The sequence below is a fragment of the Tympanuchus pallidicinctus genome, unplaced genomic scaffold (assembly GCF_026119805.1).
Source record: "Tympanuchus pallidicinctus isolate F22 unplaced genomic scaffold, pur_lepc_1.0 scaffold4, whole genome shotgun sequence".
Lineage (NCBI taxonomy): Eukaryota > Metazoa > Chordata > Aves > Galliformes > Phasianidae > Tympanuchus > Tympanuchus pallidicinctus.
The window spans coordinates 39,562,238-39,850,595 of NW_026294758.1; the positions used below are offsets into that span (position 1 = coordinate 39,562,238).

General features: G+C 40.1%; 4 protein-coding genes and 1 pseudogene across 12 annotated transcripts in view; 2 read left to right on the forward strand and 3 right to left on the reverse strand.

The window, feature by feature from the left end:
- Positions 1–859: 859 nt before the first annotated feature.
- SMC5 (structural maintenance of chromosomes 5) lies at positions 860–62,262 on the reverse strand. 2 transcript variants are annotated; one of them, XM_052700728.1, is made up of 24 exons: positions 62,136–62,262; positions 58,471–58,612; positions 57,055–57,107; positions 51,163–51,325; positions 49,549–49,683; positions 48,359–48,499; positions 45,924–46,085; positions 39,078–39,149; positions 38,043–38,298; positions 36,684–36,838; positions 28,913–29,026; positions 27,375–27,469; positions 26,610–26,742; positions 24,551–24,724; positions 24,259–24,428; positions 19,197–19,320; positions 18,194–18,316; positions 10,708–10,833; positions 6,726–6,821; positions 6,246–6,350; positions 5,956–6,075; positions 3,632–3,811; positions 3,436–3,531; positions 860–1,433 (listed from the first exon to the last, which is right to left on the reverse strand). In XM_052700728.1, exons 1-24 carry the CDS (start codon positions 62,255–62,257, stop codon positions 1,293–1,295), a joined length of 3,198 nt encoding a protein of 1,065 aa, XP_052556688.1. In that variant the 5' UTR covers positions 62,258–62,262; the 3' UTR covers positions 860–1,292. The 2 variants fall into 2 exon arrangements, with proteins under 2 accessions (XP_052556688.1, XP_052556689.1); XM_052700729.1 differs by having other exon boundaries at positions 62,078–62,191.
- Positions 12,145–18,176, reverse strand: LOC128089384 (tubulin alpha-1A chain-like; annotated as a pseudogene).
- Positions 62,263–74,386: 12,124 nt separating the features above from the next.
- MAMDC2 (MAM domain containing 2) lies at positions 74,387–138,196 on the reverse strand. 2 transcript variants are annotated; one of them, XM_052700846.1, is made up of 14 exons: positions 138,032–138,194; positions 137,799–137,912; positions 101,913–102,175; positions 101,067–101,151; positions 99,964–100,101; positions 98,064–98,320; positions 95,854–95,947; positions 93,161–93,307; positions 91,989–92,254; positions 82,198–82,291; positions 80,439–80,591; positions 76,707–76,966; positions 75,607–75,691; positions 74,387–75,308 (listed from the first exon to the last, which is right to left on the reverse strand). In XM_052700846.1, the coding sequence occupies exons 1-14, from the start codon at positions 138,060–138,062 to the stop codon at positions 75,247–75,249; spliced, it is 2,049 nt and encodes a 682-aa protein (XP_052556806.1). In that variant the 5' UTR covers positions 138,063–138,194; the 3' UTR covers positions 74,387–75,246. The 2 variants fall into 2 exon arrangements, with proteins under 2 accessions (XP_052556806.1, XP_052556807.1); XM_052700847.1 differs by lacking the exons at positions 74,387–75,308; positions 75,607–75,691 and having other exon boundaries at positions 76,826–76,966; positions 80,443–80,591; positions 138,032–138,196.
- A 49,158-nt stretch (positions 138,197–187,354) lies between these two features.
- Positions 187,355–218,772, forward strand: PTAR1 (protein prenyltransferase alpha subunit repeat containing 1). The gene is made up of 7 exons (XM_052700817.1): positions 187,355–187,501; positions 196,004–196,173; positions 200,647–200,713; positions 204,096–204,200; positions 207,055–207,268; positions 211,484–211,800; positions 212,921–218,772. Exons 1-7 carry the CDS (start codon positions 187,416–187,418, stop codon positions 213,267–213,269), a joined length of 1,308 nt encoding a protein of 435 aa, XP_052556777.1. The 5' UTR covers positions 187,355–187,415; the 3' UTR covers positions 213,270–218,772.
- A 14,308-nt stretch (positions 218,773–233,080) lies between these two features.
- APBA1 (amyloid beta precursor protein binding family A member 1) overlaps positions 233,081–288,358 on the forward strand; it is an 80,218-nt gene continuing 24,940 nt past the window's right edge. For 5 of the 7 annotated variants that reach the window (XM_052700645.1, XM_052700651.1, XM_052700652.1 and 2 more), the window contains exons 1-2: positions 233,081–233,236; positions 280,271–281,475. In XM_052700645.1, coding sequence (XP_052556605.1) covers positions 280,324–281,475 — 1,152 coding nt within the window. In that variant the 5' untranslated portion in view covers positions 233,081–233,236; positions 280,271–280,323. Of the gene's footprint in view, positions 233,237–233,343; positions 233,367–233,949; positions 234,116–280,270; positions 281,476–288,358 lie in introns of those variants that run through there. The other 2 variants (XM_052700647.1, XM_052700646.1) reach the window with 2 other exon arrangements.

A 288,358-nucleotide genomic window follows, 5' to 3' on the forward strand; every position in this document is an offset into this window, starting at 1 on the left:
CATAGTTGTCAGTCTTTGACCTGCGGATGCAGGTGTACACAGTTCATATCTAAAGCTTATTTCATTCAAAATAAGAATTCTCTACTTTTTGTGCTTGAAAACCTTCATATCTTGGCTTAAGTTTTGCAGTGAGTAACTTTATTTCTACTACCTCATTCTTGTGTGAAAATACCAATTTTGTGGGCAGTTTACTGACAGGATGCTATTAAAAAAACCTCTCATTTAAAATCGAATGGACACCAAATTATGAATAGAATTCTACTTAAAGCTTCTTTCCTGGTGAAAAAGAGAATACTGCCTATTTTCAGATGTACTCTAACTCACTTGTTTTCGTGTACATTTTAGATATCAGTCATTGTTTTCATCCATTTACAAAATTTGTAATACAACTAAAGAATTTGAAATGTATTTTAGGTATTCAATGTGCTACTGAATTGTATACAATGTGCTATGAAATTTACTTTCCAAGACTTAACACCTACTCTACTGATTAATTCTACAGTTAAGGATAAAAAGCTACTGTATGTACAATCACTCCAGCACAGCTAAACACTGCTCATACCCAGTTTTACTTTAAAATAGTTACACATCACTGAGTTTCATCTCTGCAAACTAACAAGCTCACGGCTTCAACTGTTTCAGAAACACCTGGCTCTGTCACATCTTCTTGCTGTGAAAAATAAAGACCTTACCCTTCCAAGAATACAAAATTGCAACACTGGCTAAAATATAATTACAATAATGAAGGACATTACCAGTCTACTCGCCATATATACATAAAATAGACATACATAAGTCTATTTTCACAAAGCAAAAAACAATGCACAGCTACTTACACACAATTATCTTCTCACACATCTTCTGTTTCATTTGTTTATTCATTCAAAAACTTTCCATTTCCATCCAGTTGGAAAAGTTGGGGAACATCCTTAACTTTGTGAGGGGAATACAGTTTAATAAAAGTAAACTCCAAACTTTTAGAAAAACAAACATCAGTTTAGTCCAATATAACCTAGAACAATTAAACATATTTTTTATATTACTGAAAGTAATAAAATAAAGAAACTTCCTTTTTATTTAAAATATTATTTAAACAAGCCACTATGAAAGATATAAAAAAAATCACGCATTTCAAATCCAATGTATTTTTACAAATCTCTTAAGAATTGACCCTTTGCAGTTTCTCATCTTTTACAATTTCTGAAGATCTGAATGACTGATGTTATAAAACATTCTATAAAAACACCAAATATTTTATATATGTGTGTATATGCATATATATAGGGTATGTATCACTGTTCATCCGTCCTTCCAAGCCGCCGCCGCCGCCTACAGAAAGTCTTTAAGTTCCATTTGTTTGCCTCCACCATAAAAGGTCCATTGTAGACAAACAGCAACGTCATCCTTTCATTGTAAGTGAGATTCTGCAAGAGCTGGGGAAAAACACAAAAGTCAAAGTTTAAACAGCCAGAAAAGACCACGTTCCCCATTACCTAAAAGCAGAGAAGAAGGTTAATGTAAAGCTTATACCTTAAAAGGTCAACACCACAGGATGAATTTCCTAATTTTTCTGACAGATGACGTATAGTTTCTTCCCAGAAACCCCCAAAGAGGCTGTACGTATAACTCAGGTAACTTACATGTTGCACTTGTTTCTTACTATGAAAAAAAGTTTCTATCTGTATCTTCTTGCGGTGAATGAAGTCTTCGCTTACTTGCCCTATCCAGGATTACCTAATTTTAGATTACTTTGACCTGTAATCTTGCTCTCTAGAAAAGAAACAATCATTCCCTATATGATAGTTATTTGTATCATAGTTTGGTATTACAAACACTGATTTTCAAACCCAGGACTCACTGCTAAGAAATACACTCACTCATTCTGTCAGTGAATCACAGTTATCCAGAATGCAACTTTCCTTATCTTTATTTACATGAAGTGGTATTTCAATACAATTCCTTCCAGTAGGCCATTACAACTTCAACATCTGGTTATCATCTACTCATGACTGATTTTACTGAAAATCTGTTTATGAAAAAAAACACCAAAAAATCCCAAAGAAACCAAAAATACAACATGGTCCAACAAAAACCTCAATATTTTCTCTTCATAACAGCATGACGCTGCTGAACCATGGTACTACACACTCTTTGATCTTCTTTTTACCATAAATGTTAGACTTTTTTAAACTCTGAAGTTTCTTCTTGCTTCTCATTTTTGCTCTGATTTTTGACTAACTTTGCTAATTCAATTTTTTCCCCTTGTCTATTCTTCATAATTTCACAATGAGCTCAACTTTTAAAACAGACTCCGAATCCTCAGTCATCTTCTTCAGCCCCCACACATGAGAAGCACTTCTACTGGTAGAGCTATACTTTCAATATCCATTCAAATGACTGCTGTTCCTCAAAGTAAGAAAGAGAAAAGTAGAATGGTAAGGACAGAAATCACAGAAATGCAAAATGAGACAGATATACACAACAAGACAGTCAAAAATAACACGACAAAGAAATGACCACCTGTGTGGAGATAAGTGAACCGCAATATCAAAAGGAATAACAAGCATCACCTTCCCTCTATTTTTATTTATTTTAGGTAACTGCTATAGCTGGCTTTTCTTAGGTCTTTCAATTGTTCTTTAAAGGAAAGAATAGCACATAATACCCCATATTTTTTTAAATGCAGCAAAAGTGGGGATATAGGAAAACTGACATCTTAATAAGAAGTATAAGGCCCATTCTTGTCTCCCTGGCATACGACTTATTTCTAGTGGTTCTAACTGCCCTGTGTTAGCTGAATCAGCCCCTGTTCAAAACACAGCTGAACTGCCATCCTATCTGATAGCCTTCTCAAGCTACATCATCAAACTCAGAAAGTTAACTGCTGTTTTTTTTGTTTGTTTTAACCTATATACATGATCGAGCACTGGCTGTTCCTGACTGGAAAGTCCTTTTCAAGCCATTTTCCATGCTGCTTAACACTGACCCTTTCTGTGCTTCTAAGCCCCTACTAGTCATCAGAGTTTCCTCCATGACTGTGAAACTTCTCTTCATCTTCTGAGCCCAGCAGCACTTGCCAGTAACACTAGCCTTTTCCACAGTCATGCTTGGAAATTGGTCTCTGTTTCAAGGACATTTGTGTTTTAGGTTAAAGCATTACAGTTGACAGTCTTGTTACAACGTACCCTATTTACCAGAGCCTACCTCAAGCCAGACACACAGAATGCCATCTTTATGATGGCATGAGTTTTCACACATACATGTTTTGTGAATTCCTGGCAAAACGGTCCTTAAAATTGATAAATTCTGCTACAGTTACTCATTTAATATTAATCCTTTAGGTAACACAAATCAAAGTTACTCAGTGTTTATAGAGAATCTGTCACACAAAGTTAAGCTCTCCTACACACAAAACTTTCATTTTCAGCCACATACCTTGGGTGTAATTAAGAAGTACTGTGATGTGCTTTCTTTACAAGCAGTTTTCACAAACATTTCAAAAACTCTTCTTTCATTCACTGGATCCATGCCCTTAAAGGAAAAAAAATAAAAAATAAAAAAGGCTGTTCTCTCTACTATTTCATAAGTATCTGTATAATAAGTGATTATTTACTGCACAATTGATCCTCACCTGATTTATTTCGTCTACAACCCTGAAAGGACACCTGTTGAGTTCCTGTAGAGCCATCAGGTACAAGACAGTTGAAACACTTTTCTCACCTCCACTCTGATGATACGGAGTCAATTCATGAAGATCAGTGAAGTTATGGAATTTGACTCTTATGCGAATTCCGTATTTGTCGTACTCCTCCTACAAAAGTCAGACCACTCTTTCAGAGAAAACATTTTTTCTTATATCCGACCTGAATCCTTATGTCCCAACCTGGCACAACTCAAGGCCACTCCCTCTCCAGTGTCACAAGAATATTCATAACAACAGCACTACTGTCTAGAGGGTTCTCCTCTCATGTTTACAGATAAGGGAAAAAGAGTCTTCTGAAAAGTAGGAAGATATGAAACTCAACAACTAGAAGACATTTTTTGTTTCTTGCATTATGGATGTTGATCCCTTGAGGAAAAAGCTTTACTCATTGGTACAGTAATACTAGTTAACCTCTCAAACTAGTTTTGACACCTTCCCAAGTAAAAAGGCCAAGACCTTCAAAGGAGATAGAAGGCATTTATTTTGGAGCAGCCCTCATATTTCGTTATGTTGTCCCATGAATTCAGAGACAGATGTTGGTGCCATGGCAGTAGAATTTGAATCTTCCACCAGTATTCCATTACGTGCTTTTGCTGTGCAACAGATGGCAGCAGAGGGGCAGTCAGCTGAATGGTGTTTAACATGGGAGCGTGTTTGAACCATAGAATGGCTGAGGTTGGAAAGGATCCTTTAAAGATCCTTGAGCTCTTCCAAAGGTTGTGACTGAATTCTCCCATGGGGAAAAAAATTGTACCTACTGACATTTATCGACACCCACTGAACATTTATGGAGACAAAACAGTGGATGCTAGCACAGTGAGGCACTGGATCACCTCTGCGAGTACAAACTTTCACAGGTGTGGCATGCAGGTTCTTGTTCATCACTAGTGAAAATGAATATCTAATGGTGGTGACTATGATGAAAAACAGTGTTCTGTAGCTGAGAATTTGCTCTATCAAATTGCGTTATTGTGCTCTTTTATCTGCAGTAATTTTCATGGAAATAAATAGGAGGCAGTACTTTCAGAGCAAACTACACACTGAGCCCCAATTCACTTTGCTTTTAAACTGTTTTACTGTTTTTCTCTGCATTCTTTTCCACTTTGTTTTTAGGTAAAGGATGGTATTTGTGTAAAAGAGAACTGTCTTTGTAAATAACTTTCAGAAGAATTGAAAAGCCCCTTCTCTTTTTATGCCCCACCACTTCATACTAGCTCTGATACACTGTTAAGCACTGTTCACATACAAAACTTTTCCAGTTACTGTTTTGTCCCAGACAATAAGTAATATTTCACATATTTTTAGAGCTGCTGGAGTAATTTATTGCAAAACAAAAAAACAGCAAAAAAAAAAAAAAAAAAAAAAAAGAAGTACATCAACTATTAATGCTGCAAAATGCATGCAGTACCTAAAAAAAAAGAATATTTAAGGTCACCATTACAGCAGTTAGCTTAAAACAAAACAACCAATTTCTCTTCAACTCACTACAATGAATATCACTCACTCCCCAAAGTACCACTGGAGCTTAAAACTTTTCATCAGAGGTTAAGCGTCAGTAATGATGCAACAGGCTGATTGCTACTGCTTCAAAACAGTCAAAATGCCAAAAGCTGAGAAAAACCATAGACAGAATTAAATCATTAAAACTGTACCAGCTTTTAGCCACTAAATCATAATAGAATAGCAAAATCAGCAACAACATATACACACAGAAGTATATTAACAACATGACAGATTTACAGGTAAAGTAAACGCAGCGCCTCTCACTGAGCCTTGTAAAAGAGTAACAGAGAAGGAAAAAAAATCAGAACTGAAACGCACAATTCCACCTAATACAGTAAAAAGAAGGAAGCACAGACAATGTTCTGAAATTTCAGATCATGCACTGCTCACTCACTGCTTTCCCTGAAGGCTATTGTTTTGGCAGAATGTAGAAGCACTTTCAGAAATTCAAGATCTAAAAGAGCATTCTCAAAATGAATCTTTCATGAAAAGAATAAAAACAATTCTGTGTTTGAGAATGCTGCATAATTTATTCAACTGTATGAAGCATCCAAACATCAACGAGTTGAACTCCTATGCAACTGAATAATGACTCATTTTCATTTTATCAGATTTATCAGTCAGTTCTAGCACACCGGTTAAAAAAATGGACTTCAAACAACATCTTCCCTACAATCCAAATAAATACTGATTAAATAACAAATTACCAAGCGAATGCGATATTCTTCTAGGTGAAAACTCAGTCATACCTCATTTTCCACATGAAGATCAACTTCACCGACACTTTCCATAGAACTAAAGAAGCCACTGAATTTCTCATTAATGCTCTCAACCATCTTTTTCAAGGGGTTTAACCATCTTTCTTTTATCTAGAAGTGAAAACATCCATGTAAAATAATTTTCTGTGATTTTTCTTTAGATATCAATAAAAAATATAATTACAGAAGCTAACATCTCACTTCATGCTCAGTTATTTTTGTACTCACGTTCTATTCAGATGAAGACATACTAACACAGAATTGCTAATTTCAACTATTACCTCTGAAATACTTTGCTTATAGTTATCCAATTCCTTTTTATTTTCTTCTATGTCTTCCATCAACTTTTGTATTTCCTCCATTTGCTTACTGCATTCTTCAACAACCTTTTAGAATAAGAATGAAAAGTATAGACAAGGTTTACCAACTCTAACAGGAATTGTAAAAATACTATCCTGCTCAAACACAATCATGTAACTGTTACACTGTACAGTGAACAAGACATTTCCAGCTTTAAGGCACATGAACTGTATTTCTTATTTCAGGTTACTGCAACTTTTAAAAAGAAAAAACAGGCACAGAACACACTGTTCTTTAGGAAGAACCTACTTACAACTCTAATGGATGCAGAATCTGGCATTTACACACATTGTTTCTGCTGTCTAGCTTATTAAACCAAGAAATCTAGTACAGAGTGGGAAGTAAGTACAATACGAGTGGAAGAAAAGGGAAAGAGGGTGGAGAGAAAGAAGTGAACATACTGAAGCACTCAGGCCTGTGAAACAGGAGACTCTTGATTTCTCTTCATTCAGAAAAGCATCTATTTCCTCCAATGTGTTTGGAAGAGTCTGAAAAGCCTAGAAGAGAAAAGATGTGTGCATTTTACATCAATGGTAATGAAGAGCTCATTTGCTAAAAAGAATTCAATAAGCCAGCAAACATTCAATTACTTTTTTTCAGGATGCCTCATGTTCAAAATTTTAACACAGCAACATTTCCTCACAAACTCTTCTGGACAGAGAATTACGTCCACAATGCCTATCAGAGATACACAATTAATTGCTCCTTGTTTGCTAACTTGTGTAGATACAGGCACTCAGACACAGCTTAAGCCAGGGCTATGTTACTTAGGCTGTACAAATGCTGCCAACGGCTGTAAAGAACTTCAGGCAGGTAACCAGACAGCCCAGCTTTAAGTGCTTTCACGTTACTCCCTTTAAGCAAGAAGCTAGAATAATACGGTCTTGAACTCTTTCTGTGAATACAAACCTAAAAATTTGAATTGAGATTTCAGATGATTTTTTCTTTTCCCTACGCACAGAGTAACCCAGCTCTAACAGTCTCGCTACTGGAAGATGCTTTAGAAGACCAAATAGAATGACAGAATTGTTAAAATTGAAAAAGATGACTAAGATCACGTGGTCTGACTGTCAACTCACCACCACCATGCCCACTAAAACATGCCCTTAAGAGCCTCATCTACACATTTCTTAAACGTCTCCAGGGATGGTGATTCCAACACCTCCTTGTGCAGCTTGTTCCAATGCTTACTGACTCTTTCAGAAAAGAATTGTTTTCTAATATCCAACCTGAACCCCTCTCTGGAGTAGCTTAATAATGAGAGGTAATGGACTATCTCTAATTCCCTAGGAAAAAAGGACAAGTCCCATCTTGTCCCAACCATTTCTCAGGCAGTTGTAGAGAACAATAAAGTCTTCCCTGAGCTTCTTCTTTTCAGAAGAAAAAAAAAGTGTTGTACTATAGAATGGCCTGGGTTGAAAAGGACTTCAAAGACAATTTAGTTACAACTGACTGTAGGCAGGGTGTCCAACCACCAGACTGCCCAGAGCCACACTCAGCTTGGCCTCCAATGCCTCCAGGGATGGGGCATTCACAACCTCCCTGGGCAACCTGTTTCAGTGCCCCACTACCTTCGGTATGAAAAACTTCCTCCTAATATCTAACCTGAATCTCCCATTCCCCCTTGTCGTGTCACTATTAAACCTTGTAAGAAGCTGTTTCCCCTTGCTCTCTTCTAATATTGGAAGGCCACAATGAGCCTTCTCCCCAGAGCCTTCTCTTCTGCAAGGTAAACAAGCCCAGTTCCCTCAACCTTTCTCCATAGGAGAGGTGCTCCAGCCCTCTGATCATCTTAGTGGCCCTTCTCTGGACCCATTCCAAGAGGTCTACATCTTTCTTGTGCTGGGGGCCCCAGGCCTGGATGCAGTACTCCAGATGGTCCCCACAAGAGCTGAGTAGTGAGGCACAATCACTTCCCTCTCCCTACTGACCATTGCTCTTTTAATGTAGCCCAGAACACAGCTAGCCTTCTGGGCAGCAAGCTCACACTGCTGCCTCATGTCCAGGTTCTTGTCCAGTCCTCTGCAGAGCTTTTCTCAAGGGGTTTTTCCCTCAGCCTGTATAAATACCTGGGACTGTCCCAGCCCACACGCAGCACCTTGCACTTGGCCTCACTGAACCTCGTTAGTTTCTTATAGGCCCACTTCTGAGTGGACTGCACCACTCAGTTTTTTGTCATCTGCAAACTTGCTGAGCGTGCATTCAATTCCATTGTCTTTGTCACTGATGAAGATGCTGAAGAGCACTGGTCCCAAGACCAACCCCTGAAGAGATAGCTTGTGACCAGCCTCCAACCAGAAACATTGCAATCCTTTGGCTGCAACCAGCCAACCAGTTCATAATCCATAAAGTAGTTAATCTTTCAAATCCACACATCTCCCATTTAGACAGAAGGAAGAACTAAACAACCCCAGTTCCTGTTGCCAGACCACATACAACTTATGCTTCAGACCCTCCATCATATTCACAGGCCTTCTTTGGACACGCTCCAGGGCCTCAACGTCTTGCAGCGTACCTTCCTACACTGACTACATTATTTCTGACGCAAGCCAGGATGCTGCTGGCTTTCTTCACCACCTGAGCACACCACTGGCCCATGTTCAGCTGTCCGTTGACTAACATCCTCAGATCCTTCTCCTCTGTGCAGTTTTCCAGCCACACTGCCCCAAGCCTGTAGCACTGCATGGGGTTGTTGTGACCAAACTCCAGGACCCAATACTTGGTCTTTTTGAACCTCATACAATTGGCCTCGGCCCACTGATCCAGCCTATCCATTTCACTCTATAGGCCTTTCTATCCTCGGGCAGATTGACACTTTCCTCCAGCACTGTTTCATCTGCATACTTATTGAGGTTGCACTCCATCTCCTCATTCAGACCATCAATAAAGATACTAAACAGGACTGGCCCCAGCCCCTAGGAAACCCATACCTCATAACCAGTCAGCAGCTGGATTTAACTACACACCACTCTCTGGGCTCAGCCATCTAACTAGTTTTTTATCCAGTGAAAACTACACGTCTCAGCCATGATCTGCCAGCTTCTCCAGGAGGATGCTGGGGAAGACCCTGTCAAGGGCTTTGCTAAAGTCTCTGCAGACTACATAAACAGCCTTACCCTCATCATATGGACAGGTCACCTGGTCAAAGAAGATCAGGTTTCACAAAACTGTGCTGGCTAGGTCTGATCCTCTGGTTGTCACAGATGCTGCATGATTGCACTCAAAATGATCTGTTCCATGACCTTCCTCAACACAGAGGTCAGGCTGATAGGCCTGTAGCCCCCTCAATTCAATCTTTCTTGTAGATGAGCAACACGTCTCCAGTCATATGGAACCTCCACAGGTGACCAGGGCCGCACATAAATACTGGGAAGTGACTTGGAGAGCACCTCTGCCATCTTCTTCAGTACCTCTGGGTGGATCCCACCTTGCCCCATAGACTTGAGATCATTCAGGTGTAATAGCTAGTGACTAACTGATTTCTTCTGAATTATGGGCGGGGGTTATTCTGCTCCCCATGCCTGTCTTCCAGCTCAGGAGGCTGAGTACCCTGAGGATAACTGGTCTGACTACTAAAGACAGAAGGCAATGAGTTCCTAACCTGTTTCTTTATCCTTGGTGGTAATGTTCTCTGATATATCCAATAAAGAATGGAACTTCTCCTTGGCACTCCTTTGGTCATTAATGTATTTGGAAAAACGTAACTTTTGTTATCTTTTTATAACAGTGGCCAGATTTAGTTCTAGTTAGACTTCTGCCTTTCTAATTTTCTCTCTGTATATAATAGCAACATCCTTGTACTCTTCCCAAGTTGCCTGTCCCTTCTTCCAAAAGTAGTACACTCTTTTTTAACCCAAGTCTTAGCAAAAGCTCCCTGTTCAGCCATGATGGCCTTCCCTGTCAGTTCATTTTCTGACACACAGTAACAGCCTGTCCTAGCACCTCTGAAGTCCTTCTTGAGGGATGTTTTGCCTTTCTGGATCCCTCTAGCCTTTGGAACTGTCTCCCAGAGGACTCTCTCAACCAACATCCTAAACAGTCCAAAGTCTGCCATCCGGAAGTCCAGTGTAGTTTTGCTGACTCCCCTTTGCAGACTTCACCATGAATGGAGAACACCATCATTTTGTGGTCACTGTGCCTAAGATAGCTACTGATCACCACATCTCCTTCTCTGTTCATAAAGAACAAATCAAGGAGGGATCTTCCCTTGGTAGGGAGGATCTTTACCAACAGTCATCTTTACCAACAGTTTCAAGGTAACGTAAATGATCTTTGCTGGTACTTTCCAGTGTTAAGTACAAAGTATTAACTTGCTGAAAAAATTAGAATGGTGTATGTTATCCAAAATGTAAGAGAAATACAAAGATTTATTTTTGTACATACCGTTTGAAACTCTTTTGGAAGATGCTGATCCAGATTCATATTGCACATCTGTCGAGCTTTTTTCAGCAACTCCTTGCAGTTCTCTGTAAGCATCCGCTTTCTCTCATCCAGTTCAAGAAAACGTTGCTGTTAGAAAATATATTAAAATACACATATATTTTACTTCACATTTCCTCTTGCTGGCCACTGTTGTCTATGAACTTTCATTAAATTTGACTGATTCTTTAGAAATGTACTGAACATCTAAACTTTACAAGCTGTTGTCACACAGCTGAACTTCAGTTCTAACCAGTGGTGACAACAGCTTACCAGCAACAAATGCTATTGAAATCAATAAAGAAATCAGAAATCAAGACTGCACAAAATTAAAAAAAAAATCTTCATTTCAACAAGTAGAATTTAGTCTGGCTTTCTGTTCAAAGTCAACATACATGAAGGTAAATTAATCAAAAGCATTTTCTTGTAATATAACTAAATTTATTTTTCCTGTAGACATCGATACTTTTTTGTAGCTTCAATGTGTCTATTACTTGACAATTTTACACTAAATTTAAAAATAAACCAAAAAAACAAACTAAAAATAAACCAAAATATAACTACTTGTGAGCATTATTTGCCCCCATCTAATTGCATTATTTACATGGCAGAGATTACTTGAAACTGTACAGAATAAACCTCAATTACATAATTAGAAATCCTCCATTTGCTGTTTCATATTCTACTACTGTTATACAGCTAGCAAAACAGAAAAAAAAACTCACAGTATTAAACCAACACTGAAAAGTAAGTGAAAAGCAGTTTTTGCTTTTGTACAGTCCTATGATTTTTATAATGCAATGTGACTTACCGTAACAGAGGTTGAAAATTCAATTCAGAAAACACAACACTTATATAAAGCTCTAAGCTAAAGATTATCTTTAAAATTGGTATTCAAGCAAAAAGCTTGGGAGAGTGCTTCTGACCCCACAACTCTCACTCATTTCTCTCTGTACACAGACCTGGCCTCACATCTGCTGCTCTGACACACAGAGTGGGACAACTGTAGAATAACTGTTACTGTCTCCCAGTTCAGGTGCACACAGCTGCAGAGAGCTGGAAGCTGCCAATTTAGAAGTGAAAAAGAGTACATACCTGAAGACTGAGTTTTGAGTTCAAGTTATTTTACTCTACTGCTACTCAGTGACTGATTACACTTGCAATCCACCTTTTAATAGACAGTTACATAAGAAGCATTCACAAAATCCTAATTCAAAATCCATCTGAACACAATTTTGCTTCAGAATTTCCTTCTAGCAGTTTGAAAAGTCTAATCACATTCCTACACTTCAGAGTGCTTTATCTCCCCATTTTTTAAATTGTTTTGTATTTTAGTTAAATATCGCAGCCCTCCAGTGGGGGGGGGGGAGGGGAAAAAAAGTTCATTTAGAGTTTATACAGTTAGATATATATTTATTCCACATTTTACAAAGACAAGACAGCCACTTACTTCCTAGCAATTTAATTAACTTTTATTTACTGAATGCAACAGATGTCAGATATGTAACAGATATGATCATGAGAGAATTTGGGTTATTGTTCTGTACGGCATGTATCAACTCAGAAGTCCTGTTGTCTCAAAACACAAAGGAAGCAGATTCTACATTAGACATAAATGTCCCACTGTCTTCATAACCACACTGTAAAGATTTTTCTACACTATCCTGGAGAAGTAAAGAAATGTCACATCGGCAAGAAAGGCTGACTTTATTGCTACACTGATAAGATAGGAATAAGTGGAGGATGGCCATCCTTTTTGCCAGAGCCAACATATTATTTCATTCTGGATTAACACAAATTAAACTGTACACCACAATACTTACATTCTATTACATATCTGTGTATGTCCAATTGTACATCTGAAAACAGTACTTTAGGAACATTTTAGAAGCTTCTGAATTAAAACTAGTCTGTATTTTCAATCACAAAAATTTAAAAGCCGGTTGACTTCAGTAAGGTTGTGTTTGACCTCTTCATAACGAGGCAAAGGATCCACTGAAAGGCTACACAGCCATGCCAATCTGGTTGGTCAGCTTGAAGTACACACTGGTGATCTCAGCCACTGACAGCTGCTCATGGCACACCTTCCTGGCAGAGATCATGGGCACATACATGGCCAATAGGAAGTGGATGTGTGGGTACGGCACTAGATTGGTCTGGAACTCCATCAAATCAACGTTCAGAGCCCCATCAAAGCGCAGCGAGGCTGTGATGAAGGACACAATCTGCCCTATCAGCCTGTTGAGGTTGGTGTAGGTTGGGCACTCAATGTCCACTCTTCCTGCAGAAGATGCAGTAGATGGCCCAGTTGTCCCCCATGAAGGTGTAGCTGGAATGCTCTGGCACGGTGTGGGAGATGAGGATGGAGTTGTAGGGCTCCACCACAGCCATGGACACCTGCAGGGCTGGGCAGATGGAGAACTCCAGCTTGGACTTCTTCCTGTAGTCAACTGAGAGGAGCTCCATCAGCAGCGAGATGAAGTTGGAGCCAGTACTACATCCCAAGTTATGGACCACAAGGAAGCCCTGAAGCCCCATGCACTTGTCTGGCTTGCAGATGCGGTCCAGCACCAAGAGATCATCCTTGTCAATGCTGTAGTGCCCTTGGGTGTAGTTGGTGGCCGCATCCTCCTTGCCCGTAATTAACTGCTCAGGGTGGAAGAGCTGCCAGTACGTCCCCATGCTCACCTCACCTATCACTGTGAGCTCCAGGTCCACAAACACAGCGCAGGGCACGTGTTTGCCAGCCCACGTCTCACTGAAGAAGGTGTTGAAGGAGTCACCCTCCCCCCCCGCAGATGGTCTCATCGCTGGGTATCAGGCTGTTGGTCTGGATGCCATGCTCCAGGCAGTACAGCTCCCTGCAGGCAATGCTGATCTGCATGCCCGCTTGGCCCATGTGGATGGAGATGCACTCACACATGGTAGCTGCTCGCTCTTCACTGGTGGTAAGGTTCTTCACCGTGTCTGCCAGGACCCGGAAACTCTAGGTGTGGGTGAGAGGAGCTGATTCCACCCCACTGTAACAGTGGAACAAGTCCGAGACCTCCACATTAAACTGAATGCACATCGGTCTATGGGGCCAGATGACATCTGTTTTAGGGTTCTGAGAAAGACGGCTGATGTGACTGCCGAGCTACTCTCCAACATACTTGAAAAATCATGGCTGCCCAGTGAAGTCCCCGGTGACTGGAAATAAGAAACATCACTCCCACTTTTAAGAAAGAGTTAAAGTATGATGTTGGGGAATTAAAGGCCGGTGAGCCTCAACTCTTTGGCTGGAAGATCTTGAAACAGATTCATCTACAAGCTTTATTAAGGCACATACGAGACAAAGAGATGATTCAAGACAGCCAGCATGGCTTCACTAAGGGCAGATAGTGCCTGAACAATCTAGCGGCCTTCTATGATGGAGTGATGGCCCTGGTGGACAGGTGAAGGGCAAAAGATGTCATCTATCTGGACTTCTGCAAGGCCTTTGACATGGTCCCTCACCACATCCTTCTCTCTAAATTGGGGAGGTATGGATTTGAGAGATAGACTGTTCAATGGATTAGGAACTGGCTGGCTGGACGCAGCCAAAGGGTTGTGTTTAATGGTATGACCAGGTGGAGGCCAGCCACGAGCAGAGCTCTGTCCCTTCTGGGGTTGGTCTTGGGACCATCATCTTCAGCATCTTCATCAATGACAGACGATGGCATCAAGTACACTCCTAGCAAGTCTGCAGATGACAACAAGCTGACTGGTGCAGTCCATACACTGGAGAGAAGGGAAGCCAACAAAAACGACCTGGACAGGCTGGAGAAGTGGGCCCGTGAGAACCTAACAAAGTTCAATGAGGCCAAGTGCAAGGTGCTACATGTGGGATGGGACAGTCCCAGGTATCTATACAGGCTGAGGGAAGAACCCCTCAAGAGCAGCCACGTGGAGAAGGACTTGAGGGTCCTGGTAGACAAGAACCCGGACATGAGGCAGCAGTGCGCCTGCTGCCCAGAAGATCAACTACATCCTGAGCTGCATTAACAGAGCAGAGGTCAGCAAGGAGAGGAAAATGATTGTCCCACTCTACTCAGCTCTTGTGAGGACCCATCTGGAATACTGCATCCAGGCCTGGGGCCTCCAGTACAAGAAAGACGCAGAGCTCTTGGAATGATTCCAGAGGAGGGCTGGAACACCTCTCCTTGGAGAAAGGTTGAGGGAACTGGGCTTGTTTACCTTGCAGAAGAGAAGGCTCTGGGAAGACCTCATTGTGGCCTTCCAGTACTTGAAGGGAACGTATAAACAGGAGGGGGAACAGCTGCATACAAGAGTGGACAGTGATAGGACAAGGGGGAATGGATTTAAAATGAGACAGGGGAGGATTAGTTTGGATATTAGGAGGAAGTTTTTCACACAGAGGGTGGTGTCACACTGGACAGGTTGCCCAGGGAGGTTGTGGATGCCCCATCCCTGGAGGCATTCAAGGCCAATCTGGATGTGGCTCTGGGCAGCCTGGTCTGGTGGTTGGTGACCTGTACATAGCAGGGGGGTTGAAACTACATGATCATTGTGGTCCTTTTCAACTCAGACCACTCTACAATTCTATGATAGGCAGAAATAATATTTTGAATAGACAAAGTTACTATGAAATACAGCCCAGAAAGAGCTTCAAATTTGCTTCAGCCAACAGTGTAAGAACCAACTTGGTGGTTCCTTCAGTAAAGGTTTGTACAAGTGCAGGGCTTTGATTACAGCTTACTGAAGTCAAGAGCAGGATACACTCTCAATTTGCATTCTGTTGTGCTCACCAATGGCGCAATTGGTTTTGTGCAAAAAGTGAAGCTGGTTATAGAAAATACACTATCACTATCCAACGTCTTCTCAAGAATTAGTGTCAGAACACTTGGCTGGTGGCAGTAGTTAATTATTTCAAGTTTGTAAATTTATACAAAGGAAAACAGATTTTGCATTTTATTAAAACCTGACTTAATGAGCAAATGCTGCAACGTACATACTAACATCAATAATTTAAACAAGTTTACAACAAATGAACCTAACAAATAACAAGCTATCAAAGCAAGAGAATTACCAAGACTTCTTCAAACAATCACTGTGAACATGTAGGCAACTCTGCCAATTATCTAATAAGCAGATGGGACTAACTATCCTCCCTGATGCTCAATACAGGTAACAAACACAGATTTACTTCTTTGGTTCACTAAATAAACACAAGATGTTATTAAAATAAAACCATTGTTCTGACTTGTACTGAAATGACAAAACATAAACTCCAGCTAACTTGTCTTGTTGAAAAAAGTGCACTGTTCTGGCCTTTTCAAATCAGTAGTTTAAAAAAAAAAATGGGGTCCACTACATACACACTGCTCTCTCCACTATATGCCAGTGCCAAGCATTCACAAAAGGAACATGTGGGATCTTCTCTTAGACATAATAAGAAGGGTCTCTGTTTCAAATATTAATCAGATGCTTACTTAGGTATTACTGAGCCTCAAAATTTCTTGGCAGATAAACATCATGAAGAAGTGCTAAGCTTCTTCAGTTGATTCCCACCGTATCAGTTTCAATTAATGCATCAAAACCAACACATGACCTACAGAAGTATCTGACGATCAGAGAAATCAATAGCCCCATAATCATAACAATTAGGTTTTAATTTAGTTTCATTATATAGCTTCTTTTCAACATACTTATTTCTGTTTTCTCCTTTTTGCAGGCTTATTTTATGAAAGCATGCAGCAATTTTACACAAAGCACTGTGGTGGCATCCTCAAGGACAGCTTTGGAGCAAGACTATCCTCATGCAAAACTGCTGCAGGAAAAAGATCTCACAGACAACATCGCTAAGAAGACAGAGTGCGCAATTTAAATACAGTATTATTTTAAACAATACCCGATTTGATATGATAATGTATAATTTGGCTAAGTTATAGAGACTTTGCTCTGTTAAGGCAGAATATGAGACACACTAGAGTGTATAACAAATCATCCACAGTGCAACACAGCAAAGAGAATACCTAAAAAAGAACCATGAGGCTTAATTCAAAGACTCAACATGTTGCATTTGGGGAAGCATGGCTTTGGACTTTTATGTAAGTGAAAACTTTGAACACATTTGAATACTCCAAAGAGTTTTCCTCCACAGCCATTAAATTTCTGGAAAGACTGATCACTAGGTTTACTAATTAAAGGACTGGGGTTTTTAATGTTTCTAAAATCAAGTAAAGCAACCATCACAAATAGAAGTTCTGATATAATTTCCTCCACTTAAGTAGCTGAATGCAGCATCAGAGACTAATAGGACCTCAGCTGACCCAAGCACCTGTTCACTAAGCAATGAGGCAATCCTTCTCTAACCAAGAATCATCAGAATGTTTACCTTACATACCACTTACTTATCTGACTAGACATCTAGTTATACAACAACTCAAAGCTGATCTCTAAAGGGTGAAGAACATGGGAACAAAACCAAAAAGTATTAAATACATTTACAATACAAAGTGACAATACAGACTATTCCATGAAGTTCATGGCTTTATAAAACATTCTTACTCCTTACCAAGCTCAGCAATACAGCAATTCAGATTGGATTTTGAGTAAGTCTGAATAACAGCCACATCACATGAGAGATCTGATCCAACAGTGACTTTCCAGGCAACATCCTGGATTTGCCTCTATCTGCAAGTTACTTTTTGCTTAAGTTCTAATTTTCCTAGTTATCCTGCTAGTGATAATACCTGTAACCTCCAATAGTTTATCTAAATATATGCTCAGGTCATTATTTCTCAAAATGTATAATCATCCAAAATAAAAATCACTTTTCAATTCAACAAAATTTTTTTTTTTTTGTCTATCAGACTAAATTAGCATAAGTTATAGTAAACCTTACTCACTAAATAAGGAACAAACCTACCATTCTGGAGCTGTATGTTGAAAGATTGCTTGTTTACTAAATAAATACAGAAACCGATCTCCAAGCAGCAAACCAATACACTAGAAAGAACAACTTTATCAGCTCCTCAGAAACTGCCTTTTTATCAAAATTCCTATCAGATTAATGAAAGGACTAGTAAACACTAGTAATCAAAGAAAGAGTACAGCAGCTCTGCTGCATTCTAATGCAATGTGTTTTGGTTCATCATGATTCTGCACTGACCACGTGGGTTGGGTCCCCTTGTCCATGACAAATTCAGAAGAAGAACATTTCCAAAAACCAGCTAACCCTTCTACTCAGACTAACAAGGACATGACAATTGATGAAGTTCTCATAGAAGTTCATTGAAAATCTGTAAATGTGTAAATCAATCAATCAAACCACAGAAATCAAGGCTGAATTAGCAATATTAATATACATTCCTAAGGAATGTCAGAGAAACTTCCTCTTCTACACTATAAAGGCTTTCACAGAACGTAGTTTCATTGTAGATTTCCCACTATTCACAGAAATACTTACCTCTGAAGCTCGCAGCTCTACACTTGCTGCCTTGTACTCTGCTTCTAGTCTGTTCTTCTCAGCATCCACTGCAGTGCTCTGAAGGATGAAATCTGCTTTGCGGATGTTTAGTGATACATAATTCTGCGTAGGAAAACAAATAATGTGTTTTTCAGCTGCCCCACTGATCAACTCCTCACAGTTTTCTAGTTTTCTGCATGACACCATATAATATGGAATATCCCTTCGGTCAGCTGAAATCAGCTGTCCTGGTTCCGTGCCCTCCCAGCTCCTTGTACCCAGCTCCAGTCCACTCAGTGGCATGGCAGTACCAAAAGCTGAAATGCCCTTGGCTTTGTGAGGCACTGCTTAGCAAAAACTGAAACATCGGCATATTATCAGCACTGTTTTTCTCCTAAAGCCAAAACATAGCATCATATCACGCACTACGAAGAAAATCTTTCTTCAGCTGAAATCAGTACAGAAGAACTCAATTGTAAGAGAGAAATCTGTTACACAAAGGAAATAGATTAAATTTAAGTTTTCTAAAAAAAAGAAAAGAGTTTGTGACAGTTTAAAACAGACAGGTTACAGGAACTACTTCATAGTGCTCTTGTGTAAGGAATATCTTCCCCACTTTTAGCAGTAAGGTGGACGTTTAGAGGGCCTGTAACATTTTTTTTTCCCAGTAAAAAAAAATATAAAAAAGCAGATTATAAACTGAGAAGAAACAATCTGCATAAACATGCAGTACTCTGAGAAAGTACAAAGAAATTATTGCACAGTTAATTCCTGTGTTCACAAAAAGACAGTGAAAGTCTAAACTGAAGCCAGCTAATGATTTATAAATTGAGTCAACAACAGATAAGAAAGCACAAGTTTATAAAAGCTTCAAAAGAAACCTATCTTTAAGCAAGATAGCTTGCAAACATTTGCAATGACACATTCATATATTGCATTACTCCTACTCATAAGAATTAGACTTTTCACAATATTGGAACAAACACCAAGAAAAAATACATACCTTTACATGACACATTAATTCTGTAACAAGTTTTGCTTTCTGAGTATTTATGGCTCTGATCTTTAGTTTTGCCTGTTGAGATTCCTTTTCTAGGTTGATAGGATTTTGTTCCAGCTGTCTTATACTACAGAAGGAACCAATATGCAATTAATCGTGATTAAAATAAATTGCAGAAAAATACCAAAATTCTTAATCTCATATGTCATGAACCAAGAGCTGGCAAGAATAAGAATTTGCAATTCTAAACATTTTGAATACATCAGAGGCATTTTCTATCCAAGCATCCTAAGAAAGTTAAAATATCAAAAAATCATAATTAGAGACATTTTAATTTTGTTTGCTAATGGTATCACTGAGAAATCATACGCTTTCTATAAATTTCAGACTTAAAAAATCACTGCAAACATTGACATTCATTTACTGCTGCTACTTTCTTGAAACAATACAGCACAGGAGAGTTAAGGAGGCTTGCTTAATTCTCACTACACATTCTAAGAAAAAACTCTGCCCCCAGCTTTCCTAATTTACTGCAGAAAAGCAGAGTTTTCATTCCTTTTAAATTCCCCAAAGCACAAAATTACAAAGAACTTTAAGAGAAGAGTACACATAGCTGCAAAACATTTTGAGATCTTCAAAAAACACCAAGCCAGCCCAAAGAACAATCCAAAAAACTTTAAAACCATCTTCCCATTTTGATCCCTCGAAAAATGCTGGAACAAGTACACTTTGAAAACATTTCTAGGAGCATGAGGAAGATGGTGATCAGGAATGGTCAGCAAGCCTTTACCAAGGGCACACAGCTGACCAACCTGATTGTCTCTCATACGCAGAGGTATAAGCAAGTGTTTGTTCTATAGCAAAGACCATGCCAGACTAGCTGGCAACTAAATGAAGTTGTCTGGGAGCCAAGGGTATGCTTCTCACTCTAAAGGAGACCACAGAAGCTGGGTATCAGACAGGACTGATAAGAACACCTTGAAGTTCAGCACGAAGTGGAAAGCTGAGGTACAACTTCAAGCAGCCTGGTTTCAGTGGGTTTCTATGTTCAGATGCCAGCAACTGGGGAGACTGTATCTAGGGGTAGCTACTTGTCTGAGCCCAGCTGCTGATGGGATCTATTCTGCAAATACGTATTCATTTAAGTCTCATTAAGAAACTTCTGCTCTGCTTGTATGGAACACAGTACTGGTGCTGTCTGTGTTTATGTGCATGCTGTTATCTGTCTGCTTGAGCTACGCTGCTCACCATGTATAAATAAGCACATACCTATGTACAGCAAATACATTCTGAACCTCACTAGCAGGTGGACATAGAAACATTAAGTTACATAAGCTTCACACTTGTCTTGGTCTGGCTTGGATCAATTCCCCTAGCATTTAATGCTGTCTCCGACAGCAATGCTGTACTCAAGTTTGGAAACAGCAGTCTGGATGTGTGAATGACCAGACTTAAAAAAAAAGAGAAAAGAAGTGGCAGAGTGATGAGAGGCTTAGGGTCATGATTATCGTGCTGTTTTCTGTCTGGAAGCCAGCATCAAGTTGGGTACAACAGAAGTCTGTCACAAGAGCTATCCTGTTTGAAATTTCTGCCAGTAACCTGGTGGAACAGAGGAATAGAAGGCACTCCTGTCACGTTTTCAGAAAACATTAAGTTGCAGGGAAGCAGCCTGTTTGTTCTTCAGAGGGACCTGATGAGGCTGGAGGAAGAGCGGACAAAAAGCTGATCAGATTCTGCAAGGCCAAGTTCTAAGTCCTCTCCCTGGAAGAAAGCGATCATAGCAATAACACACGTTTGACAGTAAACTGAGCATAAGCCAGCAGCGTGCCCTGCCTGCAGGAGCAAGAACACAAGCAGAAGGGAGATTTTTCCTCTGTGTTCGGTATGTTGAGCACTCATTAGATCACAAGTGGTGCACTTAGTTTTGGCTACAGCAGAAGACCTATAAGAACAAGATGAGAGTGCTTAGCTTGTTCAGCCTGGAAAAGAATAGCTTCAGGAGCAACCAAAAGCAACCTCTCACCATCCATCCTCTGCAGGAAGTGATGGACTTCAAGGAATCAGGCTGTTACAAAAGACACGTACTGGAAGGATGAGAGACAGGGGACTTAAGATGAAGCAAGAGGTCCCGAGAGGATGACACTCAAATTTTCTTCCTCCAATAAAAACAAACATCTTGTGCAGCCTCCACAAATGTTTTCAGTTTTGAAAGGACAGTCTCCAGCACAGCATTAAGAATATTGACTACAGATCACCTCAAGATCCCTCTGCAACCTTAATGATTCTTATAACTTACCTTTAAAATTATACACAGTTTTGTTTAGGTAATCACTTCAATTAGAAACATGAATATTTACAAAGTTATATTCAATGCAAGGCATTATTTAACTCACTTGCATCTCTAGTGCAAATATGCACAATATGCAAGAAGATCTGTAAAATCCTTGTCCGTCATCGTGTAAGAACTGCTTCCCTTTTGCAAAATTAAAGAGTGCAATTATTTTCTTCCAAAGAGAACAATTTAATCAGTATTTGCTCAGTTGGAGGATCTACCTCCTGCCTTCAAGATGCATTCTGTGTTCTAGTTGAACACCATGACAATAAATGAATATGTATGTACGTAAGTAGGACACCTGAGATCAAAACCTGGCTTTGGGGCTAAGCTCACATCCAGTTTTAAGGATAGCACACTGCACAGCTACTTGGCTACTGTGACTGTACAGCAGTTGGCTCTGGTCCCGCAGGAACAACCTACAGCCCTATGGCCATGTTGGTGTTTTTGAACACTTTTTTCAGTTTAATGCACCAGCTGTAACACAAGAGCTATGCAGGCAAGCAGAAAAATTTAATGCCTTCTTTGCCTTTGTCTTCAACACTGATGATGAGCTCCAGTAACCCAGGTGCCCCAACTTGAAGGACTGTGGCTATGGCAAGGATCAATTTTCCCCGCCAGCTCTGAACTTGAGCAGAACTTGCTGCTTCACCCTGATCCAGATAAATTCATGGAATCCAAGTGGATTCTTCCCAAGGGACTTAGAGGGATCATCAAAGTCATTGTGAGACTTCTCTCAAGCATTTTTCAAGAATCTTGGGAATCTAGAGAGGATTGAAACTGACTGGAAGCTGGCAAATACTGTTCCAATTTTCAAGAAGGATAAGAAGAGATACCCTGGTAATTACAGACTAGGTAATGCAGGTAATTATGTCAGTCTCTGTTCAGTGTTGGTTTAAGTTATGAAAAAAATCATGTACACTGACTACTGCCCTATAAGCGTGGTTGTTCAGCCACTTGTCGACCCACCTTACTGTATGCCCATCCAATCCATGTATCAACAGTCTATGAGAATCTTACAGGGAGAGGAAGACATTATTTTCATCCATGAGTTTGCTCATTTCATTAAAGAAGTTTAGCATAGTGATCACTCCTTGGAGAATCTACTCTAATTGTGATGATCTTCTTCTCCCTCATTTGCCTGGAAATGGTCCCCAAGGATTAAGGTAGAGCTCACTGTCCTATACTTCCCTGGGTCCCCATGCTTCGTGCAGATAGAAGTGTCATTTGTTTTTCCAGTCTCCGGACATTTCTTTAACTGCTATGATCAACCAAAGACTGAGAGTGGACCTGCAAATACATCTGCCAGCACCCTCATCACTCATGGGCACACTGCATAACATTAGGGCTCATGTATTCTGTGACCTGATTCTCTTTCATCAAGTGTGCCTTTTCCTTGCTTCAGACTTTCACTCTGGTCTCTGAGACCTGACATTCCTGAAGGTCAATCATGATGGTAAAGACTGAGGCAAAGAAGGTATTTAGTACCTCAGCCGTACAATCTACTAGGTACCCTGGACTCTCATTTCATTCAGCAGTGGGCCCATGCCACCTTGTTGTCTGATGTACTTGTAAAAGCCTCTACTTTGCACTTTGAGATCTCTAGCCAGAATCAATTCTATCTGAGGTTCAGCATTCCTAATTGCTTCCCCATATGCTCACAAAGTATCTCTGTATTCTTCCTAGGTTACCCATCCTTACTTCCACTCTCTCCATGCTTCCTTTTTGTATGAGGGCTGCTACAGAAAGAATGACTCCTAGTTTATTACACTGGACTGTGACATCAAAGGCAGATATTGTTGGCATGGCAGTGGAGGTTGAAACCCCTCCCCAACAATCCATTATATTTTGACATACAGCAGCAGTGAGTGAGGCAGTCTGACAAAACAGTATCTGATGTGGAAGCGCAAATGAAGCAAAGAGATGCAACTGAATTCCTCCAGGCTGACAAAACTGCACCCACTGACATTCACTGACGCAGTGGATGTTGGCACAGGAAGATAGAGAATTGTATGTTCCAGCAGTGGCAACAGTGACATGAAAGACAAGGCACATTTCAGACAGCCATGCAGATTTTTATGAACACAGCATGTAGGCTCTCGTGCACTGCTGGCAAAGATGTATAACTAACGCTACGTATAACCAACAACTATGTTGGAAAATAGTGTTTTGTAGCTGAGAATTTGCTCTGACAGTGTTCTGCTGTTTGTATCTGCTGTATTTATAATATAATATGTGCATGTTAGCCAGCTTTCTTGGGCTCCTTTTCCTCCCCCCAGTGCCTTATTCCATAGGACACTAACAAGTAGATCCTTGAAAAGGCCCAAGTCTGCCCTCTCAAAGCACTGTGAACTTGCTACTTGCCATCTTTTCTCCCCTAAGTATCCTGAACTCCACTACTCTTTGTAATCAAGCTGCCTTTGACCTTCATACCACCAAGATTCCTTGCGTACCAAGATGAGTATTACCAAGATAGAAAGCTTTGGTAACTAAGTAAATCAGTGCAATGACTTCTCAGTGGAATCCTATGATACTATAAAAGGAAAGTACTTAGGATATTTTTATATGGCATTTTAACTACTACTCCCTTTCTAAGCATCCTCTTGGTCTACCTATATCTGACACCTAAGTACTGGTTACGTTTTTAGGTTAAAAGCACATTACAATAATAACAACTGTATACTGGCTTCCTATTAAAACTGTTCCTATTTCATGTATAGGATTGTTTCCTACCTATCGTATTTCACAGCAATTTTTGATTCCAGCTGTTTCCTTCTGCTTCCCCTCTCCAACAGCTCCTTCTTCTGTTGCCGTAGCTCATTGTCCCTGCATTCCAGATGCTTCTGTTTCTCACACAATGTCATTAACTGCTTATCTAATGACTGTAATACATGCTTGATACTCTGAAATAAGAGAAAACACATTAGTATTCTTACCATAAACCTATTACACAGATACATGCAAACTGGCTACATATACTGCACAACAGTAGCTGATATCATACGTAACTAAAGTAAATTCCTACCTGCTGCTGATTTTCCAGCTGTCTTCTTTCATCTGTACCCACAGAATAATTGAGAAACTGAGCTGGTCTAAGACACACATTAGTAGAAAAGGTTAATTTTGTATACATGGATATTCTAATGGTATATTTTTCTTCTGCTGTGTAAATTTGCTTAAGTTTAGTTTCTTTTATGACCTAAAAAAAAAAAAGAAAGAAAAAAACCCACAAAAATTTTAATCATACCGAAGTGTTATTTAAGGCAATGTTTTCAGAGAGAGGAATAAACTAGCTAAAATCTAAAGTAAAGAAGATCAACTCATGCAAAATTCTGATTTGTTAGCAAGCCTTTGTTAACAAGCCATCATATAATTTGATCAGTCAGCAAAGAAGTGCTAGGATATCACAACATAGCCTATGTTACCACTACCAATTAAACATCTTCCGATTATTCTGACACATAGACTGCTTCTAATATATTACATTTTTTTTACATACTTCTCTAGCAATGTTATATAAATGTGCCTTGATAAAGCCTGTTAATATTTGTATACTTGTGTATTTATTCACTCCATCGTAAACAAGGCTCATTCTGTAACTGCATGAAAATTTAGCTGGTATACCTGAAAAGCAAAAGCATGTAAGAAATAGAGGATAGGGTGAGCTGTAAAGCATCAATTTCAGTTAAGAAAACATCTGTGTGAAAACGTTTGAGGTATAAAAGTATTTGAATTACTGATCTTAAATTACTCACATTGAACAGGATACAACAAATAACCAAATGTTTATCATAATGTAAGGCAATGCAGTATTTAAAAAGCATGAAGTATTTAGAAAATCAGTAATAGCAAAGACTCCATGAGACAAAATAAATTTGACCACTTTTTTTTTTTTTCTTCAGACTATATAAAAAAGCACCTGAAACATTGTTTATTTGGTTTCTAGACAATGAAAATCATTTATTTTCCTTTACCTTACAGCCACATCACAGTTGACAATATTTTTGTATAACACCTTTTCTATGTGCTCAGCTCTACTAAAAATAATGTGCTTTTAAACTAAAACTTTATCTGAGACACATGAAACAAAATCAGAAGTAATAAAAGCAGAAAGAAGAAGAACTTCTCACAGCTTGACAGAATATGCTAAGAGCAACACATTATAAATACTGGCTTAGCTCTGCCCTCCTATCAGCTATTTTCTTACTCACTCTTCATGGAGCTCTGGAAAGGACAGAGAATATACAGAGTAAATCTGAATGGCCTATAAAATGTAATTTACAGACCTATAATACAGGTATCTGTTTCATCAGGCAATAAGCAGGAAGATGGAAGAACTGCCATTCTAAAAAAAATAGAGTGCTCAGAAAAAGGTTTTCACTTAAGACTCTCTGCAATTTTACCTTCTTCCTCATTCTCAAAGCATGAGAAACAAAAAAGTAGGACCAACAGCTATCATGACGAAAAAATATTTGTTATTCATTTAAAAAGTTTATTCCATGAGGTTATCAAAAATGCAACTCTCATGTTCTCAGCTCAAGGAAGTGCTCTTCTACTTGGAGAGTTCATTTGTTGTAAAAAGGTACAAAACAGATATCAAGTAAGGACTAAAGCTGAAAACAGTCATGTATGTTACCTATTATAATCCATCAACGATAAGCTTGGAAGACTACATGAAAGAGTAAAGTAGGGAAATGATTCTCTGTTGGAACTCTTAGCTTGTATCTAAGAATTCAAAAGCTTTTTATGATATTCATCGTTATCAATTTTATCTGAAATTATAAACCAGTAGTGGCCATAATCTGAACATCTGATGTAGAAAAATCATGAAGCAGCTTCCTAATCATTGCTTTAAACATTTCATGGGGCAGGGTGACTTGAATGGGACCCAGGTGAAACTCATTTAACTTTCTGGAAAGTCGTAAGTGGACTGGATTTGTTATGTCTTGCAGCATGTTTGTGTAACACAAACCATTCTCACTTCTGAACTCCAAATAGAAAGAAAATCCACATCATCTTGCCAAAGAATTTCAGAAGTAAGTCTGTAGTTGACAGCTGTTTTTGTGCTATTCAGTACATCTCACCCTTTCAATCATGTTTCTGGTCTTCTCAGTTCCCACAGGGACTTCATGAACATGATACTGGGAGCAAAGGTAGCTCATCACAGGAAGAGGAGCATCAAACAACTCTCGTAAATATGAGAAGAATCCATATCGGCTGAAGAAGGGAAAGAAAAAGAAAAAAAGCAAGCATCACAAAATCTGGAGAACAAGTAAGGTGAAGTCAGTGAAGGGTCAGAAAAGTCCCACTAACCCTGAACTGAACTGGTAAGAATTCAATTTGCATGGAAAATACCAAGATCACAGAACAACAGAATGGCTTCAGATGGAAGGGTCGTTAACGATCACCCATTTCCAGCCACGTTATCTGGGGCAGGGCCGCCATCTGCCATATCAGGCTACCTGGGGCTCATCCAACCTGGCCTTGACCACCTCCAGGAATGGGACCATCCACAGGTTTTCTGGGCTACCGGCTCCACAGCCTTCACTAAAGACGTTCCTCATAACATCTAACTGAAATTTCCCTTCTTTTACTTTAAAACTGTTCCCTTTTGTTCTATTACTATTAGACAGTCGAAAAAGTCATTCTCCATTTTTTTATAAGTTCTCTTTATATACTGAATGAAGCTGCAACAAAAGCCTGAATAACGGCTACAATAAGGTCTCCCCAGAACTTGGCGGAGCAAGCCAAGCTTCCTCAGCCTTTCTTCGTAAGAGAAGGTAATACATAGCAAATACATGGAAACATTACATTTAGAACCCTTCCCACCAAAATAATCTGATACGTACTGTATTTCTTCAATAGGTGTTGATGGTAAGGTTTCAGCACACGATTTATCAGGTGCACACACAGCATTCACTCTCAGTTTCTGACGATCACGCAACTAAACACAGATTATATTACTTAGTCAAAACAAGCAGAAAAAATTACTATATGAAGATCATGTATTATTCTGAAGAATTCTGACTTATTTTAAAGTAACTGACTAATTTTAAACTGATTTAACTTATGGAAGAGCCCACAAAAATCTACTCCTCTTCAGGCAGGACTGAAATCTCCAAAAGCTTATCTCTGTACACAGAAATACAATGCATTAGTAATAAAAGAACTGTTCAAATTTTAGAGCAAGGTGCTCAATCTTAATAGCTAAGCTGGGTGCCAATCTGTACAGATGTAATAAGAAGCCCTCTCCTCCTGGCTCCATTCTGCACGTACATCCATTTTGCACAGACAATGGCAGATAACAGGCATAAGGCTGTAAAAAGCTTCTCATCTTAATGGAACAGAGATGATTGAGTACACACATGAAAGACCAGCTCAGCTGGTTAAAGTAACCCAGAACCTCAAATAACAACTCACTTATGTAAAAATGACTAGCTTCTGAGAAGGATGTACATGCCTTCAAAAATTGCTAAATTGTTTATCATTAATCAAAGTACTCTAAGGAGAGCAGCTGAGAAGCACTATGATAGTTAATGTCCTGTCCTGTGGTTTTTTTCTATTTCATCTGGCTCTCAATGGGAGCAATTACCCCACCACTCCAGGAATGAGCAGCATTAGGAAAATAATTAGCCTGATTTGTTACTTGGACCATTGCCTTCTCAAGAAAGATGTACTCTCACCCATTTCGACAAGAGGCACTAGAAATCCTTGGTACTGCATTAGCAGCATTCTGCTCTTTCCATTTCCTTGTACTAAGTACTTTTTCCCCCTCCTCAATGATTACAACCTTGTCAAAGAAGACAAAAGCTTTTTCTAGCAATAAATATTTTCCTAGCACTCCTGCAACCCTCCACCTGGCCCAGGCTTTGAAAAATATTACTTATTATTTACTCCAGACAGAAGTCTTTGAACACTCCGTTTAAGCTTTTCTACTGATCTAACCAAACAAAAAACAATAAATACAGACTTATCATCCCTCTACTAATTTGAGAAGTGTATAATCAAACAAAGTTTATGTTATGTTTTGACAGTTTCCAGACAGAATGTGTTGAAAAAGGACCTCAACTGAAGAGCTGCTGCAACCAGCAGAAAAAGTAGATGGATTTTACTATCCAACATGGTACACAGAGGAAAGCTGACATATTTTCCGCTAAAGGCTCCAGATCCTGAATTTAATCATGCTGGGAAACACATATGGAGTTTCATGCCTCTCCTTTCTTCACGCTCCAGACTAACTGAAGTGTCCAGATGTCTTCAAGGGTATGTCAAGCTAAAAAAACCACACTGCTGCTTTATGTAGCTACAACTAAAATGGTAGTAAACTCCAAAGTACGTGGCTACTAAATCAATATTTCATCAGTTTTTAAAATTAATGCCTACTTGCCTCCACAAGAAACAGTTCCATATCTTCTTGACTCTCAAAAACGAAAGCCTTCATGTCATTGGTTGAAATATGATTTTCAACATATTTGGCATGCTTATTGTCTTTGACATTGATCTGCTCATATGAAAAAAAAAAGGAAAAGGTAATAATGATTTAACACAATTAACAATCCTTCCCCTGCACACTATAGTCAGATGATATCCAACAATTATGATTGTTAATGAAAATAAAGTCAACATTTAAACACATGTCTTCTAAGGCATACTCCCAATCTTTATGCAGTCAGTTCTCTCTGGAGGGAATCTACACTACACCAGATGCACAGGCAGCGGAAGCAGGAACGGTAATCTGGGAAGATTATAAGGATGCTGCTAGGCTGCGTAGGGCATGGTGTCCAGAAAGTCAAGGCCCAACTGGAACTAAACTTGACAAGGGGATCAAAGAAGTATAGGAAAGGCTTCTATAGGTAATTCAACTGGAAAAGGAAAGTCCAGGAGGTCACACCTCCCTCATGTGTAATAAAGGCAGCCTTTTAACAACAAACAAGGAGAAACTTTAGTCTTCACTGTAAACTGCTCTAAACACAGTCCTTGAGTAGATGGTCCAGGAGATAGGAACTAGGGAAGAAAAGCCCCTCCCACTGCAAGCAAAGATCAGGTTCGTGATCACCTGGGGAACCTGAACATCTGTAAGTCTATGGGTCCTGATGAGATGCATCCCAGAGTCCTGAGTGAACTGGCTGACACAGACACCAAGCCAAACTTAATGGTACCTGAAAAAGTCATGGCAGTCAGAGGAAGTTCCCGGAAAAAAGGCAGTATCACACCCATTTTTAAAAAGGTTAGGAAGAATGACTCAGGGAACTACCAACCTCTTAGCCTCTCCTCTATGCTGGGGAAGATCATGCAGAGGATCCTCCTGGAAGCTATGCTAAGGCATAAGGAAGAGACTGAGGCAATATGGGACAATCAGCATGACTTCACCAAGAGTAAGTGCTGCCTGACCAACCTTGTGGCTTTCAATGATGGCATAACTGCATCAGCAAGCAAGGGAAGAGACACCTGGATTTCAACAAGGCCTTTGGCACAGTCCCCAACAACATCCTTCTCTCCGAATAGGAAAGATGGATTTGATGGATGGTTTGATGGACAAGGAATCGAGTGCATAATCATACCCACAGGATAGTGGTCAATGGCTCAATGTCCAAATGAACATCGGTGACAAGTGGTGTCCCTGTCAGTACAGGGTGTCAGTACAGGGACTAATGAATTTTAATATCCTCATCAATGACATTGACAATGGAATCAAGTTTGTAGACGACAGCAAAATGTGTGGTGCAGTCGACAGGTCCAAGGGACAGGATGCCACCCAGAGAGAGCTAATCAGGCTGAGCAATGGGCCCTGTTGAACTTCATAAGGTTCAACAAATCCAAGTGCAAAGGCTTGGCAGCTAGGTTGTGGCAACTCCCACTATCAGTTAAGGGACAAAAGAACATAGCATAGCTCTGCCAAAAAGGATGTGGGGGTACCAGTGGATGGCAAGATGTATGAGACAGCAACATGCCCTCGTAGCCCAGAAGCCAACTGTATCCTGGGCTGCATCAAAAGAAGCACAGTCAGCAGGTCAAGGGAGATGATTCTGCCCTTTTACACTGACAAGACCTCACCTGGATTACAGACTGAATCCAGATGTGGAGTACAGGAGAGATAACCTGTTACAGAGTGACCAGAGGAGACACACAGAAACGCACAAGAGATGGACCACCTTCCCACTGAGAAGAGGCTGAGAGAGTCGGGGCTGTTCAGTCTGGAGAAGAAGTGGCTCCAGAGAAATCCAATAGCAGCCTTTCAGCATCTGAAGTCTAAAAGGTGGCCTACAAGAAAGAAGTGGACAAGCTTTTTAGCAGAGCCTGCTGTAAGAGGACAAGGGGAAATTATGTCAAATTAAAAGACCGAAGATTTGGATTGGATCAGGAAGAAAGGTCTTGCAGTACAGACGGCGAGACTCTGGAACAGGTTGCCAGAGAGGTGGTTCAACAAGACCAAGTGCTCAGTCCTGTTCTTTGGCCACAACAACCCCAGGCAACACTACAGGTTTTGGGTAGAGTAGCTGGAAGACAGTGTTGAGGAAAAAGAACTGGGAGTGTTCATTGATGCTCGGCTGAACATGAGCCATCACTGTGCTTAGGTGACCAAGGTCAACGGCGTCCTGGCTTGTATCAGAAATAGGGGTCATCTCTCTCTACTCAGCTCTAGTGAGGCCACACCCCAAATACTGTGTTCTGTTTCAGGCCCCCCACTGACAAAAAAGGGTTAGAAGGGTTGTAAGGAGGATCCGGGGAACTACAGGCCTGTTAACCTGACCTCAGTGCCAGGGAAGGTTATGGAGCAGACTGTCTTGAGGGAGATCATGTGACATGTGTGGGACAAGCAGGGAATTAGGCCTAGCCAGCATCAGTTCATGAAGGGCAGGTCCTGCTTGACCAAACTGATCTCCTTCTATGACCTAGTTCTACAATCTACTCATCTGGTAGACGAGGGAAAGGCTGTTGATGTAGTCTACCTAGACTTCAGCAAAGCCATTGGCACTGTCTCCCACAGCATTCTCCTGCAGAAGCTGGCAGCCCGTGGCTTGGACAGATACGCTCTTGGCTGGATTAGGAAATGGCTGGAAGGCTGGGCCCAGAAAGTGGTGGTGAATGGAGCTAAATCCAGCTGGTGACCGGTGACAAGTGGTGTTCCCCAGGGGTTGGTGCTGGGGCCTGTCCTCTTCCATATCTTTATTGATGACCTGGAAGAGGGCATTGAGTGCACTCTCAGTAGGTTTGCGGATGACACCAAGTTGGCTGGAAGTGTGGATTTGCCTGGGGGTGGCGAGGCCATACAGAGGGATCTGGACAGGCTGGATGGCTGAGCTGAAGCCAGTGGGATGAGGCTCAACAGGATCAAATGCCGGGTCCTGCGCTTTGGCCACAACAACCCCAGGCGACGCTACAGGCGTGGGGCAGAGTGGGAAGACTGCGTAGAGTAAATGGACCTGGGGGTATTGATTGATGCTCGGCTGAACATGAGCCAGCAGTGTGCCCAGGTGGCCAGGAAGGCCAATGGCATCCTGAACCACATCAGAAACAGCGTTGCAAGCAGGAATGGGGAAGTGATTGTGCCCCTGTACTCAGCTCCGGTAGCGGCCTCACTCTGACGGTGAGGCCACACATTGAGTACTGTGTCCAGTTGTGGGCCCCTCGCTGCAAGAAAGACACTGAGGCACTGGAGTGGGTTCAAAGAAGGGCAACAGGGCTGGTGAGGGCTCTGGAGCACAGTCCTTATGAAGAGAGGCTGAAGGAGCTGGGAATGTTCAGTCTGGAGAAGAGGCAGCTCAGGGGACACCTTATTGCTCTCTATAACTACCTGAAGGGAGGTTGTAGTGAGCTGGGGATTGGCCTCTTCTCTCATGTAACTGGTGATAAGAGTAGAAGGAATGGCGTCACACTGCGCCAGGGGAGATGTAGGCTGGATGTTAGGAAATACTATTTTTCTAAAGGAGTGGTCAGGCACTGGAATGGGCTGCCCAGGGAGGTAGTGGAGTCACCGACCCTGGAGATGTTCAAGGAATGTTTGGATTTTGTGTTGAGTGATATGGTTTAGTGAGAACTATTAGTGATTGGTGGATGGTTGGACTGGATGATCTTGTAGGTCTTTTCCAACCTTGGTGTTTCTGTGATTCTGTGAAGAAAGACATCGAGGCCCTGAAGCGTGTCCAGAAAAGCGCAACAAATCTGAAGAGAGGTCTGGAGAACAAGTTTTAAAAGGAATGACTGAGGGAACTGGGATTGCTTAGTCTGGAGAAGAGGAGGCTTGGAGAGACCTCATTGTTCTACAACTTTCTGAAAAGAGGTTGTGATGAGCAGGTGGTCAGTCTGTTCTCCTGCATAACTAGTGACAGGACTACAGAGAATGGCCTCAAGTTGCACCAGAGGAAATTTGAACTGGATATTAGGAAAAATTTCTTCTACAAAAGAGTGGTCAGGTGCTCCAACAGCCTGCCAGAGAAAGGTAGTTGAGCCACTGTGCCTGGAGGTGTTCAAGAAACATTCAGAAGTGGTGCTAAGGATATGGTTTAGTGGGAAAGGATGGTAGGAGGACGGTTGGATGAGATGATCTAGGTCTTATCCAACCTTGGTGATTCTATGTGGTGGATGTCTTATCTCTGGAGACATTCCAAAGGTCAGGCTGGATCAGGCTTTCAGCAACTTGATCTAACTGTAGATATCCCTATTCATTGCGGGGGGAGTTGGACCAGACGACGTTTACAGGTGCCTTCCAACTTAAACAATTATATGATTCATTGAAACACTGGCCTGGCAAAGAGCACACTCAGGACCCTGGAATTCAGAAGAGCAAAATTCTAACTGCGTAAGGAATTACTGGATGGGATCCCCTGGGAAACTCATCAAGGACAAAGGAACAGAACAGAGCTGGCAGCTACATAAGGATACTTTTTCGACAGCACAAGAACTTTCCATATCCCAGCATAAGAAATCAAGTAAGAGAGGCAGGAAACCAACTAACCAAGGACCTGATGGTTAAACTGAGCAGGCAGTATAAGCATGGATAAGCAGCCTAAAAAGAATACAGGGATGTGGTCCAGACACATAGAGATAGAATTAGGAAAGTCAAGGCAAGATTGAACTGAACTTGGCAAGAGACGTGAAAACAAAAAAGGGTTCTACAGGTATGTTGGTCAGAAGAGGCAGGCCAAGGAGAGTGTACCTTCTCTGATATACAAGAAGGGAGAATTACCTTCAGCAGGCATGGATGAAGACCAACGTACTGAAGTTCTTTTCCTTGCCCTTTTTTGGTAATTAGCCTTCCCATGTCTCTCATGTCCCCAAAACCTCTAACTGGGGCTGGCAGAGCAAGATTCCTCCCACTCTCAGAGAAGAACAAGTTCAAGACCACATCGTACACACTGTACAATCCTGTAGGACATGCATCCCAAGATATTGACACTGTCTCCCACAGTATCCCTCTAGTGAAGCTCAGGAATTGTGGGATAGGTATGTGGACAGTTTCACTCAAGAGGGAAGAACTTCTCTACTTAAGATTGTGACAGAGCACTGGAACAAGCTGCCCAGAGAAGTTGTGGAGTCTCCTTTTCTGGAAAGATTCAAAACCCACCAGGAAGCTTTTCTGTGCAACGTATGGTAGGAAACCTGCTTAAGAGGTGAGTTGGACTTGATTTCCAGAAGTCTCTTCCGATCCTGTGAAGGAACTAGTATACATGGTTGCCAAGCCACTCTCCATCAAATCTGAAAAGGCACAGCTGTCAGAGTTAGTCCATGGTGATTGGAAAATGAGAAACATCACTCCCATATTAAAGAGAGAAAGAAAGACTCAAGTAACTACATATCAGTGAGCCTGGGAAGATAATAGAACAAACCTTCCTGAAAAGAATAATGAGACAAATGCAAGAAGAGGAGATGATCCAACACAGCCAGCACAGCTTCGTCAAGGAAAGATGATGTGCCTCACCAATCTAGTGGCAGCTTTCAATGGTAGGATGATGGCATCAATGAAGTCAACTGATGTCACCTTCCTGGACTTCTGCAATGCCTTTGACACAGTCCTACACCACATCCTTATCTCTAAATCAGAAAGACATGGATTTTAAGGCTTGACTTTTAGGCAGATAAGGAATTAGTCCAATGGGTGCAGCCATAAGGTTGTAGTCAAATGGCTCCACGTCCAGGTCGAAGCTGGCCACAAGTGGTATCCCTCAGGGGTCTGTCTTGAGACCAGTGCTCTTAAACACCTTAATCAAGGACCTAGACGGTGGAATCAAGTGCACTCTCAGCAAGATTGCAGATAACACTAAGCTGACTGGTGCAGCTGCTATAACAGAAGGAAGCAGTGCAGCCTGCTACAACAGAAGGAAGCAGTACCATCCACAGGGAACTGGACAAGCTTGAAAAATGGGCTCATGTCAAACTAACCAGGTTCAACCAGGCTGGCTTGAGGTGCTTCAACTGGGTCATGATCATCTCAGATACGTGTACAGACTAGGAGAAGAACTCACTGAAAGCAGCCCTGTAGAGAAGAATTTGGGGGGTTCTGGCAGACAAAAAGCTGGACAGGAGCCAGCAGTGTGCACTTGCAGGCCCAAAGACCAACTGAATTCTTGGATGAATCAAAGGCCAGTAGTGCAAGACGTGATTTTGTTCTGCCCTCATGAGGCTCCACCCAGAGCAGCATCCTGGTATGGGGCCCCCAGTACAAGGCAGACGTGGACTTGGTGGAACAGGTCCAGAGGAAGGCCACGAACACAATCAGAGGGCAGGAGCACCTCCCCTACTAAGAAAGGCTGAAGGTATCTGGGCTTGTTCAGCCTGGGGAGATACCTCCAGGGATACCTCATTGTGACCTTCCAGCACCAAAAGTGAGGTTATAAAATAGAGAGAATGACATTTTACATGGCCTGATAGTGATGGGACAAAAGAGAACAGTCTTAAACTAAAAGAAGGGAGACTTTAGGTTAGATGTTAGAAGGAAGTTTTTTACTCAGAGTAGAATAGCCTTCCCACAGAGAGGATGTGGACACCCCATCCCTGTAGGTACTCAAGAGCAGAGAGGGAAGCTTCTTATAGTATTAACATTTCATTCAGGTATAATTCTGCCGTAACTCACAAGTATTAAAGATTTAATGTCTAAATAAACAAAGACAAAAATCACAAAGAATTACATAATTAAGTAAGTTTAAGACAGAATCACACAGAACCACACAACTTAATAATCTCAATATGGCCACAGGCTGGGCAACATATCAGCAGTTCAAAAACTAGACTATATAGACAGATGAGTCTATACCATATCACAGAACACACATTCAGACATTACCGGATGTTAAACAGGTTAACAAGCCCATGAAGTAAAAGTAAGGGCCATGTAATTATGTTATTTGCAAAAATAATGTGACAAGATCTTACTGAAAGAATTTGAAGATCAGGTACCAACAAGAGGGAATTACTGTGATTTTTCTTATTTTCTACTAAGTAAAAGCCATTTTGAATACCTTTAACGCATACAAAAAGCAGAAGAACTGGCATACAAATACTCACTATTCAATACATTCAGACTGTAACAATATACTACTAAAATAAGTTGGGAATTCAGAAACAGAGGTGAAGAATGCAGTGGGTTTCCTCATCTTCTTGACATTTCAAGAAATTCAAGATTGCTGATAAACAGGTGAGGGAATGCAGAAGAAAACCATTAGGATCTTTCAAAACTTAGTCCTTCCATTTTTATCTAACACCACATCTGTCAAAACGACACACTAGGAATAGATACTTCCTCTGCCTGTAGCTGGTTTTGAAAGACAATATGAACAGCTTAAGAGTGCAATGTTATGTTTCAACATCTGCTGAGCAGGTTGTTCTATAAGATGACTACTACTATACTTTTAAAGACGACACTGAAATCTAAGTATTTGAATGTACACTGGAAGAAATCTGCAGTGGGAATCTCAGAAGAGGATCTCTTAGTGGGGGGTAGGAGGAAAGGAATCAACTCACGCTACTCAAAAGTTGACTATTATTAAATTGCAGAGTGAAAAGTACAAGTAGTTCATAATATTAGTGTACACTGAATGTAACTGGCACTTTAAGGCATTTTGAAAGTTCTGAAGTCATTCTTAAAGCCTCACCAGGATAAAGAAATAGAAATTGTATAAATTAAATATGAATAGTTTAGTGAAATACACAAATTTTCTTACTGTAAGCATCATAGGTTCACAAACTTCTTTTTTGAACTTGTGTTTGTTCTTTCTTAGCCACATAAGAGCAGAGTGCGTGTCTCGGAATCTCCTTTGAAGAGCCTCTTCCTTCATTTTAATTATATTATTAAGTTGTCCAATGCGATCAATTATTCCTGTAATTTAAAACAGTTCTTAAACAGTACACATTACAATTAGTATTATCCAATACTTATTGACTATGTAACTACAGCAATAAGGCTGTCAGGAAATCGTGAGAAATAAAAGTTTATCTTCCCACTAATTCTAAAGGAATCTGAAGAATTACTCAAGCTTACATTCTAGAATAAAATGACTTCTTCAAAGCATAAGGAAATGTGTGGTAGCACACTATTTAGTTCAAGAACACAGGAATTCAGCTCCTGGCTCCACAAGGACCACTCAAAATTCAAACCTTATGTCTGAGTGCTTATCAAACTCCAGTAGGTTCAGTACCATAAGCACTTCCCTCTTCCAGTGCCTGATAACTCTATGGTGAAGAACCTTCTTCTAATACTCTGCTCTGATTGTCTCATGATAGTGCTTTGTGCTATTCCCTTGGGTCCTGTCACTGTCACCAGAGAGAAGAAATCCGTGTATGCCCCTCAAATCCTCTCGCAAGGAAGCTGCAGGCTGCCATAAGGCCTTCCCTCAGTCTCCTCTTCTCTGGGCTAAACAAACCAAGTGACCTTCGTGACTCTTCATACATCTTGCCTTCTAGATCCTTCATCATCTTTGTAACATTTATTTGGGCACTAATAATTTTATGTCCTTAATGCTTTACCTTCATATTTAGAAACAGTAATACTGGAAAGAGGCAATGGGACTAGCAACATGAAATTTCTGAGTATTATTTCATGTTTGCAGAGAAATGAATGTGTCACAGTAGACTAAGAAAGCATTTGCTACTGATAAAAAAAAGAGATTAAATGCCTTCTAGGCCCCTTGAAGTAAAATACATAGTCTCTCCCTACGCAATTTGAAAGGAGTTTACTATTATTAAGATTAGTCCAAGTTTGTCTAAAAAGGACAAGCTAGCATATATATACTGTCAAATATATAATTTTAAGCATAATTTTAACCATATCCTCAAAGCAAACTTTTTTCATCTTGCAAGTACACACACCCTCACTGACAAATATCCACTTGTTCTTCCTAATTTTAAAAATTTTTGTGTTACTTTTAATAAATCAGACAAGAGGACTAATCATGTAATGCATTCTACAATGAAGGCTTGGTGTAACATCTCAAATTACTACAGCAGAACAATAAGCAGATTTTAAAGTCTTTAAAATCCCTAAAATACATCATAAGAAAAAAAAATAACAGCATATCACTTACTTTCATTTTCCCTCTCTTGGTTTCTTTTCTCTGTTGTTACATCACCAATATCACTGTCAATATTTGCCCTTTCTTCCTGTACATGTTTCAGCTCATTGTTAACAGTATCAATTTGTGGCTGAAGATTCTCACAGTCTGTCACTGTATTAAGTTCATTGTTCCATTCATCTATCATCTTATAAGCGTTTAGTATTTTCTTTTTTCTGTCCGCTTCTTCATCTTTTTTCATCCTGAGAGCTTGATTAATTTCTGAAATCTAAGAATTTTGAATATTTTCAACATTAAGGGAATTCAGTATACAAATATGACAAACAGTATGACAAATAACTCATCTACCAGTGAGATAGTTATTAAATACAGATGTAACCATACATTTAAACTGTAAGAATACATTCTAGTTCCAGTAGCCCTATGGCAGTTTAAAAGCTGATAAGATTTTATTAATACATGGAAATCATTGAGCAAAGCTAAAATAAAAACTTTTAATAATTCTTTTAAAGTCTCTTTAATTCTACACAAATGGAAGTTTAAAGCATAACACCCTCCTTAACATATCTGAAAGCCTAGATAGCATAAAGCCTACAACACGAAACTTGAACTACACAGTCGATGCCTGAGCACTTAAATGAAGAACAGTAATTCCCCTTTACAAAAGATCTTTGCTTCCTCTTGATGTACTTAGTTAAAGAGAGAATAACCCTAGACTCTCACAATGTATACTTGAGGGACTGTTTAATGCTGCGTGCACTACTGTATTACAGAGTCTGTAGCTTCTCAAGAATAACCTGTAATGCATATATAAACATATATACAATCCATTCTGAAAGTTTTTAGATTGAACTGACTTTATGTAGCATACACCTGTTAAATAGTTACAAATACTGACTAATCGATGTCTGATTCTCAGATGTGTTTTACTGCTATATTTAAGGACTAGCATTCTACCTGAATACAGCACGTACCATAGCCACTAATTAATTAATAAATAAGCAAAAATACCACCACAATTACGGTGACAAACATCAAGACTCTTACTTGCTTATCTTTCATCTCCAGTGCATCTTGCTTTTCTTTATATTTTTGAGAAACATCTTTGATTTCATCAGCCTGCATAGAAGATATTTAAATTAGATAGTAATAAAAAAGTAGAATGCTTAATTATGTATAAATACAATATTCTTTTAAATTTGATTCATTTTTGAAAACAGAACTACAAGTGAATGTATATGACTGAGAAAGGCAAACTCACCAGTTTCTTATTCTAACTTATATCTGAAACATCTACACTTTCAGCAATTTGTACAGAACTGAGTATTGGCATATAATCTGTTCCTAACTATGCAGAATCTGATACAATCTACAAATTCAGGCATGACAGAAGAAGCCTCTCAACCTAAAAAATTCCACCTGTGACGTAAAAAGTGTAACTTTCAATTTAGAAAAAGAGTCCAGTTCTTGCTGTTTAAGGATGTGACTTTATCAAGGAAAGTTTATACTTTGAACCAAATCTTAAAAGAGCAGGAAAGGCTTCAGTTACAAGCTCAAGACAGCCAAAACAGTTTGTAAAAGTCATCCTAACTCTGAAGTCCGCCATACTAATGATATAGCCTACAAAACCAGCATTACAAATTGCTGACTAATGGACAGGACAAGACAAAACAGTTGTAAGGGACCCAAAACTATTGTCAAGTACAAGTGCCTTACCACTTCAGAGCTAAGCAGAAGTTAAAGGAAGTTAAGGAAGACATTATTCCAACACCCTTATTGAAGACTGACAGGCCTGGGGCATCAATCACCTTTTTAGGAAGCCCATTCTGAAGTTTGACCACTCTCATGGTAAAGAGACATTTTCCTAATGTCTAATCCAAATCTCTCCTGGCACAGCTTTGTGTCATTCCTGTGCATCCTATCTCCAAGGAATTCCCAGGGGCAGAGCCTGGCACCTTCCCCTGCTTCTCCCATTTAGGCAGCTGCAGCAAGTCATGATGTCACTGATGCCACCTTTCAGCTTCCTCTTCTCAAGACTGGACACCTGAATTCATTATGGGTCATGCCTTCCAGGTCTTTTACCAGCTTTGGTGTCCTCTGGAGGCTTTTAAGTACCTTTTTTACATTACAGAGCCCAGAACTGGACACAGTACCTCAAAGTGAGGCCACATCCATGCAGCAGAATCATCTCTTTTAACCAGCTGGCAATGCTGTGTTTAAGGCACCCCAAAATGTGTTTTGCTTTCTTGACTATAAGGCTACACTACTGGCTCATGTCAGCACAGATGCCCTTCTGCTGGGTTGCGCTCCAGACACTTATGTACTTCTGTCTGGCACACCTGTAATCCAGGTGCTCCAATCTGCTCTAAAGGATGCCATAAATGACAGTACCCAAGACTTTACTAAAATACTGCAAGATTAGAGTCACTCCCTGTAAGAGATTATTTTTTTTATGTCATTGTCTCAAAGCTTGCTGGGGACACATGAACAAGTCCAGGCAAGTCCTGAGCAAAGGTTGTGAAATTCTTTCTCTGGAGAACTTTGATGGACAAGTCCTGGGCAAGGGCTGTGAAATCCTTTGTCTGGGGGACACAGATGGACAAGGCCAGGGGCAAGGAGAGAGAGATGAGCTGCAGCTAAATAGCTGTGAAGTGCTCCTTTGTGTGGACCTATCTCGGGACGATGGCCATCTCAGGGGGTACTCAATGACTCTTGCTCAAGGCCCACCCTTGTCACATAGGCAGGAGAACAAGGAGGATAAAAGAGGAACTGAAAACCATGAGGATAGGATTTCTGACAACAGATTCCTTATGAAGAAGAACAGAGGATTACTGACTATCAGATTCCTCACGAAGTGATGCCTGCATGTTGACATATTCCCCTGGGCCTGCTGCCTGAGCGCTGCTGCTTCCTCTGGGATTGGCTCCGCGACTGCTACTTGCCTGCTGCTCCTCCCCCCCCCCCCCCCCCTCCATCTCATCTCCCTCCTATAAATTGGATCGAGACACTCCCATCCTTTCATTCACTAGCCGAGTGATGTTACTATAGAGGGGATCAAATTTTTAAGCCAGGACTTTCCCTTCATGAGCCCATGCTGACTACATCTGATAATTACTTTGTTATTTAAGTGCCTTTTAATGGCACTCCACAACTTCACCAGGTGCAAACGTTAGACCAACAAACAGTTTCCTAGATCTATTTATGTAGTAAATGGGTATAGCTTCCAGTCAGAGGGAACCTCCCCAGATTCCTAAGAATCCTCTGGTAAATCGTTGAGGGAGGTCCAGCTACAACTTCCACTAACTCCACCCGTACTCTGGAGTGAATTCTGTCAGGTGCTGATGTAGGCACCACTGTCACCAGAGCATTAGAACAATTTAGGTTAGTAGAAACTTCTGGAAGTCATCTAGTCAGGATAGTATTATTTCATCAGGTTATTAAGACACTTGCCTGAGTCCTGAAAGCCTCCAGTGATAGACCCCATTACTTCTTTGGACAATCTCTTTCAGTATTAAAAAGCCCACGTGGTAATTACACTCTTCTCAATACCTAACCAGAACTTCCTGCACACCAAATTGCATCTGTTAACTTTTTTTTGTTTGTTTGTTTTTTGTTTTAACAAAAAGAGTAGGAGAAGGCCCATAATCTTTTTGTCTCAAAATGCTACCTGGGAAGCATAACAAGAGGGAAAGAAATAAGCGTGGCAACCTTCTGACATCTTACAGTGTCTCACTGTCATATTACATAACTTCAGTTGTCACTAAAATTAACAGGTTTAAAACATTATCACTTTTTCAAAAGTATTCAGAAAAAGCTACTAATTGCAAGTCATATTAAAAAAAAAACAAATGGCATTATAATCACACACGTTACGCTTTCACTACATATTTATCTTCTTCCCTGAATGAGTAAGGCAGGAGAGAAAGCCTGAGTAAATTACAGTGCAGGCATAATCACAGCATTCCCACTGGAAGGAATATCCTCCTACAATTCAAGTCACACTGGAAAGCTTCAATAGAGAGCACATAGAGATAATTGTGCAGAATCTTTCGCCTCTTACAAGCTAAAAGGTCACACAACTTAGAGGCCCTGACTCTGCTGCTGTTTGCATGGAGGCAAGATGGAACAACACACCTTATAGTAGGAATTCACTACAGTACAGTTCTGATTCCACAATGCTCTCTCTAAAGATCTCAAGTATCACTCTGAAGATGAATACCTCTTTCAGGAAACTGATAAGAAAACATTCATAAAACAATTCTGAAGCCCCTAAAACTCCGAGCATTATTCAAGGAACAATATAATATATATAAATTTTTAGTCATCATTATAATTTCAGTTGTCACATTTATATATGCCGACTTAATAGAACAGATTAACAACTGTACTCGTGTTTATAGTTTTCATGGTACAACCATAACACTCTGCTTTGTAGTATCAAATATTGTCAAAAATCGCAAAGCAATTGGTGCCAAAACTATTCCAGTATTCTCCCAATTTTATCATCATTTTCATTCAAAATGGGAGGATGCAATTTTCTTCAGAACCCACACGTCTCATAAGCCCGAAGCAGACAGTGTGACTCATTTTTCAATCTAACCGATTTATTGCAAGGTGTTAACACAGTGACAACAGAAATAGCCATTCTCTCCAGGTACAGTAATTTCTTCCAAAGTTTAACTCCCTTTACTTTTACACTCCTCCTTCCAGGCAAAATTTATAATGCTGGGCCTGGCTTTTCGCAAACAAAATGCAAGCAACACATAACAACAAGGCAGTTTATCTCTGTTATCATATATTCTCAAGCCAAGAATAACCTCTCCACAACCAGCAAGGATTACAAGTATTTGGTAACACATAAGCCTCAGCCAAAGGGCTTAAAAACCATCAAGCTCCCTACAGGTCTGTGTCCAAAACAGGGAAAACTTCAGATGTTAAACTGCTTTCTCTTAATGCCCATTTGAAAGTTTGTTTAAAAAAATAATAATAATAATAATCAGGCAAAATTGAAGTTATACTGCTTTTATAATAAAAATTATTTACTAATCAACTCATCCTGGTTTACAGCATAATTATCTCTGAAATTACCTCCTAACAGCACAGCAACAAAGAGCATACTTCCAATGAACTTATTTCCACAAACAAACAAAAAAGGTATGTGGGAGTTTCAACAGACTAGAAAGACCTACTGGTGCAGAAGTCCAAGGAGTATGTGCATAACTTTAACGTAACTTCTAATAATGTCAAATAAAGTCTACCTGCATTAATGGGCAGCTATTTATCTCAACGGTGTCTCTTAATTGAACAATATGATAGGAAGATACACATTTAAATGAAACCTCTTCTTAACTTGTCTGTTGTCATACTGATGTTGAAGGCATAACTAGACATACAATAGATTTCCCTCTATTGTGCCTCTCAGCACAATCTAGGACTCTGCAGGGGCTCTGAAGATGGCATGCTAATCATCCAAGTTAGACTTGGGTGCACCATTCAACATCAGGGAAAATTCTGGTTTTGGAAATGCTGTATCATAATGATATGTAGAGTACTACAACACAGTCAAAATACTGGAAAGTAAGCACTGAAAAGCACTACTAGAACATCTCAGTAAAACTTCTATGAGTTGCTTATTGCAAATGTCACATCTGCCCTTCTTCACAACTTTTTGGCTTCTAGAATACTGAAAAACAAAAACACGTAATTTATTCTCTAAATCCAAACAGAATACCACTCCAGCATAAAGCTCACTTTGTAAATGTTTAGAGTTTGATACTTCACAAGTTCAGATACAGCACTGAAACAAATCTACTTAACAGTTAGTCATAAAAGGGTGTAAGCCAATTAGGAAGCACATCTCCCCAGCTTTACTTACATAGTTCTGCAGCAAAGAGCCTATAGTAAGTACGCTCTCTTCAAGTTAAAACTGAAAGGTTCACTATTTTGTCATAGGTTTCTGATATGGAACCTAACTTCTAAATGAGAAGAGACCAATATTTTTACAAATTTTGGCAGCCATGGTTTGCAGCAGAATTCCTTCTAGTTTTAAACAGATCAGCATAACATTTAATTAAAAATATTAATATAAATGTGACTAAAGCATAGCAAGATAAAAGCAGGCCACAAAAACAAAGCTTATCACTTCACAGGAATTTAAGTCCTTACAGTGTAATAAAAATAATCATGATTACCAACTGTTAAATTTCCCCTAAGAAAAAGCACTTACTCATTAAAAAAAAAATTACAAACAAAAAATCCCACAACAAAAACAATACACACACACACACACTACCACCACCACCACCAACCTGATGAGGTTGAATATGAGCAAGTATAAACTCCTACACCTAAAGAAGAATGGCTGCATGTGTCAGAATAGGTTAGGTGCTAACATGACCTTCTAGAAAGGAGCTCTGCAAAGGACTTAGGGGTCCTGCTGGATGATAAGTTGCCCATAAGCCAGCAGCATGCCCTTGCAGCCAAGAAGGGGCCAATGGCATTCTAGCGTGCATTACAAAGAATGCGGCCAGCAGGTCCACGGCAGGTGATCCTCACCCTCTACTCTGTCGCGAAGGCACACCTTCAGTACCGGATCTAGTTCTGCTCTCCCCAGTTCAACAAAGGCAGCAACCTTCTAGAGGGTCCAGCAGAAAGCCAGAGAAATACTGAGGGGCCTGGAACATCCTCCATACAAGGAAGAGAGATCTGGGACTTCAGCCTTGAGAAGGGATCACATCAGTGCCTTATCTAAAGTGCAGGAGACAAGTGATGGGGTTAGGTTTGTTTCAGTGGTACCCAGGGACAGGAATAGTGGCAGCGGGCACAGAAAGTTTCATTCAAACATGAGGAAGAACATCTTTACTTTGACTGTGACAGAGCACTGGAACAAGCTGCCTACAGAGGTGTTGGAGTCTCCTTTTCTGGAGATATTCAGAACTCAACAGAAAGCTTTTCTGTGCAACACCGGATGGAACCTACTTTAGCAGTCAGTTGGAATAGATGATCCCCAGCAGTCCCTTCCAACACTTACAATTCTGCTTTTCTGTGAAATGCCACTGAAGTTTCAGACTCTGACTCTATGTGTGCTTCATTAGAGAAGGTGCCATAGGTGCCTTTACAAGTCTTTGATCTCATCAGTCACCTTCAAATACAACTGCGGCGAACAGTCTCATATTACTAGTTAACTTTGGTTAGTAAAAATTAAAAATTTTTACTGCCTACACATATAATCACGTCTGCAGACTGATTGGGTACTTGATAGTTAAGTCCTGCTTTGAATAACTACCTTACTATTTGTAGTATAAAAATTGCAATTTTCCTGATCCCTAAAAAGAAAAGCTACCCAAAAATTAGACACTGATGTAAAGCATAGGCAGGCCAGCCATTTAAATTCTCTGCATAACAATATCACAACTGGCGGAAGAACTACTGTCTACTAAAAATATTATACCCTACTTATGCAATGAAGGCTAAACACTAGAGAAAAGCTGTTAGACCAGGAATTTGGCCTAAATTATCCACCAAACTGGCCACATTTTTAGAAGATATAAAGAACATCCACAAGTAAAGTATAGATCAGCTGAAAACACACATCAGATTTAATATCTTAGGGAAGCACAATATCCCTGAAGATTCTGAAGGAAAAACACAAAGCATGCCTGTTCTTGTAATGCCAAGAGTGGACGCTTAAGGTTTCTTATGAAATGCATTCCTTACACTTCACTGCTTTATAGGAACAGATGTTCAAAAGGCAGAACCAACACCAAGAGCACTTCAAAAAATTATTCTAAAACATATTATGGCACACTAGGAAGAAAGATTCTACTTTTTTACACTTTACAAAGCTGAATAAAGGACACCTGAGTACTTTAACTGAGAGCTTAAAATACTTACCGTATTTCTGATCTTCATATTCAGACTGTTATAAGATTCTTCAAGTTCTCGTATTTTTTTTGTCAGTGGAGATTGCATTTCCTTCAGATTCTTCAGTTCTTCCTTGGCCTGGTCTCTCCTTTGTTTTACATCCTCATGTTGCTGACGAACAGTTTCATATTCCTTGGAGGAGTTGCAAGTAATAAAGATTTTTGTTCTTCCATTCTAACAATGCTTCAAAATTTTAAGTAACTGAACAGAAGTTTTAAGAGAAATATCTCTTTTATAGGCTACAGCTAGGGTGACTACTCTAGTAATCCTCCCGTTATTTATTGATCACTATCACTACTATATCACTATATATTTATTGATCACTATGACCAAAAGATACAGAGATCATCTCATCTTCAATGAGCAGCATGCACATTTAATGGTTCTCAGGTGACAGATAATAGCAGAAGAAATCCGCTTGAAACAACTCTTCCTCTAAATTCATCCAGGATAAACGCAAAAAAGGTAATTATTTAGCCCGTCTACATTTGGAGCATTAATTAGGCTGAAGTTCTTAAGCTACGAAGCAAATAACCACAGAAAACTTTAGGAGAAAGAAAAGGATGGAACAACTAGATTAGAGCTAGTACCATATAACATTGCAGTAAACACAAATAAGGCAGAGGAAAGAGAGAGAGAGAGAAAGAAAACTTCACAAAGCAGACAAGGAAAAAAATGAAAACAAAAAAAGAAAAACCCAAAAAGTTTCCACCTTCAACTACAAATGTCAAAGAAGTCAATATATAAGGTGTCCAACCTATGTGCAAGAAGCATTCCAGAGAAAAAATGGAAATCAATGCAACTATAAAAAATGCTACTACTAAGAAACTGGGAATTTTGGGAAAGAAGTTAAGGTTGAGTCATTATTAGAAACTAGTTTATTTTTTCATATTACATCTTCTGGAAAAAATAAATAATAAAAAAAAACGTGGTCCAATGATTGTTATATGTTTACAAGAGAAGAAGAGATACTCAGAGGAGAAAAGGAGAAGGAAGAGATATGCACAAGTAGGATAACAGAGGAGGAAAAAAGTGCGCTGGATTTGACAGGCACGAAGAAAGCCTCTGGTCCACTGCATATGCCCTTATTACTCTAAGCTTTGAAACAAAACAGAAGAATAGAATACAAGCTCCATCTGTAAGAACTAACTCTGCATTATCTACCACTAGATGGGACTTACATGGCAACACTTGGTAGGTGGGAACTGTAGTGGTGGCCTCTGCGTGCAGAGCCCAGATCGGAGCCAGCTCCAGCTGCTCCAAAAGGGACCCACTGCTGGCCAGAGCTGAGCCATGACCAACACTGGGTGTGTCTCAGAGAGAGCAGACTGAAGAAAGGCAAAAAACTGCCATGCAACAGCAGCTGGGGGAAAGGAGTAAAAAACTATGGGAGAAACAGACATACAACCTCCAACATCAGTGCACAAGGAGGGCAGGAGGTACACCAGGTGTGGAACATAAGTTTCCAGCAGCTCAGGAGAGGTCCATGGACCAGCAGGCTGTCCAGGAGAGATCCAGGAGCAGCAGGCTGTCCCTCTGCAGGGTGGTGCAGATCTCCACACGCAGACTGTGAAGGAGCCCACAGTACAGCAGTGAATGTGGCCTGAAGGATGCTGCAGCATAAGAAGAGCCCCAGAAGAAGCAGGCCCCAGGGGTATGGAGCTACTGCCCATGGTAGAGCAGGAGATACAGGGAAGCTGGTGCACATGGGGACTTGTGGTGTTGCAGTACAGTCCTAAAAGATGGGCCCCATAGTAGGGAGCCATGCTGGAGCAGCACTTGGAGAGCTGCATCCTGTGGGAAGCCCAGAAAGGATTAGTTTGGGAAGGATGGCATTCCATGGGACAGACCCCATGTGAACAGGGGAAGGGAGTGACCACAGAGGATGTGACAGCAGAGATGAAGAGTTACAAGCCCCCATTCCACATTCCTTTGTGCTGCTAGGAGAAGGGGCTGAAAAGCCAGTTTCGGTTTGCTTTTAGCTTCTCACTGCTGTAGTCTGTAGCAGTAGGCAGTACATTATGTGAAACTCCCTTATGCTGAGCCTGTTTTGCCAGAACCTGTTGAGCAATCTTTGTCTTTACTTTAATTCTTCTGAGGGGGAAATTCAAGAACGTGTGACCAAGCTTAGCTGCCCATCGGTGTGATACTACCACAGTCATCACTTCCTCTTAGTTATTTAATCTATTTGTAAACATACATGATTAATTAAAAAAAAAAAAAAAAATCTATTCAGGCTATTTCTTTTTCACAATACCTATTTCTATACATACGAAACATATTTCAAGAAAGCTACTGTAACCTAATCTAACACTAATCCCTTTAACACAGCACAGTTCCAGCATTGCTGTATTAGAAAAACTACGGCAGGTAAGAGAATCACTGAGTATAAAATGAAAACGTACCACCCAAGGTCTTTTTCTCTGAAGCATATCAATCAGGTCTAGATGGCGCTTGCATTCATGGTATCTATCAACATCCTGTTTGTATCGTTCAGCCCGCTGTTTCATTTTTTCCAAAGAGTTGACTTTGTCTTTGCATACATTCTGCAAGAACACACATTTTCATATTTTGTAGTATCTACTCCATGCAAAAACATTTCAGAAGTCATCTATACCTCACCTGAACATTAACTATGCCAAAATTTAACAGTAGAGGACAATTTAGTATAGCAGTAATTATAGGGAAAGAATACAATCGGAATAGTTGTGCAGCTTTTTCAAGTAGCTTCATTAAATGCTTCCTGTGAAAACAAATATAAGTTAAAACTGAAGAAAACCTTTTAAAATTTATTGAAGTTTCCTAATGCATTTCACCCCTACAAGCTGATTCTGCTAAACACAAGTAGTGAAAATACTTCTGAAAGATCTCACGGAGATTAATAACAGAAATACTAAGATTGTTATTTTGAAGCACTGTGTGTGAATGGAAGTGCACATGTGCGTGCATAAACATTAGGAGTGGAACTAAAGATTAGGAGAACCACCTGTACTGACAACAACAGCCACTTTCCAGAACATATCATTCCAAGATACCATTCTCAGCACTGAGTAACACATTATTTCTGTAAAAATTAGAAAACTTGATATCTGGGAAATTCACAGCACAGATGAGTGTCAGAGAAAGACCCTGCATGCTAACAAAAGGACAAGCTTGCACCGTATCACATATGCTAACCCTTTTCATTTGTTAAAATTTTAAGGCAGGAAAAAAGGACTAAGAGGTAACAATCTTATCCACAAATCATGGAAATCAAGATTAAAACAAATGAACATCTCTTCCCAGCTCATGGCTCCTAAAACAGCATAAAAGGTAAAGCAGTCAGTCCTTCAAGGACCCCAGAAAAACCATGAGGAGATCACAGCAGGCATCCCGTCACCTCTATGTTCAGAATACTTACCTTCATGTGTTTTAGTGCTTTCAAGCTTGAGAGTAAGTAAGATGTGAAAGATATGCACTGCTGGGTAAAATGTACCTACTACAGACTTGGTAAATGAACAACCTGTGAAAAAAATCTCCGAGACCTCACGTTAAATTTTATAACGTGACTTTCCCTACAGCCATTCATACCTGTCTATACAATATACAAGTTTACCTCTAGTTCTCTTTCTTTTTCTTTTAAGCTTTTCAGTTTACAATGAAATTGATACATTTCTGGAGGACCAATGGATTTTTCAGTGGCTTCAAGTAATTCAATCTTACTCATTCTTGCAAATTCTCCAACTTTGTCCTACGAAATAATAACAAAAAAAACAATACAAATACAGCAATAGTTAAAATAGTACAGTACAGTAATACTGGATTTAAATACAGCAATTCTACTTCTCACAAACATCAACTTACAGTTATCTATCTAATAGTCCAGATGAAGTTAATTACAGGACAACTATCTGACTGAAAGGCAACCTAATCTTCCTTTACACTTGTAAGATTTCATACATGGCTTTCTCTGAGCTGTTCTGGCATAATTTAAGTTTAAACCTTAGCTCAGTTGTTATTTCAGCAGCTGGGGACAGGTCTTGAGGACAAGGGTTGGCTCATCAATTTTGAACTGGCTATCATTTCTTCTGAATGAAGAAGGAACTGTTCACTTTGGGTAATTTATGTGTATTCAAGAAGACAGACCAAAAAACTTCTCCTTGAAGAGATGAATAGGCAAAACTGGCTAGGTTCCGACAAGGTTCCCCTTTACTACCATCCATAAAGATCTCCATGAACTAGAAAGGAACAGAATTGTCTGCACAGAAACTCTGAACATCACTATCTCAAAGAAACTCTAACCTTCCTGAGCATGGATTCAGGTATCAAAGCAGTGTGCAAGCTCCTAAGAGAGAAGACATTCCCCGTCAGGAAAATTTTACTCTTACAAACACTGATTCTGAATATCCTTAAGACCTACCCTATGCCCAAGAAACTGTTGAGCCACAGAAGTAAAAAAAAGGCTATTAGCAATTTCTCTTGCAACTGCAAGATCACTTAACAAGGCTGCTTTCTGGATTTCGGAGAAAGAAAACCAGACAACTTTTTGCCTTCATTTACCAACTACATAATCCAGTTCTGAGGAAGTGACTAGTTATAGAGAAAAACACATGCAGAGATTGACAGGATAAGTCAGGGATGCAGGACTGTGGATGCCCCATCCCTGGAGGTGCTCAGGGCCAGGTTGGATGGAGCCCCAGGCAGGCTGATCTAGTTGTAGATACGGAGGTTGGCAGTCCTGCAAATGGCCAGGGGGTTGAACCTTAACGATCCTTGAGGTCCCTTCCAACCCAAGCCATTCTGTGATTCTATGACTGAAGGAATCACGCAGATAAGGGCATAAAGACAGTGCTAGACCTCAACATCTTACAACACTTTCACTACAGCTTTGCTGATGCGTTTAAGAACACCTCTACAGTAGTAGAGAGGACAAAGAGGCAACAACTAGCATTGTTACACACACAAAAATAGAAGGAAAAAAAAAACATCAGCTACTTTTCCTTAGGTCTCACAGCATGTAAAGACTGTCCAATTAGTAAGCTTTACAGGTCACATAGCCTCTTCCTTCTTTCAACACCACAAATACTAGTATTTGTACCTCCCCCCACTCACCTTTTGAATCGTCTTATTAAATTGCTGAAATTGCTGTAAGATGAAGAAATAAGAAGCTACAAAGCTCTCTGAAAATATAACACACCATGCATCCTCCGTACTTCAAAATATTTCATACCTGAGGAAGAAATTGGCACAAATTGTCCACCTGGATATTTAATGCTGCAACCTGCTCCTCTACTGTTTTCAGGGTTGTTAGTTTCTTGTTGATATGCCACGTTGATGTGTTGGTCATTACTTGAATCTCACGTGTGATAATGATATTCTCAGGTACTTTAAACCTGATTAGTTAAAAAAAAAAAAAATGTTTAGATTTCTGAGAGTACACAAAGCTTACAAAATGCAAAAGCACATTAAGAATTTCTATGATTACTTGAATATTTAGTAACTCAACAGTTACAGAAGGTTTTGTTTCAGATGATATCCAACACTTTAATGATGAATTAATCCCACTGTACCTCTGGTGCTACTCCAAAAACATCACAAATATATCCAAATGTCAGCTCAGAGGTATTTATTTATATAAATTATTCCTGATTAATGTACTTAAATTCAATATATATATATTTAAAAACTATTACATATGGAATGGTTTATAGAAACATAATTTTATTTGAAATAGTAAGCATTAAAATTGGCACACAGGAGAAATAAAACCACTAAGTTCTTAGGGCAAGAAAAATTCATGTACAGAATTCCATCAGTAAACTATGCATATGCATTCCAGCTGGAAACAAAGACTGCATCATACTAAATGAAAACAGCAGTATGTTTTCATTTTCCGCTTTCAAAGAATTGCAGTTCTTTGCACCAATGATGCACCAACTGCCCATTTAGTTCTCTACTTCAACACTTCAAAAATTTAGTCAGGTTAACAGTAGAAACAAATGAGCAATGAGACAGTCATAGTCTCAAAATCTTGGTCAGCACTTCAGTTTGGAAATTGTCTAGTCTGTTTAGAACACACACTGTTAAAAACAAAGAATATAGGCTCATAACATTTTGGACTTTTAGAAAGTTTAAGAATAGAGATGACAGTAGAAGTGAGTCATTCAGCAAGTAGAGTAAGTGCTGTAAACTGTAACAACAGGAACCTACTTGTGGAGGACTACATGAATATTTCCCTACAATCACCTATCTCCAAAGTTTAATCTACCCATGTTCTTCAAAAGATCTACAGATCCACGCTCCTTCCTTTTATCAAATAAAAAGTTTTTTGCAAAGGCTCTTGATTTCAGTTACAATTCAAAGACTATATCTAATATTTACAACTCAAATTTTCAAATTCGTGTTAACAAATTCACCTCAGGGTAAATAACAAACAAGTGTTAAGCTTGTGAGTAAAAATTAAAGGGCAAGATAAAATAGGTAACATGGCTGCAAGTGTGTACTACAGGCCACCAAACCAGGAGGAAGATGGTGAGGCCTTTAATTACCCTAATATTTGCTGGATAAGCAACACAGCCAGGCACACAATCCGGAAGTTCCTGCAATGTGCTGAAGATAACTTTCTGATGCAGTTGGTGGTGGAGCAGATGAGGAGAGGTGTGATTCTTGACCTTGTTCTTACTACCAAAGAAGGGATGCTGCAGATGTGAAGGCTTGGGGTAGCTTGGCATGCAGCAATTATGAGCCAGTGGAGTTGAAGACCTTGTCAAGTCAAGCAGAAAGCAGGACTGCTACCTGGACTTCAGGAGAGCTGACTCTGACCTCTTCAAAGATGTACTTGGAGGTATCCTACCCAGCCTGATGCCCCACAGACATTAGAAGGGACCTGTGAGAGATCCTTAACACTTAAGCACCACTCCTTCCAAGCTCCACTTTGGTGCAACCCTAAAAATAAGAAATCAAGGAAAGACAGCAGGAAGGATGAGCACGGATGAGCAACGAGCTCATGGGTAAACAAAAAGGAAAGCAGGTCCACAATATGTGGAAAGAAGGCCTGTCCACTTGGGAAGAATATATGAACGCCGTCAGGACCTTAAGAATGCAACAAGGAAGGCTAAAGCCCACCAGGACTTAAACCCTGCAAAGGAGGTAAAGGACGGCAAGAAAAGTTGTGGGGTTTGTTTTTTTTTTTTGTCTGTTTTTAAGTACATCAATAGTAAAAGGAAGACTAGGGAAAACATGGGTGCCCTACTAAATGACGTGGGTGCCCTGGCAACAGGGGACACTGAAAAGGTGGAGATACTGCATGCCTGCTTTGCTTGTCTTTACTGTGAAGACTGCCCCACGGGACTTCCAGACCCCAGAGGTCAGAGAGAAAGTTTAGGAAATGGAAGGCTTCTCTAGAGTTGGCGAGGAGATGGTCAGAGACCATCTAGCCAAAATCAGTGTACACAAATCTATGATCTACTGTCGGATGCACCCATGTGTGCTAAGGGAGCAGGCAGAGATAGCTGCTGAATCAATCTCTATCACGTTTGGAAGATCCTGGAGAATGGGAGTTCCTCAAGACCACAGGATTTAACGTCACTCCAGTTTTCAAAATTCTGTAAGGAGATCTAGGAAACTACAGGGCAGTCAGCCTCACCTCCATCCCTGAAAAGGTGATGGAACAACTTGTTCTGAACACCCTCTTCACACAACCAGGAGAGAAGAAGGTTATCAGGAGTCATCATCATCATGAATCCACCAAGGGGAAATCATGCTCGACCAATTTGGTAGCCTTCTACGATGTAATCACTGGCTGGGTAGATGGGGAGAGAGCAGTGGATGTTGAGCACCATGACTTCAGCTAGGTCCTCCTGGGAAGATCATGGAACAGATCATCCTGGATGAAATGCTTGATCACGTGAGGAATGAGCGTGTGATCCAAGACCACCAGCACGGCTTCACCAGGGGAAGGTCATGCCTGACCAATCTGGTGGCGTTCTCTGATGGAGTGATGGCATCAGTGGACAAGGGAAAGTCGACCAATATCATTTACCTAGACTTGAGCAAGGCCTTTGACATGGTCCCCCCACATCCTTATCTCCAAATTGGAGGAATGTGGACTTGATAGGTGGACCACTCGATGGATAAGAAACTGGTTGAAAGGCTGCAGACAGAAGGTGGTCATCAATGGTTCTGTGTCCAGGTGGAGGCCGGTAATGAGCAGTGTCACCCAGGGGTCTGTCCTGGGACCGGTGCTCTTCAACATCTTTATCAATGACATCGATGACGGAATCGAGTGCACCCTCAGCAAGTTTGCTGAGGACACCAAGCTGAGTGGCGCAGTTGACACAGTGGAAGGAAGGGATGGCATTCAGAGAGACCTCGAGAGGCTTGAAAGGTGGGCCTGGGTGAACCTGATGAGGTTCAACACAGCAAAGTGCAGAGTTTTGCACTTAGGCCAGAGGAATCCCAGACATCCACACAGACTGGAAGGAGCAGTGCTTGAGAGCAGCCCTGCACAGAAGGACCTGAGGGTCTTGATGGATGAAAAGCTTAACATGAGCCAGCAGTGTGCTCTTGCAGCTCAGAAAGCAAATGGTATCCTGGGCTCCATCAGAAGAGGGGTGGCCCACAGGGACAGGGAGGTGATTGTCCCCCTCTACTCTGCTCTTGTGAGGCCCCATCTGGAGAACTGTGTCCAGGTCTGGAGCCCCCAGTACAAGAAAGACAGGGAGCTGTTGGAGAGGGTCCAGAGGAGAGCCATGAAGGTGATCAGGGGACTGGAGCACCTCCACTACAAAGAGGGGCTGAGGGAGCTGGGTTTGTTCAGCCTGGAGAAAAGAAGGCTGCAGGGTGACCTCATTGCAGCCTTTCAATACCTAAAGGGAGCCTACAAACAGGAGGGGAATCAACTCTATGAAAGGGTGGATAACTGCAGGACAAGGGGAAATGGTTTTAAGTTGAAGGAGGGAAGATTTAGGTTGGATGTCAGGGGGAAGTTCTTTACAGAGAGAGTGGTGAGGTGCTGCAACAGGCTGCCCAGAGAGGTTGTGGATGCCCCGTCCCTGGAGGTGTTCAAGGCCAGATTGGATGGGGCCCTGGGCAGCCTGGTCTAGTATTAAATATGGAGTCTGGTAGCCCTTCATGTGGCAGGGAATTGGAGATTTATGATCCTTGAGGTCCCTTCCAATCCTGGCCATTCTGTGATTCTAACACCATCTCCTACAACATCCCTGTTATGAAACTTAAAAAGTATGGGATGGATGAGTAGACAGCGAGAAGATTAAGAAGTGGCTGACTGAGCTCAGAGTGTTGAAGTGGTGGATAGTCTAATTGGAGGCTTCCAATTAGTAGGTCGGTGTTAGGTCCAGTCTTGTTCAACACTTTCATCAGTGACCTGGATGAAGGGATATGGAGACCAATCTCAGCAAGTTTGCTGATGGTATAAAGCTGGGAGAAGCAGGAGCACTGAAAGGCAGTGCTAGCATTCAACAAGACCTGGACATACTGGAAAGTTGGGCAGGGAGGAATCTGATGAGGTTTAACAAGAACAAGTGTAGAGTTTTGTACCTTGGGAGAAATAACTGCATGCATCGGTACGAGTTAAGGGATGACCTGCTGGAGATGAGCTTTGTGGAGAAGGACCTGGGGGCCCTGGTGGATGACAAGTTGACCATGAACCAGCAGTGAGGCAACTGGATGAAATCAGGCTCTTCTCAGTGGTGTGTAGCAATAGGACATGGAAGAAAGGCCTAAAGCTTGAACACTGGAAGTCCCATACAAACATGCAGAACTTCTTTACAGTAAGGGGGAATGGAACACTGGATCTGGTCATGCAGCGAGGTTGTGGAGTTTCCTTCCCCATAGATATTCAAGACACATCTCAATGCCTACCAGTCAGACCTATTGCGGGGAACCAGATTTCCTAAGGACTCTTTCAATGCTGCAAATCTGTGACTGTTCATCTACTCAAGCCATTCTCTTTAACTACTTCCTACCAACTAGACAAAGTCTGAACCACTGCAATAGCATTACATCTTAACATACTACACATTTCTCTTCAGACTTTCAAACAATACAACAATCTAGTATCTATGCTGGAAAAGACACAGTGTCTTAGAGAAAGTTATTCTAAATCCAGACCCATCACAACATCTTCAAAGAATGACCAACTTGACAACTCCTGTGAGCAAAAAAGTCAAAGGATTTTTTTTTTTCCAAAGACCTGTTCCAGCTTGTCTTTTTCTCTTAACGCAATTCACATTTCATTCCATTTAGTCAGGGCAGCCAATTTTTATACAAATTAACTATGGATTGGAATCAGTTGAGTAGTTCTACACCCAGTGCAGACAAACATTCCAAGGATTGCGAAAAAAAAAAACAAACAAAAACCACATTGCTGTTGCTGTTTCAAGTTAATGTCTACCACAAAGCAGCCAATGAGGAACTGTTAGCATAGGTTCTCTTTGTTCACATTTAGTTCACCACTAATACAGGCAGCATGCCTTCTATGACTTGTTTGCCAGTAAACATGAGTAACTGACCTAATTTCACGACTAACTCCGAATTATGTTTTAGTTGCTCTATCTTGTGTAAGCTTACTCAGAAGACTGTATTGCCAGGAATTAGTTAGATCTAGTTTTTGCATTGTTTTGTTTCAGTACATATTATTTCCAGTAAGAACACAGAAGAATCCCTCAGGTCAGCATCAGCAGTGCAAGTGAAGGCAGAATACTGGTTTTAGAATTTATACCACATTCATTCTTTTTCCTTTTTAAGTCACTTCCAACCACTATATCATGACAGTAGTACTGACTGAATCAATTCTGCCCTCCATACCATCAAAAACTCAACACATTATATATACATCAATCTTTTTCTACATATTCTTTGTGCACAAAGACAAGGCAAAAATGGTTCAGAAGGCAAAATTTAGACCAACCGGTCACTGTCATTTGTTGAGTTATATGTTTTAAAGCTTAAAATGTTGAAGGGGAAAGAGAAAAAAGAAGCCATCAGCTACAGCTTAGAGGAAGGTCTCTGTACATGATCTTTTTTCCACAGCTACATAAGAAAGTATATGACAAAATAAACTAATTAAAAATGCATGAGGAAATATAATTTTACTACTTACAGTTCAATTTCCACTAGACCTTTCAAACACCCCTGCTTTACAAAGAGACCAACCTAGAAAATGAATTACAGAAATTATTATTGCAAAATAACACTGCTTTAAAATGTAATCTCTTACCGAAATATGCATTTGTACTATAGGCTTGCTATAATGGTATATATTATTGAAAACCTTACTTTTCTTCTGGCTGTGTATTAGATAAAAATAAAGGAAGATGCTATTAATTTCCTCTTTCATAAAATAACAGCACCAGAACTTGTATTTCTGATCAATTTCAATCTTCAGAACTGAACAAATTACAGCCAGCAGATCCACAGAGATTAACAAGTTCAGTAAACAAAGGCAACAAAACTCAAAGGCAGTGGCACGTGTTAATACTAATAGTATAAAAGTATATAATCATAAAAGCAGCAATAAAAGCATGTAGGCAATTTCCTTATTTACCTTAGATTGAGATAGAGCTGTAATATGCACAAACATTTACATAACCAGATTGAGTGCTCCAAAGAACTACTGAAATGTATTTCATTTAACTGAAACAGCCCAGAAAGCAAGAGGAAAAAAAAAAAAAACCAAGAAAAAAAAAAAACTGACAATAAATAAATAAATTTTCTACTCTAAAGTCACCATATAATCTCGAGGAAGCAAATATGATGAATCCTAAATTAAAATAATAATAGTGAAACTGAAAGTCATCCAGATTAATGGCTCCAAGCCTTTATAAAACACCTTTACACATATCAAGAAAATCTTATTTCTATGGGTGACACTCTGCAACACTGTGGAAATCAGAAGACATGACATTTGTGACATTTTCTTTATTCAGGTTGCATTACAATTCAGTTATTTTCCATTTTTTAATTTTGACAAATCAATCAGCAGTTAAATAGGGCAACCATTTTGGTAACAGCCTTGTCTCTGGCCCAAGTTATTCTACAGCTTCAACACCTTATATTTTTTACAAAAACAGAACATATCAAAGAAAACAGTTCATTCATTCCTTTCCCCTCCCTGCTGGACAACACTCTTAATGAAGAGCTGTATAATCAATGAATACATATGTTATAATTAAGAAATATATGACAGAGTTTGGCTAAGCAGGTTATTACACCAAAAAAGAATAGATAGAGGGCTTACCCTTGTCCTGGGCTCACTATAAAACCTCACTATAAAATCCCAAAGGAGGGATCTCCAGAAAGAAATCCTTCCCCACTGGCAGTCAGCTCTTAAGAGGGGTCTAGGAGAGGTGGAGCCAGGCTCCACTCCTTCCAGCAGCACAGGTGAGTTGCCTTCACCTGTGCTCCTGTGGCTGACTCATTGCTCACCTCAGGTGATCAATCAGAGGTTCAGGCCTTGATTCAGCAGTTCCCATACAAGTTCACATTAAACATGAAAATTAAAAATGTTCATAGTCACCTTTTCAGCCCGTCCTAAGAAAGAAGGTTTTCCAGCCAGACCCAGACAGATGGCACAAACAATGCTTGACTTCCCTGTTCCATTAGCGCCTATAATCATGTTCAAGTTCGGTCCTGGATGTACTTCACAGATGTCATATGTTCTGGAAAACACAATATTTTCTTCATAAATAATATGCCATTTAAAAAAAAAATTACTTGCTCAAAACCATTTTGATTACACTAAATATGACAGATCATTATTGTATCAGATAGATTCATTGTTCAAATGTTACTTTGTAAATAAACCCCAGAGTGAAAACCGACACTCCACTGAACACAGTAGAACAAGTTTTTACCTGTTGGAGCACTTACAACAACCTCCTTCAGAACACATGTTTATAAAGGAATGAAATCTAGCCCAAAAAAGTGACAACTCCTATTAACTTTACTAGGACTTGATATTATCCACTCAGTTGCCTCTCACTGCAGTCACAGAAGCAGATTAAAGCTAAGTCGTACAATAAAGTTGTCCCTGGAAAGGTGATGGAATAGCTGATGCTGGATGTCATCTCCAGACAACTGGAAGAAAAGGAGGTTATCAGGAGCAGTCAGCACGGTTTCACCAGGGGGAGGTCGTGCTTGACCAACCTGGTAGCCTTCTATGATGTTGTCTCTGGCTGGGTGGATGGGGGGAGAGCAGTGGATGTAGTCTACCTTGATTTCAGCAAGGCATTTGATACTGTCCCCCATGACATCCTTGTAACAAAGCTCAGGAAGGGATTTAGACAGGCTGAACCACTGGGCTAAGGTGAATGGGATGAGGTTTAACAAGACCAAGTGTCGAGTTCTGCACTTTGGGCACAACAACCCCATGCAGTGTTATAGGCTATGGGGTGAGTGGCTTGATGAGTGTGAAGAAGAGAAGGACCTGGGGGTGTTGGTTGATGCTCGGCTGAACATGAGCCCACAGTGTGCCCAGGTGGCCAAGAGGGCCAACAGCATCCTGGCCTGCATTAGAAATTGTGTGGCCAGCAGGAGCAGGGAGGTGATCATCCACCTCTACTCAGCACTGGTGAGGCCGCACCTCGAGTACTGTGTTCAGTTTTGGGCTCCTCACTACAGGAAAGATGTTGAGGTCCTGGAGCGTGTGCAGAGAAGGGCAACGAAACTGGTGAGGGGTCTGGAGCACAAGGCTTAGAGGAACGGCTGAGGGAGCTGGGATTGTTCAGTGCGGAGAAGAGAAGGCTCAGGGGAGACCTCATTGCACTCTACAACTTCCTGAAGGGAGGCTGTGATGAAGAGGGATTTGGCCTCTTCTCCCAGGCAATGAGCAGGACACAGGGAAATGGCCACAAGTTGTGTCAGAGGAGGTTTAGGTTGGACATAAGGAAGAATTTCTTCTCTCAGAGAGTGATCAGGCACTGGAATGGCTGCCCAGGGAGGTGGTGGTGTCACCGTCCCTGGCAGTGTTCAAGAGGCGTCTGGATGACGTGCTGCGTGGTATGGTTTAGTGCTAGTGGTGGCAATGGTGATGAGGAATGGATGGACTGGATGATCTTATAGGTTGTTTCCAACCATGTGATTCTATGATTCTATGATTCTATGAAGTGTGGAATAGATGAGTGGACAGTGAGGTGGGTTGAGAACTGGCTGACTGGCAGAGCGCAGAGGGTCGTCGTTGGTGGTGCAGAGTCTGGCAGGAGACCTGTAACCAGCAGTGTCCCCCAGAGGTCTGTGCTGGGTCCGGTCTTGTTCAACATCTTCATCAATGACCCTGATGAGGGGATAGTGGCCACCCAGTTTGCTGATGATACGAAGTTGGGAGGATTGGCTGACATGCCTGAAGGCCGTGCTGCCATTCAGCGAGACCTGGACAGGCTGGAGAGCTGGGCAGAAAAAAAACAGATGAGGTTTAACAAAAGCAAGTGCAGAGTCTTGCATCTGGGGAGGAATAATTGCATGGACCACTACAGGTTGGGGAATGAGCTGCTGGAGGGGAGCTCTGCAGAGAGGGACCTGGGTGTCCTGGTGGATGATAGGTCGGCCATAAGCCAGCAGTGTGCCCTGAGGGCCAATGGCATCCTGGGGTGCATTAAAAAGAGCGTGGCCAAGAGGTCAAGGGAGGTGATCCTCCCCCTCTACTCTGCCCTGGTGAGGCCTCATCTGGAGTACTGCGTCCAGTTCTGGGCTCCCCAGTACAAAAAGGACAGGGATCTCTTGGAAAGAGTCCAGCGGAGGGCCACGAAGATGGTGAAGGGCCTGGAGCATCTCCCCTATGAAGAAAGACTGAGTGAACTGGGTCTGTTCAGCCTCAAGAAAAGAAGACTGAGAGGGGACTTGATCCAGGTTTATAAGTATCTAAGGTGTGGGGGGCAGAATGGCGAGGCCAGACTCTTTTCAGTGGTGAATGGAGACAGGACAAGGGGAAACAGCCGCAAACTGCAGCATAGGAAGTTCTGCACAAATGTGCGCAAGAACTTCTTTACAGTGAGGTGACGGAGCACTGGAACAGGCTGCCCATGGAGGTTGTGGAGTTTCCTTCTCTGGAGATGTTCCAGACCTGCCTGGATGCCTACCTGTGCGACCTGCTGTAGGGAACCTGCTTTGGCAGGGGGATTGGACTCAATGATCTCTGGAGGTCCCTTCCAACCCCTACAATTCTGTGATATGCATCATGGCTTTTCAGTTCTGCAAGAAGCCATCGGGTTCTGTGATTCTCCACCCCATAGGCTGGACATTATCCAGTAGCTTCCATTTCTTACAAGCACACAAATTCAAGGCAAGTCAGTCTGATCAGTAATGATCATCCTATATCGACAAGCTCTAGCATTCGTAGTCCTGTTCACAGCCTGCACCAGACACAAAGAGGAAACAAGGTGCTATCACCAAGAAAGGAACAGGAGTCTCAACAATACGACAGTGATGTACTTCAATATGCCATGCTGTACTTCTGGAAAACAGCATTCTCAAATCCTTTGCCCTAAGACTTGAAGACGTTTTAGGCTCCACCAGCCATTATGTACTGTGACCCACAATCTATGCTGAACAAAATTCTTCTCAAGGCTGAAAAGGACACCAGCCATAAGAAACGGAACTGAAAGCTTTCCCGGTAGCCAGCTCCAAATAGAGCCGCATTCCCAGCACGCAGGACTCAGCGAACCACGAGCAATAACCAGCGCCACGGACGCTTTATTCTAAGCCTTAGAATTCTAAGTTCTCAAGCCCAGCCCCTACTGCCCGGACCCGTTCTGCGCTCCTCTTCCCTCCGCGGCTCCACAGCCGCCTAACAGAGCGGGAAAAAGGACGCAGGCACCGAGCGGGACGAGAGGAACAAGCAACCAGGTACGGCCGGCACGCCCCGGCGGAACGCAGGGCCGCGGAAACGGCACCGCGTCGAGAGCGACGGGCAGCCCGCCGCACGCGCGGGCCCTTCTCCCCCGGCGCAGCGACGTTACGCAGCCCCTTCCCCAACCGGCCCACCTCGAGCGCGGGCACAGCAGCACCCTCCGTTAGCCGGGGGAGGCTGCCAGCGCCCGGCTCTCCCGGCCCGCAGCCCGGCCCGCCCCACAAACGTTCCTCGGCGAACATCGCCCCGCGTCGGCCGCCGACCTTCGTCCCCAACGCACCAGCAGCGCCGGCGCCGGCTTCCGAGAAGAAAGCCCCGCCGACCGCTCGCGGACTCACAGGAAGTTCTCCATGTAGATCCTGACGATGGAGCCCTCCACGAAGCGCGGCTTCCCAGCACGATGAGTGTCACAGAGGCGGAGCTGGGAGCCCTCCACCCGCAGCCGCGCCTGCACCGCCATTTTCCTCCCACCCACCCTCCTCGAGCGGGTGCCCCGCACCGCACTCCCATTGGCTGGAGCGGTAAATGGGCGGGACACACGCACTTTGAGGGCATCGTTCATTGGTAGACTCTGCTGCGGTGAGGCTTCCTATTGGTCTGCACCTCGCCAGGCTGATATCCATTCGCTGGAGGAATAAGAGAGCCGGTCCGAGGGGAGGCATTGCGCTCTCTTTCGACAAAGGAGGGGGCGCGGCTGGAGGGAGGGCGCGGCTGGAGGGAGGGCGGGAAGGCGGGAAGGCGGGAAGGTAGTGCGGGCGCGCGTAGACAGCAGCGAGTCGCGGGCTGACCGGAGGGAAGTGCCCTCTTCCCGCCTCGCTTGATCGCGCCTCCCAGCCGGCGCGACGTCATGTTCCTGCGGCCGCCCCGGGGGGTCGGCCAAGCCGAAGCGGCCGTACGGAATCGGCGAATCGCGGGCTCGCCTTGCCGGCCGCGGGCTCGCCGCGTGTCGCCGCCTGCCGCTGCCTGCCGCTGCCGAGTGTCGTAGGGGAAAGCAGCGCCGGGCGGTGGGAGGGTGCTGCCCACGGTCGAGCCGCCAGGTGGCAGCTGCAGGCCGGTCCCGGCGGCAGCCTTTGAGAGGCGGGGAGAGGGATCCTCTCGTTCTCTCAGTACCTACCTTGGTGCGATCGCTTTTGTTCTTTTTGAATTTAATAAAATAACTGGGAAAATATTTCTCTTACACGTGATACTGCTGTGTTGAGGAAGGCTACGCAGAGGTGGAGGCCTGCAGTTCTGTGAAATTAACGACGCCTGCACCGAGGGATGCCAGCAACGCTCCGACGCTCCTTGCCCTGTCCGTGTGCCTCTTTCCACAGGGCTGTGGAGCACTGCTGGAGGCCGAAGATGGCAAGATGCTGCTGTGGCACCGGGAGCCAGCCCCTGGCTGCAGCGGTTTGACAGAAAGTATACGTGGAAGCAACGTGTCAGCACGATGAACGAGGATCTGCTGGGAGGATTAGCGTATAGGTGCTGTGAGGCCACCTTTGGCTCAGGCTCATCTATAGTGCTCTACAAATGCTGAGGCTGCGTCTGTTAAGATACAGACCTATAGAATCGTTTGAGCTTGAAAGAATCCTAAAAGGCCATCTAGTCTAACTGCTCTGTAACAAACAGGGATATCTACATCTCTATCAGGATGCCTGCCTGACCATCAGTGTCTCCAGGGAAGGGGCTTCCTGTTCCAGTGCCCACCAGTCTCATAAAAAAACCAGCTTCTTAATATCCAATCCAATTCTCCCCTCTTTTAGTTTGAAATTGATTCCCCTTGTCCTATCACAGCCGACCCTGCTAAAGTGTCTGCCCCCTTCTTTCTTATAGGCCCCCTTTAGATACTGAAGGCTGCTATCAGAACTCCTTACAGCCTTCTCTTCAAGATGCTCTGTATGAGTGAATGTAGCCAAAATGGGACCAATGAGGAAAAACTTTGTTAATAAGGTTTGTTTCCTTCAAAGAGGAGGTGGAGAGAAAGTAGAATGGCAGTGAGAAAGTTATATGGAATACAGGGGAAGGAGCCAGGGAGAGAAGGCAGGGAGTTGAGTTGGGAGCCGCTAAGGAGTGAATTATCTTCAGCAAACATTGGACTTTCTTTCAGATCCATGTCCAAGATGAAAGCACAGCAGTGCATGCTAGTAATATCTGTGTGTGGAAGGATAATGAAAATATGTATGTATCATTAGTGAAATAATTAATAGCTTTGTAATTCTATTTAATAAAAGTGCAAAAGGATAAAATTGTATATTTTTAACACTGGTGTATTTCTTACTTAGACTGGTAACTGATCAATTTTTGGTAATATTTTGCATGATAAAAATTCTCAATTAAATCAGTTAAATTGCAAGCTTGCAGTTAGAGCAGGTAGAGTTGAATTCATGAGGTAACTCTTAGAGCCAAGAGTTTAATGTGTTCCAGCCTGAGCCTGGTAAATCGATCCCTTTTTCCCTGAGTTTGACATGGACCATTTTTAAGGGTCTGGAGAGTATGGATGCTTGTAAGAGCTGGAAGGAATAAATGATGAAGTCTGAAAGATAGGTTATGGTTCAACAAGATTAGTTACCAAGTCCTGCACTTCAGTCACAACAACTCCCATGCAGTGCTACAGGTTTGGGGCAGAGTGGCTAGAAAGCTGCACAGTATAAAAGGATCTTGGGGGCATTAGTCCACAGCTAGCTGAACATGAGCCAGCAAGGTGTCCAGGTGGCCAAGAATGCCAGCAGCATCCTGGCTTGTATCAGAAATAGTATAGCCAGTGTAGGGAAATGGACTTCCCTTTGTGCTCAGCAGTAGTGAGACTGTGCCTTGAATACTGTGATCAGTTTTGGGCTTCTCTCTACAGGAAAAGCACTGGGATCCTGCAGTGTGTCCACAGTACAACAAAGCTGGGGAAGGGTTGAGAGCACAGGTATTATGGGGAGTGGCTGAGGAAGTTGGCATTGTTTAGTCTAGAAAAGAGAAGGCTCAGGGAGACCTTAGCACTTTTTACAGCTCTCTGAAAGGAGAATGTGGCAAGTTGGGAATCATCCTCTTCTCCCATGCAACTAATGATGGGACAAGAGGTAATGTGCTCAATATGTGCTGGGTGACATGCAAGGTGGACATTAGGAAGAACTTCTTCTCAGAAAGAGTGGTGAGGCATTGGCATAGGCCGCCTGGGGAAGTGGTGGAGTCACCAAACTTGAAGTGTTCACGAAACAAGTAGATGTGGCAGTGAGGGACATGGTGGTCTGATGGTTGGACTAGATGATCTTAGAGGTCTTTTCCAGCCTTAATGATTCTATAACAGAGACAGTGCTTCAGCCAAGAGGAGTTCTTAAGACAGGGAAAAATGTTAAAGCCATTCAGCATATAAGGGAAGTGAGCTGGAAGGCAGTACTCATCAGAGAGCGAGGAAAAGTGTCAGTACAAGCAGCTGGCTAGGAAAGAGACCAAAATGCATATAAGTAAGATCACTATGCAGGCTGAAAAAAAGAGAGGACATTGGAATAGGTGTTGGAGTGGAGCGGGAGGTGAACAAGGAAAACAACTGAGATAGGGAGAAAACAGCAAGGTAAGAATACAGACTAAAGTGATGTGAAGGAGTAGTGAAAGTTTCTTCAGCCATTCCTAAGCAACTAAGAAACTTGAAATTACATACTAATAAGCTTTTTCCAAAGATAATCACAGAATCACAGAATCACAGAATCACCTGGGTTGGAAGGGACCTCAAGGATCATGTAGTTCCAACCCCCCTGCCCAGCAGGGCCACCAAACGTACACATTCAGATCAGGTTGCCCAGGACCCTGTCCAACCTGGCCTTGAACACGTCCAAGGACGGGGCATCCACAACCTCCCTGGGCAGCCCGTTCCAGGGCCTAACTACTCTCCTTGTGAAGAACTTCCCCCTAACATCCAACCTAAATCTTTCCTCCTTCAACTTGGATCCATTTCCCCTAGTCCTGCTGTTGTCAGCCCTTCTGAAGAGTTTACTCCCCTCCTGGGTGTAGGTTCCCTTCAGGTATTGATAGGCTGCAATGAGGTCACCCCGCAGCCTTCTCTTCTCCTGGCTGAACAAGCCCAACTCCCTCAGCCTGTCCTCATAGGGGAGGTGCTCCAGCCCCCTGATCATCTTAGTCGCCCTCCTCTGGACCCTTTCCAAGATCTCTATGTCTTTCTTGTACTGAGGGCTCCACACCTGGACACAGTACTCCAGGTGGGGCCTCACAAGAGCCGAGTAGAGAGGGACAATCACCTCCCTGTCCCTGCTGACCACCCCTCTCCTGATGGAGCCCAGGATCCCATTTGCCTTTCGAGCTGCCAGAGCGCACTGCTGGCTCATGTTCAGTCTCTCGTCCATCAGGACCCAGAGGTCCTTCTCTGCCGAGCTGCTCTCAAGGACCACTCCTCCCAGCCTGTACGGGTGCCTGGGGTTCTTCCGGCCCAAATGCAAAACCTTGCACTTTGCTGTGTTGAACCTCATTAGGTTCACCCGAGCCCAGCCCTCCAGCCTGTTGAGGTCCCTCTGAATGGCATCCCTTCCTTCAACCGTATCAACCGCACCACTCAGCTTGGTGTCGTCAGCAAACTTGCTGAGGGTGCACTCAATTCCTTCATCGATGTCATTAATAAAGATGTTAAAGAGCACCGGTCCCAAGACAGACCCTTGGGGGACACCACTTGTTACCGGCCTCCACCTGGACATAGAGCCATTGACCACCACCCTCTGTCTGCGGCCTTTCAACCAATTGCTTATCCATCGGGTCGTCCACTCATCAAATCCACTTCCCTCCAATTTGGAGATGAGGATGTGGTGGGGGACCATGTCAAAGGCCTTGCTCAGGTCCAGGTAAATGACATCGGTCGCCTTCCCTTCGTCCACCAATGCCGTCACTCCATCATAGAAGGCCACAAGATTAGTCAGGCATGACCTTCCCTTGGTGAAGCTGTGCTGGCTGTCTCGGATCACATGCTCATTCTTTATGTGATCGAGCATGTTGTCCAGGAGGATCTGTTCCATCATCTTCCCAGGCACGGAGGTGAGACTCACTGGCCTGTAGTTCCCCGGGTCCTCCCTGCTCCCCTTCTTGTATATGGGAGTGACGTGACCCTTCCTCCAGTCATCCGGGACCTCACCTGACAGCCACGACTTCTCAAATATGATGGAGAGCGGCTCGGCAACCACCTCAGCCAGCTCCTTCAGGACCCTGGGATGCACGCCATCTGGCCCCATAGACTTGTATTCATTCAGTCTAAGGAGGTACTCTCGGACTTGCTCTGCCCTTACAGTGGGGAGGGATTTACCTCCTTGGTCCCCACATAGAGGTTTGGGGATGCAGGGTTCATGGACGTGAAGAAGACTAGAATCCTGGCCACCAGTGAAGACCGAGGTGAAGAACTCATTCAGCACCTCAGCTTTCTCTTCATCTGTTGAAGCCAGTTCTCCTTTTAAATTTACCAAAGTAGGTACGCCCGTTTTGGCCTGTCTCTTCTGGCCAATGTACCTGTAGAAGGTTTTCTTATTGTTTTTCACGTCCCTTGCCAAGTTCAGTTCTGCCTGCGCCTTGGCTTCCCTGATCCCACGTCTGCAAGTCCGGACGGCATCCCTGTACTCTTGCCAGGTGATGTTAATAATGTTAAGATTAAGTAATTTTTACATCCAACATTTGTGTTTGAGGGAGGATGAGACTGCTTCAAGGTGAGTGGGATAGAAACTTGGAAGGGACGGATGGGGAACTTTGATTCACAACTCAAGTTCAAGAGATAAAGTGGGGGAGACGAACCTGGTCCTGCAGTGGCAGGGCTGTGAAATGTTTTACCCAAACCGTAAGAGCATCATGATGCAAGCAAAGCAAGAAATTGAATCATTATGAGTTGATAGGGAGTTTGTAGAACCAATTGCATGATGCTTTTGTGAGAGAGCATGAATTACAGTTAAAAGCTGCTGGCTTGCTGGAGGAGAAAAAGATGGTGAATGACTGTGGCAGCCCAATTAGAGAGCAGGAGATACTTGGAAGCGTATTAGCTTGCCACTATCCAATGGAGGAAATGGAACAAATGATATCAAGATATGATGATAAAACCGCTCCTCACCTTTGCCTTTTTGTTAAAACAGGATATCAGTATGGGGAAGGGAAAACCATAGTGTTGTTAAGCTGGCCAAGCTGCAGGAAAATATGGCAGGCTGGCTAAAGAAACTGAGACTGCGTTTGTGTGGAGAGTCCCCTCGGACTGTCAGACCCCATTCTGTCTGAGTGCCCCTCTGCTGCCAGGTGTCACATGGCAACAGCACATAGCAGTATTGGTGAGAAAATTCAATCTCTACTGCCCTGCCACCAACATGTGCAGGCTGGGCCAAGCCATGGGTTGGACATGGTTGCCTTAACCAGTGATAATTGCATGAAGCTTACTGAAGAGGAAGTATAAGGATATTGGGAACCAGGAGTCTTTCTGTCTGTAGAAGGAGACCAAAGGGCTCTCAGTAACTATACAAAAGGCCACTTGTTTGTGCTGCTTGAATACCAATCAGTCATCATCCTTGCTGTAAAAGGCGAATCCTGTTTGGATGATACTGTTAATACAAGGTCTCCCCAGCACGTTAAAAAATTGTGTGCAGTTAATTTACAACTGAAAAAGCAGATATGGTGCTGGAGGGCACCATTCTGAAGCAATTCAGGATAGTGGGAACACCCTGAGGAGAAACAGTAATCGCGAACTTAAAGATTAGGGAATTATAGCCCCACCCACTTCGCCATATAATTCCCCTGTATTGCCAGCTAGAAAGCCAAACAGCAAATGCAGGCTCACAGTCAATTATCATAAATTATATGCAAAAATGGATGCTTTAACTGCAGCTGTACTAAACATGGCTGACTTAACTGCCACCATTCAGAAGCAACACCATGAATTTCAGGCCACTACTGAAATCAAAGATATGTTTTTATGGTTCCTCTCGGAGAAACAGACAGGGATTGTTTTGCTTACCTCTAGGATATTGCCACTCACACTTAGAACGCATAGCATTGCAAATTCCCCAAGGAAAGGTACAATCCTCCATGTCCAGGGGCCAGATTGCTATGTATTTGATGGAAAGAAGGAATTGTGTGTATTCCACCCAAAAACCTGAGCACTTCAGAGTGGATAAGCTTGCCAGTGACAAAGAAGAAACTGCAACATGCGCATCCATTGTATGATTTGACTCAAAAAAGATCAGTGTGTGACTGGACTCTGGTCCATGAAGAAGCTCAAAGGTTATTAATTTTTGAGGCAGGAGTATATCAAGTTTTGAGACCAATTGACACCACTTATCCTTCACTCATAAATGGGGTTTTGGAGTTCATGGCTTGACAATGCATGTGTAGCAGAAAGGACCAGAGGGACCTAACAGCCCAGCACGTTTCTATTCTCATAGCTTGAAAGATGCAAAGAAATTGTATTCAGTTTCAGAGGAGGGTTTCTTTGTGGTTTATCTAGCTTGGGAATTGATATCTGGAATCATACTATATACATACATATCTGGAATCATAATAAACAAGGGGTATGCATTGCCTTCCCTGATTTTGTCTAGAGGTTTTTTTCACTATGATTTGGGTAAATTTTAGGGAGATAAGTGCCTTGTACCATCTCCAAGCAATTCTGCTTGGAATCATTTGTGGAATTGAACATGTCATCAGTCAATGATTGTTAACTTCACCATAATGCAGATAAATACCACTTTTGTCCCTTGAACCACTGTGCCATGGTAGCATTCTCCCTGTCAGGGAGGATATTTTGAGCATGAGTATAATATACACTGGGATGCAAATCGGTATAGACAAATTTCCAGCAAGCCAGGCATCCCACAGCTTGCTGATCATGCCAGCTGTGGGCCTGCTCCCTGAGACAAGTGTTTGATCCCAGGGGCCATCTGGATTTGGCCTCTGTTCTCTGCAGTAGGGAGTGGCCTTTGCTGGGAGGTTGGAGAGAGTTGTGTGGGCATTCCATACTCCCAGCTACCCCAAGCACATGGATAGCATAGAGAACCAAGGACACATTACAAGATTTGTTAAAACAACACAATGTAGGTTGGTTAGAATGCCTTAGGGAATTGGTGACCAGAGTGAGCAATAGGTGGGGAATGAGCAGGTGCCCACAACTAAATGTCTTCTACCCCAAGACACCCTTTCTTCTCCAATCAAAACAGAAGTCAGGTCACGTTATCACAATATCCCATTATCCAGGGCAAACAGTTTTGGTCAAGCTGCTGGTGGAACAAGTCTCCTTAGTACTTAAAGCCATTCCGAACCATTTTCCTTGGATAGCCACATATGCTCTGGATAATTTCTTCCTCTTAACTAGGTCTGTGAGGACTGAGTTTTCTGTTTTCTTTCCTTTTTTAGGGACAGAACATTGAATGTCCCCTTATGCAGAAGCTCTGGAAATGCCTCTCACTAATACTGTGTATTCTTGTTGCAGTAATATTTGCAGACTGTTGTGGGTATGGGCAGGGATGTACTCGGGTCCGGTCACTCCTCATGGGCCAGAGGGATTGCAGACACTAATGCCCTAAACTTTGCATGGGAACTAAATCAGGGATTTGTGAGCATTTTGAACTACAGTGATCTGTGTATACCCCTTCCTCAGTCTGTTATTTGAGGGATGAGAACTTTTTTGTTATGTTTCTGGCCTTTTTTGGTGTCATTAACTGTAGTACTGGTCAAGGAATGCCATGGTTGTTGAAAAGTGTACAAGTTTTGATAGGAGATACGTGTATATGTTGGGGTTGCCTTTCTTATGGCTTCAGAAATTTAGATTCTCTGTGTAACAACACTAACAATGACATCTTAGATGAAATAATGTTTGTATGATTTTCAGTGGCGTGCAGCAATAGAACAAGGGGCAGTCAGCAGAACCTGGAACACAGGAAGTTCCATACAATCATGAAGAACTTCTTTACGGATAGAGTGATGGAGTACTGGAACAGGCTGCCCGGAAAGGGTGTCTCCTTCTTCAGAGGTATTCAACACCCTCCTGGATGCTTACTTGTGCAACCCACTGCAGGGAACCTACATTAGCAGTTATCTCTAGAAGTCTGTTCTATTATTCTAGAAGTCTGCAATTCTGTGATTCTGTGATATTGTGGAGCATTCCACACACACTGTTCTTGCCTTGAAGGTCTACCTGTCTCCACAGAATCAAAAATAAATGAATTCATATTGTAGACTGTTAACAATACATGGACTTGCCAAATCAGTATATCTGTATAGCACGATTTGGATTGGCTTGGGAATGTTCAAACTGAATATTTTATTCGTATTTAACATTGGAGCAACATGCAGGGTTGAATTATACTGCACATTGGAAACAGATTCATCAACAGTCCAAGAACCCATCCAAATGACCTAGGTGGGCAGTATACAAAGCTGACAGGGAATCTCACACCCATTAGTCTTAGAAAACATAACCTGACAAGTCTTGTCAAACTAAACTAGATACGTTTTTGAAGAACTAAACTCACAAGTGCAACAAGTATCAAAAACGTCATCACAAAATGAGCTGGACTTGATATGTTACTTAGGGAACAGGGCGCATGCTGCATGTTAAACTTAACCAAAGAAGAATGTTTTATCACTATCCATAATGCCACCACTTGTAGCTCATACAAAGATGAAAGAAATTGCTGATAAGACTTATGAACAGTTCCAAGCTTTCCAACCAATAGACTGGCTTGATAGACTCTCACTCAGATCCTGGTTCTCCAACATTTTACAATCTCTGGGACTGATGTAGTGGGAAAAATGATTGGCACAAATCAGGCTAGCCTTGTTAATTGGGCTTGTGTTCTTGATAGTTGGCATAGCTATTGTTAGATGCATGATTACTCGGCTGCTTTCTTTTGTCTCTTCTCTCTTCACTCCTTCAGTTTGTTAATATCACCATTCCTGCAAATGAACTTTAGACCGTTTTCTTTGTTACTCACGGTTAAGCCACCAGGTGATGTAAGAGACCACTGAGGAACTTGACTCAACAACTTCAGTTCCAGAGAGAAGACAGGGGAGGTGGACCAGGTCCTGCTGAGGCAGGGCAGTGAAATGTTTTACCCATATCCTTTTATGGTCACTTACTAAGGAGAAGGTGCACAAACACCAGAGACCCTTGCTGAAAACTCTCAAATCTTCTGGAACTCCTAACTATGCAGATGCAAAGTAGTTGCCACCTCACAGGCAGTCACTGAACAACTGTACTATATAAAGCTGAGAACACATGTTCTGCTGTCATTGGTTGACCCAGAGATCAAGACCCAATTCTAGATAACATGGGACCTGGGGATGTGGTGAAAAATCTCTTTCATTTTCCTCTTACCCTCTTTTTCTTTCTGATCCCTTTTCACTTGTTTATTTAGTAGCTGTTGCCTAAGTGCGCCTTTAAGTAGTTGACTAGGAAGTAACACCTGTTCCAGGTGCCCTTCATCCATAATGGTTTTGTTGTTACAAGTTACCTAGTTTTGCCTCAAGGTAGCTGATCAATTGCGTTTGGAAAGCTGCAAAACTGTTTTGTGTTGTTCCTCTGAGTATTTACACAACTCTGTCTATCTTTTAACTCCTGCCAACCAGGGAGTGCCCTATTTGGAGAATTCCAAAGATTCACCTTCCTCACAACCCACTGAGTGGGATGAGACAAATTTTTTTACTCATGTATCACGCTACCAGAAAAGCATGCTGTCTTTGTGGTTTTACCTTACATGGTAGTCCTTTTGGAGAAGTGGGTGTCCTGAGCATGGACTCACACTCACTCCTGAGCTCCATTAAGATCTAGATTAATAGAATGCCACGAATTTAGGAGTTTGTGCTGTCTTATTGAAGCCTCATGATTGTAAACTTGAGTTTACGTTAGATTTACTTTGATGTGACACAATATTCATCCAGAATAGAGTTTGATTTACATTGAATAAACCTGGAATAACAGTAATATTTTCTGTTGTTTTTTCTGTACTTCCACTGATGCAACTGGGACCAGATTTTGGTATTGTTTTTTAAAAAGTAGTAAGGATAATGACAAAATGTTAACTAATGGAAAACATTTAAAGAATGTAAAAGACTATTATGCAAGAGGGTATTGAAAGACCTTTTCCTCTGCTTAAAAGACAAGTTCAGTTCCACTGCAGCACAACTCTGCAATTGCAGCAATCAAATACAAGCTTTCTAGTGTCTGGGTGCTTTAGCAGCTTTTGAAGTTTTCATAGCCATTCTACAGATTGTACCACAACTCAAAGCAATTACTTGTAAGTTCTCCAGTTGCTCTTGAAGAAATGTTCAGGCAGTGAGTAGGCTGAATGCGGAACAGTCTCAGAATTGGTCTTTGCCCTTCTGTGCTCCCTGTACAGTTGCTGCTGCAGCGAGAGAGCAACAGACAGTACACAAAAATGGATCCAGGGAAGAATTCAGGTGCATGGCGAGTTTTGTAATTGGGCAGAATTAATGGAGTGTTTTTACATCACCATAAAACTGAAGCTTGCCAGTAGAGAAATCAGAGTACATCTTCCCTGTTTTTCAGATGTCTTACAGCCCTTGGACTGATAGTGATTTAAAGCAATTTTTCAAATTCTCCCTCCATTCTTTAAATCCCGCAGAAGCAGAAATGTTGTGGGATGAATATTATCCTCACTGATATCTTCAAAATAGTTGTACCAGTGAGGTTCCTAGATAACCACTGTGAGAAGAATAATTTGCTTATGTTCTCATCTGTATCAGTCTGAAAATGATCACTTTGTTGGAAGGAAGCATAGCTAAACGAAGTTGTTAGAGGCAGGGCTGAGACAGTTACATCTTCTGCTTCATTTTCTTTTATAGAGAAGTGAGAAATACGGAGAATCATCAAACGTGGTGAATTTAATGACTTCACTTTCACTTTTTTAAAATAAATAATTTGATCTGAATGATTGATGATACCATAGCAATAGCTTTATAGAACAACTGTAAAGCCACGTGAACTTTAGGAAACAGTCCACTGATTTTGCTTGGTTTCATTTGCATAACATAATTGCAGGAATAGTGGTTCGTAACCAGCTGTCCACAGGACTGGGGGTAGCTACGACAGGCAGCTAAAATGTCACTTCTTTGGTGTGTTTCTCAGTCTCTGGGAAATAAACCGTGTCAACTTATGTCAATCAATAAGCAAATATGCATGTTATTACTGAATGTATTTTAATGAACAATTTTGCGTATGTGTGTCATCAGAATGAAAAGGCTAACAGGCTAGTTTATGTTTTTTTTTCCTAAATGCACTCTGTACCTTTCCATGTAACAGGCTTTGGATGGAGGGTATCTAAAACAGGAACCTGGTCCAGCATGTCCAAGGTCCTGTTGATACTTAAAGCCAATTAGAAATGCCACATCCTCTGTTCTGAAAGGATCAAAGGCTATTTCCATTCTTCAGGGTGCCTATCTTGCAGAAACATCTAGTATGTTAGAATCGTTTCTATGGGTCAGTACAGGAACTTCCTGTAGTAGATCAAACCACTTTCCGTGTTACACAACCCATGCTCTTCATTTTTTCACATTCACAGCAATAAATGCAGACTATTATATTAAGTTCTGTTGTTCTTCATTGCTCCAATAACTAAAGCCTAAAGCAGACTTTTTCAGTTATATTTTATTAGGAAGTTTTAATGTTTTCAAAACAAAACTTCAAACACAAATATAAAAAAAAGTCTTCAAAATTAACAGATTGTGTGAATTCAATATCTTATCAATGCAATTGCAAGGTACTGTAGTTGGGTAAAGTGTGAGTACATTCTTCGTGAGTGTACAAACTGCTTTATTTGGCAGTAGGTTACACTGATTTATACTGAAACATGAGAAGTGAGCTTCTTATTGCTAAGAATGACAAATACATTTCTTATGGTAAAAGAATACAAAAACACAAAAATTACCAGCAAAGTGTTAAAAGAGTTTCCCAGAGAGAATTGTCTTATGAATAATTGCACTTAGACTGTAGGATATTAGTAGTATCTAATAGTATTTTCTTTATTCTCTTAAAGTATTTATTATTTCCTTAACATAAAGCCATTCTGTACCCAACACAAAACATTCACTGAATGCAGATTTAAGATAACACAATATTAGATTTTAATTGTGCACCTTTGCTTTCCTCTTTTTACCCATATACCAGAAAGATTTACACACCAAAAAAAAAAAAAAAAAAAAAAAAAAAGCACTAAAATACTGTGTTGAATGATCTGTGCAAAATGGGAAGCCTCTATATGGTAATTGATAACCTCATGCAAAAGAGAAAAAAATTAAAATTAAAAAACAGTCTAAGAAGCCCTGAGTCAATAATTTCATTGCAAAGGCGAGGAACACGAGTGCTCTGAGTTTCTCCTACACTTGGGTGATTATCCAAATGAGTCCAGTCTTCACTTAAAGCACATTTTAATACAGGCCGCTGTGCAGTTTCTCACATAAAAGCTTTCTATGCATTCCGCTTCTTCCAGCAGACTGTATTTAATACTCAATTTCATTTAAGCTGTCTGGATAGCCTGATGAAAATTGAATTTCTTCCACTTCTAGAATACAAAAAGGGGGAAGTACTATAAGTGCTAGTATTTTTTAACACATAAAAGAGAATATAATTACTGTGTTGGACTTAAATGGAACTGCCATACAGCTTTTTGAATGTGCTACAAAATTTCTAAGAGACCAAATTCTGAAGAATGGTTTCACACATTAGTAAACACTCTACATGAACAGCAACATAAATGCAGATCCATCCAGAGGGGCTTTAAGGAAAGACGTATCGCCTAAGTACAAAAAACACTGTGTGACTTGCTAGATGCCTCCTAAGAAAAGCGAGCTTAAACTTACCTAAACAGGGTCCTGCTTGGAACAGAATATCATCAATAGCTGTGTCACTTCTCATCGACACCCCACGGATTGCTTCAAAAATAATCTGTAAAGATAAGACATAGCTTTTCAGGGATACCCTACCTAGAAGGAAGGACTGAAAGAACAACTCCTCCCCCCAAAAACCATGCAGTCTGTTCAGGGATCTAGTGTGTCCTGAAAGCCTGATTCTTGGAAAAACACCTCCATACTCCATTACTGGACTAACTTCCTTGGTCACAGACTTTGAATATGTACTGTGCTGAGGGGAACAGATTTGTTCTCACAGTTCGGTAGGACACTTCTTTATTTTGAAACAGTGATAAATCTGCTCCAGTGATGTAATGGGCCTATTTTCCTTTCCAGCTGAAATGTATTGTCATGTGTTACTCAAATGAAAGACAAGAGAGAGAGAGAGAAAAAGAAGAAAAAATAGAAGAAAACATTCTGTTGTGATTCATCATTCCTGATGAAGCTAAACTATGATTTTAGTGAAAGACTAGTAGTCCTCAGCCCAGTGCTATTTCAGACAGTATCAGTTCAGCTTTCTCTTTGCATCATTCCTTGTCTTTGGTGCCACCCTGAAAGACGTAGCCTGTTTATCACAGCTTAGTGACAGTATCAAATTTAGACAAGGTTTTAGATGGTGGAAGGAAAAAAAATTGCACAAGTCACCTACATACAATCTACCACTACTGAGAAGAAGTGATGGAAAAATACACTTAAATAATTTTAGAAAGTAACTCTAAGTTAATGAATTAATTAATGCTTCATTTAACTCTAGGACCAGGCTTCCCAGAGAGGTAGCTGAAACCCCATGCCACTTCAAGAGGCATTTGGATAATGTGGACAGTAACATCCCTTAACTTTTGGTTAGCCCTGACTTGGTCACAGAGTTAGATCAAGTGATTTTCATAGGTTTGTTCTGTTCTGTTCTCTTGCTTGCTATCTCAAAATTATGCATTAATTCAGCTTATTCAGATGTCCATTCATTCAATGATGTCTACATTTATTTTATACAACTCAAAACCTGGATTCTAGTGCATAGCTCAGCTTTACCTTCCTTTTTTTTTTTTCCTTACCTGGTAGTTTCTATCACTTTCATATTCTATCACTGCCCTTAGCCACGAGATGCTTTGCTCCCCTGTCCTCCTCCACAAAGGAATCTCTTCATCATCACCTTCTCTTTTTAGATAAACACTTAACAATCCGGTCCCAGCTCCATACATGTGATAGAAAAATGTCAAGCATTGTTTTCCAGAGGTTCCTCTTAGTGATCTTGAAATTAGGTATGCTCTCTGTCCATAGACCATGTTGGATGCCTCTATATACATGTAGTATCCTTAAAAAGACATACAATCAAATATTAATAAAGAACAATACATTCCCTCAACCCGTTCACTAGTTCATTACACAAAAACCCATGACTGAAACTTTTGAGAAGGAAAACTATATGACAAACTATTTGCTGTACTCGTGAATTGCAGTATTTGCAATACTGTAATTGTTTTGTTCTGCAGTAGTGAAAAAATGCTTGTGAATGCTAATATAAGAACACTAAAGAAAACACAACCAATGAAATATATCACATCAGAAAGCAATGCAGAATAAGAAAACAAACCATGTTTGTTCTGAAACCAGGAATATGCTTGCTTAGGCTACGTGTAGGAGCCCATGCTATTAACCAGGCAGATGAACTGAAGTACCTCTTTTAAATCACATATGACATCAATAATATTTTCCTTCTGTGATCAAGATGCAAAGACAAGAGTGAGTAAAAGTGGATTACCTAGAATCCACAAAAGAGTGCGAAATCATCACAAATTATGATGTTTGGAAAAATTAGTCATTAATTGCTGGCAGACAATTTATTCCCCCTGCTTCTCTGAGATCCATCGTTTGGTGATTTCCAACTAAGGAAGGGTCCAGGCTGAGGTGTATGATAAGTCTGAAAAACATCCCCTCATCCCACCTGCTGTGCATGGCAGCCGTTTTGTGCTGTGAGAAGTGCACCCCACCAGCAGGTGCTGAATCCAGATTTTGCAGCAACCCTTCCTACAGCCCCACTGCTTCCTATTGGTCATGCTGGAGAGGAAACTGTTCTTCTGCTACTACAAGTGCAGGAGTCGAGATAGACCCCAGGAGGAAGGAGAATCGTGAGGACCAGTGAAGCAGGGGGAAGACTGAGAGCAGCAAGAGCAGCCGATAGATCTGTCTCAGGATCCTGAAAGCCCTGTTACCTAAACAAACCCATGCTGAAGTCATCCTCTAGGCAGCGCTGTAGTTTGGTGGTCTGCAGCACTAGAGAGAAAGGGTGAAAAAGATGAGTATCTGCAGCTGCAGATCTGTAAAGAAAAGACCATTTGCTGTGGTGTGCTGGAGAACTCCCTAGGGTTTTTATTCCAAACAGCGCAAGTGGCTCCACAAATTTGATACTAACTATGCTCGAGAATTATCTGAGTTAAAAATCAAAACCTACAGCTCATACTACAACATACTGGAGTATCTTGCCTTAGTTCTAAGGCCTGAATCATGTTATAAACTGTTTGAAAGACTATATTAGCTCTTTTTTTGTGAATTTGAATCCACGTATTTCTACAGTACATTTCACTGCAAATGCATGATACAAGGAATAAATGTTTATGTTGCTGTAAACATGTTTTCCTGTCACAGGCCAAGCTTAAAAGATTCTCTTGCTTCACCAATAATACAAACTATCAGACTCCAAACTCACTATGCTTAGTAAAACATATAAACTGGAAATGGGTCTGAAGTCAGTTTCAGGCTTAGAAACTAAGAAACACATTGTTTTCTTTCTGCAAGCAACTCTTCTAATGTGTTGCTCATTTAAGAATATTGACTTTGGAAACAGGAGAACTAAAATATTGAGTATTTGAAAGGGGAAAAATGGCATTGCCTAGGGAATAACCCCAGAGGAAAAAAAAAAAAAAAAAAGCAAACGTGAATGTTGAATCACTTTACAGAACTGAGTTTCAGTTGCCTATAAAAACAATTTGTGTGTCAATATTTTTAGTGTGGTTTATTCCTTTCAGCTTATATTATGCAGAAGAGACTGCAGGTGGCACAGACATGGCCTCTCTCCAGGATTGTCACCCACATTTCAAAAAAACCATCTCAAGTTCAGAAACTAGTAGAAAAATCCTCACTTACTTTGAGGATTGTTATTACATACCTACTTGATGCAGAAAAGCTGGACAGTGTAGGTAACAATGACTTAAAGAAAACTAGTTCAATTCCTAAATATGGCAGTTTTTCAAATATTGCACTGGAAAAGTGACAAGAATTTCAAGATTCCCTTCTGAAAATCATTCCACAGCACTAAGGCATCATTATTAGGAAAAAGTTCTTGTTTCATATTTAGACTACATTTTTCATTTGCATCACTTAGCCAATAGAGCTGGTCAGAATGTGCTCCGGTTTCTAAGTTAAGCTTCTCATTTTTATTTTAGAAAATGTAAGAGGAATTTCAATCTTTAAAACTTATCTATGAAGTTACAAATTTTTCTACTTAGAATCTTCACTGTTTGTAACTGGCAGTGAAGTCATTTATAAATAACTTCTTGGCACTCTGAAATTTCAATACTAACTGAAACATTCCCATCTGCATTCTGGATTCCACATGCAGGACTTAGGCTGTACAGCCCCAGACATCACAAATCTGTCTCTGCAGCTGATGTCCATGCTCTGCTGAGGGTGCAGCTATAGAGATTTTGCTAGGAGGTAGGAAAGGGATATTTTGCTGAATACACACAAAGTCATGTTTTTACATGAAGAGATCACAAATAAGGTAAAACTCTTATTTAATTAACTGGAAACAACTGTTTTCCAGATTATATTCAATTAAGCTTGCGCAGAGCAAGATTTCAGATGCACAGTTGAAATAACTATGCTGGATGTGATTTACACTCAGTCACAGCTGACAGAGTAATAGTAGTTCTTGGTAGCATTTTGAACAGGCCAACCTCTCAAATAGCCCAGCTAAAATTTTTAGCAGACCAGGCTGATAGCCACAGCGAGAGAGTCAGCCTGTCTGCCACTGCCTTTGTTCCTTGTTGAATGAATACTTTCCCTTGCGGATAAGGGCAAATCCTAGGCACTCCGAGTCTTCTGAAACACACATAAAGATTTGAAGTTCACAAGTCTTAGGCAGCTTCATCTCACACCAGAGCTAGTGGAAGCATTGCTGAGGTCGTCTTCTGCAGGAACACAAGTGCCCAACACAGACATGCAATTCATAATTTGCAAAGGTCACTGGGTATGACAGTTGCAGGGGCAATTTGGATGCAGTTTCCTGTGAGCTCATTCATGGTGATGGGGGCCTCATTCACTTAAGTCCTTCTTACGTAAAATGGCACAGTACAAAGAGTGAAGTGGGGTGACGGAACAGATTTTTAAGATAAAGGGCCTGTGGGACTGCTCCTGTATTACCCATGTTTTCTTCTAAGTTCAACTAAGAAGGTACTCATGCAGAAGAACTGAGGTTTACCTACTTGTTTGCATTTTTGCTATAGGGAATATTCACATAAGCTAAGGGTTGGAAGACAGCTCCAGGAAAGCCACCGTGTGCATTTTTCTCCCAAAGGAAAGGCTACTTTAGGACATGAAGACTGAATTCTCCACTTGGCATGCAGATTAAACATCGCATTCTCTGGAGGAAACCTGTTTACTCCATTTGATCAATAACTGTTGTGAATAAAGAAGCAAAAACTTCCTGTTTTCTAAGTTGCTATCCCAAAGCATTTTGATTAATCCTTAATCTCTGTTCAGAAAGTTCAGTGTGAAGCTTAACTCACCTACCCCGGTAGTGTGGTCCCCTTTTGGTCCAGTGTAGGAGGTGGGAGTTGGACCCCTCTTTCTATGCCAGCTCCCACGACCTCTCTTCTTCTGGGTAAACACACACTCATCTTTTTCAAAATTACACTCACCAGGAGAGGGTGGCAAGAGATCTATAACGAGATGTTATTGTTTAAAACTGCAAATATATTAGACAGATGTATGGAGAAACGACACAAACAATGTATTGCTTCTGCTGAGATCACTTTTGTTTACCTAGCAACAGATGAGTCACAAGCCTATAAAATCAGTTCCAAACTGAAATACAGGATTTTATTTCATTTTCTTCACAGCTATTGGGAAATCTGTGCCTTAGTGTGGCTAATTAACATCTACTAATATCCTTTAAAACATTTCCTGCAGTTTGCTGTATTTCCTTCACTCCCGTGGCACTCAAGACAGTTGAATAAGCTCCAGTATGTGTAACATGCATTAACAGATCCTGTCACAGAAAGAGGTTTCTATGATCTGAAATCAGCTGCCACAGTGAGTCATGCTGTATTGCCCTGACATCCGATCCCACCACCACATGCAACAGACTGCAGAGCTGCAATTACTGGAGTATTTTCAGGGTTAAAACCCCATTAGATGATGTAAAAGACAGTATGCCAAGAATTCCACTGCTTGCCAGTATGATAATAAAGAAGTCTCTGCCCTGTGTTCTGCTACAACTTGAATTTGTGCTTCAGGAGCAGGCACCATGAGCTGCCTTCCCTCTTGGCCAGAAGGGAGCATTCACACCTCACATACTGAGGGTGGTTTAGTACATTTTTGCTGCCACCGGTGACAAGTGCCAGCATGACTGTGCATCTAAATATCAGTTCTGCACCTTTGGTTCATTTACAACTTCCTTAGGATCTACAGAGCCACAGAATAGGCAAATGTTGGATATACTTTAGGAAAAAGTTATGTAGCTTTGTACGTGTGACTTGTCCCTCTTCAGCGATGGCACTAGCTGTTTGGATGCATGAATCCAATTAGAACAGGTCATAAAATAGTTATTACTATTTGGCAGTAAAAATGGCATGGTCAGCCTGCCTCATCACCATTTCAAAGGCATGGCTGTATTCCAGAAGTGAATGGGATTACAGATTGTGCCCGTCTCATCAGAACTGCTTCCAAATTAGGATACAATTGTTGCATTATCAAACCTTAAAAAGCCCCAGAAGAGGGAGTGTGAGTGAGTTCAGAGAGGTTACCCTGTGCATGTCAGAGGGTAAAGACTCACTCAGAAGCACTGAATTCCTCCCACTGCGGGTGGAGAGTTGGACTCCTCTTATCTGTATTCATTACAGAGCTTCAGCTCAGATAAGAGCCTGTATCTTGGCCTCACACAACTGTATTTCTGGGCAAAAGGAACAATGTCATGCTTTCAAATTTGTGCTTTTGTGTGCATTTCTGGTCTTCTAATGCAACTGAAAATTGCTTTCCTGTCTGCTTTTTATAAAAGGGTCTTGAAAGTGTGATCCCTCATATACAGCTGCACTGGAGTCAGTGAAGTTAATTAGAAGTTAACAAAATCTGGTCCTCACTCTATGTGTGATACTCCAAAAATTGGATTAATGCAATACCTACTGAAAAGCACACAAACAACAACAAAAAATACAGTGAAATGAAGCCAGTTGTAGGAAAGGCCTGGGAAATGATGGCATAAGATATGTTCTTATTAAAAAGGGGAGAAGGTAGCAGCTGTTGAATGACAAATACTCTTGGTCTTACCAACAGCCTGACAGCTTCCCAGGCTCAATGATATATCATCCAGTGCCACAAGTCCACAGTCCCAGAAGCTCTTACACCAACTCACAAAGACTACCTGCAATAGTGAACAAAATTTCATGTATCTCCAACAAAAGCTGGCACTGTTTAATGTCTGAAAATTTAGCTCTCTTTTTTTCCAAAAGCTCTAATGATTTAATACTGTTGGTACAGAAAGGATGAATTAACTTTGATATGGCACACACCAGTAGTGCCTAAATGACTGGTATATAAAATCCAGTGGATTTTAGATATTTTCATTAAATAGAAAATTGTTTCCCATTCTTATAGTCAAATGATATATTTATGTATGTGATTGACGTTTTACTAGAAAAGTGAGCATTTTTTAGAGCATGTCAAAGGATGACTCACTAAAGTTGTTTTTTTTTATTTTCATGTCTCCAACATAACAGCATTAACAGCTTAAGGTCCTCAGCCATCCTGTACTTATAACCAGGAGGTGTTACCCATGGAAAGACAAATTTCAAAGAGTAACGCAGAGTGATGGCCAACAGGGATGGCCCAGACAAACTGCAAGCAAACAACACAAGGAAATGAGGTGAGACTACTGCACAAAATGGGATTCATCAGAAATGATAGAAGGCCACAGTATCATAAAGCAGAAGGCTGAAAATGCTACCATCCCTCACAGTGTTTATCTGGGTTTTGTGAAGATTAACAGTGGTATCCAAGTTGTTTTATTTGACTACACATTAATTCTGCCATGGAAAATACAAGTCACTCACAGGATGGCAATGTAAAATGCAGAGAAACCACTAGAATTGTAAGATTCCCAGCTGCCTTTCTCCCAGGGGTAACATAGAACTGTTCAAATTACACAAGACACAATAAGGTTTATTTTGTGAAAATACTGCTAACAGTTTTCTTTGCCTAAATACTGCAAACCATCTGTCTGACCACTGAGGTTATGACCATAATTTGGGTGGAGCTTTTCAGACCAATTCCTTTGTGATGAGGTCTGTGTTAGTGACTGGCGACAGATGAATGTCCCTTCCAAAATTTTCATATTCTGCAGCAACTGTAAACATCTCAGCTACCTTACCTGAGGTTGAATGATGATTGACAGTTTCATGCTGATGGAAAAAGACCGCATTTTATGCATTACCTGATATATCCTCTATTAGCAGGGTTGGTAAACACCTTCAACATAGTCATTAATACAGGATTTTTATAGACTGCTTTGTTTAGCCATGTTTATTTATCTATCTATTATAAAACAGCCTCTGATTTTTACATTCAATGCTACCAATCCCAGTAATGAGGATAATCTATTCTGCAAACTGTTGGAAGTATGGACTTGTGTTCTGCCCCAGCACAACGTGCACAGCTTCTCTGTGTAGTGGCCTAGTAGTGGTCCCATGTGCTTCTCTGTAGATCTGCTCTCCTTGCCTTAAGGTTTAATATGGCAAAGATCATTACCTAATTTGTAACGTCACTCTCAAGAAACAGGCATAGTTCGTTAAAAAACATGGTAGCATCTTGTGGAGTAAGGAATACAATAAATACTTATGTCAAGTGGACATCATTCACCAGACTGTTAATAAATGCATTCTGGTGAACACTGTATTAAACTAAAGACATATTATAGTCCTAAACCCAAGGATCTTCAGAAAACCACACATGAAAGGGTGAGATCAGTCCTCATTTGTGAAACATTTCCACACTGTGGAATCATGTTCTAAGTGATGTTTTCCTATTGACATCACTGGGAGCAGGATCAAGTTCTTTATTCTTAAATTGCAATAATTTGTTCCATACAAGGTATGTAATTACCCGTTGGATCCTGCAGAAAGAGCTCCATTTCTAAAGCATCACAACAATAACTTGCTCTGTCAAAGGCCTTTGAATGCATACCCTTTGTACAAGGCATCGTTTTGCTTCAGTGACATGTGCGAACTTGCTTGGTTTTGTCATCCACAGCATTAGCATTACCACACTGCCACCAGAAGACTTTATAATTGCACAGGGGTAGCAAGGATGAATGAGTGGGCATGCAGCATTTCCAATATCAGCAACAGCGTTACATACTAACGTTGTTCTTTGTGCACTTGGCTGATTTTGTTATGTTCTCAGTTTAGTTTTAAGCAATGACGTAGAAAATATTTTTCTTTGCAAATCAGATCTGTTTAGTCTTCTTTTGTCCTAAATGTCTTTTTTTTTTTTTTAACTTTTTTTTTTTTCTTAAATGTCTGTTTTGGTGCATGTGAACTTTACGCCCCAAAGTTCCATGAATTCAGATTTCACTCAGCCACTAACTTTCATCCCAAGACATATTTCTGAATCTGACAGCACTAGCATCTTATGGTCCTTCACATCTGCTCAATTTATATTAGAATACTTCCTAGGTCAGTTATTAAAAAAAATAATCTTTTACAAAGCTATCTCATATCTTGGAGAAGAGAATAAAGGATCTTTGTGCTCCGCACATGCTTCTTTTCATAAAAAATGACAACTGAACAATATACTAACTGTTTCAAAATGTAACAGATCTTTCTGGACTTGCATGCTATCTTGGAGGCTAAATTAAAAACATTATCAAATGCAGGCAGTTGTTGCTTGTGTTACTGAGAAAATAAAATACGTTTTTCTCTCATGCCTTTTCCTTGTTCCAGAAAGAAGACATAGCCAGGCTATTAGTTTCCTTCCAAATCCTTGCCTTGATTTCTGGAGGTTTATTTTGCAATGCTAAATTAACATTCCTGGCACCCTGGCACGCCTGGCACAATCAAAAGTATCAATGATCAATTATTACAATTTATCCTACCCTATATGAATAAGGAGTAACACAAAATGAGAACAACTGGTAGAATTAACAAGTTTTCACTTCCTTTATACCATGTTGTTAGGTTGTGCCTCACACACAAAGTTAGGTGGAAATGATTTCCAGTCCTTACCTCTCTGCATCTCTACAAGTTGATGTGAGCTGAATGTATGCATATGAAATGAACCTTCTTTTGGAAGAGAAGAAGGAATAGGGCATGCAAAAAAAAGTACAAAAGGGAAAATTGGGGAATTTATAAAAAGAAGGTTGGAAGGAGCCAAGAAAAAGACACAAAGATAAATGATGCTCCCAGATCCCTTCTTTTTTATCCCAAGATAGCATAGCTGTTGCTCAATCAGAAAACCAGATCAGCTGAAATATACATATTTAAAAAAAGATAAGCTGGGACAACTACCAAATCCAGTGTCTGAAAATCAACCCGAGCCTTTGCAGAAAATTAATTTACCCAATTTTATCCTGCTGAACATTCCCATGTTTAAACTACATACTGTTTATCTGTATACATACGAAACTCATTCTGTCATTTGGACACTTATTTAGATTCACTCAAAATCCAGGACATAAGCAATTATAATGATGTTCTCGTTGATTGAGTCTGTTCTTGAGAGGAGCAACTGTTGCAGCTTCCTTGAAGTAACACAAAACTCTGCATTATGAAATCCAAAAACGATGGGAGCATCCAAAACAAAAGTGCGACACGACACAAGAAGCAGTCAAGATGCTTTCACAAAACAGTGAGTTTTACTATCTCTTCAGTCATTTATAATACTGCACAGCTATATAAGCTGCAACCAATCCTGGCAGATGGAATCAGTGCATCATGGTGATTGCCCCACGGCTGATTCATACAAATGTTATCAATGTAGCCCAAATTATTTTTGACTAGTTTGATTAAACTAGATTTTAAATGGCTTGTTTCTATTTGGCTTAAACAGAAACAGATCTGTTATCAGTAGAGGAAATATGCTACTAAGCCAAAGTTAGATTATCTGCGATCTCCTGCATCATTTTAAATTAACTGAGTTTAAATGGCACTTACCATGCTAGTTCAGTTTCTTGCTGTGAAAATAGTACTTATCATTTCTCCAGTGGGAAAAATAATGTATTGTGAAAATATCTACATACATAATAGAATAATATTGGTAATAAGCTTGACATTTGAACCAGTGTTTTTTAAAACCCTTCCAGTTCAAAGGAAATGGTTTGCAGGAATAAACCAGTCAAAGAGCCACATATATCTGACAGAATAGTCTTAGGCCACACAGTGTTAACGCTACATCTATTTCATGTCTTGTAGAGACTAGACTAACTCTAACCCTGCAAACAGTGTATTTGAGACACTGATATCCTCCACCATCCCCCAGACTCATCCTAGATCTCCAGTAATCTCTTATTATGGCTCTATTTTCTTTTCAACCAACTTGGTTCTTCGGCTCATTTTTTTCCCAGAGAGAAAGAAAGGTTCACACCTTTAGACTTAAGTATGTTACTGACGGTGTGCCATGGTAATATTACGGTACTAGTTACCCAGAACAAAAACTGAGCAAAAAAAGGGAAATGTAGGTTTACTATTGCAGACAGCAAATGATGTTAAAATCTATTCCAATGGATCTCCTTGTTTAGCTTCTGTGAAATACTTTCTAATACTTTCTAAACTGAGTAAGTTTTAGATTGTTTTTCCCATGTGTCATTTCCATTACTATTTATCAAACACTTCAGACAGCAGGATACACATTTTGCAAGCACTTTACAGACCTTAACATCAGCTTAAAAGGGCCTTTCTACTGACTGCTCCTCAGTAAGTATCTTGTTTTAGGCATGAGAGAATGTATGACAGGCAGGGCAAAACACAAAATGCAGCCAACTCCAATCTGTTGAAACTGTCCATTTTAATATGGAAGTATGCATCAAGAGTTGTATTACAACAGCACTTGAAGAAACCACCTTTATTTGGCACAAGTGACAGATTTTCAGAGGAGGAAGTGAACACTAAGATATCAGCCCTCTTCTATCTTATACGTAAGCAGAAAACTGTGTCCTTCATACTGGTGAGCTAGCCATAGCAATTAGGAGTAAATTGCATTCTGCACTAGTCATTTACCCATGACTTTGATGGACAATTAGAAGACACAGATTTATTAGCAGGAAAGAGAAATCTAAGAATTAATTAATTTCATCAATACAGATTAAAAATACTACTCGTTTCATGAGCATTTCCACAGGTAAAAAGAGAGAAAAGGTGCAAAGACCCTCTTAGCACAGCGCAGGAAGGCAGAGTGGAGTGATACCGGATATTTAGGAAAAACAGCACAAGAAGCAAATCAACCATAAGGATATTTGTACATTCCTATAATATGTTCTAAAGCATTTGCTTTAGAATTGGAGGTCATACTTGCACTGGTCTCTGCAAAGTCTCTTTTCCATGAATTTGCCCAATTCCTTTTAAAATGTGTTCTTAGCCTTCAAAGCATTCTGTGGTGAAGGATTTCAATGCCTAATGATTCCCTAAAAGACCTTCCTTTCACTTGTTTTAAAACAAATAACTACTGAAGTGCAAAACTCATTCATATGATTCACATTCTCATAACTGCAACTAAAATTGGTTATGGATGACAGGTGAAAATGAACAGGTGAACTCAAGGAAAGAAGAAAAGCAGACTGAAAGAATAAAAGCCCAAGAAACGCTGCCACATCTAGCTTTGGGCAAATAGAGAAGACTACTATGATGCCAACTATCTTCTCAAGGATTCATTATTCATTTTTTAACTCTTTGAAACTCTACAGCAGTGTGTCAAAACTATAAAAACTTGCATGAATGAATAAGCAACATGAGATGTTCACTTTATAAAGCCAGAGCACCAGAAAGGTTAATCAAATCTAGTAGAAATGACCAGAACTAATGTGAGTAGATCAACTTGCAGTCAAAATTTCATTTTACTACAGACTTCTAGACTTTCTTTGTAGTTGCTTAAGAGGGAGATTTTTTTATGGCTGCATATGAACATGTCCAAGATTAAAATGCTAATTCATACTCCATGGTGCATGCAAATATCTCCATGCTGTGCATGGCTCATGTGAGTTTGTCTTTCCGTTAGCAATGACCTTTCCCTGCCATGTATTAACCTGGAAAATCAGTTTCAGTTCATTTAATCAGATCAAAAGATTCTACAAATTTCAGAGTCAGATTGTTATGCTGTCTTAATGATATTAATATGGCAAGGTATGGCAAGTTTCATTTATTTTAACAACTGTTAGGAAGATCTTCTGTCTGACATTTATTTTCTGGGTATTATAGAGTACAAAAACACTTTTTATGCAAAGGATCACGGATGTGTAAACCAACTCAAACACAGAGCATCTCAGATACAAACAAATTGGGATTTTAAATGTCTTACCTTCCCACCAGTTTAATATAACATATGTATTTGCAGTATGTTTGTATATACGTATGCACATATATAATGTATGTACAAACATTTATTACTTGCTCAGTTGGATCATACCCACATAACTTTTTCAACGCGGTATTTTGAAAGCGTAATACAAGTCTGTTGGCCAGCATCAAGCTTCCTGCTCACAGAATTCAAGCCAACAATCTGTGCCAGACTGCAGTTAGCTAATTCCAAAAGAACTTGCAAAAAAACATTACATAAACCAGAAGATGAAAATCTGAGCCGTTTTACTGGCTTGATTAAAAAAAAAAAAAAAAAAAAGCCCACACATAATTAAAGCATATCAGATTGATTTCAAAGTTTTGCTTTCAAAGCCTTCCCTTCATATTGGGAAGAAAGATGAAGGGCATACATATTCAAGTATTTTCTGGCTTTACAACCATCAGGACTCTTTGGCCAATGCAACATAACTGCTACCTCACTGACCTCGCTAGCCATTAAGGAGCAGCCAGGAGACTGTTCCCTGTATCCACGGTCCCTGAGCCAATCTACAAGTTGCACCCAGTAACCAAGCACTTGACCAGCTAAACTACTGTGCATGCCTACACCTTCTTAAGCCTAGACTTGATGCACCTCAAAAAACAATGTGCTAGCCCCATCAACCACTACATCTCCCAGAGAAAAGGTGGTAGCTCCATCTTATGTTTAATCCCACTTCACCCCACTGAAAGATTTTCCCTTCTTATTAACAATCCCAAGATGCAATGATTTCAGCTCAGATTTTCCATTCTGGGTGCTTGCTTCAGGCTTGTTTTGGAAGATTCAATCCAAAACACTTCCATCATTTCCAAGAATAAGGCTAGGAAAAAAGGCATTATTTTGCCCCTATTTCAAAAATTCTTTGGCTTGGGCACTACTAGACACTGGAGAAGGAGAACGAAAAGTGTAAGGGTTTAGTCTTTGTGCCAGAATTCTGTTTTCTTTCAATTCGTTACTTTAGATTAAAAAAAAAAACAAAACACTATAATTTATAAGAATTTGCATAGGCAGGGCAAAGAGATGGGACATGGTCAGGATTTGAGGCTAAGACATGGAACAGGCTGAGGAGCCAGACAAGATGGAAAATGTGAGTGGGGGTTGCCACCCCCCAGACAGGACTGAAAACACAAAGATTTATCTGTAATACACCAAAGGACATGAGTGAAGGTTGGAGCAAACAGGACAAGTGACATTCACTGAGCAGATATGAGTCTCATGTGTGACATTTCACTCTCCAGAGCCAGAAGTCAGGCAAAATGTGCTCTGATGCACCTCTGACACAGGCCTACAATGAGGATGGCAAGTGACTATCCCCTGTCAGCTATTTCTTTAGGTCCTCATTATACACACATCAGGTTCGTTTTCTGGGCTGTGTGGACATGCTGCTGACTCACATCCAGTTTGCCATCCACCAGTACCCCCAAGCTCTTTTTGTCAGGGCTGTGCTCTTATCCTTTTGCTCCCCATCTTGTACTGTACTGTGTACCTGTACTGTACACAACCAACTTTGCAAGACCTTGCATGTGGCTTTGTGAATCTCATGAGGTTCACCGAGGCCCAATCCTTGATCCTGCCTAGGTCTGTCTGAATGGCATCCTATCCCTCAGGCGTACGATGACAGCTTGGTGTCATCTGCAAACCTGATGAGGATGCACTCGATTCCACTGTCAACGTCACTGTATCACCGCCCCGTATCAATATGCTTAGCACAGCTTCCGGGACAATCTGTTCAATGATCTTCCCCAGTAAGATAACAGCCTTCAGACTAAGCTAAGGTTTCATCCTCCAAAATACATAGTTACTTTACTATATTTACTAAGAGGTATCCAAATTACGAAATGCTGGAAACTAGAGTTTTCTAAAGCTCTAAAGCTCTAAGTCTCACCTTTTGCAATACCTAAAGAACGAAACTTCAACAGTAACATTTTGCAGCTTGTTTCTGTAATAAAGAAGGCTTTCTCATCACAAGACCTGAAGAACCTGCTGCAGGTTTTTGAGAATTGCTGGAGGCCAAAGTACTCTGCTGCTGCAGAGTATGGTGTTTCTTCTCTTCTGCAAACCTTTGGTCTCAGAAGCAGAGCAGATATTCCTCTGACTTCATTCTTCTCTCCTCTACTGCTCTCCCCATCTATTACTGCCCACAGGCAGACTAGTAGCTACAGACACAAAAGCTGCAATTCAAAGAAATTTTTAAAAGCTTTCCATCCCAGGCAAGCTTCTTCTCAAGTGTTTTAGATACTTTTATTTCTAGGAAAACATAAAAATAGTTCTTCATAAATCCACATTGGAAAAGATTTTCCCTGTAGATGTCACGTGCTACAAAAACCTGCCACCTCCAAGGCTATAAACCATGTGTTAACAGTCATGTTCAGCTGTCATCGCTACTCATACTCATTCATTGTGTTACACTGTTCAAGCTACTGAAACTTTTTAGAAGCAATTAAAAAAAAAAAAACAGAATCAGCAGATAGCAAAAACATGTTATACGCTTGCCTTTTTAACCATTATCTTCTCATGGTTTTACTTTTTGTTTTTAAGAAAAAAGAGGAGAGAAAGAAATACACTTTTTTGCAAATATTTTGGGATGACACTGTAAGAGACTTCTACTACTACTAAGTTTTTGGGCCATAACAATACTCTGAAATTGTTTCTTTCTATAGGGATTGAAAGGGCATTAGAAATTCTGTTGTATGTGTAAAAATATAAAAAAAATTTAAAAACATGTATTTTTAATTTAACAGATAGCTAAAGGAAAGTACCCAACAATTATTATTTAATTGTAATAACCATTACAATTAAACTTTCAGTGTAAATTTCCTCTCTAACACACTGAAGCAACTTTGCTCTCAAACTTTCTTTGTACAGTGCATTTATTTTCAGGCAGAACTTTCATTTTTTCCAAAAAAAAGTTACACTAATTAATTTTCTCATGTCAAAAATTATAGTGGGGGAAATGCTTAAGATATTTAAGACATGGGGGTTGGACTTGATGATCTCTGGAGGTCCCTTCCAACCCCTACAATTCTGTGATTCTGTGATATTGATAATTCAGAAATACTTGTGTTTCAAGAGTTACTAGCAAAAACTTTCATTTTTATGTCATAGCATTATCCCATCTTGAAAAAAAAACTGGATTTATCTTTGTAATCTCAGTGGTAGCGATCCATCTGGTTTTCCTCAGAAGACTCAAATATAATGAAAAACCATTACAGGAATCAGAATAACTGCAGAAATAGCTGCATCCAGTCAGCTGTTATCCCAGTACCTCAGTGAATACCATGACTGCCCTTCAGGACATAAAGTGCACTGCTCTGCTCCTGCTACAGAGCCCCTTCACTGGGGCTAATGGAAGCGAGTCTACAAAGAAGAACACTCCTCTACCACACTGCCTAGGGAAATTTATTTCATGTTGCAGGGGTACCTCACTCATGTTTACTCCTTGGATAAAAAAGTTCTCTGAAAAGAAAAGGCAAGGAAAACCTCCATCTACAACACTGCAGTTACGAAGAGCTGGCTCTTACCTTGCAAGGCATCGGTTTTTTGAAGGAGATTTCAGCTTGAGTCCAAACACCCCTTGGGGAATCCAAGACAGACCAGATTTTCTCTTGAACCACATGATTCTCCTCAAAAATATAAACAGCGAGGGTGCCACTCATTTTGAAAAAGCCATACAAAGCGTAATAAAAACGCAGACAAAACTGCAAGTTTCCTGGCAGGGTTGGGCCATACAGACGTCCAATGTACCCAGGCTGTGATGTAAACTTTGTGTTTGCCAGCAAGTAATAACCTGCAAAACAGTGCAACTAATGAGTATTTCTAATAAACGATTAGCATAGCTTGTTTGCTGCTAAAGCCGTTTCAGTTATTGCAACAGACTTTAGTGGTAGAAAGTTTCTACTGGCAGGAAAAAGACAGTGAAAGGAAATAAGATTTTTTTTTTTCTAAAAACAAACTTGCTATTTCAAACTGGTACATGAGTAAGGTACTAGAAATAAGCACTCTTCAAATATACATGGAAATATTCTCTTGCTGGAAAGCCAGCTATTTCAAAGATTCTGCTCTGAGACCAAAGAATAAAGGATGGAACACAGTGCATGTTATGAAACAGGTGAGGCTTTATCCTACAGATAATAACCACAAACACTCTATATACGGAGATGTAAGAAGAGCACTACATCAAGTGCAGAAGACATTTTCAGAACTTACTGGCAGGCTTTTCACTATGCGGCTTTACAGCATAGAGTTTCACACTGAAGACCCTTGAAGACTCCAACTGTCCTTTGCCTGGAAGAGCTAAGAGCCCAGCTCTCCTCTACGTTAAAATCAGTGCGTTACACTACTATCATATTTGCCTGCACGTTTTTGTGGACTCATAGTGTCTATGTCATTTAGTGACTATGACTAGAAAGTCGGTGGACTTTTGTGGACTGAGATCAGAGCAGCTCAGTGATGTTACTCTGATTTATGGCCCACATGATTTTTTGACCAGTGACATTGCCACCCTGCAAGCAGGGTCAGGCACAGCCAGATTCCCCGATAGAGTGCAATGGCAAGCAATTACAGCAAGGCAAATTAACAAGTGTGCCAATGATGTTGCCAATGATGTGAAAATTTAAACAACGCATTAACATTAACAAACAACATTAACAAACAACATTAGCAAACATCCAGTTTGACTCTTGTTCAGATTTACCAAACCCAGTAGTGTGATCTCCCGCTCTGTACACGTTGCGTTTCACTTTCACTCTGCTCCATCCTGGGACATCCTTGTGATCCTGGTAAAAATTACACAGATCTTCCTCAAAATTGCAGCCTGCATCAGCAGGATTGAAGATAATTCCTAAAAAACAAATGCATATGTTCTCTCAAGAAGAGCACGGTACAAGCATAAGTACTCAAAGCAGAAGTATGCCCTAATATACCATTTCATCTTTCTCTGCATTACAGAAGACAAGAATACATAAAGTTGTTACATGCATATGATGAAAAATCACACTGACCTCAAGGTATCTATTTTCTATCACAAGTGCATGCTATTTACTTATATTTTTGCTGGAGGAAGTAAAGAAAAACCTCCCTGACAGTCCCTATAAAATATAAATACATTACAGACATAAAAAGAAGAGTTCTCCTTCAGACATAATGCACAAAGACATTCAAACATCTGTTTTCATCCCGCTCCCTTATTCAAAAGATATTTGGACAGAATGACTGTGAGTGTGTGCATACATGTGCATAGCTGTCAGATTTTCATTTTGGTTCCCGAGGGGATTACTTTCCAAAACAAACATTTAGAATTTTCTTGAACAGCGGCTCTCTAAAATCCATTTTGTAGTAATGCATAATGTGCCTGTATATACATGCTTTGAGTATGTAAGTCAAATAGGTTTTGGGTTGCATACCACCTCATGGCCATTGACCTCTGTCATTTCAGCTCTACAGCAAAGAATGCTGCACTGTTTATTAAAAAGACCTGAGGATAGCTCTGTGTTGATCTGCAGTCAAATGGTACTTTTAAGTAAAAATTCTCTACCTCTGTAATGCCCCTTCAGCTGATTGCTGCAGCTGATGAGTGAAGGAGGGGACAAAGCCAAAGTGACCATGCAACTTCTGGCTAGCTCAGCAGTCTGGACCCTGTGAGCACCACTTTATAGCCGCATGCACGACCCCTCTGCATGGAGGCTAAGCAGGATTCCTAGGCAGTGGCAAGGACACAGATGATCAGCTTCAGGACAAGCAAAATTTTGAAATGCCTCCAGTTCTTCATTCTCAGATAAGCCAGAACTATGTGCTAACTATGTATTTTTCTCTGCATTATTTACAGAGAAATAAGTAGCAGTGATGCCTCTGCATTCATCACCTGAGAAAGTGCACAGTGGGAGTCACTGCCTGGCTCATGAAACACGAGCACTTACCTTTAGATTCAACTTTTATTGAGCGTGTATACTGCTCTAGTATCTTTCCCTCCCTTGGACTACCATCAAGACCTGCACTGACCAAACTTCGGAAAGTTTAAAAAAAAAAAAAAGCTGTAATAAGCACCCCTGTGATTTAGTACAAGGAGAATGAAGATTTTTTTGCTTTTTAACATCTCCACTTAAAGTAATTTGAAACTGGAAGTAAATTTGAAGGATATTTGAAGCACCTAAATGTATTTCAGCAAACAACTAATTTCTCATTAATTTCTGAAGTAGGAAAAACAAAAAACACCCCACAAACTAAGAACAAATACAAATCAGAGCTGGTAAGCAAAGCTCTTAGCTGAGCCATCATTTTCGTAAGTTAGAGTGGATCTACACTTGGACTATTACACCACAACAAAATCAGGGTTCAGCAGAAAATACTATGTAACATTCCATGGCTCACTGCACAGTAGCTGCCTTTAAAATGGAAAACACAGACGAGCACACAGATCCAATCCATGGCATACTGCAACCCTAAGTCAGGATTTTTGTTGCAAAACAAAAATAGAAGAGGCATAGAGTAGACAGTGGAACAGCTAGAATTACTGTGCCAAGAGTGGAGGATTTATAATATATATTATAATATATAATAATATATAACTCTGTAATATGTCATAATATGCCTCCTATTGATATTTACACAGTGCAGGTAAAGCTTGAACAGACTCCAAGTGATAAAAAAGCACGAAAATCTCTTTTCCCCCAATCACTCCAAAACACTAGCCAAAAATTCATGCCTGTGACCAAAAAGAATGGATGGGCTCAGGGGAAAACCACTAATTTATTTCTGACAATTGCTTAGCAGTAGCAGTGAAAAACAAGAACAGAGTGAATTAAGAGGCTGCACTCACAAATGACAAAGTCCTTGGTCCCATATACCCAAATTGCAGAGGTTGTGAGGACTTAGCTGACTTCTGCTGCTGTGAAAATCTAATAAAATCCTGACAGATGTTCCACTCTTTGTGGGAAATAATACCTTTTGGAACAGTATAGACAGGAAGACATAGCTCCTGCTTTGGCTTTGAAGAACACCTCAGGGCATGTGGATGGAGGAAGATATTCCCTGCATCAGCGAAAGTGAAAATCCAAGGACTTTTGCCTCCTTATACTGAAACATCTGGGGAAAACTCAGGACATCCCCCAGCATTCAGTCTAACACACCAGTTGCAGAACCCAGAGGTATTGTTACCTCGGGAGGGAAAGCAGCAAGGATTGGTTTCCAGATAGTTCATCAAGAGAATAACATTCTCTTTATCTCTGTTACAGATGCTGTCTTGTCAGTAGGGAAAGAGAAGCCCAACGGGCACTGGCCACATAAGTAAGCAGCATCAGCACAACACTACCAAATACTGGAAGTACTGACACAAGCAGTTCAAGGAAGCAAAGCAAGGAAGAAAAGATGTCAGACAGCAAGAACTCTTACCTGTCTGATTGCTGCAGTAAACTGGAGAGAAAGAAATGTCATCGAGGGCAACATAACCTCCCTTGGCACTATTGAAAGCAACTTCAAATACTACCTGAAAATAATAATCATTTGTTATATCTACACAATAATGTACAATAATAGTGTACAATAATGTGTGATTTTGGTACACATTCTCATTTTGCAGAATTCTGACAGACTCCCCCACGCAGGCTCTGCAGCACTTCAGGCAGTACTACAGGTTTGGGGACAAACTGAATTACACCACTTATTTATAGTATAAATTCAATTCTGACCCATGTAAAAGATCTTTGCCCATCCAAAGTCCAGGGAAAATCAAAGGATAACAGAACTCTTCTGCTGCCTGATGAAACATCAATTATAAACATACACTAATGAAATGATACCATAGCAAGCCAGTATTCATCCTTTATTGACTGACAAAGATCAAGAGCTAAAACCAAACCGCATGGATTACTTTGCACCAATTGTTGTTACTGTGTTCACTCGTCTCTAAACATCCTCAGACACTAAAGTTCTCCTTTTAAAAAATCAGTTGAGAACTAGAAAAGCTATCACTTGTTTTGCTTACCACAAAATCAAAGACTGCGGATATTCTCCATTCCCAAGGGACATCATTTCCTCAAGTAAGTGGAGGACAGTCCATAACTATTGAGGAAGTGTGTTAAAATTTATCTTAAGTATCAAAGCACCAACTTACAGGAAAACTCTGAGAAAAGCCTGAATCATAAGACAGCCCCAGGGACAAAACAAGGATATAAGGACAAATGCTTCCAGAGTGAGATAGCACTGTCTGTGATGTTTTGCCCACAGATGGAAACAAACTAGGAGAGCTGTGTAAGAAACCAGAAAGATTTCCTCTAGCCAGAAGAAAAAAAACCAAAACTTTCCTTGTGAAATAACTGGGGGAAAAAATAAATCTAAAAAATTATCTTTAAAGTAATGACTATGCTGGATTACATAAAAATTTCTGAAGCAGAATAGAGGCCCATTTTGCCCAGTATTTGTTTTCAGCAGAGGTCAACCACAGAAAGAATTCTAGACGCTGACAAGCTTTTGGTTATTCCCTTACACTGCACTTCTAATGGATTGTTTTTCCCTTGAATTTCTCTAATCAGCTTTTGAACTGATCAAAATAATGGTATCTCTAGTATGCTGGGGAATTGAGTTCTACGGTTAGTTGCAATATGAATGAAGATGTCCTCTCTTTTATTTTAAGACTGTTATCTTGTAATTAAGAATCTGGAACATCATTGCAAATTATGAGAAAAAGTGAACAGTCAAGCTTCTCTGTATCATTTATGGCTTTTGTAAACTTCTCCCACATTCTACTTCAGTCATAGTTTTTCACTTCACCACTTCACTTTTTTGATCCTTTAAAACATTTCTGCCAATTAGTTTTATACATTTGTTCTTATCCTCAGATACAGTAATTGAAACAACGCCCAGTCTGTTAGTAAATGTTGTATCTCCTGTTCTACTATTCTCTGTTAGAATGTGTTTTTTTAAATCAGATCACACCTCCTTTGCCATACTATCTGAAGTACAACAGTTTCAATATGGCTACTGACATTACTGAGAATGAAGGTATGTAACAACTAACAAAAATAAATTTTATCCCCAGTAATTTCTGAAAATCTGTAGGCTTACACTGAATTAATGAACAGCTTCAGTAGAGTTAAAGCAAGTAGAATTACAGCTGATTTACTTGTAATCTTAGTGTAATCATCTATGTGTATTATTACTATCTATTCATAAAAATCTATGGATACATATAAAAAGTGTATTATATATTTTACATATGTAAGTACATATAATGTGCATATATAATACACTGTTTATTCCAATCTTTGAAGGTACTTATTTTCTAGTAAACACTAGGAGACACCATTTTATTTTTTTCTGATACTCTTTGCATTAATTCAAGTTTCCAAAGACAGCTAGCTTTCACATCTAAAGGCTACTGCACTATTAGGACCCAAGTTTGGACGCTGTCTCATGAAAACTAAGACTGAATTGCAGAACTGTCTAAGTCAGAGAAAACATCTAGAATGTTTTTGTTAAGTTTTGTTCTGTGGCACAAGGCATGCATAATGTTACAATTCTCAGTATCCTCAAAAATAGACCATCTACAGACGGAAATATGGGACTAATATACAGAACTAATTGTACAGGAATGACTGTTTTACCTCCATAGGGTATGGTGCACTGAAGTCAACTTCAGCTAATGCCCAGTCTCCAGTCGAGGCACTGTCTGTTTTCCAGATCTCTTCATAAAAGCCACTCATATCTCTCAAGTAAAGAGTAAAAACAATGCTGCTCTCCTGCTTAAGTTGGTAATAAAAGGATAAGCAGCCCGACATCGGAGCTGTAGTCTTTGGTGAGATGAGCTGAGCCACCTCCTGAAAATGTTTGACGTAAATGGAGTCTACATACATGTAGTGACCTAGAAGTATGAAAGGAACTTAGCATAAGGGTACATTTGAAAGGACACCAATTAAAGGAAGTATATAGAGGTGGGTGAGTCTAGATATATATCCGTATTGCTAGGACAACAATGGTTAGTTCAGAGAAATACGAGTAATTCAAAGGTTTTTCTCCTTGTTTCTTCCTCTGTACAACCCAAAGTTGTTTGAGTAAATAGTAAGCCTCCCAAATGTTTGCTATAGTATTTAGTCTTATCCAGTGTAACACCTATAAATATATAAATAAATGAACAAGGCTCACTTGTTCGACTCAGCAGATCATTTAATGTAACGAATTCTCAAACAAATTGTAATTCTGCACATTTCACCATCTTTATAAAGCTACTTGGCCTATCTAAGACTGGCTTCTGAATGCTTTATGTTCTTTGCAAAATCCTTTAAAAATACTGTTAAGACAGATTCATTAACAGAGAGATTGTTATATATATAAATATACATTCGTGAGTAAAATCCTTTGCCCAAAACAGCCAATATGGTGCGCAAACAGATTCTTCGCATACAAAATCTCAGACTGTGATTTTGGGAAATCTATCTTGATTTAAGCAGGACACATGCATGTTCACAAAAATGCCATACATCTACAGCTTTTCCTTTCTACACTCCTAGGAACACAGCATCAAACAATAGCGGTTGATAAATTTAAAAACAGTTTTTCACAGGCAGAAAATTTAAGGAAAACAAAGAGCTAAACTGACAGGATATTTTAGTATAGACATAGCAAACTGTGCTATTAGGTTTCTGCATTTTTGTTATCTAAACCACGACAGCCTATTAATTAGTTAATTCTGTTCCCAGTCCTGGAGATTTCAGTTCTCATTCCATTCAAGTGAATACAGGAGAAAGGGCTGGCTTGTGATGAGTTTCCCGGAGCCTGCCACGGTCAGGGGACTGGTAACTCTTCTGGTAACTCTTCTTGCCTGAGATGCTTCATTTTCTTCTGCAGTGTTACCACATCTCACATCTTAATCAAAATTTCCCTGACAAATGGTTGATGTATCCTCATACCACACTTCTTGCAAAAAGAAGTGAACATGAATTTTAGATTATTGAGATCTCATTCAACAGTCAGCAGTGAGAGTTTGTGTGAAAAAGAAATAGGGTGGCTACAGGAAAATAAATCTCTCCCGGCTGCCAGCTTCAGCAGTTTCATACAGTACTTTTTAATATGCAGAAGGTCCATATGTACCATGGTTGAAGTTCTGGCGAGCCCATCTTCTGTGAAAATTTTACTAGCATTTAAGCGGAGTTATGCAGGGCTGGACTGATACTCTGTACTCAACTCATACAATTGTGAAATAAAATATAAAGGCACAGCGGCATGAGTTAAGGAAAAAGTATCAGCCCCACTTCCTTGCACTAAAAAAAACCAATGTTGTTTGAGGTACAAAGTATTCTGTAGCAAGCTCGATTCCCACGTCTGCTGCAGTACTTCATACAGCATTACATCAACGATTAAGACATCCCATCTTTTGTCAATCATTCTTCCCGCATTCAGTTCCAAGAAAAAGAAAGAAAGAACATACACAGTAATTTGCAGTATATGAGAAACACAGGGGTTAGAGAACCAACTTTTCATCCGTGCTTGTTATATGTTGTTGCTTACCCAATTCATTGTTGAGTGTGTGGTCTTTGGGGAGGATAGACTGGGAATTGCGAATGTTTCCTCCTCCAACAAACCAATTCACATTGGGGTTCCAGCGGTTCACAAAGCCACAAAGATGATTTTCTTCAAAGTCACATTCTGCAATTGCAAACACCAGCTCAGTGCACACATTTTCTTCACAGAAGCTCGAATACATGCTATTGCTAAGCACTGGCTGTTTTATATACAGCAGTGCAGAGAACATCTACATTTACAAAAACGGACACACCACTTAACAGTTTACAGTAAGCAGAAGCAAACAGTGGCAATTCTTCATCACTGCTGCAAAATACGCATTTCCATCTTGTTCAGTCCAATCTCTCCGTTCACTGTTTGGCAATACCCAGCTGCTGTAATTTACAACAAAATAAAATAGATTTAAAATAATCCACTTTCTAGTACTTCCTGAAGAGTCAGAGTAGAACTCCCATTTGTGAAGCAAGGATGGCTGGAAGGAGAGCAGAAATAGTATTTCTCAGCACTGAGAAGATTGCTTTATTTCCTTTGCAGATCCAAAGAATTCTTAGCAGTTCAGTTGACCTCCACCAGAGCTCCCCAGAAACTGAAAGGTCTTTTGGCCTCTAAGCCACTGAAATTTTTGATCACGGCAGAATTTGGCAAATGTCACGAGGAAACAGCCATCAGTGTAAATATCACCACATCTTTTACTCTACAGTCTGCAGCATTCCTTTGTAAGGAAACATGGGGGTGGCAGACAATGAAAATAATATCACAGCTGTTATGTCTAATGTTTGCAGAAGTCTAGTTTTGAAAAAATATAACGTTTGCTCCTGCTCAAACAACAAACTGCTTAAGAACAGAATGAATCATATGTGAAATGTTTATACTGCTAGAGAAATGAGTAAATATAAAAATACACTAGCATGCACAGTCTTAACTTAAAAACAATGAAATACCTATACTGAATATGACAATTCACATTTCAACAAGATAAAACCTATTGTTTTTTTCCTAAATTGAAACCTTTAATTCAAGTTTTAGAGCAGTCAGCAAGCCATTTTTTTCTATTCAGAGAAAACAGGAACTGAGCGGACAGTACTTACCAATACAATATCCAGGAGTTATTTTAATTTCAAAAACTGCTATACTGGCAGATTTATCTTGTCCCATTTCAGCTTCCAGTACAATCTGCACAATACAAACCAGATTGTAGATTTTAGAGCATCAGAATGCCCATTTTCACTCTGGACATTTTAACCAGATAAACGGGTTAAATAATCTGTGTAGGGAATTCATCACTCTTTCAGTCACCAGGTGTTTTTGCTGAAAGCTTGTACAAATGCATCAAAGACAAAGTTAATACCCTTCTATGAAGAAAAAAAAGTACACCGAAAGACAATGAGACAAGGCCAAAACAGCATGCACTTCATTCAGATAAAGGAATGCAAAGAAATTCCTCAGCTTTGGGTATACAGGGAGTTGGTGTGACAGACAGAGTTAATAGGGTTTGGATAGAAATACTCTCCTCTACCCTTCTGACCTTTACTTCTTCCAGAATGGCACAGGACAGGAAAAAGAGAGCACAGTGGCAGACCTGGGAGGTCACACATGTGCCACAAGACAACAGCAGCTGTGTTGACCTGTCACAAGAAATGAGGCATCCATGCTGCTTTCACTCAGTCAGCTGGGTTTTCCAGTGAGCCCCTTGATGACTTGATGACAGCCCACATCAAGTTTTAGCTCAGATGCTTTAGAACAAGCACTCAGCATCCCAGCAGGATGGAGTGCACTTCTCTTCTGTCAAGGAGGAGTACACTGAAGACCACACACTCCATGGAACAAGAATAGGAAGAATGAGACTAAGAGTGGAAATGTTTGAAAAGCAATCCATCCACCACAATGTGTACACAATAAAGCCTGTGGTGGTTATCTTCCAAAATTGTGCTTACCTTGTACTTCTTTGTGCTGTTTGTTAAATCTAAACTGGCTATGAGCCAACTATCTGAAGGCTCCTTGGCTGACCACAGTAAACTATCAAAGCTCTCTCCTTCTTTCCTCATGTACAGGTTGAGCCTGGCAGGATCCAATGAAGTCACAGAGGTTGCTATCTGATAAATCAGTCTGATGCAGCTCCACTCTTCAGAATACAGGTCAGGACTGACAAGCACAGCCTTCTCACCCTCATAAGATGTGTCCACAGAAATGTAATGTCCTAGAAATAAAAACAGACACACATCAGACTTCTTCATTAAGTACTGCCCTCCAAAAGTGATAGCTGTAGACAAATAATTTGAATAAAAAGATAATTTACACAAGAACATGCTGCAGTAATGTTTAATTAGATTTACAGATCAAAATTTTCTTACTTTATTTTTCTATTTTATATTTAAAAGCAATAAAGAAAGAAGTACTGCTGCTAAAACTTTATAAAGAATTCCTGATTTCGAAAAAGAAAATTAGGAAGACTCTAGAAGTACTAAGAGGTACAAATACACTTGTTAAACAACAGTGCTAAGTGTAGTGCTACATTTAAAACTATTGGTTTTGATTAAAAAAAAAAAAAAAAAAAAAAAAAAAAACAAGAAGAAAAAAAAACAGAGGAAGTGATGAAAAGTTAAGAAAGCATGAGAAAAACAAAAAATACCAAGGAAACAACATGTAAAATAAGGAGGCAACAATAAATCACCATGGAACAAATGCCTAGCATTAAGAAACTTCACTAACACATCAAAATCAAGGTCAGGAGTGCATAACAGCATACAGGAATCACAGAAAGCTGGAAATCAATGCCAGTAACAAGTGAAACAGAGAGAGAAAGAGAATTTCAAGGGGCAAACAAACAATAAACAAGTAAGACATCCGTGGCTGAAACATGATCCTCTTAATCCGGTGGCCATGTGTATCAGACAAATCAGAACTGGTACCAGTTCTCAATAGCTAGACTGCATGCAAGAGTTGCAAGAGCTCTTGAGGATTATGTCATGTCAGTCCTTCACGTAGCCGAATGTCACACCTACCTCCTTTCTTTCAAAAGGAAAGTATTTCTTCATCGACCTCATTTTATTCAGCCAAAGAGCCCATTCTCAGTCTCCACATGACTAAGCAATTGTTTAGCATGGACAGACCAAGAATCTGAGTGCTACTGTTTGCCTCTGTGGCACACCCTCTTTTCCCAAATCTGGTCTGAACCCTACAACTCAACCAAACCACACCAAGGCTGCTTCTTAGAAGTTCTCCTATCGCCCTCTCATATTCACAGGCATACTTTCCATTGTGAAAAAGGCATACAAATGGACAGTCACCACCTCACAAGGCAAACTGCAGGCACAGATCTGGTTTACACAGGTCCCGGAGTGCTCTCCACTGTGCCCTTGGGAAGATGCCACAAGCAGACAGCAGCTCTGACAACAGCTGCTTTCATGGGCAGAGCATGTTACAACATCCCAGTTCACACACTCCCTCTCTCCCCTACGAATACTGCACAGAAAATTATCTAACCCATTTATACTGTACACTTACTACTTGCTTACAGGGTAGAATCAGCCCTAACCAGCTTAAGGGATGTGTGTGGACATAGAAAAGCTGTATTTTGTTTCAGTTTTCAGGGAATTGATTTTTTTTTTTTCCTCTGACTGTAATTTGTCCTTCTGTGCCAGTTTAAGTCTCCTGGAGGAACAGACAAAATCACTAGTAAAGTGTAAGTAACTTGCTACTACAGCAGCATAGCAAAGAAAAATAAATGAAGAAATATGCCCTTCATCTGCTACTACCTACAACGCGAGTACCGAAAACATCTACCTGCACACAGCTACTCGGTCACTTTGCACTAGAGCACATGCACAGCATTCACTGCTAGTGCGATCGAGTCCAGGGAATGCACATCTTTGCACGAGCACTGAGGACAGAGGAACATTAACAGCATCTTTCAGAAGTCAAATCTTTCTCAAATAATATTTGTTTTTGACTTATTTAAGTGGTGATATCCAGTTCAGAAACAGAAACTTTGTTTTCAAGCTGGCCTGAATTTGGATCATTTTGCTTACAAAGAAACCTACAATTCAGAATCCATGTCTGGAAATTTCAGTTTAGATTTCAACCCTATTTTTGTCAAGACTTCATGAGAAACCCCACAGGAAAACAGAACATTCTTATAACATTCTCCTTTTTTCAGAAATAAATTAGCACTGACAAAGGAACACCCATTCACACGAAGACCTCAAATTACTAGCTGTGAGGTTCAAATAGCTGCCTGGCTTTAAGACTTAATTATAAGTAGACTAAAGTTCTTGTACAGAAGTAGTCATTTAAAAAATAAAGAAAATCTCCTAGAGTTTCCAGATGGGTTTGGTCTGAATCCCTGCTGATATGAAAGCAAAGATCATGAACTCTCTTTTTAATTGAGATCTCTTAGTTCTTTTCTTTTTAAAGATTAATTTGACCTAACCACTAATGTCTCCAAAAAAGAAGTGCTCTCACCCTAATTTACTAATCACTTTAGCCTTCTCTGGAAAGTTAAGCACATGATTGGCTCCACTGAAATGAGTGGAGTCACTGATGGAGATTCTTATGTGTATATTCAAATGCTTTGCTAATCAGTATCAGGGAGACAGGCACTTTGCAGAATCAAGCACGGAAAATGCTAATGTTAAACTTCTTCCAAATGAATGCCAGCATTGACCAAATGGCCTTTATAAATTGCATTTCAGTACTAGCAATGACATGTGCTATTGCTGCAGAAAGGAAGGTCTCACAATGCAGGCCTCAAGGACTGACACAGAGCAATTGTGAGAGCAAATCAATGCAAAGAGAAGGCTCCTTGGAGTAAAAAAGCAGACAAATTTCCACACTTGTTTGTGGGAGTAACAGAAGAACATTTAGAAGTACATGAATGCACACTGCTCTACCCAGAAAATTCTCCTGAAAAATGCAACATGCAGCTTCATTTTGCAGCACACTATACCAGGATGCTTTATTTCTCAAAATCCCCCTCCTTCCAACCGCCACAGCACTTACTGGAAGTCACTCTGGAGGTTTCAGAAGAGCGCTACTCTTCAAAATCACAGCAATTACACAAAATGCTGGTAAAAGCCTGATGATGCAGAAATACAAATGTACAACTTCTTGCAATTTCTAGCTGTTACTTAATTAAGGGATAGGTGCAGCCCTAACCAGCATAATTGTGTTAATAAAGGAAAGCTACACATTCTTTCCCTTTTTCAGGGAATAGCATGATTTTTTTTGCTGTTATGGTGAAGACACTATAAAGCTTCCTTATAGGTGGCAGCAAGGAAAGCTAACTACCTGTAACTGCTGTATGTCTCTTATCATGCTGATTCACTGCACAAGCTGGCAAGTAACATACTTTTCAACCCAGGTTTCTGAAATAACTTTTCACCTACTGTGTAGCCTCACTGCTTTCTGCCTGACAGTTGAATTAAACTCTGAACAGAAACCAGCATATGCTCCTTCCTGCTCTGCCAAGGAAAATCTTGAGCCCTGAGGAACTTTGGACCCAACGCTGCAAACCAATCCAACCTTAATGCAAATATGCATCATGGCAGTAACACTCCTCAGTGCACATCTCTGATCTTGCTTTTCTAATAAGCAGTTCCTTACAGAGCCATTCACTCATGCTTAACCTTCTCGTTAGTATTATTTACATACTAAATATGAATCTATAATCAGTCAGCAGTGATTACGACAATGGGGGGCTGGGGTGGGACCAGCAATGTTACCTTTCCTCCTTTTTCCCCAGTTCTGTTAGGGAATGGCAGCAATTGATCTCCCTGTAAGTAACACAAACAAGGCACAATGCCAGACACTGGCTAATAAGTAAAACCACATTCCGTTAAGAAACTGAAAGAAAGAAAATCAAAACAAACAATTGGGTAACTAAAATTATTAGCTAGCTTTTTACATCTGATGTATTTAGCCTGTAAACATTTGGAAACATGACCACAGACATGTTACATCCTTCAAGGGGCTTATATCTGTCACAGCTGTTTGCTCAGCAGTGCAGCTTTACAAGAAAAATATATATAAATAGCTAGTTCCAAAAGAAACATTATCAAGGAAATATGAAGCAGAAAAAGAGGTTGGGAATTTACATTTGTCACTCATTTATTTATAGGCAAAATTTGCAAGAAACGCCAGTTATGTTTGGATTTCTATATGGAAACAGAAAAGAACATTACCAGGCATTCTTAAGATTTAAAAATAAATAAATAAATAAATAAATACTTATACTTCCTCAATATTTGGGTTTTGGTAGGATTTTTCTTAATACTCTATTGCCTTTAAAAAATAGAAAATTGAAAATTAAAAATTAAAAAAAAAAGAACAAGAAACGGAAGCAAAACAATTCATTCTTGCATCACCCGTTGGTTAAAGTTGGTTAAAAACATTAATGATAAAAATACTAATGATATCAATGTTCATTTTGAAAACTAAGTTTGTTGTTGCAGGCAGATTATGTTTAGATGAGGGTTCAAGGTTTGAGTTAGGGTAACAAATTTTGACTGAACAGGTTAAGGCTTGGGGAAACTGGAAAACAAAGCTTCACATTCAACACTCTGCTTTTGCTACAATTTCTTTCCAGCAAAAAGGAAACTTTTCAACTGATGTAGCACTTTTTGTTGGTTCGCTGTCAGCCATCTGGAAAGACAGAGGAGCATGTGGATTATTGATAAATTTGCTTTAACAAGGAAAAGCTGAGATTTTTCTGGAGAGAATTCTTCTTTCTAAGAAGAGTTACAACGCTTTTTGGGAGGGGAAGAAGAAGAGTGGAATTTCCAAATTCTTTTAGGTAGTGTCCTGGGAAAGCAAAAAAAAAATAATTGCATGAGCAAGCAATGGGATGAAAATCCTTTCCTCTACAATTCAGTGAAGAAAGTCAAATAAATCTCCAATCCATTTCAGTATACAAAAGCCTCAGTCAGGGTGTCACTGTACATCGAGCCCCAGAAAGCACAGCCTGTCGTGAGAGCAAAACCTCTGGGTAAGACCTCAGCAGCAGTACATCCCTGGCAGTAGCAGAAAGCAGTGCCTCACATCACTGTCAACCAACCAGAGCAGGAGGAAGGAAGGAAGAAGAGGGGGTGGAAGAGGAGGATGTCTGCCCATCTGTCTCACATCCCTCTTGCTGGCCACAGCTGTCAGATGAGGCAGAGCAGCAGCAGCAGTGTCAGTTGCTGACTACTTCCCCTTGGTCCGCAGAGGACTTATGGCAGCAATTTTTGGTCTGTACAGACAGGTGCAAGTACAGCATGCACTGGGCTGAGCTGCAAAGGCTAGCCCACATTCATGAAAGTAGTGACTCAGTTCCTGATGCCAGAAATGTCCGTGATTAAAGCTACTTGACAAGGCAACGCATAGCTGGTCTTTCCATTCCTGCTAAGCCATGGTGGAGCCTATTTATGATAAACTATCAGATTCGCAATTAGAGTTATCATAGGAAAAAACTTTTTGGTCTTTAAACCTCTCTGTCTCTTCTGTGGTTTTATAAAAGCAGCTCTGTGAAAGCAGTTGAGGAAGAAACACAAAAGTAGACAATGCTGGCTGTATTCATGCCCTGCTTTTGTCTGGGAACTCCTTCTGTGTATTCAAGGAGGCAACTCAAGCCTACAGCAAAAGCTCATAGTCCTATCTGGTCACCACAAGCCCTTTTGCCACCCACTGAGGAGGGCAGGGCAAATGAAGATCTTAAATTCACCCCAGTACTGTTCCGCTTCAGAAAGAACAGCTGGGTTTCCATGCAACTTCCACAAAGCTGAGTAATATTTAGTCAAAACAAAAAGCATTGTTCAGATCAGCACACAGTTGTGGGCGATAAGCATACAGGCAACTCTTCCCAGCAATCACACACTTTTCTCCACTGCACTGACAGCCCTGACTCTAGGAGATGCCACTGGCAGCTTTCTCCAGACTTCACAAACCAAGTTGCCCTCCAGAAAGTGTGAGCTATCACTGGAGCCTTTGGTCAAATATACAAGCTGGGTCAGTGCTCCTGTTTCCATCCCAGGGAAAAGGAGTTCTCAGAGGCTTGTTACCAACACCATTCCCATATGGAGGCCCTTGGATCAACTACCAGCCCCACCTCCTGCATTCTCCTTTGCTTCCCTAGAAGGTGCAGAAAGACAGCTGTTAGTAAGACTGTCAAAAAATGTCAAAGTAACACAATACCCTACAGCTCTCTGTATCCCTGGAGTGTGGTCACAGCTACTACCATACCAGCAGTGCCTTGTTGCCTTGATCTACTGGTGTGGTGCAAATGCCTGGCAGGGTTCATCTTCTGCTGCTGTCTTCTATTTGGAGGAGTTGCCCCACTACAGCAATCTCACTGGGAATGCTTTAAATGTAAAAGCTTTTGGCTGCAGCTGTGTTGTCTCCTTGCTCTCCCTGCAGAAGTCCCAAAATCCTGACATCATGCACCGATTACATTAGATTTTTTGTTTGTTCCAAGCACAGCCATATGGGCTTGTTTTCATTCACTGACCTCACCAATTTTTATATACTTTTTAAGTTTTCTTTCCACTTGTTCCAAACACAACTATGGCGACTTGCAGACTATCCACCTGCTCCAGCAAGCAGTTGTTCAAACCTCTCCTTTTCATGCTGTCCATTATATCACTTTGTCAACTCTTCATCTGCTGACATAAAGGGTCCCAGATTCCTGTCTGGTTTCTCTGATTTTACTTGTGACAGGTCTTTGCAAAGGCAGTATCTGTGATTTCCATTAGCTCGTACACTTGAGCAGAAAACAGGTAAGATTTTGACACAGAATGCTCTGTTGTGGATTTCTGAACTGTGAAGAAATATTTTAGAAGATACTTTTCTGTAGTCTTTGGCTCTTCAAATCAGGTTTTATTGTTCCCAGTGCACAAGAAATATAAAAAACAAGAACTATGTAAAGTAGAAACCAACAGGCGTGTATGTGTGCGGAGTTCATTTCTCATTACTACCTCCATCTGTTTCCCCTATCACACTACCCCAGGATGAAGCACAGGGGAAAGCACTGCAACAGCTCTTTCACCAGCGCAGGACTGCCTTCTTTCAACAAAAGAAGACAAAATTTCACTCCTAAAATGTTCCCTTGAATTATGCTGCTTATTAACATTGCTGATGCGCACTGTGGGTGTGGTGGGATACGCTCAAAGCATGTCACAGCTCTGCTCCACATTCTGTTCTGACCACATCTCAGCCTGCCCACAGCAAGCCTATTCCTAGTGGATTTGTTTGTTTTGTTGTTTTGTTTTGTTTTTTGGTTAAGATGAAGCCAGCAGACTTGCAACCCTAACCAAGCTGTTGGTCCCCATCCCACAGAGCAAGCAACAGCACAACAGCAGCAGCCCAAAAAGGCAGAGGACTAGAGAGACTCAGGGCTTGGGCCTAGGGGAGAGCAGAGTGAGAACCTGCCCAGGATTGGGTTCAGGGCTGAAACATACACTCGGGTCCTGGGAAGGTTGCATCACAGTCCCCAGGGAAAGGAAAAATCCCAAATGGAAGCCTCCTAGAGTGCTTCTACAAACCATAGGGATTCACTCAGTAAGAGATTGTGAAAGCAAAGCTTTTCTACGGAGATGCTTTCTCTGCATCTGCCAAATCACTTGGCCCACTGCACTATGAAAAATAGCTCATCTGCCTAAATACTTGTTTCTCCCAGCTACATATCCTTTGCTCACAAGCCTTTTCCCTTCAAGAAAATTCATAAATGTACTCAGCCTAGACAAAATGCATTTACTCTGATGTTCACCTGGGCATTAGGTCATGCAAAGACTGAAATATTATTTGGTTTTGAAATATTCTGAATATGTATTGGTTTCACTGGCTTCAAAAATTCCTGAGTTCAGTTTCCTGCTTTTTGTAAGGTCAGTAGTTCATTTTCTTTTTTTAATTCCAGGATCATTAGGATGACACTAGTGGACGTATCACTGATCTCACATGACAAAACACACACAGAAACACCAGACCAGGTCTGCCTTTAGATCCAGGCCTCAAAGCTGGCTACAGACACTGCTTAAAGGTGAGCTAATCGGATCCTGATAGGTGCTAACTATAACCCGGCAGAAGGCTGCCTGAGCGAGCCTGCCTATACATATCATTGCTTCGTAAAAGCTGCTGACAGTGACTGGCTCTTGTTTTATTGCTAGCTGCTGCTGTGTGGCAGCCCTCAGCTGCTGCCATGTTTACTCAATGGCTACTTTCGAGTAATCTAGTCTAAGTGAAAAAGTAGCCACAGTGACTCATTTTTTGTCCCACCAAGTCTCATCCTGGACCAGAAGTACTTAATAGCGAAGATTCAGGATCTGCAACTAACAAAACCTGCAACGAACACATCTATTGATGCTGAACATAACGGATCATAGTTAGTATTTCCTGGAGTTCTGCAAACTGCATCCAGCAGTTTTTTTCACTTCAAAGATCAACACCTGAGGCACTGGTTTAAGAAGGATGCCTCTATGCTTGCTGTCCTGTACACAGTTACCATCTGACAAGTAGCTGGTAGCAACTGGGGATGTACATGAGTACAGATTCAGACTAAATCCACCAAAAAGAAATAAAAGAGAGAGAGGGAGAACCAGGTTTTCAAAAGATCTTCAAAACAGCCTCAGGTTAAATAACTGTTATCTCTAAAACACCTCAGGCGCATTTTACAGGAGTGGGCAGCACTTCTACAGTTAATCCTGAAATCTACATTTGCCTTTTGAACTTTAAATGAAACCTGCTGTACAATTACATTGATTAGGTGTTAAATCCCCTATGCCCAGAGATGTTTACCAACGGATTTTTCATTCAAATATATGCACCCTGCCTCTTCAAGAAGAACATGGACTCTAAATGATTAACATCCATGCTGCACGGTAGATCACATCTATCGGAACCTGAGCACAGGGGTTCTGATCACAGTCCCACTCCTGCGAGGGAGCTCCTTTCCAAGACCATGAGTAATGGCTTCTGGCTGAGCACTCTGACACAGGAGCTGTTAAAACTGAAAAAATTAAACTCGCGGCAGATTTCGCAGCCCAGGGGGTGATTTTAAAAATATGAAACACTACACATGAAGACATAGAACTGAAAGCTTGCCAAGTTTTGTTTGTTTGTTTTTCTAGATTGGCATGTAATCATTAACTCCAGAATTACTCTAAATTTTACAGGGATTACATAAAATCTTATATTCCCTGCTGGTCTCAAAATTCAAAAGATCCCAAAATATTTTACAGGACGCTGTGACACTCTGCGAGGGAGGCTGGTGCCTATGGCTCCCTCTTTGCCTTTGTGTGAACCATGTGAAATACCCAGAATTGCACCTCTAATATTCACACGGCACCAAAGTCAAAACACTCTCTTGTGCAAGCTTTAGTCTGAGGAAGAAATGGATGCCAATGAATGTTTAGGAGATTTAGGAAGAGTGCCAGTATTTCGCCTCCCACAAGACATCTTATTACTGACCAACAGAGGTCTGCTACATTTACACAGCTAATCAAATTATTCACTGGGACTGAACACAACTGGTTAATCACCTGTTATCTGACTCCTCTCAATGCATCAAAACATCACACAGAATAAGCTCAGGGCCCTGCCACCTAGGTGGGCTCCTCCACTGTTCATGTACCCATGACATCATGGTGGCACTGCTTCCTCTCGTGCAGCAATGACACATAAGCAGATTTTTCCAGGCAGATTCTTCTCACACTTCCCCAGCTGACCCTGTCATCGCAGATGCCCAGCCTTTATTCTTGACACAGGCCCAAAATATTTTCCTTTCTTTACAGATAACTTTAGAAGGGAAATGCTGAAATTTTTCATGAATTTTAGCATGCACTTACATCAACTTCACTCATGAATAGCCAGTATTAATTATCCTAAGGCACATGCTTGCAAGGGTATTTACCATATGTTGTTTGAGCTGTAACACACATTTATCAATACAGAAATAGCACCTGAGATATATACTGGTCAATGGAAAAAATCTATCAATTTCACTCTGCCAATTCATGACACTGCTTCCTTCACAACATCCTCACAGACTCCTGTTTCACTGCCAAACTAAGTAAAGGTTTGGCAAGACTTTCCAACGTACTGAAGTTTGTGGGTTATTATATTTTTTTTTTCCCCTGTCAGACTATTAGTAGCTTATTAAGCCTCATTCTACCTACTTTACATCTTAGATAGCCTTGGGTAATCACACAGGCATTAACAAAGTTGAAGTGATCCATAAAACTCCATTCAGATGAATTTACCTTAGTACACTTGTGCTGCCAAACCTCATGGATACTGAACACTATGCACAGAACTGGAGCAGTTGTCTTGCATGTGCATTAACTTATAGCTCAAAAAGTAATAAAACAGCCTCAAAGGACTACAACAGATTTGACCCTCTATCTTCCCAGCCTGGTGTTGGAACTTGACAGCTGCCACAGATGGACAACTGGGGAAGAACTAGGTGCAAAACAAGCACATTTAGATACTTCCCCTGTGCCCTCTCAATCTCAGCCGTTTTTCAGGCTTGCTGTAGGCCTTGCTGAGCTGGTTGTAGTATTAACTGTATCAACAGATGAGCACCCAGTTTAGCAGCATGTGCTATGCATGCATTCTAAAACAAAATAAAACTACGTAGATAACAAACTGCAGAAATGACTTTGCTCAGTGTGCCAAGTTTTGTGTGGTCTTTTTAAAAGCAGCTCACAGTGAAGTTTCTCTTGAGAAAGCCGGTTCCTGAGTGTTTTATTTGCCATAAAATGTATTTCAGAAGTTATTTGAGATGAGGCAGAGATTGGAACATTTGAAGGTGTTAGAGAATTTCATAAGGTGTAAATGAACACAGTCATCATTGATCCCAAAGCATTTTCTTTATTTTTACAGTCTCCCCAGGAACAGTGAATCCAGTGGAAAAGTATTTTCTGCAAACATGCAGCCTGCCGGGGGAAAGTGAAGCCAAGAGTCTGTTACATGCGAGTGCTCCAATACACTGCCTTCTGCACTTGACAACGCCGGATGGAGCTCTGGTGTGTCTGGCTGGTCACTACAGTGACTCACTGCTTTGTTTCTGGTGTCAAGAAACAGATTTTCAAGTCTCAAACTATCCCAGCATCTGATCCCGAAAGGGAAAGAGATTTTGCCTCTTGCCCTGCAGCATCAGAAATATGCAGCCTGCAGACAAGGCTGTTTACAGAAAAAAATCTACATTTGCCATTTGAACTTTGAATCTTAATTTCATATTCAAGTTTCACATATATGAAGATCCCTACTGCACGCCATCTCTCAAAAGAGAAGTTGTAGAATTGTCTTTTCCAGTCACTGCTCCAAGCTGTAAGCCCAAATAGCACTGACAGCTTGTCCGCAACTCACATATTAGAGATCTTTGTCAACACATTATGAGTGCAACTTCCTTACACTCTGCTCATTCTTGCTTTATGGTAGAGGGAGAGAAAAGATCCATTTCCACACATAAAGGGAGTAACTCCCTCTGCTGCTCCTTCAAACCTCAAAAGCTGAGATTAAACAAGACCACAAGAACAGCTACTTGCCAAGTTTTATCAAGGAAAACAAGGAAAATATTTATGACTGTTGGGAACTTGGAAAAAAAAAAGTCGACTTTTCAATGTGTGATACTGAAGTAACCCCAAGCACTGAGCCACTATTCCTGTAGTTAGAGTGCTCTGAAGGAGGAAAGCACAAGGTCTCACTCACACACATCTGGTCTCTAAAACTACAGAGAGGCTGGTACAAGCTGATCCAATACTTGATAGATGTAAGGCCAAAAAATCTTTAAGATTTAGGTTAGTGTTATTTCATGAAACTACCGCAAATAATCACCTTGCTGTATTGACTTTTCCAGTGCAAAAAATGCTAAAGAAAAGGGGGGAACTGAATAAAGAATATTATGTAAATAGTTAACTAATTTTTCTGAGTGTAGGTTCAATTTTTAAGAAAGAAAAAAAATGCATAAAACACTTCAGAGAGCAAGGAATGTAGCACACTCATACATGCATGCATGCATGCATGCACACATCCCCACACATGCTCTCACAACAGACACATCCTCATACACACTGGTATACTCATACATGTGACTACTTCCTTGCTTTTAAAAGTGGTCTATTTCCTTTTACACCTCAATTTATTTTCATAGGATTTTCAACAGCTACTTTGGAAAGCAGAATCAGAATCTGCAATATATTTACAGTTGAAAAAAAAGTTTCTTTGTTATGCCTCAGACTCTTTGCATCACAGATGCACAGGATAGGACTATTAACAACGAGGAAAATGGCTTGAAGGAATACTCATGGTTGTCCCTGTGATCCTCTGGGGAGGAAGGCAACTCTGCTTTCCAGCTGTTCCCATACCATGAAGCAGGCTTTTTCAGGAGGAAGCAAACTGGCTCAGTAGGGGAAGCATACAAGGAATTCTAAACCTGTCTTCCTCCTCTTCATCTCTTTGCCAAGCATTAGGAGAAAATTAAACCCACAGTGCCTCAGTGAAAACAGATATAAATAACTCAGCCATCACACAACAACTTCATGAGAGAACCTGTGAGTACTTCCTTATATTTCCTTACACAGGTCATTAAGACACAAGGGCTTAAATTCTGCATCAGGTAATGAGAGTGGAATGGTAAAGATATTAACTTATAGTTTCATGTAATTATGGCCCAAGGGCCAATAGACCACTGAATAGAAACTATTAATACAAGCCAAATTATGTCTCCCATTAAGCTGTGGCAGTTAGCCAGAGTGCCCTCAACTCTGCTCTCATGACACCCCATCTGGATTACTGTGTCCAGTTCTGGAGCCCGCAATTCAGGAAGGCCATGGAGCTGTTGGAGCAGGTCCAGAGGTCCAGAGGAAGGCCGCAAAATGATCAGAGGACTGGAGCAACTCCGCTACAAGGGCAGGTGGAGAGAGCTGGGATTCTTGAGCCTTGAGATGACAAGGCTTCCAAGAGACCTTATAGTGGCCTTCCTGTACCTGAAGGGGGCTGACAGGAAAGCTGGGGAGGGACTTTTTATATGGGCAGGTACCTACAGAATGAGGGGAAATCACTTTAAACTCCGAGAGGGTAGATTCAGACTAGATACTAAGAAGCTGCTTGGACTAGATATTAAGATTCTATGATTCTGTGAAAAATAATTGTACAGCAAAGAGGTCTGCAAGTATGCAGGTCAGGGGCAGAGTGGAGGCAGGCAGCTACCCAAACATTCCATACCTTTAATGCCTCTTCTTTGGCACTGAGGAAATGTGTCACAAACAGCAGTTGGCAAGCCCAGGAATACAGACAGGAAAGGAGTCCTCCAGTGCAGGATCTGAAGCAGACACATGCATTCCCTAACGACTGATTTATGTGGTTGCTACAGCTGATGATGGCATTTCCCAGCAGGCACACATCTATAGGAGATAGTGAGCAAGCCTGCTGTTGCTGGTATGATCTGGCTCTGCACAAATGAAGCCTTTTCCATTAGGTTGATCACTGGTCTGCTGAAGCTCCAGAAGAAACAAAATTCCTCACACCAAAATTCCCGTTTCTACTATGTACATATTTCCTCTGAAATTTGCATCACTTACTTTTAGGGAAAAAAGTATGTGGAACTTCAATGGGACAATGAAATAGTCTGAAAAGTTCTCCTTATAAAAAAGCAAATGTGGAACATGTTTTTAAGATTTTTGCCTTCGTTGATGGAGTTAAAGAGTGAGTTCCTGGTTATACCACTTCAGATTAACAAAATAGGGTACTGCTTAATATTATCGTTAATATTATCATATTTTTTCTCCTGCAGAAGCAATGATGAATTTTCAAACCAAATCACATCTCACATTCTTGAATGCCCCTCTACAGCAGCTCAGGCAAAGTCAGCTGCTAGAATTTATCTTCAGGGCAGCCTTTTAATAAACATTAACTAAAAAGGTGAAGTTTACTTTCTGCTTCAGGAAAGTAAAAACTTTGATACCAGTTTTTATATTGTGCATGGGAACAAGTGCTGCCATAAAATTACAACTGTTGGCAGTAAAATATGGAAACCTAGCCAACAGACCATGCAAACAGACAACAATCCTAGTAATGAGGTGTGAAAAAAAACTGAAAGCAATTTCCACTGCAATCAAACTGTACTTATCAGACAGAACTGTGGTAGTATATTTCTTTGACAGCTATGAAAGAAACACAGCAGCACGCCCCTGGAGAAGCTGGAAGTCCATGGCATGGACAGGTCTTTGATGGTAAAACACTGGATGGACGGCTGAGAGTGGAGGCAGATGGAGTTAAATTCAGTTGCTGGCTGGTCACAAGAGGTGCTCCCCAGGGATCAGTATTGGGGCAGTCCTTTGCGATATCTTTATTGATGATCTGGACTGAGGGGATTGAGTACAGTTTGTTCTCAGTAAGACTTCAGTAAGACCTCAGTAAGTTTGCAGATGACACCACGGTAAGGGGAAGTGTCAAAGGCACCAGGACAGGCTGGATCGATGGGCTGGAGCCAACTGTACAAGGTTCAGTGAGACCAAGTTTGAGTCCTGCACTTTGGTCACAACAACTACAGCCAATGCAACAGGCTTAGGACAGTGTGGCTGGAAAACTGTGCAGAGGAAAAGGACCAGGCTAGCTGACAGCTGCCTGAATGTGAGCCAGCAGAGTGCCGATGGTGAAGAAAGCCAGCGGCATCCTGGCTTGTATTAAAAATAGTGTAGCCAGCACGAGCAGGGAGGTGATTGCTGCCCTGTACTCTGATCTAGTGAGGCCACACCTTCAGTACTGCTTTCAGTCTTGGGCCCCTCACTACCTGAAAGACATCGAGGCCACAGAGAGTCTCCAGAGAAGTGCAACAAATCTAGGGAAGGCTTTGGACACAAGTCTTGTGAAGAGCAGCTGAGGGAACGGGGGTTGTTCAGCCCAGAGAAGAGGAAGCTCAGGGGGAACCTTGTTGCTCCCCACAACTCCCTGAAAGGAGGATACAGTGAGGTGAGGGTCGTCTGCTTCTCCTGAACAACTAGCTTAAGAATGAGAGGTAATGCCCCTAAGTTGCTCCAGAGGAAGTTCAGGCCATGTATTAGGAATTTTTTTTTCCTCTGAAAGAGTGGTCAAGCATTGGAAAAGGCTGCCCAGGGAGCCAGTAGGGTCACCATGCCTGGAGGTTTTCAAGAAAACGATATATGTGGCACTGATGGACATCATTTAGTGGACACAGTGGTGATGCCTTGCTGACCGGATTAGCTAATCTTATTGGTCTTCTCCAGCCTTAATGATTCTATGATTCCATTCTGTAACTGAATATAAAAATATAAAATAAAGAGTCTAGTCAAGATAAGTCTTAGGCCTTAGATAACCTCTGAAAAATCTCAGATATTGAGTACAATCTTTGAAATTAAATATGAATGCAATTGCAGAATAAATTGGCAAGATAGGAGAAAACAGCAACTGAAACAGAGTATTTTATTACAGTTGGCATTTAAAAATCAATTAAGTTAATGAATTTTAGTTTACAACTAAAAATACATGTGATCACAGAAAACTGCAGTCGATTGTTTGGAGTAATAATTATCTAATCAGTTTGATTTGAATCTGAACAGTAAATGAGTTAATGTTCTCACCATCGGAATAACAGTTGGGACCTTAACATCTCATTTCACACTTGTTTCTGAAGCTTACTGAAATTGTCCTAGAGCATGTCCATCCCTTTCTCTTATTGCTCTTTGGCTATGCAGGCTTGCATACCTTGCTGACACCAGGCTGTATTATCAGGGTAGCAGATGCAGCTGGGATATAGCACTTGGCACGTAATAATTTATAAAATTCTCTGAACTTTCTAATAAAATTTTAAGGTCTGTTGTTTGGCAATTCACATCCATAACATGTTGAAGGAGCTAAACGTACTGAAGAATAGAGCTGTGTTTGTAGATAAGTATATAAACTGCAGAGTGGCTACCAACGCCTTTTCAACTTGAACCTTTTCTTCTGCATCCCTCTTAATGTATTTACTCTGATCTAGATCTCATCAGTGTCTCTTCCTGGCTGCTTTCTGTAGCCTTTATGTAGCTCAATGGATAACAGTGACCACAGCAGCACTAATGGAAACCCCGCAGCAGGTTTGCCATGCACGTCATGCAGCCTCCTCAGCAATATGAGTAAAAAGCAACCAGCAAACTGTTTAGATGGAACAGACTCCACCCAGTCCCACCATACAGGTACAGAAGATCTGGCAGACTGCCTTTATCTATCAGCCTAGAGCAAAGCATTATTATAAGCATAATTTCTCCTCTTTCTTGTAGTACAATTCAGGTCATACAAAGGCTGTACGAAGTAGGATGATACAATCACCAGTTAGGAAAGGCCTCAAGAGTGAGCCTCAGATAGTGCAGTTGTCCAGCAGGCAGCGATTCCATTTTCCAGCATGTTTCAAAGATTTAGGTTTTGTGTTCTTTCCATGGAATAATATGAATTTTTTCAAACCATTGACTTAGGCTGAAACTTCCACCGTTCTGGGTTTTAGCTTGAACTCTCCATCTCTCCCACTTTCTCTTATTAATAGCAAATTTATCTCAAGAGTAAGTGGAGTAACTGGCACTTTGACTAAGAATAGAGGCAGTAAAATTCCTTGTTAGATGTGTAACAAAACAGAAAAAGAAAAATGATCTGTCAAAAACAAATACCACAAAAACTGAACAGTCTGGAAAGGCTAACCAACAGCTTAGCTGACCCAGCACAGGGAGAAGAAACTCTCTGAAGTACTCTGCTAGTAAAGGGTAATTGAGCATGTATCTACTTTTGGCTTCAGTACCCACTATCTGTGAAGTCTATTCCAAATTCATGAGTGCTTTTTCACATAAAAACAAACACTGATTACTTTTTACCTACATGTGATGGTCCAAGCTACACATACCACTCATCTTATTTCCATATATGACAACTTCACTGTGCAAAGTTCTTCTTTGTCAAACAAACTATAGTTACTGCCCTAATAACTCTCCAGTTTGACACTTAGTTTAAAATAAGTGCTAGAAGTGGCTATATTTAGAGAACAATCTGGTATTGATATAAATTCTCTCATGTTTCCACTTAAGCACACAGGAATATTCTTGGCCAGGAAACAAAACCCTCTGCAAAAGGCCTCAAGGATTAAAATGCAAAGCAATGACTAGATAAGAACTAGTAAAGATTAATGGATTTGGACACCTTCTGCTTGTTACTAAACATTAACTAATCTTAATACAAGCAACAGCTTTGAATAGCACTGCCTAGCCATGGATGTATGTTTCAAATGCCATGAGTCATCCTATTTGAAATACTAAAGCAACAACTTAAAATGAAGCATTCATATAGTTACATGTGAATTTTAAAGGATGTATATGAATATCTTAATAAATGATTTGCTAGCAGTAAGTATCGTGAAGCTGAATATGCAACTGCTGATTCAGACACTAAGCAAGCCAGTTCTGATACACACCTGAAAACAAACTGTTTATTTCTCAGGTCAACAGAGTGATCATTTTATATGTCCTAGACCTTTTCATATCTCCAAAGAATAGGTCTCTGTGGTAAAATGTTCAAGTAAATTGGATTTCTTAAACATATTCTTTGTTGCTATATTAGACGTACATTAAAAATCTTGGTGCCTACATGCTTGTATTCACAGTTTGCATTTATCCATGTACAGTAACTCAAGGCAACCTTTACCTCCTCTTATAAACACTTAGAAATTAAAACAACTACAAATGAAATTACACTTTGGAAGACCATAACCAATGATCCCATGCTTGCTCAGCAGGCTCAAATTTGTTCACAGCTATGGAAGTATACTCCTGCCGCCCAAAAACTGAGCAGTACTAAAAATTCCACATTTTCTTGCTCCCTTTCCTGCTATTCTGAATAATTTCCCTACTGGACTCTTAAGAGTGGCACCAAATGGATAAGGCTCTGTAATAGAATGTCACAGGGTAAGATTATATATATTGTATATGATATCAGGATGATCAGAATCATGTATACAATCTATTCACATACTCACAGAATGGCTAAGGAAGGGACCTTAATGACCATCTAGCTCCAATCTCTCTGCCTAAACCATGTTGCCCAGGGACCCATCTAACCTGGCCTTGAACATCTCCAAGGATAGAGCTTCCTTACCTTGGATAATCAGCTATGATCTTCCTTGGATTTCACAGAAAAATCTAAGACACTAAGTTTGTGAAGCACGGCTTGACACATGGAAATGTGTCTTTAAGCCCTCGGTCTTTTGGTTCCAGCACCTACTTAAAAATTTTAAATTTCTGTGACTTCTAGCCACACATCTGTACATGTTTACAGCAGGAAATAGATTTCTCTGTTTGCAAGGCATCTGGCACATGGGGAAGGTGAAAACATACACAGTAAGAACAGACAATAATAATAAATATTGATAATGAGTAAATGCTGATAAATGAAGGGAATAGAAAGCCTTGGAGAGCAAAGGCATCTATTTACACAGTAGACGCAAGGCAGACAGCACAGCTACATCTGCTTTGTCACTTGCCTAAACATATTTTGATCTTCTGAGAGCAACCCAGAGCCCATACCCATTAATTCATCTGCTGCCCTGATGACTACATAAAATTTTGATGCCAATTACTGTCCCTTGGCCTTAAACGAACTCAATTCACTTTGACTAAACAGCTACAAGATGGCACTTTCAGACAAGAAGATTCATTTTCAGAAATATCTGCCAAGACTGATTAGATGCAGACGAAATATTTTGCCTAAGCTTCCTCTGCATAACAACCACATATAAAATAGCACATGCCAAAGATCAAGAAGTCCTCAAATGGAAATTACTAAAAAATAGAAAATTATGAAGAATAGACCCTCCTGAGGAATGCATCAGAGTACACTGCAACTTAGTTTGTTTCCCATTAAATCTTTCAGACATGATCTTTAGAAAATCTTAGCTACACAGCAGGCATACCTGAAAAAAAGTAAGGAACAGATTCTCCATATCTGACAATCAAGAGATCCTCTATCCTATGCGGTTCCTGAAAAAACATTTATTTTCTCTTTTGAATGAGGGTGCAGTCTGTACACATGTATGCATACATGGACTCGGGCAGAATCACAGAATCACAGAATCATCAAAGTTGGGAAGAACCTCCAAGATCATCCAGTCCGACCGTCCACCTACCACCAATAAACTACATCCCTCAGTATAACATCTAAACGTTTTTCTTGAAAACGTTTTTCTTGAAAACCTCCAGGGACGGTGACTCAATCATCTCTCTGTGCAGCCCATTCCAGCACCTGACCACCCTCTTGGAGAATAAATTTTTTCCTAACATCCAACCTGAATCTTCCCTGAGCAACTTCAGGCCATTCCCTCTAGTTCTATCACTAGTTACGCAGAAGAAGAGGCCAACCTTCCACTTCATCACAACTTCCTTTCAGGGAGTTGTAGAGTGATAAGTCTTCCTGGAGCTTCTTCTCCATACTGAACAATCCCAGCTCCCTCAGCCACTCCCCATAAGACTTGTGCTCCACACCCCTCACCAGCTTTGTTGCCTCTCTCTGGACACACTGTAGGGCAATGTCTTGTAGTGAGGGGCTCAAAACCAAATACAGTATTCGAAGTGCAGCCTCACCAGAGCTAAGTACAGGGGTTGATCACATCCCTGCTCCTGATGGCAGCACTATTTCTGATACAAGCCAGCATTTTTTCATTATTTATTCTGTTTGTTACCTTTCAAACAATCAGAAATTCTCTCATTTCTGTGTGTGAGACCTCTATAAAGTACTACTGCTGCAAGGCACTCAAACAAAGTGAAGACATCAGAGAGTCACAAAATGACTGAGGATGGCAAGGAACTTCGGGTCTATCTGGACCAATCCCACTGCTCAACCAAGGCACCTGAAGCAGGCTGCCCAGACACCGGTCCAGGCAGCCTTTAAAGATCTCCTAGGAGCAGACTGCATAACCTCACTGAACAGAGTGTTCTAGTGCTCTGTCACCTGCACAGCACAAAAGTGTTTCCTGGTGTTCAGATAAAAGCTTTCATGTTTCAGTTTATGTCCACTGTGTTCCATTCCTGGGCACCACTAGAAAGTACCTAGCTCTGTTTTCTGGAGAGGCACCTCAGTTTTTATTTCTGAGGGATGAAAATTCCCATCTGTCTCAAGCTTTGCTCACAGGGGAGACATTCCAGAGTTTTCTTCATCTCTGTGGCCCTTCATTGGATTCTCTCTAGTGTGTTCATGTCTATCTTGTGTCAGGGAGCCCAGAACTGGATTACAGTACTGCAGCTGCAGCCTCACTGGCACTGGGTCTACCACCTTCCTCTGTATCCTGTCAGCATTTCACCAACTGCACACCAGAATGCCACTGGCCACAAGGACACACTGCTGACTTGTGCTTTACTCGGTGTACAGCAGGACTCCAAAGATCTTTTCTGCAGTGCAGCCTTCCAGCTGGTTAGCCTCCAGTTTGTATAGGTGACCAAGGTCACTCATTCCCAGGTGCATGAAGTTTTTCCCTTGTCGAACTGCATGAGCTTATTGTCAGCCCATTTTTCTAGCCTGTTGAGTTCCTTCTGGATGGCAGCATGACTCTCTGGCACATCAGACATTCCCCCAGTTTTGTGCAATCAGCAAAGTTGCTCAGGGTGCACTCTATCCCATCCAACACAGATAATTAGTAAAGATGGCAGATAGTTAGTCTGAGAATTGACCCCTTGTGATCAGTGCTGGTTACTGGCCTCCATCTGGTCTTTGTGCCACTGATCACCACCCTCTGAGCTTGTAAATTCAGTTTTCAATCCACCATGCTCACCCAACTCATATTCACCAGTTTCTCTATGAGGAACTTACAGCAATTTAAAGTCAAACAGCAACAATAAAATAAAATAAAAACCTTCAGAACTTCCAGATGCATGAAATGTAAATAGGTGTTGAAAGTATTCAAGAAGAATCGCAATAAGACTAGAAGCCTTCTTTCTTTGTTTAACAGTTTCTCACTGCTTATAATGCCACAGCTTCAGCAACTAAGTTTCCAGTTAGCTTTCCAGCAAGAGAAGCCAAGACTTCCTATTTCTAAACTGTTTGAAACTAAGGTGCCTTAGTACACCAATGAGACAAATTATCTGTTTTCATCTTTGAAAGCAGTTGTAAAGTGTGTGTTTGGCCATTTTTCTCATCCATTTGCAGCAGCCATGCCACAAGGCATATTTACATATTTCTACATCACCCACACCTTGGCTGCAGCTCTTGTTGCTTTCCCTGTAACTACACCTCTGAGAACACGGTCTTGCAAATATCAGTGGTAATAAAAACAGTAATAATAATCACTGTTGCTTCAGAACAATTTTTTAAATACAGAACCCATTGATTAAGCTCATTAATTATATCCTCTCTTGTGAGAAGAGAAATGCCTCTTTCTTTAAGGAAAGTAAAGCAGTTTTTCCTACTCTCTTTTCCTTTGGTATTTTCTTTCATTCAGACGTTCTACAAAAAGCCTTTAATACCAAAGACTGTATTCATGTGTATGTATATGAACCTAACAAAATCAAGAAATTTCTGAAACACAAAAAGCATATGAAAAATCTAAATGCAGGACAAAATTTTCTAGCTGGGATACTATTATATCCAGTCAGTGCAAACAAGCTGTGCCATCCAAGATCTGCCAGCATCCAAAACAGGAAACAAAGTCCAGGAAAAGTCAGAATATCATTTATAACTTCCCAAAAAAATCAGCATTACTGATTTCCAAAGAAAATATGCCACAGACTAAATTATCATCTTCTTGCAAAAAAATATGAAGAATGGAAAAACTAAGGCAGAACTCATTGGTTTCAACTCCGATAAGCTAATTGCACATTCTCTCCTCTGAGGGGTCGAGACTCCTATGATGTTTAATAGTACAACATGATAGACACACTGCCATAGAAAAATATGCAATATACATTTGACTTTCCCACAGTTGTTCTCAGACCTGACTTCTCCCTACCTCATGCAATAAAGAATTTGTGTCCCTCTCATTATAGACCCTGGTTTTATGACTTCCTTCTACCCTACTACTCTCAGACTATGCCCAGAAAACCTCATGATTTTTTTGCAACACATTGGAAAACAATTAGCTTACTTCAGTTTACCACAGCACAAAAAACATGAACTGTTCTCCCAAAGGACTACTCAGTGCTTGCAAGCCTTGCAGTAACCTTTGAAGACTTTAACTCAACAGTGACTTTTCCTTATGGCTACCAATACGAACTTGAGGCTAGCCTTGGTTCTCATGGTGAGGCATGAACCTCATCATCTGCTACTGGAGTGAGGAGACAGACGTAAAATCCCAATGAATACAATGATGTTTGCATCCTTCTCATATTTCAGAGTCCCACATTACAGAATGTAATGTTCCACTTCCTGACAACAATGTTCTTCAGTGGGTTTCTCAGGTCATGTTCATTACAACTTCTGAACTGTGAAAAAAAAAGCATATTTCAGCCTGAATGAAAAGTGGTTCAGCAACTGTAGAAATGGCCAATAAAAGGAGATACATTTTCCTCACAAGATCTACAAATTAATCAGAGAGTGACAATGGACACTGAGTTAATTCATCTCTACGTCTGATCTGCTCATCATTAAGAAGTTCTCTAAATTTTCTAAAAGTTAATCTGAAATTGGTTCTTAAAATGTATTAAAATATGACCTTTAATGTTATTATCAGAGAACAGTGAAATACTCATTCACAGAGAAAATAGAAGGGCTGTCTGGCCCTTTTAACTTCCAGACATTGTTTGCATCTGATTCAAAACTGAATGCAGCAGCATTCACTCTGTTATCACACCAAAATCTACTTTGACTTTTGTCCAACTTGAGTGCTAGACAAAGCAGCAATCACACCCTCAGAACAGTTTCAATCAGTTTATATGATGTAACACCAAAAAAAAAAAAAATTACTTCCTTTGAAAATTCACTATAGTTTGGCAGTACAACACCTAAAATCTGCACTTCCATTTCATAGAATCATGGAAACATAAAATAGCTTGGGTTGGTAGGGACCTTAAGGGTCATCAAGCTCCAGCACTCCCACCACAAGCAGGGCCACCAACCTCCCCATTTAATACCAGACCAGGCTGCCCAAGGCCCCATCCTATCTGGTCCAGAACACCTCCAGGGACGGGGCATCCACAATCTCTCTGGGCAGCCTGTTGCAGCACCTCACCACTCTCTCTGTAAAGAACTTCCCCCTGACATCCAACCTAAATCTTCCCTCCTTCAACTTAAAACCATTTCCTGTTGTCCTGCTATTATCTACCCTTTCAAAAAGATGAACTACATTTCTGAAGTTCTTCTGACATTTTTTGTATGAAATACTGCGTAACGGTCCAGCAAATGTGAAGAAATGCATACAGTCAGAGCAGTGTCTCTTAAAGTATTTTAATGGTTCACTAATTGAGAACTGTGAAGTCTGTGTTAGGCCTAAGACTTTGACTGATATTTCACACAGAAATCTAGTTACTCTGACTCATGGACCTTTCCATATGAGGACTCATAAAGCTTTCAGAACAGAGCAATGCATTAGTAACACACAGCTCATACTTTATCAGAGATTACCTCTATTTAAAAACAACTTTCAAAGTACACCAACAAAATTACCCAGACTACTGGAGTTGTCTAATAAATTCTTCTTGAACCATCTCTGACAAAAGAAAACATGCTGCAAGAACAGCTACATAGTATAGAAGAAATAATCTGTTTAGCAAAAAGTATTTTTACAGTGCCAGACACTAATTATTATATAATATTTGAGGAATGTTTGGCTTTATTATAGTACAAGTAAGGTCTTGAATATTTGGTGACTAGAACCATGAGGAGAAACAAGGCAAAAGATGCCCACTTTCTTAAAGGAAAGTGACAAAATATTTTTAACTGATACAGAGACTTCTAAGCAATCAAAGTACCATATGAAGTTACACAGATGACTAGACTGACCTTTTATTTGACCTTCTGCTACAATGCTGTTAATTAATATAACTGTTTTTAATATAACTGTTACAAAGTTTTATTAATAAGTAAAACTTGAAAGATTAAAGGTGAATTTCTCCTTCTTTTTAAGCACATACTCTTGAGATTTAGGATTCTTGATCCTGTTTGATAAATTCAACTGATTTAATTAATCAACTAATTAGTCAGCCAACTAATCATAGTGTGGCCTGTACTGCTCTTGCAAATGGCGGCTAAGGATGAAAGGTCTTAGCATGGTGATACAGTGACACTACTATAAAAAAATATATAAAGGAAGGGGAATGCAAGAAGCTATCAAAGATTCCACTTTATCCCCCCTAGTGAGTGACACAGGCAAGCTGGCAACAACAGACAAGGAGAAAGCTGAGGTATCCAACAATTTTTTTGCCTCAATCTTCTCTGATAACTGCTTATCACACAGTCCTCAAAAGTTTGGTTCAGAAGGACAGGACTGGGGAAGCAACGTCCCTTCCAGTGAGCAAAAATCATGTTTGACCTGGAGAATCTGAACATTGACAAGCCTATGGGTCCTAATGAGATGCATCCCAGAGTCCTAAGCAAAGTGGCTGTTACAGTCCCCAAGACTCTCAATGATACGTGAGAAGTCATAGCAATCCAGTAAAGTCCCTGGTGACTGGAAAAAAGGCAACACCTATTTTTAAGAAGGGTAAAAAGAACATCCCTGGGAAATACCTACCTGTCAGTCTCCCTTTTGTGCTGGGAAAGATTGTGGAGCAGATCCTTCTGAAAGCCATGTTAAGGCATACAGAAGACAGGAAGGTGATACAGGAGAAGCAGCATGTATTCACCAATTGCAAGATCTGCCTTACCAACCTACCTGCCTTCTAAGATGGTGTAACTCTATCAATGAACAAGGGAAGAATCTCTGATGTCATACTTCAGTAAGGTCTTTAACACTGTACCCCACAACATCCTTCTCTACAAATTGTGAAGATATCATATCATCATAGAATTGTTAAGATTGGAAAAGACCTATGAGATTACCAAGTCCAACCCCAATCCATCCCACAGGTCCCATTGAGCCTTACTGCCACATCTCCATGGTTCTGGATGAAGAAGTGGCTGCAGAACCCAGAGTGGCAGTCAACAGTTCGATGTCTGGATGGAGATCAGTGAAGAGTGGTGTCCCTTAGAAGTCAGTGCTGGGACCTATAACTCTTCAGTATCTACATCAGTGACACTGACAGAGGGGTCCAGTACACCTTCAGCAGTTTTGCAGATGACATCAAGCTGCATGCTGTGATCAACATGCCTGAGGGATAGGATGCCATTCAGACAGACTAGATAGCCTGAGCAGAGGTCAAGGTGAACCTCATAACATTCAACAAAACTAAATGCAAGGTCTTACATGTGCGTTGAGGCCAGACCTGCTAAATACGATCTGGGGTAGTGGTGGATGGCAAGCTGGACATGAGTCAGCAATGTGCCTTCACAGCTCAGAAAGCCAACCGTATCCTCAGCTGCATCAAAAGATGCATAACCAGCAGGAGGTGAGGTACTCTACTCTGCACTACTGAGGCCTCACCTGGAGTACTGTGTCCAGATGTAGAGTCATTCAAAAGTTCCTTCCAACTATATGGATCCTGTGATTCTACAATTCATAACATTCTATATAAGATTATAAGGACATTTTAAGGCTGATTCTTCTACAACTCTGCAAGAGCCTGATACACAAAGTGAACAAATAAGATATTTTTACTAGCAAAAATGCTTCTTAGACATCTGTGGTCACCCTTCCATGTAAGCATGAACTTTTTTTCTGAACTCAGTACAGATCTTGACCCACACTCCATAATTTATTGTAGAAATAGACAGTTATTCTTCCACTTCCCTCAGAAAAACAAACTGGCAAACAGCTGGCTCTCCTTTTTCAGGATAATTACCTATGCGGAGCAGTAAGCTCAATGACCACAAAGTGGCTTAGACTGCCTGTCAGCAGTTTCATTCATTGCCTGCACATAAAAATTCATGCTCTGCTTGTACCCTGAAATTGCTAGAAAGAAACCTCAGTTCAAATCCTTTAAATCTTTCGTTTTCCATAAAATTGAAGATATTTCCAGCTGTTTTCAGCACATGATATTGCAGGTTTATAAAGATATTTTAGCCAACTTCAACAATAAGGTCCACATCCATCCATAACAGAAGCTGAAAATATTACAGAATCACAGAATCACAGGGATTGGAAGAGACCTCAAGAGATCACCAAATCCCACAACGCTGCTAAAGCAGGCGCCCTAAAATAGGTTGCACAGGTAGGTGTCCAGACAGGTCTTGAATCTCTCAAGGGAAGGAGACTCCACAACCTCTCTGTGCAACCTGTTCCAGTGCTCTGTCATTCTTAAAGAAGTAAAGACATTCCTCCACATGTAATTTTTAGGTCATTCCTCCTTCTCCTATCGCTACACACTATTAAGAAGAGCCTGGCTTCATCCATTTGCCTCCCAGCTCCCTGTAGATTATTTATAAACATCAACCAGATCCCCTCCTCAGTCTTCTTTTACTGAGGCTGAACAGACCCAGGATACTCAGCCTTTCCTCATAACAGAGATGCTCCAGGCCCTTTCTCATCTTTGTGGCCTCCTGCTGGACTCCGTTTTTTTGAACTGGGAAGCCCAGAACTGGACACAGTAGTCTAAATGTGGCCTCACCAGGGCAGAGTAAAAGGGAGGATCGTCTCCCTCAGCCTGCTTGTTTTAATTTATTCTGGGATACCATTGGCTTTCTTGGCCACAAGGACACACTGCTGGTTCATGATCAACTTGTCATCCACTAGGACCCCCAAGTCCTCCTCCACAAAGCTCATCTCCAGCAGGTCATCCCCTAACTTGTACTGATGCATGCAGTTATTCCTCCCAAGGTATAAAAATCTACACTTGCTCTTGTTAAACCTCATTAGATTCCTCCCTGCCCAACTCTCCAGTATGTCCAGGTCTTGCTGAATAGTAGCACTGCCTTCCCTTGTGTCAGTCACTCCTCCCAGCTTTATGCCATCAGCAAACTTGCTGAGATTGGTCTCTACCTCTTCATCCAGGCCATGGATGCAGATGCTGAATCAGATCCAGCACTCACTCCTGAGTAACACCACTAGTTACAAACCTCCAACCAGACTCTGCACCACTGATGACAACTTTCTCAGCTCTGTCAGTCAGCCAGTCCTTAGTCCATCTCACCACCCAGTCATCTATCCCACACCTTCCAAGTTTTATAACAAGGATGTTGTGGGAGACAGTGAAAAATACTTTGCCAAAGTTGAGGTACTCAACATCCACTGCTCTCCCCCCATCTACCCAGGCAGTGATTAGATCATAGAAGGCTAACAGGTTGGTCAAGCATGATTTCCCCTTGCTTAATCCACGTTGACTACTTCTGATAACCTTCTTCTCTTTCAAACTGCTTGGAGAGGCTATCCAGAACAAGTTGTTCCATCACCTTTTCAGGGATGGAAATGAGGTTGACTGACCTGTACCAGATCTCCTTGCCCTTTTTGAGGACTGGAGTTACATTGGCTATGTATATTTCTATTGATAAATTCCTCTTAACGGAGAACAAAACAGCACAAAGCTGGACAGATCTCCTAACCTCAGGCCCTATCCTTTCCATCAGTCAGCCTTAGTAGCTGTCATTTCAGGCACAAAGCTTCAATGTTTGTCTGATGCAGCCTCAGATTCTATAGCCTTTCCACACAGATTTGGGGCATGGTCATCTTGCCAGTTCATGCAAGGTGTGGTTTCTCTGGAGAAGTTGTACAAATGCAACCAAAACATACAATTCCATGGTAACTCAAAGCTAGCCTAGGATATGTCTGTGTGAGCTGAAGTCTTATATAGAGTGATTGCTATGGATTCATATCTAGATTTTCATGTTTATGTGCACGGTTGGCACATGTGAAGCTACGATCCATTTTCCAGTAAATGTGGTTTATGGTGCTACATTAGCAGCACAAACTGTTTCATCTTAGAATTAAAAACTTTGTTACCCAGAGAGAATCAGTTTTGCTCTGGGGTAGTAGTACATCAGCATCTTGTTTGATTAAGCTACTTTATCCTCCAACACCTGTCCCAAACACTCTTTGCACTCACACAGTTTCTTGTTTCTTGGAGAGGTTGTTCAAATTCTTCTGGTGAATTACCTATTGTCAGTTGTCTACAAGATAAATAAAGTCCAGCCTGCTGTGAGCAGTCACAGGTACGTTCAGACAAGAATTTTGTAACAGCTGTCCTCTCTGTCTTCCACAGCTCTGTGTAAAATGCACTAAAATAGTTTGTTGATTCTGTAAGTGCTGAATCACTAGCAGCTGTAAGTGCAAATACACTTCTGAAGACATTTCTACCCTGCGGACGAGGAGGAATGCTTTGAAACTCATCTCTCATGCAGTGATTCACCGATAATAACTTTAAATTTGTTTGTTCTCCAATGCAAATTGAAAGTCAAGACTTATCAGAAGTCTCATGCAGAGCCAGCTGCTGATGAAGCCCTCCATGAATGTGAACTTGGACATCTTTTTGCACAAACTGAGCAAAAAGTGAGCTAATCACCATAATTAAGACATAATCCAATATAAATGTCTACTTGGAAGCCCAGAACAGGAAGTTATACTTGGGAAAGCACAATGTCAGATGTTCTACTCATGTCAACAAGACAAGGGTGAGGCTGGGACAAGGCTGAATCCTACATAGTAGCATACGTAGTATTATTAAGCTGTTGATAGTTTTAACAAGAAAATTGCAAAACAAAAACAAGCTAACTCAAACACAAGAGACACAGCTGAGTAATAAAATGTAATGCACAGGAGCCATGGCATCAGAGGCAAAGGAGAAATAAGTACAAGACACTCACAGTGTACCAAAAGGTGGTTGGTTTTTGTTTTTTTGGTTTTTTTTTGTCCTTTGGACTGACTGTTGAGGAGAGTTGTTACTCAAAATGCAATTATTTTTTTTTTTTTTACAGAAAGACAAACATTTCAATTATGAGCGCAAGGTAAAACAGATCATGTGCCTGGTCTCATGCCTTTTCCACTCTGCATTAGAGTACTCAGGGCACAAATGCCCAGGGTATATTTAGGGAAGACCCACATAACTCCCATAGAAGGGAGGATTTATAAGCAGTAAACTCTGACAATGAGCTAGCATGTGGTACACTAGCTTGGTTCTGCTGTGATCAGGTACAAGGTTGTCCAAATCTCTCTATATTACCCCCTACTTTTCTTCCAATTACACTGTTATCATGAATACATACAAACACTTGTCTCATCTTCTAATTCGATGATCTGAGGGTTCTACAAAGCCAGCAATACTATATTACTTTTACAGAGACATTTTGAAATTCTATACTGTTCTATATACAGGAAAGTACTGCCAGTAGATGTGAAGAAAACAGAGACTACTGATATGCCAATATATCTGCCAAAAGGTTTATAACTGAGCAAGAGAGAGCACATATCAGATGCTGTGTTTGCTGAATGGCAAGATACAGGATCACTACTGATTACCTGTTTAATTACTCCACATATTATAACACTATTGATGTGGCATTCAAGATGACAAAGTTCAGATTAAAAGAAGTCAGTTTTAAATCAAATGGCACAGCTGGACAAGCCACATCTAGATAAGAGGTTCTGTACACTGCCAGCCTTGTTCCTGACTTATTTGTTCTCCCAGGATAGCATTCTGTCTCTTGAAATTATGTTCTATTTTAAAACCATTTTAAACTATGCTAAATATGGTAAGTATGACAAGTAACATGATAAGTATGTTCCAAAAGGCAAACTTTCATTTCCTGCCACTATCGTTAGTGATTTAAAACAAGTTGGAGATCGCAATGTAAGTCTGAACATGTACAAGTTTATGGTGCCTGATGACATGCATCCCAAAGTCTTGAAGGAACTGCCTGAGGTTGCCAAGCCACTCTCAATAATATTTGAAAAGTCTGTCAAGCAAAGTCCCCAGTGACTGGAAAAAGGGAAACATCACTCCCCATCACTACCCATTAGGGTACTGAGTCCAAGCATGGGGCCTCAATAACATAACAGACATGGAGCTGTTGGGAGAGTTCCAAAGAAGGGCCACAAAGACCCTTCTCCGACATTGCAGCACCTCTCTCAGAAAGAAAAGATGAGGGAGCTGAGGTAGTCTAGGAAAGGCTCTGGAGAGATCTCACTGATTCTTTCCAGTACTCAAAGGGAACTTACAAACAGGAAGGAGACCAACATTTTACACAGTCTGATAGCAGTAAGACATGGGGGAATGGTTTTAAACTAAAAGAGGGCAGATTTATATTAGATATTAGGAGGAATTTTTCACTCAGAGAGTGGTCAGGCTAGAACAGGCTGCCGAGAGACACTATGGGTGTCCCATCCATGGAGGCATTCAAGGCCAGATTGCATAGGGACATGGGCAGCCTGATGGGGTGGATGATAAACCTGCCCACAGCAGGGTTTTGGAGCTAATGGTATTTAAGTTCCCTTCCAATCCAAGCCATTCGATAATTCTGTGATCCAGAGATGCTAAAAGATTCAATGTTGTTTGTTTATCTGCTTATCATAAACCATTATCTTACTGATGTCCATTTAGAGTAAATCACAAAATTAGAGTCTTGGAGTAGTCCAGCAAAATATGAACACAGTTTATGGAGAAGAAAATCAGGCAATTGTAAAATACACTATGATTTATTACATCACTTTTCTGAATGAAAACTATTTTATTTTAATTTTAATGGGACTTCTTTCACTGCAGAAAGAGAAAGCTTTCTTCTAAAACTCTGAAGTACACATTACTAAAAATATATCCATTGAGACATGAGATACTGAGTTACACAAAGTCCCAGAATTTTAGAAGGAAAGCAATACACAGAATTGTGCATTTAGCACATAAGAGACAGATGTGTTACAGCTGCATCAACTAGCAGTTATAGCTTCAGCATTTCAGTGGCACATAACTCATTCTACAAGGACTGGTCTGAAAGTAATGCCTCCTATTTTATCATGTTTGCCAACGACATCAGAAGTGAATGTTGGTGATAAGTCAGCAGAAGTTGAACCTTCCGACCAATATTCCATTATGTTTTGTTGATGTGTGACAGATGGATGACAGCAGAAGGGCAGTCTGACAGACATGGAGTTGGACATGGAGTATCTATGGAGCAAAGGTGTGGCACTGAATTCCTCCATGTGGAAAAAATGGCACCCACTGACATTCACTGACACTTGCTGAACATTTATGGAGACCAATCAATGGATGTGAGCACAGTGAGGTGGTGCATGGTGTGTTTGAGCAGTGGTAACAGCAACGTGGAAGATGAGCCATGTTCCAGATGGCCATGCACAGCCATCACACCACTAAATCAAGAGTGTCTCAATAAGCCCATCTGTGTAAATTGCAGATTTGTGCAGATTACAACCACAGAACTGTGCACAGAGATGTACTGAACATTAGATCAGCCTCAATGTGTTGAAAATGAGGGTAGCAATGCTGAAATATCACAAAGTTTACATCAACTGGGTTGCACAAATGCTCACACAGGAAGAGAAAGAACACTGTATACAAGTTTGTCAGGACCTGTTGAACCAATATGAAACTGAAGGTGATAGCTTCCTGCATTGCATCAGTAGTGGTGATGAGATATGGTGTTAACAATATGAACTAGAGTCAAAACAGCAGTCCATGAAGTGGTGACATCTGAAATATCCATCACAGTCTTCAGCAGGTAAAATGACGTGCATTGCCTTTTGGGATAGGAAAGGGGTGATCTTTCTGGATTTCCTGCTACCTGAATAAGCCATCAGTTCTGACTGCTACATCATGCACTGACTGAGCTGAAGGCACAGACCTCCAGAGTCAGGCCAGAGAAGAGGAACCTTTCTCTCGCAACACCGTAACACCAAGCTACATACCAGTTTGAAGACCAGAGATTATATTGCCAGTCTCGGCTGGACTGCCTTACCACACACCATCCATCACATAGTCCAGATTTAGTACCTGCTGACTTCCACCTGTTTGGGCCAGTGAAAGAAAGACAGACGAAATGGACAACATTTTCTGAGCAACAGTGCTATAACTGCAGCTGCAAAACAGTGGGTCATCTCTGCTGGTGCAGATTTTTGTGAGCACAGTATGCAGGCTCTTGTTCATCGCTGGTGAAATGTATAGCTCATGGTGGTGTCTATGTTGAAAAATAGTGTTTTATAACTAAGAATTTATCAAATACTGTTAGTGTACCTGTTGTAGTTTCCATGGAAATAAATTTGAGGCATTACTTTCAGTGACCCACATAGGTTGATACTGAATGCTGTTTGACAACAGTCTGCAGAGGAGAAAAGGTGACAGAGACAATCTACTGATACTGTTATTAAATTATCTCCATGTTCACTGATGCTAGCAGTGCAAGGGCACGTTTGACAAAGATCACCTGCTTTTCAGAGCACATTGCTAAGATAAAAGAACACTAATTCCTATAGTTTGCAGGGTTAATAAACACATTTCTTATCTAATGCTTAAATCCAAGCAAACAGATGCAGCACAAACTTCACTGGGGGGAATTTGAGTTGACAGCCCAAATGCACGTTACTTCTTGCTTTATTAAAATGGTATCCATTAAAATGACAAGAGATTGAGAATAAAAGATACCCACAAACACAGACACACAAAATACTGTGCAGCTATTCTTGGCAAAAAATGTTAACAGGTTTTCCAGAGTCACAAAAACAGGTATGCCATAGTTATTGTGTCTAATGAAACTTATTTACGATATTGCTGTGAGCAGGATGTTCTTACAGTCAGGTTAAGGAGTGTGCTGGACAGGGCTGAGAAAGCAAAAAAGGCAAAAATCCAACCCCGCAGAACGACTGCAACTGACTGAAGACAGTGTTTCTTACTCTCACTTCAAGTGGGTCTACCACTCAGGATAACTGCCTATTAATGCTATATCTTCCTTGCTTTAGTGTATAAAGAAAGTCAGTTATCTTCTGCTTAGTAAAGAAGGTCATTATATTTACAAAGGACATGAGCCTCCTGAAATAATATTTGATCTGCTTCAAAAAACCTCAAGATTATTCAATGAGATCTCATCATATGAAGTTTTACACTGTGTATAAAGATTAACTGTGTCTTTCATCCACAACACATCTCTAATGCTGACACAGAAGTACATTCCTGTAGAAACTGGCATCTGCAAAGCTATATAACCCAAAATAACTGAGCATGAACTCATGCTAAATTTACCCGCCAATGTTAGTGCTAAATAATACAGCATTTAAGATCTTCAGCTGTCTTAAAGTACCACAGTAGTGATGAATACATATCTCTTTTCTAAGTTTCTCATCAGCTGTCTTACGACATATCTGGACTTTTTTTACACAGATTTCCTTTTCAGAGGCCTCATGAATGCAGGAATATTCATCCTAGAATGGGAGCAATGCCTATACCTCTGAATCTAGAGTAGAACATGTTGGTTTGCCTGTACTAAAAAGGCACTTGAAGCCTGCAGAGTTGCTTACTCTGTCCATTGTACACACAAATTCATCTGTTGCACTTTTGAGCAAATCAGAACAGCTACCCATGTTAGTATTGTTTTCTTCTGGTTGTCTTTTTGCACTCAGACTACAATGTTCTAAAACCTCAGCCAATTACAGGGATCAAAACACATGCCAAAAAAATAAAAAAATAAAAAAATAAAAACCTTTCAATTATAAAAAGTATAAACACACAATATATCTCTTTTTGTAGTAGTACCAGAATACTAAAAAGAAGCCACAGATATTTTTAAGAAGCATCTGATCCTTAGAAATCTATCAGTTAAAGTGAGTATGCTGTAAACAGAAGTTAAATTCAACCTTGTACTTCCTATCTGCATCTGGCCCTTCAGAAGATACTGGCTTCCTTGGCAACAGGGCAGAAAACTTTCAAGTATGGAGTGGAAATTTCTGGACAGAGTCTTACTTGTATTTACATCATCTTGACAGTTTGGCACAAGACCACACTACCAAGAGATTTATAAGACAAAATAACTTACACTGCAAGTCAGATACAACTATATTTCAAATAACATTTTGGAATAGTAACAAATTTTGAAGTAGTGCACGCAGACGTGGAAAATAGGCTGCCACTCTCATTCTTAATTTCCTCTATCATACGAGCAAATTACCACACACACACACACACTGACGTGCAAATCCCAGAGTCTGGTGCTACCACCAGAAGCAGTTTTACTGAGTAAAAGAGCATCTACAGAAGATGGATTTGGCACACATGCCACGTCCATTTGGATGAAATACTGCCAACTAGATGTAGCTTCACCGTTCGCACTTCCAAAGAGGCTTTTAACCTGCATACAAAGTGTATGGAATGACTTACTCTAACTAAACTACAGACTGCAGTGGAAGAAAAAGAAAAGGGCTTATAATGGAAATGCTGACAGAACCACACTGATTGAGAGTGTTGGTATACCACATACCCTCCCAGTGTAGTTACATATCTCTGAAAAAGAAAGATCTACAACAGAAGCTAATCAGCAGTATTAGCCACTGGCATGCAAGAAGCAAACTACAGCTAAAACAATGCTCTGCAGGGCCAAAGAACACCAACTGCTGCTGATTCAAACCTGATCAAACTTCCCTGTTTCTGGAAGCACTGTGGCATGGATGGGCACAATGCTTTTCTCGCCCACTTCTGCAGATGTAACTCACAGCGTCTCACAGTTCCTGGATAATGAATCAGTGCCTCTGCCATGTGCTGCCCATAAATCACAGAGGGGAAGTGCTGCTCCGCAGCCTGGCAGCCCACAACATGGCACAGCAAGGAGTGTAAACGGTCAGTAGAATTTCACCAGTATCTTCAAAAAGACAGGAGAATCTATGCATCTTTAAATAAATTAGAAGAATAAATCATTTTTACAAGAAATCACTACGTTCTCCCAGCCTGTTCTAACTTAGTACTCTGGACATTCCCAAAACCTAATGATTAATGTGAAAATTAATGGTTACGGTGGCTTACTTTTGCTTCATTAAAAACATTATAAGCTTCATTATAAGCTGGGTGACAGGTGGAATGATGAATTGCATCTTCCTGTTTTTAACAGTGCACTGATGAGGAATGATGAAGGCTCTCTGCCTCTTTTGTATCCACACTCGAGTTGCTATTTTTGATGCCTGCTTTGGAGCTTAGATGCTTCTGAATCTCACAGTCCCTTTTATCACATGAACACAACTTTCACTGTATGAATGACATTAGGGCCACAGTGCTATCCAAAATAATAATAGTTTTAAAATGCCTAAGTATAACTACGTTGTATTTACATTTGTTTTTATTCTATTCACATTCACTGTAACACTAAAACTGGGCAGATGGGAGTTAACAGTTGCAGGGAACCTCCATATCATCACTGAATTTTGTTCCTTCGAAAGTCAGTCTTAATAACGTGTGATACAGCTTATCAAATACAAACACCTATGTTTCTATCTGAATCGTAGGTATCACAAAACACAAGAGTTAACTGAATATGCCATGAAGATACTGTTCACAGACTATCTCCTACACTGAAAACACATCAACTTCTCAAGTTGGATCCAGAATATTGTTAGGGAAAAAGCAATTCTGCTTAGCAGGAATATGACAGATGAGTGCCTTTCTAAGAAAAGCATATATTCCCTACAGTAGATCTGCCCAAAGGAAAATGAAAGCAATACGAAGGAGGTTTCTGGGGCATCCCGTAGAAAGAAACCTGCGTGGAGGAACCTGAGCGGGGAAAGGTACACAGCACCCACGGGCACCGGTGCGAGGTGACACAGCGCGAGACTGGGGCTCCGGGGGAGTTTCGGCAGCCCCGCACGCCCGGGCTCGCAGCGCCCTTACCTTCGCCGTGCAGCGCCCAAGGCAGATGCGCGTAGTCCCACTCGTAGCCGCAGGCGCTGTCCTCAAAGGCGCAGGACCCAGGCGAGAGCGGCGCGGCCCGGGCCAGCCGGAGAGCTGCGGAGACAAAGCGAACCCGGTCACGGTCACGGCCCCGCCGGGGTGCGCGGGGACCGCGGGCTAAGTGCCGCCGCCACCGCCGCCCGGACGGCGCCTCCCCCGCTGCCCCCGCTTACCGTGCAGGGAGAGCAGGCAGAGCCACAGCATCTTCCGCGCCGGGCAGCCGGGGCTGGCGGCGGCGGCGGGGCTGGCGAGCGAGAGAGAAGGAGGGAGCGCGGGGGCGCGGCCGCTCCGAGCCCGGGGCTACAGCGGGGGCAGAGCGCGGCCCCGCGCACCCCGGCGGGGCGCGGGGAGGGAACCTCGGCCGCGGGAGGGGCGGGGAGAGGCGGGGGGAGCGGCCACAGGCCGGCTCGGGGGCGCGGCCGCGTGGGGCAACCTGTTGCGGGCGGCCGCGAGGGCGGTGGGGCCGTGCCCTGCGGCCCACGCCCGCTGCCTTCGTCCCGCCGCGAGAGCAGCCTGTGCTGCGCCCTGTGCTTCTCCATCGGCTGCTACGCACTCACCTCTCGCGCGCCCGGCGGGGTACCCTGGCTGCCGGGTGAGGGAGCTGCTGGAGCCTTGTCCAACTCCAGCCGGTGCAGCCGGCACAGCCCGGTGCCCTCCTGACCTGCGCTCACAGCGCGTCGCTTGCACGATGTGTCTCCTACACCCCTGGGTACCCCGGAGCGGCCCCTTCTCCCGACTGAACCCGCCCCACTCCGCAGCCTTCCATCACGGAGCACGGCCCCACCGCCCCAGGGCCTGCTCTCCCCTCCTGCTCTTTTGGGTGTCTTATGCTGTGGGTTCAACCCCTGCCTTCCATTCCACCACCCCAGGCCTTCTCGGCTACCCCGGCTCAGCTCCGTGCCACCAGCACCCCTGAGCTGTGCCCCCACCCCGGCAGCTCTGGGCCTCCCTCCGCGGGACTCTGCCTCCCATCTGCTGTGCCCGGCCTTTACCCTCACTGAATCTCCTGGCTCCTCACCCTCCACGGGTCAGACCCCTCAGCACCTTTCTGCCTCGACCTTGCCAAGCGGACCAGTCGCCTGCCCGATATCACAGCAACAATGGTGCACGTGCCCCCACTCCCTCCCCCAGCTCCCATCCTGTGGTAGCCCCGTGCAGCTTAGACTGAGGCCCCAGCGCTCCTGTTTAGAGTACTTGCACTCATTCCCTCTCATTTATTTCAGCAGTTGTTGTGCAGCACAACTTCCTACTCAGGAAAACTCTGCTGTCCAAGGTAAATTCACCGTGCATACTTTTTCCTATAAGCCTAAAAGAAAATTTGCTTCTGGTGGAAATGGATTTTCTAAGTACAGTCACTGGCTTCAGTATTAGACCATCCAGAGAGGCAGTGACAGAGGAAGACCAGAAGCAGCCACACAGAGCTGCCACCAGCCGTTGTGAGAGACATGCTGCCTGCATTGCAGCCTGCACAGGCCGTTTCAACTACTCAGCCTTTATTTTTGTTGCTGTTGGCAAATTCAGGCATGCATCACAAGCCTTAAAAGGTTTCTAGCAAAATCACTTGTGGCCAGTGAAAGTATCTCTTGCACTCGGTGAATTTGTAAATTCCTAAATCACTGTTACATAACCCATTAATACACTTGAATCCCATGTGGTATCTAGAACATTTCACCTTGAGTTGACACAACACCACATCCTGGCAGTCGTACTGACATTGCTCCAGCCTCATACAGCTCATGCCTTGTTTGTGCTGAGATTAGGCTGGGATATGGCATCTCTGTAACACACCACGTACAGCTGTTCATTCAGCGCTGCCTTGGAGCCAAAGATCCACCTGGACTTCCCAAGTCCTTCAAGTCATAACCCCCTGCACACATCCTAGGTTGAGGCAGTGCATGTGCAGACCTGAGCATCCACATCAGAACTGCATTTCCTAGTGAACACTTCTTACAGGAGCAACATCCCACCTGGCAGCCTAAAGCAGACATGTCCACAAAGGCTTCTGAATGTCTACCAGCACATTCTCTGATTTTCCCAGGGACAGCTGCCAGGCCTCTCTGGAAGCATCAAACAAAGAAATCAGTGGCAAAACTGATATGGACTTCTTCCAGAATGCTTCTTCTCAAGTAGTAGAAATACTTCCCCATTTTAGAAGTTAGTTCAATTAATATAGGTATATAATAAATCCAGTGGTCCTTACCAGCACAGGTATCCTTGTCTTTGGGTTTGTTTGGATGTTATTTACTTTCCTAAAATTTATTTCTTGTCAAGGTGAGGGTCAGTATGACCTGCCAGTCTCTCCTTGTTGCTACTTCCAGGAAGTATAAGCAGCTCAGAAGAGTGATCTCCAACAGTTTTGCTCTGAGCTCTGGTGAATCAGAGAATAGAATCTTAGAATTATTAACACTGGACAAGACAACTAGGATCATCGAGTCCAACCATCAACCCACCACCACCATGCTCATTAAACCACATCCCTCAGTACCACATCTATACATTTCTTGAAAACCTCCATGGACAGTGACTCCACCACTTTCTCGGGCAGCCATTGGATCATCACACTCTCCATGAAGAAATTTTTCTTAATACCCAACCTGAACACCTAACCTGGAGTAACTCCAAGCCATTACTTCTCATCCAATGAAAAGCTTCCCCTCGTGAAGGCTCTCAAAAGCTTACCTCTCTTATCTGGGTTCCCCTTTTAAGAAGCCTGCTGCCTTGATGAGATCCAGGATCTGGTCATTTTTATCTCAAGCTATGCCTTGCTTTCACCACAGTCAAAATTTTTATATTTTCAACTGTGTTTTTATACATCACAGTCTCCTTGAGCATTTTATTGCAGAGTGCTCTGTATCAAACTGCAGGCAAAAAACTAGTCCTTTCTCAGGGACTTGAATAATCCCAAAATGCAAAATTGGCCCTTCAGACACAATATTATCATAAACTTGATGGGTTTTTAATCTCATTTTGCATTCTGTTTAAAAACCTAACATTCCTGCTATTCAATTGCTTTACTGTGTGCAGAACATCATAATCTCTTAGGCACACTGAGTGTTTAAGAACCAGTGTCTTCAGAATTGTCCACTTTTTTCTTTTTAAGGGCTCATGCAGGATTCTTAAGCTTGTTTTCAGGGCATTCCCTCTTTCCTATGACTTCTACCTTCTCCTACCCCTACTCCTTAGTTGAATTTATTGCTGATATTTTAGACCAAAGTTCATACTAGGATGCAAAACATCCTTATTCCATGACTGCCTTCTGTAAATTAGACTTCTGCCTGAGAAAGGAGTATGGGCTGAGGTAGGCCTGAAGCTGCCAGCATTGGCATCTGGTTAGCTCCTAAGAGTTGAATGGTGCCTTAGATCATCTTATCCAGCTTTTGCAGCTGTCACTTTTACTGTTCTGCCTTGCCACTTCCATTGTAATTTGAGCAAAACCCCATAAATGCTCAAACTTAAAGGCAAGGCTAAAAACAAAACCAAACAGCAACAAAACAGAATGTAGCACCTTCCAGCCTTTCCCAACTGGCTTATCATCAGAATTAATGCTATAGCGCTATGGTTGCTTGATCAGAAATATGGCAAATACAAAAAGAAAACTGTCAACCAAATTTATTTTTCTCTTTTAACAGAATTATTATTTTTCTTCAGGCTTTTAAGATTTTTACTCTGCTATAGCTGCCAGTTGCACATGAGCATGCTTCACATGAGATTACCAAAGCATTCTCCTGTCACTGAAGAAAAAAAACAAAAACAAAAACAAAAACAAACAAACAAACAAAAACCTGTATGACTTTAGGATTCATTGTAAAACAGCAACAAATTCAAAGCAACTCGAGCGATGTATGCAGGAACTTCCTGCTAGAAATAAGGGAGCAGTACAGAAATGCATTGCTTCTTCCTAAAATTATTTTGCTTACATTTTTCTTCCTCTGTTCCAGTACAGTTGCTGCAAGTTTCCTGTAATACCAATTGGTCAGCTGAGAGGGAGTGTGTCTTTTCCTTCAGTCACAACTGCTCCGAGTAGTACACTAATAGTCAGTCCATGAACTCTGACCAGGGCACAGCTCCTTTCCCACCTCTCCATCAGCTCTCCTCTCTCCTGCTGCTAGGCATAAGCTGAAATGTGTTCACTTTTAAAGCCTTTCACAGTCTCCTTCTCCAAGACTGGCTTTTCCTCAATGCAGACATCAGCTTCTGCCCACTTTGGACCTCTCACATCTAAGAAATTCTCAGCAATCACCCACATGGTTTATTTTTTGTTCTTCAGGTTTGTTCTTAAAGTATGATTGTTGTTTCTGGGTGGTTGTTTTGCTTGTTTTATTTTCTACGCTACCTACAGAAGATTGACAAGAAAATAGGTGTCCTAAGGCCAGCATAACTTGTGCAGGGTTGTTTCAGTGCATTTACCACCTCTCTAGTTCTGCTTATCCACAATCTCTTTCCTGAGGGGGAAAAAAAAAAAAAAAAAAAAAAAATTGGGAGAGGAGAAAGTTTTTTCTTTTATTTTTGCACAGGGCGCAGTTTAATAGAGGTACTGATCTTTGACTAAGGTTCGTGATTGCTATGGCAACACATAAACAAGAAGGAATAACAAAGAAATAAGGATCACTTCAGTTGTCACATTGCAAATACTGAAATTCTACATTGTCTCCCCAGTCTGTAGATGTAGCTAACCTAACAGACTTGACTTGTGGTGTACGAAAATTTTCCAAACACTGGCTTCCATTTTAATAGCAATCTGTTGCCTTCTCTGTAAGAAGACTTAAATGAGGATATATCTAGTCAAAGCCATACACACTTTGGATTTATGTTCCTCTCCTGGTCCAAACTTTCATAGCTGAAATCTTCAGAGACTCAAATAATCTCATTTCTGGAGATATCAGCTGTGAAGTGTTTTGGACAGATGGCTGGCTAATACCTCTACCTAATCTTTTAGAATAAATGGATTTATTCTTGATTCAGAGAGAGACAAACATGAGCAAGACAAATTGTTCTGAAGCCAGATATGTGCACCTGACATAAATCAGTTGCAATACCAAGGCAGCTGATTAGCTGAATGTCTCCAATTGGAAAAACACAGATTTTTTTTTACACAGGATATAAACATCCAGAATTAAGTATCATGGATGCTGCACTATAATTCTTCAGAGCTCATGTCCCAAATTAGCAACTGATAGTGTTGACTCACCAATATCTGCACTCACCAAGAAGAGCTCCTCAACTGACTTCGCCACTGGTCTTGTAGATGGTGCTATCTTAACAGGAGTGCAAAGTGACACAAGAAGAGCTCTTTTTATATTAATTAATGATTATTAATTGGGCAAGTCCAATCTGCTTCATCCTCTCAGAAGCCTGGGAAGTAATAAGAGAGGTATGTAATGAGAGATGTATGTGATGTGTATAGATGGGATGGAAGTTATGAAGGTCAAAGGGAGAAGTTGCATAGAAATGTAAATAGGGATTAATATTGGGAATGCAAAGAGATATACAGTGTATGCCAGTTGTGTGAAGAGGCTTGAGAAAAAAATGTACAAAAATGAGAGCATCGTTAGGTCAGATGCTTTTGGGGATTATTTTAAAATTAGATTTACAGATTCTTTTAGAGGAATTGGAGGAGAACAATAGAGAATTGCTGGAAGTCTAGGTAAGCCAAATTGTGACAGACAAAACAAACTGAGTGAAAATCTAGGCAAGGGTTTCAAGACAGTCAATTTAAAAATAACATAAAAATTCCTGAAACTGATATAAACCTTCAGAATAGACTAGTTGACTTCTTCTTACAAGAAATATGCAGATGAGAACAGAATATTTTCTCTACAAATGAGTTCATAAAAGCAGTTAGCGTCTTATTAACTGAGATTTCCTGAAGTTCCTCCCTGTCCTCTCCTGCTGCTAACTAGATTCTCCTCATGTTAAGGAGGAGCATAATTGTGCACATGTTAACCAGTGTTTATCACAAGTGAGAATAAATGTCAGTGCTGTTGGTCATTACATTTAGGGTTTTTAGGTGAACAGAACTGCTCTACAAATGGCAGTTCAATTCCACCTGCACTTCCCTGGGGCACTCCCAAGCAGGCAGCAAATGCACAGGCAAGTCGCCTTTGTGTTTATCATCTTTTGAGACAAGGGAGTGCGGAAATCCACGATGAGGCAGAAGGTCAATCACATCTCTCAGTAAACCTAATTATTAAGTAAGCTTAATAATCAAGGCAAATTTGATGAACAGGCCTCAATCTGCCTTATCTCAATTTGACTTTGTTTGTACTTCCAGATTAACAGCAGAGAAGCAGAAGTTCTGAGCTTTTCCATATTTCCAGCACTCCAAGCTACAGATACTCTCCAGGGCTTGTTTTGAAATCCTGGAAAATATACTTCATAAAAAGGTCTCGATGCATGCCCAGGCACATCCAGACTTTCCACTTGTTCTCAGACATTGGACACCAGCGCTGTTCTGAGTTGGAAAGGGTGTTGGGACAGGACAAGGAAATGAAGTCTTGTATCACAGTTCAGTGTTCACATTTTAGTCTCCTCACATACACATGTTAATGTTATTACTATGCCTTGTAGGCTTAATGGTGCTGTAACTGTGTATGGCACTTCACTGGTCAAAGTAAGCAAAAGCCTGCCATATACTTCATTTTAAATTTATCTCCAGCATAAAAAATACTAGTAGTTTGAGCTGAGGTTCCCTAATCTGATTATTCAACCACAATTAAACCACAATAACTATGAGTTGATGTACCTGCAGTGTCTTGTGCCTATTGTGTCCAGTACTTCACAACTCAAACTGCCTCCATTCTGCCTTGCAAGCTGGTTGCTCAGGCTGCTGCCTTCTCCATTCTCTGAAAGTATCTCATGCAGTGGGGATATTTCTGTTCATTTTCACTAGGATTCTCAAAGACTAAGGTACGAGTCTACTCCATGTTTCTTAGAACATGGCCACAGGAGAGGAGACATTAACAGAAGCACAAAGTTTTGCCAGTTCAGTGTTGATATCTGGCTTATTGCAGCCCTTGTGTACAATACACACATTGTTCCCAGGGACTCAGTCATGGTTAGACCCTATGGGCTGAACTATGTCATAAATCAAGCAAAAAATTATTACAGTTCTGCTTCTCTATTAAGATACTAAACTACAAAGATACAGCAAAGTGATTAAGGACTCCTCTTTTGTGTTGCTAAGGAGAAGACTGGAAAATGTCCTGATGGTTTTATTTCATTTTTTTCTGTCTGCTATCATGTTGCTCTGTCAGTGGCAACGTGCAACTGGTAAACTGAAGGAGTGAGGGAAGCTCCTACCACTGCCATCTATAGCATGAGCCACACATGCACATTAGCACAGCAGACACCTCTGTGTGCTTTTCAGAGTAGCTTAGAGATTTTTTTTTTCATTCTGTTGAGCTGGTTATGTGGAAAGTTTTGGAAGGCTCTGCTCTGAGCAGCCTTGTACAACTTTGTATTAACAAATTACATGATTGTGGCACATTGTCCCCACGTATTTTGTCCTCATTCAGGATAGCTACTCTTCCCCATTGCTTCCAGTGTTAATACCCTAAAAATCTCATGCAGAGACCAGGAGCAAAAGGAACAGTCAAGAAAGACATCTGCATGTGAAGTCATTAAACAAACTAAATCCCAATGATTTGTTTCTGTTTATAAAAACTCTGCTGGCACCAGCAAACTGCAACTTCCTCTGTGGAAAAACTACACAGATGCTGAAGAAATAAACTGAGCATAAAAGCTCAGTTTTACAGCTAATTATTCTTTTATAACAGCTGTAAGGTCTGATTTACATGTGTTTTTTAAAATAGAGGGATGACAGGGCTGCAAGATACCTAAACATTGGCTATGAGCCTTGTTAATGACCTGCTAGCCTATCCAGTTGTTGAAGGATGAAGGCATTTGTCATTACTTTCAGCTGCCAATTCTATCCTTTCCAGTCAACACACAGAGTGCCAGCCACTGTTACATAAATGGTCAGGTGGAGGAGTATGAAGATGATACCCATGCTTGATCTGTGCCAGAGAATCCCTTCTCTATCCTCATGCCTAAGACTTGTGACCCACTTGCTGAGAAAAGGAAGATAGTAGGTTCACAGCCACAGAAACACAACCTTGCAGAGCAGGACATAAGGAAGGCACAGTGAGATAGACAACTTTACGCATATGGTGACAGTAGATAATCCCACTGAAAAATGTTCTTTCCAGATGCACACACTTAAAGGAGTTTCCTCACTTAAGTCCAGGCTACATCATTTGTAGGCTGAAGATAAAAGACTTGGCCTCACAAAGCAAAAAGGCCTTTTGTGGAGGAATTCCACAGCTGCTCTCTAAAGATAAGCAATCATGAAATGAACTTTAAGAGAAGAAGAAGATACTGTTATCCCATATTCCATATTATAAGATATTTTGGTTCATGGACAAAACCATAGAGTAACATTAAAAATAATCGATTCACCAGATTCATGGACTCAGACTCAAACTTGATGAGTCTTGATTGAAAAGAGCGTGTGATCCAGACTGCATCATTCCCTTCAGGCCCAACAAATCTTGTTATCACCCTGCTCTAAACCTGACCTCTCCATTTTGGAATTTAGAAATGTTAGTTTGAGCTGCATTGTGATTGTTGACATGCTGACTAAGCTATTTCAAAATTTATTGGTATGTACAATGGAAATCCTACTATCATAAACCTATAAAATAGCCTGACTTCCCCAAAATAAAAAATGCTCTTCTATACAAAACATCATTAGAGGTCTCATTGTCTGTTATTGCTTCCACTCATCTGTTGTTTTGTTTCTGGATTGGTTGTTTCTTTGTTTGTTTGGGTTTTTTTTGTTTGTTTGTTTTTTGTTTTGTGCAGATGGACACTGTTAGACAACACTTAGTCACTATTAGGGAGAAGAGCTCCCTATTCTAGGGGCCAGGGAAGTGAATAACTTTGAGGTAAGCATGATGGATTTTTACTCACTTTAAGACAGGAGCATGAAGAATGGAAGATCTGTTGGGATTTCCAAAGATGATACTGGGAGTAAGGGAACCAACAGAAATCATACTCTTAAAATCTTCCTTCCAGTGCAGTATCCATTCACTTCAGTGAAAATTTCTCTGAGATAGGATTTTATATGTGTTGTTGTTCTATGTGTAAGTCCAAGCATGTATTTTAAAGTGGCTTTGCTTTCAGATAAATGATTGAAAGTTACACTGACTGGTACTAAATTCACAGAATCACAGAATGACAGAATTGTAGAGTTGGAAGGAATCTCCAGAGATCATCAAATCCTCTGTTTGAAAATGCATAGAAGCAAAATTTTCCCTAATTCTAACACAACAGCTGTCATCCAGCTTTTCATCTTTTCCTGCACTCAACCCTGGCTGGGGTCAGACAACAGTGACAGTTAGAAAGTGAAGTCTGCTTTTTAAATAATTCAATAAGATTCTAAATAAGTCTTCTGATTAACATTTTGCAAGTACCAATCAACTTCTATGATGAATGATGTCACTGAACTCCTTTAAGATTCAGATATGTTACTGAATGATTCTTCAACTACTCACATATTAGCATGCACATAATAATAATAATAAATGCTTCAATACAAGTTGTACTGTAAGTGTCAAATCCTTGAAGGTCATGTCCAGATTACAAGGAAGTCTTTATGCGGTATATGAAGCTGTGGACTCAAATGTATGTAAATTTATAATACAGGCTCCCTGCAAAATAGTAGGCTAAATATTGATTCCTACACGGGTGTGTATTTGACAAGGGAAGACCAACAGATATCAACCATCTGCATTTCTGTAAGGCCCTTGACATGGTTCCTAAATTGGAGAGAGATGGATTTGAAGGGTGAGTTCTGTGAGTATTGGTTGGACGGTGCAGTCAGAGTTGTGGTCAGTGGCTGTATGTGAAGGTGGAATCCCGTGATGTGTGGTCTCTCTCAAGGGCCCATCCTGGGACAGTGTTGTCTAATATCTTTATCAATGAAATAGACAGTAGGATTGACTGCACCCTCAACAAACCTGAAGATGACACTGAACTGAGTGGTACAGTCAATACAATAGAAGGTAGAGATGCTATCCAAAGGGACCTGGGAAAGCTTGAGAAGTGGACCGACATTAACCTAATGAAGTTCAGCAAGGCCAAGTGCAAGGTGCTGCACTTGGCTCAGAGCAATTTGTGACATGTACAGACTGGGAGAAGAACTCATTGAGAGCAGCTCTGTTGAGAATAACTTACAGATTCTGGTGGACAATAATTACAGAATTATTGGAATATCTCAAGTTGGAAGAGATCCACAAGGATAACCAAGTCCAATTCCTAACTCCACATAAGACCACTCAAAATTCAAATCCTACACCTGAGAACATTACCCAAAGGCTTCTTGAACTCAGTGCCATGACCACTGCCCTGTGGAGCATTTTCCATGCCTGACCATCCGCTTGTTGAAGAATCTTTTCACAACCCCCAACCTGACCTTCCCCTGATGCAGCTGCATTCTGTTCCCTCATATCACATCACTGTCACCAGAGAGCAGAGCTCAGCATTGCCCCTTCACTCCCCTCATGAGGAGCTGTAAGCTGTCATGAGGCTTTCCCTCAGCCTCTGGTCTGGGCTGAACAAATCAGACACTTCTTATACGTCTTGTCCCCTAGACCCCTCAACCATCTTTGTAGACCTTCTTTGGATGCTCTCTAATGGTTCTGTGTCCTACTTATATTGTGGTGCCCAAACTGCACACGGTTTTGAGATATCAGCTGCAGAAGAAACAGGGGAATGCCCATCTGTTCAAATGTAACTTCATCATCCAGAGAACTGCGTAATGAAAAAAATGGGGTTGCCATGGTAAAATATTATTTGTGTACAAATAAATGCCCTGTGGTCAGTTGCTCCCTCAGATGACAGTGCTTTTGCAGAACTGAGAAGAAAACAGGGGAGAAAGACAAATATGAGGAGACGTGCAGGGATGGAAAATGGAAAAAAAAAAAAAAAAAAAAAAAAAAGGAAGTGAGACAGAAGAAAAGGAAGATTTGTTCAGTACTTTTTAAAACCATTAGACCCTATATTTTCAGACTGTGTGAAGTAGATCTGCAAGTTCTATAACAAAGCTTCCTGGCAGGGGAAAAATAACTATCCAAAACAGTGCAGAAATTCTGTACAGGAGGGTTGCCCAGTTGAAGAGCCTCCAGGAGAAATTCAGATATGCCAAGAGCTTTTCTGTTTCCTGAGTTGCAAAGCAGTGGCAGATAGTGTGTCAGCGCTGTATCCTTGTTTTTTGGAGTCCTGGAGCTGGAAGGCACTGCACTCACCTGGCTACTGGGCTAAGGTTTCACATTACATGATGTTGTATACTAATCAGTCTCTTAACCTGGGTGTCTCCTCCTGCCTTTGTCAGAGCTTTCTCTTTGCTAGCATACGTACCATTTCTTCTTTTGAAACATACTGAGTAGAGCAAGGACAGACATAACAGCAACAATTCCAGATGTAGCATCAGATAGTTAAGTATATGAAGGAGAGGCATAGAAGAGACCAACTCTAAAGGGACTATGGTTGAAGTGTTACAAATCCATGTTGAAATAAGTAATAGTCTAAACTACAATGAGGTTGGCAACCCTACACATAGCAGGGGGGCTGAAACTATATGATCATTGTGGTCCTTTTCAACCCAGGCCATTCTATGATTCTATGATAAAATTGGAAAGGAAATCAGGATACTTGCGTACACTGGAGATCATTGATTACCACAGAAAGGTCAGCTTCACTTCTACAAACATCATGAATGAGGCAACTCCATCTGCTTCCACTTTTTCAGTTTGACACATACCATGAATGTACAGAACATAACGTTTGCTTGTACCTGAAGCTGTACAGGCAAGTACTGCCACAGGGTTCCCCCTGACCTGTTCAAGTTATGTGCCAGTGTTTCAACAGACTGCATACAACAAAGAAAAATCTCTGCAATGTATCACTCACTCTGATTACAGGTCACAACTTGCTACTTGCTATTAATGAAAAACCTGAATGGCGGCACAGAGTGCTGCTGCACAACCCACTAATCTTGACATTCAGCTTGTTCCCCTGTGATAACTGGCCCTTTGTTTTCCCGCTACACTGCTTTGTTTTGATCCGTGAATTTTGCAGCACCCAAACAAAGTGTTGTATCATCTTCAAGAAGACAGTTATTGTAATGGCACCAGAGAGAAAATTGTTGGAAGAAGAGAGGAATGGAGGTGATTATTTATTGTTTAGAATAATCAATTTCATTCCTTAGCCAGAAGAAAGCATGCTAATGAACACAGATGTTTATATTTATGAACTTTACTTAAACATTTTAGGCCTGATGGAGTTTTTATGTCCCCATTTCATACTTCAGCAAAGTTCTTGCTCACTTATCCTGCTGCTGGTGTGAGGAGAGTGAGGCTCTTCAACTGGAAACATTATATAGCCCAAGATAAGAGAGACTACAATCAAAATAAGAGACATAAATATCTTAAACTGAAAGGGATACATAAATCCATGTACGTCCTGATCCTTAAAAGCCAAGTTCTGTGAAAAGAAAAACAGTGCTGCTTTGGTCAGCCCCCACTCACTTTCCAACCTAGAAGCCTTGCCAATTTATAAATCTGAAAGGAGAAAAAGGAATTCCTCAGCTTAAAATATTTGTTCCCTAGGAATTACTTAGGGGCAACTGCCAGACATTATGAATTCTCACTGTTTGGCAGAAGGAATGTCTGAGTCACATTGATCATCTCTAAGCAAAAAAAAGACACCCCCCAAAAATCTAGAAACTTTAGAGGCTCTTCTTCCTGTTTTTAAAGCTAGCAGACAGATGAGTCTATTTCTTCTAAGCTTCTTCACTTAGACAAAAAAAAAAAAAAAAAAAAAAGCCAAACCAAAATTACATCTCTTCTTGTGTCTGTGATTTGCGCTGTCAGCCGGTTTGATCAATGTCTGCAAACAGTCTACATGGTGTGCATACTGGACATCTCACACCAAGCAAAACTGATCAAATGTGCAAGTAGTGCTTCAAATAATGAGTTTTGGTTTTCCTTCTGTGCTAAACAAAGTTATTCTCAATTGCCATAAAAATGACAGCTCTATGGCTTCTTTCAACTCTATAGAGACAAAAACAGTGGCAGTTACAGTCATTGTCAAAGGCTACAGGGGAAAATGACTAAAACCTGATGACTCTGAGTATGAGATTGCCACAACAGTATGCTTTTGTGGACTAAGTCCTGTGATTGGATTGCAGAATATGTATATTTCTCTTTAAATTGTATTCTTCTCATACTCGGACTATTCCATTTTTTATTTCTAGCCTCAGGACAAGATGAGTTCAATAATTAGCAAGCTGCCATATTCCCTATTTTCAATAGTTTCTAGCCATCGATTCTTCCCTAGTTTTATTCTGGCATGCCATGACCTTCACTAGACTTTTTGTCTAGCTGGAAGGCACAGAGGTACTTTAACAGCATCATTCTGCTGTTTCCCCAGTACCACCCACAAAGCTAGAGCTCACAGACAGATTTATCATTATGATGTACCAGTTTCTGCAGCCAGCAGGGGAACAAACCAGAATAAATGATGAGGTACTTGATTACGATCGAGTCAACAAGAGCTGAATGAACTTTAACATCCCATCCAACCCAAAGGCATTCTGTGATTCAGCAGAGGTCTGCAGAAGGGTTTCCACTTGTATTTGACACAGCTTAAATTTCAGTGTGACTGAAGACAGCACCCAAGACAAGTCAGGCATGCACTTCTTTATCCAGACCCAGTGGTATGCAAAATGGGAGCTGGGCTCTATCAACATAAATACAGCACATTAACTTTTATCTCTACAGGATTCCTTTATTCGGATGTGCTTTGGGCTGAGATTCTGGAAAACCTTACCCTAACTGACAGGTGGTCATATGCTCATAACAGTATGAATCGATGGTGCCCATCGCTCTGAACTGCATGACAGCTGGCTGACCATGTCACCCAGATCATACAGTCATTTCGGCTAAGGGAACACATTGGCTGCTCTTGGATGGATGAAACAGCACACATCTGTGTTCAGCAGTCCACAAGGCATTCTGAACACCATGGAAATACTAAAAGGTGATAATATCACCATGGTGATATTATTGCAAGGAGCTGAGAGAAAACAGCTAGTTCCATCCTTTTTCTAAAAGCATTTTCAGGAAAGCCTACTTGTATAAGAAAGGGTGGGGATAGAAGAGGAAGACAAGATTGGCTGCAGGAGAAAAGAAATCCAAACCTGTGTTGAGACTATTCTTTGTAAGGTTGAATGACATTTAGCAACCTCATTTTCCCTTGTTGTATGAATTGGCACGTTATGATGTTTGCAAAGAAACAGATTGACTTATGAACAAATCTGAAAACTGCAGTATTTCTTCCCTAGTGCAACAGCTGCAGCTTGCAAATGAAACCTGCATTAAACCAGTAGCAATAGCGAGTCAAAGCAGATGGAGAGTACTCCTGACTGGCGTGTTTCCTGCATACGTGCAACGGACGTTTAACTGTCTCAGATAGCCGCAGGGGCCATTTAACAACGCCAGGCTTTAAAAATCAACAGGCCTTAGTTACCTGCTAAGTGCTGTGCTAACTTCGTGTTTACAGCCTCTTAATCTGTCAAAGCTTTTGCAATCATTCTCACCTGCAGTGTATTTGCTGCCTCTTTCTCTTTCCTAGCACTCTGATAACTTTATTTTTCACATGACTATGCTATTGACTTGAAAATACTTTATGTTGTTCGATAATGTCGGATGACCCTACTTAACAGTTTGGAAATGGCAGCTACAGGCAGGTCCATAAACTAAAAGTCAGTCTGTAAACAAAATGTGGTGACTGATTTGTTTCACTAAAGATCCCAGAAAACACGTATTCACAACACAATGCAGTAGGAATTTTGTTAGCACCTATTAAACAAAGCTCCCAATGCAGAAGTTAGCCGGAAAGCTAGCATTCCAGAATGTATTTGTCTCTATTTTTCACATCTACAGCTGAAATTAAACTCCCATGCTTACATAAATAAGTTTGTCATTTGGGAAAGCTGTCTTTTAGTTTGCAGTTTTGGATATCTTTAGAATGACAATACTAGCAAATTGTAAGTGAAGAGTGTCTGGTTTTAAATGCAGATAGTACTTATGTGGCCAAAGTTAGCAGGAGAATCATCAGACACGTGTATCCTGTATATTTTTTCGGCTGCACAGCATGTGGGCACTGGAAGTGCAAGTTGAGATTTTTCTCTCCTGCGAGGCCAACAGATTAAGCTGAAAAAAATATTTTCAGTGTCCTTCCCATGTGCTGAGGCCACCACAGCTATAGCACTGTTTCTCTAGATCATTTTGAGGAGGCAGCATTAGAATATAGGGCAAAGGTTGGCTCTCTTCAAATTTCAAGGTTTCCTATTGAGGTTTCTTTTAGCCTTGATTATCATAGACGGATGATTTTTATTTGAGGTTAAGATTTGAACAGCCTCTAGATGGCGTGCAGCCAAATCTGTGCAACTACCACGAGCGCGATGGTAAGGAGAAAAAGGTCTGATGGTCTTTGTTAACTCACAGAATCACAGAATCACAGAATCACCCGGGTTGGAAGGGACCTCAAGGATCATGTAGTTCCAACCCCCCTGCCCAGCAGGGCCACCAAACGTACACATTCAGATCAGGTTGCCCAGGACCCCGTCCAACCTGGCCTTGAACACGTCCAAGGACGGGGCATCCACAACCTCCCTGGGCAGCCCGTTCCAGGGCCTAACTACTCTCCTTGTGAAGAACTTCCCCCTAACATCCAACCTAAATCTTTCTTCCTTCAACTTGGATCCATTTCCCCTAGTCCTGCTGTTGTCAGCCCTTCTGAAGAGTTTACTCCCCTCCTGGGTGTAGGTTCCCTTCAGGTATTGATAGGCTGCAATGAGGTCACCCCGCAGCCTTCTCTTCTCCAGGCTGAACAAGCCCAACTCCCTCAGCCTGTCCTCATAGGGGAGGTGCTCCAGCCCCCTGACCATCTTAGTCGCCCTCTTCTGGACCCTTTCCAAGATCTCTATGTCTTTCTTGTACTGAGGGCTCCACACCTGGACACAGTACTCCAGGTGGGGCCTCACAAGAGCCGAGTAGAGAGGGACAATCACCTCCCTCTCCCTGCTGACCACCCCTCTCCTGATGGAGCCCAGGATCCCATTTGCCTTTCGAGCTGCCAGAGCGCACTGCTGGCTCATGTTCAGTCTCTCGTCCATCAGGACCCCCAGGTCCTTCTCTGCCGAGCTGCTCTCAAGGCCCACTCCTCCCAGCCTGTACGGGTGCCTGGGGTTCTTCCGGCCCAAATGCAAAACCTTGCACTTTGCCGTGTTGAACCTCATTAGGTTCACCCGAGCCCAGCCCTCCAGCCTGTTGAGGTCCCTCTGAATGGCATCCCTTCCTTCCACCGTATCAACCGCACCACTCAGCTTGGTGTCGTCAGCAAACTTAAGCAGCAAATGATATGTTCCTCTTTTCAGTAGCAAACTCTTTTCAAATGAGCAGCCCGTGGCCATTTTATGGGAGGTTCATTGCATATAAGGGGTTTTTAATAGAATTACCAAATTCTCCTAATCTGGAAAATATATCAGTTATCTCTTAAGGAGTTTCAGATGCAGGCATGGTACTATCCTATAATTGCAGGCATCCCTGTGAAATTGAAACTCTTGTTGCTCTGCTACTTCAATATACAATTAACTGTAGTTTGTTTTTAAAGTGTTTACGGTGTTTGGCAGTTCTATATCCAATTATCTCTGCACTGTTAACTCCAGGATAGTCAGCAGTTGCCCACTGCCAGAGGAAGCAATATGACACATGTGACGACATGATTTTATGTTATGTGTATCTATTTAAGGATAATTTAATAATTTATGAAATTTGAGGTTAATTTCAATAACCCCTTTGTATTTCACAGTTACTCTTGTAATATGAAAACAATTCTTTACAAAGTTAAAATAAGGTTTTTTTTATAAAGTTTATCTTTTATGGACAAGACCATTTCCCTCTGCTTTGGTCAATACCACATGCCATTTTGCTTCCATGAACACATCTGAACACGTGAGGTGCTGGAGCTGAAGAGCAAACCCTGTAGGTAAGTACAGAAAGCACATAGCAGGAGTGCAAGGGAGAACATTAAAAAATGTATTAAGAAAAATATGTAATGAAAAATCCGAAGTAACAAATTTCCTTTAAGAATAAAAGACAGACTCTTCAGTGGTGCCCAGCTAAAGTACAAGAGGCAATAGGCAAAAACCGGAACACACGAAGTTCCATACAAACATGAGAAAGAACTTACTTACTGTGAAGGTGACAGAGCACTGGAACAGGCTGCCCAGAGAGGCTGTGGAGTCTCCTTCTATGGAAATATTCAAGACCTATCTGAACACTGGCATCTGAAATCCAGGAAGAAAACTTTCTAACCACAACGTGGTGTTTATTCCTCTCAGTACATCCCAGGCAACTGGACAAATGAAGTGTCTGCTCTTAGAGTTCAAGTCTACATTTGAACAGGTAAAACATACATGTGCAATATATTGGCATACATATTCATTCTTTTCCAAGAACTCATTAATATATGCTTAATGTCCTTCTGGATATGTCTGATACTGGTATATATGGTGGTCTTAGACCAGTTACTTCCTTATTTTTTCATAATCAGCTTCATCATGGTCACTTTTGGTGACCTTTAGCTGGCTTTTCCCCAATTTTTGTTGCTTCTTATGCCACAATGTGCAATTTTTTAATCTTAGTGCACTGTAATCCAGAACAGTATAAGTGAAATCCAAGGAAAACGTGAAATCTTTGCATGGATGCAAAGATAGAAATAGTCTATTATGATGTCATAGCAGGATCATTGAGAAAAACAAGGCTGTTGACGCACCAAGCAAAGCTGAATTGCAGAGTTTTAGAACTAGCACTCATTGATTCCTTTTGCTAAACTAATGTATTGGTTGTTAAACTCTTGCTAAACCCCAGCTTATATCAATGTAAACCAGCCTATGTCAATGCCTTCCTACAATTCTGTAATTCTGTATGTCAGAATACCCACATTATCCCATTCCATTATTTCCCTGCTGGATGGGCTGAAGTTTATGTTCTCCACCTGAGCAGGAATAATGCAGCCCATTCATGCTGTTAATACAGGAGTAGAAAATCATAGAATGGCCTGGGTTGAGAAGGATTTAAAAAATCATGTAGTTTCAACACTCTGCCATGTGCAGGGTCACCAACCAGGCTGCCCAGAGCCACATCCAGCCTGGTCTCAAATGCCTCCAAGGATGGGGCATCCACAACCTCCTTGGGCAACCTGTTCCAGTGTGTCACCACCTCTGTGTGAAAAAATGTCACAACAGGGCCTGTTTTTTCATGAAGCACGTTATGTGCTGGATTTTCCTTCCATAAAATGAAGTACCTTCAGGTGATGGGTTGAATATGCCTTCATACTGAATGCTTATTGATTCATATCAATCATATTAAATGCAATATGATTCCCTATTAGGTTATGTGTAAGTATAGGCATGGTAATTGTTCACCACTGTAATATACACCATAAACACTTGCTGACTTTGGTCAGAAGAAGTGCACAATCTGTAGAACTAGAGACTAAATGACCTGTTTGCCAAAGTAAGGAGTGAGTTAAAGTAAAAGTGAACTGTGTTTAATGATATAATGCCATGCAAAGATGCAGACAAATCTGAGCTGAAAAGATTATGGCTAGTTTAGTTCTTGGCATGGAAGCAGTGGCAGTAAAGTGAAATGGTTATGAAAAGCTACAGTGAACATGCAAAGTGAGCGTGTTTCTACTGAGACAAGCTGTCTCATTTTGCAAAAGCCAGAAATTTGATGGAAAAGACATGCAAATCCATGCCAAAAGGTATGCCATGATCAACAAAGTCTTCCTGCTTGGAGTCCTTGTATGCAGCATTGCCAGGAGCTTCTCATTATTGCTGCAGACAGCTTCACACACAACATGAGTGTGAAACAGCAGCTGTTCTCTTCTACAGTCACTTTGGAGAATGTGGTACCCATCAGAAAGTAAGATCATTTTTATAAGAAAGACTTTGTGCAAAAAGCACTGTCCTTCACTAAAATGCTGAAGAACTACTTGTGCTGATTTTCTTCAAACAGAGGAATTCTAAAACAGCCATCAAAACAGAGACAGAGATCTCTCCAGAGAGAAGAAGAGAAAGCATTTTGTTTTAAAGACAGAAACACAGCACATGAATCTTCATAAATGTGTATAAAAATAAAGCTTGTAAAGATCCTAATTCTAATCTCCAGTACACTCGTGAAAACTAGGAGAAAGCCTCTGCCAGCCAGTGGAAATGCATTTCAGGAGGAAATTCAGAAGAATTTAAGAAGTACAATTACATTGGTGTGTGACAGCTGATGAACATAAGGTCTGCTGAACTCAGACCACAAACTCAATAAGGCAGGAACTGCTTCTTTGTTTGTGGCTGGTGTCTACTTCTTAATTGCCACTGCTATTACCAAACGAGAGTAGAACTGAAAGCCCTGAATTCTGCTAATTCAAAACAGAAAAAGAACTGCACGTTCTTATAGTACCTTAGAATAAGAAACTAAATTCTGACAAGCTGAAATAGCAGAAACCCTACTACAACACATCAAGCATCAGTGAGTTGGTTACATTTTACTTTGATCATACGTTGTGTCCAGCACTATCTTTTTATGCAGTCTCCTGCTTTAGAAAATAGGATTAGACATTTCCATAATCAGATGATTCAAAGACTCTTGAAGAACAAAAATGAGAAAAACATCAGTGTTGCAATAAATACGGTTCTGAAAACATTGGCACAGGCAGAACTGAGTAGTCAACCTACATCAATCTGTCTCACAGTGACATATTCCCCTGCTTTTGTTTGTAATAACCTCTGAATATTATTAAGTAAGTCTTTCCACAGTTTCAGTGTGCCAGAGCAATGCATTGAATGCTGCAACTGGAAAATGAATGTCATGAAAGGCCTGAGAATAATAGAATAATTCCTAGTTGACTCCTGTAATGGCCACAAGGAGGAAAATATTTTAAAAAGACAAAGCAAAACAAAATCAGATGTTGGTTTAAAAAAAAAAAAAGTTTTTAATGATTTAATGTTGGCACTGAGGGAAGGAACAGACTTTCTGTTGTTAATAATGGAAACAGGTGAAGGACTTCAGTCACCTAGAAACGCAGCAACCAGGAAAACTACAGGAAGCGAAGAGAATGGTCAGCCTTACTGTACTAAGCCTTTTTTTTTCTCTGCCATTTGCCACTAAAGATAGAAAGGTAGTCCAACAGCACCAAAAGCTTTGTCAGCCACTAGAACATCTAAACATGCCAATAAACATGCTATTACTTTTTTTTCCTCTGGTATCTGATGGAGGTATTTCTTAAGCAGCAGGATCTGGGACTTCTGAGGAGATGAGTTATCTGCCACATTTCTGATGGAAAAAATGAATCAAAATCTTAGGAAGAAGGAGGAAAATTACATAGTATGGATGTGCATTTGAAAAAATCACACTTTTTTCAGGCCAACAGTAATTTGCCACTACACCCAGATGGTCACATTTCTTTCTCTTACTTTCTCTCTCTCTCTCTTTTTTTTTTCTTTGTGTGTGTAGCTCAGCAAAACTGTTCAAAGAACCTGTCTCAGTGTGCTACTTTTTCTGTATCTCAAGGTCTGTCTGGGTCATGAGTAATGGAATCAGTGAATAACCCAGGAGCTATTGGCTTTGAAAACTGTTCTAAATGCTGTCTTCATTTGTGAAAGAATTTACCAGACCGAAGGGGAACACTTCATTGTAAATCATGAGCAGCAACATTAAAATCATTGTAGCCACATCATGAAAACGTTGCATGGAATCAGTATTGGATGGAAGAAATTTAAGCTAATAACTACCTAGAGGCAGAACAGAAAATCATACAGTTGACATAAAGACTCTGAAAAGTGTCTTTAACAAATCCAGTAGAAGTCCTATCATGGACAAGCTGTGCTTGAAAACAATACATTGATCAGGACAGCTGAGAATTATCTGCAGAGAAGGACACAGGATGAATAGGGAATTAACCATAATTATTATTGAAAGGCATTCGCCTCAGTATATCCTTCACAGCACAGCAGAGGATAAAGGTTTCTAGTTTCAAAATAGAAACAAACCTGTATTTTTAAAATATGTTAATGTGTGAATTCCTTTTTTTCTTTATCCCGAAGTGCTTTTTTTTTCCTAAACATGTTTGAGATTCAGATTTGTTAGAATACCTTTTGAAAAGCCATAACAGTAGAGTGAAAATTCTTCTTTCTCTCTCAGTAGTATGCAGATTCACATTCACATTCAGAACGTCCCTTCAGCTGCAGGCAAAGCAACTGCTAGTTCAGTGGGATGCAGATCTAAATCCAGGTCCTGTTCCTATCTATACTCTTTTAAGTGTTCTTTGTGACCCAAATGTGTGCTCAAGGCAATGGGTCAATTCCAACCCCATCTTGTCAGACAAATGACAGCAAATCCCTGTGAAATCAAGACAGGCAAAGTAACACACATGAGAGTAGCGGGGTCTTTTTGGTAGAAGTTCTTATCTGTCCACAGAAGAGTTTTGGACACTTTTTCTCCTGCCTTCCAGTCAGCTGGAGGACAGCTTTGACAGCTATACCACTTCAGCAATTGCATGTTCTCAGGGGAGCCATCTACTGACACAGGGGACCTCTTCCATCGCTGAGCTCCTCTGGGTCCTGGGCAGCCCCCAACCCTGCATATGCAGTGTACTGGCAGCATTTGGTTTGTATTTGGCAACATTCCTGTGTTAAAAGAATCTGCAGGGTGTTCACAGCTGAGGGCCACTTGCACACAAAGTGCTCATTTGGAGAGAGTGACTATGCCAGCTGCAGACGTAGATTTAACATTGTGGGTTTTACGAGCCTTTGAAGCTAACCCCAGAACAATTGTCAGCATTTACAGTGGTGATTTCTAACATGCCACTGGGGATCACTTCATAATCACAAAGAAAAGAAAAATAACCACAAAAGTAGAAGCTCTGCCAGAAAAGAAGTAGACTAAGTCAGGCAGATGGTAAATATTAACTGAAAGGACATCCAGATTTGTGATTTTCTTTTTCCTTAACAGCAGTATCAACAAACAAGAAAACTCATCACAATCCTCCCATTAACCATTCAAACATGTAATCTCCCTGTTAGCCATAGGTGGCTTTTCAGCACCATTAGCTTTGTCTATTACACAGACAGGACAAAGGGGTCTAAGTGGCAACACCACACTCTTCCACAGACTTCTTAACTATGTAATGTTGTTCTGTCCCCTAAGAGCACATTTACAACGCACAAAACACCTGAGCTCTCTGATTCTGATCATTTTTTTTGGTTGCAGTGTTTTCAGTTCTAATCTTATGCCCGGGGATTATCTGTTCATCTATAGTCTAACTATATGTTAAATAGAATTAATAGACAATATTTAAATAGAAGTATGCAAGAAAATGAGTGAATTAGTCCCAGCACTATATAGAACTATAGTTCCACTATTAAGAGAAACTGTTTAAACTCTCCTGGGAGAAAATCGTAGAAAGCTCTTTTTTTTTCAACAAAAAAGTGAGGAGAACAAAGAAGAAGAGGAAGATTCAGTGATGGACTTGATTCTGCCCTGTAATTATGGTACAAAAATAGGAATGTGGTTTTCTCCTACAACCCAGTGACTGATCAAGGATATTATTCCATCCACCTACTTTGGGTCAGGCCAAGGCAGAATTATGGGAAAACTTACTCTACTTTTAGAAAATCTCTGCCACAGCAATGATTGCATTTGCAGCCCCTGGCGCCTGCATCACAGGAAGAACTGCAGCCTCAAGTTCATGTGGCAAGGACTGGCCTTCATCCAGCTTGTTCAGGTCCAGCAGCTTATGGACCAGCACAGCCATCTGTGCAGCTTGAGCTTACTCCATGCCAATCCCTGTGGGCCTCATCATACGTACTATTTCCTGGTGGCTTTTTAGTTTGAAGTAAGCACAAAACCCAAAGGCAGTGTGCATGCCCTGCCACTAAAGAATTATTGAAACATCACACTAGCAATGTGGTCTCCACGTCCTACCTCAAGGGCATAAAGGCCACACATGCTGCTGTGTGTTTGTGCTGCTGTTAGTAAAGATCCCGGAGTGAAATATCCTGACAATTCTTAGCTGCTTTCCTTTGCTCATCTCAGAGCAACCTTGCACGTGTACATTCTGAATGATGAACCATATGATGTTATGTGAGACAGTTTCAAATGTTTTGCAGAAGTCCAGATTGATGCTGTCAATTGCTTTTCCTTTATCTACTGATGTGTAGATATCGTAAAATATCATCAAGTTTGTCTGGTATGACTTGCCCTTGGTGAAGCCATGTTGGTTACCACCAATCACTTCATCTTTATTTTCCATGTGCTTTAGTAGAGCCTTTTGGGTGATCTGCACCACGATCTTGCCAGGCACAGCAGTGAGATTGGCTGACCTGTAGTTCCCTGAATACCCTGTTTTTCCTTTCTCGTAAATAGGGGTTATGTTTCCCCTTTTCCAGTCAGTGGGAACTCCACCAGACTGCTATGACCTTTCAAATATGACAGATAGCAGCTTGGCAACTTCACTCGCCAGTGTCATCAGAACCTATGGATGGATCTCACTGTGTACCATGGACTTGTGCATCTTCAGGTTCTTTATATGGTCTTGAACCTGATCTTTGCTTATAGCAGGCAGATCTTCCTTCTCCCATTTCTTATCTTTCTGCAATATGGGTGGTATGACTAGAGCCCTTGCTGGCAAAGGCTGAGTCAAAGAAGTCATTGATGCAGCTTTCTCTGCATCCCTAGTGACCAGGTCTCCAATTCCCCACTGCAAAGGGCCTGCATCTTCCCTAGCTTTCTTTTTATCACTAATATACTTGTAGACATTCTTCATTTTCTTCTTTATGTCCCTGTCTAGATTTAATTCCATCTAGGCTTTAGCTTTCCTAACTTGGTCCTTGGCTGCTTGGACAGCTCCTTGTATTCCTCCCAATTAACTCATTCTTGCTTCCACTCCCTAAGAGATTTTCTTTTTGCACTCCAGTGAGTCCAGGAGATACTTGTTCATCCATGGAGGCCTCCTGGCATTCTTGTCTGCCTTCCTCTTTCTTGGATTGCACCGCTTGTAGGTTTGGAGGGGATGGTCCTAGAATACTGACCAGTTTTCTTGGGCCCCTGTATGCAGATCATAGAATCACAAAGGTTGGAAAAGACCTACAAGATCATACGGTCCAAATAAACCAAAGATGTACTTGTCTGTTTCTTCACACATGAAGTTCTGTAGGTACAGCAGATGGAGATTCAGGCTGCTACTGTCTAACCAGCAAAGTATCCCAAAACTTGTATCTTTATAAAACACAGCTTTGCAGAGAAAACACAGTGTTCTCCTCCCTGAAACAAGCCATGTATGACCACTGAGTGCTGGGAGGTACAGAACAGCCTCAGCAGAGCAGGGCCTGTTGGCCATCAGGTGGAAGAAATTTTCTTACCAAGTTTCTTCAACAAAAACTGGCTTATCAGCTTGACAGATCTGCACTGAACAGTCACTGGCTATAGGAATACCTCATCCACTTCAGCAAAAGAGGCTGCCAGGTTACACTTGTGTATAATCAATGAATATATGGATGTTATAATTAAGAAAAATACAGGAAAGTTAGGCTAAACAGGTTATCACACTAAAGAACAGATGGAAAGCTAACACTTGTCCTGGGTTCACTGAGAAGACTCCAAGAGGAGCAATATCCAAAAAGAGATCCTTCCCTAGTGGCAGTCAGCTCTTAAATGGGATCTAGGAGAGGTGGAACCAGGCTCTACCCCTTCCAGTAGCACAGGAGAATTGCCTGTGCTCCCGGGGCTGACTCATTGCTCACCTCAGGTGGTCAATTAGAGGTTCAGGCCATGATTCAGCAGTTCCCATACACACTTGCTTTTTCCTACTCAGGTGCAGACCTCAATAGTTCTGGTTTATTTTATGTGCCATGAAGGGTATGATTCCTGTTCAAGCGCAGCATGCCTGCTTGCTGCCTATACCATTCCACTCCTGCCACAGAAAGGCTTGCTCCATAGATGGACCCACGTTGCTTTTACTGTATTTGGGCAGAAGGAAGACATGCTCTCCTCACTGGCACATCACAAGCCTCTCAGAGCCATGCTGTGTCAGCAGCCACAGCCTTAATCAGGAGAGGCATTCCAGCCCTGTCATGCTAACTGATGCAGCTGTGAAAAATATCAGATACTAGGATTTTGAAAGTTTTATTTGTCACTATTTCCAGATGTCAAAGTAATTATTATCTTAGATACTAGAGGAATCTGAGATGCAATGAGGTTATGGTGACCCACGTAAGAAGTCTCTGCTCACATTCCTGTGGTCTGGGACTTTGCATGAGTTCTATTAGTAGATAATTCTTAGATTTAGTGTTCATTTGTTTCCAATTGTACTTGAATTATGCTCTAGATGAAGTATCTGCAAGATCTTAAAAAACTTGGGCACACCATTAAACCATAAGAACAATGATGAGAGCTTTACACTTCTATCTGGAGAAACATTCTTTAGGCCTGCTCCTTTTTCAAGACTTCCCAGCAAATTAAAATCTATTCTTCTGTTGTTGTAAAAACAAGCTATTGAAGTAATGACTTCAACTTTTCCTCAAACTATTAAGGAGGAAAAATAATGGGGAAGCAAAGAAGAGGGTAGAGCCCACTAAAGTGTTTTGTTCTCACATTATGTACCCTGTAACACAAATAAGGCTTAATAGCTGTAGCATATCTCTTTGAAAGATAAACTTTGGCCTTCAAAACACAATGCTTTCTGGAGTGAAAAGTAACAAAGAGCAGGAGTAGGATTTCCTATCTGCTAAATGCCCAAACTGAACAACCTCAGTTTACAAACAGAAAATATTTTGCTAACTCTCCACCTCAAACATCTGTGTGAACTCATTCTGTTTTGTATGTCACTGCCATGAATAGAAACATGAAATGGATAGGGTGCAGCGAAACAAAGAAAAGGGGTTACAACGGACCCTGTGGTGGCTTTGAGAAATTCTGTTTGCCTGGGGTTCTTCTGGAAAACCTACATATGCTGTCAGCCTAATGCAGAGCTAAGGGAAGCCCAGGTGTAAAAGTCCTTCCACTCCTTCTCTGTGATCTGCAAAGAGCAAAGAAAAAAAGAGATCAAAATAGTTTGAGTTGGAAATGTATTTGTGCCCCCCTAGCTATGTTCTGAGCAATAGAACTGTTTGTTGTTAATAATTCCCAGTTTATTAGGAATTCTTGGAAATGCTTGTGTTCATTATGTTCATTAGTTTAAGAGAGCAAATTAAATGTTAAACCAGATTACGAGTACTTGTTCTGGCAGTTCAAATAAATAATCTCATTTTCACTGTTTATTTTTAGTGACAAGCTGCAGCTAGAGAAGAGTACTTGTAACATTTTTCCACTCTTCTTACTCAAAAGAGTTATAGCTAACACATGGGCCTAGAATGAGAATCTCGCCCTGCTTCTTCATCCAAACGTACAACATGCCCTCGAGATGGAAGTAGCTTGGATGAAGCAGTATTTTAAAAAGGAATGTTGTGATTACCTACACGTAGTAAGAGACAGAGCTAAATTTTGTAATCTCCTCTTCCACTTAAGTATTCTCTATTCAATTAACTGTGTTCTTTGGATTTTCTTGGAGCTGGAAAAAAAAAAAAAAAAAAAAAAAAAAGAAGTATAATTGCTTTCTCAAGTCATTAAAAATTCCCATGTTTTTCTTTTTTAATCTTTGTGAGTTTTTTTTCTAGGGAAGAAATTAGAAAAGTTAACAGCAAGGTCAGCAGGTGTACTGAAAATCTTAAACAGTGAGAATGATAAACAAAAATTTGAAAAGAAAAAAAGAGAGACATGTCCAAATTCAAGTTGAAATTAATTCTCACTTTTGAAATTCTCCTTTACCAAAATGATCAATCAAGAGCCCTTATTTTCTCATGAAAAAAACCCACAAACTTAACCATTACTCTTTGTTCTGTCATTACAGTCCCTAACAAAAATCCCCACCCCATCTTTTCTGAAGGCCCTTTGTAATCACAGAATCACACAGAATCACAGAATGGCCAGTTAAAAGAACTGGAAGATCACTGTAAGGTTTCTCCAGATCCTTCTCCTCACTAAGGAGGTAGGAGAAGTGCTCCACCTCTCTCATCTTTTTTATGGTCCTTCTCTGGGCTCACTCCAATAGCTCCAAGTCTTTCTTGCCCAGCCTGTTCTGGTCCCTCTGGATGGCATCTCCTCCCTTCAGCATGTCAAACTCATCTCTTCATTTTCTTTCATTACTGAAACAGTAACTGAAAAACCAATAAACTGACAAATGACATTCTAGCATGAATATTCTAATGTGATTAATCCTAAATATATCAAAGAGAGATTAACCTTCAAAGTAACAATGGAAGGAAATCTGCAACTACAGTACCCTTAGCAACTGCGTATTCACTAACAGCTAAGATGAAGACTTAAATAATTATATCCTAATCCTACACAGTATTGTCTCAAAACTAGCACTCCATTTCATATCTTTCAAATTAATTTTCAAGGAAGGCATAAAAAAAAAAAATAAGACTGTTAAAAAAAATCCACATTCTACTGAAGCCAAACACACTGATTCAGCCAAGATGCTTTTATGATCTTTTACAATCTTTCCTAGCCTCATCTATCTTCTGCTGACTTCTCTGTTTAGCATGCTATTTTAGATTTCTTTTGCTCTGAGAGCTGCAGGTCTTCAGCTTTCTCCCTCACAGAATGTCAAGTTCCAAAAATTTCCTTTTAATTTTATCTTCTTCACTGAAATCTAGATAGTAGATTAATGTAATTAATAACTCTTCAAGGTGAAACAAAGCCTATCTAAAACTGCAGTTATGTAAACAAGCAATATCTGCCCCTGAAGTAGTATGGCCATCAGTAGGCTTGAACAGTTGATGAAAAAACATTCAACATTCTATTCTAAATTATTTTATCTAGAAATCTGCTACTTCTTTCTTAGAACTCATATGTCTGAAAACTTTCTCTTGCTTTCTAAGTATATGATCTAATCCTATAAATGCTAATATCTACTAATCCAAATTTTGCTCTTACTAAAGATGTCTCAAGAAAGTGCTTACATGCTAAAATTTTTTGCTATAATTATCAACCAACTGCAACTAAATTACTTGTTCTAATTAAAGACACAATCCTTTGTCTCCTGTTTGTTCTTAGGTCACCACAGCTAAAATACATTAATTAAAAGAGCCATAATTCCCATAAATACACATTCTCTGTCATTATTTTACAATGAACTGCTGAAATTAACACTTAAGTCAGGATTTTCTAAAGCACTGTCATGATCTGCACTTGACCTTTTTGAAGCCTTTTAAAGGAAGAAGAATAAGGCCGATACTAAAATTCTTCACCTATCTTTTCTTTCCTAACTCCCACTGAAATTGAAGGAGTTAAGCAAGTAGAAACTTTCAGGAGGTGAGCCTGAGTTGTCTTTCTTCCTGCTGCTGTATGTCACTACCAAGCAACAAGTATGTAAGATTTGTCTCTTGAATGGCCGTTCATATTTTGCATAAACAGAAACATTAGCTGTTTCTCTTACCATGTTTGGTTTGTCAGTGTAAATTATGACAGTCCTGTTCACAGGGTGCTTCAGCAGGATTAGGACATTGTACCTATGTTTGTGAAGAACAGAAGAGGGAGACAGAAGAATGAGTTTGATTTTCACCTTGCTTATACTTGACATGCATTACAGGTACTGTGCAGACTCCCTTCTGCTCATTTTCTTCTTCTCTACACTGTTTGCAAAGTAGACTGTAACCAGAATAAAGCTTTACAAAATGATCTAAAAACAGGATAAAGCACTAAAAGCACATTTGCTGCCACAATATGAGACAAACACAAGCATAATCCAACAAGGGTCACTTAGGAAAACATGAAAGCCTTACTATGTAACGTCCCAAAATATCCCCTGAGAAACTTGAACTCTGAGTCCAGATGTATCCAGGTTCGATATAATTTTTGTTTTCTAACCTTTCTGGATCCAATCCCAAAATAAATAAATAATAATAATAATAAAAAACATGTAATATATATTCTGTATGTAAGGGTTTGTTTTCAAGATGTGCCCATAAAAAAAAATGACAGTTTGCATTGTTCAGTTTTTGTGAGATTATAATGTCCTGTTGAAAACCACATGGATGTATAAAAGAATTCAGTATGTGTCTACACTAACTTACCAAGACATGCTTTCTTATACATACAGAAGAATATATACATATAGAAGTATGTTGTAAAAAAATAGTTGGAATGTTTTGTAAATACTTCAATTAGTCTCAAATAAAAATCACCAGAAGCCATTTGCACATCTTATCATGACCTCTAGCTGCACTCTGAGAAATAAAAGATAGTTCTAACACCATCAGTTTTGCTCATAAATGGAGACTGCAAAATATGAAAAATCATAAGATGAAGCAAAAAGTGTTTCATATATTTTTGAGTTATTCTCTTTCACAAACAATTTGAACAGCTGGACTAGTTCTAAAACACAGTAGATATTATGTGAAGTGTATATCCCATGTGCAAATGTACCTGATTAGCTAAAATAAATCCTAAACTAACAGATAACAGTATTTAAAGTGAAAACTGGACATTCTGGTGGATAAAAAGCTGGACATGAGCCAGCAATGTACACTTGCAGGCCAGATGGCCAATAGTATCCCGGGCTGCATCAGCAGAGGAGTGGAGAGGTGCTCTGTCCTTTTGAGGCCCCATCTGGTCCCAGTCTACAGCCCCCAGCACAAGATAGATGTGAAACTGTTGAAGCAGGTCCAGAGAAGTGTCACAAGGATGATCAGAAAGCTGCAGCACCTCTCCTACAAAGAAAGGCTGAGGAAGTTGAACTTGTTCAGCTTGGAGAAGAGAAGGATCAGGGGAGATCTCACTCTGTTCTTCCAGTATTTAAAGGGAGCTTACAAATATAGGGAGATCAACTCTTTAGGTCAGCAGATAGTAATATGACAAAGGGGAATGATTTCAAACACAAAAAACCCAGGGAGATAGTAATTCTTTAGTCAAGTTTGGTAAGACTCTTTCATAGGTTGCTCGGAGAAGCTTTGGGTGCCTGATCCCTGGAGGTGTTCAAGGTCAGGTTGGATGGAGCCCTGAGCAGAGTAATCTAATGGGTGGCAGCTCTGCCTGTGGCAGAGGTGTTGGAATTAGATGGTCTTTAAGATTTCTTCCAACCAAAGCCATTTTATGATTCTATGGTCTGTATTTTAAAGACACTAAAAACATTGAGCAAATACCTTCCTGAGAACCTGGAGAATCCCAGTTTACTGGAACTGTACAAATGTTGACTCAGTTTTCAAGATGGGCAAGGAAGAAGATGCTGGTAATTATAAGCTCCTCAGTCTCACTTCAGTGCCTGGCAAAATTATGGAGAAAGTTGTTCTGAGATTTAGTGATGAATACTTGAAAGATAATGGAGGTATTGATCAAAGCCAACGCGGGTTTGTGAGCGGAAAGTACTGTTTAACAAACTTAATCTGTTTTTATAATTAGGCCATTTATAAATGGTGGATGGCAATCTCCAAACACATGAAGTTCAATAAGTGCCAGATTCTGTACCTGGAATGGAACTATCTTGTATTTATACACAGACCTGGTGATGAGAAGGTGGAGAGCAGCCCCATGGAAGGGAATCTGGGTGTTCTGGTGGATGACAAGTTGAATATGAATCAGTAGAGTGCCCTGGCAGCCTAAAGAGCCATGTGGGTTTTGGGCTGTACTAGGCTCAGCACTGCCAGTGGGTGAGGAAAGTGTTTGTCCTGCTCTGCTCTGCGTATGTTGTCTCACCTCAAACTATTTTGTGTGTAGTTTTGTGCACTGTAATATAAGGACACAAAACTACTAGAGTGTCCAAAGGAGGACAACAAAGATGGCGAAGAGTCTAAAGAGCAAGACATATGAGGAGCAGCTGAGGGCCCTTGGTTTCTTCAGCCCAGAACAGAGGAGGCTGAGGTAAGCTGATACTGATGTAATTTACCTGGACTTGAGCAAGGCCTTTGACACGATCCTCCCACATCCTTATCTCCAAATTGGAGGGATGTGGATCTGATGGTTGGACCACTCGATGGATAAGGAACTGGTTGAAAGGTCACAGACAGAGGGTGGTCATCAATGGCTCTATGTCCAGGTGGAGGCTGTAAATGAGCAGTGTCACCCAGGGGTCTGTCCTGGGACCGGTGCTCTTCAACATCTTTATCAATGACATCGATGACGGAATCGAGTGCACCCTCAGCAAGTTTGCTGAGGACACCAAGCTGAGTGGCGCAGTTGACACAGTGGAATGAAGGGATGGCATTCAGATGGACCTCGAGGGGCTTGAAAGGTGGGCCTGCATGAACTTGATGACGTTCAACACAGCAAAGTGCGGAGTTTTGCACTTGGGCCAGAGGAATCCCAGGCATCCACACAGACTGGAAGGAGCAGTGCTTGAGAGCAGCCCTGCACAGAAGGACCTGGGGGTCCTGATGGATGAAAAACTTAACATGAGCCAGCAGTGTGCTCTTGCAGCTCAGAAAGCAAATGGTATCCTGGACTCCATCAGAAGAGGGGTGGCCAGCAGGGACAGGGAGGTGATTGTCCTCCTCTACTCTGCTCTTGTGAGGCCCCATCTGGAGAACTGTGTCCAGGTCTGGAGCCCCCAGTACAAGAAAGACAGGGAGCTGTTGGAGAGGGTCCAGAGGAGAGCCATGAAGGTGATCAGGGGACTGGAGCACCTCCACTACAAAGAGGGGCTGAGGGAGCTGGGTTTGTTCAGCCTGGAGAAAAGAAGGCTGCAACAGAGGGAGGGTCAGGCATTTGTTAAGCAAATGTTCTTCACCAGGAAGTGGTCAGGCACTGAAATGGTTGCCCCAGGGTAGTAGTCACAGCCCCAGTCTTCCAGAGTTCAATAAACCTTTGGGGTAGTGGTCTCAGATATAGGATTTGAATTTTGGGTGAAGCTAGGAGTAGGACTTGATAATTCTTCTTGTGCCCCTTACAACTTCAGATAATCCGTGATTCTATTTGATGAACTTTCCATAGGGAAATCAACTTTTAAAGAAAGTTACACTTTTGGTTTTTCAAGTTTCTCAAGCAATTTATTTTCATAGAGCAACAGAATCATGGAATGGCTGAAGTTGGAAAGAACCTCTGCAGGTCATCTGGTCTAATTCCCTGCTCATGTAAGGCCATCTAGTGCAGGTTGCCCATCACCATTCCCAGACTGCCCTGGTTTTTGAAGATCTCAAGAGAGAGAATCTATAACGTCTCTGGTCAACCTCAGTCATAGAAAAGTGTATTATGTTTGGATGGAACTTCTTGAGTTCCAGTTTCTGTCCATTGCTTCTTGTCCTGTAACTGAGCACCTTTGGAAAGAACCTGGCTGGGGAGCTGCTTCCAGTTCTTTATTACCTTTATGGCTCTTCCCTGGTCTCTGTCCAGGAGTTGTGTGTCTCTGTTGCCCCTTAGACTTTCAAATGAATACCAGCAAACCATGTGGGGGTCTCAGTACATGGAGTACATTTATTTAGACATAAACATAATTGTGTGGGTAGAATATGTTTGTATTACATAAGAATGCAGTGCTGGAGAAACTTTCCTCCCATCCTCACAAGTACCAGACAAAATCCTTGGTGTAATTTATTGGATTAGTTTCTCCTCTTGAACACTCTCTTGCAAGGTGTAGAAAGTTTGATTTATCCACATTTAACTGCACATAGGTTTAGTTTGCCTTTCCCTTTTTGGTTTGATGGTCATGAAGGTTATGAAATCTGTACAACAAAAAGCTCAAACAGGTGAAAAAAAGATTTAGTTAGTAAGAAAGTTCCTTTGGGATGCCACTGAGGACAAGGTCAAGTATTTGGCCTTCTTAATTAGTATCAGACTCTTTGCTTCTGGTGGCATTAGGCCAGTAAAAAGTATTTACAACCATCTGTTGTACCAGAAGGAACTACTTTAAACAAGAATATGCAACACCTGCACATTATCAATCCTGCTAGCTTCCTCTTACATCCTAAGTTTTAAATATAATTTCAATCATGCTTAAAAATATCCTCCAACATCTACCTACTGAAAAATCACACAGAAGAATACAAGAGGAATGCAGTCCTTATTTTCAATGACATGGTGAATCCCTGGTCGTTTCCTTCTTTATGCACAGTGGAACCATTATAATCACACTCCTTACAGTATTTCATTATTTTAAATTTATATTTCATTATTAAAAAAAAAAATCTCTGAACAGTAATTGTATTTACAGAAGATTATTTTAATTTCTGTTTTCCAACCAGAGAGATGATCTGGTTAATGAACTGTTTGGAAACAAATTGCCAATGGAAGATTTATTGCAAGCACCCAAAAGAAGTCCAAAAGGTCTGGGAGAACTGCAGGTTTTCCATCTCAATAGGTGAGCACTGAATTTATTAGCCGTTGCCAGTCACTTGGAAATTAAAACTGATTAAACAAGCTGATCCAGTTTCCAATGCCTGTGGGAAAGCAGGTGGTGACAAGTCTGATTTGCTGCAGACTTTGGGGACATTTAACTACCTGTTACTGAAAAAATAGTGCGTCTTTTGCCCAAATCATCCCTCTTTCTGACTCTTTATATCACTATTTATATTAGGATAGGATGATGATCAACAATGAATTTACTTTTCAGAAGATTGTCTCCACTTAATTTACCAGAAGCAAACTAGCAAGACAGTCCCTTAGAAGAAGTAGTTCATTATCATAAGCAAACTGGAGTGTTCTTTGGAAGAGAAGTCACAGTGACATACAATATCAAGATGTATTTGAGCTAATAATAATCTAGTTTCCTTGCAGGGTTTATTTAAGAATTCATTATTTGAAGGTGACTGAGAGGTAGGATAGGAAAGAAAAGCTAAGAGTAATGTAAGGTAAGAAGTAAGTCACCAATATAGCATTAGCCACAGTAGAAAGTGAGATTAAAGATTGTTTAGTGTAGACATCTGATCTATGCAAAAGAGAGTTTCAACACAAAATCTTTTCAAAATTCTATAAATTGAGTTACATCTTTTATATTGAGAAACCACCTAAATGACCAATTTTGGAGATAAGTATGTAGTTTAAGTCAGTAGTGCTTTAAAGAGGCATATGCTACCTGCTTCAAGTGAAACCAGAAAATTTCAACCCTGCACACAAACGGTGTCATGTGGGGAAATGAAGGCAGTGACTTTGCAAGAGGTAGTAGTTTTAAGTTTTGCTTGGAGACATTCAAGTTGGATGTTAGGAAAATTTGTTCTCAGAAAGAGTGGTCGAACATTAGAACAGGCTGCTCAGGAAAGTGGTGGAATCACTGTCCCTGGAGGTGATCAAGAAAATGGTGGATGCTGCAGTGAGTTGGTTGGACTGGATGGTCTTAGTCATCTTTTCAGACCTAATGATTCTATGATCTTTTTATTTTAAGGAATCACACAAGAGGTGACTCTGCTTTCAAAAGTGGGATATACCACATCAAGATAACACGTTCAGAAGTGATGTAAGTGTACATGGTGAAGAAAACAAAATAATAAAAAGTAATAATAATCTCAGAGCATAACTAATTACTTCTCTAGATTTTAAATATATGCATACCTCTTATCAAAAGTTCAAATGATCCAACACAACAAATACTGCAAAACAAGTTAGAAATCCCAGATTTTCTGCAAGGTATTAGTCATTGCCACTAACACCAGCTACTTCAAAGTTAAGAAAGTGTCTTTAGACTTACAGACAGCAGAATTAATTTCTAATATCATTAGATTTTATTTTTATTATGTCTATACTTTGTACTGCTTTAGTTATATACAGCAGTGTCTCTTTTACCTTGAGGCCCGCACAAGTATTTGTCAGTATCGTGTTTAGTCATAGAGACATAGTTCAGTATTATATTTTGTCAATTAGGTTTAGACATTTGAGATGCTATGCAAAGAGAATACTGACAGCTATTTACCAAAATGGAATATTGTTTCAAAGCAAAGGAGAAAAATGAAACCCACTTTTATTTGTAAAGTGCACTGTAAGGTACTAAGATATCTCCAACAAGAGTTGCACTACATCAGCTGACTGCTGAAGCCCAGTTACAAAGTTTGAGTTATGCTCAAACTCCATCTGGACAAAAAGATGGAAGGTGGATGAAACAAAGGAGTGAACTAAGCATGGAGACCTTCTCCCTGCAAGCTACATCTTGTGCTCTAGTCCCTAAGTTTTCATTTTAACTGCTCTTCAGTATTTTACACGTGCTAATCAACATATATGTCTGGGGAAAACCGTTTGCATATAAGCATATTTTTCCTTCTTTCTTTCCAGTCCTAGAAACAAAACTAATACATAGTTTGCAGATAACCAAAATAATAATAATAAAAAAAACAGTTTCGTGTTGAACATTGTTATAATCTTTGCTTTTGTTTAGTGTTGGGCATCTTCCACTATACAGATCTTCAGTGTCCTTCACCTGAAGGAATGAAAATAAAAAATCATGTATATTTGAAAGTGATCATGGTGACATCCCAAGAAAAGAACTGCAGGCAGCGCTGCTTCCTTGAGTTATGAGCAATAAAGCATTAGTGCACCCTCTTGTGTCTGAGCGCAGGCTTATATACCTTCATAAGGGATTCTGTTGCAATCATTCTTACGTTGCATAATTTTGGAGCAGCCTCATCTAACCTGAAAATGTTATTAAAAACATAAGAAGGGTTAGCACTTTCTACTATAAAAACCTTTTCGTTACTTTTTTTCCTTCCAACTGTATTAAAATAGCATCTGGCACTTTCCCTCCAAAATCTAAGTGTTGAGTGACCGTGTGTGAAAATAAACATGGAAGAAACATGGTGAAAACCACAACACCATAATAGAATTAAGCTAAAGTCCAAAAAGGTTTCAAAAACGTGATTAATATCTAAAACACATCTGTTCTATACAGCTGCAGTAAGATATGTTGCCCCTAGTGGAGCATACACAGAGTTTCTTATTCACATCTAGAAATGGCAGCGTATGACTAGAATTTAACAGAGACAAAATGCAGTTTATGTGCTGTCTCTGTTTGAGCTGGGCTTGAGCAACATTTAGTCTCTTTCTTCTGGAAAGAATACTAAATACTCCTCGTATGAGTCAAATGATTTGATACGATACTGGGCACTGTCAACCCTATCCGAGAAATGAAAGCAAAACCACTGTCCCACCGTCTCAGTAAAAGACAAAACTAAACAAGAGCTCTGTCATAACATTTTACCACCCCACATGTTCTCAAACATATTTTCTTAGCGCAAAGGAGTAGTAAGAGGAAAGACATCACTCTGAATTTAATCAACTGATATTTGATATTTCAGATGAGCAAGCTAAAATAAGTCTTTTATAATTCCATAATTCTGTGGTTTAGATGCCAGTGTTCAGCAAAGAGTGGTAGTGCTGCTGCATCAGTACAGGGTAGTTTTTAGCCATTTAAAGTATTTTTTTATCTCTTTCCATTTCATGCAAATAAAATACAGAATCAGACCCTTTGGACTCTCACATCTATTGCATTTACTAATATTCTTTATATTTACTAAACTACTATTTTATGTATACAACTTAGTGAATATCAGAAAAACAGCTACACTTAGTCACATTACTGTAAAACAACAAACACGTAAGGTCCTATCCTCTCCTGTAGTTGAATCTAGTTTGCATTCATGTAAATACAAATGGTTTCTGCAGATAAGGTGGAGGAAGGCATATAAAACCCACATGTTGGTTATATGCAACTGTAATCTGCTCTTCTTGATTCTAATCTAAAGATGTTTGTTTGATTGCTTGTTTGTTTGTTTGGCAGAAAAAGCTTCAGAAATCGTTCAAGCCTGGTCTTTGTTATGTTACCATATTTTAGATATCAGATAATACAACTTCGTAGACAACTGATGATGATAGTTTATTTAAAAATGCCTAACAAAAATGTAGAATGTTTGGTTGATTATACAGAATTTTAAAAAATCTTGCTTCACACATAGTGTGCTGAAATATTTTGGTTTCATTATTAAAGGGATAAATAATTGAATTGTTCCAGCTTTTAGCCTTTAGTTCCTTAAGCTTAGGTGATCCACCAAGTAACTTGGATTAAGAAAACCAGGAGATACTCTCATGGGGGTTGTTGTCTTGGAAACTGGAGCTCAACAGCTACAGTTTCTTAGAGATTTATTCCTATATGAATAACTTTTTTGATTAATAAAGTATTCAAGCTGATTATGTTTTATTTCTTTCCATATTATATCCTCTGAATAGAGAAATCTCTTTGGACAGCATAGTCCTATTCCTCATTTTACTCCACTAATACTTATATGTTCCAGCAGGTTCAATCCAGAAAGTATACAGCAGTATCTGCTATATTTGAAAAATTTTGGTTTTTGTACACATCACATTATTACTCACAATGCGAATATATCTTTGGCTTTGTGTTTAAAGAAACTGCCAATTTAAATGGTATGTCTGCTGAATAAACCAAACCTAAAGGCCATGAAAATGCACATTTCTTTAATCAGTGTTGCAATCTGGACTCACAGATGTTTCCATTGAAATTTCTGAGCTATAACAAAAGAGAAGGAACAATTACTTACCTGTATTTCTCTGCATCATATAAGAAGACCACCACAAATTCCTTGAATCCAAAGGAATTTCATTTACATCCCAGTCTTTGGGATTGGTCTCTTAGTGTCTTTAAAAAACAAACAAACAAACGAGTAATCAAGGTCCAACCAGTAGTTGCCATATATTCCTTCAGCATGCAGACAGAGGAAAATACATACAGACAGGAGAAAGTAAAGAAAAACACTGAATGACGAAACAGGACAGACTGCAGTGATCAGGCATAGGTCAGCCAGACAAGTTCACTGACCAGCCTGTTCTTCACATCACCATTCCTTTCACAGCCTTTTCTACCTATCCTACCTTGTTCCTCCTGCTGCCCTTCTGTCCTGTTCACATTCCCGTTGGTTTTCAGAACTCTGCAGACTCTTGGTTCAGAGCTTTATCAGTTGTAAAGTCAAGACTGGTCTTTCTGGAAGTGGCATCAACGACTTGCTAACCCACCAACTAGTGGGCCTGGGAAGTTTGTTTCTTGTTGTCCCCATTTTTGTTTTGTCTCGTCTGTGTCTCAGCATTTTGCCAATGATTCTCCCTTCTTTTCTTCTCACTAGCTCACTCTAGAACTCCTCACTCAAACAATCTCACTTGAGTCAACAATTCTCACAGAGCATCTCTTTCCTTATCGATTGGAACAAATGATCAGCTGTGTATCTGGTCATTCCACCTTACAAATCTTCAGTAAGATCCCCCTGATAGAACAAACCTTCCCCCATTCCCATTCTCACATGCCTTTCCTGAATCAATGTGATTAATCAGACTTGGTTTTCATCACTGCCTTACTTTCTTATTAACCCTTGGAAAAGGTTCTTGACCAGATATTCCTAAAGGAGTTATTTCTCTGTCCTTCTACACATGCTTGCCCTCTCTTAGCCACCTTATTAGATATTCTGGGTGTGACTCATCAACCTCACTGCAAAGCTTAACTGAAAAAGATGCGAACTGCATGATGCAGTAACTGGCAATACCAAACACAAAGCCAAACTCCAAAAAGGCATCTTTTTTTCTCATCTCTAAAAGAAAAGCAAGATGTCATCCATTTAGCACACTCTGAGTCCATTAAAACTGTAATTTAACTGTTATGGAGAAACAAAAAAAGTTCCTCTCCCAAAGTAAACTTCAATCTTGGTAACAGACCATTGTTTCTAGCAATCCGTGTTAATAAATGCATAATGCAAAATAGCATTTTATATTGCAAGGTTTCAGAGGTGGCAGTCGTTATTCTCAATTGCCATCTGATTATAACTGGTTTTACATTATTTAAACCAATTGAACTGTTTGAGACTTGCACATATCACCCTTAAATAAAACTGTTTGTTCTAGCAAGCTGAAATATTTTGAAAATTGAGAAGGGAAACCCTAGTCCAGAAAGGAGGAGAATAGAGGGACTTAAATATATATATATATCCTGTTATAAGCTTATGTTAGTATTCACTGAAAAGCAATTTCCTGAACCATAAATATTTAGCTTTTGTAGAACATAGATTTCTTCCACTGCCGAGTATTTAATCCTAACATTATCAAACTTCTGAAACTGGATTCACAAGTTTAAACCTCATTATTAAAAAATGATCTTTTACTCAAAACATGATAAGAGGTCCACACACACCTTTCAATCTATTTGGAACTGCACCAGAGATCAAAATTCATTCTAACATTGGAGCTATATGGAACATTTTATTAAAACTGTTCAAGTAACCAAATTAAATGAAATATTCCGCGGTGAATAACAGTATTTGAAGTAGTGTGTCCAGTTTGGGGCTCACCCAACAGGAAAGACATTGACATACAGGAGAGAGATGAGTCAAGACAACCAAGATAATCAAGGATTTCAACCAAGATGATCAAGGATTTCAAACATATGATGTGTGAGCAGAGCCTGGGAGAGCTGATTAGTTCAGCATAAGGAGAAAAATTTAAAAGGAGACCTTACTACAGTATTCACATACTCAGTAGAAAGGTAAAATGGAACAAAACTCATCTTGGAAGCGCACAGAGATGAGATGAGAAACAATGGACACAAGTCTTTACATAGGACAAAACAAACAGACCAATGAATATATATTTTTGAAACCATAGAGGTGGTTTTAAAAATGAAATAGGGATCTGATGGGACTGTCATATCTCCATCTTTGAGATCCTTAGAAGTCATCTGGACTGACTGATAACAGCAGGTTGCTTTGCTGCAGCTCATACCTCAAAATAAGGAAGAACTCATTGGAAATGTGAAAATTATGAGTAGTCATGGCTGCAGTAACCCATGGCATAAGAGTATTTCAGGATCTTGAGAGGAGGGCAAACAGTAGACTTCAGAAGAGCAGACTCTGGCTTCCTCAAGGATCTGCCTGAAAAATGCTTTGGAAGATGTCTCCGGAGAGACAGCTTTTCAGTTTTACAGAATCACCTTCCCCAGGCTCAAGAATGACCCCTCCCCACATGTAGGAAATCAATAAAAGATAGAAGGAAGCCTGCACAGATAAACAATTTGCTCCTGACAAAATTCAAACATAATAGGGAAGTGCACAAGAGGCAGAAGGAAAAACAGATTACCTAGAAGGAATTCAGAGGCACAATCTAAGAGTGCAGGGGTGGGATTAGGAAAGCCAAAGTCCATCCAAACTTATGCAAACCTGAATTGTTCTTACAAAAGGAGAGTAGAGTTCGTATTTTCTAAAAAGTGTATTTAACAAAGTTAGGAGTGAGGAACTCATCTGCATGAAGAGCCTCACCTTTATTTCTGTGTGTGTTATGATATTGCAACAGATTTAGCAAATGCCAATTACATTAATTAAATTTCAACCTCTTCCTGCATAGGAGGAAACAGGCAATATTATCAAACTACTCATTAATGGTCCATTTCTACGTCTGCTTTGACTTTTATTTTCATTCTAAACAACTTTGACCAAAAAAACACAAACAAATAACAAACAAACAAACAAACAACAACAACAACAAAAAAACAACCACCAAAAAAAACAAACATAAAAATCAGAAGAGCAAAACAAAAAGACTGCAAGATCAGGAAGGATGTGTCACCCGTTTATGGGCTGGTTTGGCCCAGTTCCTTGACTAGCAGGGCAGAGGGATTTCGCAAAATCTGCGCCTCCAGAAAAGGGAAATGGGGGACCCCAAAATAATTAAAAACAGCGGCAACAATATGAGGAGAAACAAACTAATTTACTAGATACAGTGTTGGCAAGATAACACACTATAGTACAATATAGAATCATAGAATCATAGAATGGGCTGGATTGAAAAGGACTACAGTGATTACGTAGTTTTGACGTGCGGAATCAAACTCCATAACCACAGAGTAGTTATAAAAGCAGGTATGTTTTATTCAGTGCTGCGCAGACACCAGGTGCAAGGGAGTTTGTTCCTCCTAACTTACACACCATCAGGAAAAATCATGCTACAGATATAGGCCAAACTAATCCATAATCAATAGTTTTCCCGGAATTTGGATATATATTCATTACACCCCCGAGAATTCGTTAGTATGCAGACCCCCACTCTTCTTGTGCATGCCCAGAGGGTCGTGGGATAAAGATTTGTCATCTTCCTCATGAAGGCTTCTGACCTTTCTCGCTGTAAACTTCTGACCTTTAGGGGGGGCATCACCCCAAACCGGTTTCTTCTTGCCCTGTGGACATCTAATCACCTCCCTGCCAAATGTCCTCGGGCTGTTCTCAAACCCTTATCTTTAGTGCCTTCATTCCCCTCACTATCCCAGACACAGTGTCTGCCATCCCTTATTTTCTAATAAGCTCTACATTCTTGCTTCTATAAACTATCTCTAACCATTCCCCTTCACTCCCCTTACTCTCAGTCTGTGTGAAGCCTTGTTGCCTTTTTACTTTCACTTATGGGGCCCTTCTCACCTTTCAGTTTCAACCCCTTCCAAATGCAGGGTCACCAGCCAGTAGTCCAGGCTGCCCAGCCTGGCCTTGAATGCCTCTAGGGATTGGGCATCCACAACCTCCTTGGGCAACCTGTTCCAGTGCATCACCACCCTCCATGTGAAAAACTTCCTCCTATTATCTAACCTAAACCTCTTCTGTCTCAGTTTACAACATTCCCCCTTGTCCTATCCACTCTTTCTCCTTTTGCCATTTCTCCTCCTGCTTATATGCTCCCTATTTAATTTAGTTGTAATATGATTAGAATTGAAGCTAATAAATCAAATATAATAAGAGAGAGGTGGATAGGCCTCACCATAACATTGAGGTGAGATGCGTAGTCCGGTTGAGCAGCATGGAGGAGAGCCTGACTTAGAAGGGAGGTCAGATGACCACCACGGCCTTATATCTGTTCCCCCTGAGCAGAAATGATAACAGCACAGTGAACAGTCTGCTGGGGAATCTAGTTCTTCTCCTCTTCTGGGACAGGTGCCCAGAACTGGAGCGTTAACACTTTAACTTTCAGTGCACTACATGATGTTATGATGTGGAATAGTGATAACCAAAAATCATAAAACCATGACAGATGTCAGGCAAGATTCCTAATCCCATGGGTCAACAACTGATTATTTGTCCATCAAAACTTATATGAACAGGTACATACAATAACTTACTAAGAGGAAAGACAGATCCAGGAATGGATGTTGATGCAAAGTTGCAGATTTCATTTTCAGAAATTCTGTTCATCTAAAAACAGCCAGTATCCAATAGCTCGATGCAGTGTAACCTTTCATGTTTTTTGTTCCTCCCATCAAATAGTAAGCTACTAATCTTTCTGGAGGGGAAAAAAAAAGTGAAGGGAGAGAGAGAAAAAAAAATATCAGAGACTAGATCATATACATGCAGATACGTAAAAGAATTTATTTGGGTTCAGTGGAAGACTTCAGGGCTTTTTAATGAAATCTTTTGAGAGTTACTAACAAAACAAACAAGAGACTTTTGATTTCCCTTGAGCTGAAAAGTGGTCAGAAGCTCAGAAGGGAAGAAAACAAATTGTACACGTGTACAAACTCCTTTCTTAGCTTTCTCTGGATATCCACTTGTGTCCTCTGACCAGTGACAGATCACTGGACCTAATCTGAACCAGTACACTTACTTACATCTTGAAGATTTTTAGCTACGCGGGCAAAAACCTGATTTTGTCTTATTAGTGGGGAGATTTAAGTAGTTTAGCTTTGTGCTTACTACCCACAGCAGCTCCAGAATAGGTAGAACAGGTAAAGAGTTTCAGAGAATGGTTGATCTTATCATAGCTCTACTTCAGTTGTTGGAGGAGGATACTGGTTCGTGAACTACAGTTCTAAGACAAAAATATCACACAGCTTTCCAGCACATGCTCCAGAGACATTAATCACCTGCAAAATCTCAGCTTAATCAGCAACGTGACCCTGGGCAGAGGAGCCATGTAATCACCCTGTCATTTTAAGCACTACAGGAAAATAAGAGAAGAGATACTGACAGGTATATGTGGAACCTATCTCTGAAGCGTGAGTTTGCTTTGAATCAAATAATTAAGAACATTCTTTCAGAATTTTCATTTTATTAAAGCCAGAAAACAGCCTTATCACTGCTTTCAACTTCTGCAGTCCTTGTGCTTGAGCAAGAGTTTCTGGAAAAACATTCTGGTCTCTGTCAACACTAAGAAGAACTCACTGACAGGAAGTACTTCAATCCAGAAGCATGATTGCCTTCTTGTTTGGCAGGGCTCCCTAGGTAACCCTAAAAGCATTAAATTAAATTTAGGAACAAAAAAACAGTGGAAGAAACAAAGCAAGATATTATGTTCAGAAGTTCAAGGAAATTCTTACTCTTCATACCTCATCTTTCAGAAATATTTTAACAAGCAAGATTCCCAATCTTATAGAGAAGCCATCTTATTGTAAACTGAAAAAAAAAAAGTTGTTGTCCACATGCAAGTAGCAGAACTATCATTTAAAAAAAAAAAAAAAGGATTTTTGCATATAATTAGAACACAGATATTTATTCTTGGTAGGATAAGTGCCTATGATACGAAATATTGATGGTCAAACAGTGATATTGGGCCAAAATGCAATAGAAGACAACATTAAAAAACAGAATGATGAAGGCAGTGCTGTGTCTTTAGAGTAACCTTCTCATAACATCTGAACATATGGTCATCTCTAAGCAGTTGGAAGAAAAATGGGTTATCAGAAATAGTCAACATGGATTAATCAAGGGGAAATCATGCTTGACCAACGTAACAGCCATCTATGATGTCATCACCATCTGGGTAGATGAGGGGAGAGCAGTGGATGTTGTGTACCTTGGCTTCAGCAAGACCTTTGACACTGTCTCACACAATACCCTTGTAAGTGTGGGATAGATGAGTGAACAGTAAGGTGGAACTGTCTTACTCAGAACACAGAGGGTTGTCATCAGCAGCACAGAGACTCACTGGAGGCCTGAAACTAGTGATGTTTCCCAGGGGTCAGTGCTAGGTCGGTCTTGTTCAACTGCTCATCAACAATCCGGACAGAAATAGAGTTCACCCTCAGCAGGTTTGCTAATGATAGAAAGCTGGGAGGAGTGGCTGGCATAGAAGAAGGCTGTGCTGCCATTCAGTGACACCTGAACAGACTGGAGAGTTGGGAAGAAAGGAAGCTCTCTGCAGGGACAGGATCAGGAGAGCCAAAGCACAACGGCATTGAACTTGGCAAGGGATGTGAAAAACAACAAGAAGGGATTCTTTAGGTATATTGGATATCCACTTGTGTCCCCCTCTGATAAATGAAAAAGGAGAACTGGCTGCCTCTGTCATGGAGTAGGCTGAGGTACGTAAGTTCTTTGCCTCAGTCTTCATGGCCAGTCAGGCTTCTCACACCTCTCATGTCCCAGAACTTCCAAGCAGGGGTTGGGGCAGCCAGATCTCTTCTAGTGTAAGAGCTGAGAAAATCTGAGACCACCACATGAGGCTGAATGTGTACCAGTCTACAGGGCCAGATTACATGCATTCTGGGGCTCTAAGAAGCTGGCTGATGTTGTTGCCAAGACGCTCTTCATCATATTTGAAAAATCACAGCTGTCAAGTGAAGTTCTCAGAGACTGGAAAAAGAGAAACATCAATCCCACATTCAAGAAAGGAAGACAGGAAGACTCAAGGAACTACAGGCTGGTGAGTGAGGCTCAGTGATCTCTTGATGTCACTTCCAACTCATACAATTCTGTTATTTTGTGTGATAACTAAAGCGTTCTTCAGTGAATGTATCATTTTCAGATACATGTGCATGAAAATTGACAGAAGTGTCATTAGCAGCTTTTTTCCAACTTATGTTTGCTTGTGGTAACATTATAATTGTTTATTAAAGAAACCAATTGTACGTATCTGTGACTTCTTCAAAGTCCAGACTCTGAACAGTGTCTTTCAAAATACTATGTACCAGCCGTAAGAAGGGACATAATTTGAAGTATGATCCTTTCTATTTAAACAAAACAAACCCAAGCAAACACACAAAACAACAAGAAGCACAGGTGTGAGCCAGGTAAAGAGATAATGTTTAAGGTCCAGATTAAGCAAAACACCTGATTTGGGAGAGATGTAAGAAAAAGGTGTTTCCTTTTGAAAATAAGATTCCTCATTGAGTTAGTTTTCTGAATGCTTATATCATCCTATCTATTTTCCATTAAGCAGGTCTGAGACTGAAAAAATACACTCTCTGTTGAGAAAGTAGGTTGATGGTGTGCTAGTACCAATTTTGACTAACTGAACATATTTAGTGGCACTGGTATAGGCTAGCATTAGGGAATGAGAATAGGGCAAGAGTTCAAACTGAGAAATAATTAACACATAAATTCAAGACAAAATAGTCCAATTGAACTAGTTTTAATTGTTATCATCCTTCAGTGGGCTATAATAATATAGAGTGCAACTACAAAAGAAAATTCCATATTATTATCAGAGAAAAATCTATGGGGCTAACCCACTCACTTGACAGTATATGCCAAACCATGTCACTACACCTACTCATAATTTAAGAAGCAATCATCATGAGAAAACAAGGAATATTTAAAAAGTTATGAGATAAAGTGGCAGTTGCAGTCAGCACGACTCATGGGGACATTAGAAATGCTGCCATCAGTTCTTCTTGCGCCTTGAGGTTGCTGGCAGCAATTAAGGGGTAAGACTAGTGCTTGAGTTTATATGGTGAGGGGCACTCTGGTCAGAGGAAGGTCAGAGTCATCATCTGCATTAAAGGTTGTGCTAGATGAAGCCTGCTAACCAGCTTTTTTCAGTCACAAATGTAACGTCAGTGAGTGAGAGCAACAGAGGAATTCAGAAGGCATTGCCATACAGTATTGAGCACCTCTGCAAGCACAGCATGTGAAATTAAATTTGAATGCAGTGTGGAGAAGGCTTGTATATGGCTTAGGACTAGGACTTATACCAAGATTGCACATACCACTTTAATCACAAAGTAGCTTCAAACATTCCAAAACATTCCCCATAGTTACACAATAATATACCCCATGTATGTATGAATCTTATACAAAAACTTAGACTATTTATATATTAGAAAGTTCATTAAAATGTCATTTTTTCCCCAATTTTTAGTGTTTCTGTTAATAGAGAATATAAACTCCTCCTCCCTCTCTAACAAGAGTAAGAGTTAAACAACTTGTACAGAATGAATCACTACTGTTAGTAATTATGGTAAGAATTCTGGAGGTGTTAGATTATGGAGTAATTTATTGTAGTAAAAGCATTATATTGGCAGATAAAATTTTGACTCAATACACTAGGATAATTTTTTTTCATACAAATTAGTTTCCTTGCAATAAAATAAGAAGTAATTGACAGTATCCGAATACTATACTAATGCAGTTATAATCTTTGCTTGCTTGCCTGAAAAACAAACGTGTGCATAACTACACGGCATAAACTATGCATGCATCATATTTTTTGACATTAAAAAAAAAATACTGAGAAATCTGAAGATGGATGACTTTCTGTTGCATTCTGAAAAAATGTTCTCTGTCTTCTGTATGGCTATCAAATTATCAAATGATCACTGTGATAAAAGTAAAACAAGGACAGGGTTAACACAGTTCTTTTCCTATTGGCTGTGCAATGTGATCTACATAGAATAATCATCTTCAGTGATGGAACATCACTAAGATGAATGTGCCCATTTTTTTTCCCGTGCACCTGTGTCCAGCCTCCCAGAACAGGATTAGTTTCAACTGTGAGGGGTTTTAATGCAAACTATCATACTTCAATTCGCAGTAATGCTATTGATTTATGCAGTTGATACAACAGAAGGAAGGAACACCATCCAAAGAGACATGGAAAAGCTGGAGGTGTAGGCCCCTGAATGAAATGAAGTTGAATAAGGCCAAGTGCAAGGTGCTGATCCAAGTCAGGGCAATCACAGACATGAGTACAGTCAAGTGGAAGAATTCACTGAGATCAATCCTGTGGAGAACTACTTGACGGTCTTGGTGGATTGAAATATTGATATGAGCCAGTGGCATGTGTTTGAGGACCTGAATGCCAACCATATCCTGAGCTGCATCAAAAGAAGGGTGGCCAGCAGGGCAAAAGAAGTGACTGTCCCCCTCTGCTCTTCCCTTGTGGGGCCCCATCTGGAGTACTGCATCCAGGTGTGGGGCCCCCAGCACAACAAAAGCATAGAGCTGTTGGAATGGGTCCAGGAGATGATCAGAGAGTAGGAACACATGAGAAACAGGGAGATGGCCTTGCTCAGCCTGGGGAAAAGGCTCCGGGGGAACTTCCCTGCAGCAGATGAGTACTTAAAGGGAATACCTATAAACAGGATGGAGACTGGCTTTTCACACAATCTGATAATGATGGGATATGGGGCAACAGTTTTAAACTAAAAGAGGAGAGATTTAGATTAGATATTAGGAGGAAATTCTTTACTGAAGGCATGGGCATGAGAAGTTGTGGGTGCTCCATCCCTGGAGGCACTCAAGGCCAGGTTGGATGGGGCCCTGGGCAGCCTGAGCTGGTGGGGGGGGCAGCCCTGCCCATGGCAAAGGGGTTGGAAATGGATGATCTTTAAGGTCTTGCCCAAGGCATTCTATGATTTAACTTGCTTATAAAGCAATAACAAATTAAAATAGTTGAGGGTCACAGAAATGAACCAAGACCATCAGGCATATTCTGCAAAGCTGACTACGAAGATCTTAGTTTCATTTCATGACTGCTGAACTGCATCTCAGTTGAGAGATTATGGCGCTTAGTTATTTATTTATGCTTATAAAGCAGGTTTGTTATATCACTTTGGATAGCTACTAAAACATATTACTCTGTACTCATCATATAAGCATTACCTCAATCAAATTATTTCCAAGATTTTTGACACCTCGTCCAATATCATAGTCACATAACATAATCTATATTCCCAGATTACCCAAGGAAATTTATTTCCTGTGAAAAGGGTATGTAAACTTTTAGATTATCTCATGACGGCATAGTTTCTACAGCTTACTCATGTGCCATACATTAAACTTAGCAAGGCTAAAATAATTGCTGAAATCATTTATTATAATTGCCCTCAAATTGGATCAAGTATGCTTGACTTTCAACTCAGTGAATACAACTGAAAGCTACTGTATATAATTGTACGCAAAACTAATACCCAAACCTGCTTTATATAATTTGACAATAAGTACCTAAATTATACAATTTAAATATATTTTTATTGTGATATTTGAGTAAGAGTAGCAATTCAATATGCAGTCCTCTTCAAAATGCATGCTCACCTACTGTACATTGTCAGTTGATTGCATTATCCTAATTAACTACTTTTGCCACTTATAAGTACATCAGTTACTTTAAAGCAATTTTCAGGACATTGAGAACAGAACTTTGCAGTGATATGTATATCTTGAATGTGTAATCAACATATAACATAGTACACTGTTTCAGCTAACTGCTGTGTAAGTAATCAGTTACAGTGAGATTAACAGGAATAATTAAGTATCACACACACATGCGAATTTGAGGTTTTCCATGTAGCCTTATTAAGACTCATTCAAATTTATGTTCTGGGACCACACCTACATAGCTGATTTTCCTTTATTTGGGTAGCCTTCATGAGTTTTTCTGTGGGCAAAAAATACTTCGTTAGTGCCTTAATCTCCAAGATTCTGTGAGGCTGATTTGTTTGCATGGAATGAAGACATTTATAACTCACTAAGAAATCATCAGAGTAATATAACAGACAATGATTTTGCCTCACAGGAAGCGCCAGAGTCACAACAGAATGCTTTCTTTTATATTTTGCCTCAATAGGTGCAAGGACATTTTCCTCAGGTTCTACTTTTTGAAAGGTAGTTCACTATGGCCTAACAAGCAATGGAAATCTTCCAAACTGGGGAAAAGTGGATAGAAATGAGTCAAAGGATTCGGTGATGAAGCTGACCATGAAAAAAGGGGGACAAGCACGTGGGCACTCGACCACCCTGAATACCACTGGGCATGCCCAAAGGGACGTGAGCACGTGTACAAGTCCTTGAAAAGGAATGAATGTGTACGCCAGTGCACTGCGTATGTATGTCTGAGCTGTTCAGGTGTAGGACTTCAGAGCGCGCACCAGCTTGTCGAGTCGCCCGGTAGGTATCGTGAAGAATAAAGGAATGCCACTTCCTAACACCGCACAGGACTTTTCTTCCCGGATTTCCCGGAGCCGCCCGAGGCGGGGCCGAGCCCGCCCCTCCCGCAGGAGGCCGCACGGCTCCCCCGCAGGCCCAGCCGGCCCGAGGCCGTACCGCCCCCGCCGCCCCTCTCCGCTCCGCTCCGCTCCGGCAGCGCCATCCCCGTGGCGCCCGCCGGCCGCTGACCCGGAAGCGCTCTGCCCGCCCGGCGCGGCGCGGCACGGCACGGCCGGCTGCGGAAGATGGCCGAGTCGCCGGAGGAGGTGGCGGTGCTGGTACAGCGGGTGGTGAAAGACATCCGCAACGCCTTCAAGCGGAACCCCGACATGTGAGCGGGGCGGGCGCCGGGCGGGCGGGCGGGGCAGAGGGGCTTGGGGCCGCCCGGCGGCGGGGCCGGGCGCCCGGGCCAAGGTCAGGGCGCGGCGCGCCGGGTGGCGAGCTGCCGGCGGCACCCGGAGCGTCGCTGTGCGGGAGCAGAGCGGGTCCTACTGGGGCGGGTGCCGCGGCAGATCCGCAGGGACCGCAGCACCGGGGCCGACGTGCTGGTGTAAGCACCGCCTGCTTAAGCGAGCCCCGTGCGAATCCGGGGTTAGGTGCTGGGCAGTGCAGCGTGCTGCCGAGGTGGGGTAAGGCGGATCTGGCCTCCGTCTGGCAGCTCCCGAGCTGCGCCGTGTGTGCGTAGCCTGACATCTGTACCGCCGGCACAGAGACTGTCCTTTCCTTCGCGTTGGAGGGAGACGAATGCGATGACTGCGTAGGACAGAGCAGTTACTGCTGTGTTCCGAGAACCAGGTTTATCTGGCCGCCTAAGAGCCAGAAGATTCGTGTTTCATTTTCGGTCCTGTCGGTGAACGGTTCACTCCTGGACTGCTCCCGTTTCCGCGTGCTGTCCTTTGTTTTAAGGTGCCAGCTGTTTAGGGAAGCATCTTGCTATCGAGCCAGATTTCATATTAGTTGGAACAAATGAAGCAGTGGATAACGAGTAAGAACTTTGTAACGTAAATGCAGTGCTCTGTGTCAGATGGAAGAGCTGCAGTCTCCAAGGCGATGGCCTATTAATCTGTTCCAGAAAATAGCATGTTAAGCAATTATTTAGGAACACTTTATGTGCAGTTTTTAATTTATCATTTTGCTTGAAAGAGAGGATTAGAATGAGTATCCTCGTATTTCCATAAATGCAGCTAACCACTTGGGTAGGTGGCCAGGTTTTAAAATACAGCATATGGGTACTTTCTAAAAAAGAACAGCATTTTGCCATGAAGTTTCATTTTTAGTATCTGAGGCATAATGTACTGTAAACAGGCAGTATTTGTGAATGAATCCGCTGAATCCTTTTGCTTGCTACTCATCCTTCAAAACTGTTTCCTGACAGCAAACCTAGAGTCTGTGTTTTTGAATACATGACTGGTATTGTCTTCTTTCATTCAGTCCAGGAGATGAAAGTAGATTGCAATAGTTATGTGCCCTGAAACTGATGCACTGTATCATGCTTAGTATGAGAAAGCATGACCTGCTGCTAGTTTGCCTCCTGAGGTAGGCATGAAATCCTGCTGGATTTCTGAACTCCAGTATTTACATGGCTAGGATAAGCTGCAGGCCATTGGCTACCACACCTATTTACATCTGGAGCAGAAGGCTGCAGCCCTTACAGTCAGATGTTCTGGTTGATCTGAGTTATCTTCTTGCTATTGACCAAGACAGCTGTGGTCTGTTGCAGTCTGTTACAAATGCTATCCTTTTCAATTGAGTGGCCTACTTGTGTCATGGATCCAGATTTGAATTCTTTTATTGACATCTGACTTCAGTGAAAATAAGGGGTTTGCTTGGTGCTTGATTTCATACTTCTGTTGTCTAGTTGAAAGGTGCTCTTTTGCATTTGTTGTCCCAAGTCTTTGATTCTTTGTTCACTTGCTCCTGATGCATGTCAGAGCTTTGTTCTAGCAAGCTTCCAGCTTTCTATGGTTTAAAGAGGATATTGTCTCTGGTGAACACTGAAAACCATGTAAAATACAGTTTTAGGCTAACTGTGATGTTTCATCATTTTTTCTCCCTTAGGTTTTATTGGTTGGGTTTTTTTTGGTGTTTTTTTTGTTGTTGTTGTTGTTGTTTGCTTTGAATTAGATGTGGAGCAAGATTGTGCATGTTTTTAAGGCAAGCTCACTTCTAATTAAATACACAACACTAATTTAATATTACCTCATCTGTCTGATTGCTCCATTTTATTCTGCAGGATAACTGTGTTAACTTGCTAGTTCTCAATTTTTGTAAGACTGTGAAATTTATTGGTACTTTTACCAAGTCCAACCAGCATAGATCTTATAAAAGCATTTGCATGAGCTATCCCACTGGGACTGAATGGATTGTAAACACAGAATACATCAATGCATGCATTCTTTCTGAACTTTGATTTTCTTTTGCTTATGAAGCCAATGAGAATAAAAGACCCACTTGTCAAAAACCTATTTGAATTTTGTAGGCGTAATTGGAAGGGACAACCCAGCATTTGTGCCTGAAATCTGAGGATACTTTTCCTGGTATATCAGTATCACTGTAGCTCAGATCACTTTTTCCTGTCTGGACTCCTGGTGTTTTTAATGTGTTTAAAAACACACTTCATTTTGTTACATAAGTTGCTCTGAAAGTAATGCCTTCTACTTATTCCCATGGAAACTACAACAGATACAAAAACACGATAACACTATTTGATAGAGCACATTCTCAGCTACAAAACAATTTTTCATTATAGTCACCACCATTGAGCTCTGAATTTCACAAGTTGTGAACAGGAAGCTGCATGCCATTCTCATAAAAATCTGTGCCAGCAGAGGTGACCCACTGTCACTGTGACCACTACAAAAACACATCACCCACCACATTACTGTGCTCACATTCACTGTTTGGTCCCCATAAATGATCAGCATACACTGAAAAATGTCAGTGGGTGTAATTTTTTCGCATGGTGGAGTTGAGTGACACACCATTGTTCTGAACACACTTCCCTGTCAGATGCCAATGTGTCTGACTGCCCCTCTCCTGACATCGGGAACACAGCAACAACGTGTGATCATAGAATCACAGATTCACAGAATGGTTTGCATTGGATAGGATCTTTAAGATCATCTAGTTCCCAACCACCCTTCTATAGGAAGGGACACCTCCTACTAGACCAGGTTGCTCAAAGTCCCATCCAGTGTGGCCTTGAATACTTCTAGGGAGGGGGGTATTCACAGCCTTTCTGGGCAACCTGTTTCAATGTCTCACCACGCTCACAGTAAATAATTTCTTCTAGTATCTAGTCTAAATCTACCCTCTTCCAGTTCAAAGCCATTTCCACTTGTCCTGTTGCTACCTGCCCTTATAAAAGTCCCTCCCCAGCTTTCCTGTGGGCCCCCTTTAAGTACTGGAAGGTCACTATGAGGTCTTCCCAGAGCCTTCTTTTCTCCCGGCTGAAAAGTATCAATTCAGCCTGGTCAGGTATGACCTGCCCATGGTGAAGCTGTATGGGTTACCACCAATCACGTCATCTTTATTTTCCGTGTGCCTTAGTATGGCCTTCAGGTGGATTTGCTCTATGATCTTGTCAGGCACAGAGTTGAGACTGGGCTATAGTTCCCTGGATCTTATTTTTTTCCTTTCTTGAAAATGGGGGTTATGTTTCCCCTTTTCCAATCAGTGGGAACTCCACCAGACTGCCAGTCTTTATTCTAGGTTTTATTCTATCTGGATTTTGGCTTTGCTCACCTAATCCCTGGCTGCTCTATGACATCTCTGTAGTCCTCTCAGTTAACCCATTCCTGCTTCCACTCCCTATTAGGCTTTGTTTTTATGCTTAAGGAGGTCAAGGAGCTCCTTGATCCACAGCAGCCTGCTGGCATGAAATATTGGTGGGAAGGTTCAGCCTGTACTGCCTTGCCATTCATATCTGCCTCTGATGTCGTGGAACATCATAATTAAATAGAAGGCATTACTTTCTGATCCGCCCTCATAGATTTGAAACTTAATCAAGGTTTCTTTTGGTGTGATTGCAGATTTTTCCTTTAGGAACCCAAAACACTTCATTAAGTTATAAGCTAAATATGAAGTTTGCTTTGCCAATATTTTTCCCTTTAAATTGTTAAATAACTTATGCGGCATTGATATGTATGAATTTGCCATCTGTAGTAAATATTTGTTTGCAGTATTTAGTGAGAAGGATAGTCAGTGCAGAACTTCACAGTGAAGATTAATGTGAGAACAAGCAAAAGGAAACTCTTAGATAATGCTAGTCCGATATTTATAGTTTATTTAGAAACAAATACAGGCTAGGAATTCTTTGGATTTCAATAATATCTTACTATTCTTTCATTTATGAAAGATTTTGGTTGTACCAATAAGTTAAAGGCTAATTAACTAATGAGTAGTGGTATTGATTTGTTATTGGAAATTCTGAAAGAGAATCATACGTGTATGGTAGACGTGATAATGCAAGAAAAGTTTTCTTTTCTTGTATTTTGAAAGCCCTTTTCCTCACTTCTCAAAGTTTGTAAATCAATTAGTCATGTAGTCACTTCATTAGACTTGTTTTACCAAAAAGATACAGATCCCAAATGTCCATGCTGTAAATTGACATCCAGTATTAAAAGCTGTTCATACTTGGTTAACTATTCTGCAGTTATAATGTTCTGGACTTCTTTGATTCAGTCTTTGTTATCTGTATAACTGTAGTTGAACAGTATCTCTTGATTGTGTGTCATTCTAATTTCCAAAGCATTACTTAGTATCCTCTGTCTAATTCTTTGTGGGAGAGGTTGGGTTATTTGAAAGATTATGTTTTAAAAAAAGCAGAAGCATATTCAGCAACTGCCTGTCAGCATTGTGCTGCCACAGCTGGGATTTTAACTGTGCACAAGGTATGTACAGTGAAGCTTCATGCTTCATAGGGTGTTATTCTTGCATAGCTTCTCCAATCTCAGAACAGGTTGAAGAAGCTTTGGTGATAACATAGATGAATTCATGTGCCAAGTTCTACTAGCTTCTGTATTGTACTTTGTGATTGTGAATTACTGTTTTGGGTTCTGTCTTTGGATCTGTAAATCCAAAGATAATTCGTGCAGTTCTTGGTGCTTTATTTGGGAAGTAAGTGTAAGCAAAGATAAGTTGTATCCTAAAATTCAAGAGAAAACTGGAATCTAGGGAGTGAAACATTAATTAAATATTAGTTTACCAGTAGGTCGTGCTTCTGATAGTAGGAGACCAAGAACCACAGCTTTCAATTGCCGTTACCTTCAGTATAGTGATTAACTTGTACGTAAATATGATCGCCTTAAATTCTGCAGTTGGTTTGTGCAGTCCTGTCAATATGACCAGGCACTCCTTTGCTGCGTCGCTGGGCAGTTACACAACACGCAACAGCTGTAAGTGCCAGGTCCTCCCTCGGGTCACATCAGCCTACTGCAGTGATACGGGCTTGGGGAAGAGTGGCTGGAAAGTTGCCTGGCAGGAAAGGGCCTTGAAGTGCTGGTCAGCAGCCAGCAGTACGCCCAGATAGCCAAGAAGGCCAATGGCAGCCTGGCCTGCGTCAGATATTGCATGGCCAGCAGGAGTAGGGAAGTGATGATTGTTTCCCTTGAATGTGTCATTGGTGAGACTGCGCCTTGAGCATGTGCTTAGTTTGCAGCCTCTCACTAAAAGAAGAGTTGTGCTCAAAGTTGCTCAAGTGTGTGCAGAGAAGAGCAACAAAGCTGGTGTAGAGACTGGAAAGCAAGCTACAAAGAGCAAGGTTGTTTAGTCTGGAAAAGACAAGGCTGGCTGGAGACGTTCTCTACAGCTACTGGAAAAGAGGCTGCAGGAGGGTAGGGTGTAGATTTCTCCAGTGACTAGTGATAGTGATAGATATAAGCAGACTGTCTCATGCTGGGAGGTGTAGGTTGAATGTTAGGAAGAATTTCTTCACAGAGGGGATGATCAAGCATTGGGATGGATTGCCCAGTAATCAGAGGTATTTAAGACATATGCGTATGTAGGAGTAAGGGCCATGGTTTAGTGGTGGGACCCAGCAGGTCAGGTGGATGGTAGGACTTGATCTTGAATGTCTTTTTTGACAGAGATGATTGTATGACCAGAGGCTATTTTAGCGCAAGATTTAGGATACTTAAGTCATTTAATTTTGCAAGGACTAATTGAGTGACTGGTGGTACCTGTGTGTGAATCCTGCTGCAGAAACTTTTTTGGGATATGTGATGATGCAGAGACTGCAAGTGTTCTCAAGCATAATCTGCTGGGCTGACAAAATGAATGAAGAGTCTACTTCATTACTTGCTCCTGCAGACCCAAGAGGCCTTCAGGAGTGATGGTGGTTTGCCTGAATTGTTTAGAACATAAGATAGGCACCGGCTCTTCTAGCATTTTGAATTATAAATGCTGTTCCTTCCCAGAATGCTTTGTAAGGTTTATGATCCACCCATCAAAACATCAAAAACAAAACCACAGTATTGTAGACAATGTTTCTACCACATGACAAGTGGTTTGCATCTTGGGGAAGATGCACACCATTTACCAGATAAACCTTTTTTTGTACTGTATTCATATTAGGCAGCGGTACAGTCCTCTGCCTCTTATGGCTTGCTGAGCATGTCGTGGAGTTGAGGTGTTTGACTTGTCAGCTCTTTGCAAACCCTACCTACCAATTGTCACGGTGTGTTTAAGGCTGTGTTGTGAAATTGGCTCTTCTGAGTCAAGCTTCTGTTTGCTGAGATCTGAAGGTGTGGGTGTAGGATTGTTTTTATTTGCTTTCCCTTGCTATTTGCCTTTGCTGGAGTGTCTGTAAGCATTGACTCATGAATTTTTGTGGTAATTCACAGAATTAATTAGCAAAGCTGTGTGCTCATTGCCTCTGAGGTTCTGTGTGTTACAGCATGCAAGAGCAAAGTTTATACGCGGACTAAATTTAGCATTTCACAGAATCACAGAATCATAGAATGGTCTGGGTTGAAAAGGATCACAATGATCATCTAGTTTCAATCCCTGCTATATGCAGGGCTGCTAGCCACTAGACCAGGCTGTCCAGAGCCTGGCCTCAAATTCCTCCAGGGATAGGGCATACACAACCTCCTTGGGCAACCTGTTCCAGTGCGTCACCACTTTCTGTGTGGAAAAACTTCCTTCAAATATCTAATCTAAAACTCTCCTGTCTTAGTTTAAAACCATCCCCTCCTTGTTCTATCACTATCAACCCATGTAAACAGTCATACCCACCTGTGTTTATACTGTCCCTTCAAATATTGGAAAACCACAGTGAGTTCTCCTCTTTGTAAAGGAAACGAAGTCAGCAGCAAGCACAAAACTTCAGTCTATAAGGCACTGTGTTGAAAGAATCAGAGCATCAGTCTGAAATGTCATTGTAAGTCTAGTCTGGAATGTCATAAGTCTAACCTGAATATCTTTGTGAAAAGCTTAATTTTTTTAAGTGGAGCAACATGGGTGGAATCACCTACTGCTTGCAGTTTGGTAGGTAGTAAAACTGAGTTTCCCTCTTTTTTGTTTTTGTTTTTGTTTTCCTCTTTTTGGAGAAGAAGAGATGGGTAAGGGACCTGGGCGTGTGTTTAGAGACAGAGCCAAGTAATTTGCAAGTATCTTACCTCAGGTTATTTGTGCTCTTTTGCTGTCTGACATATTAAATCAGTTTTCTGAATAAGTAGATATACTTGTTCTTAAACAAACACATGGTGTCGTTTTCAATTGCTTTAGTAATAATCTACTGAGGACACTGAACTAAATCAGTACACTCAGATTATCCAGTAGCAAAATTAGTGTGTGGTAATTGGGTTGAGATTATGAGGTCAACGCTTGGGATGTAATCTACAGACCTTATATTAAAGAAAAATAAGGTACGTTATCATTTCCTTTTTTTTTCTTTTTTTTCCATTAAACAGAATTTGATGTTGAAATCATGCATAGTAGAAAGTGTAGAATTGTATTTCTTTTTGTCCAAGTGAGCATGAATAATTGACAGTCTTTGTTTATTTTTAAGATTTCAAAACCGCTCTTTCACTGTCCATATACATGAAAAACTTAAGAAAAAAATAATATGGCCCCATGAAACTAAAAAGCTTGAGACACTTCTGCTTTGTTTGAGAGTGAATTTTTGTGGCCATCCTTTGTTTATTTCTAGATGTTTGATTGAAGGTATGATACGGTAAATACATTAAAAGAACCTTCCCCATTCAGAATTTTTGAGAATATAACTTTTCTGAGTAAGTAGAGAAAGTCCAGAATCACACACAAAACAAACAAACAAAAAACATGGCGTTTAAAGGACTTTCAATTCATGCTTGTTTATCTAATAATAACTATTACTTTGAGACTCTTCAGCATGCCTTCAAGTATTTCTATTTTTCTCCTGCTACAGTATTGCAGACATAATATTAATTTTTGTAGAGACTCTTCCTAAAACCGCAACTACCTGAATAAATTGCAAAGCAATGTGAAATGTTAAGAGGTTGGTTTTTTGCTTTTTTTTTTTTTTTTTCTCAACTTAAGTCTTTAATCGTACCAAGAACGTGTTTGCATCAGTTATTTGCTGAGTTAATTTACTGTGTAATTATGCAGATTACTTTCTTAAAAATGTGTTTAATTTTACCTGCAAGTCTGGGAGGAAATAAGAAGATGAATTGATAATAATGAGCATAGACTTCAGTAAAAACAGGGAGAAAGGTGATGGGTTGACAGCTGAAGTTTAGAAAAAAATAATTGTCAAATACTGGAAATAAATTTAATTGCATTTCTTTCTGTTGTTTTGTTTTGTTTTGTTTTGTTTTTGTTTTTGTTTTTTTGTTTTGTTTTTTTTTTTAAGAGATGAAATTGGATTAATACCATGTCCTGAAGCAAGATACAACCGGAGCCCAATAGTCCTGGTGGAAAACAAGCTTGGTGTGGAGAGCTGGTGTGTCAAGTTTCTTTTGCCATATGTCCACAACAAACTTCTACTCTACAGACAGAGAAAACAATGGCTGAACAAAGATGGTAAGTTACCCTGTGAGAAAATAGTACCTGATTCTTAGCTATGTTCTTTACCTTTTTTTTGACATGACATTGGCCCTTTTTAAATGCAGTTCAACCTGTTCTAAAAGAAGAGTGAAACCTGAGGAAAGCTGGCTTTGTGTTGTGCATCACAAGAGATACTTCTATTGTTTCTTGGTTGAAAATGCAAAAAAATCCTTTCTCTTGCCCAATCTGGAAGTATTGAAGGGAAATGACTTATTCCCATGAGTGATTTAGGAAAGTAGTCTTACTTGTTTGCAGAAGGAAAGATGTACTGTGGCAGAAAGGCAGCTGTGGTAATGTGGATCTGAAGTAAGAAAGAAGTGCATTGTTTTATTTGGACGTAGGGGTACCAGAAATTGTTTGTTGAAACAACTTGTTAAACTTTTTAACTGTAAAACTCTATTCTTTTTTTTCTTCTTTTGTTGTTGTTGTTCTCTTTTTTTTTTTTTTTTTTTTTTTTCAGTTTGTTTTACTTGCCTGAAAAATTCTTTTGTATAGTTTTGTCTGTTTTGAGTACTTTTTTAAGAATTATGAACCAGTGTGGTCTGGAGATACTTGTTTACAAAGTGACTTTGTTTAAATTGAGAATGAGAAAGGATTATTGTAGTTTAAGCAACTTCGTCATGGCTTCAGGTTTCAATGGCAGTCAGCTTAGAAACTTTTCTTTCTGTAGTCTTCTCATTTGGAATCTTATTTGATGACACACTGACCCTTTTAGGCAGGTTTAGTTTTTTTTTGTGGTGACATTGTATGACAAGAGTGTTGTGGCTGTTCAGAAAATTTTTCTGCTTCCGACCCAGATGAAGCATTTCAGATCCTCCCTTCTGAAAACATAGGTCATAAAATGGTGTCAGGAAATAACCAGAGTAGTGTGAAGCTTAGCTAACTGCCTATTTGTTGATTGAATCTCACTTGATTCAATCCTTTGGAGAGAAACTGTCCTCTCCTTTGTTTCTTTAATTACTGAAAGCCGATGTAAAATGCTTGAGAAGAGATAACCTGAGTACTTCCATGTCTACCAAGTTTTTATGTAACTACTGTAAAACATGATCAAAACCCCACCATGTTAATAACGTTTGGAAGCTCTGTGTAGCTTGCAGTATTTGATATGCTTTACCATTAAATTGTAGCAGAAACTGAGCAAAAGTTTTGGAGGGCATGAGAAGAGAGGTATTTTCCAGATTGACCTAAAGAATTGCTTTTTATGTAGTTTAAGCTCTTTACATTAGAAATACAAAATCCTTAAGGATTTTCCTCTGAATCCTTATTTGTAGATAAAACATACCGAGTGTTTGGCAAGGTAGTTTTCTTCTGGATGTAGTGCAAGTACAGAATTATGGCTGCTGCAAAACTCAATTGCATATTCTGATGACACCTGTTAATAAACAGTGATCACAAATACAGTCTCCTGTTACTTTCTTTGTGTTGTTGGAATTACCAGAAGCTACTTTAGATCAAACAGAAGAGAAAAATTGGGTCCTGATTAAAGTGTTATGATTTCATCTGATATTCTAGCAAGATCTGGAAAAAATATCTGGTTCTTTATAGTTAATTAATAGTTAACTATAGTTAATAGTTAATTATTGATAATGTATTGGGACAGGTGCTTAATTTTATTATGGTTTCTTTTGCAAGTTTGAATAAGATTTCTTGGAATCCAAAATCATGTCTGTTGCTGGTCTTCTAGTTTAGAAGTTTTTCTCCTTTCTTCAAAATGTTTTAACTTTTGAATGCAGACTATCTGTGATATCATAAGATGGTTGTCTGAAATTGCTACAGATATCTTCTCTTTTTGTTCAAAATATTGTTCTGCATGTACTCAAAATCATTACTTCCCTTAAGCCCATTGATCCACCTTTAAAACAGCCTTTGTTTGAAAAGCATGTTAGTATAATGTATGTACAAAAACAAAAATTTGGATACAGTCATGTTTGGGGTGAAAAAAATAAAAAGGAGCTAGAAATCTGGTCATACTTGCCCTTCTCTGTCTGGAGAGACTTCTCATGTCCAAAAGGATACCTTGGATACAGCATTTAGGATGCTGTATTCTTCATAAAATCCAGCTGAAAGTGCTTTTTGAAATTTAAATGAAGTCGAGTTTTGTTATTGACATAGAACAATCTGGCAACTGCTGACATTATGTGCTAGATCTGTCATACAACTTTCTATGGAAGAAGGCTCAGAGGTTTCTAAAATTCTGTCATTTGGCATCTCTGGCTCGGAAATTCAAGCTTTGTGAAATCTACATCTGCTCTTTGCTGCATAAAACTATGAAGAAAATCAAAGGGAACTAGATATTTCTTTGAGGTTTTCCTCGTCTGCTTTTTTGCTTTGATAATACTCAGGATACAGTGATTTTATTTTTTATTTATTCATTCATTAATCTCCAAGCATTTATATAAAACAGTATGATAGATGAGCTACTGCTTAGATTGGGCATGATTCTGTGCTGTTCCAAGCCTTTGACATCACCATAGTAGGTTACTGGGCAGACATGAGTTTGTAGGACAAACTGTATTCTACATGGAGTCATATAGTCTCTGAATACTCTTTCTGAAAAGTATTTGAAAGAATGAACTGGGCTGTGATAAGCTTTTGCTGGATATATCCTGTCTGCCCTAGATTGTGCAGTCACAGTAGCTAATGATTACTGAAACAGTTATTAAAATCAAACACTATGTCTTAATTCAGAACCTCTCCAGAACCTCTTCTTTGTCACAGCATTTTGTTTTTGCTCTATGTCTTACCCTACGTTTTGAAGTTTACCTTTCACTTTCCTTCACTGTAATTCATAGTCTTTCACTACCTTTCACCATATAGGAAATGTGAGTATAATTACGTGAGTTCACACTTACGAGTATATTGCCCTCATATAATGACATAACATAGTCCTCATGGGCAAGAACCCATGGAAACACAGGATACACAAAATTACTTTGTCAGACATGAATGAGCAAGCAAGCACGCAGTAATATGCGATAGGTACTGTACTCTCAGAGAAATTTCTTGGTTAAAAAGGTAGGTGAAGTTGATCTCCTGTACTTTCTGAAGTAATATGCTCCTTTATTGTTGTATGTCACTGGTAGGTTTTTTAAATGTAATTTTGCAGCCAGAGACCCAGTTAGAGATAATTTAGTTCCACAAGACCATCTCCTTCCTTTTACTTTTTTATTTCTCTGACATGTAAGTGATCTGCTGGAAATCACCTGGAGTACAGTTTATTTAGTTTCTTAAATACGTAGTGTTGAGGAGAGAATGTAGCCAAACTTTGTTGACAATAAAAGCCTGGATATTTGTGGTGACGCTGACAGGGTAACTGATCTGAAGCTGCATGTCCTGAGAGCAGAGCGTAAGGAACATCAACATGTGGCAGTCTCTAGCCTCTCAGGGTTAGGTGGAGATGCCTCTAGGATCCGCTGTTATCCTGGTGGAACTCAAACAGCTGCTTGCTCACTTTCCGTGGAGGAGGGAACAGGAAAGGTGTGTTAGAACTCATGGGTTGAAATAAAGAGTTTACTAGGTAAAGCAAAAGCCATGCACACAAGCAAAGCTAAAAATGGAATTAATGTGATACTTCCCGTCAGCAGGAAGACATTCAGCCCCTCCCAGGAAAGCGAGTGCTTCTGGGGAAGGCAAACACCATCGCTCTGAATGTGCCTTCTTGCATCCTTCTTTTCTCTAACTTATGTTGCTGAGAACGACTTCATATGATATGGAATATCCATAATACCATAGTCTGAAGCAAGGCTGTCAGTTCAGAATGAACTGAAAAGTGTTTTCTGTTATATGTATGTGCATGTGGATATTTAAATTATGTTGTGATCCTAATTCTTTTTTTTTTTCCCTAGGTTTTCCTAGGTATAACTTGCTACAGTATCTAATTTTGTTTGTTTGTTTTGTAACTGTACATTATATAGTATAAAAGTAGCACATATCTGCAGCTCAGGGTTGTACAGAAATAATGAGAGTATACTTTTAATGTTACTGTCTCATTTCAAAATTGTTGGATTTTCTTTGAAGAATTCTCTTTAATACATTCAGTATGTCTGCAATTTACATTATTGTATACTCAAGGATTCAGTGCAGTCACTGTCCATCTCTGAGGGTATACAGTACATGTGAATCTATCTAACCCAGTAGATATTTATATTTCTATATGGGTTATCTATCTATACATATATCTGTGTGGATAGATAGATGTATAGGTATATCTGGATAGATAATTAGGCATACAGATGGTGGTCTGAAATTTCCAGCTGCAAACTTCTTAGACAAAAGTTGTTAGCAAGACTCTTCCAAAATGAGATATTCCGTGTTCTGTAGAGATGGACATAGATATGGCAACCAGGCAAAGAGAGACTTTAATGAAGGATGGGACTAAAGGATTGCAAAGAGACCACTAGAATATGTGAACCATTGCTAATCTTTGTATATTTTGTTCACTCGTTTTAGAGCTGATAGATACCACGTGTACGCTGTTGCTGCTGAATCCAGACTTCACCACAGCCTGGAATGTGAGGTGAGTTGTGCTCAGTAAATGACATCAGAATGATCTGGGCCTTAATGAGCAAATCAGCATAAACTCTGCATTTAGTGGTAGCTAATGATAGAGCAGCAGCTTCTCAGCTACAGAGCACTGAAGGAAATGTTGAATATCTCTTCTATCCTGCATGTGCTACAAATAATTCTAAACTTTTTTTTTTTTTTTTTTTTTCAGTACAGCTAAAGCATGTGAATACATGTTAGGTCCTTATTTTGTTTCAGTTGAAAGTGTTACTTTCCTTGCCTCTGTCTGTTGAAGCAGGTGGGCATATGTTTTTGCTGAATCATGGTATCCAGCTAATGTCTGCTCTCTGTTTTCATTGTTTTTGTTTTATCCCTCATTGAATATTATATCTGAGTCCTTTTGAGATAACTGATCAATTCAGTGTTGTTATCAAAGCTGAACAGGCCTCAGTAGATACACTGCAAAAAGAAGAGAAGGAAGCTATATTCACAGGGTTCTGAAGCAGATAATTTTTGTATAGATCTCCTAGGTGAGAGGATGTTCTGCTTCCAAGGTAAGATTTGAGACAGTCTTACGGAAATAGTAGGAGATTGGAAGTCTGACAGAAACTTCTTAATATCTAGGAGGACTAATTTAAAAATATATAAAAGGCGTTTCGAAGTTAAAGTTCATTTTTTCTGTAGGGAAAATGAACAAAAAGATGATGGCTGTGGATAGCTGTCAGCCTTGATGGCAAATTCAGATTTTTTCTTTCATTGCTGGTGTAATGCTGAAAACTTCTGCAAGGTTTTGTACCTTCCAGTATCTTGAATCTAACAGAGGCAGGTGAAAGTGGTAGCAAAGGGCATACTGTCTTGAAAATATATACCCCTGAGTAGCTTTCAAGTAATAAAAAGGAATTAACATGCATAAACACTAGAGCTCCTACACTAATGTAATCTTATGGCACCTAAAACTGATTTCAGTTGTTTTTTGTTTGTATAAACATAAATGCATCCATGATTTTACTTTTTTTTTCTGCCTAACAGCTAAAAGAACTTGCTCATTGCTTGTTCTCACGTGTGCAGTTTATATATGTAATTTAAATTGCAAATCGAATAAAAATGTTGAAGAATATAGATGAATTTTATGATTTGCCAGTATGCAAATGACTACAGAGGATGGCCATGCCTCTAGTTCTTGACGAGGTGGCTTGGTTGGTAGCGTGTCTTTGTAACATTCAAAGTGAAGGTGATGTTGTTGCAGCCATTATCGGAGGGATTTATCACTGTGTTTGCTTTAGCTGGAGGACTGATGTTCTGAACCTGGACCTGTGCTGGTTCAGGCTGCTTCTGGGTGGTGGCTCTTTCAGAGAGTGGGCAGGTACATAATGGCACAGCTCAAACTAAAGAACCACACTTCAGCCTCCCTCGAGTACACTGCAGGTCAGGCTAACCAAACAAGGATGGTATGTGCAGTCACAGCATAGAGGGCAGGCTGTGTTCAGCACAGTATCTGTTGGAGATAAATTTGTACTGTGATGGGAACTAAAGTGGGAACTAATTACGTGGGACTTGCTCTCTGCTTGCAGAACATGTTGGATCAGTCGTGGGATGATTGTTTTCATCTTGCACAGAGGATGTTTGTTGTGCCAGATTTATCTTATGTTCTTGACACATAAATTCCCTGTTTTATTTGCAAGGGAAAAAAGCATTATAGATTCTAAGCCTAAAAGTAAAAAGATTAACAGCAGCAGCTCTTTCCATAGAGTGCTTCCTATAATCTAATAATTGCATCATTTTAAGTTTAGATTATCCATGTTTCCTACGTTGAATTCTCTGCTGAGAGCTTCACTGAGAGCTTCGCAGATAGTGATTGATCCAACAATATTGAGCCTGGATAGTAAGGAAAATGGTTTGAGAGTAGGAAGAGAAAAGCTTTTCCTTAGAAAGGGGTCAGGGCTTGGCAGAGCATGACTGGAGTGGCAGTATGGAAGGCCAGTGAACATTTAAGTGGAATTGGCAATCATAGAAAGTTCTGTTAGTGATGGACTGGAGAATGTAAAATTTGAAGCTGGCCAGGAGCCAATAATCTGTCCTCTCTTTGGAGCTATTCTAAACATTGTAATATGCCCACAGAGGTTAGGTGTTTATTTTAATTAGAAGGAGCTGGGAAGCTGCAGAGGGGTAGAAACTAAGCAGGAAGAACAGAGCAAGAGCTAATTGTGTGGTGTAGGAAAGCATGCTAAGAAATAGCAGGCATGTGTTGTTTCTTGAACTGAGATAGAAATTCCTGTTATACAGAATGTGCAACAAGATGCTTGTAGTCACTGATCATAATTTATCATCTGCTTTTAGAAGCTGAAAAATCTTCTTAAGCTAAAAGTGACCAAAACATGTATGTAAATGATTGTGAAGTAAATTTTCATAGATATTACTGTTCTTGTTGAAGTGCTTTCTGGCATCTATAATTGATCAAAAGCCAAAAAGCATCAGATAACAAGAAGCTTTGAAAATTCAAATTAAAACCTTTCTTGTGAAATGCCACTGACTTCAGAGGTGTCAGTAAAAATATGAAGCACATGAAAAGAGTTTCAGATAATTTCCTGCAGGAAATAGTAGGTTAAGTTTTTTTTCATAGCAGTTCTTTTTCCATACTACCAGCTTCTCTCCCTCCCCACCAAGAAAATGGGAGAAGTACCCTAACAGTACAGTGCACCTCTCACTTCATCTGTTGCCATGCATATAATTTTGATGGTGCTATGCGTGTCATTATGATGAAGACTATGTTATTTAGAAACAAAAATAAAAATACCAACATTGCTACTGGTAAGTTTTTAGTTCTAGCTACTAAAGGTCTGAGAAAGGCGTGTTTCCTGTAATTATAATGTAACTGGAATTCTCTCTATCTTTACTTCAAAGTGTCTCTAAAGTAGATCGGAGTATAGGATGTGGAAAGAAGCATTCCTACAATAACCAGTCACAGGCTGATGTTTTCAAATACCTTTGGGAGGGGCAAGGAGATTCTAAATTCAGAAAAACGAACAATATGTGAAGCAGGGAACTCTGTGTAAAGGAAGAAAAAGATAAAATACAGACTTTCACTCTACTGTATCTGTGTAGGAGGTCTGGGAAAGCTTATGTTGAATGAGCATTAAGTTTTGCTTAATTTTAATAAATAATTACTCATTTTACACATGAGTAAATTTTGTGATTTCTGCCTTTATAGTCATTTTGAAGAATATTCTACACACAGAATATTTCTTCCTTCTAAATTTAGGAATCCTTGATACTGTGTCTTGAGCCATATTTAAAAACTGTGTGTGAAAAAGTTAAATGTGTGCGGGGAGGCTGTCACAATTTGTGGTTTGTTTCAGGTTTGTTTTACTCAAAGAAATTTATGTTATCTTTTGTAGGAAAGAATTAATACTTTCTGGCACTTTAAGTCCACTTAAAGATTTACATCTTGGAAAACTGGCGCTAACCAAGTTTCCAAAGAGTCCAGAAACGTGGATTCATAGGTTTGTTTCTTTTGCCTTACGTTGCTTCCCCAGAGTTAAACATTCCTTCTAGTGTTTTGTTGTTGTTGTTTGTTTGTTTTTTTTTCCTTGTGTTTGGGTTAAGGAGAATGCTAGATGTAAGAGGACACCTAGAAATACAATGGAGTGTTTGAGCCAGTCACTGTGAAACTCAGTCCTTTGGCTTTTGAAGATCCCCTTCTGTACTCTACACTTAGAATTAAAGTCATATGAACCTCTTTGTGGAATCTTTTTTTGCAGTAAGCTTTGAACATGGGATAATTTTTCCTAAGGATTTTTCATATCTTTCAGCACTTAAAATTCTCATCCCAAGATTTCTGATTTCATCAGCAGTAGATATTAGAGCAATGCGAGTTCCTCTCCTCTGCTCCTCCACACTTACTGCTGTATTGTTTGTTTGTAGACATTTCATAAAGACAAGAATCTGTACAAGGTAATTTTTATAACCCAAATTGACGTTGACTTCCATTTCTTTGTTTATCTTATTGGTTTGGTGAATTGGTTTTTATCATTTCTAACATACTCAATGCCATTAAATTACCAATACTAAATATTAAGATAATAGAGTACTTTTTTTTGAAAAATGTAACTCCAAAATTATTTGAACACACATGGCTAACTATCTTAATCATGACTGAGTATATGTGAATGGGTCTGTAGCACACCTGAGTGAAGCATAGGTATATAGTTCAATTTCTGATAAAATTTCTTGATATGTGCATGATTTTTCTCAATATGTTTTCATGTTATTATTCATTATTTTACAGACAACCTTCAAAATATTTGAATGGAGTACATTAGAAGGCAGTTCATAATATTTCCATTTCACATGTCCAGTATTGAGACAACCATGAAGTTGATATCCCATTAGGGGATTCCTGTTCTATCAAAAGCATAAGTTTCAGTCTTGCAAATAACACATGAATTTTGGACAAAGGAGTTATTGGTAAACTCTTCTTTTTGAATGAATGGGCTTAACATTCTTGAAGTTTACACAGAAGATAGTAAATGAAATATTGCTAGGTATTACCTGCCTTATAGAGTATTATTACCTTAGTTTACATATCGATTCAGAAAAAATATTAGAATGTAGGAATGAAAGAATGTGTTGAACGTATACAGCTTCTTAAACATGGCAAGTGCACTCATTAAAGATGCCAAAATATCTGCCATATGTCTTGCCACTTTCGGGAGAGTTTCAGGTGGTTCTTGTGCATATAAAGTTAGTGTACATGTTGATTGCACAGTCACTGGATAATTCTGCATTCATTTTCTTTAATTCTTTGAACTGGAATAATGATAATAATAGGACGTGACCCAGCACATCAGATTCATTTTGTCCAAATTTATTAGAGAATTTATGTAACTTCCAAGAATTCATTTCCATGACAGCCAGCAGGTACCAAGTACATATTTAAAAACTAAGGTTGTGCTCTTTCCTTCCATTAAAAAAGCCAAGAAAACAGCTCAGATTTTTTTTTTTTATTTAAGCCACAGAGACTATGAACTCATTTTTTTCTGAATTCGTTATTTTATGAACAGTCTTTATTTTAAGAAATAGAAATAATAACAGTATTAATATCAAAATGATTTGTCTTTTATTTTTCATTTATGGTTTTCCTTGGAAGGCAATAATAATGAACCGGTATCTACCTTTTATTAAGGAGATGACTTTACGTGGTTACTTTTCCTGCTTAAATACATCTAGAATTCTCTATTTCTTTCTGATTGAAGTTAGAAATACTAGATGATAATATTTGGCTTACAGTTATTAGTATTGTCTTCCGACAGTTTAAATCTTGTTTAAAATATCTGGAAGAAAAAGCAAAATGGTAATAATTCTTTATATTCTTCCGCTATTTCATGAACGATGAATTGCAAAGTAGAACTCTCCATTTTATTTATTTGTTTTTTGAACTTGCACTTTCATGAGGTAGCGATTAATTGTTCTTATAGCTGATGTGTGAGTTGGTACAAGACATAAAAACTCCAGTGTCTCACACTGAAGGATGTCCAGCTTTCCAGGCTGTTCCACGTAGTCCCATTGCCATTCTCTGTACACTTGCTGCTTCGTGGATACCTGCCATTATTGACAGTTTTCAGTAGAGCCTGCAGATGTATGTTTGGGCGGTATATACCTCCCATAATGCAGTTCTCATCTAAAAATACTAAGTCAGTCCAAAATAGAATTGAAAAGCCACATAGAAAGCTGTTCTTCTCAGTGACTTCAAGTCAATTATGTATAATTCAGTAGTAAAGTACTTTTTTTTTTTTTCAGTTTTGCTCATAGCATCTGAAGCCTTCAATGCTGTGCATCTTCTCTCTGGTGACGATGTACAAAAACTAATTTTGCTTGCAGTATTCACTACTGAGAAATGTGAAAATGTACATAAAGTACAGTTCATATCTTTCTTGAGTCATTTTTTCTGCCTATTTTTTAAAACATTATTTTAGTATTGTACAAACCTCTAAAAGAAGAGCTCATGAGAAACCACATGCAGACTTTGCATTGTTTTCATAACTTTTTTTCTTTTTTTTTTCCTTTTAGCATGCTGTAAGTAGACATGACTGTGGTGCACAAATATAGAAATATAGCAAAAGTTAAATTATTTTGATATGATCATAAGGTCGTCGTTTACAGTATGGGAACAATCCAGATGCTTATGTTTCCTAGCTTTTTTTTTTCTTATTCATCATCTAGTTGCAGCATAGTTCAGATAATGAAAATCTAAGAAAAGCTTGATTTAAAAAAAAAAAAAGTAAATTAAAAAACAATGTTTTTCTCTAAAAATTGGTTTCTCATCACTAATGCTCTACATTGTTTAACCCTAACCAGACGATGGGTGCTGCAGCAGCTAATTCAGGAAGACTCCTTGCCTGCTCTTGTGAACAAAGGAAACCTGGGAGTAGCATCTGCAGAGAGAATTCACCGATTAGTGCAGGAGGAAATGGACATCTGCTCTGAAGCTGCTGGGAGATACCCAAGCAACTACAATGCCTGGTCCCATCGCATCTGGGTTTTACAGCATGTGGGAAAGCTGACTACCAAGGTAAAATACAATAATGAATAAAGTCTTCAATTTTCCTTGTTTAAAAAAAAAAAAAAAAGAAGAAAAAAAAGAAGAAAGTATTAAAAAAAAGAGAGTGATTTGCCAAGCAGATGCCCTGACATGGATGGATTACTGTTGATCTGTTGTATTAGGTGAGTCCAGGCAGCTAACGTGTGCTTTCTAAAAATGGCAAAATATTGCAGTATGTATTAGTTCGTGTTTTTGCTAAGTGCAGGCAGGTTTTGTTCTGCAGGAAAGAAAAAGATCTTTCTTGTCTGTGTACAGTAAAGTTTTGTTCATCTATTGGTACTCAGTGATGGAGAATAGATATAAAACTATGTGAACTAAAACAAAAAAGGAAGAAAAAAATATTAGTCATAACACTAATTTCAAATTTCCTAATAAAAGAAAAGGATAACACATGACAGGTATTATATTGTTTTGATACTGTAATGTGATGTCTTGTTTTCCTACCTTATTCTGCTTTTCTATCATGCCAGGATATTGAAGTATTAAGTAAAGACAGCAGAATTACAGAGAAAGCATAGTAGTGCTGATAACGAGTTTCTTCAACTCCAACAGCACCTTTGATCGTTGACCATTGCTGCCGAAGCAATTCTAGCTCCAGCAATCTTGTATGGTGTATATTACTAAGTGAATATTACCTATAAAATGTTCAATATATGTAAAACTTAGATGCAATAGAATATTTCATATCACGTAGTAGTATCTAAAACAAGACCCGTGAAAATTGAATTAATTTACTGTGAGATGATCTAAAATTATATGGACACTTTAATAGTGTGGTTTCTAAGCTGATAGGTGAATTCATTATTTATTCATAAGTTGATAAAATGACACATTGCTAGCATTTTTATAATCAGTGACAGTATTTTGTGGTAAATCTTCAGCAGTACTAGGGGAGAAATTTAGAAGAGGCTCAGTCTGAAGAGCTCTTATTGTTAAGTTTCATGGGTCAACTACTGCTAGTAACTGGATGTTTCTTGTTAATTTTTACCTGAAAAACTTAAAAAAGAAAAATCTGTATCATATTGGTAGTAAATGGCAAGTATGCTCCTGACTTGTTGAGTGAGACAACCCAGCATTTGGACTCATCTGCTAATGAAGATATGAAAACGTAGATGTGGAAAACTTAGTGTTACGAGATTAGGATAGCTTGGAGGATATAAATTAGAGATCTATTAATAAGAAATAGGGATATTTACATAAATCCTTGAGAAGTTCATTAAAAGTGTGAGGGAGAAAAGAGCAAAAAATTCTAGCACTTTTAGTTAAGATTCAGTAGTTTCGTGCTGTAGTTGACAGTAGTTTGAGGTTTGTGATAACACCGTGATTGTTTTTTGCATTTGCTGTTCTTTAATAATTAAAGTAAATATATAGTTGCATCTTGATAGGAATAACTCCTCTCAAAGTTGGAATTTAGCTGGTGGTTTAATTCATTGGTATTTGTCAGAGCTTGTTGTGTTATGTCACAAAAAAATCTGTGAAAAAATGTCTGAAATTTGTTAGATTGTTCCCAGCTCTGCCTGCCTTGGTAGCTGCCACCAGATTTCCTGTTGGTCTTCTTTTTAGCTTGGTTAATGAGGAAGAGGTAGTTCCTCTGATTTTGTCCAACTAGCTTCCATATTGATTCTAGAATTTTAAAATATCCATATTGACTTTAGATTTTTTTTTCATGATATCACTGATGCATTTCTTCAATTGGCTTTACATTAGTTGTTTTAGATGCAGGAAAACCAGGAAAATGTGGAACATAAAAGATATAATGAAATTCAGGATAAAATTTGTAAGTAAGTAACATTAAAGTCAGAGTTAGAAAGTGAATTATTTTCAAGAAAAATGTGCTTTTCTATACCAGGTTTTCTGGATCAGATAAGGAATGATGCTGTGAATCGTTCTGTTTACTTTGTTTTATTCAGCAAGTAAAAATATCCAATAATATGCTCCCCTGTAACTTTGTAGCTTACAAGCCTGTCACTTAAATGCATCAGATTATCCAGAGATCTAAGTTGGTTATAATGGTGTAGTACCAGTTCCTGCTGATTTTTCTGATGTCACTCTTAGGTCTTATGTTGATTTTAATCGGATCTTAAAATTTTAATGTTTGGGAATTTAAAACAGTAAATTAAGTTCACCTGAGAATAGAGGAATTGCAGAACTGGGAATGAGGCGTTTTAGTACCCTTAAGAGTTCCATGTGTGGCATCATAGATCATTTCAAGTTGGCAGGGACCTACAGGAATCATCAAGTCCAGCTTCACACAGAACCACCCACAAGATCAAACACTAGGACCAAGGGTGTTGGCCAAACACTCCTTGAACTCCAGCAGCTTGGTGCTGTGACCACTGCCCTAAGCAACCCCCACCATCCACTGCCACAACCAACCACCCCCACTGCCCCACCACCTTAAGGTGAAGAACCTTTTCCTGACGCCCCAGCCCCACGCTCCCCTGACAGCTCCATGCTGTTCTCTCCTATCATATAACTGTCTGAGAGCAGAGCTCAGTGCTGCCTCTCTGCTCCATGTGAGGAGCTGTAGGCCACCATGAGGCTTCCTGTCAGCCTGCCATGTTCTGGGCTGAGCACATCTAGGGACCTCAGTCTGTAGATATACCCAGGATAGCTCTGTCGCAGATAAAGAATTCAGCACTTATTCTTCTTGAATTTCATGCAGTTGCAGATTACCTAGCCCTCCAGTTCTTCAGGATCTCTCTGCAAGGCCTTTCTACCCTGGAGAAAGTCAATGTAGAATCATAGTCAACAAGAATCATAGAACTGCTCCCCGGTATCACCTGTACATTTAGCGTGCATTCAAGTCCTGTGGCAAGACCATTTATAAAAACATTGAAGAAAGTGGAACAGAGGGAACTACTAGTGTTTGGCTGCATCCAGCTCAACCAGCAAATTATATGCAAGTTTGGGTTGGGCTAGGAATTTATCCATTACAGCAGTCATAGTCCTCCATCTTGGGATTCCTGGTTCCTAAGGCCTATCATTGGTGTTGAAGACAGCAATGGTATGAAACCTCTGCTTTTGCTACATTCCTATTTATTAAGTGACCAACTTCATGGAGTAATAGACCTCATCAAGTAACAGGAAATTACTCAGTAGTACGTTTCAGTTTGCTGATGTATAAGATCACAGAATCACAGAATCATCAAGGTTGAAAAAGATCTTCAAGATCATCCAGTCCAATCATCCACCTATCAGCAGTAGTTCTCACTAAACCATATCCCTCAACACAAAATCCAAAAGTTCCTTAAACTCCTCCAGGGTCAGTGACTCCACCACCTCTCTGGGCAGCCCATTCCAGTGCCTGACCACTCTTTCAGAAAAGTAGTATTTAAGATGTTGCTGGTCAATTAAGATAAAATTCTTAGGTGCCAGCTATGTTATAAATATAGCTGCAGTCAATAGTGGAAGCATTTATCCCAGTTCTTTGATAGCCTTTCTGAGACTTCACCAAATATCTATTTTAAATGAAGCATCTTAATTACAGACAAATTCTCTTGTATTCCACAGTCTGTAGGACTTTGTGTTATGGAAAATGAAAGTATGAATTACTGTAAATCTTTTTTCCTTTTTCAGTCTCTTCATACATTAATGTGTTAAGTTTAATTACATTAATCATTCACTAGACAAAAATTAAAGTACTTCAAATTAGTAACATCCATGTAGTTTGGTGTGCTTTCTACCTCTCACTGCTGCGGTCTTTATACCTAGCCATTTGGAGGTTTTGATCATTGCTTGTTTCCAAATGTTTTTGTTAGGGTGTTTTTTTGAAATTATATAATACATATAGTTTCTTTAGTGCATGGATGCCAAGATACCTGCCATTACACAGTGGGAAAAGTTCAGTGTTTCTTTCATTTTACTCTGTTCTTCAGTGCTGACTGTGAGCTTTGAAAATCATCGCCTCATAGAATCATAGAATGGCGTGGGTTGAAAAAGACCACAATGATCATCTAGTTTCAACCCCCCTGCTATGTGCAAGATCACCAATCACTAGACCAGGCTGCCCAGAGCCACATCCAGACTGGCCTTGAATGCCTCCAGGGATGGGGCATCCACAACCCTCTTGGGCAGCCTGTTTCACTGAGAACCCCAGAGGAGAGGTGACCTCAAGAAAAAAAAACAGTGGTGGTAGATTTCTTCTTTACTCTGGTTGATAGCTGTTGCTGCTTTTTGTTTCAGGTTCTTCTTGATGAACTTTCTTCCACTAAATACTGGGTTTCTATGCACGTCTCAGACCACAGTGGATTTCATTACCGCCAGTTCTTACTCAAGTCCTTGATAGGCAGAACTGTGAACGATGATAATACACTGGTACAAAATCAAATGGGAAACGAGCAAAATTCTAGTCTTCAAACGGAGGAGAAATATGAAGGAGCAGAAGCTGTTTGTGTGGAGGAACAGAGTGTGGATATCTCCCACTACTTAGAGGAGGAGTTGGATTTCTGCACTGATCTGATTGACACTTATCCGGGGCATGAAACCTTGTGGTGTCATAGGTAAGAGGAGTTTGGCAAAAGAGCATCCTTCTGGTTATTGGATTATTCTTTGGCTGGAATTTCCAAATTAGTAATTTTTCCGATTTAAAAAGGTACCACTCAGTTAACAATTTCTAAGCTACTATGTTTTAAGCCTTTGAAAAACATTCAAGAGAATAATCAGAGCTTTTGAATGGAAAATTTAATTTGGTTAAGTATCTTGTCAGCATCAGCTCCATTTGTTCCTATAGTCTGTGCAAGTGCCTCCTCACACTTAAGATGTTTAAAAGATGTAGCAAGAAACATGAAGAAGAATCAGCTGTAGAAAACTTCTGCTTTGCCAGCTGTGTATATATACCTGATGAGGTAACAGCGAGCTTGCCAAAGTGACACAGACTTGTTTTTTCTTTTGCTACCAAAACATATGAATAGAGATAGACATATGATTTTGGCTGTGATCCACTCTCTTGGTTAGCAGGCTTGGCTCACTTAGAAAGCACAGTGGCAAAGTTGAACAAGGTGGATATGTGCTGTTACAGAAGTCAGAACCAAAGAGATATGTGCTGCATGAGATGCAGCACCTTTTCCAATAGCTAAATCTGTCCTTTTCCTTAAAATCCAAGGCCAGTTGGTTTTAGGATTGTATTCCTACCTAATTTTGTAATTGCAGAAGTTTTTTGTGGGGATTGCAGGGGTGCAGATTTTATAAGCCTGCAAGCATATACATGCAAAAGTTGCTTTCTGTAATTAAATTCCTGCTGGCTTCTTCAAAAAGTTTTGTCTAGGCTGAGCAGAGAAGCTTGTTTTGTAGTGTGGGAACTGTGACAGCAGATTTTGTGCATTGATACTTGTTAGCGAGTGAAAAAGGTGAAGTTTACATTTTATTTAACAGTGTATAAGCAATAATTTGCTGGATGGTAATGCAAATTTTATTACTGAGATTAACACATTGGTATAATCAATATAATGGTTAATTTCCAGTTCTACACAAGGTTATCACATGTGCTCTATCTGCATTCAGTAAAGTATTTGGCTGTGTATTGAGTAATACGGAGTGATGGCAAATTCTGCTCTTCAGCAGCAACTCCAGATTATTATCAGCATGTGTTTCGTTGTTTTTTTTCTTCCCTTTCCTCTGAAGGAGGCGTGTGTTCTACCTTCAGCACCACTTTATCAACAAACTTCCTCTTCTGAGTGTGGTGGCCTCATCTGTGGACAGCAGTGATGAAACTTTGCATAATTCACACCCCAATCCCACGACAAGCCACATGGCACAAGCTATGGATGTTGATGGTTTGAGTGAATCCAGCAGCAAACAAGGTTATACCCAAGAAACAAAACGCCTAAAGCGTGCTCCTATGCAGGACTCTTTTGGCCCAGAAATGGAATACAGGTTTATAGATAAAGTTTTATCAACTTGTAGAGACGTGGACCAAGCCAGGTTTGCTACTGCTTACAGGAAATGGTTAGTTACTTTTTTAGGTCAGTGAAGGAAGAATTTACAGCCCTGAGAGTTCTTTTAGTGCAATATTCTTTTTTTCAGATACAGCTGCATGTCTTGGTTGCAAGTGTTCGCTAACTGTGTTTCTCACTCTTTTACTGGTCAGTCCTAAAACTTAAAGAGTACAAGTCTATCACATTATTTATTAAAGAACAGGCATATCTTTTGATAGCAAATGCCATTTGTTGTTCTTCCATTTTTTTAAGAAGTCACTGGTTTTCTATCTATGTCAGCTTTCTACCATGCTGTTATCTTTATTTTTAATTTCTGCATTAAGATGGACTCTGAATGGTGTGGCTTTTAAGGAAAAGAAGGGGAAAGAAAAAAGTTGTCTGCTTTTGAAACAGTGTCTGGAAAAAGAATAAGAGGATCTGTCAGTGCCAGCTTAGCCTGGTTCCAGGTAGTTTCTGTTTGCTGTACTAGATCTTTCTCATACTTTAAGGGATTCATACTATATTCAGTGACTGCTATTACTTTTGTACTAGCTACCTTTGGTAGAATGCCAGGCTGCAGAGTGTCTTCCTTAAAGAAGTAACAGCATTGGAGTCATGCCTTCCATTATTGTGACTAGGTTTTTGTTTCCCTATAAGTTGTTAAATGAGTTTGATAAGAAAGTCTCTGAAGCTGAAATTCTGAGAAGAAAAATGAAGTATTTTCTGTCACAAACATGCAAACACAGTCAGAGCTATATTTGGAAATATTTTTCATAGAGCAGACTTCTTTAACTTCTAAATGTGTATTTATTTATTTATTTTACCTCAACAGTTCAGAATTAATGACACTTGATATGCTTTTCTGAATGTATTATGTACACTACAGAATCTCAGCCTGCTGTGTCACACATTGATAACATATGCTTCACCAACACGGTACAGGCCCTATAGATGGTCAGTGAAAAAATTCTGCTGCCTGGTTGTTGAGACTATACAGTTGAAAAAAGTACAGCAGGACGGGACTATCTCTTTGCTTCTGTTCCTCTGCAGGGCTTCTGTGACTTCTTTCTTCACTGCACTTCTCCAACCATACAACCTCTCTTTATGTAACTATAAATTTTAAGGGGATTCAATACACATTTCTATTCCAGTGAAATTAAACGTGAATGGTTTTTTTTTTGTCATTTCCTTAGGAGTTGTCTTTATAAGGGACTTCTAAGGGAGAAAGTGTTGTACAGCTCTAGAGGTTTGTACACTGGCAGCATTACCCCTGTTCCAAACAGAGAATATTAACCAAGGGGATGAAATTTTCAAGCTAGAGTCTTTGCCAAAATTGCTATTTATTTCTCCTGCCCAAAGTGCCTCCTTACCACAATGAGTTTCAAGCTGCTGTTTCTGTTGGGCAGAGAGAAAGAACAAGAAAGTGGAATTAAAAGACACGTAGCCTGCTCAAAAAATTATCACTTGAAAAGAAGAAAAGCACTTGAGACATGTGGAATTCCAACAGTGCTAAATAATTTGGTGGATAAAAATTACTCTTGCATTTCAAAATGAGAATTGATCATCTCTAGTCTTAGAGAAGTTCATAATTCATTTCAGCCGTGGAGTAGCAAACAGAAGTTTCTCAATATATGCTCTTGTGTTTATAATGCCTAGATAAGACTGATTTAGGCTGAAGGATCTTCCTGGCAAAGCTTTGTTCTCCACGAGCAATTACACCTGCCCCTGTACCTAGGTATATATCATCTGGCTGCTTGGGTTGCATCTTGGTTGCTGGTTTTGATTGCAGAAGAACGTAACTGATGTGTGAAACAGGTGTGGGTATGGCTTAAGAGGATTATTATGTCACGAGGTGTTTTCTGTGTGAACACTGAAAAATGAGTAGGTTCAAGTGCAAACTGGAGTCTGAACTGAAGAACTTAACTGGAGCAAAAATTTACACCCATCCCAGAGGACACTGTTTTGTGCATTAAAGGTATGTTAAGGTATGTGCAGTAGCCTCAGTCAGCTTGATTACAGACACCCCATTAATGATTAGTATGAGCTTGGAAAGCATGACATCTGGTGGCAGTCTGTTAAGGACCATATTCATGGTCACTGAGAAGTTAGCGAGTAACTTAATTGTATTTTCTTTGTTTACCTTTGCAAAAATTGCGTCTTGGTAAGAATAATAAAAGCAAGCAGCAGAAGACTGGGATGTGGGAGCAGGATACAAAATATTTCTTGAACTGTGGAAGAAATGCTTTCTTCTTGCTCTGGACTAATTGATATTTTTAAAGGAGCTTGCAAGAGTTATGCTTTCTTAGAGCTATGTCATGGAGATACTGTGCTATTGAATTTGACAACCTTTGTGACATAAACTTAGATCAAACTTAGTATCAAACAGGTGCCCTCAAATTCATGTGTTCAGTTCCAGTTTTTGTCAGCAGCAGCAAGGTTTGAATGTTTACAGTAGTTGCATTGCACATCCATACTTGGAAAATGTTCTGAGAATGGTGATCATAGATGTTGCCGGTATTTTCATTACTTGCATAAAAAACATCAGTGGCTGTAGTATGAGGCCGGAGTTAGAAAACCTATACCTGATGGAAATGCTCCCAAATTTTTTAATTGAATGAATTGCTGCTTTTAGAGGTGTTTTCAGACCAGACTCTCCCGCACAAAGAATTAAACAATAAAAATGATTTTAATTGAAACAAGTCATATTTTCCATTTTGAAAGACATGCAAACTGTAAGCTGATATTTCATTTTTATTTTGAGTTATATTGAAGAAGAAAACAGGTAACTAAATTATTTCAGGCTGACAGTGTCCTGAAATCTCTTACATGAGGTGACTGAAAAGATACTTCCAGCAGATTGTATTAAACTCAGAATTGTAGGATGTTCTAAAACTGTGATCTTCGGAACATACTGATTTAGTATTAGTTCAGAGTCTGTCTTGGACACGACTTGAAAGAAGTGTGGTTCAGGACATTGGTAGTTAAGATATATAGATGTTGCTGAGCATAGATTAAGTAAAGTGTTTAATGCACTTTCTGTTTCAGAGGTTAGGATATTTTCATGTAGTCAGCAAACATTCTCATGGAGAAAATGTCCAACAGAAGCTGCAGAATATAAAGTGTTGATTCTCTGTAAGTTCCTTCAGTTAGAAAATCAATTGTGTACAGTCTTTAAGCATCTTCTTACGAAGTTCAGCATCTTTACTCATTTTTTTTCCCCACTGTAATATGTGCTTTACATTGATGCAAATTCTTTTTGCTCACTGGATTAACTCTTGTAGAAATTTGTTTCTGCTAGAAGAAAAGGTTTTGAGGAACAAACGTAATTTGAAACTACAGAAATTAGAATGGATGTAATAATGGGTTGAATTCTCTGCTGCTACTACATTAGCTATTATTTTACCGGCTTTTATTATCTTGTGCACTGCAATCACTGGAACAACACATGCAGCATTAGACATAACTTCAGTAAAGCTATATGAACTTAATGTTAGAACACATCACTATAGCTGCTCAGATTAGTATTTGTTAATCTCCTCCTACCTGATTATTAATGTTTTGTTGACTTATTACACATTCTTTATACAGTCAAATTCTTGTGACATTTAAATATGGAGAAAAGTAAATTGCTAATTTATGCTATTTAATTAGCTTGTTTTAAGATAAATAAGCAAAGTAACATAGCAAGGAAACTTAGAATCTGTTTGACGATCACAATTTCAGCACTTCCAGTTTGTGCTAGTCCTACTTTATTAGAATATGTAGCTAGAATCTGTGGGCAGGAGTGAATTTTTTACTAAGCAGATAATTAATTTCTAAACAGTACTGTGTAGTACTGTTGATGAGCAGAAATGAAGGGTATTAGAGAGCTTGTCTGCCTAGGCAGACTCCGCAAGCATTCTTCAGAATGGCAAATACTACAATGCATAAAATGTGACTACTACAGAATAATGTAAGCAGTGAGTCTTCAGAGACATGATGATTGAATTTTTGTACAAGATTCTGAGGGTTTTTTTGCTGTCTTGCCTTCTGTGAGGGAATAATGTTCTTTGGGGTTGGGGGTTTGTATCCAATGGGAAGCAAGTCTTTGCACTGTAGTGTGGGGATTTAAAAAAAAAAAAACAATTGTTGGGCAGTTTTGGAGAACAAGCAGTGAAGTGGAATGTAGATGTGATTTTTTTTATATGTTTGTCTTGTTCTGGGGATAAAAGTTCTTCACAGTTAAAACCTTTTTTTTTTTTTAATGTTGTATCAAGGAAAGAAGATAAATCACCTATTCTTAAATGCACTTAATGGTCAAGTTAGCTTCACAGGAAAGTCAGTGTCCCTGGCTAAGATGATTTTTCTTCATTTTTCCCATGCGTTCAGAGTGTGCTTCCTCCCAAACTTTTTGTCTGTTCTTCCAACCAGCAAAAGAAGAATGTAGCAAAGGAGTAGTGAGGTGGCCTCATTTCATGTTTAGATAACTCCTACCTCCCGAAAGGTTCTTCCTGTTATTGCCTGTATGGGGAGTTTGTCATGCTCAGCTTTTTTTGAAGCCTCATGCTGGGCCTAGATCTTTCAGTGGTGGAAAGCAAGAGCTTTACCTACAGAGCCATCTAGTTTCCTGGAAGAGTTTAAAGCAGGACAGAAGACAAGAAAAAAAAAAAAAAAAAAAAAAAAAAGGTTAAAAAAAAATACGCTTCAAGCTGTTGTTAAAGTTGGGAAAACTGCCATAAACTTTTGTTGGTCTTTTCCTCTGAAAAAGCAGTGTGTTACTACAAAATGGGGGAAATGTGTGCTTCCAAGAAATTCCCTGTAGACAGTTGATGTTTCTGAAGTATAAACCTAACCCTTTTAGTGGCTTTTATTTAGTGTGTAACGTTCCTTCTCAGGGCATAGTCAGTCATAGTGAATTAGGGTACAATTTTAGAGTTTATAATTATTGATTTAAAAAGAAAACATAATTGCTAAACATGTAATAACTGACTTAACATTTTTTGTCTAGCATAGTGTTTTATGTCTACCACACGCTAATACTGTACCTTAGCATCTCATCTGCATTATTTTTTATTCTGTATCTTAAATTACTGTTGCAGTCTTGCAGGCAGTTGCTGGGTTTCTCTATGCCTCCTAGTACGATTCAGTAAGCTACTCAGTATCTCACAAGAGCATAGTTGAAATAACGGGGATGCTTTTTACTCCTGTCTGTGCTGGCACACGATGTGTGGCTCTGATCTTTATTTATTTATTTATTAACTTTTCTTAGGAGTCCATACTAGAATTAACAAAGCTGTTAGTTACTGACAGCATATGCTTTTGCATGATGTAACTGTTCTGAAAAGTGTAACTCCTACCTGAAGTTTAATAAGCATCTTTATCTGCACCATCTCAAACCTGCTGCTAATCCTACTGTAGGTGGAGGTAAGGATGAGCCCACAACAAACATGAGGGTGCCTATATTCACAGCACATTTTCTCATTAGAACACACAGATGGTAAAACAAAGAGATTTTCTTGGATAAGGTATCCATATGTGTTGCTTTTGAAATTGGTACATCAGTAATTCAGTAAGATACCCTGAATGGCTGTGAAGAATTAATGCATTTTTTAATTTAAAACAAAAAACAACAAGGCATTGATTATGCTATTACATATAGAAGAGTCACATAAATCAAGGTACCAAAATTTGGTTTTATGAGACAAAATATGTTTATATCTAACATGCTCATTTCCTCTTGTTCTAGTTTCTCTTTTTTGAAATGTCTGTGTTTAAAACTGGGTAGTCATCTTGTAAAATGTGATCGGAAATGTCTTCTTAACTTCATGTAACAAAAAATAATGGATGTCTTAAATAGTTTTAAGTAGCATTAAGATTAATGATAGTAATAGCACTATAGTATTTAAGTATGCTATTAAACACTAATTTTGTAGCACTCTTATATACATCAAATATTATTCTATATAGGGCAAAAATGTTTATTTTATGAGGATATGTGAAAAAAATATTTAATTCTCATGGCTTTCATATTAGGAAAAAAACAGTTTTTAAACAATATTTTGCAAAATTTTTTTCTATGAAATATTCTCAGATACACAGTTGTGACCACTGTAAAATTTATGGAGCTCTCCAATGTTGGTAAGTTAGATAAATACGAAGTTTTGTAGCAGAAAGTAAAACACTGGAAAATAAAGTGATAAATGACCAGTGTTCTACAGGAGAGTGACTTTAAAGCATTAAGTTCATTTTTCACTGGTCCTATTTTGTGATAGGTTCTTTTTTTTTTTTTTTTTTGGTCATTGGTAAAGATTAGTTATCTATATTTATTTTCCCATGGTGAACATGTATATGTACAAGTGGGTAAGTGGAGGAACTGTGTTCATGTTATGTCTGGGTGGGAATGAACAATGTTCCACATACAGCTGTTTTTATGTCACACTCATGATCTCTGAACATATCTCTTCTGTGGAATACCTCTCTTAAATCTCTGAATCTAGAAAGGTGACAGCCAATGTCTGAATTTACTGAAAGGAGCTTCCCTTCTGTGGCACTTTGCCTTCCTTCCACAATTGCTGGGCAAATATGTGCACGTATGGACCAAATGAATTGTGGTGGTGTTTCTTCCAACTGCTTGTAGGTAATTTTTGAGACAGTGAAAGAGCTGGTTGTGTCCTGCAAGTTGGGAGGACTGAGTAGTGTTCAGTTGGTGTCCTACTTGCCAAATAACTTTCATGAGTCTTCCAGAAAGGAGTAGAGATGGGCTCTGTTTTGATGAAGTACTTCAGCCTCAGAGAAGACTAGGAAGACCTGTAGGACACAGGCCAGCAATCAATATTTGAATCTAAACATCACATTATTTTGGTATGCTATTTTTAGTATTTTCTTGTTATTCTTTTCATAAAAATAAATTACTTTTTTGTTGTTGTTGTTGAAGATATTCATCATTTTGAATGCTTTTAGGTTTTAATTTACGTAACTTTGGGAGTTAATTAGATAGGCGTAGTGTGAGCAAGTAATAAATTTTGGACTCCTTTCACAGAAGCAGTTTGTAGGATCTGGATTTTAGTTTGTTTCTGGTTTGAGTGCTTGATTTTAAAACAAATTGAAGTAGTTCAAAGGATCTTCAGAGACCATGTAGTCCAACTGCCTGACCATGTTAGGAGTAACCAGAAGTTAGAACGTGTTGAGCGCAGTCCAAATGCCTCTTGAATGCTAGGAAGCCTGTTCCAGTGTTCCACCGTGCTCACGGTAAAGAAATATTTCCTGATGTCCAGTTTGAACCTCCTGTGGCAAAGCCTTGTGCTGTTCCCATGCATCTTGTCATCAGTTAACAGAGAGGAGTGATTGATTTAAGTTCTGTTGAAATGAGGGATAAAATTCCTACTGGCTTTTCTGACAAAGGATCAGACCTTGCTGAAGGAAGGATATCAGTAACCACATGGTAGCTCTGAAGTATTTACTATGATGGATTGTAAGTGACTTCTGTGTTTCAGGCATGGTCATATTTACAATTTCATGACCAAAAAAGCTGAATGTATATTCATTAGCATTGTGATTGGAGAGAAGCTGTTACGGTTCTGAAGTATTACAGGTTTAAATAAGCAGCTGGAGACAAACATGGTGGGTACTATGCAGGTATCAGGACCTAAGAAAGCTTTTTGTTTTTGTTTTGTTTGGAAAAACAAAGAGTTTGGGAGGTGTTACATGTGAAGACTTGTGTGTAGGTCAGTGGCTGAGTTTCATGCAGGATACTTGGGGAGGAATCGAAGGCTTTAAGGTGCTGTGTTAACTGATGCAACATTGAAGGAGGAAAGTCTTAATAAATATTGAATGGCTTAAGTTCTACTGTTCTCAGAGTGTGCTGTATACATTCATGGTGCAACAATAAACTGCACTTTTGTCACTCTGTCATCTCACAAATGTTTATAACTAGGTAACATTAACACCTAATTTACTTTTTAAAATGCATCTACTTAATGTTGATTTGAGATGTTCTAGAATTATTTGTTGTTACTGTTTCCTCCACTCTTTAATCCTTCTGTAGTGGAATCTAGCCAGATGGTGATTTCTATGTTGTATACTTAGCTTGGCTGTAAAGGGAAGATCAAAATTTGCTATATAAAACGTTCAGTTCTCTGAAAAACATAGGAGGGCATCCTAATAGTGCTTTCCGTTTGTGCACACTGAGTTTTACCTTGTTTATCTCAAATATTTTGTATTGCATGTTGATTATATTTTTACATATTCTAGTAGTACAAAATATATTAAAAAAAAAAGAAAATCCCTAGGATCCTAACCATCCTATGCAGATGTCTTCCAGAATTTACAGGTACAATTTTAGTGGTGGTGGTTGGTAATTTTTTTTCTCACTTATTTATCAACAGACTTGTTTTTATATGTATTAGTAATAAGTATACTAAGCACAGCTGTAAGTTATTGTATTTCTGTAGAAAATGGAAAATAGTGTAAAATTGTTTTTGTTAAATGTTGGCAGTTTTTAAATAAATTTTTCGTCTCCTAAAAACTGTTTTCTGTGGCAGTGTATTTACCCTGGAGTAGAATTTCATTGTTAACAGATATCCTTCCATATTGTTCCTGATCTCTTTTTGCTGATAAGCTTATTTTAACAAGAACTGTGCCATCTTATACGAATTTAGATATCAGCGGATATGTTAAGGCACTTGCAAGATGAGGAGGTGATCCAAGGTAGCCAGCATGGCTTCAGCGAGAGCAGATTGTGCCTGAACAATCTGATATGGTCTTCCGTGAAGAAGTGACAACATCAGTGGGCAAAGGAAGAGTGCTGATGTAATCAATATGGCTTTCTCAAAGGCCTTTGACATGGTCCTGCACCGCATCCTTATCTCTGAAGGGGGAGAGAGATGGATTTGAACAGTAGGCTGTTGAGTGGATAAGAAATTGGTTGGATAGTCATGGCTGGAGGGTTGTGTTCAACGGCTCTGTGTCCTGCTGCAGGTCAGTGATGAGTGATACCCCTCAGAGGTCCATCTTGGTACAATGTTCTCTAATACTTTTGTTGGTGGCTGGGTGTGTCCAACCTATGGCCCATAGGCCACATGCAGCCCTGAACAGCTAATAGTGTGCCCCCACAAGATTGTAGGCATGTAAAATTATCAAGCTTTTTTTTCATGAGTCGATTGCACATAGTTTGAGTGCAAATTGCGTAGGTGACAACACTGTGGAAGGGAGGGCAGCACAGTGCAGTGCCTCTCATGCCCACCACATGCAACACTGAATTGATATCTACATGTATTACATGTGCTTGTGCTACTGCTTGGCAAGGAAAAGGCAGTGATTACCAATAGTAGTATTTCAGCTTACCTTCAACTTACATGTGTGCCTGTGATGACATACATTTTTTCGTATTAAACAGACATGTAAGATTTGGTCTTGTTATTTGGTAAAATAATGAGTTAAAACGTTCACTGCAGAAGAAATATACAAAATTCTTGTGTGGTTCTGACAAATTCCCATTTTCAGCATCTCAAAAAGCTCACAAAAAGTTTAAGTAACTTGTGATACAGTTTTTGGTGGATTTGACTGCTCATTTAAATGAGTAAAATGTGTGTCTTCAAGGTGTAAATCAACAGATCATTGCTATGTTTGAAAACATTACAGCATTTAAAATGAAACCTAAATTATAGCAAGCTCAAATGATGGCAAATAACTGTAGGCATTGTGATAAATTGGCTAAGCACAGTCCAGTGAACAGTGAAAAATATGCGGTGTTGCTTTCTGTTGTAATAAAAGAATTTTAGAATAGGTTTCAAGACTTCTGAAAATATCTTTTTTTGGTGTATCTGCAACTCCGTTTTCACTTGACATAAATAAATAGTCTGCAAATCTTCAAATGGAATGTATAGAGTTGCAATCAGATATTCAACTCAAGGAAAAATCTGATCATGTCTACCAGACTTCTGAAAGCTGTATCTTAGCAGAGAAAATTCTCCTTTGCTTCACAATCACACCTTATTCTTGTCGTTGCTTTTTGGCAGTACGTACATTTGTGAACAACTGTTTTCAAGGATGAAGCACAGGAGGAATAAAATAAGATGAAAAATCTCTGATGTGCACTTTAAGAACTTGCTAAGAATTGCAGCCACTTCCGTCAAACTAGATCGATGCATTAGTTGCACAAAGGCAAGGTCAGAAGCCCCACCAGTTTTATGCTTTTGTTGCCCTCATTTTTTGTTTTAATAAGTAGTTTTTTAATTAACTATTTCACATATTTTCTGTGAGGCCAAGGACAGGTCCTTGCTTAATGTGCCCTAGGCGCACTGAAAAGTCAGACCATCCCAGTCATGTCTACTGTGTTTCTTAGTACCACAAATCCACATCTCTTGAACATCTCCAGGGATAGTGACTCCATGACCTCCTTGGGCAGCCTGTGCCAAATGCCTCACCATTCTTTTAGAGAAGAAGTTTTTTCTGATATCCATCTATATGATGAGTGCTCAGATGATAACTAATCTGAACTTGATGAAAAGTTACGTGAGGTATACTGATTAGTTTTCTGAAATTTCAAAGTATTTTAAATATATATGCATTAAAGCATGGCGAGTTTTTAGATCCACAGTTGTGATCTTTGGCATTTATTTTATGTTTAGTTTTGAACTTTCATTTATTAAAAATTGTTCTTAATATCTTAAAACTGAATTCCATGTTAAAATATACTTAACAGACTTCATTTAACACTGCAGTAGATTTATTTCTACTCCTTGTGTTTCGGGGCAGTTAATAATTCTCTAAAGAATTTCCATTCCAGGTTGTTAACAAAATAACTGAGATTCATGCTAATAAAATGTATTATGATAACCAGAATGCTGTGGAGTTATAACAATACTAATCAATAAACAGGATAAACATAGTTAGATAGACAAACTATTTGCTGGATATGGAATTGACTAGATGGCTGTTCTCAGAGAGCTGCAGTCAACAGCTCAGTGTCCAAGTGAAGACCAGTGATGAGTGGCGTTCCTCGGGATCATTGCTGGGACCAGTGCTATTTAACATCTCTGTAGGCAACATGGACAGTGGGACTGAGTGACACTCAGCAAGTTTGAAGATGTATCCAAGCTGAGCGGTGCAGCTGGCACACTAAAGGGAAGGGATGCCATACATTGGGATCTGGAGAGGATTGAGAGGTAGACCCCTCGTAAAATTCAACAAGGCCAAGTACAAGGTCCTGCACCTTGGTTGGGGCAATCCCAAGTACAGATACAGGTTGGGTAGAGAATGGCTTTGAAGCAGCCCTGAGGAGAAGGATTTGGAAGTGCTGAACTACAAAAGACTCAGCATGATCAAGCAATGTGTGCTTGCAAGCCCACAAGGCCAATTGGTTGCATCAAAGGAAGCCTCACCAGCAGGTTGACGGAGGTAATTCTGTCCATCTGCTCTGCTCTCATGAGACCCCACCTGGAGTATTGCGTCCAGCTCCAGGGTCCTCAACACAAGAAAGACATGGAGCTGTTGGAGCAGGTCCAGAGAGTGGACACAATGATAGAGGGATGGAGCACCTCCCCTTTGAGGACAGAGAACTGGGGCTCTTCAGCCTGGAGAACAGAAGGCTCTGGGAGGACCTGTGAGAGTGGTGAGATCCTGGAGCAGGTTGCCCAGAAAGGTTGTGGGTGCTCCCTTCCTGGAAGCATTCAAGGCCAGGCTGGATGGGGCTTTGAACAACCTGATCTAGTGGGAGGTGTCCCTTCCTATAGCAGGGGGTTTAGAACCAAGTGATCTTAAAGGTCCCTTCCAAGCCAAACCATTCTATGATTCTTTTTTCTTTTTTTCTTCTTCACTTTTTCTCTCTATTTCTTCTCTACCTTTTTAGTTATTGGTTCCCTGTTTATTTATCCCCTTTTGTTTCAAAAAGATACTTGACCAGATATCCTTAAAAGAGCAGAAGTTCTCTCTTTTTATTAGTCCTTGCACAAACAAGTTTGTATGTTTTCAGGGAAGATGCAAATCTTGCTGTGGTGTAGTTCATTGCATCCTAGATCGGCTTCATTCTTCATACTCTGCAAGATTTTCAGTTTGAGTAGAAACATAAATGCTTTGAAAATCCATGAAAAGATTGCTTGGCTTTTACAGTCCTGGCAGTCTAGCAGTGCTTCATTCGAATAAATGCCAAAATTAAAAATGCTTCCAGCTGCTCCATGATTGTGCCATCTTAAACAGATACTGTAACTACTGCTCTAATTGATAAATCAGTGAAGACAGTGGGTGTTAAGAGGTCAGAAACTGAAAATTACGAAATACAAATAATTTAATACCCTTTCTGTCTTAATGGACTGGGTTTTTTCAGTCAGCAGTTGGTCTTCAGTTATAATAGCCCAAATCTTATGTAACTGTATTTTTTTTTTTCTTTAAAGAGAAATAAAAAGAATATTATTCAGTAAGATGCTTCTTTCTTAAAAAAAAAAAAAAAAAAAAAAAAAAAAAAAGGAGATAAAGGAGATACACAGTTAAAATGCTAATTTCACCCTGCATGTCAAAGCTGTCTCTACAGTGAGACATTTTTAGGAACAACTAAATGAAGGAAACATCAGTTCCTTGCTAGACCTAGTGACAATTCTAATCACTGTAACTTTACCAGCATGTGAGGAGACTGGCAGCTCAGTGCTGAAAAGGAATGACCTGTTGTTGGCAGGTCATAAAGGAGAGAGAAAGGAAGCTGTGCATCACAAGATTGTAGAATGACTTGGGTTGGGAAGGACCTTAAAGGTGATCTAGTTTCAATTCCACTACCATGGACAGGATTACCACAAGACTGGGGGTCCCCCTACTGGGACACCACTCATCACTGCACTCCACTTGGACACAGAGCCCTGTCCAGCCTGGAACTTCTTTAGGAATGGGAAATCCACAATTTCTCTCAGCAGTCTGTGCCAGTGCCCTCAAGTAAATATCCAATCTAAATCTCCACTCTTTCAGTTTAAAACCATTCTTCTTTGTTGTGTCACTGTCTGCCCTTGTAAAAAGCCTGTCACCATCTTATTTATAAGCTCTCTTTAAGTTCTAAAATGTCACAGTGAGATCTACCCAAAGCCTTCTCCAGTCTGGATAAGCCCAGCTCCCTCGATGTCTTCTTCAGAGGAGAGGTTCTCCAGCCTTCCAAACATCTTCAGGCCCTTCTCTGGACTTGTTTCATCAGCTCCACATCTTCCTTGTGCTGGGGGCCCCAGACCTGGATGCCATACTCCAGATGGGGCCTTACAAGGGCAGAGCAGTGAGGGACAATCACTTCTTTCGCTCTAATGACCACCCCTTTCTTGATGCAGCCCAGGATGTTGTTGACCTCCTGAGCTGCAAGTACACATTTCTGGCACATGTCCAGCCAGGATCCCTAAGTCTTTCTCTGCAGGCCTTTTCTCAAGAAGTTTTTAATCCAATCCATACATCTTTGAGATTGCTTTGGCTCAGGTGCAGCACCTTGCACTTGGCCTTCTTGAATCTCATTAGGTTACCCTGGGCCTCCTTCTATTGTATCAATTGCACTGCTCACCTTAGAGTCATCAGCAAACTTGCTGAAGGCACACTCAATCCCACTATGTCATTGATAAAGATGCTGAAGAACTTCGGTCCCAAGATGGACCTCTAGGAGACACCTCTCATCACCACATTCCACCTGGACATCGAGTCATTGACCACAAATCCGTTTGTGACTACTGAACAAATTCTTTATCCACCAAATATTTCATCCTTCAAATCTGTATCTCCCCAGTTTAGAGGTAATTATGTGATGTGGAGCCATGTCAAATCCTAGGTAGATGGCATCAGTTGCTCTTTCTTTGTCCACTAATACCATCACTCCATCAATAGAAGGCCACCACCAGATTGCTGAGGTATGGTCTGCCCTTGGTGAAGCCATGCTGGCTGTCTCAGATCACCCACCTGTCCCTCATGTACCTTAACATCTCTTCTGAAAGGATATGTTCCATAATTTCTCAGGCACTAATGTGAGGGTCACTGGCCTGTAGTTCCCCTGGTCTTCCTTTCTCCTTACCGAGAATGGGAGTGATGTTTCCCTTTTTTCCAGTCAAAGGAGACCTCACCTTACATCCATGACTTTTCAAACACGAAGGTGAGTTGGCAACTGCATCAGGCAACTCCTTTAGAACCCTGGGATGCATGTCACCAGGCTCCATGGAATTGTACGTGTTCAGTCTCATCAACATCTCCATCCCTTGTCTAGTCAGAAGTTCCCATTAGGGAAGCAGAAATACAAGTTTATATTGTTTATATTTCCTTAAACCTGGAGTACAAATGAGGAAATGAGAAACCTACTGGATTATTTAGGTTTTCTTTGTCACACCAAATGTAAGATAGTTTCACATCTTCAAAGAAGTCATGCAAAATGAGAAACCTGCATGGCCACTGTAGTTAAGCTGGGAAGGAAGCCAAAGGACTTTTTTTGTCAAAACATCCCAAGTTCATCTAGTCCTTCTGATGAACAATGGAAGCTAATTTATGCATTGTGTTTATTGGAGTGTGGCATTCAATAAGTAGACTTGCCTTTTCAGGTCTTCTGCAGGATCACACAAGCATTAAGAGCCTGACTGTCTCTAGAATCAAATGGCAGTAGTTGGGCCTTCTTCGTATGTTCCACTGTTCCACAGCAAAGCCTATAAGGGGCATTATCTCAATGTCTTTGTTACAGAATTTTAGAAGAATATACACTTTCTGATTTATTCAAGAGTTCTATATAAAGCACTACCATCAACTTGGTTATCTTTGTTCATGTCACAGAAAAACAGAAAAAGACAAAACTGTACAAAATAGTAACTAATTAACTAGTAAAGGGGAATAGTGAAGCAAAATTCTCCATACTGTGTATAGAAAATAAATAAGTTGAAGATGACCTTTGAGTAGATCATATTCCTTTAATATTTTTCCAAATATTCAAAATCACATTCTTCAATGAGTTGTTGCTAAATTCTCCCAAGTATTACCATATATCATATTAACCACGACTGATTCCAGATGATTTGTTCTTCTATTATTTATCATTAATTTTTTTTTTTTTCACTTTTTTATTATTTTAGGTCTATTATCTAATACTCCAGAAGGCACAACTGTTCTCTATTTATAGTTTTCTCCTTGCAAGCTGTCTGTTTAAAGTCCTCTTCATTAGATGATACTGCATTCTTTTAAATTTAAATTAAATATTTATGCATGTGGCTCCTCAGGCAAAATTAATGCTTCAAAGCATAACTGATTAGCTATACTGTTTTCTCAGAGTATTGAAATATTAGAAAAGGGACAACCTGTTTCAGCAGATTGTAGATAGTCAGGCTACAATAATTGCAACCTAATAGAAGTCCATCTTTCTTTTCTGGCATGTGCAATGCCTGCTCCAATGGGATGATAGAAAATCATCAGAAAACAAGATTTTTAGAAATTTCTGTTGAACTTTTTGGGGGCAAATTAAGATTCTTCAAGATACCAAATCACAGATAATGAACAGGCTCTTTTGCGGAGGTATAACATAAAAGAAGAGGAAGAAGAAGGTCTTACAGAATAAAATCTCTGATGGCTTTAGTATCACCTTAGATTATACCTATACAAGTGACACAGGAAATGTTAGGCATCCTCTTGATGCCCTTGTCTAATGTAAAGGACTTTTTAAAGATGCTAGCATAAGAATTTATGAGGAAAAATGCCCATGGAACTAGAGTGTTCCAGTTCTGCAGATTAGTGACAGGTTTAATACAGACACAACTGGCAAAATGTTACCTATATTTTATAAAGGAATTTATAATAAATGATGACATGGGTAAATCCCAGCCTAGAATTCCATAGGTGTAACTCTGAACTCCTGATAGCTATTCCAGAACAAACTAAGGAAGAGGACTGGGTGTATAGAACATTTGATTAATAAAATCTGTCTTCTCATTAATTGGACCTGGATACTGCAAAAGAGGGAGGAGTTACTTTGAAGGTTTCTCTTTCCAGGAAAAAGTAAAAATAAAAATGACACTCATCGGAATTTGGAAATGAAATTTCCAGTTACAAAAGCCATTTACTTTAACATCAGGAGATCCTCTGAAACAATCCTTGCTGTTCTAGCAGCAGACATTCCACAAATACTCTTCAGAGATTGATGCTTTTTGACATGAAAGCTGTAATTCCAAGCTTTCAGACTGTAAAAAGCACTCATTTATGTCTCTAGTGGATCTTGAGCTATCTGACCTTAAAACTATGTCAAGTTTCCACTGGTCTTTTCAGTCTCGGAGAGCTGTTTTGTCTGTGGCCTAAGGCTGAAAGTAGCAAGCCATAGACCTCTGAGCTGTGTGATTTCCAGATCCTGAAAATACATTCACGTTGATTAGATTACTAGAGCAATGCAGCAAAAAATGTTTCAGCTGCCAACGCCAAGGTTTTATCTAGGCTAATGGATATATCTATAGACCTGGAGTGTAAACATGCTGAATCCAATTAATGAACTTTACGGAGTGCAATTTTGTTTCTGAAAAGAGAAGCATTCAACATGACTTCCTCTCTTTGAAGTATCCAGACCCAGTTAATGAGATGTGTGTATAAGAGCTGGGCCAGGTTCTTCCCCCCCCCCCCCCTGAAACAGATGCTTTGCTGGCACTCACACAGTGCTTTGTACCTAATGAGTCTTAAAAGCCATTGACACACTGGATGGTGTTAAGCATTTGTCTCTAAAGTAAAATACAAGTGGGAGATAAAAGCACTTACAACAAAAAAGTTCAGCATAAATAGCACTGCTTAGATTGCAATAGTGTCTGAATATTTCAAGATCAGGCTGCTTTGCTTCTGTGACAGACTACCACTGTGACTTAGTAAATATAACCTAATGAAACCAAAGACATCACAAGCTGGACATTAAGTTATAACATTCTGAGATTGAATTTTTTACGCTTAAATGTGGACTGGACAGCTCTAAAAGGGCAGTTTACATTCACCCGGGAGATTTATTCCATGTAAGTGTGGTCTTAACCCAACAAGTGTTTCTACATTTTCAAAAAGAGCAAAACTGTGTTGCATAAATCAAAGCTTCACCGCTAAAATAAGCAGATCGCAACTTCCAGCATTTTAACTGAAAAAAAAAAGGTCAATGATAATGCAAGTGCACTGATACTGCTGCACAACAATAGTATCTTTCCAAGTTCAGAAGTAACTTGTACCCAAGAACACCTGTTGATGTTGATGACAGTGAGACAAATGGGAGAAAAATGAAACTTAAGAAGAAAAAGATTCATAGTACAGATTTTTCTTTTTTCTTGAGCATAATTGAGCATGAAAACTGCAATGATTAGTCTTCAATAGTCATAAGACTTCAGTGGAGTCACCTAGGTTGAAAGAGAGCTCTAGGGGTCACCTGGCCAAAACTGCCTCTTACAGGAGTGCAAACTTCGATCACATTCAATTCTTACTGCTTGATTACTGTGAGAGAGGGCTAGAAGACAGAAGTGCTTTATGTAATGTAACAATTCAGTAATGAACAGCTTTGAAAGCCTCTCAAGTCTACACCTGTGAAATTGTAACCTGGGGCTGTAGCAGGGCCATATACCAGGGCCATAAAATAAGAGAGAGAACAGAGCAGAAATCTCCTTCTGGTTTTGTTATTTTCACATTGAAAGCCATCAGACAGAGAGTTGTCTCCAGGATAAGAAAGAAATCAATAAATGAATACTATTAAGAATAAAATGAGGTGTCGCGGTAAAATAGATGTAGAGGAAAGGGCAGCAGTTGTCTAAACAGCAGCAGTCACTTATTAGTTTTCCCATTCTTTAGCAATGGATATTTTTTGTACTCTCATTTTCAGAATTTGCACTGGTGGAGTACTGCAGTGTTTTGAATAAGATATGAAAGTATGGTTGTGCTTACAGAGCGGCCAAGCATATCACAGGACCTGGAAGCCTTTTTTGGAAGGCGATGAACATTCCAAATGAACACTGTTATCATAGTTACTAATTGCAAGCCCACATATAGCATTGTTACGGTTGGAAAAGACCTCTATGATCAACCATCTTGTCCAACCACCCAGCCATCAACACCATGCCTACTAAACCATGTCCCTAAGTATACAACTCCACGTTTCTTGAAAACCTCCAGGGGTGGTGGATTGTGTCTCCACCAATTCCCTGGGCAGCCTGTTCCTATCCTTGGCTACTCATTCAGAGAATAATTTTTTCCTTATATCCAATCTGAACTCTACTATCTATATTTACTTAAGATAGTTTGCACTGGGCTACGCCTAAGCACTTCACAGATCACACTGAATGTGTCCAAGGATAAACTGACCACTTCTCTGGGCAACCTGTTCTAGTGCTTTACCACTCGTACTGTAAAAAAACTTCTTCCTTATATCCAATCTAAATCTCCTCTCATTCAGTTTGAAACTATTTCCTGTTGTTCTATCACAACAGACCCTGCTACCCTTTCGATACTGAAAGGCTGCTAGCAGGTCTCCTTGCAGCCTTGTCTTCTCCAGACTGAACAACCCCAGCTCTCTTAGCCTGTCCTTGTAGGGAAATTTATTTTAGTCTTTACTATCTAGCCATATTGCTTTAAATAGCATACATGTAAGGCATTATCTCAAGGATTTTAGCATTCTGTCTATGTATGCGGAATTACTGTAAAGCACAGGAGCAATAACTCAGGGAAGCAATTACAACAGCTGTTTACAGCCTGCACTACAGATGGGGTATCCGGCTCCATCTTTGGTTCCATCAAGGGAGTAGAGATCTTGTAGAGATCTAGGCAAAATAGACAGCTGCCTAGCCATGAGCCGCATGAATTCTAACGAGAGCAAGTACCAGATCCTGCACCTGGGAAGGGGCAACCCTGGCTATACATACAGACTGGGAGATGAGACTCTGGAGAGCAGCCTTGCTGAAACAGATTTGAGGATGTTGACAGCAAGTTGAATATGAGCCAGCAGTGTGCACAGGCAGCCAGGAAGACCAACTGTATCCTGGGGTGCATCAAACATGGCACTGCTAGCCTTTCAAGGGAAGGGGAAGGAAGTCCCTCTCTGCAATGCACTGATGTGTCCTCAACTGTGCAGAGTTTTGGGCACCGCAATTCAAAAAGGGCATAAAAACCTTGTAGTCCAAAGCAGGGCTACAGAGATGGCGAAGGGTCTAAAGGGCAAGACATATAAGGAGTGGCTGAGGTCTTTTGGATTGTTTGTTTGGCCCAGAGCAGAGGAGGCTGAGGGGGCAGCTTCATGACAGCCTTCAGCTCCTCATAGGGAGTGGAGAGGCAGCGCTGGGCTCTGCTTTCTGGTGACAGTGATATGAGAGAAGGGCATGGAGCTGTGTCAGGGGAGTATCATGCTGGGGGTCAGGGAATGGCTCTGCACCTTAGGTTGATGGGACAGGCTCCTGTAGGCCGTGGTCATGGCACCAAGCCGCCAATGCTCTTAGCCATACACGGTTTGTGATTTGGGTGGTTCTGCATGGAGCTATGCATCGGACTCGACGATCCTTAATGGTTCTCTTCAAACTCATGACATCCTATGACTAATACCACGTTTGTATGTGTGAAGAGGGAGCAAGCAGTCGCGTGCAGCGAGACGCACTGTCTCGGTGCAATGCCCGCCGCCGGGCGGGAAGGGCTGTCCGGGGCCTGGCTACAGGTACGCGATCCTGCGGCGCCCCGGCTGTCGGGCAGCCACTGCTCCCCCCGCGGCAGGGTCGGGCTCCGGGCAGCGCTCGGCCCACTCTCCGGGGGCGTTCGGGCAGCCCGCTAAGCGGAGGGCGGTCCAGCTCGGCGGCCGCCATCTCCTCGCCTCCCACCGGCGCGGCCCGTGATGGCGGCACCGCCCCGCACCGCCGCGGGACCAGGAGGGCGGCGGCGGACGCGCTGACGCGAAGGGCGGCGCGGAACGGCGGGAGGGGCCGTGCCGGGCGGTGCTGGCGGCGGGGGCGGCGGCCGGAGGAAGATGGTGGCGGGAGGAAAGGCTGCCTGCCGGGCTGTCCGCCCCGCGCTGCGCTGCCAGCCCCGCCGGAGCCGCCCCGCGTGGTGAGGAGGCGGCGCGGATCCGCACCAGGTGTGGAGGGGCCGGGCCGAGGCCCGGGTGCGGGACTCTGGGCCCCGCTCGGTGGTGCCCAGCGGCGCGGCTGCGGGAGGGGCCGCCCCTCCCTCGCAGGGGCTCCGCGAGCGAGGAGCGGCCGGGAGAGGTGCGGCGGGGGGCGGGCGGGCGCGGGCTGGTGGCTGGGTCGGCGCTGTGCTGCGGCGGCCGGCGCGCGCATCCCGCTCGGGCCGAGCTGCAGAACCGCCCCTCCTCCCCTGCGCCCCGTGCACGACGGCAGGGAGCGGCGGGCAGGCTGCGGTGCCCCGGGCTGCGGCTCTCGGGGACACGGCGGGCCCGAACGTGGCGGGGTTGCGGTGGCCCCGCGCGCTGGGGCTCTTTCTGGAAGGATCAGCGTTAGCAGGGACTGTCCGGGCAGGGCTGCGCTGCCGCCCTCGTACATAAACCTGCCTCATAAGAGATGCGGGAGCTCGGGCCTCGGCTGGGAGATCGGTTGTAGGGGCTGTAGGATTGCAGTTGGTTTCAGACGCGACTGCTCTCGTCGGTGCAACCGGAGGGGTGTCCGCCGGCTGTGCGTGCACGGAGCTGCTGTGGGTGTAGGGCAGGCCGGATACTGCGTTTCTGCTCCCTGGTGCGCACCCATAGCGCTGTGCCCATCTGACGGGAGCTCGCCCGGTGCCGCGGCGATTTTGCGTCTGCTTCGCGGATGCGGCCTGCGGCTCTCCAGCAGGTTGCCCTGGAAGATATCCCTGTCACAGACCTCAGGTTCTACTGCATTGCTGTCGAGTCCGTTCCGGCTGCACCTGCACCTTCCTCTGCAGCCCCGTGGCTGAAACAGGCAGCGGCACCCTGTTTTCCTAGACGCTGGCACTGACAAAGAACCTGCTCGATCTCCAGGTGTGTTACATCTTAGTGATGTGCAGATAACAAAAAGCGAGGGACACATCTACATTTTGCCGTGTTGGGCGGTGGGGAGGAGCTGCCTGGCAGCTCAGTGCATGAAGGTGATGGGTGGCTGAAGGTTCTGCGGTGCATTAGTGCATATTTATACCCAGTAATTGAGCATCATGCAAGCTGTAGTGGGAGACCGTGGAAAAGACGACAGCAGAAAATGCATCATCCTGATGCACTTTGGGAAGGGTGCTGTGCGTGTTCAATGGCTGAAATGTGAAACGGAGCCAAAAGCAGCCTGCCTCCCTTGGAACAGTGTGATCCAAGTTGGGGGATCTGTGAGATTTGAGGCTAACCTGATTTTCATAAAGTAATGGCAACTCAAGGTCGGCTGTGTAGTACAGGTCATGCTATTTATTGGTCCGAGTTTTTCTTGAGCACAGTCAGTTGCATCTTGAAGCATTCATCTTGCATTAAAACATCGTCTTTACTTAAAATATAAATGCTTTTCAGACCATTGAACTGTTTTCTAACAGACACAAAACCGACCTCTCACAAGCCTGTGGAAATAAAGATACGCACAGATTGTCCCTTTGGTTATAAATGCATTTTGGTTGGGCAAGGAACTGACTTCTGATTTCATTGATACCATTATGAGCCACAGTCATGTACAGCGTTTGCATTCTTGAACTCATAAAGCCTGCAGTATGAAAGCTGTGCCCATCTTTAAGGCACACTTAGTTTTCACTTCTTAGAAGCAGTGCTTATGAGCTCTAGAACCACATGAAAGACATGAAGGTACGAAAAAATGGAGTCTTTTGCTGAGCTTCTTGTTTTGTGTTTTTAATAGGTCAGTGTGATTGTTCGTGTGCAGTATTTTAGTTATTTGGTTTGAGGTCATCTCAGTGTGCATTAGTATTTGTGGCAAATAAGGCAGGGAAGTGGAGCAGTAAGTCTAGAAATATTGGCCGAGAAGGTTGGCCTTGGGGTATTAATGCATCTGTGTACTTTCAGGGTTAGTATCCAAACTAGCAATCCCTTTAAAAAATAAAATAATCTTTGAAGTCATGTAGGAAAACCAAGCCAGTGCTCAGGCTTTCTGCTTGTATCTATTTGCCTCAACTTTTAAAGATCCAATTTTGCTCAGCACATGAATTGATAGCTATTGACAGTAGCTGTTCTGGATTTATTCTAGATTATGAATTAGAAGAATTAGACCTTTTATTTTCCCCTCTACCTCACCCTCCCCTGAAAAAATTAAAAAAATAGAGGCACTTCAGACAGCGTAGTAAGCATTGTCCATAAACAATGCAGCTAGATTAATTGAGGCTTAACTTTGAATGAGGTCCTATTACTGTTGATTTAAGTCGAGCATTGATGTTCTGGTAATGCATTTTTCAATGTGGTTTTCTCATTTTACAGAAGATGAAGATTTCTACTTAATCAGAGATCTAGCAAGCAATCCTCTGCTCATTATTTCCAACAGATTGTGTGTAATATGTATTGTGTAGAGGTTAAAGGTTTTTGAAGAACAGATTGTTTTGTTTCATACTGTTGATTGATTTGATAAGCCAGCTGCTCAGAGCAGTGCAATGGTATTTTTCTGTTTCCACTGCATAAGACTGCGTTCTTAAAAAAAAAAAAAAAAAAAAAAAGTCATATGTTTGTTGTTTTACTTGAAGGATCTGGGGAATAATCTTTATTTGCTGTTTTCACATAGACAGCCATTTTGGTGATCCCTGTCCTCATTCTGATCAGCACTTGCTATGCATATGGGAACTGAAACAAGGTGGCAGAAGACTTCCTTCAAGGCACTCCAGGGCTGCAGAACAGACTCCTTTTTTGGGGAAGGATTCATCCTGATGTGAGCAATGAGGGAATGAGACTGGTTCCAAGGAGTCTGTAGGGACATGCTTTTGAGAAGAGGAATGCATCTGTGTTATGTCCACCAAGTCCATCTTGTAATGACGGGATCATGTCCTAGAACGTGTTCCCTAGATGATGATTTGTGTAATTCAGATGTTATTCTTAAGAATTTTTCTTCATCTAATAAGGCTACAAGAAGAGCTGTTTGCTGAAAAGCAGTGGGATTTTGTACATCAGAAAGGAAACTAGTGGAAGAAATGGATTATGGGTATTTAAAACAATGAAAATTCTAGTTGAGGTAGACCACGGTAGGAATTTCTGGTTTTTCTGTAGCTCAGCAAAAGGAGATGATCTGTGAAATCTATGCAATTCAGAATGTTCAATATATATGAGATGTTTTAAAGTCTTTTTTAGATATATGCCCATCTCCCCTGCCTTCATAGATTATCTGTTTGATCTATCAAATCTTGCTCGTAAGACAGCAATTAAATATTATTTCCTTTTTTTTTTTTTTGAATGAACAGTTCAGTAAAAACTACCCTCTGTAAGTCAACAGCCACCTTATCATACATGAGGTCAAAATGAGATTTAAGAGTGAGAGACATCTTGAAAAATCTGTTGGTAAATATGGCAGATTCCAAGGATGTAACAGCACATCCTTGGATTTTTTGGCTGAATCCTTCTTGGGCTAATTTACCTTTTCAACTTACTAAGCTTTTCTAAGGCTTTATTCTTTTTTTTTTCTAACGCATTCTGATCTGTGTGTTGCAATTTGTGATGACAGCATTACTATCACTGTGCATTTGTATAACGCGTATTCTGATGGGACTTTCATCAGGTTTGAAATTGTGCTGCTTCTGTGGTCTTAAGTAGAACCACATGGAATCACAGAATCTCAGGGTTGAAAGAGACCTCAAGAAATCACCGAGTGCAACTCCCTAGATAAACCTTAATTAGAAAAGCTTTTTTAAAAAATGAACGGACATTCATATTAGTTGATGGGGGAGGCATTAGCAGGCAGAGATCTATGTCTGGGTCTTCCCTGGGCTGAAATAAAAGGTAGTGTTCTCCGTAATGCACTTCAGATCCAGTAAGCAGACAGAACCAATTGTTTTCAGTACACTGCCTGACGCGATGGATTCGGGGAGAGTGGGTGCTGTCTCTGCTGCTGGGGAGGGAAGTTGGCACTGTCTGTGGGATGGATGTGGGGAACTGTGGATTTTTTTTTTTTTTCCTTAACAGCTTTCTTACGCCAGCTCTTTTATGGTCATAGGAATAATATAAGCTGGAAAGGATCCCTGAACGTCGTCTGATCTAAACTCTGCTCAAACTGAGTGACTGAGACAGAAGGTGCACATACAGCGTGTGTAGGGCTTGGCTTGCTAATGTCTGAAATTGGAATTGAGGTGCTGCTTCTCGGGGGGATTCAGAAATAACAACAATGTGCAGAAGGTTCTGCTTGCAGTTGGTGAGCAGGAGGCTGTGCTGCTGAGTCTGGGCTTTCTCTGAGCAGGCCCTGCTGGGCGCTGCTGGCTCTGCTGCTGCCATTAAGCCCCAGGGCTACTGCAGAGTGCTTGCCTTGTGTAGGAAACAGTGGCCACCTCGCCTTGGCTCTGTTTTTCAGATCTGTCCTACTGCATTTGTTCCGTGCAGGCTGTCATGCAGGTATACTTGCTGTATGGTGTTGTCTGATCACAAGACAATCACCTGCTTTTTCTAAATTGGACTCGTAAGACTAAGTGAGGAAATAACCTCCCCAAATTCAGGAAACGTTTTTGTTTTCAGTTGTGTTGTAACATGTTTTTTTTACTTACCTATCTGTTTGATTTGATCCCTATTTTTTCTAAACGAAAGATTTGTTGTTTTCCTCCTAATTGTGTGTTGTACAGTCACCTTTTAGCTGATTAAGAAAACCTCCTGTAATATCTGTGTTAAACAGAAGATCCTATGTAGAAAAAATCTGTGGCTTTGTAATTTCAGTATATCTCAGTGGACATTGTAAAAATCCTCTTCATGCACGTTATTTGTGTTTCTGATATCCTCAGCTGTTATACCCTTTGTCTTTGGGTGTTAAATAGGGATAAACCCCAGGTTCTGCTCTCGCTCAATTATTATCTTGCCTTGCTGATAAATGATTAATGTAATCCACTTACAAGATTGCCATGACATCATTCAGATTTTGGCATGCTTAATTTCATTTCATAAGAATGTTTCGATGAGCAAATCCTAAAGTCCTTGACGGGTTCTTCCTGCAGGAAGGTGCTTGGGCTGCGAGCAGAGAGGGAGGGGTGGCTGAGCTGCCTGCCTGCCTTTGGAGCTGGGAGAGGGCTGCTCTGTGACTGGTGGTGGTGGTTCTGATCAGCTTCAGCATCTAGGCTTTCTAGATGCCAGCCGTTTTGCCATGACCTTATGTCTGGTCTGACAGTGTCTGGGTGATTTAGGCTTTGTCTGAAATCTCACATCAGTGTGCGGTTCTCACTTGTTGCAGTGTGCAACCTCTTTGGGCCATGCTGGCTCTAGGTCCAATTTTATCTGTAGGTGAAAGTGATTTGCGAGTTCACTCTTCCTTCCTCACTGGAAGGAAACACTCAAGCAGTTAATTAACTTAACACACATTTGGGTGATTTTTTTATTTCTTTATTTAAGAAAACTGTAAAGGTTGAATGATAGTATTTCAAGTTAGGCCAAACTGGCTTTGAATGTAAATGTAGATGTAATTAAGACTATAGAAGACACATCTGTCTTCTGTAGACGCACATCTGTGTATCAGCAGTTAGACACAGTACCTCAGTGTGCAATTCATCAAAATGTTCTGGATACAAGTACAACTACTTCATTGAAAATAACTATTATTTCCAGTTAACTACTGATCTCATTATTTTGGTCAGTAGTTTGCAGCCAAGATATTTCTTGAACAAAATTTTTGGCTGAAGAAGAAAAGCGAGCAGATCTTCCTAAAAATAACTGTGGAATATACTGTCTGCCTGTATCAGTACTCATTTTAGATTGGAGAGTCGCACTTATGTATGCAGTGCCTCTGAGGTACTTCAGTCCTGTTTTCTGGTGCATTGGTGGTGAGACTGCAGATGTTTTTGAAACCTGGTTCTTAAGTTCATAATAATCTTAATAGTTGAGGGACTTCTCTAATGAGAACTATGGGTGATAGGTGGACGGTTGGGCTGGATGATCTTGTAAGTCTTTTCCAGTGAAAAGATTGGTGATTCTATGATCCTATGATAGCCTTGAAGGAGTAAATAACAGAATATTTATCAGAGGAGATCTGTCTAAGCATAGTAGGAAGAACTGTCCCTTTATGGTGGATAGAAGCACTTTGAACTGAATGGCAGTGTGTAAAAGCTACATATTAAAAGATTATGGAAGCACTAAAGAGCATGTACTGTTCTTTTGAAGGTGTCTTACATCTGGAATCATAGGGAAGGAGTTCAAGGGTTATGATAAGGAATTTTTGTGATATGAGAAAGATTTTTTTCAGTCTGTTGGAGGTTAAATGGATAGTAAGGTGAAAGTGCACTAAAAAAACTGTTATTATTTTGTATTTATAATGTTTTGTGTCTCTGCTACTAAGGCTTGGAGCATTAAAAAAACCAAACAGATACTCCCCTGAAAGATTGAGCTCCTGCAGCTGGATGCAATTCTGCTGTCTCTTTGCGCACCCCACCTATTGAGGTCTTTGTGTTTCTCTGATCCATGATGGAAATCTTCCTGCTTTAAGGCTTTTTGCAATATCTGAAATTGTTGTTATGGTATAGGATCACACAAGCCACAGTTACTGCTTTTCTGGGTTGGCTTTGTAGCTGTAGTAGGATGCTGAACAGTGGACACACTGAATAATCCAGGTAAAACTCAGTGTTTTAGAGGATTCAAGTCAGTATTCAGCAATGCCCAAGTCTGTGTGTGAATTTCAGGGCAAAGAGAAGACACGTTTGTAAACAGGTTGTCCAACTCAGCTCTTCCAAGTCTCTTAGAGGTAACATGCTGTCAAGTTGTTTGTGGCTGTTTATAAGTAGTTTGAAACACTGGTGGGTTTGAATAAAGGGACTGTGCTTGTATTGAATGGTCTCCATGCACAACAGCAATTTATGACTGCAGCTTCATTGGAAGCTGGCAGGAAGTCCAGTTGCACAAGGGTTTTCTACTGGTGTCACCAACTGAACATCCAGGCCTCATCATGCAGAGCAAACAGGGTCAGGTTTTGTGGTCTGTCTAGCTGGAGAGCTTGAAAGGTGGGGTGGAAAGTAATGCAGTGTGAGGATAAGGGAAAGAATAGGGTGAAGGGAGAGCTATGGTTAATTTTATTTTTCCCAAGAGGAGAAGTTGGGGTGAAAATGCAGAGAAGCGTAAGTAGTCAGCTATGTGTTCATTCCCTTTCAGAGGAGCTTGTGTCAGCTTAATGGCAGAGAGGTTATTTAGAAAAAACAGTGTGAAACAGCATGTAATTCTGTCTTCACCATGGTAAAAAGCCTCGCAAATGCTGCTGTGATATGGTTTTGTAAATGGTTCTGTAATCAACACCAAATTTTGCCATTATTATTGATTAAGTAATTGGAGTAGTGATTATAGTAAGGTAAGTAATTACACATGATTTTCAATGCTGACATCTGTAGTTGCTCTTTAAAATTTACATTGTATTTGGAGGAGGGAAATGGGGAAATGATAGTGTGTAATTGTAGCATCAATCTGATGTATTTTGATGAAGCAGTATGTCAGTGAGTTGAGTTTTCTCATATTTGCAGCAATGTTTGCAAATACTAAATACATAAAGGGGACTGGGCAAACAGTATAGAAAGTACCTGTTCTTGTATTTTATATATTCAAATTTTTGTAGTTTCTGAAGTCTGTTTTTTGTTTTTTTGTTTGTTTGTTTGTTTGTTTTTTGTTTTTTTTTTCAAAGTCCTTTAAGGACAGCCTAAGATCCCATGGCACAGCCATTAAAGAGAATAATCATGGAGAGTTGGTTTTTTTGTTTTTTTGTTTTTTTTTCATCAAGAAGGGGAAATCTCCCTTAAAATCACCACCGTTCTTTTATTTTGCAAGGAGTAAGTCTGCTATTTTAAGTCTTTTCTTAACAGAAAATGGATGGATTACCTGTTAAAGTTCAAGGATGCATATCTGGAACACATTTTTGTTGAGGAGACTAAAACCTGAGAATTTTAGTCTTCTAATGTGTTGCTCGTTAGCAGAAAGTGTTGCTGTGTGGCGTGCTTTCCTCACAGACAGTGGTTTCTGAATTCTCCTGTTAATGGTTCCCAGATCTTTTCTTACTGATGTTCGTAGTTCACCAAGCACTGACACAGAACTGATGAGATTTTTGACACCGTTGCTTGTGAGGAAGCATTTGAATGCCAGAAGGAAGACTGCAGAGAAGATATACTGATTTCACCTTGCTTTTTATGAGATGGCAGCAGTATTGTTTCCTGTTTTGTTTAGGGACTTGGTAGAAATGCTTTTGTTTGGGTTTCCAGGATTATCTTTAACCTTGGTTCCTTCCGTCTCAGATACCTGAGAGGAAAGCTTCCTGTGTGCTTGTTACGATTTTATTTTCCTGTCTTCAAGTGTTACACGTGAATATGGAATTCCGTCTTATAAAGCATGATAGCATTGTCATCTTTCAGATTCACCTACCCATGGGTCATCCTTGTGGCAAGGTGTATGCATCTCACAGATGCATTTCATACTGTGGCTGGTGTACCTGTTCATGCTTTGTTGTAGGTACTGTGTATTTTAAGCGTGTTTGGATTGTATGTGGTGGGGATTTAATCTTCTTTTTTTTTAAAATAATTCTCATGCATCAATGTCTGGCTTGTAAGTTATGTTGTAATTATGACCTCTTGTTCCTTTTTACCCAAAGGAAGCTAAATTTCCCGCTTAATAAATGAAGCTCCATTCATGAGTTCCCAGTGAATGTGACAAATTCCACAATGAAAAACAGTGATATAACGGTGGATTGTATCTGCAGTGGTTCATGGTTAGGAGACACTGCTTTGAGCAGGGTCTGCTGAACCTGTGGAGGAGACATGGAGTGTGTGAGTTCATGTGTCTGGATGTGCATTTCATCTGGAAGCATTTGTTTCAGAAAAAAACAACCTTTATCTCCTGGCAGTTGTTGAAGAATTATGGCCGGTATTAATGGGTAAACCTTGGAGTATAAAAATTGACAGGTGCTCCACTATTTTGACAGGAACTGCTTCACTGTCCACAGTTAGAAGCCCAGTGTATCTAAATAAATCTGTCTTCTCATGTTAAAGGCCTGGCAGCGTGTGGTTCTGTGTTGCTCTGATACAGTAGCATGGGGGATAAATCTTTCAGTTCTCTTTGCCTGAATTTTAAAGAATTTACTATCAAAGAAATCAAAGCAGTTTCATAGTTGGATTTTTTAATAATGCTGAGTGGTATTCATCGGGATGGTATCTATTCATTCTTACATGTTGTGTGAATAAGATGATGTTTGTTTTTTTCCTACCACAAATAAAGGTGCTCATTGACTTCCAGAAATAGAAGACTTCATTGTGAGAGATGTGGACAGAGTTTCTCTGTTAAAAACTACATGTTAAGTACTTGGCACCTTTGTATGTTTGGTTGGCAAAAGAAATTCCTCTGTTGTTGCGGCTGTGCACTGTTTTGTACAAGATTTTTGCACTGATTGTGCACTGATTTGTACAAGAATTTGTGCTGTTTTATTGATTCATTAAGGGCAGGTGAGATGTATTCCTGGATTGCAGAAACAAGCTTTGTCTTTTTTTTGTTTTTTTTTTGTAAACCTTTATAAACTATCAAGAAAATAATGACACTAATTTTGAGCAGAAATTGAGTTATTAATCTTCCTCTGAAAATCACATTTAGTTTTAATACAAGTAAAATATTTTTTTATTTTCTTTGAAATGAAATGCATCAGAAGTCCAGGTATAGTGGTTTCAAATGGCCATTGTGAGAAAAATAGCTACTTCTGCTAAATTTTGACCTAAGGGAGACAGCACAGAGTGCAGGGAGAGATGCTTGGGGCAGTGTTAGAATCTTAGTAGCATGTTTCCAGTCTTGGAGCATAACTTTCCATTAAAAGTTCGGGATTAAAATCTAAAAAGAAGATCTACTTGACTGCTGTATTACCAGCATCTGCCATTGATGTCACGAGCTGACATAATGAAATGGGAGGCATTACTTTCAAGAGCAGCCCTTGTACATAACTTTTTTTCTGTTCTGAAATGATAGAGTGATTGCAAGACATTTTGATCTACATAGCTATTTTGGTCATCTTGCATCCTTGTTGGTCGTTCATGTAATACTGTTGTAGTTCTGGAGATCCTCATTGCCTTAGTTCTATCTTAAAATCTGTCATTGTGACAAATGCTCATTATTAATTGAAGAGTGATGATCATTATTTCTGTCAATGTGGCTGTGTGATTAATCATGCTGAATTTCATGATGATCTTTGTAATACACCTCCATTTACACATTTTCCCATCACCTTTAAACCCTCAGCAGGCGCAGTGAGCAGCGTGACCAGTTAAGCCATCACAATCTATACTTGTCCAGACAGTAATCAGACATCAGGCCTGACTGCTGGATGATAAGAGTTGCAAATTGCAAATGGTATTATTGCAGCTGTTTAGAGCTGGTATTGTGGCTTCAGTACTACTCAGAATTGAGGAAATTATTTTGAACTATCTCATTGAATTGACTAATTTTCTGAATGTGCTAAGAATGGAACTGCTTATTTTTTTTCTTATGAGCATTTCATGACTTAACAGATCTGAAGTTCTATTCCTTCCTCCCTCAACTTTTAAAATTCATTTTTTAACCGAAGAAGAGCCTTAGCTTTGAGTCAGAACTGAGAAAGTACAATCTCATGCAACAGGATGGAGCAGACTCTGTTACATTTGGAGATCTTTAGGATTTATCCTGCTTTTTAAAGCTCTGTGAAACTTTCGCAGACGTTTGGGACTGGAAGAACAGTGAAGTGGTGTGAAGAAGATAGCATGGTCTTAGTTGCCATGTACTGTGTGTGCACTGCTCGCTCTGTTGAGGTGACTCCAAAGACTGTTTTTTGATGGTGTCTGATGTGGAAGCCTGCTTGCTGAAACAGAGAAATTACATGCTCTGACGGTGGTGTGCCTGTCTCCTGTGCTTCATGGTGGCTGTGCTTCTTTCGCCTCTTGTTAGTAGTTGGAGGTGTTCGAAGACGCAGTGCAGCTTCATGGCTTGAAGTTCAGCAGCAACATCCTGGAAGTCACCAAGTCTGAGCGCATTAAGCTCTGTGTGCAGAACACAAAACAGAAATAGTTATTTTTTCCTGCGTGAATTTGAATTCTGACTGGAAGATGAGCCAGGAAACTGTCAACATTTGTTTTTGTTCTCTAAGTCTGATAAATGCTGTTATTGTTGCTGGTTTGCAACCCAGATTAGAAATTGTCGAGAAATTGGGGGGAGGTGCATTTGCGGTTTTATGTTGAATGGACAGGCAGCTCAGGTCTAGAGTTTGTGAATTTTGGCAACCTACAAGATTTAAAGTAATGTTAACGTTGTCTTTTTAACGAATAGAAAACATGTAATTACAAGACAACTGCCTGATGCCCAGAGCTTTTTCTTAAAGAATTCATAGTCTTCTGTGACTTGGCTAAATCCACTGAAACTTTTGTAAAGACTTAACTTCTGTGTGCATTGTGTGCCAAGTGCTACAAATGTCTGGAAGTTGGTAATAGAAGACATTTCTAAACGTCCTTTTACGTGTTTGTTTCTATGTGGAATGACCAAAAAGATTAAAGTGCTGCTTTGCTGTTGGGGAGTATGGGCAGAAATAATGAATTGATAATCCTCTCTACATGTAGGAGATTACCTTTTCTGTATCAAGCAGCTCTTAGTATATTTTGATAGTTATGATCATGTTGCAGGCTTACATTTCCACTAATTGCTCCTGGAAGCGTCCCTTAGAGGAGCACATTACACTGCCATTTTCAGAGCAATGAGTAGACTGGCAGAGGGTAACATTAAGAAGTCCTGAACAGCAGCTAAGGCTATTTTGAGCAATGACATCCAAATCTCTGAGATGAAAATTAAAGAAAGTGAAAGGTACTATCAACAACATTCTTTCTGAGTTTAACTGTTGCTTCCTTAAGTGGGATTTTCTTCCTGAATATCCCACCATTACAAATCCTCTGGAATTTGGAACAGATATGTGAGTAGGAAATAGCATCGGGGGGTCTGATCTGTTTCTAGGGTAACTAGCCAACCCAGACAGAGATTTTCAATTGAATTTAGAAAAAGCAATAATTCTAATGAGGAAAGAAAGACAGTTGATGTACATCTTTGTATTTTGCTGTAATCATGAGAGTGGTGCAAAGCTATATTCAATTTTGTGGAGTTTACATATATTTAGAATCATCTGTATGTCTATGCTTAGTATTTAATCCACAAGTTTGTTACTGTCAGAAGGCTTAGTTCGGGACTAAATGGAGATGTCACTGTGGCTTTGTGAACATCCCTAAAGGACATACGTGTACTTTATTTGGAAGCTATTCTGAAAGCAGGTTTCCACATTGCCCTTTTGGTACTGCTCTCAAACAAAATCTGTTCAAGTAACTCTTTCTTCTTGTTGAAAACCATATACCACACTCCTTTCATTCTTGCTTGAGTTTAAAAACTCTTTTAAATTCAAAATGGCTCGGTTGATGAGAAGCATTTTCAACTCAGTATTTGCATAGGTGTAGCAAAGAACAAGATGCTGCCTGTATCCATGGATTGCCTGTGGTTAATTTTGTATTCTGATGTTGTATTCTGATGTTGTATTTGCTTCGAGGTGCATTGTAAAATGTGGAAAATATGTTCCAGAAGATGGAACATCTCCTTGCTCAGTAGCAAGGATAGCTTTTTACAAATATGTATACCAGCTTGTAGCACAGAGAAGGGTGAATAGATCTGAAGAGGCTGTTTCCTTGATAGTATACATATCTAAGTTTTCAGGCTTCAGGTACCAAAGTGACTTTATTACCGTTCTGCCTCTCTCTAATGTAGGTAGTTTGATTCCAGTCTGGAAGGATTTGCTGTCGGTTTTTAATTTTGATAAGGAAGTTTTTCTGTAAACCAACAAACCAAATCGAACAATAACAAAAACAAAAAACCAACACACCTTAATCTCAGGAGCTAGTCAGCTGGCACTCTATGCAGCTTTAAGGCAATTTTGCTATTATTGAGGATTTGTTGTTGTTGTTGCTTTTGGAATGAAAGTGGCACCATTTAGCCTTGTTTTGTGACTGTATTTTTGACTTCCCCATGGTATGATTAGGTGATTGGGAAACTGCCCATTCAAGGAATTGTCTCTTTCAGATCTGTAATTCTGTGTTTGAGAAATGCTTTTGTGCAGTTAATCCTACAGGTAATGTTTTGCTTTCTGTCACTTTGTCCCTATTTATGTTGCCAGAAAACAGCAAGGTTCAATAGACACATTGCAAAATTTAGAAAAAATCAGTTTTGGATTAAATCTGAGCAGGCCCGTAATTTATCAAAAAATGTTTGCTGAGTAACTGGACTCTGTGCAATGGGACTTTTGGTTTGGACCTTTCTGCAGAGTCCCTTATATTAAAACAGTATTCAGTAAGATTACAATATTCAGATGGAGTGTCTTCCTCGGTGTGACTGGCTCATTATTGTTGGTACCCATGCTGTGTTACATCCTCTACTGCCCAAGCATCTGTGTTTGTCAGCAAAGGTGGGCCACGTGGAACCTGATTTTTGCAGGATTTCAGAAGTTTGCCTTTCTTTTACAGCTTCAATTCTTCGTTATCCCACTTCTAATATTCTATCCACATGTCTTCCAAGAAAGCCATGAAATTAGTTAAGAAACAGAATGGAAATAATATAAAGCTGAATGCTTGGGTCATTGTGGGCCAGTTTGTGCCTGCAGGTTGACCTACTGATTGCTGCCAAACTTGTGTTAGCCTTTCCTATATTAGGAGGATAAACTGGGATTGCCCATTCAGCTTAAAGAAAATGCACTAACTTTGAAACTCCTACCACTATAGAATAAATTTAAAAGTGACTAGTGGTTAAAAAGTGAAAGGTGAGAAATAAGCAACTATTTTATCACTTTAGCATGTTATTTGTTCATTGTCAACCTTATAAAAATCCTGTATTCCAAGACATTTAATCATAGGGATTTTTTTCACTGTGATATTACACATAGCATGTAAATCTTAACTACCGTTTGTGATTCTCTGCTACCCTTTTTGGTAAATGGTAATTGAAAATCAGCAATGTGATATATAAAATCTTAATTTATTATGCCTATGTGTTTCTGTTTGAATTGTATCAAGTTGTATGAAAACATCAGGTGTACTTCACAGATGTGATAGCCTACCCACAAAATTCACAGTTTTTTACAAATGAGTTTTTTCACGAACAGTTTTTTACAAATGGGTGAGCTCTTCAAATGGTATTTTTTATTATCTTGGAAGAGATACAGAACATAACAGTAACCAGATTTTTGCATATTTTAAGTATTTTCTTTTAATGTTTTCAACAGAACTTTGATCTAATTTGGAATCCCTGCAGTTGCTAGCACTTGTGCATCTACCAGTTGCTACATGGTGACAATCAGTGGATTAAAAAAAGCAAAACCCATCTTCTTCTCAGTTGTAAATAAGCTTGCTAGACAGTTGAAGTGATTTCATGTATAACCTTTTCAGTGCTAGGATTGATACAATAAATCATCAAAACAATTGTATTAGCATGACTTATTAGGGAAGAGAGAACCATTCAGACTTTTTAGTTTTTTAGATATGTTTTATCAAAATTTCTGGGATATTATCTTATTAAGCATATGAAAATATAGTGGACAATTTTTATGCTCAAAAGTGTGATGATACATGGTGCATCTCTCGTAAGCATTTTTTCCTCCTTTTAATAGTAAACCAGAAAAATTTCTTCATAGTTATCCTTACCCTAAACTGTTATGGTGTTTTCAGCCACGTGTGCCTGATTCAGTAGGTTATGAAAGAAAAGTATTGCCTTTTCAGAGCTTTACTAGGAGATAATAATTTTAACTTCATTGGCTATCAACATTGTAACTTTCTTTTGCCTCATCTTTGAGTTGTTTTCAGATATGTGTAGACAATATAAAGCATTGTGGACAGATTAAGTACAGATTTTAATTCTTAGCTTTTATTATTCTGTTTTCTGTCCTTCCCACATGCTCCTGTTTTATGTGATTGCCCTAAACAGCAGGAAGACTCAAGGAGGTTGTGGATGCCCCATCTCTGGAAGCATTCAAGGCCAGGCTGGATGTGGCTCTGGGCAGGCTGGTGTAGTGGCTGGTGACCCTGCACATAGCAGTGGGGTTTAAACTAGTTGATCTTTGTGGTTCTTTTCAACCCAGGCAATTCTGTGGTTCTGATTCTGTGTTCAGTATTAGGACAAAATGGAGAGAAAAAGTTGTTTCTGCAGGTGTTGACTGCTGTAAACCTGAAGCACTGAAATAGATGCACTTGCTATTAAGGCTTCTTTTTATGTTAGAAGTTTGGTGCTAGTTTGTATACATAGCTTCTTTACATTCCAGAGTATTTTATCCTTTTACATTTACTAGCCTGGTTTGCTCAATTTCTTCTGCTCAGTTTCCTGTTGTTCCTTCCCAGTTGTTCAATTTGTGTCGAAAGTTAATCACTATGAATTACATTTTGTCTGGAAACACAGGGCTAAACAGTAATCTTACTTTGTAGATGTAGGTGGCAACCTGCCTTCAGAAGTACACCACCATTTGTTACAGCTGTTACGCAGCTAAGTATGTAGCCCAGATATGTCCAGTTGATGACCTGCAGGCTGCATCTGGCCAAGCACAGCCATTCATATGGCTGCTTTCTGCCCCAGGCCTTCATGGCTGGCAACTCTTCCTGCTGAGCAGGCTGGCCCAGCCCTGGATGTAATTATCACTCAGTAACAACCAAACTTTGTGTTCTATTAATGCTGTTTGGGCTGAAATTGGGACAAGGGGAGGGTGCACTGCAGTGCTAGCTCAAGGGATAGCAAATAATTGTATGCATTGTGATACATTGGCTAAGCACAGTCCTATGAACAGCAAAAAATATGCAGCTGTACTTTCTGCTTTGATAACGTGATGTGAGAGCAGGATTTGGGATTTCTAATAAGATCAGGTTTTTTTGATATTTGCCACTCTGTTTTAAGTTGACATAAACAAGTAATCTGCAGATTTTCAAATGGAATGTACTGAGTTGATATCAGACATTCTACTCAATGAAAAGCTTGATCATGTCTTTTTACCAGTCCTTTATAAGCTCTCTTTTACCAGAGAAAAATATCCCTTCTTTCACAGGTACGAGTTACTCATGTCACTGCTTTTTTTGGCAGTATGTATATTTTTGAACAACTGTTTTCAAGGATGAAATTGAGGAAGAGCAGAACTTTGTCAAAGATCTCAGATGAACCCCTCGAGAACCCATAAAGAATTGCAGCCATTGCCATCAAACCAAATTGATTCTTCAGTTTCACAAAAAATGATGTCAAATATCCCACCAATTTTATGTTTTTGTGGTCCTCTTCGATTGAATAAAAATTACTTAAGAATTTTGAAGTTTTGTTACTTATATACATGTATTTGGAGGTCTGCTCCAAAAGTAATGTCTCCTGTTTTATTATATTAGTTCAATATCAGTGGCAGATGATGATATTGCAGTAGAGGCCAAACTCTCCTACCATTATTTCGTTGCATTTTATTGCCACAGGACAGATGGCAGCAGAGGGGAACTGTCAGAATAGTCTCTGATGTTAAAATGCACTTGAAGCAACGGTGTGTCAATTCCTCCATGTGGAAAAAATGGCCTCCACTGACATTCATTGATGTTTCATGAATGTTTCTGGAGACCAAACTGTGGATGTACGCATGGTGAGGCAGTGGGTGATATGTTTCCATGATGGTGACAGTGTCACCTCCACTGATGCAGATTTTTATGAGTGCAACATGCAGGCTCTTGTTCATTGCTGACAAAAACACACAGCTCGTGGTGGTGACTGTGTTGAAAAATAGTGTTTTGTTGCTGAGAATTTGCTCAGTCGAAGAGTGTTATTGTGCTATTTGTATCTGTTGTATTTTTCATGGAAATAAGTGTGAGGCAGTACTTTCAGTGCAGCCTGTGTATATGCAGACCAAGAAGATTCCCCATGAGTGAATTCAGTGCAGCTGAGGCAAGCCAGAATTTTGGACTTCTGTGATCTAGACAGTATGTAGCAACAGTTCACTTACTTTGTGTGCTTCAATTGCTGATTTGTGTGATTTGTTTATGTAAATGTTGTGGGGAGGCACTTATAAATGAAACTGTGGCTAACAGTGGGATTTTTCACACCTATCTTTCTGATTATAATTTTAATTCAAATGCTGTATCCACTGATACTAAAGACAACATAGACCTTACTTTGCTATGATATAGTATTTTAAGAGAATATAAGCTTTAGGAGATGGTTAAGTATATTTTGTAGATGCATGTTTTCTTTGTCAGCATTGAATAGACTTACATGGAAAGTGGGTTAAAGTAAAAAGGAATCTTTTTCACTTAAAAAAAAATTGTAAATATTTGCAAAAAAAGTTTTTATTGATTTATCATCTTGTACATTTTTAATTCTTCTTCCAGAGGAAGAATTTTTCAAGAACAGTTAATTCTTTAACAATTGATTGTTTTGGTTACATTTTTTATTTTGTGTTTCAGCATTTGTGACTGAATTCCACTTAGTGCTGCCCATTAGATTCATTTTTAACTGGGCCATAGGTTGCGTTATGTAAAACACAGGGAGGAATCATAAGATATTGAAAGGTCTGGGCTCTAAATTATGCTGCTATTGACTGATGCACACCTGAAGCGTGTTTCTTTTGTTAGGAGCTCTGACGGTTTTGTAGATTTTGGAATACCATTGAAATTGACTTCAAACTGCACTAACAGTTATTGGAGGCACCCATGTTCTGCATCAGATTTCTAAGTGAGCAGCGTGTGATCTTAGAATGAGTTGTGAACTGTGAATCACTAAACGAGCACTTATCTCAGTTGTTGTTACAGTCACACTAGGGGAGGTGTTTCTGAGGAAGTTAGTGAGATAAAAGCAAGCACATACCAGTAGCTCAGTGCTGAAATGGAAAGCTACAGGGATATGGGAACTGTGGGAATTGTTTCTGCCACAGATGCATTCAGGATACTGAAAATAGCTGTGGTAAAGAGAAGGCATGCAATCTGTGCTTGAATTGACAGGATATAAATAATCAGCTTCCATTGAAACAGCACAGAGTCAGACTAGGTCTTGGAGATACTTTACTAAAAGTAAGGATATTGGAACACTCAAGCCTGACCAGCTGATTGTGGATGCCTTTGAAAATCGGTAAATGCTTTGAAATACTGGAAATGTCATTGATGCTGACTTCAGGAACAGGTACCTTGCTATGACTGTACCAAGAACAGTATGCAACTCTGTGATTTTAGAGTTTTTGATATGCTACCATGTGACTGTTTGATTTGAGATTTTTTTAGTCACAGGGTTAGAATACAATGAGGTGGAGTAAGTCATAAGCACCACCAAGCTCCCCCTTTTTTTTTGTAGTGTGATACTGTAAAATGAAAATGAATTTTCTGTGAGCTTCCCTTTTCCCTTTGTATCCAAGCTGTACCCTTGATGGTTGGTTTCAGCCAGAATTAGAGGAAGAGTTTTGAAAATAAATCAATCTGCATTTTGTGACATTAATGATCAGATAATGAGAAGATGCGCTGATTTTTCTCCACAGAGATTCAAAGGAGCTGAACTGACCTGTGCAGAACTTGTCAGTAGCCAGTTGACTGAGCAGGTTGATGTATTGAAGAACCATTCCTTCTGTAGCTCTGGACTCATTATAGATTGTTCTGGTTTTTGTCTGCTGAGATTTTTCAAGTGTTAGAATTAACTTTGTTCTGATAATAATAGAAGGTTCTTCTCAAACCCATAGAAATGAGGGCTTTTTCTGAGTTGTCTGAGTACCAAGGTTGCTTTAATTTAAGAAGAATTGATTTAAGAATTAATTTAAGAACCTCTTTCTTTGCAGAAGGAATGTCTTCATCCTATGCTCATATCTATTATTGTAGTATTGTGTTTATAACTCTCGATTTCTTCCATTATTTTTTCATTTGCACTAATTAAATTTCAGCTGTAATCTGTAGCAGGCACCAAAGGAATCATGCATGTGTTTGGGAGAAGACCAGTTATCTTGTCAGAATTGTAGTTGATGATTTCCAATACATAGTTCAGATGCTGATATCTTACAGCATGTACCCAGGAGGCTTCTGGAAAGGATGCTTGTGTACTGTGCATGATTTTAAGTGAGGGCTGTAAATTCAGGGTAATGAGTATTTATTTGCTAGTGCTTTAAATCTGTTAGTTTGTATTCTGTTCTAACATTTGTTAGAATTTGTAATACATCTAAGTGTCCTGTTTATACAGGTATTCAAGGTAGAGTGAAAGAAGTCTAGATTTTATGCTTTTCAGGCAGCTTTGAAATTCCAGAAATCTCAGGTTGGCTGTGCCTCCCTCTCAGAGGAAATGAAGAAAATTGGAGGAGGTCCATTTGGTGTAAAATACTTACATATCTCTAAGTAACTGAGAACAGAAGTATAATTTGGTTCATGTCACAAATAGAACAGTAGGCCTAAGAAAACATAAATGGAAACTGCTTATGCAGTGGAAAGAGTGAACTGCATTACACTGGGTACTATTTTCCACGTGTGATCTGAAAATCCATTCTGCTCAGATTCTTCTCCTTTGTCTCTGTACAATTACAGAAGGCCTCAGTATGAATGAATAAGCAGCATAATTACTTTAGCTCAGCATTTTTCAGTGTTCAAATTGTACCATGGCACATTTTGTTGACCAGAATGGCCTAAAGTTCCTAGAGCTTTCAGAGGGAACTGTATAGTTAGTGTAGCATAGTATAGCACACTTAAATTTAAGAAAGTGTTTCCAACTGGAATTGTACAAAAGACAAGAAGCAGTACAAAAACAAGACAATAATAAGACAGATGAGTGAAATAAAAACAAATTAATTTTGAAAGTAAGTAACCATGAATTATTCTGTACAGTAGTTTTCCATGTTCTTTTTGTTTGTTTCTCTCTTTCTTTCATTTTGGGTAGTTACGAATTACACGAAAGTAATTTGTACTGTAAGTATTCCAGAAATCATGTTTTAATCTGGAAGGATTTTCATGATCCTTTGCTGTCATCTATGAAAGACTGTGCAGATTTGGGGAAGGTTGTCTTCAGTTTGTGATAGGCAAATGTTATATACATCCTCAGAAGAAAGTGCAAGTCTGAGAACTAGTCTTATTTGCCTAACTCTTATTCCTGGAAAAATCTTGGAGGCCTGTTTTTGGAATGCATTTCTGAGTGTGTGGTAGAGAATGCAGTGTGATTGGTAGCTGGCACAAGGATTGATAAAGGCTACCCACCTGATTATTTAATGTGATAAAATGAGTACGGAAGAGCAGTGGATGTTAATTATCTTGACTCAAGCATTGTTTTGTCACAACAGTATTCTTTTATCCAGTTTGGATGTTGCTGTATGGGAAATAGAAGAGCAGTTGGGCACTGGAACAGGCCCCCTGGGACGCTTATCATGGCACCAACATGCTGAGGTTTAAATGTTTGAACAGTGCTCTCAGACATAGGATTTGATTTTTGGGGTGGTCTTGTGTGGGGAATTGGATGTGATAATTCTTATGAGTCCCTTACTACTCGGGATATTCTGTGATTGTATGACATCCAGAAGGGTAAAAAATAATTGATTGCTGGTTAAGTTCATTGTTAAGGGTCATGTGCTGCCTGGAGTCCAAAATCCTGAAACATATCACAGAAGTGTGTTGTGGCGCCTGTTGTGTTCAGCGTCTTTCTCAGTGACTCACAGAGGAGAATAAAAGGCTCATCAGTTTTGCAAATTACATTATACTGAGAAGATGAGTTAATCTGTGGTTGTTCAGAGGAATCTAACCAGGCAGGATAGCTGAACAGGGACCTGATGAGAATTAAAAAGAGCAGAGACTGAGACCTGCCCCATCAGTCTCTGGCAACAGTACAGGGTTGGGCAGAAGGGTCCTGGAGGCAGCTCTGCAGAGATCATTAACTGCCCAAAGATGGCTTGGTGAGTTGACCTTGGCTGGATGTTGCATACACACCCAGCTGCTATTGCAGCCTTTCCTCCAACAGGATGAGAAAGAAAATAAAAAAGCTTATGGGTTCTGAAAAGGAACATGGAAATGGCTTACCAGTTATTGTCACACTAAAAGCAGACTTTGCTTGGAGAGGATGTTTAACTTCTTTTGCCAATTAAAAAGAGTTGAATTGTGAGAAGCAAAGACAAAGCTAAAACACTTCAACTGCTTCTTTTTGAGATCAACTTTGTGACTTCATTCCTGCCTCCCCCCCTCCAGGGGGAGCACAAGTGGGATGGGCAACTGCGGTGCTCTGCCAATTCATCCCTCTATCCTGCTCCTCCTCCCCTACCTGAAGCCTGGTATCCCTCATGTGGGAATACCATCCATCAGGAGCAGGCTGGATGCTTTGCAGGCCAATTGGTGCCAGCAGCATGCTCCTGCGGGGACTCTCCATGGGCTGCACCTCCTTCAGGTTTCATCCGCTGTGGGCTCCTCCATGGCTGCACAAGAAGATCTGCTCTGCATGTTGATTATGAGCTGCGGGGAAACAGCCTGTTCCTTCATGGGCCTCTCCTGGGCTGCAGGGAACATCCTTTAAAAGCAAGAGGATGGCAAAACTTGGTGAGAAATACCCTGCTACAATTTATTTTTGTTTTTCACAAAAAGTTCCTGATGTTTTGGGTAATCCCTTGCATAAAATCTTGGAGCTTTCAGAACAACTAAACTTGAAACTTTTTTTGTTCCTTCCACCAGAAACCCAAGTTTGAGAGCTGTTGCGTAACCAGCTTATTTCCTGACTGAATTTAAGCCTCTTCATCCTTTTACAAAGACTAGTCTTCAGTTTTAAAAAATGCATGTATTTCTTTTAATTCAAGTTCTCAGTTTCTCTTTTTGTTAAAATCAAGTGTAGCTCTTCTAGAATCTTTTGTAAGACTTGAAAGCTTGTCCTAATTATTCTTGTAAATTACTTCAGTACCTGTACCAACTTCTGACCTGTTAATTGTTTCTGACATTCTCAGATTGCTGCTGAGGTCTGAATGAGATCTGAGGTCGGAATGAGATGAGTTTTTGCTTGTGAATTTGTTTGGTGTGCTGCTTAAATTCTGATCTTTATTCGTGGGAGTTTTGAAGAGAAGCAGTTCTGGGCTCCAAGAATGAGGCCGCTGTATTGAGTACATGTGACTTTCCCTTTGAAAGATCTGTGAAGGAGCTATCCAAAGAAGGGAGTGCCCTCTCAGTCTAGGAAGATGTGTTTATACAACACAATTTGATATTTTATTGATCTAAATGATGTCTTTGCCTTGATTATCTTGGTTGTAGAGGTCTGCGTTGTTTCCAGGTTTAATTCTTTGGTTTTTATTAATTAATTGTTTAATTAATTTGTCTTCTCTTTGCACTCAGTGACATTATCTGAAGTTCAAACTTCGATCTTCAAGGTTGTTCTTTTTTCCCCACACTGAACAAGTTCATGAAGTCATACAGCAAAACGGCAAAATAATGTTTACATTAAAATGTTTCTGAAGTTAGAGACAGGGAGGAGAAAGAAAAATATAGGCAATGTTTTTCACAGTGCTACATTTAAATTGCTCGATGTTATAAGTATTTCAGACTAAAATCCTGGTATTTAAGTATCCAGTCTTCCCAGGAAACACTGGAAATGTGTATTGTCAAGCTGTACTTAAAATGAACTGAAACAACTTAGAATTTGTTTTTTGATGGTGTTTATTTACTTGCCTTGTGTAGTTCTAAATCCTGTGCAGGTTAATCACACGTTGGACTTTGGAACTAATGGGAGGATTAGATGAACAGGTCCTTTTCTGCATTCTCTGGTCTTTTTGAATTTGCTTGTCTTGTAGCACAGACTTAGGAGTCCACCTGCAGGAATGCTGTAGTTGGAGCTGGAGTTTGTCAGACTGAGGTTACTTTGTCACTCCAGTGGTTCTGAGGGTAGTGTTTGGGAATTGTGAGTAAACAGCCTTGACCTTGTAAGCTTTCTCCACGTAGCATGATTGTCTGTCTATATTGCCATTCTGTCAGCTCTCCTTATTCAACCTACTAGTATGCTTGCAACTTTTGATCCCAGCTTGTTAAAATATAAGATGTTTTCTGTATCTCCATATGCATTCAGGTCTGGGGATGTCTGCTGGGAGAGCAAGTATGCAGATGACAACCTGCTGTTCACATCTTGTGTAGATGCATCAATTAATACAATTCACAAAGCTTGCTTTGTGAGCAGTCTGTCTTTGAGGAAGAAAATTTAGTTCAAGTTTGTACGCTGCCTGTTATGTTTTCGCTGAAGTCCAATCCATTTGGATTACCTAGTTAGCTGAGATGGTAGGATTGATATCTGTGATTTCTACTAGGAAAGAAAGATCTGATCCTTTTTTTTTCCAGGAACAAACCCTTTTAAGCTTCCCTCCCCGTCTGTACTAGGAATTAGAAAATAAATTACTTTAAACAGGCGACATTAATCCCTGGTAAAATTCAACAAATTTAATTTGGACCATTATTTTTATGCCAGTGTGTCAATGAGATTATGGGTTTTATGTTTCTCTACATTTCTTGATAGTTTGAAAGGTATCGTTGTTAATGCAGAACTTATGTTCAGAAAGCGTGTCACCCTCCCTTCTGTCCTTGTCACCCCACTGTTGAGTTGAGTTTGGTTAATAAAGAACTGTTATTGAATACTTCCAAAGAAGAACTTTATATTTTTCTGCTATTGTCTGAAGCAGTTATTCTAAGGAAAAATTACAGAAATTTTAAATATTTTGGAGGAAGTAGGAAAGGTTGTGTGACCACATTTACAGCTCATGCTGAAGGCACTGGCAGTTTTTCCTGTGAACTGGTTTTGGGATTAGATAGACAACATACGTGGATTAAGAGGATCAGTCTGTGACTTGGCCTGTGAAGAGACTACTGCCCTGCGGTAGTGCTGTGAAAATGTTACATTGCTCTCTGCCTTTAAAAGCATTTCTCATAATATGTAAAGACATTTACAAGGGAACTTCTGACCTCTTCATGATGCCAACTTGCTTCAGTGAGTCTACAGCAAGTAGGACTGCCCAAGTCATTCCAAACACTGTAAACTGAGAAAATCTGTAGTTTTACTGAAGAAACGTAACATCAGTTTCAAAGAAAAAGACATACCACTTCAGCTTGCTGCCATCTACCTAGTACTTAGAAGACTTTAAATCTTGTACCTTGAAGAGTAACTCCGCACACTGTAATGTTTCTTTGCTGTGTTACAAGCACACCTGACTTTAAATGCTGTTCAGTTTGATTTAAAGGAAACAAAATAATTATTCTTCAACTCCTGCATCTCCATAAAGGTGTGCAGAGAGTTTGGTGGTATGTTTTACAGTTAAATTTACAATCCTTATTTATTGGTATTTAAATCTGTCTGCTGCAGTAAGCCTGTTTTAACTTGCAATGAAACATTTACATCATATATAATTAATACGCTTCAGATATGTTTGATTTAATTAGTGTTGTTGCATGTCCTTATGTACCAACTACACATTTATCATAAATTCTCCTAGATGATTATCTTCAAAAGATGTGTGTTCCAAAGTGATGCTGTTTTTGTATTTTTAAACTGCATGTTTAAGGAGACCGGGCTTGTTTTAGGCTTTTATTTTTGTCACTACTACAAAAATAAAATAGGTGAAAGAGATGGGTTGTGGGTGTTCCCTCTGCTTATAGATGTTGTGTTTTCTTTTTTTTTTTTTTTTTTTTTCTTCTTTCTTTCCACTGTATTTCACATTACCACTGCTGTATCCAACATTTTGAGATTAGCTGATAAAAATTTACATTTTCTGAATTCACTGCAAATATTCATTGATAATTTTCAGTGCAGTCTAAAAATGTTTTTGTACTGTGCTATTTGCTTGTTACAGACATGCAAACTGAAGGAGAGATTTTATATGACTTGCCCTCTATCAAGAAGGGATTAGGTAGAAATGAAGAATTTCTGGTTGGTACATCATTGGAGTATCTATTTCTGTCTCAATTAAAAAAAAAAAAATCAAACTGTTAAAAACTTGCAGGAATGGCACCACAGAAATTGATTAAGCATTCAAGCTATTTAGTGCTTTTTAGGTTTAATGGAGAAGATTTGACTCCTACAGTGTTTCATCAAAAACACTTTTCTTGTGGTGATTGGCAGAAGTACTTGTGAATACTATTTTTATTTAATAGTATTTTAACTTGTAGGTACAGTGGTCAAAGTGATTTTGATTTAGCTTGATAGGATTATAGTGCTTTGCTTGCATATTGGCTTTATAGAGCAGGTTGTGTTTTGTGTCTAGTTTAATACTACACTGTTAGAGTAAATATATCATGCCAGACTCGACAGCTCAACGGAACTGAGGCAGATGCTGCTGCTCATGACTCATCTTGGTTGTTTTCCATGCCTGCACAGCAGAGTTGAAGCTCAGTGAGAACGCAGTGCTTGTTTCACAAGGACAGTGTAGTTTGGGTTCTTATATTCCCCAGGGCTTGTGGAAATTAACTCCTGTGATGGTCTGGGAGTAACTGAGGCAGGGTATTTTGGGACTTTCCTCTTCTTTATTGTCTCTCTATTCTGCTTGATGAGTGTGCAAGTGGAATTTTATCATGTAAACTAATGTACACATCCTGTAAGAAATATTTCCAATATTCTTTAACTGGCAAGGTTTGACGCTCCACCCTATAGAATGCAGATTGGAGACTTAGGTGATGTGAGCTATTAAAATGGTTATGGATTGATAAACATAATAATAGGAAATAGCTGGAACAAGAAAATGATACATACAAAGTACCCTGTGCTCTATGCAGTCAAATATAATGATCTACAATTTTATAATTCGGTATAATGGAGATTTCAAGGAATCGCATTATGTGATCACCGCAGTGTTACAGTTTTATAAGTACTAATGTGTAAGTCTGTTCTTCAGCACTCTGCAGTCTTAGGAATATAAACTTGATGGATAGTCCAGCATGTCGTCTTGTGGACTTGAATCCATGTGTCAGTTTATTACCATTTGTAGGAACCATTGCAAGACTAGCTTTCCTGTTTTTCTCCACCTGATTAATATCTTCTTCTTAGTTAGAAGATTTCTTCTCAGGCTGCCCGAAGAGGTTGTGGATGCCCTGTACTTCAGTGTGTTTAAGACTAGGTTGAATGGGGCCCTGAACAATCTGATAAAGCACTTGAGCTGGCAGTTGGCAGCCCTGCCTGTGGTAGGGGTTTGAAGGGGGTTGATCCTTGAGCTTCTTCTGACCCAAGCCATTCTATGATTCCATTACTTATTTGTGATTTTGGGCTCAGTATTTCATGACTTTTACATCTCCTTGTCTCTGTCCAAACTCTTGCCAGGTAAGCAACCCTCCTATAACAAATTACTTGCTCAGATTCCAGTTTTGCTACAATCATACTCAGATTTCATATCTCTGATGTTGTCATGTAGGCAGTGTAGATTTCATGTAGTGTTATCAACTGGGTATCAGAGCGAGTGTGCTGATAGCTCCAAATTCTCCAATTATTACCATTGTGGAGTGTTTAGATTTAATTAACTTTGTTCAATTACTGGGTATAATGATTCTGCTTCAGCCTCAGCTCCATTTTCAGCTCATCGTGATCAGGTTCTTACTGTATGTGCTGGTGCTCTATGTGCCAGAGCAATGGGGTAATGTATTTTCACACTTCTGCTGTGGGCTGCCCTGGTCATTACTAGAGCCTTACCTATTATGAAACCTTGTGCTCCAAAGTCACATCTCACAACTTTCTGTACTATCCATTTCTTACTGAAGTCTTCCTGTTCTGTAAAATCACACAGAATCTTGTGAGTAGAAAGGGACCTCTGGAAGTCATTTACTTAGTATTAAATGAGGACCTTGGTGAAAGATCTAGATTCTCTTGATTTTCCTGCCTTAAAGAAGCCTAGAAATGTTTTAATAAGCAAGAAAAGCTTCCTGCTGTAGAATTTGTATCACTGATGTGAAATTATAGAGTTATTTATGAACCTAATTAATTCCTGCAGGAATTAATTATAACATCTTACATCATTTTGATTACATGTTTTTTGTAGCCTCTCTTTAGTTCTTCAGATAAGAAGAGAAATTCTGTAACCTCCAAAATTAATCAGATCTAGGGCTCTGCTGTCTTCTAAAAGTTACAAGTGTATATTTACTTTTTTCTTTCGTTGACTTTTCTTTTATTTTCCCTAAGACGCAATTTCAATGTTTTCAGTATTTTTAGTTGTCTTCATAGGCTGTTTTTTCTTTTTTTTTCTTTTCTTTTTTCTTTTTTCTTTTTTTTTTTTTTTCCCCCTCAGGTGACTAGAAAAATAATTTTCTTCAGACTTTCTCACTGAGGCCTTGTATTCCAGGTATCCTGTAATTATTTGTACTTATCCTGCACCTCTCCTGAATTATTCTCATCTTGTCATTCTTAGAATCCTGCTCTTCTTACAAGCTTGTACTTCATTGTTTTGTGATTGTGATGCAGCTATATATCCCATCTCATTTATCAGTGCTAATTCCTTTGTATCTAGTAATTTCTGAAGCAATAAGGTTCTTTATATTCTTCAAGAATTAAAATACTTCTGTTATAAGGGACATATGTAGATCATCAAGTCCAACTGCAGTAACTGTATTATGCATAGCTTTCTCATCCAGTGCCTGAGTTAATGACTTCTTGTATTTTACCAACTGTCTTTTGAGTAGCTGGGGTATTTTGTTAGTAAAAACAAGTCTTGTCTGTGTTTGTCTGAGTACTTGATTCATCAGTATTTCCTTTGTTGTCTTCTCTATCTTCCATCTAAAGTTTGGTTCAGTCTCTTGTATTTTCTTGAATTTCAGAATAAATACACTGCTCTCAAAATGCAGTGTAGAGCTCCTTGCCATAGTTGTCCTTCATGAAAAGCTTTTTTCTTCCATTCTGTTACAGTTAGTTGTCCCACAGAGTTTTCATGATGGATAATAAGATGTACAGCAGAACTTTCTGCTAGTTTTTCTGTTTTGGCATTTTATGACAATGTCCCCAGTATTCAAGGAACTGTCTTTTGATACTATTACTGTTTCTTGTATAATCCTGTTGCAGTTTCATAGAATAATAGGATGGTTTGGGTTGGAATGGACCTTTAAGATCATCCAGTTCCAACCCCCTGCTGTAGGCAGGGACACCTCCTTCTAGCTGAGGTTTCTCAAAGCCCATCTAGCCTGGCCTTGAATGCTTCTAGGGAAGGGGCATCTACAGCTTCTATGGGCAGCCCATTCTAGTGTCTCTTCTACAATTACAACTGTCTAAATGTATAATTCTTTTCCCATGAATTCCCTCAAAAATATTTTAATTGCTTTTAGCTGTTGCTAAGCAATTATTCTGAATAGCTTCAGAATCTCAGCATTTTTTGGCCATCTTTCATTTGCCAAACGGGATCTCTCAGCTGAAAAAAGTGAAACTTTTCTGTCTGTGCAGCCATTCGCTCACTTCCAATTATTCATCTACTCCTGCTTGGGTCTTTACACCTGACTAGGGGATTGAATAGGAAGCCACCTGTGTCCCTGACTGCATCAGCAATTTTCTAGAAAGTAAACATTTCTGATGTATTACAGCTCTGTCTGGAAATGTTTTTGCTGCTGTGTGTCTGGGCAGCATAGGGAAGGAGGGGCCTCTCTTGAAATTGTGTGGTATTGAAGCTTCCTAAAAGGCTTTAGAAAGTCAAGCAGTAACATTCACATGATTACTTCCAAAAGCGTTTGTGTTCTTCAGCTGTATTTCAGAGCATGACTGAAGACGAGATTATCTTACGTTCTTAGTCTGTGTTCTCCAGATTAATTAGATGTTTGCTGCAGTTTCTCTCCTGCAGCTTTTTTACCACTTTTAAGTTGCAGAGACATGAAACACGTTTCAGCAAAGAGATCTTTGCAAACAGGATCATATGCAGTTACATCAGGTAATCTGTCAGTCTGTGTGGTGGTACCCTGGCAACTGTATTTTACCAAGTACGAAGCTCTTTTTAAGTGATGTTTGTTTGATTTGGTTTGGGTTTGGTTTTGTTGCTGATTAGGATTTCTTTTGTGTAGTCACAGAACAATAACCTTTTGTGTAAAAAAAAAAAAAAAAAAAAAAAAAAAAGTAAAAACTAGAAGTGGTTAAGAATGGATTTGAAGGAGAACCTGACTTTATTCAAACTAGAAAATACTTCCTTCCGAAAATTGAGTATACTGACTTCAGTGCACTACTTTTAACATCTTTTTGCATGTCTGTTCGAGAATCACAATGTGTTTTCAGTGTCAGTTGAGGGTAACTATGAGCCGTAGAGTTGCCTTTAAAAGATTATGAGAGGGTTCAGACTGATGACTGAACTTCATGTAGAATAATCACTGCAGTAACCTTTGTGACTTAAGTAAGGTGATTTCTTTACAACTTCATAGAGCTGTGTGTGACCTTGGGTTTACTTATAAGAAGGAAGGCTGAGCGATTTTGAAAGGTGCCAGGTAACATGCAGCTGTGTGACTGGGGCTTTCCTGCGGTGGTAGAAGTGCAGGCTTTGAGAGTAGGACATTTGGGAAAGGTAATTCACGAGGAGTTTGCACATGCTCCTTCAATACCTTCATCATATTGCTTATTTTTCTTCTTGGTTGTGCCCTCTAATCCAGCTGATGCTGCAGGTGTTGGTTTGAGCAAGTGATTTTCCCATCAAGGCTGGTATAAGAAGAATTGTTTGACAGAGACCTAAAGAATTAGAGTTTTGGAGTGGGAGACAGAAGTGAAATAACACATTTTTACTTTTTTTTAATCTTTTGAAGTATTCAGAATATTGTGGGTGAAACTGACAGCTGTATTTTCTAGAATGGGTGTCAGGTGTGGAAGACCTGGGCTGTGATGTTATAGAGCTTGATACTGATGAGGCTGACCTCTCTAGGTCATGTGCTGAATGTATGTTGAAGGGATTTAGCTGCACTTAAGAGGGCTTGCAGCCAAGAAAGCTGTCATGTCACTGCTTGGAGTCCTTTGGCTGTGGTGTTTTGCAGTTACTTAAATTGTGGTGTTTGCTCTGTCATCTCCAGCAATTCCCTTATGCTCATTTTCTTTCAGCGTGTTTCTGACATTTAGTTCTTCATGATGGGCATGGATTATTGATTTGAACTTGTTAACTAGAGAATCTGCTGTGCCTTGAAATGGTCTGATGGATTTCTTCTTCTTTTTGTTTCTATTTCCAGATTTCCCTGATGAGCCCTTTAAAATGTTTGTCTGCGTGTTGTTACTTTTACAGGCTACAAACGAAATCCATATTTCAGCTTTTCAACATGTTGGCTTACCTGAAATGTGATTTGTGTTGTTATTCCCTAACAATGTGTAAGAACCTAGTAAAAATAATTAATTGCATATTTTCTGAACCTTAAGGAAGAAAATGTGTTTTCTGCGCTATTGTTTACCAGTTCATTAAGCAGTTGTTTTTCTGTCACTAAAGTTTTCCTTTGATTTTCCGTTGATTTTTGCTGTTGAATTTTTGCTGTTTGGTTAAGTTTGTCTGTTTTGCATTTTTACCTCAACATTGCTAGAGCAGATATTTGAGATTCATCTTGCTTTGTGTATGCTGGTGTTTGTTCCAATGCGCTTGGATGTTTATGCAGTGTCATCATTTCTGTGCTTGATAAAAGAATTGAGGACATAGTTTATCTGTCCAGTTTTCCTTTTTTTAAAAAAAAAAATAATTTATTTCAGTGTTTCCATTTACAGTTGAATGCTGTCCCCTTGAGAGAATAATGTCTACTATATGCAGATTTGCCTACTCCTCTAAGTTGGGAGAAGTTGGGAGGATTGGCTGACACGCCTGAAGGTTGTGCTGCCATTCAGCAAGACCTGAACAGGCTGGAGAGCTGGGCAGAAAAAAACCGGATGAGGTTTAACAAAAGCAACTGTAGAGTCTTGCATCTGGGGAGGAATAATTGCATGTACCAGTACAGGTTGGGGGATGACCTGCTGGAGGGGAGCTCTGCGGAAAGGGACCTGGGTGTCCTGGTGGATGACAGGTTGGCCATGAGCAGCAGTGTGCCCTTGTGGCCAAGAGGGCCAATGGCATCCTGGGGTGCATTAAAAAGAGCGTGGCCAGCAGGTCGAGGGAGGTGATCCTCCCCCTCTACACTGCCCTGGTGAGGCCTCATCTGGAGTACTGCGTCCAGTTCTGGGCTCCCCAGTACAAAAAAGACAGGGATCTCTTGGAAAGAGTGCAGCGGAGGGCCACAAAGATGGTGAAGGGCCTGGAGCATCTCTCCTATGAGGAAAGGCTGAGTGAACTGGGTCTGTTCAGCCTTGAGAAAAGAAGACTGAGAGGGGACCTGATCCAGGACTATAAATATCTAAGGTGTGGGGGGCAGAATGGTGAGGCCAGACTCTTTTCAGTGGTGAGTGGAGACAGGACAAGGGGAAACGGCCGGAAACTGCAGCATAGGAAGTTCTGCACAAATGTGCACAAGAACTTCTTTACAGTGAGGTGATGGAGCACTGGCACAGGCTGCCCAGGGAGGTGGTGGAGTCTCCTTCTCTGGAGATGTTCCAGACCTGCCTGGATGCCTACCTGTGCGACCTGCTGTAGGGAACGTGCTTTGGCAGGGGAGTTGGACTCGATGATCTCTGGAGGTCCCTTCCAACCCCTACAATTCTGTGATTCTGTGATTCTATGACTGCACATCAGTATAACTGTGATTAAGAATTTTGCTATTTGCTTCCAGGTTTTCTGACTTAATGCTTAATGTTTGTTCTGTACTCTAGCATCATGTCCAGGGACGCAAAAACATCCTGCTACACTGTCAAGACTAATTTGAGCTATGCAAGGAAAGGCTTTTTTTACCCTTTGGTTTTCCCATAGCCTGCTTTTAAGAGCAATCATAGAACCACAGAATAACAGAATGGCCAGGATTGGAAGGGACCTCAAGGATCATGAACATCCAACCCCCCTGCCACAGGCAGGGCCACCAGCCTCCACATTCAATACCAGACCAGGCTGCCCAGGGCCCCATCCAGTCTGGCCTTGAACATCTCCAGGGACGGGGCATCCACAGTCTCTCTGGGCAGCCTGTTCCAGAACCTTACCATTTTGATAGTAAAGAACGTCCCCCTGACATCCAGCCTAAATCTTCCCTCTCTCAACTTAAAATAATTTCCTCTTGTCCTGCTGTTATCTGCCTTCCAAGGGGTTGATTCCTCTCCTGTTTGTAGGCTCCCTTTAGGTATTGAAAGGCTGCAATGAGGTCACCCTGCAGCCTTCTTTTCTCCAGGCTGAACAAACCCAGCTCCCTCAGCCCCTCTTTGTAGTGGAGGTGCTCCAGTCCCCTGATCATCTTCATGGCTCTCCTCTAAACCCTCTCCAACAGCTCCCTGTCTTTCTTGTACTGGGGGCTCTGGACCTGGACACAGTTCTCCAGATGGGGCCTCACAAGAGCAGAGTAGAGGAGGACAATCACCTCCCTGTCCCTGCTGGCCACCCCTCTTCTGATGGAGTCCAGGACAGACCCCTGGGTGACACTGCTCATTACCAGCCTCCACCTGGACACAGAACCATTGATGATCACCCTCTGTCTGCAGCCTTTCAACCAGTTTCTTATCTATCGAGTGGTCCACCTATCAAGTCCACATTCCTCCAATTTGGAGATAAGGATGTGGTGGGGGACCATGTCAAAGGCCTTGCTCAAGTCCAGGTAAATAACATCGGTCGCCTTTCCCTTGTCCATCTGTGCTGTCACTCCATTGGCCTGTAGTTCCCCAGGTCCTCCTTACTCCCTTTCTTGTAAATAGGAGTGATGTGACCCTTCCTACAGTCATCTGGGACCTAACCTGAATGGAATGTTTTGTGTGCTTTCCTCTGCACTCAAGCTTGGAGGTAGTGTGTCTGTCTACTACTGCTGTATTTCATATGTTTGTATCTCTGAGTAGTTTACAGTTATATTATTTGGGTTTACAAAGACAACATTGCAGGGATCATGAGATTCCTTCTCCTGTGGATGTTAAAGCTCTTGTAATGCTGGAGTTTGTCTCTTTGTTTCATCTTTGCTCCAGGAAACACTAAGCTGAAAAGTTTGCAGGAAATCTGAAAGGTTTGTTCCCCTCCAAGTGGAACTACTGTCAGGGAGTCAGGACATTACATCATTTGATCCATTCCTGCCCTCTGATTCACGATGTCCTGCAGCTCTTCCTATACGTGTTGAGATTTGTGTCTCATTTGATTAAAATAACCTTCATGTTAAGCATGTTGACTGTGCCTTACAAAATTCAAGAGCTTACTGTACCTGGGTTGCTCTGAAAGTAATGTCTCCTGATTATTTTCATGGAAACTGCAACGGATACAAAGAGCACAAATTGATACAAAGAATACTATTTGATAGAGCAAATCCTATTTTTCAGTCTTTTTGCTGTATTAGCTCTGAACAAAATGAACAAGAGCCTGTGTGCCATGCTCATAAAAATCTGTACCAGAGGACAGGACCCTCTGTTTCACAGCTGTGATGATAGTATCACTGCTGAAACATACCACCCACCACCTAATTATGCTCACATCCACTGTTTGGTCTCTATAAATGTTCAACAAACATCAGTGAATATAAGTGGATGCCATTTTTTCTGTTGGGGGAATTCAGTTCCACCCCTTTCTTCACCTGCACTTTCGTGTTAGGTGCTTTCTGTCAGAGTGCTCCTCTGCTGCCACCTGTCACACAGCAACAACGTATAACAATATTTGTGGGACGGTTCAACTTCTGTTGCCGAACCACTAGCACCTGCCTTTGACGTGGTCCAAGGTAATAAAACAGGAAGCTTTACTGTTGGAGCAGCCCTTGTAATTTGGATTGTCTGTTTAGCTTCCAGCCTGATCTAAGGTTTGCATGTGTTCATTTCAGTTACTGTAGATTTGTGACCCACTGCTTCTCTCTTTTAGAGATAATGATCTCTTACGATATGTGAAGTGGTTGTAATTTAGATACTTGAGCATAATCTCGTACTTCAGATTAGCTGAATGTTACTTAGTAAGTCAAAGACTAAATTAGTTTTATATGGAACAGATAATTTTCTCTACCTGGAGGTAATTCTGAAAAGGACGTAGGTGACAAGTTTTGGAGTTTTTTTGTTTGTTTGTTTTTCCAACCAATTGATTCATTAATCAAGCTACATAAGATTTTTCTTTTTTTGCAGTGGTAATTTGTAGGTGTTGGCAAGAATTACAGGGAAGTTGTTGTTGTCTGTTCCTAATCTGAATACAATTTCATGTTTTCTCCATTTTTCCCAAAGAAGATTTATATTCTTAATAGTCCCTCTTGTAATACAGCTCACTATAAAAAATACAATTTCAGTGGTTGAAGAAGTCAGTCTGCAAGGTCGAAGAGAGGATTGTTATCTGAGATAGCGATGTAGAAGCATGGTCTTTCATCTTTTAGGTTAAACTTTTTTTCAGTGTTCCCATATGTATCAAATAGCATAGGTGCTTGACCTGTGGGCGGTTATCCTGTTCATATTGCTTGATGACATGCCAGCATAATCCTCGCTGATAATAAATAAGATCTGTTCAGCTGAAAAGCTATCTTTCTTGGTTTCTTAACACTGCGTGTAGAAAAGAAAAAGGATTCTCACAATACTTGAAAAAAGTAAGTGCTATTAAAAGAAGACAGGCACCTTTGGCAAATTGGATGTAATATTGAAAGGAAAATACTGGCACAAGACCTAACCTGCTTCACAGACAAGTCTTTTCTACTTTTTTTGATCTTTTGTAAAGGTTCTTTGGGTATCTTGTGTGGAAAAAAAAGTATTTTACTTTTAAGCATTAATCTAATGCTGTATTTTTCTCTCTTGCAAAAATGCAGTCTCTTTGATATCCTATTTGATTTCTTTGTGTACAAAGTGGTAGGAATTTCACCTGAAGTGAAATCTTGGAGAAACTGAAAGAAGTGGAATATCACTGGAGCCTATCTAACTGCAGAAAGTACTTGGGAACAATAAGAGAGAAAAATTTTAAGCTCACAGGAAAACTTCATTGCGTGTGAAACATTTTTCAGTCCATCAGTGATTGTTAAGCCAGAAAAAAGGCTGACGGATAAAATAAGAAAGAGTTTTGAGGAGATTTGTTTGGAGTTTTTTCTAATGGTTAAGTATGACAAATAGATTCAATTTTGTGTGCCTGGCAGTGCTCCATCATTCTGGCTAAAACTGTATGTGAATGTGAAAGCGATGGAACATCTGGGGTAGTTGATAGAGTTGTGGGATGGTTTTGCTTTGTTTTGGTTTTTTTTTTTCAGAATTCTACCAAGGCTGCTCTGAAGACTCTGATTTGGGATTTGTGCAATTCTGAAGTTATTAGACTGTGCTGCAGCCTCATCTTGCCAACAGAATTAGTCATTTTATGGACTAGTCTGTCTGAGTAGTGACAGAATATGCTTTGGAGCCTGTAAACACATACATAGGAAGAGTTGCTGTAGAGTTACAAGATGCAGATTTGTGGCTTCTGTTACATAGGAGGTCATGCATGATGGTTTTGATCTCAGAACAGTCTGTGTGTATGCACCTACTTTGCAGGTGAGAGTGGGAGACACTTCTCAGAGGACGTTAATTCAGGTAAGTGGTGAAATTGCCTTCCTCACAGTAACAGAGGTTGAGCACTGCTACAAAAGCTACGTTGTCAGTAACCATAACTGAAATGTTACACTTAGGTACCCTGATACATTAAAGGAGAATCTCCTAATAGGTGCTTTGATTGTGGTTACCTAAACTTTGCAGTCTTGTAACTAGAAATGATGGATGCTACAGAGTTTCACTGAACAGTTCTGATCTAAGGTATGTCAATCACAATCTGTTTCAACTGAATTAGGCTGTTGCGATTCCTTGAATATTTTTGGTGCCGCCAAATAAATGTTAGCCACTGTCTAAAGTTTGCAGAAGATGAAGTTCACAATACATTCAAGATTAAAAGATAAAATTTCTAAGTACACTTTTAAAAAGTTAGGAAGTTAGGTATCTGTTTTTCCCCTTTCTTCTTCAACAGCTATATTTTCTTAACAACTTACATAACTTTATTTTGATTCTTTGTATTTGTTCATAAAAATGTATTTTTGGAACATTTTTTAAAAGGGAAAAATGTTGGTATGCATGCGAAGGAAATGAAAATAATTGCTTAAATAATAAACAGATATCCCTGGATCTCATGTCTTGTTTTGAGAGTGTGGAGTTCAAACACTAATGTGGAGTGTAAAGAAATGTTTAAATTCAAGAATTAAAAACAGTATGTCACTGGCAAAGTTTTGAAACTGAATTCCAGGTCTTCAGCTATAATACTTGTATCTGCATGAGTTGCAGAAGAGTTTCACATGAATCAATTCTTGCCTTGTTAATTTACCTTGCATATAACGTGCCACATTTCCACTGAGCCTTCACCCTACCCTGCCCCACTTAGTTTCTCTAAGAAACTTCCTGATCTTCTGCATGTTTCTTTTCAGGCACATATTTACTCATGTGAACAGGTGCATTATATAGACATATGATGAATTTGCAGCAGGTAGTCAGTTCCAGTGTTTTAGCTGTAAGAGTTTTCATAGTAATACACATCTAGTCAGGACGTCATGGAAGAATTCTTCTCTGCAAAATCATTGAATAGCCAAAAAAGAAGTATACTTTAGAAAGTGTGCTTCAGTGACAAACATGAATGTAGGCCTGCCTTGAGCAACTCGCTCTGACGAGTGCGGATGATAATTCATCCTTGCATACTGCAGAGGCTTTTTTGTTTTTTTTGCCAATTCTCTTCATCTCATTTTTTTTTTTTCCACCTTGATATTTTTCCCCTTCCTCAAATTGATGAAAGACAGAAATGCAGAGGCTTTCAGAATTGGCAAAATGTAGTCACAGAGCTCAAAAGGCATGCAGTTTTTTTTCCCCAGCACTGACTGAGGTTCATTAATATTGTGTCTGCTGGAGACAGGTTTGTGAAACATTGCTTATATTTGCAGTGCTTTACTTTTAATTCCAGACCTTGGCTGTTAAGTGTATGAGCTCAGGATCTGCAGAAGATTGGCATGGCTTTTAATGCTAGTGAAATACTACTGGAGAATAATGGCATTTAAGCTTGGATGTCAGAAGAGAAAGACAGGATTGTAGAAGGGGATGGTCCTTCACTGAAAAGAAATAAAAGGACAATGCAGAATAAGTTTAAATCCCTGGTAGTGTAGAATCCTTCTTACCTAGGTCTTATGGAACATATAAAGTGCATCATGTTCTCTCTTTATAAAACATAATAGAGCAAAATAATTAGGACTTAATTGCCTGGAAAGAAATGGTCATGTTATTGTACATTTCTTTCTAATAACTCCTGTCAGTAAGCAAAAAGGAGCCATTGACTCCCATGCTGTCTGTAAGCACAAAAAGAAAAAAGAAAAAAATTAATAGCTGAGTACCTAAATACTTTAATTTTAGGCTTGTACGTTTCGTCCTGTAAGCTTACCCACATGAAATGTTTTTTACATTACAATTGCACTTTTTAATTGCTACTTTTCTCTGCTGTCATTGCAGTATTTGCTTGTCTGAGTATTATAAAAAGATTAGGAGACTATCATAGAAGTATTTTCAATGTGTTTATTTTTCTACTAAATCTAAGTAATTCTTTTCTAAGGAGAAGACAAAGTAACATATTTTCACAGAAATGTAAGACACCTGAAGCTTGAAGTAATTTTTATTTGAAAGGGAGTCAAAAGCACTGGGCAGTGAGGGAGGAACAGTAATTTAAAAGGAAGATGACTGCCACCGTACCTGTGTTTAGAAAATGTCTTGTTTGTGTTCTGTCTCCCTTATGACTCCAACATTCTGTCCCTTTTTCCTGTTGTTGTGTGTATTGCTTGACTTGACTTGTTGGAAGTTCTAGCTGTAAACTTTGAATAGGGAAGTGTACTTGGGTGATAGCCCTCAAGTTTTTGTTTGCTTGTTTGTTTGTTTTTAACTGGGAGAACGCTTCTGTATAATTACCATTATGTATGGTAAGCTTGTTTGCTCAGTGGATAGAAACTGAGGAATGTGGAAAGTTTTATATTTTTGTCGTAATATGTCTGGTTCCGATGTCCTCGACTTGGCAATACATTGGCAATGTGATCTGGTTAAGTTGATCAGCATCACCAGGGTTATTTTTTTCTTCAACTGAGGAGTTCAGGAAGCTGCAACTAAGTACAGTTCTCCTTTCCACCCCACCATGAATCTCCCTTGCTGAGTCTGTGCTGAGTCTGCTTGTTGTGAGATGTTTCTGAGGACCCAGCGAGGACTGTAATTAGTGAGACTCTTCAAGTTTGGTTCTGAGCTGCAGATGTGGAGAAATGCCAGCCTTCAGTAGGGTTTTAATTATGTCTGGGAACAGATTTAATGTGTAGTTGCCTTGGACTACTAACAGAAATGTGCTTGTGCAGAAAGTAGGCTTCAGTCAAGGTCTTCCCCTGTGTGGGGGAATAAGACCCGTCTTGGTACTCACCTCTGGGACAAGTGACCTTTCTCACATCAGCCCTGTAGAGGAGCACAGGGGCACAGCTTCCCAAGGCACAGAAGCTGTTCCTATGTCAGACTAGATAAAAATTGGGGCAGCCTGGGATATCTCTAGTGGTGCTGGTCAAATGCAAGTAGGTGCTGGTCTAGTCAGACCAGCCTCTGGCAGCCAAAAATCTTGTATGGGATACCTTGTGGTGCATCTGCTCTGTTGCTGAGAAGTCATCACCGTTCAAGAAGCTAGTGGAAGATATGCTTGTGTAATGTCCAGTTTGGCCATTTTTTTCTCTAATAGCTGTGACAGAATTGTGAATCTATGGGAAGATGGAAGTGACAGATCAGTTTTCTTTCAAGCCTCTGGAGCTATTCTCTGTAGTTTTGGGTTTTTTAGGTCTTTTGTTGTTGTTGCTTTGTTCTGACTTGTTTTTGTTGGCAGTGGGTTTTGTTTTGTTTTACTGGGACTGAATCAGTTTATCCTCAGAATAGAAGAAACTGAAGGAGCTGCAAGTGCTGTTGCAGCTTATGTCTGAGATTAGTTGGGCTAAAATTGTAACAGAAAGTGTGGTAGAAGAGAAAGGTGTCTGTTTGGGGGATGATAAAAAACACTTAATTTTAACTGCTGTAACCTATGTTATACATTCCCACCTTTTCTCCCTTTGCATCTTTGTTGTTGTTCCGTAGGTTTTTGTTTGGTTGGTTGGTTTTTGGGTTTTGGGTTTTTTTACTGAATATAGAAGTTGTATAGGTAGAAGCTCAAACCTTTTGAAGTTGCATTCAGTGTATTTAGTTAGTTAATTAATTTTGGTTAGCCTGGTCCTTTGAGTAAAATCCTTCTATTAGTGGGACTTTTCTGTTTCTCCACCAGGCAAGCTCTCCAGTGCTTAAAAGCAGCTTCTTAGTAATGTGGTCCAAGTGTACATCATGTCCTTGAAGAGGAGCCTAGGGTTGTCAGCTAACAAGTGTTAATTTAGTTGTTTTTGAGTCTTTCATGCTTCTGAGTTGAAGGAGGGGGGTAGTATAAAATCTGGTGTTTTCCATAGCTGATGTTATGGTTGCCAGGCAGTGGTACATTTTTATCTCCCTATTGCATGATAGATGGTAAGCACATTCTTTATCCTGTCTTTCCCACCGGCTTTCAGCTTAACTGAGATACAGCTCCTTCGATAGCAGTGAAATAAAGTTGTTGCTTTCTGTGAGGGTGTATCTGTTAGCTTGAAGCTCTGAGGCAATTGTGAGCTCCACAGAACAAATCCTTTTATGGATCGGATGATCCACAATCTAGTGGTTTCAGTTTCAGTGGTATTTCCATACCTTTTTGATGAGCCTTGGATTTGGGAAGATAAGAAACAGATTTTTTACCTCAAGAAGTGTTGTCTTGGTAACTGCTAGATTTGTTACAGAAGCCTTTAAGAAGTAAATAATCTATTGCTTGGCAGTCCTAGGTACTTTTTATTATTTCTACTCTAGCCTTTCTGTTTGCTTGAAACAATTGCCACTAGAAGTATTGTTCTTCTTGCTTCGTTCAGCTGAAGGACACAATTAACTAAGAGACTGGTTCTAGCAGATCCTTCTTTTACTGAGGTCATCTCAGCGCTGTCAGAATGTTTCTGTGTACCTGACACAACGTGTGTCTTGTTCACATTAAGGAATTAACAAATCTAGTGTTTAAGTCACTTGAAAATTGCGCTTTCCACAACAAAATTGATAAAAATTGACTTTCCCTTCACACTGTAATTTCAGGTTATTAAGTCAGAAGGACTAAATGATTCAGAATTTTTAACAGATGCAGAGTGTTTTGAATCTTAATTCTTGTCTGGAATATTTTCTGTCTCCATTGCATCAAAGAATAGTTGTGCATGGTAGATATTTACATCTAGAGTATAACAACAATCAAGAATACACCTGAGTAAGATTGTCTCAGCCAGAAAGGTAGGATACTCTTTATTTGTGAACAGAGGAAGAAAATTCAAAAGCTAATTGGATATCTTAGTTTTAATCTCATGACACAAGCATAGGCATACATATGAAGGTTGTGTCATTCTATGCAGTTTACTGTATCTATCATGTTTGTTAGCTCTGCTTACAGATGCTTTGTATGTACGTGCTGTAGCATGTAAAAGGAGATGGAAGAGGTCTTGTGTTTGTTAGGTTGACTTGAGGATTTTTGTTTGTGTGCGTTTTGTTTGTTTTTAGCATAGATTGTCCCATTGTTTAAATAGACATATATAGTTTTCACTGCTATAAAAACGTCACAGTTGCGAAGATAACATCCTTTAATCTTTGAAGAGTTGCTGTTTTCCATTATGCTTTCTGAGACAGTTCTTCCCTTTTTACACAGAAAGGAAAATATTGTAAATTACAAATAACCATGTGCCCAGATTCAGTAAATTTTTATTTTTAATATCAGTACCTCTAACAGAGACTGAAATTAGTTTCCTATTCAACTATTGATCTTAGATGTCATTATGCTTTGACACTTTGTATATGGCTTTAACGTCTCTTTCTTATGTGGAAATTGATGCAATTAACAGATTATAAAGCTGTTAATTAAAGATTCAATCTATAGTACAACCAGAAATACAGATAGCTATAACCTGTCAGAGAATCGAAGCAGAGTGGAAAGAGTAAGTTACATTTCCTTAGCTTAGCTTTTAGAATAACAGTTTTACTTATGATGCCTTATTGTTCTGGTGGGTGAGAGCAGTCAGATTTCTTCTCTCAACCAGTTTCAAACTGGGATTTGTGTTTATTTTTCCTTTCTTATAAGGATCTTTGGTTTACTGCGTATAGTTTTTGTATTCTACTGCAGAAGTTGCCTGGGGTTCTTCTCAACATTTTTCTCTGATGCTTTTGGGTCTTAATACAGTTAACCTTTCTCTGGCAGCATATGGATACTTTCACATAGTCCCAGAGTCCTTTGTCTCTGTTTCTTGTACAAACAGAAGTTCAGTAGCAAAAGGTGATGGGAAGAATCTCTTTTATGAGCAGAACATTCTCTCCAGTGCCCTAAAGCTTCACCAGTGCTTGAGACCTCTTGTCTTTTTGTTTTGAACAGTTACTGAATAGTGTTCCTTGCACAAATTTAAAGTTTTGAATAAAATGAGGATTGCAGGAACTTGATGTGGTTGCAGTACTCTGTTACAAGTTTAGCAGGGAATTACGTCATTTCCGAACTGCTGGGTACAGGTTTCTTTGGCTTCGATGTCAATTCAAATTAAAAGAGATGTGTAAGGACTGTTGTTAATGATGTGGAAATTGATTCTAAATCAGCCTAAATTAATTCCATGTATTCAAGGAGATTATACCATTTGGGTCTGTGCTGACGCATATTCATCCCTTGCACCACAAAGTTTTACACTCTTTGTAAAAATCTGTAAAAGTAGATTTAGAAATAGTGGAGAAATGAAATCCAGTATGTGACTGACCTTTCAGTCAGTTAGGTGCATACTGCAGCTTGGTTCTTTGTTCCCCACGAATCCCTGGAGTTAAGAATGTTTATTGCGTTATTTATATATATTAGTATATATATTAGCATATATATATATACATACACTAATATTTATGTAATAGATGTAATTATCTGTCCCAAATAATTTTTACAATTTACTTATATTTCTACCAGAGACCTAAATCTGTTCATGGTTCTGTTCAAGTAGTTGAGTGTTCCTTTGGTCATAAATTTATGGTTTCTTCTTCCTCTGTTACATCCAAAGTTCAGTCTCTTGTGCTTTCAGTTGTGGGGAGACCTGAATGGTAAGTCCCTGAATCTTGTGCCACAGAGCCTGGCTGGCTCCAGTTCTCATTTAGGCAATGGATTTTTTAGGTGCCATGGTTACTCAGCATGGGCCAGTGTACAACTATTTTATAGCAAGAATATTGCCTTTCTTCTAGGAATCCGCATATTCTTTTAGGCTAGTTGTGATTAGAAAAAAAATCTCTGCAGTAAGAAATCTTAGTCCAGAAATTTATGTAGCTTATTTTAATTAGTAAATGTGTCGAGTACTGAATGCAGCCTTTCCAGTCTTAATAGAGTAAGAGTAACATATTACCTGTTTATTTATTGATTAAGACATATGGGCAACAAGCACACATTTACGTACGTGTGTACTGTGTTTCTGCATATAGGTAACTACACCTGCAGTTTTCATTTTGTTTATTTCAGTGATATAGCTTGTGTTTGGAGATGGGTATTTTTCAGTGCCTTGTCTTGAGCAAGAATAATCCTCCCCTAATCCCTGATGTGTTTTTGCGGGGAAGGAGTTTGGAAATCATGTACAATTGATGCAGTCCTTGGTACAGTTTAACGTATTGAAGCAATTTTAGATATGAAATAGGTTCAGTAACATAATTTGAATATGAATCCTGCACTGAAAACATTTTTTTTTGCTATGGCACTGTGACTAACTGAATATTACTCTTGTTGTGTATTTTTTCTTTCCAAGGCTTCCTCTGCTGCCTGGAGTGAAATGTTTGTGTGCTACCAAGTAGCATAGCTCCTGAGGGACTGAGAATCATGCTGTATTTAAATAAATATTGCTTGTTGTCTTTTGTAAAGACCTGTACAAGTGAAATATTGGTGCATTGCTGGAGTACTTCATGAAATTCTGTGGAGAGTGTGCTGTTACAGCTTACACTCAGTGTGATGACTTTGCAAATTCAGCCTGAGGTCTCTCTGCTTCTAATGTGACTTGGGGTTGTGGGTAAACATGTTCAGGGAACGGCTGACTTCTAGAACAGACAAAGCTCTTTTTGCTTACAAGGTCACCACACATACTAATTTTTCTCTTAAAAACATTGTGTGAAATAAGAGGAAACAGTTATGACTTATATATATGAGAAAATTGATTAAAAAATGTGTGTGTAAATAATCTGTTTCAGTGATGCAGACTGGGCCAGGTGGGGCTGGGGTGCAACTCAGGGGTGGCCCCAGGTGTTCGTGGCATGGAGCTGAGCTGGGGCAGCGCTGTGTCTGGGCAGAAGTGAGGGGTGGTGAGAATGGGATGTGGCCCCTCAGACGGGGAGGGCAGGGGCTGTGCTCACAGCATGAGATGCACAGAATGAGCATGAGGGGAGGGCAAGCCTTGGGGCTGTGGGGCTGGAGACTGTGCCTTATGAGGGGAGGCTGCATGGTGGGACTGTTTCAGCTGGGAGAAGGGGCTGCTTTGGGGGCACCTTAAGATACTCTTATGAAGTAAACATGCATAAGAAGGCAAGTGATTATACAGATGAATGAATGAAACAAATAATCAAATTGGAATCTCGTATTTTTACCTTATTGGAAATTTTTCCTGAACATTAATGTGGTAGTCTTGTTTCCAGATGATAGCATAGCCTTTGCTGGTATTTTAAATATTCTTTAATGTAAAGTAGCAAGGAAAAATTCTCAAGCAGTTTAATACTGTTGCATGAAAAATATGTGGAGATATTTAATTTTTCTTTTTTGTGGGCAATGAGGTAGTTTAACCTTCAAGAAGAAGCTGGTTGCACTAGTAATCAACCTCTGATTTCTCTGTTCTGGAGACAGATTCATCCATCAAGTCTTGAGTGCAGAGCTGAGTGCTCAGAAAGCACTTTCCTGTATATGTGTGATTACTGAAGCACAGCTGCTGTTCCGGGCAATTAATGGGAGAGTATGATACATTTCAGATGAGTGCTTTGTCTTTATTTCCCGGGTCAGATGACCTTTTTTGCTTATATTCTCTTCTGTCTATGGCATTTTGTTTAGGGTATTGATTTCTGTTTGCTTGTAGGAGATGCAGTGCTCTTGGAAGGCTTAGTGAGAAAAATCAGGAAAAATCAGAAAAATAATATTTTAGTAGTCTTCAGCTTCTACATAGGGAAACAGATCTAGTTAAACATCCTTCTTATTATTTAAATAGGTGATTTAAAGACTGGTTGCTAGGTAGTTGAATGGATATACTTAGATGCTTGGTTCTCACTGAAGATTATTGGGACTTCTATTCAGATCCCCAGTTTAGTGAATCAATTTCAGTGCTTTTTGAAATATTCAATTTTTTTCCCCCAAAGTTAAAAAGTAAAACTTAATTAACCGAGTAAGTACAACCAGAATAGGACCTTCCTTGGGAGAAAGCTTAAAAGTGAAACAGTTTTCTCATTCCCTCAAAAGACATAAACTGGAAATTTCAGTATATGAAATTAGTCTGACATCATTCTTTAGTGAATGAAAGAATTTTACTGTGGAAGCATCCATTTTGTGTAAAGAAAATGTTGAGGCTTTTGGGTGGTCATTGGAATTTTTTGTTTCGTCTGTAATCCTTATAATTTGTTTCATACATCTATATCTGTCCACAATGCTATCTCTCCATAGTAAGCTAGTGTGTTGCATTCTCCTATTAAGATTCATAAAATTGAATCATGTATTTTCAGGTACTATTGGAAATTTGGTTGTCCTAAAGCACATTGTGTCATCTGGAATTTTTCCTTCTCTTCTAACTTATTATCATTCAGTTGAAGGTGTGCTGGGGTATATGTGTTAAAGATTTCAGAAAGTTGGTCATTCTCCTGTGTTTTTGCGTAGCTTCATTTCTTTCTGCAATACTGCCCTTTCTCTGTGAAGGATACTTAAATATGAGTTTGCAACATATTTAAATAAAAATTAGTAAGTAATCCTCTATTCTGTCCAAATTAAGGGAAAGGAAATCTTTTTTGGGATGAACTTTTCAAGGGGCTGTTACACATCAGCATCTTCACTGTTTTTATGGGCTTGAAATTGAAAGTGCTGGAGAGCTTTTGTTCTTATTTCCTTAAATAGCAGTTTCTTATTCTGTGCTGGGGACAGAGGAATGCTTGCTTTGGTAGTTTTGACACACATCTGTCCATTCTTTCCAGCAAGCCTTAGAAGCAAAAGGCCTTATCTTGTCATTGAAAGTTTCTTACGTGGATATCTTCGTTAGATGGAGAAAGCAAACTGAGTTTCCTCATACTTATTTAGAAACAATATTAATTTGTATAGAAAATCTTTACCTGTTCAATTCATGTGATACATTAACTATTACTTTGAAAATTCAATTTTGATATTAAGATATGCTATACTTATTCCTCCCTTGTGAAGGAGATAAAAAGTCAAATTTTAGAGTTGAAACACAGTGTGCCAGGTTTGCAAGAATTACGCACAGACTGTTTCTGAAAGTGAGATTAGTCTGGAACAAGGGCAGTGTTCTATTTTGCTCCCTTACTTCCTTATTTATGTAAGAATTCTTAAGTTTTAGACTAAAGCAATAGGTGTGGCTAAGACAAGACAAGGAGGAGTATTTACTCATCTGGAAGCTGATCCCATTAGATTTCCCCTGCGGCTGCAATGCAAGTGGTTCCCATCTAGCTTTTCCTGCCTGTCAAATTCTCTGACAGAGGGCAGCTGAAATTGGTATTGTTTTCTTGTCAGTATTTCCAATGCTCATTCATGGAGCTTGTTTATTCAGCTATTTGCCATCGAAACCTCTCTGCCTGTACTCGGGGGATTGACTTCAACTTCTATTTTACATTAATTTTAATTTTTTAATTAGTATTTGGTACATGGTTTTATAGATCTTTGAAGTTTAAAGTATTCCAACAATAAAACACAGGCTGAAGTTGTATTTTACCCACAGACATACAGTTTAACTTAGAATTCTGGAGATGTCCTTTTCACGACACTACATTTTAAAATGTAGGGTAAGGTTCAGAATAGCTGAAGCTATTATGTGCAAATGAAACCTTCTGAGGTAGATAAGCCTGCTCGCTCTAAGAAGCTCTCATAGTTTAAACTGTATTCTTATGGGTTTTTCCTGTTTCTGTGGGCTTTATTGTTGGCAGACATCTCTAGTGTTTGTATCATCTTTTGAGGCTTTTAATCAGTCAGCAAGGCTAACATGCCTTGCTAGTCTCACTGTGGTCAGGTTATGAGAATTAGTAATGCTGCTTCATGTTACAGGAAAGATATTTGGTGCAGGAGTCATCATCCATCTTAGATAATTTTAGATAGATTCCATGAAGATATCTATGTTGAATGTAGCTGTCATATGCTTCCCTAGGAGAAGAAACAGGTTACTTCAGATGCACGCTGAGTCTCCCTTTTTATCTCTGCTCGGAAGTTAGGGTAGTCAGCTCAGCTGGAGATACCCCATTAGAGAAATGTGGTCTGCATAGGTGTCATGTATCTTACCAATTGCAGACTGCAGTGGTAGGACTAAATTTACCATTTTACATTATTACATTCTTCCTTTATGCAGAGATAGTAAGCTCCTGATAAAGTGGTGGAATATTTCTGTCATACCTCTACAATGTTAGAGCCCCTGGCAATTATTGGTTTTTCTAATGCATGCCTTTCAATGTCATTTAAATGCTACAGCAGTCCATAGAAGGTCCTCCAAGGAGCTGCTTGGAAATGATTCTTCTGCAGAGAATTTGTTGGTAAAAGTGGGAAGTGCACTACCCAAGAGAATCATGGTTTGTTCATGCTTTTGGAGAGTATTTCTACAGGAGGTTGTACTGTAGTACTGGCTGTCCTCTGACTTCAGAGCTGATGTAATCAGAAGTTTATCTGCTGGGAATGGAAGGGTGCCATTTATTGCTTCTGTTCATTGTCTCCACTTTTTCTTAGAGTAACTTCATAGTTTGTTGCTTTTTTTCTTTTCTTTCCAGCTGTGATTGACAGAATGTCAATAGAGTAAGTGACCTACCCACCAGAACTTGCCATGAATCATTTGGTTGGACCACCTGATGGGGAGGTAAGTGAAGAGCCAGCAAGTGGAGCAGTGAATGAGTCAGTAGAAGCTGACCTGGAGCACTCACAGGTGGAAGAGGAGCAGCGGTATGCAACTCACTATCCAAGGCATACAAACAGCAGCCAAGGGGGCCTGCCTGGGCAGGAGGAGGAAGGGATGTTAGCTCGGTCAGCCAGCACTGAGAGTGGCTTCCACAATCATACAGATACTGCAGAAGGGGATGTGATAGCCACAGTGGAGGATAGTTACGACACAGAGAGAGTTCAGGAGAATGAAGATGAGAGTGCATATGCAGTGCAGTATAGGCCTGAGTCTGAGGAATACACAGAGAATGCTGAGGCTGAGCATGGCGAGGCCATTCATAACCGAACACTGCCCAATCACTTACACTTCCATTCCATCGAGCACGAGGAAGCCATGAACGCAGCCTACTCGGGTTATGTCTACACACATCGACTGTTCCACCGAGGGGAGGATGAGCAGTATGCTGAGCCTTACGCTGACTATGGACTGCAGGAGCATGTGTATGAGGAGATAGGGGATACACCAGACCTTGATGCTAGGGAGGGGATCCAGCTGTATGAGCGGGAAAGGGAGGAGGCTGACAATTACCGCAAGGAGGCCCTTGGTGCCCGCCTTCACCATTATGATGAGCGGTCTGATGGAGAGTCTGACAGCCCAGAAAAGGAGGCAGAGTTTGCACCCTACCCAAGGATGGATAGTTATGAACAAGAGGAGGACATTGATCAGATTGTGGCAGAGGTGAAGCAGAGCATGAGCTCCCAAAGCTTGGACAAGGCAGCTGAAGACATGCCAGAAGCCGAGCAGAGTTTGGAGCATGCTCATGCTCTTCCTGGTGGGGGGCATGAAAGCAATGGCCAGCTCCCACCTGGTTCTCGAGTTACATCCAGCTCGGGAGAAACTGTGCAGAGGTACAGCAAGGAAAAGAGAGATGCAATTTCACTAGCCATTAAGGATATTAAAGAGGCTATTGAGGAAGTGAAGACAAGAACCATCCGTTCTCCTTATACTCCTGATGAACCGAAGGAGCCTATCTGGGTGATGCGGCAGGACATCAGCCCGACCAGGGATTCTGACGACCAGAGGCCACTAGATGGAGATGTGAGTACACAAAGCTTTCAGTCCTCAATTACGTATTTCTTCATGTGTTTCTTTAGTCGTAGCATACATTGCAGTGAGAGAGGGTGGACTTTGTTCATGTTCTGGGACATGTTCTTCAGCAAATTATGCAGTGCTTTACTTATTTAAGATATGTACTCTAGAGGGATTAAAAAAGGTAAACATGTATATATGTGTGTTGTAAGTGGACCAAAATTTTCTTGTTGAAATACTTCTGACCCCAGTTAAGCTAATAAGGGATTTGACACACAAAGTTCTTCGCTTTTTTTGCTTCTGAAGCAAATGCTTTTCAATTTTTCATCGCCATGGGATATTTACAGTAGCTCTGAACACTGTCTTATATAATTTAGCCTTTCATTTTTCTGTTAATTCTAGGTTTCTAAGTCTCAATAGCAATATTAACAGTTCCATCAAAAATATATAAATTTTATATGTGATGATGTCACATATCCAGATTCCAGAAAAGCTTCACTGGCTTTGGCCTCCTGCATTCTCTAGAACTGCGCTTTGATCTTCAGTATATTAACACTGTAAAATGTATTTGATCTCCATCAGTGTAAGTATCAAAGACCATTGAGATATACAGTATGAACATTTCTCAAATTCTTTACTTCTGGCATGACGTTTAACTTGAATCAGAATTAATTCACAGTCTGTGGTTCCTGTGGCTTATATAATAATATTTACCTGAAATTTCATGCGTTTTCTGTATTTCTAATAAAATAAACTCATAAACATCTGTTAACTGTGTTAAATTTATGCCTGTGAAAATAGCTGGGATACTAAACCTACCAGGCAAAAACAATTTCTGAAGCAGTCCCATGCTATTAGTTTAAGAATAATTGCGCTGCACTGCAAACATCTGCTCCATCCTCTTCATTGCTGTTGAATCATCTTTCTGTGTTTTGTTGTTTTGGAAGAACTTTTTGTGATTTTTTTTTTTTTTTTTTTTGGCCTTCTCAGCTAAATTACTCTAAAATTCTAGAATTGTGTCAGAATTGTCCAGAACACCTCAGGCTCAGAAAAGAGAATTCAATTGGTGAAAAAAGATCACATGTTGTATAGATATACTGCATTCTTCTGTTTTTCTTTTCTTTTTTTTTTTTTTTAATCTGTTTTCCAAACTATGAATGCTGGTTTTCTACAAATGAGAAGATATTTTTGGAACATAGGATTGAAGTAGCTTTCAGATTTTATTATATGTTAGAAACATATAGTGATAAGTGTGTTTGAATTTGTTTTTGTTTCTTCACATTTTCATTGAAATTTTTAATGAAACCAAAATAAATAACACTGCAAAAACTATTCCTACTAATATTTTTTTTACATTAAGTAAGTTACAGAATTGATTAGCAGTCTTTTGAAGGCTAAAGGAACATTCTCAGATTGTTCTGTAAAAGAGAACGAGTATCTTTAATGTAAAAAATTTCCAAAAGCTTTCATTAATTCTCTGCTGTTGTTTGAATATGGATTACATTACTCTTTTGCTGTACATTTTGATCCTTGGACTGTATCTTCCAGTGCTGTCTTTTTCTGTGAAGGTCAGAGAACATTCTATTGGTTCCTGACTGATCGTAACAGCCAGAATGAGTGATATTCTCAGCAAGACTAAGTTGTGTATCCATGGTGAGTCCTTTCTGAGGGCGTGCTCGCTGATCTCTTAAGTATCAGTACACTTTGCAGAATTTGATTTTCCAGGTGTTCTGGTAGGTGTATTCATACAGTAGTTGAAACAGATTTCTATCAGTCTCCCTCAATATTGGTATCTATATTGAAGTACTTTGGTGTTTCAGTTTTGCACCAATTCAGTAGTTTTCGTTGTCTGATAGGTAAGAACCTGACTGAGATTTTAAGTTCCAACTACAATTAAAACAGTGATGTGTAGTGATAAGTATAACTCTGTGCAAAGTTAAATGGTGGTTGTAGTCTGTACAGACTGTACAGGCAGTCTGTGCTCTTGGAAAGAGAAAGTAAGTCGAATAATGGTTTAGAAGATCTGTAGCAGATTGGGGGAAGTCTGTATTGCAGAAGAAGAATATAGTACAGGACTTGGGAGTGGATGGGGATTTTGTTTCTAATTTAAGATTGTATGGTGTATGCTTTAGTAGACTCTTCACATCATATTTCAGCTTATACTGTTCTGAACAGCTTGTTTTCTTAAACAGAGCATTTCTATGATTTCATAGCAGTAAACTGAACAAATTTGTGTTAATGCTGACTAAGTGACTGTGAGTGATCAGAGTGAAAATGTAGCCAAAGCCTGTTTATCTGGATGTAGATTTTCCTTCTCAATTTGGAAGGAAGAGAAACAGGATCCTCAAGCACAAGCTTTTCAGTGTAATCAAGTCGATGCCAGAGCTGTAACTCAATCTGACTACTAATATTTGGTTTTGATATAAGAAGGAATGACAGAGAGAGGCAGTGCAGACATGCTTTTCTTTGCCTAGAAGTACCATGGACCATCAGATGATGCAAATTGAGTATTTTATTGCCTTCGTTGTTTAGGAAGGTCTGCTTTGAAAATTGTCCTCACATTGCTTTTTTTTTAAACAAAACTGTTTTGCTTGGAAATACTTGTAATCATTCTGTACAGTTAATCATGTGATACTGAAACTGGTAGAGTCCATTTTAGAGCTAAGTAATGGTCACTTTTTGCTTAGCAAGGAGCTCTTCGAGAGAGCAATTCAACTAGAGAGTCAGGAGAACGGTTTCCAGTTGAGAGTCATTAAATATGACAAACTCTTTTCCTTTTTTTCCACAATAAAGTCACTCCTTAGTTCTGAGCATTTAGATGATAATTTCATAGAAGAATGTGTGGACGAAGACGATTTTGTACTGCCCAGAGACTATTTTGAGAAGCTAGAAACCAAGAAGTTTTCGGCTAGCCTGCAGATGGATATATTTTGGTATTTAGGAAAGATTTATGCAGCAAACATCTGAAGGATACAGATCACTTGAGTAAAAGTCTGTTTGTTCTTAAGAAGCCATGTTTCCACATTTACTTAATATTTAATCTGCCAAGAATTTCAGACACTCCTTTCTATTTCTCCCCACAGCAAATGTATTGTATGTATACAAAGAATGAAAACTACTCAACAGCCATGAGAAGTTCTACTGCAATGGGTAGTATGATGATGTCAAAGGTAGACAGCAGGCTTGTGTGAATAAATAAATAGGGTAACCAACTATCTATTAAACAATAGAGACTTTTTGCTGCAGTGATCTTGTGCACCTTCTTTAGTGATGCTTTCTCTTAGGTACCAGGTGGTTTGTGGAAAAGTATAGTACTTGTGTATTTGATGAAACCTGAACAATTCTCTGTTGTACAATTTGTGTACCAGAATACTTCACCTTATTTTGAGGTATCTCCTATGAAGAACTATTATTCCTTTTTCTACTCTGCACCCATGCACTGCAAACGTCTTCTACACTGATCTTTAATCTTTGTCTTTGTAGTAAATACAGGTTTTTTTGTGGGTGTTTTTTTTTGTGTGTGTTTTTTTTTGTTTTGTTTTTTGTTTTTTTTTTTTTGTAGCTTGACATCTGAGATAGGAAAAATCAACGTACATTTCTAAAATCTATGGAAATTTCTAAAATCTATTGGAAATATCCTCATGAGTGCATCTTTTTCAAGTGCAGTAACAGTTAAAGCTGCTCAGCTGTGAGAAATGTGACATCAGGAAACTGACCCATGGAAAAGAGCTGTGAAGCTGCAGTTATGTTAATTCAGTGTGAAACTGGAGATACTCTATTCATAGCTACTAAACAATACTTATAGCTGGAGGCCAGTGTGAAGCTTATGGTCTGCCTACATATCCCCTAAAGGGATACTGTTCTCAGTTCCTACAGTTATCTCCGTGGAAGGGAATGCCTGTACTTCATTTAGGTAGCTCAGGCTTATTACTCTTTTCAGATTGTCCACTAGAGAATTGTTGTTGGTACAACTAGCCAAGCATAGGAATTATAGTGCTTAAAGATCAGTGTAGAAGATGTTTGAAGTGCGTGGATGCAGAGTAGACAAATAGTAGTTCTTCGTAGGAGATACCTCAGAATAAGGTGGAGTATTCTGGTATAAATTGTACAAAAGGTCTGAAAATCGTTTAAAATGTCAGCTGTGATAATAGTGGCTTTTTATGTTGTGAAAATATAGGGGCCTGCTGAGAAATTCACCAAAAGGCCCAAACACTCAAGTAGATCTTCTTTTGGCTGGGATTTAAGGAATATTTCTGTCTTCTCATGACCAAAGAATAGAGTCAGATTACCTACTTTATTTCCTCCACTATCAGGAGAAAACAGTGGTTTACTGAGGTCTGTTATTTATTAAATTATAGATCTTAAAACTGTTTTGTTGACCTGCAAGGAATGTTTTATTGCTGTGTTCTGAGACTTCAGTTTTGTAAAGATCCCTCAGTGGTGGCCACAGTCTCTGTTTCTCTGCAGACACTTGAGATGGTGATTTCATCACCTAGTGCAAATTCAAACTGAATACGTAGATGGCTTGGATTTGTGAGGTGGAGACTCACAGCTTAAAGTAAGCCTTTCACATAAAACAGAATGTGCTGTATTGTCTGTGTCTCTGTTCTTTTTTGTTATGGGTATTTTATTTCAATCCTTGAGTTCTCAGCTGTATATCTCAATTGTGATTGAGTGTCTTTATGGAGATTAAGTTGCCTCACTTTTTCCAGAAAATGACTGATGTTTTATTAACAAGGGAATAAAGAAGTCTGTTTTAAATAATTAAGCAGGTTTCACTAATAGATGAACTGGGAGTGGAAGAATAGAAGTGAAATAAATATGAGTTTGTATTATTAAGATACTGCTTTCTTTCTCTGAGTGAGCCTTTTAAAACTCTTTGTTGAGCACAAAAACTATGGGTCATCTTTCTGTCAAGATCACAGTCTTAAAAATCTATAGAAAGTTCAGCTTGAGAAAAAAAATATATTTATTTTAATCCCCAGAGCAGAAAGTTTTATGGTGATTCATCAGTCACACAGAAGAAAGCCAGTCAGAGTTTCTTAGTAGCTGAGGGTACTGCTGAAAAGAAAATGCAGTAGTAGTCACGTAAAAAAATATGTATTTTCTATAAAGAATGTCAGAAAGTACACTGTCATGTGTTTGCAAATGCAAGAAATACACCATTCATTTAGCATCCTCATTCTTTAAGATGTACATCTGTGGTCCTGTGATGTGTGCTTTTGTGAGCAGTGAGTACCAGCTGAGGGTTGTCTATGAGAAAATTAAGATGCCTTAATGTTCCTGTATTGAATCACTACATCTTGCATCCAGGTCTTTAAGATTTATGACTAAGTTTTCATGTCATCCTCAATTGACATTTCTCAATTGTAGAATACTATTCTTTGCTCTGTCATTTGCTTGTGCCCTTTTTTGCTATTATGTTGGAATACAAGAAAAACTGTTCAGAGCAGCAGCTGTGGAGCGAGATAAACAGCATGAGTACCAAGGGCACCTCTAGAAGAAAAAAGAATGTCTTACGGTTCTGATTGGATAAGTGCCTGCATGAATGGTTGAAGAGTGTTTTGTAGAATGCTCTATTGACATGTAAAGGTGGATGGGAAAGTTGTAAGGCTGGATGAGAAAGCTAGAAAAAAAAACATGTTAAGGTATATAAGTGGTATGAAATTTGTAATAAACAGTTTGAATCATTCACATGAGTCCGTGCATCAGACACTGCACTATTGTTGTCCTGTAAGTCCGTGCTAGGCTGCCTTCTAACTTTCGCCACTCTCAGACATAGAGTTTGAATTTTGAGTAGTCCTTTGCAGAGCCAGGAGTTGGATTTGATGATCTTTGTAGGTTTCTCCTAACTCAGAGTGTTCTATGATTGTGAGACATTTATCAATTAATGTTCATGATGGTAAGTGCTTTCTAGAGCACGCTTTTTTTTTTTTTTTTTTTAAACTGAGTTATGGAACTGTATTCAAACTATGAATTCAAGTGAAAGTACAGCTGTGGAAGTCCATGCTTGACAGGGAGAAGCAGTCAGCACTGCACCAGCTCTAGGAGTCCTGTTGTGCTGTCAGCCTTCCTTCTGTTGCACACGCTGCTGAATGGACCCTGCCCTCTTCATATGTGTGCTGTCTGATGGACAGTCAGAGCTTGTACAGACTTAAGGTTTTATTTAGAGAGAAGTTACCAGCCCATAGAGTGTGGCTATGGTACTGCATGTTTACTACTCCTGATTTCTGTGGCTGAGAGGTTCTTTGGAACAGGCAAAGGGCCTCTTTCCCTAGCAGTCTGAGATACATGTATTGTAAGCTCATCTGAATTAATTTTCTGCATCAAATCTAATGTTCTTCTTATCCTTAGGTATATTTGTATTTTGTATCCAAGATTTAGTAATTAAAACAGTTAACAGATTGGGATCTTTTCTGAAAGACATTGGCGTAGATAAGCAATCATAACTCAGATAAAAAAAATCAGTTTTTTTAACCTCAGTGAATTTTGTTGTAGAATTATGTGTTTGTCTTGTGCAGACGGTAATGGACAGTGTTTTAAAAGCTAGTTTATTCAGACTTTCAGCACTCGCAGACATTCGTATCCCTCAGGAGGTTTGTCAGTCACTGTCTTCTGGCTCTGAGTGGCAGGAAGCTTTATTATCAGCAGACATCTTCAGCCAAACCAGTGAGATCACCTCAAACCAAGATGCCTTGAACTGCTTACGTTCTCAGATCTTATATAAAGCTCATTTCTGATCATACGCAACCTCTTTGGCACATGCATGTCTCACTGTTGCAGATCACTTTAAACTACATGCAAAACATAACCTGTCTTAGCTGTGTTTACAGGCTATTTATGGCCATATCTGAATCTACAGGAATAGTGATTTGTTGACTATAAGCAAGTA

What these genes read in the sequence shown, in the direction of transcription:
- SMC5 (XM_052700728.1), bottom strand. Translation starts at nt 62,257, where the DNA reads ATGGCGGTGCAGGCGCGGCTGCGGGTGGAGGGCTCCCAGCTCCGCCTC. An exon ending in CCAAGAGAGGGAAAATGAAA is followed by an intron (nt 36,839 to 38,042) that starts GTAAGTGATATG and finishes TTTAAATTACAG; the next exon opens with GAATAATTGATCGCATTGGA. An exon ending in ATAAGCAAAGTATTTCAGAG is followed by an intron (nt 6,076 to 6,245) that starts GTAATAGTTGAA and finishes TTTCACTTCTAG; the next exon opens with ATAAAAGAAAGATGGTTAAA.
- PTAR1 (XM_052700817.1), top strand. Translation starts at nt 187,416, where the DNA reads ATGGCCGAGTCGCCGGAGGAGGTGGCGGTGCTGGTACAGCGGGTGGTG. An exon ending in TTCAAGCGGAACCCCGACAT is followed by an intron (nt 187,502 to 196,003) that starts GTGAGCGGGGCG and finishes TTTTTTTTTAAG; the next exon opens with AGATGAAATTGGATTAATAC. An exon ending in CCAGAAACGTGGATTCATAG is followed by an intron (nt 204,201 to 207,054) that starts GTTTGTTTCTTT and finishes AACCCTAACCAG; the next exon opens with ACGATGGGTGCTGCAGCAGC.
- MAMDC2 (XM_052700846.1), bottom strand. Translation starts at nt 138,062, where the DNA reads ATGCTGTGGCTCTGCCTGCTCTCCCTGCACG. An exon ending in CTGCCTGCTCTCCCTGCACG is followed by an intron (nt 137,913 to 138,031) that starts GTAAGCGGGGGC and finishes TTGTCTCCGCAG; the next exon opens with CTCTCCGGCTGGCCCGGGCC. An exon ending in GGACCACACTACCGGGGTAG is followed by an intron (nt 76,967 to 80,438) that starts GTGAGTTAAGCT and finishes TGTCTTTTTAAG; the next exon opens with GATACTACATGTATATAGAG.